We start from the raw sequence: 288358 nt of genomic DNA, 5'->3' as shown, positions 1-288358 counted from the left end.
TGCTGAAGTTTCCCTGGAGGTTTTCGGGTCTGAGGTTTGTAGAGCTGGCAAACCTGACAACAACGTACATACTCTCTCACATCAATGCTCATTTTAGGCCAATACACAAGGGCTTGTAGTCTTTTATAAGTTTTATATCTTCCGAAATGGCCGGACACAGGATCATTATGATAATGGTGGAGTAGTTGTTGGCGTAGTGAAGATGGAATATACACCTGGTATAACGTTTTGTGAGGTAAGTGCACCACTCTGTATACCTTGTCCTCCAAAACAGTAAACTTGGTAGTTGCGTTTTCAACGACTTCTCCTTTTTCCATGATTGCATCGTACAGAGTCTGGATGACAGAATCCTCCTGCTGGGCTTTCCAGATGTCCTCATCAGTAATTTGGAGGTTTCTATAGGTGTCCCTCTTGGAGAGCAGCACAGCAGCACAGGTGGCAGGTTGTGTCTGGGCATCATCCACAGGAGCTCTTGACAGCGCATCTGGAACTGTGTTGTATTTTCCTTTACGGTACTCCACAGTGAAGGAAAACTCCTGGAGACGGAGAGCCCAACGAATAAGTCGAGTGCTAGTTTTTTGCGTTTTGAAAACCCAGACAAGTGAGGAATGATCGGTCACTACTGTAAAGTGTCTGCCTTCCAAGTAGTACCTCCACTTCTCTAGGGCCCATACGACAGCGAGGCATTCTTGCTCTGTGGTCGAGTAGTTCCGCTCTGCCTGGTTTAAAGTTCGGCTGGCAAAAGCCAGGACCTGCTCTGTACCGAGACCAGTCTGTTGAGCCAAGACTGCCCCCAAACCGACATCACTGGCGTCAGTATAGACGATAAAGGGGAGTTTAAAGTCAGGATGACCCAGGATTGGCGGTGAAACCAGATGTTTTTTTAGAACCTCAAAAGCAGTCTGACATTGAGAAGTCCAGAGGAACTTGGCTCCTTTCCGTTTAAGGGCGTTGAGTGGTTCGGTTAACTGTGAGAATCCAGGCACAAAGCGATGATACCATCCAGCCATCCCAAGAACCCTTTGGAGTTCCTTGATGTTCTGGGGAACAGGGAAATGCTGTACTGCCTTTGTCTTTTCAGGGTCAACTTCAATACCAACGGAGGAAACAACATGGCCCAGAAACTTCAGAGAGGTTCGAAAAAACTGACTCTTTTTCATGTTGACTGTAAGATTAGCCTCACGTAGTTTGTCTAGCACCGCTTGTATATCAGATGTGTGTTTTTCGAAGGTGTCAGAATAGATGATGATGTCATCTAAATATACAAAGCATGTGTTTCCCTGTAGGTCTCGAAGTACTATCTCCATCAGCCGTTGGAAAGTAGCTGGGGCGTTCTTAAGTCCAAATGGCATTACTTTGAACTGATACAGGCCAAAAGGGCATATGAAGGCAGTTTTTTCTCGGCTATCCTTATCCATTTGAACTTGCCAGTAGCCACTGTTGAGGTCCAAGGAAGTGAATACTACAGATCCAGCCAATGACTCTAGTATTTCCTGGATGTTTGGTAAGGGATAGGCGTCAGTGTGGGTAGCTGTATTCATCTTTCTGTAGTCCACACAAAACCTTGGTTTGCTATCCTGTTTTTTAGGCACCAGGACAACGGGAGCAGCATATGGAGAGGAAGATGGCTCAATAATGTCTTTTTCTAACATTTCTTCCACATGGTCTTTTATGACCTGAAGTTTGGATGGGGACACACGATAGGCCTTCTGTTTGATGGGCATATTGTGGGTGAGGAACATTTTGTGCGTCAGAATATTTGTGTTTCCAAGTTTTTCTGTACAAACATCAGAGTTTGCTTGTAGTCGACGTAACAGTTGTTTTTTTCCGAAATCGTCTAGGTGAGAAGTGAGGGTTGCAGCCTGTAGGAGGTCAGGGCATGGTTCCACGCTTCCAGGAGGCACAGCAGAGAAGAAGGCGAGTTGTGGTGAAAAGCCTGTACTCTGACTTTCTTTTAAGAACTGATACTGGCGCTTCTTATTGCACTTAAACCAGTAACTGTTCTCTGATACATCAAACTGCAAGCCGGAAAAGAAAATGAAGTCAAGCCCGACCACTGCAGGGAAAGCAAGACTGGAAGCAGGCAGGACGACACAAGGTAATGTAACTGTTTGTGTCTTTAATGTGAGGTCCATATCGCTCCATCCTAAAGGCTGTCTCGCTTCGCCATCTGCCAAGTACAAGGGTCCCCTTGTCCAGGGTTTGAGCGCATCTTGCTGTCCTTTAATTCCTTTCCATATTTTTTCATTTAGCAGGGTGTAAGATGAACCGGTGTCAAGAATTGCAGTTCCCATCCATGGACCAATGTGCAATGGAACCATCAACTGACAGGGAAGAGTGCCCCCTGGTGGTATTGAAGAACAGTTTGCAGGAGTAGTTTGTCCGAGGAACCCAAGTGTAGCACGGCCATCATGGGGAGTTTTTGGTTGTTGATATGGGGTTTTCTGAGAAGTAGCCCTGTTAGAGTTCCAGTGCGGGCAGGAATCTGGGGCATGACTTCCCTTACAGCGCCAACAGAACACTTGTGGGGGTCGGTTGTGATTAGGTTGGCTTGGTCGGACAGGGTTTTCTCTGTTAGGAGGCATAGTAGCAGATTTAGAGGCAACATGCTGAGGTGTTTTACTTGGCAAATTCTTTCTTTGTTCATATTGCATCTGGTTCTCCCGGTCCTTCTCCAGTTGCTGACCAAGGCGGACAAGTCCATCGACAGAGGTGACTCTGCTACTTCTCAGCTGACTGGCCAGTTGGGGGTTGATGTTTTTCAAAATCAATTTTATGATCTCCTCTTCATCAATATTGGGTTTCCAGCGCTTGCATAATGACTGGTACATGTAGTCTCTGACGCTTTCACCCTCTCCCTGAACTCTATTGCGCACCCTCTCTGCCAGTTCATCCTCATAGTCCTCTGACAGGAAGGCAGCACGGAACTGGTCATGGAATTCTCTCCAAGTGTGAATTTTATGGCGGCCAACATCCCACCAATCTCTTGCAGTCCCGTGAAGCACATTACGCAGGGTGGCAATAAGCTCCTCATCCGTGAGCGGATTTAGAGCCAGGAAATCATCACACCTTTCCAGATATTGGAGAGGGTCAGGTGTATCATTCAATTTCCCAAATGATGGAAATTGAAATTTAACAGGACTCTTTCCCATGAACCTGCTCTTTACTTCCTCATGAATGGTAGACTCCCCAGGTGACCCAAAATTGTTCTCTGACTGTCCAGGATGTACGGTGGATTGTAATCTGGGGCGGTTTGGAATGGGCAGGGGCTTATCTTCCTGTAAAACCACAGGGTGGGTTTGAACACTCGCATGGCCAAAGGTGGTGCTAACTTTGGCTGCCGTCATTTCTTCTGACAATGTATCTATAGTTCTCCTGCATTTGGAAAGCTCCTCATGTAGGTTAGTTATGGTAACAGACATTGGGGTGAGAGCAGAACAAAGATCCTTGAGCAGGTCAGTATGATAGTGATTTAACCGCCAGCTAATGGATGCATCGAGCTGTGTTTGCAGATATTCAAACTGCTTATCCATATGTTTAACAACTTCTTGTTGTTTTTCATGAAATAGGCCTGTCAGGGCTTTGTTTACTTGTTCATTATGAGTTGTGATTTTGTTTGTCATTTGTTCCATGTTATCCTTTAGCTCCTGGCGATGATGATGTTGGTCCTCAATCATTTTCTGAAGCTGCTGTTGAATCTTAGAGCCAGAATTATTTTCCTCTAAGGCAGAAGTTACAGGTTGAGGTCCTCCATTTCCATTGATGTTGTCTTTTACAGCAGTTTGAGGAGTTAAGGGATTAGCCAACTCTGAGAATCTAGTGAGGTCCATGTCCAACAGTGAATATGTTGTGGGAGGAGACTCGTGAGAAGGTACTGTATTTGATGTAGGGGACACCACTAATTCTCCTTCCATTTCCCCCAACAAGGATTCTGAATAAGCAGCCATTTTGTTGTCCTTTGTTCTCTTTTTCCCAAAAATAAAGTATAGGTCTACTAGCCACAGGGGTGGGTTTATTTATTTCGTTTTTTTCTTTTATCTTTGTCATTCAACGATATTTCATCTTCGGGCCCATCTGGGGTGCAATTTGTTATGTGACAGTTTACTTATTTAGGTTATTTGGGGTGCCAGTCAGGTCTCTCTCCTGACGTTTCAGATTTGGCTAGTCAGTCAGTTTTTGTAAATCTGCACAAAGGTGTATACATCTCACTGTAAACACCCAACATTGAATGACATTAAAATATAAGAAAGGAAAAAACTCAAAATCATAATCACAAATAGTAAGTGTATTTTTGAATACCCCCCCCTCAAACAATTCGTTTTCCCACAGTTCAATATTAAATCCAAAACGTTCCACTCCGGGTGTCCTTCAAAATAAATAAAACAGTCAATTACCACAGGAGAATGTCAGTCGGTTTTAGCAATCCAGTCCTGGATTTTAAGGTTTTGTGAGATGAGCGGCTCCTTTCAGCTTTGTACACAATAATCCAACAACGTGAAGTAAGGGTATGATGCCGGATGACGGTGGATCAGACAAACGGTACGGACTTTAAACAACCTAACTGCTGGTTGCTAACAGATGAGCGTGTTGCTCCGCCAATCGCTCTTGCTGCACACACCTGCTCCGCCGATCCCTCTTGCTGCACACACCTGCTCCGCCGATCCCTCTTGCTGCACACACCCCTTTCCCTTCCGGCTCCGTCTAACTAAATAGGGGGAAAGGGAAATGGAAGCGCCAACCAACAGCGAATCACTGGCTGGGTGGGCGTTACCGTGAGTGACTACCCACAAACACCGGTTGTTACAATACATACTGTTGTTTCTGGTGTTTGCTCAAGGGACTAAGGAACAGACGGAGGCATTTATACGCCTCCTTGTTTGAGCACCGGTGTTGTGCCGTAGGCTGAAGGCTTGCCGCAGATTGAAGCCCTGTTCACGGGGACGCGCAACGGTGACGTCATCTCGCTTATTGAGCGTTCGCCTAGTTTTCTAAGCGGAAAAACGTAAGAAATTATTTACTTTCTCTCTTTTGAATGATATATTTCCCATCAGATTAAACAGCAAACGGCTGAATAAATAATGTGCATACAATTACGAGGAGGCTTGTTTTAAGGACACTTTTCAGATCTGTCACAATCTTCGTATTGGAACAAACTTCCGTTTTTAAGTGTAGTCCCACTCTGTTATGTTCCTCCTTCCTACAGAACAGACAATTCAATCTTTATTTCAGACTCAAGGTCCATATCACATACAAAATGACAAGATACACATCAATAAATAAGATTAAAAAGCTAAACAAAAAACATAAAATCAGTCCAATCACAGCGAGCCACACATGCTCACTGTCAGTGGAGGCTGTTGCGCCAATGTCTCCAAATCATGGAAAAGAACCGGGTAGAACTCTTCACAGGGTTGATTAAAATCGAGATAACATGATTGTCAGAGTCTTCTAGGTGACACATGAATTTGTACATTACATTTCTTAAAAGGGCTTGACAGGTAGGTATCCCCAAGTTAACAAACAGCTGGCTGGCACTGTGCCATCTTGGTACCCTCACCAGCAACTGTAAAGCATCATTGCATGCAACTTTTACTTTGTGCATGCTTCTAGCCTTGTAGTTACTCCACAGGTGAGCCGTGTACAATGGAGTACAGAAAGCTTTAAAAAGTGATACCTTGACATCTACAGAGCACTTGTGAAATGTTTGCATTAATATGTTTGCCTGGCCATACAGTTTGCAGCGTTGTCTATGGATGTCTTTGTCATCTGTGAGATCATCAGAAATATGATGACCAAGGTACTTAATCTCACTGCACACAAGTAGAATGTTGCTACTGAGAATAAAATTAGGAAATACAGCCTTTGTATCCTCTTTACTTTGCACAATCATGATGCTACCCTTCTTGGCGTTATACTTAATATTAAAATCAATGCCATACTGGGAGCAAATCTTCAAAAACTGTTGTAAGCCAGCACTGCATGGGGAAAAGATGATTAAATCATCTGCATACATAAGGTGGCAACCCTGTCTCCTAAAAATTACGTTCCCAGAGAACTAAACTGCATTCTGAATTACGTTTAGCTAGAAACGTATTTACTCCCACGTTACGTTCGTTATGAACGTATCTCAAATACGTTTATTTTCTACATATCTTCTAGAAACATGTTTTCTCCCAGGTTACGTTTCTTATGAACGTATCTTAAATACGTTTATTTTCTACATATCTTTGCCATTTATTGTCTTGCTTATAATAATGATAATAATCATTTATAAATATCATTTTAGAGCACACCTTTGAAATCGACAATTGGGCTCGATATATGGTTAAATTAAAATCAGTAGGCGAGGCTGTAATTTCGCCAGCTGTTACTCTCATGAGCGAGGCAGAACATAATAGTTTTAACATGACAAAAAGCTGCTGTGTCGTTTATTGCACCTCAAACATTAAAACAAATCCAGAGTTCCGTGTTTCTGTACTTCCTCTAAGAAGAAAGGACAGTAACAGAAGATCTCTGTGGCTTCCGGTTTGATCGCTGTTCAAATGACAGCGTTGGTTTCCCCAGAAGTGGGCGGGGCTGTAAAGTGAAGTAGATTTTACTCTCATCTATTATTCAAAACCATTCTATTTATTCTAACGTAAATTACATGCCAGTGTTTTATCTTTTTATTTATTTGTTTTTATTTTAAATCGTATAATGTCGGACTTTTTTTGTCGTCTTTGAGGAAAATAAATGGGGTTTAGAGCCTCAAAATACTGAAATCTGTATTTTTTAAAATCTCTTCCTTCTAATTTGTTATTCTTTTCTAAATAACACACTGTTATTTACTCAACAATAACACACAATTATCCTTGTTTTTATTTATTCGTTTAATTCTATAATCTTGGGCTTTTTAGCATGCTTTTTAGCCGTAAATAAAGTCACCAGAAACAGACGGGACATTTCAAGATTTAGGATGGCCGAAGACACTACATTACCCATAATCCCCAGCTATCGTTTGGGACTACAGTCCCGTTGACAAACCCCGTGATGTTGCGCCAAGGTTACGCCGAGCTTCAAGCTCTTTGAAAATGGAACGAAACTGGACTCGAACGCCCCCCGAGAACTACACATGCTGGCTATTGTGTTTCGCAACATGTTCTCTATGGCACGTCTCTACTGGGAATTGTAGTTTTAAAAGACTTTTTCCCAAATTTCGAAGTTGACAGTATTAAACTGTGTACAGCCCTGGAGGTTTAGGCGATAGGAAACACATTGGTGTGTACACATTTAAAACATGCAATTACTAAATGGGTGAAAATCGCTTGTATCCATAATGGGCAGCATTAATATATACCCACACGACAGCTCATTGTTACTTTGTAATTCTACTCCACTACAATTCAGAGGTTAACCTGGTATTTTTACTTCACTACATTTAGTTTAGTTACTTTACAGATTCTGATTAATGATGTGAAATATAAACAACCCTTAAAGCAGACTTTAGTTACACCTGAGTAAAATTCAGGGAAGGTGATTGTCAAGTGCCAACAATCAGGAGAGATATTTGATACTTGGTGCTTGAGAAGACTAAACATTTATCTGCAGATCTTTATAGTATATTCATTACTCGTTATTCTCTACTAATAGTTAATTAAAAACTGTATAATGGCTATTTTGTACATCCCTTTCAAGATTTTCTAAGGTGTACAGTATTGATCTTATACACAACTTGGGTCGCAGGTTCCTCAACAGTGCATTACAAGACATCTATTAATATGTGTGTACTGTATACCTCCACCATTAAACTGTCATATTCTGCACATTTCTTATACTATCTACTACATACATAAGAGTATAATAAATGTGTATAATGTCAGTTAAAATAAGTGCTTCAACATAGTTAACATTGCAGGAAAGCAATATTTTAGACGTTAAGTACTTTGTCAGGCTTAATATTCATCTGTAGATAGATACCCCCAAAGCTTTTTTCTTGTTTAAAAGAAGACCTTAACCTAAAGTATTCTTTAATGTGTTAATAAAGGTTAATTCGTTTTTCTGTTTTGCACATCCTCCTATTAATACAGTTTAGTGTACATCCGGCACTAAACTGTTTTATTGTAGAGATCACTTAGTATCTTCTTGACTTTTTATATTCTATATAATATTTCTATCATTGATCTTCTACTTTCCCCCTATGAAAGTATGTACTCTTAATATTGTTTTAATCAAATAACATTATTCAACAAAAATAATTCAATAACATGCTTTAACCACTAGGCGGTGCACACAAGGTACACACAGCATACTAATAATAACTTTGTATTATTAGTGTAGACACTTATGTATGTATAACATCTGAAGGTGTGTAGTTTTATTCATGTTTTTACATAATTTTACAGGATATTGCTATACTATTCTCTTGTTTTACTTCTACACATTAATATCTGATTTGTAAAACATCACAGACAGAAAGGCATATCCGTCATGTAATGGTAAGCTATTGAAATTGTGATTCCATAGATGTGTCTCCCATCACCCAAATCCCCTGACTATTCTCTCAACTCATTTACATTCTCATATTCAAAGAAAATCAATAATATCTTTAAAAACTACAAGTCCTTTTCTATCAGCTGTGCACCGTTATGGTGTAAATATAACCTATATACCAATAGGATCAAATATAAAAGTCAGCCGAATTACTATTGATACTGCAAGGAGACGTATTTTGGCAAAATAAATTGAAGATGTTGTTTAATTGTTGATATATTTATGATCCACGTCAAGTATTCAGTTTTGGCAGCAGTTCTCCTGTTTGTCCAGAAGTCTTCTCATCAGGGCTCTATAAATAAAGAACTACGGCAGATATGTAATATTTAATGCAGCCGAACCGTGTATTACAATGCCGTTATGTGATGACTTCCAAAGAGAAAAGCAAGAACACTCTGAATTAGGTATTATTTTATTTTTCGTTGTCGGATATCATATCTTATTAACACCATATCCCAGCGTGCATTGCGGCTAAAACATCCAATCAACGAGCTTCAAGCTGAGGATCTTGGGTAATCAGTTTGGTGGGTTTGTGGTGTGTATCGCTCGAAATGTCCCGTCTGTTTCCGGTGACTTTATTTACAGCTAAAAAGCCCAAGATTATAGAATTAAATGAATAAATAAAAACAAGGATAATTGTGTGTTATTGTTGAGTAAATAACAGTGTGTTATTTAGAAAAGAATAACAAATTAGAAGGAAAAGATTAAAAAAAATACAGATTTCATTATTCTGAGGCTCTGAGCCATTTCTTTTCCTCACAGATGGGAAAAAAAGTCCGACATTATACGATTTAAAATAAAAACAAATAAATAAAAAGATAAAACACTGGCATGTAATTTACGTTAGAATAAATAGAATGGTTTTGAATAATAGATGAGAGTAAAATCTACGTCACTTTACAGCCCACTTTTGGGGAAACCAACGCTGTCATTTGAACAGCGATCAAGCCTGAAGCCACAGAGCTCTTCTGTTACTGTCCTTTCTTCTTAGAGGAAGTACAGAAACACGTAACTCTAGATTTGTTTTAATTAGTGCTGTCAAAATTATTGCGTTAACGGCGGTAATTAATTTTTTGAATTAATTGCGTTAAAATATTTAACGCATTTAACGCATGTGCAGAATGGCCCGCCCCATACGTGCCACCAGTGGCAGCACCAGGGTATGGCTGGGGTAGGCTGCACCCATACCAAGAAATGGCTTAGCCCCACCATGACAAATTATGTTAAAGTAAGCAAAATAAAGTCTGCCAACTCGCGCGGAGTAAATTGCACAGGCAGCAGTTAGTAAGATTGATTTCAGTAGCCACGGTTTTGAAAACTTTTGTCACGTAGTGATCGTCTTCTCAATAGAACATATTTGATAATGTCTTCTGGCCAATCAGAATCAAGATAACGGCGTGGTGTTGTTGCAGGAAGTCCCGACGGAGAATACTTTTGCTTTAGTACAGGGGTGCACATAACTGGTACGCAGGTTATGTGCGTAATCTGAAATGCGTACCGTCACTTGTGTCACAAAGTGCATTTGCGTACCGACGTACTTGTGAAGCTTTTCCAGAAGGCGGTTAGAACACCGGACGACAGAGTCGGTCTCCGTGTGCACAGACAGGGCTGCTGTTAACGTCGGTCTGTACAACGGAATTGTGCCAACCGGCTGCGGAGGGAGACTCCCCCCTTCACTGGAGAACTGCGCTAAAACAGCTGATCACAACGTTCACACTCTGTGGTCACGAAGTACTCCACTAGCCCCCCCCCCCCCCCTCTGTCGACTTTCCTGAGGTGCTCCCCCGTTGATAGAAATCAACACGTAATGAATTAAGACCCCACGGTTTGATGATTGATAGGTGTGTGGGTTGTCTTTCATTTTGACACGCAGAACATTTTTATAATAAACATAGATACGTTAAATGGATATATCCGCCTTATTTCATTTATCTTTCCATTCCCACAACAATATACATAAATACATGGCATATTTTGGACATAGTTCGAATGGTGATTAATCATGATTAATTAATTTTTAAACTGTGATTAATCTGATTAAAAATTGTAATCGTTTGACAGCCCTAGTTTTAATGTTTGAGGTGCAATAAACAACACAGCAGCTTTTTGGCATGTTAAAACTATTATTTTCTGCCTCGCTCATGAGAGTAACAGCTGGCAAAATTACAGCCTCGCCTACTGATTTTAATTTAACCATATATCGAGCCCGATTCTCGATTTCAAATGTGTGCTCTAAAATGATATTTATAAATAACTATTATCATTATTATAAGCAAGACAATAGATGGCAAAGATATGTAGAAAATAAACGTATTTAAGATACGTTCATAACAAACGTAACGTGGAAGAAAATATGCTTCTAGAAGATATGTAGAAAATAAACGTATTTGAGATACGTTCATAACAAACGTAACGTGGGAGAAAATACGTTTCTAGCTAAACGTAATTGAGAATGCAGTTTAGTTCTGTGGGAATTTTTAGGAGACAGGGTTGAAGGTGGTTGACAACAGTAGCACCGATGACACAGCCAGTTTTACACAAGTTCAGTTTCCTAGACAGATCATCCGTACAGATTAAACAACAAAGGAGATAAAATCCCACCTTGCTTGACCCCATTACTAACATAAAAATGTTCAGACACAGTATTGCCCCACTTCACCTGCATAGTCTGATGTGCATACCAGAAGGCTAAGATCCTTATTATGTACTTGGTTACCCCTCTCTGGCACATTTGGTCAAATAATTTGAAATGATTCAGTCTATCAAATGCCCTGGAAGCATCAATAAAACACAGAAACATGGTGGAATTATGGCTTCTATATTTTGCTATAATGTCTTTTAAAGCAAAAATACACATATGTGCCGTTATTACGTTCCCTTCTGAGCTAGGGGAACCAAAGGGAAGCAACACAACCAGAATGGGATTGGTAAATTATTATAAGTGGTTTTATTATAAATAGCAGCGGTAAACAAAATGGCAGGCATGCAGCCTGGAACAACAAACAAAGGCCAAAAGGGCACAGGTTGACAAATAACCAAACAAAGGGAGGACTCTAAAAAGGGAGCCTGTTTACATACAAAAAAATAGATAATACCGGAACTAAATAGAAACTAAAACCCTCACTATAAAAGTGGTACAGACTAACACAGGGAATATATACAAAACACACAGCCAAACTAAAGGCAACAGTCACAAAAACCTAAGCTACTCTAAACACTATGTAAACTAAGCTACTCTAGGCACTACTAACGCACAATATCACACTAACAGACACAGACCACACAAGTTAACCACAGAACGAAAAGCAAGTAGCGAGAGGCGTCTGTTCACTCAACAGACCCCTCCAGAGTGATGAATGTCCCCAGCTTTGTAGTCGTCTCCAGCAGGTGTGTGCCGGCTGTGCGCTGCGATTGGAGTGCGTCGGGCCCGGCGTGCTCCAATCACAATCGTCAGGGGGCGGACCAGGAGATGGCAGCCAATCATGACAGGGCAATCGCACAGCTCATTTACATACACACACACACAACAGAGTTAAGAGCACCAGGAAAACAGCAGCCGTAACAGCCGTGTTTTCTTTTAAAACCAAACTGGTTGTCAGCTGTGGTAATATACCTTTCCAGCCTGTCCAACAGAATTTTCTCCAACACCAATGCTAGCTAAAGCAATGGGTCTTTAATTATCAATGCCATTAATTTCCCCAGCTTTATCCTTGATGACTGGCACAAGTAGCACAGATAACATGGAAACTGGTAAGACGCCATGATTAAGGAAACCAGTAAGACACAGAGCAAGAAGAGGAGCAAGCTTAAGACTGGCATATTTGAAGGGTTCAGCCGAGATGTGATCCGGGCCACAAGCTTTGTTATTTTCTAGATTCATTATAGTGTTGTCGACTTCCTCTGATCTAACTGTAACGTTTTCAGTGGAGTCAACCTTTTCAACCACAAATGCATCACTCTTAACACCGTTGAAGAACTCATGATAGTGTTGTTGCCACAGTTCAGCAATGTTGTCTGACCCACACACTCCTTCAATAGAAGACCGTAAAGGAGTCTTACAGCTGTTTATGACTTTGACCTCTTTCCAGATATCATAGCAACTATTGTTGCGCAGCTTTCTGGCAAGTGAGTCAGCCCTCATTGTGTCCTCATTTTTTTTAATGAATCAATCAATCAATCAATGTTTATTTATATAGCCCAATATCACAAATGTTACATTTGTCTCAGTGGTCTTCACAGTGTGTACAGAATATCAGTATGACAATGAAGCGGACATCATACTTATATTTGGCATTAGTGGCTTGTTTATGTTCAAACAAAGACTCCTGTCTCTGCCTACCTGATTCTGCCCACAATTTAAAAGCATCTGCAGCAGTGTAGCTCAGTCACATGTTCATTCCATCCAAGTTATATACCATGGTCCTTTTTCTTACTGTTGTAAAAACCCTTACTTGAGGCATTTAACACATCAATAATAAGATCATATGTAAAACATAGATCTCTACCATGTTGCGCATTTTTACAGTTGGTGTCACTGCACAGCATTGTTTCTCTTGGAATTACAACCAAGTTTAATGATTTGTCAGTGAGTGAGGTATAGTGATTAATATCCTTCTCACTTAACCTTGACCAATTCAGCCTCCCTGTGTATGTTTTATTGTCATCAACAGATAGCACCGGAATATTTTCAACATTTAGGGTCAATACAAAAGGAATATGATCTGTAGTGGCCAACTCATAACAGATGTCAATGTTGTCCAGAGAAGTGTGTGCATATACTGTACAGTGCCATCCCCTGCGAGATGGAGTTCATGACTTTATGAGCTGTTCATGAGCACTCATGAAACATGCATGAACACCTCATTATATGTTCACTTGTCATGTTCATGAACCAAAATTCTTAAAATGCTCATGAACCATTTTAAAGAGCAGTTCATGACATTTTTATGAACATTGTTCATTCATATAAAGTTCCTGTTTTGCTCATGACAGACTTTTATGAGCAATTTATGAACTTTTCATGATCCAGCCAATCACAACATTATAATTAAAACCCCAAAAAGTGTGCATGAGTATTTCATGAACTTTTCATGACTATGAGCATTTCATGAATTTTGGATGATTGTGGCAAGTTCAGAATATTTTGAAATATTCATGAGCATTTTATGAACTTTTGATGATCAGTGTGATGTTTTTAAAGACCTCTTGAATATTCATCTACTATTTGAACATTTCTTTCTTTTTTAAAACTTTTAATCTTAAAACAAAACAATAGTGAATTTGAAACTGAACATTATCTGTATTTATTTTGGTGACATTCATATCATTTTATGGTTTATCTGTACTGTTTGAGAAGCAGTACGAGTAAGTAGCGCCAAGGTGGAACCTTTGGCAGGTGAGCGGTGACATCTGGGTTACCTTAGGGGGGACACTTCCGCCCCCTCCTCAGAAGCAATCCAGACGATCAACCGGATCCTGTGTATAATTATTGCTGCTCCACTTTTCTGTTTTCTACAGGTCAGTACATAATGAAAATGATCGATGTTAACTTGTGTGAATTAGATATGATGTTGGAGATGTTTAGGAGAGTGTGTCAGAAGGTTTTGAGCATGTTTGACATAGTAACGGTATTTTAAAAATACTAAACTGTCGGCAACAATAGATGCCATTTTCGCGGGCTTCAGCCGCACCTGGGTAAATGTGACCTGAGCGAAGGCTCGCAGGCAGGTTATCTGCTGCGCACGGCTAATATGTTTTGTTTACCTGAGTGCAGTCTTGCAGGCACATTGCCTTGTTTTTTGTTTATTAACATTGACAGTGTATTTTTGTGATCTCCATAATGTTATATTTGGTAAAGATAGATATATTGATAGAAAGTATTATTTGATAGCGTTATGTGTTTATAGATAACAACCTGTCCTTCACTGCAAACATAGCTGCTACAACCCGCTGCTCCAGATACACGCTTTACAACATCAGGAGGATGCGTCCCCAGCTGACCCAGAAAGCGACGCAGGTTCTGGTCCAGGCTCTCATCATCTCACGCCTAAACTACTGCAACTCCCTCCTGGCTGGTCTACCTGCATGTGCCATCCGACCTGCAGCTCATCCAGAATGCAGCGGCTCGTCTGGTCTTCAACCTTCCTAAATTCTCCCACACCACGCCGCTCCTCCGCTCCCTCCACTGGCTTCCGGTAACTGCTAGAATCCACTTCAAGACAATGGTACTTGCGTACCATGCTGCAAATGGATCTGGCCCTTCCTACATCCAGGACATGGTTAAACCGTACACCCCGGCACGTGCACTCCGCTCTGCATCAACCAAACGGCTCGCTGCACCCTCGCTGCGAAGGGGACCCAAGTTCCCATCAGCAAAAACACGTGGGTTTGCTATCCTGGCTCCAAAATGGTGGAATGAGCTCCCCATTGACATCAGGACAGCAGATAGCTTACACACCTTCCGGCGCAGACTGAAAACTCATCTCTTTCGACTCCACTTCGAGCAATAGAACTATTAACAAAGCACTTATGGACTGCCAGTTGACTAGCACTTGAAATGTTTTTGCTCTATGAAACCTGATGTACTTATATGATTCTGTTTTCATCAACTTTGTATTTTGTTGGTCGAACGCACTTATTGTAAGTCGCTTTGGATAAAAGCGTCAGCTAAATGCAATGTAATGTCATAATTTATATTGACTATGTTGAATTTCTCCTTGAGATACCGTAATTGACTGTGACAGACAGATAACTTAAATGGAGAAATGTGATGTTTGTAAAGTGCAGCTATTTGAATGTAACTGTGTACTTTGAATTTTGAATAAGAAGCATTCCAGACGATCAACCGGATCCTGTGTATAATTATTGCTGCTGCACTTTTCTGTTTTCTACAGAAATCATTTATTGTTGCTGTGGTACCCAAGCTTTTGGGACCCGTAACAAAAAATGTTGTGCAGCTGAGTGTCAAGAACTGCTTCAAATAGTGATAGGATTAATTGTAGTGCTCCACCTGTATACATGTATGTTTGTTTGTTTGTTAATTTGAGTAAAGTTCCATTGTGATTGACATAATTGTTGTTTTCTATGGTTGCCAATTGACCCACAGTCAATGGTTCATGAACAGTTCATGTACATGAACAGTTCATGAACAGTTCATAGCCAGCCATTGAATTATATTCAGTGACTGGGTATGAACTGTTCATGAACGGTTCATGAAGTTGTCATGAACAATTCTTGAAATGTTATTGGTTGAATATCCCTACACACTCACTGAAAACTCCATTTCATGAATTGTTCATGAACCTGCCTAAAACCATATTCCATGAATTGTTCATGAACCATTCCAGCACAGGAGTTTCATGAGTAGTTCATGAACTGCCCTAGTGCCATTTAATGTTCATGTCACTTTCATGAACAGTTCATCAACTTTGTTATGAGCTGTTTATGAGCTGTTTATGAGCTGTTCATGAATATGGTTCACTAATATTTCATGAACTTTTCATGACAAGTTCATGAACAGTTCACTATCATCTCACTGGGGATGACACAGTATGCCATGCTTCACTAATATATGTAAAGCTTTTCTCAGGTACTGAGAAATAATAATAATAATAATAATAATCTCATTTACTTGACAGTATGAGATTATTATCGTTACAAAAATGCAGTAAACATTTTCAAAAACAGAGATTTATCATCGGAAATGTCAGCATTCAAGTCACCCACTACATACACACAGGTTGTGGAATTATCCTTAATGAATGCATTAACAAATGCCATTCTATTGCGATATTCATCTTCATTTTCATATGATTGATAAGGTGTGTAAATATTTACGATAATAAATTACCTATTTTCATACTTGATCTCTATACCAATATGTTTTTATTTTTAATGAACAAGGTAAATATCATACAATTGGTATCAGTAAAATGTATAATCTACAATAAAATCTCGTTTAAAATTGTGTTACGATGTCTAAAGTTACTGATAAGTCACATGTTTCCTGCCTGGCCTTGCCCATGGCATTAGTTTATCATTACTGGCCGCCGTGCAAGGAGCCACCGAGCCAAACAGCAGCAACCAGCATGTTGCAAAAGTCTCAATAGTAAACTGTGCCGCCGAAACATAATTTCAGCCAATCAGTGCCATCAAATATTTTGGTCACGAGGGCGCTCACGTTGGCGCCCACGTTGTTTACGTGCGTTGACATGAGTTGACGTGAGTTGACGTGAGTTGTTTTTTAGACTCGTGAGTGACCAAGGTGACGCAGTAGTTGGATGAGAATGGCTTCGTGTGCAGGTGGAGTCGCCGGACCTCAGTCCGCACCCAATTCCGTGCAAGAGCTACTCTCCAATCCTTTCGAAAGGAGAAGTTTGGGAGATAAATTGATACTTAAAGACCTTGGACCGGACCAACCCGATTTGTATATATCGCAGCAAGCTCGTGAAAAAGACAAAACGTATCAATGAGGCTTCTCACGTAGCTGGTACACCAGAAAGGCATGGCTAGCTGGATGCAAACAGGTAAATGCTGTCTTTTGTTTCCCATGCTTGCTCTTCAAACAGCCGGGGACAGATACGATCTGTTCAGAAATTAGACAAAAGTTAAACAAGTACAAACCACAGACTGTCTGTGTCATGGAGAATACAGTCGCTGGTTTATTTATGTCTGTAGGCCGTTGTTGTGAATGTGGACGGTCGGAGCATATATAACGTTAGCTTAGCCAAGCTCCATTCAGGAAACACGCATTTTAAAAGGGTTTTTCGCCTGCCGTCTGTCTGCAGACTTGTCAAAGCATTAATTCATGGTTTTTACTAACCGGTATCAGTATGTTGTTAATATCATTTTGAAACGTGTATTACAATTAAATCACGGTAAAATATGTTCATCTTGTTGTAGTTGTAGCCCCCTTGCCAGCAATTCTCTCTCTAGTTTAGCATGCTCAGCCCGACCCAGCCTGGTTGTTCCTGGCCCTAGAACCAATATTTTATGGGGCCAGAAAAACTGTGAATTAGGACCCGCAATTGTGGAAATTGATGTGAGATATTGTACCAAAGAAGTGTGATACATGTGAAATTGCAGAAAGTCTTGTTGCAATTTCCAGACACTAAAAGAGGTCTGTTGAGTTTCCCTGATAATTATCAAATAGTAGCAGTTAAGTGAATACTGTTCAAGCAATACCTGTGTTTGTGTTTTATAGTGATTTCTCTGTTTTTATCCTTTCATAAATGTGAGGACTAAAATGGCGAGAGACAAAGGGCTGTAAAATAAGTTTTATTGCAGTGGGGGATGTCGAGGTATGCAACACAGGGTGAGTGGTGTGGGGAGAGGAAATTCTGTTTGAGATCTCTGGCAGGCCAGGTTTTAAGGAAATCTATGTATCTTGAATAAGTATATGTGTGAGTTTATACATTCCTGTGTGTTAATAGTTGAAGGAACAAAAGGTACATTTTTCCTCTCCAATATAGAGAGGTTTTTTATAGATTTCTGAAACAATGTTCCCTTTTTCTTAGAAATAGATGAGCACAATAGTTTTTTCTTTGACTTTTTACCTGTTTATCAAAAGAGTGTTTTAAGCTATTTGTGAAGAAGGAAGATGCAGAATTAAGGGTGATTTCTGTTTGGAGTGTAAAGATTATCCCTGATAATGTTTTCTGGGTTAAACCATCGATAGGTTTTACAAATGGGGAGGGACATTTTCCTTGAGTTTTAATGAGGTGCCTTCCCAACACCTGTGGCTTTCAAAGCTGCCAGGCGCTGATTCCCTGTGAGATAGCGTTTTGGTATCTCCCCAATGAAACGCCACCCCTTCTTTGCACTAGGGAAATGTTTTTCTGGTTGTTGGGTCTCTCTTCATGCGCTGACAAGACGACAGGATGTCCGCAGTGCGTGAATAAGGGCGGGAGTACTCCACACGTTGCTTATATGATTCTTTGAATTGTATAGTAATGTATTATATTATATCGTATTGCATTATTACTACTTTGTTTAATTAAAACGGATTATTGTTTAACTGGTATCCTGGTGTCTTCTAATTCCTTCCCTGTTATGATTTCAAGCAGGACTCGTCAAAACAACACTTGGTGAGGAGTTGGGTTGTAAAAACTCACACCTCGCAACAAGTGGTGACCCCGACGTTAGCGAGTGGGAGTTCACAGGGAGTCACATCAGGAGCCAGCGGACGAAGCAGTCCAGGGGGGCACCTCGAAATACTTCTGACAACTAAAAACAGAGCTCTATACAAAAACACAGGTAAGCACGGATACCCGTTACACTCGAAATCTGTGATTTGGATATATTCAAATTTTTTAGAGTTGTCAGGAATATTTCTCAGTGTCATAGACTTTATGATAAAATAATGCAATGCATATATTAGTATAGGTAGGTAACGACGGACTACTGATCTTATAAGATAGTGTAATGCATACATTAGCATAGATAGGTAACGACGGACTATAAATGTAATATAATTATGCAATACATATAGAATAAAGTAGGTAACTATGGACTACTCATGATGATAAAGCAAAGGTTAAGGACCTAGGGGATATGCTACACGTGAAGCGACGAGAAATGTAAGAAAATGGTGCAGGGCCCCGTTGGTTTTTACAGAAATCAAGTCGGCAATTTCAGTCGGGGAAGTCCAGTGGGTTTCATAAGAAATGATATCCATCCAGGGCGAAACTGAATAATACTTCTTCAGCCTCATAGGACGCTGGAGTGTATTATATGTAATAAATCTAAGAGGAGATACGCAAATTTCAAAAAGTCATTTTGAAACGAACGGAATCTCGTTCTCTTGTTCTGTGGGGTTATTAATCTAAGAAGCTAAACGTGACGATAAAGGATTCTGTTGACCTGGGTTTCGGCTCCATGAGGATGTCACATAGCTTAAAAGCCGTGTCGAAGCGCATTCTAAGGTCGCATTATCTGTTGAAATAAACATCGCACCAAAAAAGCTCGATAGACTGTACGGGGAATACTTTTATGTGAATAACTACTAATAAGATAAGGGAAAAAAGTCAGATATAGAATTGCGAAGTCAAGCTGGCTGGAGGCGTGGGCTCGAGAAAGCCCCCACTTCACAGCTTTCCTCTGAAAAAGGAGGGAATAACATTGAAGATTAATAGATCAATGTGTCGTAGATATTTAAATAAATAAGAAACATTGCATTGTGAATTTCGTGGTATTTGTCATTTACTGAGAAGTTTACTTATATTTCGAAGGCATTTATTGCATACAGTAACGTTGAGGGAAAGTAATAATACTGTTTGCTGAGTATATGAAGCAGGTTAAAGTTTGATTCAAATTGAACATAATAGTGGATTATTCCACCTAGTGTTTTTATAATATCATTAGTAGACATTAATTGTGCTTGTAAGTTTATGAAGAAAGAGTAGAAAGTAAACGGGAGGTTGTTATGAGTTTGTCAGTCAGAATGAATCTGTTAAATGGTTACGCATGACACACCGGTGATTGATGAGAGGAAACTTGAGCCGGCAGCTGCAGGGCACAAGGAGTAAAAGAGAAAGACAAGTAGATGTTTTGAAGAGTTCAGAGAGAGTAAAACTTGTTTCTAAATAATGTCATATTGTTTTGTGAGTAAACATGAAATAAAAATATATTTACTAGATATAACAACAACATGCTTAACTAGGTTGACAGAAAACTGCTATTAACCAGTTTCAGCAGCTACTGTCATATCTGTGTTCTAAAGAGAACATATGTTGCATTTACAATTCATATTAAGGAAGTCCACAATTGATACCATTAAAGACCTTTTTTGGTTTCAAATTAAAGAAGATTTTAAAGATGAAGTTAGCAGGACTTCAACTAGACAAAAGAGATTTTACAATGTGGTTTTACTACTTTTAATGGAGTAAAGAATCTGGGTAGACTACTGCCATTGATTTGTTTTAACATTCACATGTTTCAGCATTCCTGACCATATAGACACTCAGCCGTTTTATTTTGTAACCCTTTGGGGGAGAGATTTAAATTGAGTTTATCTCCAGTTGCTGATTTATTGTGATTTAGAACTGTGCAAAGAACGCATCTGAGGAGGGTTTGACATTTTGCGTGTACCTCGTTGCCAAGGCAACAGTGGTGGGAAGAGGAACAGCAGTTTTGGGGGATTCCTGCTGTGCAGAGGACAACGTGTGTCTGCGGATTGTAGCACATTGATCCAGAGGTGCCTTCCCCCTCAGGACATCCCAGTGCAAGAGTTTCATTGATCCTATTGACTACAGCTGCAGAGGACAACGCATTACTGACTGTTCACATTGTGACAAGATCTTGAGACAGGCTGGTCTCAGACGGTTCAGACTCTGAGGAAAATATGCGATGATTTGACAGCATAACTGTGCAAGAGTTTTCCAGAGGGTGGTGTGCAACAATAACATTAGTGTTTGAGAGGGGAGGCTGCTTGTTTAAACGATGGTCTGGAATGCTGAAAATATTAAAGTTTAATATCCTTGTTTGACAAACAAGACATCTGATTATTAGGTCACACATAATAATTTAGACATATAAACTAACTATGAGTAAAGGGATTAACGGATTTCATATCCTAGGTAGGGTTAGTTAGGTTGCGAATACTTCGCAGGGTATTTGCTAATGTATTTTGAAGAACAAAAAACAAGGACACAAGTCCAATTTTGTTTTGTTTTTAGATTAAATTGTCCGTTACCAAAACTGTTCACCTTGTGTCTAGATTTGGACTTTGATGGTAAGGGAGTATTTAGGCTTATTTTTATACATCTGACATTTTAAAATATGTTGGCTATTCACTAGATAGATATTGGTTAAGAACTTTTCTGAAGATTGAATATTTGTTCCATTTCTACATATTCCTATTTAAAAAGTAATTTTAGAGTAAAGAGGGCTGATGCTGAAATGGGAAATAATGTGGGGCCTTCAATCACCCATTAGAAGGGTGCATATTATTGACGACCAATAGGGAGGAGGGGTCACTCGACCCACCCTGCAGTGGTTTTTAAAATCTTACTTGCAGCTTCACAGGAAGCGCACAGCACCAGATTATGAGTTTAGAGGACTAGCGGCACCACCTCCTAATGGACATTCATTTAGTTGGTAATTAACTGACATTTAGAGATGTTAAAAAGTAAAAACATACCTACCATGAGGGATGATTCCTAAATTCAGCTACAAACCATTGATGAAATTACTTCTGTTTTTAGGTCCTTGATGAAGGAAGGAGTGATTGTTACATGTTCAGGACACCCAGGGTTCCACGCACTGTTAAAGAGGGTAACATTGTTCTTTAAGTGCACCAGAATTGAAGATAAATTAATAGAATGAGTTATGGAATACATAGCAGAGCTTTACAGATCCTGATAATGTTTTGACACAAGATAATAGTGATGTACACAAGTTTTTGAATTACATCTATTAGACGTGTTGATATTGATTAGGTGTAAATGAACTGCAGTAGTAGTACAATAAGGAAGTGACATTTTTTGGCTAACACTTTTCAGGGAATTTGGGAAAACAGAGATATCTTGAACATTATAGTTGTAATTGTGAATTAATAAATGATGGCGCTCCATATATACATATTTTTATAGACGGAGGATGCTGGCCTGTGCTGGAACATCTCTGCAGGGCACGACACATGGCCAAAAAGACTGAGACCAACTGACCTTTGACCCTGACCGACAGGGTAACTTGGGAAGGCACTCTCAATGACTGACTCTGAGGTGTACCTGACCAAAACCTGACTTTACAACCTGACAGTGTGAGTGAGTGTATGTCTGCATCTGATCAGTGCAACTGCATGATTTAAAACAATGACTAATCAAGCATGCTTTTGGACTAACACATTATTTTTGTGTGATAATAATGTGTGAAATGAGAGGTTTCCTAACATTGCACAAAAGGGGAAACCGTTTCTAATCTGCTTGATGATGTTTCACTCCCACAGGAGGTGGCTGTTTGCAGAATGTGAAACTCAAACTAAAACATGAAGATTCTGTTTCTTTTAGGACTGAATGATGGAGAGAAACACTCTCAAGTGTTTACTGTGGAAATTATGGATGTACATTTGGGAAAAATGTTTGGTATTGTCTTATAATCCATTATGACCTGAAGGTTTTCTTCCCATGCAGGATTTTGTTTACACATGGGGAAAAAAAAAAGGGGAGTGTAAACTTCACAATGTACATTTTTTTTATTTAGGGACTGAAAGGAACCGGCTGCCCCAACTCGATTGTTCAATCTGACCATTGATTGACAGTTTTAGAATTGACCTGCTCCATATTTGGGGATAACACAATGTTTGATGAATGTTGACATGTCTCTAATATTGATTGAATTATAGCAGGTAACACAGATAAAGAATCAGTGGCCAAGGGGCTGCTGGGAGAGATGTAAGTCCAGAATGGAATACTGAAGAAGCTGACCTGTGAGTAATGTTTCAACAGACAACATCATGTAACTAGTCTGGTAAAGAAGTAAGAGCCATAAACTTTATTGTTTAGGTCATTATGGGGATATACATTTCATAATAGAAAGACATTTGATGACAGTTTGTTGGAATTCTGTATTCATTTTTCCAGCGGGATAATATCTAAGCACTGATGGGTAAAAGCAGTATCACCAGGAAGCCATTCACTTTGTTAGTATTGTGATTTTGGTTGTTTTTGAATCCATAACATTAGTGTGTTTCTTTACCAGAAACATTAGCAGTTCAAATCATATTTAGATTTTTAATGGGATCTCAGGGATTTCATTTAAAAATAAACACAGATACTTGTCAGAAATTCAGAGCTATTGAAATATGTTATTTAGTTTACCTAAAGATGTTGGGGTTCTTATTTAGTGGGCACAGTCCAAGTATTAAGATTCTGAAGCTGCACAATTAATTTAGAAAACCTGTGCACAGACGTCTGTTGTTTTAAGACACCCCACCAACAGGCTCCAAGTGGCCACGCACTGGTGGGTCAAACAGCCGAGGGCCCCAGAGCCCGGAGCGTAGGCTTGAGGGATTTGTATCAGATTTCTCCACACAGGTTGTTGACGCCAAAAGGGGGACCCGAGACGCAGGAGGCTGACTGTCAACCCCAGGCTCTCCGGCCCCGACCGAGTGACCCAGCGGACATCCCATGCCGTCCGCCTACAAGGAAAGGGGGACAACTGGTACCACTGGAGCCAGTGTGCGGTCGGGAAAACACCTGTGAGGACCCTAGACGACATCAGGACGGATCTGGCTCTCGTCATGGAGGTCGACTCGGATGCTGTCATCAGCGGATTGGAGGAGAAGGACCTCGAGGACATCCATCCAGCAGTCGTCCCAGAAGGCATCATCATCGGACCGGAGAAGGAGGATCGAGAGGACATCCATCCAGCAGTCGTCCCGGGAGGCATCATCATCGGACCGGAGAAGGAAGATCCGGAGGACATCTATTCAGCATCGACTCGGAAGCCGCCATCAGCAAGCCGGAGGAGAAGGAAGACATCTCTCTAGCAGGCAGCCCAGAAGCCGCCGTCAGCGGATCAGAGGGGACAAAGACACGGCAAGCCAGGACGGCACAGGGGACTCCACTCTCCGCTGAAACAGGAGTGTGTGTTAAGTGCAACAAGACGGTGTATGGAGCCAGCCAGGCCTGCCAAGCTATGGGCAGCCTCTACCATGACAGCTGCTTCACCTGCAGCGCCTGTAGTCGAAGGCTGAGAGGGAAGGCGTTCTACTATGACGCAGGAAGGGTTTTCTGTGAAGAGGACTTTCTGTACTCTGGGTTCCAGCAGTCTGCAGACAAGTGCAACGCAGGTGGACATCTGATCATGGACATGCAGGCCTGCAGGCCCTGGGAAAGTTGTACCGCCCCGGTTGTTTCCGCTGCGGCATCTGCAACGAGAGTCTGGACGGAGTGCCCTTCACTGTGAACACTGAGAATAAAATCTACTGTCTAAAAGACTACCACAGGGTCCTGGCGCCTAAATGTGCTGCGTGTAACCAGCCCATCCTGCCCTCAGAGGGGTCTGATGAAACCATTCGAGTTATATCCATGGACAAAGACTATCATGTGGGTGTTGTTGTGTGCCGTGCATCCGCTCATTATGTGTCAGACTAATCCGTTCCACCATTGAGGGAAAAGCTGCTTCTCCCCCTCCTGACACTGTGTCTCGGAGGACGAGTATGGAGACTCAGCAGACAAGGACGCAGCTTTTTGACATTTTTGGTCTCCCTCTCATTCTGCCATAAGAAATTGCTATGAAGGACTGTTTCCAAATGTTTAAAGGGCTATAAATATAATGTTGAGAGGAGCGACAATAGTTAGGTTTCAAGTGCCTGGTGTAAGTTGCACTCTTTTTTAAGAGTGCAAAAGAGGGAATTGTGGAAATTGATGTGAGATATTGTACCAAAGAAGTGTGATACATGTGAAATTGCAGAAAGTCTTGTTGCAATTTCCAGACACTAAAAGAGGTCTGTTGAGTTTCCCTGATAATTATCAAATAGTAGCAGTTAAGTGAATACTGTTCAAGCAATACCTGTGTTTGTGTTTTATAGTGATTTCTCTGTTTTTATCCTTTCATAAATGTGAGGACTAAAATGGCGAGAGACAAAGGGCTGTAAAATAAGTTTTATTGCAGTGGGGGATGTCGAGGTATGCAACACAGGGTGAGTGGTGTGGGGAGAGGAAATTCTGTTTGAGATCTCTGGCAGGCCAGGTTTTAAGGAAATCTATGTATCTTAAATAAGTATATGTGTGAGTTTATACATTCCTGTGTGTTAATAGTTGAAGGAACAAAAGGTACATTTTTCCTCTCCAATATAGAGAGGTTTTTTATAGATTTCTGAAACAATGTTCCCTTTTTCTTAGAAATAGATGAGCACAATAGTTTTTTCTTTGACTTTTTACCTGTTTATCAAAAGAGTGTTTTAAGCTATTTGTGAAGAAGGAAGATGCAGAATTAAGGGTGATTTCTGTTTGGAGTGTAAAGATTATCCCTGATAATGTTTTCTGGGTTAAACCATCGATAGGTTTTACAAATGGGGAGGGACATTTTCCTTGAGTTTTAATGAGGTGCCTTCCCAACACCTGTGGCTTTCAAAGCTGCCAGGCGCTGATTCCCTGTGAGATAGCGTTTTGGTATCTCCCCAATGAAACGCCACCCCTTCTTTGCACTAGGGAAATGTTTTTCTGGTTGTTGGGTCTCTCTTCATGCGCTGACAAGACGACAGGATGTCCGCAGTGCGTGAATAAGGGCGGGAGTACTCCACACGTTGCTTATATGATTCTTTGAATTGTATAGTAATGTATTATATTATATCGTATTGCATTATTACTACTTTGTTTAATTAAAACGGATTATTGTTTAACTGGTATCCTGGTGTCTACTAATTCCTTCCCTGTTATGATTTCAAGCAGGACTCGTCAAAACAACACGCGGTGAGGAGTTCGGTTGTAAAAACTCACACCTCGCAACACTAGCCGGTACTAGGCCAAGTGGAAACGCAACCAAAAACGGGCCCCGCACGGCTCGGCACTGTCTGTGTCATGGCAAATACAGTCGCTGGTTTATTTATGTCTGTAGGCCGTTGTTATGAGTGTGGAGTGAGCATATACAACGTTAGCTTAGCCTGGTCGACCCAATCTCCATTCAGAAAACAAGCATTCTAAAAGGTTTTTCGCCTGCCGTCTGTCTGCAGACTTGTCAAAGCATTAATTCCTGGTTCTTACTAACCGGTATCAGTATGTTGTTACGTCGGCATCATTTAGAAACGTGTATTACAATTTAATCACGGTAAAATATGTTCATTTTGTTGTAGTTGTAGCTCCCGAGCCAGCGCGTCTTGTTTGAATGATGCGAGTAAACACAGCTGGCAGCCGCGGTGGAACTCGAGCGACTAGAGCGATGCGATAGGAGCGTTTAGAGCGAAGGTCTGAACGCAGCATTAAAGCGAGCTCTGCGCTGCACTGGGAAACGCACCATTACATCAACAGAAGTCCTAATTTAAAGGGGTAATTTCTCCCAAAAAAATGTTTTTACTCACTATATCAACAGCCCCACCAAAAATATTTTCCACCAGCCGCCACTGCCAATGACCCAGTCAACATCCAATCTTACCACTGTAACCAAAAGATCATATTTACTGTTCCAGAGAATCACCACTCCACCCGGTATCCTACTGTACCATGGGCTATTTTATCACGGAGATCAGTAGTTGACTCTCCAACTCCATGAAAATTAGCCTGTAGTGTATTCAGCCTTTCCAGATCTTGCTTAGGTAACCATGTCTCTTATAAGCACATAATATCACATTCCTCCAACAGTTTATCAACAACCAGCCGCCTCGCTTTATCCCCAGCACTGTGCCCCACACGTAGGCCATGCATGTTATATGACACCACCCGCATCCTATTATTTATGTACACTGAACAAAAATATAAACGCAACACTTTTGTTTTTGCTCCCATTTTTCGTGAGATGAACTCAAAGATCTAAAATATTTTCTATATACACAAAATAACCATTTCTCTCAAATATTGTTCACAAATCTGAAAACATCTGTGATAGTGAGCACTTGTCCTTTGCCGAGATAATCCATCCCACCTCACAGGTGTGGCATATCAAGATGCTGATTAGACAGCATGATTATTGCACAGGTGTGCCTTAGAATGGCCACAATAAAAGGCCACTCTGAAACGTGCATTTTTGCTTTATTGGGGGAGTCTGGGGGGGTCCGAAAACCAGTCAGTATCTGGTGTGAGGGGTAGGGTTAGGGTTAGAGTTAGGGTAATGTTGTGAATCAAGTGGCCCATGGTGGTGGTGGGGTTATGGTATGGGCAGGCGTATGTTATGGACGACGAACACAGGCCAATCGTTGGCCACAGGCTGCTTTGAGTGCGTTACTGTACTGCTGGAGATAGTCTTTGTAGATTTGAAGATGGAATGTTAGTGTGGTTTTCTTGTGTTGGCGTTCAAGTTGACGTTTCCTTGATTTCATTTGGCTGAGTTCGGGGGTATACCAGGGGGCGGAGTATATGAAAGAGAAATGTTTTGTTTTTGTGGGGGCCAGTTATTTGAGACAGAAGGAGAGGGTGCTGTTATAATATTCCACAAGTTCAGATGGTTTTTCAGAAAGTGTGTGGGGGGGGGGGAGACAGACATCTTGCAGGTAATGGAGGCAGTGATTGCTGCTGGTGAGATGGATTTGAGATTTCTGTAGGATATTGTGCATTTTTGCTTTTAGGGGGGGATGGGGATGTTGATGTCCATGATGATGGCCAGGGGATCAGAGATGTGGAGATTGAGGCTGGACAGATGATGGATGGTGAGATCAGTGGAGCAGACCAAGTCCAGGATGTGACCACGGCTGTGTGTTGGGAAGTTGATGTGTTGAGAGAAGTTGCAGCAGTGAAGGGTTTCCTTAAATTCAGAGGCATATTTGCAGGTCGGGTCGTCAACATGAATGTTAAAATCACCTAAGAGGAGAACAGATGGGGATATGGCAGAAAGCTGAGTGAGAATGTCAGAGAGGTCGGAGAGAAAGGAGGGGCTTGGCTTCGGGGGACGGTAGATGATGGCTGTGACCAGAGAGTTTGAAGATCAGGTGTTCAAATGAAGAAACAATAAGAAGAAATAATAGCGTCGGACATATGTCAGCTGGCCACAGCTCTTGGTCATACATTTCTCAACCCAGTATCACGGCAAGACGTGAACATGTGACGATTTACCATGCTGGGAGACGTGAAGATGTCACGATTTTGTCCCTTCAAACGTTACACGGTATTGTTAACCCATGTTAACCAGTGGAGAAATAACCGGAAATACCAACCAAATGCTACTCCGACGTAATGATTTATTTTGTAATAGTCACACTCGATTACGCCGATTTTCTTGTTGCCCCAGCTGGTCGACACCTCTTTTAGAACAAACAAAGGCTACATTCATGTATTAAATCGATGTTAATTCGTGTGTGAATGTGGAATTAAGTGACGTGACGTTGTGCGATTGAGTTGCCAGGCAACAGCTTTGGTTCATGTTAATTTACAAACTATTCAACTACAACCGTAGTTATATTTAAAAACATGTTAGAAGGCCTCACAAAATACTTTAATGCAAATTAAAATATAAATGTGAAGGAATGTGTGTGGATAACAAAATACATCGGTGATAAACGAAACCGGAAACAGACCTAGGCAAGATCCTCAGCTCGATGATTGGATGGTTATCCGCAATGCATGCTGGAATTTGGTCAATGTGAAATCTGAAAAAGTTTTTTAAAAATACAATAATACTGCTGGAGCCTCTTCCAGCCACTGTTACCTCCTGGTCAGCGCTCGCTTGCATGGCCTCACATACCCAGCCCCTGGGTCCACGCTGGTAGATCCACAGGGCTTCTCAATAGCGGACACCCGGTCGTCGATGGCCATGGTCGTCACCCGCAGACCCTCACAGGCATCTGTTTGAGCTTTGAGCGTTTTTTTCACACAGCACATGTCCATATTCAGCTGTTCCAACCGCCCCAGCAATGCTAAGACATCAATGTGGTCGTATGAAACTGGTGGGAGGTCATCCAGGGAGACGAATCTTGGTATATTCTCCCCACATTCATTGAGCATCTTCAAGCACGCTTTTATATTGTTAGCGTCTTTCTGTGCTCCTTTGTGTGTAACACAGCGCTGCGACGTTTGAGGGACAATGAAAGGATAAGATGTCATTTGTAAGTATAGTCCTATTTCTTAAAACCGTCTCTGTTTTTTAAGTGTCTGATCAGGGGCGTCGCCAGGACCTGGAAACATTCGGGGCTTAGCACACAGTGGCGGCGCTACAGTCGAATTTTCTACTGCAAGACTCCCCACACGCACATACACAATTGCGTCATCTGGTGTCACAAACGTGTGCCTGCATTAGCTGTGTTACGGAAATGGATTGTGGGAGATTCTCATAGCACCTGAGGATCTCTTGAGGGTAAGGTGCCTGTATTATCTCGGTGGACAAAATGTATGTTTTTATTTTATAAGGACAATAACGTACTGTTGTGTTTGTTTAGTTTAATGTTAATTGTTTAATGCAGCAACATGTTTTTGTGTGATTGGCTATTTGTTTTATATGATTTATCAACGTGATCATCAATAGCTAATCTGAGCACCAGAACCCAGCTCACGTGTCCTTTTATGCTGTCCATTGAAATGCAGGTATGTGAGTTTTGTACACCAGTTTATTTATGCTTAATGTTTCACATTGCTCCACATGATGCCTCGACTACAAAGTCTTCCATGTTTCTACGCTTCTTCCTCTGTGTCAGTTTCAGGAATATCAAGATCATTGCACAGGGCCTTGGTCTTGTCATAGACCTCATGTGCTTTCTCGTTACTACGGTAACTTTTCAGTGTGTTCTCAACTGCTGTTTTGTAATCTACTGCCTGCACCAAGTCAATTGTTTCTTTCTGCAGGTATTTGTGCAGGCCCTGAGTGGTTGAGAGCAGTGTCTGGAGCATGACAAGCATATAGATGGTACTGAATTTTCAAAGCTTGCTTTCCAGTCCCTTTGCTAGAGGGGCTGAAAGGCTCCATAAAGTCTTGATCAAAGCAGGGAGGTTTTTGACATGTCCAGCGAACAAGTTGTTTGTCCCCTACCTCTAGCTGTTTCTGAAATGTTTGCAATCTCTGATGGTGAGAGATGTGGAGAAGAAAGAGTAGAGACACTCCAGGAGATCAACGCAGGTATGTGAGTTTTGTACACCAGTTTGTATAAGTTTAATGTTTCACATTGTTTGTGAAAAATATACTACCACTATATGATCACTGATATTTTGTTGTTGACTGGACACTTATTTTGTAAAAGAGATAGCATGTGAGGATCTCTTAAGCAATGCAGCTCACGTGTCCTTTTTATATGCTGTCCATTGAAATGCAGGAAAGTAATCACCAGCTCTGAGTGATCTGTTGCCGAGGGAACACTACACCGGAGTTACATAAGCAGAGATAAAGTGCTATTTTGGGGGGAACTCACCTCCTCTGGGGTCCCCCAGGAAGATTTTTTTTTAATATTGAAGTTAAAAGCATCAATCTTGTGCACTTTGAGAGCAACATTAAGACATATGGACACATCTCTCAACACCCATATGTAAAAAAAAATCTCAGAATCAGAAACGGGATTATTATTTAAAAACACTTCATTTTCCAATTAAATCATAAACTATGTCAAATTATTAGAAGTTGTTAGTAATCAAATTAAACAGAAAAAAGGGATGGAAGGAGGAAATAATAATCCCTCATCACTTGCGGCTTCCCTCCTCACTTGCTGTTTGCGGTTGAAATGATCTCTTTTGCTGGCCAAACATGCTGGATGGAAAGCAGTGATGTCTCACTTGCCTTGGCCCTGTATCTGCAGTCCCTAAATCAGTCATGTTACCCATTGACTCTTGTCTGTTCTGGTGTTCCTGTTCATTATTGTCCCCATTGTCATTCTTGTCTGTTGTATCTCCTTCTTGTGTGTCCCTTTCTCCTGTTCCCCTTTCTTCATCCTCTACTCTGTTTGGCTCATCTGTGATGACTGTGTAGGTAAACACAAACAAGTATGGAAGTCAATCAGTTTCCAGCTCTGTCAAATAAATGAATTTCAAGATACACAAATGTGTCTTCATTAAAATGAGTGTCACCACACGTCACAAAATGTAATACTAACCAATTGAAAATAGTTACATTTACATTGGAAACCTCTTGAGTAAGGCAAGGCAAGGCAAGGCAAGTTTATTTATATAGCACAAAGACATTAAGCATTAAAAAAGAAAAGCTAATAAAATAAACATTAAAAGAAAAAATACATGGATAAAAGTTACAGTGCAGTTTAAGATATGAATAGTTCAATTAAAAGCAGCGACAAAAAGAAAAGTCTTCAGCCTGGATTTAAAAGTAGTAAGAGTTGCAGCGGACCTGCAGGTTTCTGGGAGTTTGTTCCAGATATTTGGAGCATAATAACTGAACGCTGCTTTACCATGTTTAGTTCTGACTCTGGGGACAGAAAGCTGACCAGTCCCTGAAGACCTGAGAGATCTGGATGGTTCATAATTTAGCAGGAGGTCAGTAATGTATTTTGGGCCTAAACCATTCAGTGCTTTATAAACCAGCAGCAATATTTTGAAATCTATTCTTTGACACACAGGAAGCCAGTGTAAAGACTTCAGAACTGGAGTGATGTGATCCACTTTCTTAGTGTTAGTGAGGACTCGAGCAGCGGCGTTCTGAATCAGCTGCAGCTTTCTAATAGATTTTTTAGTTAGACCTGTGAAGACACCATTGCAGTAGTCGAGTCTACTGAAGATAAAGGCATGGACAAGTTTTTCCAAATCCTGCTGTGACATTAGTCTTTTAATCCTAGATATATTCTTTAGGTGATAGTAGGCTGATTTAGTAACTGTTTTAATGTGACTGTTGAAACTCAGGTCAGAGTCCATGACTACACCTAGATTTCTGGCTTTATCTGTTGGTTTGAACATTGCACACTGAAGCTCAGCGCTAACTTTTATACGTTCTGACTTGGCTCCAAAAACCATTACCTCAGTTTTATCTTTGTTTAATTGGAGAAAGTTCTGACACATCCAGTCATTGATTTGTTCAATGCACTTACTCAGTGTTTGAATTGGAGCATAGTCTCCTGGTGAAATTGTTACGTAAATGTGTGTGTCATCTGCATAGCTATGGTAACTTATTATGTTGTTCTTCATTATCTGAGCCAGTGGTACCATGTAGATGTTAAAGAGAAGAGGCCCCAAGATGGAGCCTTGAGGAACCCCACATGTCATATTTGTCAACTCAGATGTGTATTTACCTATAGAAACAAAGTTGTTTCTGTCCTTTAAGTAGGATTCAAACCAATTTAGAACTGTTTCCGAAAGTCCCACCCAGTTTTCCAGTCGGTCTAGTAATATGCTGTGGTCAACAGTGTCAAACGCAGCACTGAGATCTAATAATAGATTAGATCTCAGTGAAGTTCTGCCACTGTCTGTGTTTAAGTGGATGTCATTAAAGACCTTTACAAGAGCAGTCTCAGTGCTGTGGTTTGGAGGAAAGCCTGACTGGAACACATCGAAACAGTTATTTAAATGCAAGAAATTACTCAACTGTTGAAAAACAACTTTTTCAATGATTTTACCTAGAAATGGGAGGTTTGATATGGGCCTGTAATTGTTCATTACTGAAGCATCTAGATTATTATTTTTTAAGAGCGGTTTAATGACTGCAGTTTTCAGGGCCTGTGGAAAAATACCTGAGTGAAGAGATTTGTTAACTATATGAAGTAGATCTGAGGCCATGCAAGGCAAAACATCTTTGAAAATCCTGTTGGAATAATATCAAGTCAGCAGGAGGAGGATTTCAGAAGTTGTATAATGTCCTCAAGGTTTTATCATTAATCTGATGGAATTGTGTCATGATATCTGAATTGATGTTAAGTGGACACAGAGACAACACATTTGCTGTTCCTGATGCAGAGGCACTGACTGCTTGTCTGATTTTCTGAGTTTTGTCAGTGAAAAATTCATTGCACGCCCTGGTGGATAGAAATTCAGAGGCTACTGACACAGGGGGGTTAGTTAGTCTGTCGCCGGTAGCAAACAAGGCACGTGTGTTGTTTTTGTTTTTGGTAATGATGTCAGAGAAGAACGATTGTCGTGCGTTTTTCAATTCCAAATTATAAAGGCCAAGTCTCTCTTTGTAAATGTCAAAGTGTACCTGGAGTTTGTTTTTCGCCACCTGCGTTCAGCTTTTCGACATTCTCTTTTTTCTGTTTTCACGGTCATGGCCTTTCTCCATGGAGATATTTTCTTCCCAGTCACTTCCTTTACCTTAATTGGAGCAATGGCATCTATAACATTTTTAATTTTTGAATTAAAATGATCTACTAGCTCATTTACTGAGGTGTTAGCAGGGGCAAGTGTGGTAGAACAATTCCGAGTAAACATTTCCCTAGTATTTTCGCTTTGTGGTTACCTCTTTTTGAACATTTGTGTGAACAGAAATAGAGCTCTCAAAGAAAACACAGGAATGGTCAGAGAGTGCAACATCAGTCACCACAACCTTAGAGATATTCAGACCCTTTGAGATAATTAAGGCCAGAGTGTGCTCCTTATTGTGCGTGGGCTCCGTCACATGCTGAGTCAGTCCATAGCTATCAAGAACACAAAACAGTTATTTAGCCCCTCTGTCCTGGGGGTTGTCAACATGGATGTTAAAATCACCAACAATGACTAGACGGTCAAAGTCAATACACACTATAGACAGCAGTTCAGTAAAGTCATAAAAAAAGCGTGCACAGTATTTGGGTGGTCTATAGATATTTAGGAACAGAGCTCGAGAGGAGCATTTCAGCTGAAAGGCCACATATTCAAAAGAATCAAAGTTTCCATACGATGTCTTCCTGCAGAATAGCAACTCCACCCCCTTTTCTTATGCATTCTTTCCTGACTCATAAAACTAAAGTTGGGAGGGGTTGATTCGATAAGAACAGCTGCACTGTTATTTTGTTCAATCCAAGTTTCTGTTAAAAACATAAAATCGAGATTGTGCTCAGTGATAAAATCATTGATTAAAAATGTTTTTCCTGCCAAAGACCTGACATTTAATAAAGCTAGTTTAAGTTTGTTAAACACACTATCAGTCATGTTTTTTGTAACAAGCTGTTGCTGACATGGAATCACTGCTAAATTAGATAAACCAACTCACACAAACGTTTGGGCGCTTCCTGTTTCTAAGATGATTCACCGCTCTTAATCTATTACCTATCAACACAGATATCGGCAAAGCTACTGGCAGGCAGGGCCCCGACATGTCCTGGAAAGAGTTGAGAGTGCCATACGCCCTTGAGCCTGGACCCCACACATATCAGTAAGAGTTTGTTGTGTTTTGTACACACATTCTTCTTTCTTGAAGGGAGGGGAGGTGGTTGACGTAGGCACGGTGATGGAGACGGGGGAGATGGTGCGGGGGTAGAGGACATGCTGCCAGGGTGGGGAGGTGGTTGACGTAGGCGCGGTGATGAAGACGGAGGAGATGGTGCGCGTCTCCGCTGTGATTTTGGTGGGCGTCGTTCAGAGATGTTCACAAGTCTTTTTTTGCAAGTCCAAGTCAAGTCTCAAGTCTTTGGTCACGAGTCCAAGTCAAGTCTCAAGTCTTTGTGGGGTGAGACTTGATCAAGTCTCAAGTATTTGGTCACGAGTCCAAGTCAAGTCTCAAGTATCTAAAAAAATAAAAGTCTCATGTCTCTTCTGGTTGTAATAAGCCTTCTATTGTCTGCTGCTATCCAGTCTGTTAAGAATACTGCACAGCTATATCTAAGAAATTCAAAGCATTTACTGTGTTATTATACACTGGGTCTCTAATGACATATTTTAAGTCTACTATTAATAAACATATTCCTCTATCCTCTCACTCAAAGCCAGTGTAATGCTAACCTGATAAACCTGTAACATTAACGCTACGTGGTCAACAATAAACCTGTAAACTGCCTATAAACCCACAGATGTATTTATGTATGTAACTATGTATTTTTCTACGTTTAACGTTAGCCAGTAAATGGTGGCAGCGGAACGTAATGATTAACGTTACCGACCTTTTTTATGTCATGTCAAGAGTTGGATGTCAACGCCACTCAACTCAAACAAGTGCGACAAGAAAACATTCACTCATCTTTTCAAATATTCAGTTACAAAGCTAGCAGCAAGCTAAGTTAACATTACACAGCTGATGCTGAGCTAAACATGTTTGCTAACCGTCCATGCGTTAATGTGACTGACCTCTCCGGGTGAGTTTTCAAGTGCCTGATGAAATCCGACGTTGTTGCGCCAGCATCCTTGATTTTGATATAGCAGACTTTGCAGTGTGCGCTCCTTTTGTTGGTGCCGCCGGCGTTTTGTTCGAAGTGTTTGTAGTTGAACCTAATTACAAGCGGTACAGCCGCAGGTGTGCCGCCGGTCGCCATGGTGTTACTACGAGGTAGTAACAGAAGCGCGCACGTCTGCGTGTAATGAGCCCGGCTAAAATAACTGGATGGCCTACCTGCCTGTCAGCCTTCCATCTGGGCACAAACTTATCTCGTGCCCTCATTGGTCATGTGCTCGTTCGTGTGTGTTGGAGGAGGCGGGCTCTATAAGGAAGTAGCAGCCTCTAGCAGATTATCTCCGGTTGTGTATTTTCAAATTCTAGCGATCTCGAGCCGGTTTCTCTCAAATGTACCTACCCCACCTTTAATACGCCAAAAATAGAAAACACAATGATTGTTCACGAGTCCCAACACACGAGTCCAAGTCGAGTCTGAAGTCTTTTGGTCAAGAGTTCAAGTCAAGTCTCAAGTCTCTGTGTGTGCGACTTAAGTGCGACTCGAGTCCGAGTCGCAGACTCGAGTCCGAGTCGCAGACTCGAGTCCCCATCTCTGGCGTCGTTGAAGAGCAGGGGTAAAGGACATGGTGCCAGCCCTGCGTATCGCCTTAGTTTGGTCTTTGAACTCCAGGAAGGAATCGGTGCCAACCCTCTGTATCTCCTTTGTGGGTTCAGCAATCTCCAGGAGGGTGGGCGAGTCTCTACCGCCTGTCACCCCCCCCCCCCCTCGGGGGGGGGTGACAGGCGGTAGAGACTCCTCCGTGTGTAGCAAAAGTATTCTCCGTCGGGACTTCCTGCAACAACATGACGCCGTTATCTTGATTCTGATTGGCCAGAAGACATTATCAAAGATGTTCTATTGAAAAGACGATCACTACGTGACAAAAGTTTTCAAAACCGGTTCTGTATTTCCAGACAAGTGAAAATCTACTGAAATCAATCTTACTAACTGCCGTCTGTGCAATTTACTCCGCGCGAGTTGGCGGACTTTATTTAGCTTACTTTAACATCATTTTTCATGGTGGGGCTAAGGTGGGGCTAAGCCATTTCTTGGTATGGCTGTAGCCTACCCCAGCCATACCCTGGCACTGCCACTGGATATATGATGTCAGACACTGGGTGTTTCTCAATCTCGAGTATGCTTGCTTGGTAGCCAATGTCTCTGGCATTCGGAAAACGAAGAGTGGAACAGGCGAGCAAGTGTGCGTCATATGAGAGGCCCCGACTTACATTTTCCGCCACAGATTTGGGGAAATTGGTCCGTGCGCAAAGCATTGTGGGGATTTTAAGACCGCGGAGTCTACATATGTGCAGCCTCGAAATTTCTCCAAACGAAGTACGCTTGGCTTGGTAGAATTCCAAGTATGCTGGACATTGGATCAGTACTTCGGCGGCACTCGATGACGTAGTATGCTTGAAATAGTGGCTCTGGAGCAGCTTTACTCGAGATTGAGAAACTATAGGTTACTTACGTAACCCCAGTTCCAAGAGTAACATGAAGTGAGATGTCTCACTATGGGATGCGCCTCATCGCGGAGCAAACAGAAGCATCAATCTCATCCGGTGTGAATGCGATCTGTATTTAGTTCATGCGAACTAAAGAGTTTGCATGAACTAAGTTCGCATGAACCTTTGTGTGAATGCGCCTCTTGTTGCTGAAGGGCCGGTCTCTCCACGAGACCGACACCTCATCCAACATCTCCGGGAAGACCGGAAGGAGTTGCCTCTTCGTCCGCGCTGCTTGGGGAAAATGTTTCCCTTCGTAGCGGGACCTGGAGGTCTCCTTGGCCATTTCAGGCCACGGGATGTCGAGTCTGGCCGCGGCGCGTTTACACACGGCCTGCAGGTCCATGCTCAGACAGGGCGAAGCTGGTGTGCTATCGCCCGGGAGAGCAGCCCTCGCTCCAGGCTTTGCAGCCTGAGCCGATAATCATCCGACTCGGACAGGAGGAACACCGAGGCGTCCTCTTCGTCCTCATCGTAGTCCAGCTCGAGGACATCCTCCGCGGGTGAGACCATGGTGAGGTCTAACCGGGAGCCCCAGCTCGGTAAAGCGTGGGGTCCCGTTCCTGCGTGTCTTGCCGTCACCGGGTCCCGGCCTGCCAGGGCGCGGGATTCCGGTTCTGCAGCCATCGCAGATAATGAGCCCCAGACCGACACGGAGAGGGGTTCACTCTCTGCGGCGGACGCCCCCGCGTCTTGACTGCCGGCCGGCAGGTCAGTGGACATGGGGGGGTCCTGCTCCGCCAGGCTAGCTTGGCGTGCTAGCCGTCGGCGGAGGCTCTTCACGGTGAAGCGGACACAATGTCCGCACAAGCCGGGGTTGTCGATCGCGTCTCGGGCGTGTTCCAGCCTGAGGCAGGACGAGCAGACCTGGTGTGTGTCTGTGCCCGAGATCTTCAACCCGCAGCCGCAGAGTCGAGCCACCGAGTCCCTGACTCCTCTGGTGTGAGGGAGAGAGGCGTCCATCTTGTTCGCCTCGTGGCGTGGAGAGGACCCGCTCTCAGGTAAATTGGGTGAAAAAGGTGTTACCACCCTGTCCTTAATCCGGAGAAAAGGACGGTGTGGGTCTTTTATTCCCGGAGAATACTGACTGGTGTGACAGTATGCTCCTTTTATGGGACGGGTGGCGCAGTGGTCTGTGCATCCGATCATCAGATCAAGGGGGAGTGCTGGGGAACTCCAGTTCGAAACCCGTTCCTGCCGCCACTGCGTCAGGCCGTTGTGTCCTTGGGCAAGACATTTCACCCGGATTTGCTCCTGTGGGTATTGTCCACAGTACATGTATAATACCAATGTGTACTTGTAAAAGTGCCTCGATGACCTCGAGGCGTGAAGATGGACGGTGTGGCGCTGTGCAATGATCATCAGATCAAGGGGTGAAACCCGCCGCTGCTGCGTCTGTAAAGCCGGTGTGTGGGCAAGACACTTCACCTGAACTTGCTCCTGTGGGTATTGTCCACAGTCTCTGACCATTGCATGTATGACATATGTGTAATGTGTGTATATGTAAAAGCGCTTTGAGTCATTGAAAAAGTGCTATAATAAATGTAAGGAATTATTATTATAATAATAATAATTAATAATAATTCCTTATATTTATTATAGCGCTTTTCCAGATGCTCAAAGCGCTTTACATATACACATTACACATATTTTGTATACATGCAATGGTCACTGTGGACAATACCCACAGGAGCAAGTTGAAGTGTCTTGCCCAAGGACACACCGGGATTATTTAATCCTTTCCTCCTCCGTGGAGAAGAGAAAAGAAAAAACTTCCTTGCTACCGTGGTGTCGATAGTGAGGGAGCGAGCTAGCAACAGGTGTGTTGCTAGCTTGAAAAAATCAGACCTCCCTTACTTTCCGGGGAAGAGAAGGGCGAGTTCGATTTCAATACTAATAGCGTTAGTATTACCGTCTTCCTGCAAAGCAGAAGGAGTTGCCGGCGAGCGCCCGTTGACCGAAATGGATATATTGGGTTTCAGTCTGTGGACCGTTAAGCTTGTCCGGCTACTATAGAGATGTGTTTGAATGATACATGCGTCGTGGCGCAAGCTACTTACAGGGGGTGAATTCCCTGACGCTGACGTCAAGATCACCAGCCAATCAGGATTGGCGTAATGAGATTGATGCTTCTGTTTGCTCCGCGATGAGGCGCATCCCATAGTGAGACATCGAACGGAGTGTTATGAATGAGAACACCCACTGTGTTATTTTCAATCAAGCCTAAAAGATCATTTGTTCAAACTAGCTTCACTCGATTTAATTGCTCCTTTGAATGTAATCTTCCTCTGTGGTTTACTACTCAACACATTTTTGTATTGTAATGCCACTCATATTTAAATTTAATTTTAAAGTGACATTGAATGTTTTGAAAGGTGCCTAAAATAAAGTGTATTATTGATCTTATGTCTGTGCCTATATCACACTATTAATGTTCCTTATTTTAGACTAGGTTAATCCTGGTGTCAATAGGGAAGATCTGCACTGTTCTCTCCATAACATATTCAGCAGAGCAGGTATTTCTCCTGCCAGATATGGCACCCCCCCTACAACTTTGTCCAGGACAGTCACACCATCACCAAAATCACACTGGTGTTGGCTGTTCCCCTTTAGTTTGTGCTCACAAAAGCATGTTACTCAGGGGCCAGCAGGTGAACAACGAAAGAAGGGCTTCCATATCCGGCAGAGAAGGTGTTGGTGCTGCCAGATTTGGAACCCCCTCTTTAGTTTGGGAGGGCAGAACGCATGGCTCCACTTACAAACCAACTCAATCCCAAACCAGCTATATCCTGTTAAGGGAGGCACAAATTAAAAGTGCAAATTGCAATGTAAAAATCTGAGAGTCAAATTTAAATGTAAAACTTGAGACCAGGGTGCGTGCAGCATTCTAATGAAGCCAATGAAGGGGATTAATACATTGGGTAATTGCCGGATCCCTTCTTTCTCTCTAAAGCCCTTTTTTTAATCAACAGTCAACTAATTACTAAACTCAGGGATGTTATGAAAAGAATGTTTCAAGTAGATGGGTGGACAGAGAGATAAAAAGTGGCCTTCCCTGCCGTCTATTAAAAAATGAAAATAAAAAGCAGGGGAGAAGCTGCAAATTCTGCTCCTCTGACAACAGCTTAACAACAGCTCAGACATAATACATATCTACAACCTCTGATTTGTTACAGGGCCTTTTTCCAGCTCTGGGGCACCCTTAAATCATTCAAATGATTCTCCTCCATGGCACCCCAGGGCAAAACTGTCTTAATATGTTTGCAAATCTCATGAAACTTTGAAACTGCAGTTCCTAAATCGATTTGTTTATTCTGTCCTGTGTTCCCTACGCTGTAATAGCTAATTATTTTCATATCAGCCTCGGAAACTGACAAATCACCCAGGAAATAAGACACAGTGGGGATCTCATAATATATAGAGCAGGAAAGTGGGGTGGGTGAGTTATATAAAGCAAGGCCTCTGCAATGCACATCCAACATGTCGATGTCATGTTCTACCTTTGCATTCCTTTTGCAATTAATAGCAGTGTTGAAAACGTTTTTTTTATGTACATGTACAAATAAAATGTAAATCAAAACGTTGGCAAATGAGTTAATGTTAATAAGCGCTGCATCCAATGACACAGAAAATAATTCTGTACACTGCTCCCCTAATGGAGGGGTTTACAGTCAGAGGTTTAAAAGTGTATAGAGCTCATTAAATACATTCAGCCGTAGACGATTGCTGTTTGAGTCAGAGGAGGGGATTTACACACACTATACGGGATAAATAGAGTAGTTAAAATGAATGATCATTTAAGGGTGTTTTATCTGAAGACAACAGAAACTTTCAAGCCTTTAATGCAGGGGTATTCAACTAAAATTCAACAAGGTCCAGTTAGAGAAAATCTCCCCATGCAAAGGTCCGGAACATCAAAATGTCTAACTTGCTTCATGAATTAGTGTGATATATATTGAAGTAGCTTTATCAACGTCTGCATGTAATCAACAACTGACTGCCAATCAAATAAAGAAAGTACAGTACAATTCAAAAACAACAATATTTATTGTCAATTAACATTGAACTATACAGATAATAAAATACTGTGGATATGTGTAATGTTCCTCTCGGGCTGCATTTAAAAATAAAATAGAGAACATAAATAAAATAGCTTTTGAAAATATGTGCATCTTAAAAGTGCTTAATTTTAGATAAATAAAATAAAGTGTAGCAGCAGCTTGAGTTTCCCTTTGTCTGTGTTAACCGTTTCACATCATGACTTAACAGTTTCAGACGATTATAGAACAATATCAGTCTTTACACATCATAACAATTGAACAGTTTTAAAGTTTCTCTTTCTTTCCCTCTTATATTGCAGTCCCTCGCTTACTTTTTTTTAATTCAGTGCGAGAATTGAGCTCTAGCTTGTCCTGCCAGGAGTTTGTATATCTGGGCTGAAATGGTGTCAGGGCCATTCTCATACACATGCAGGTGCTCATTGGTTAGCCTTGGTTAGCCTGTCCTGGAACAATATTTAGTTTTTATTTTAGATCCTTGTCGACTGATCATATTGGGCTCTGAGACTGCTTATTTTTTGTGACCTCAGTTCTGACTTGAGAGGGAATGTTTGGTCAAACACTTTGTGTTTTGTCTCATAGTGGTGTTTTGGCACTTTTAATGAGCACCACAGTCTCTGAATGAGACACACTGGTTCTGTGCTCCCAGTGGGCAGGATGAACATGAATGAATTATTTGTCTCTCCCTGTCTGCCGCTAACACGCCTGTTCACTCTCCTCTCCGTCTTTGCTCCCTGTATCGCTAATTATTCTCTTTACTCACTTTCCTCTCCGCTTCTCTCTGCCACTCTCTCATCTCTTCCTCTGTGTTTCTCTCCCTGTATCGCTCACTCGTCTCTTTCGTCACCTGGCGGTTAAAATAGAATAGCCCCGTCAAAATTGAAATCCCCTATTAATGTATTGATTATAGGCAAGGCAAGGCAAGTTTATTTATATAGCACCTTTCAACACAAGGCAATTCAAAGTGCTTTACAAAAAACGAAAGACATTAAGAAAATGGCATTTAAAATCAGTCATTAAAAAGAAAAGATAATAAAATAAACATTAAAAGAAAAAATACATGGATAAAAGTTACAGTGCAGTTTAAGATATGAATAGTTCAATTAAAAACAGCGCCAAAAAGAAAAGTATTTAGTCTGGATTTAAAAGTAGTAAGAGTTGCAGCGGACCTGCAGGTTTCTGGGAGTTTGTTCCAGATATTTGGAGCATAATAATTAAATGCTGCTTTTCCATGTTTAGTTCTGACTCTGGGGACAGAAAGCTGACCAGTCCCTGAAGACCTGAGAGATCTGGATGGTTCATAATTTAGCAGTAGGTCAGAAATGTATTTTGGGCCTAAACCATTCAGTGCTTTATAAACCAGCAGCAGTATTTTGAAATCTATTCTTTGACACACAGGAAGCCAGTGTAAAGACTTCAGAGCTGGAGTGATGTGATCCACTTTCTTAGTGATAGTGAGGACTCGAGCAGCAGCGTTCTGAATCAGCTGCAGCTTTCTAATAGATTTTTTAGTGAGACCTGTGAAGACACCATTGCAGTAGTCGAGTCTACTGAAGATAAAAGCATGGACAAGTTTTTCCAAATCCTGCTGTGATATTAGTCTTTTAATCCTAGATATATTCTTTAGGTGATAGTAGGCTGATTTAGTAACTGTTTTAATGTGACTGTTGAAACTCAGGTCAGAGTCCATGACTACACCTAGATTTCTGGATTTATCTGTTGTTTTGAACATTGCACACTGAAGCTCAGCGCTAACTTTTATACGGTCTGCCTCCAAAAACCATTACCTCAGTATTATCTTTGTTTAATTGGAGAAAGTTCTGACACATCCAGTCATTGATTTGTTCAATGCACTTACTCAGTGTTTGAATTGGAGCGTAGTCTCCTGGTGAAATTGTTACGTACATTTGTGTGTCATCCGCATAGCTATGGTAACTTATTTTGTTGTTTTTCATTATCTGAGCCAGTGGTAGCATGTAGATCAGGAGTACTCAAATACAAATCTTAAAGGTCCAAAATAAATGTTTCAATAAGACAAAGGTCCGTTTATTACGGTCATTCAAACTTTTAAACAATTGCAACAAGATTCTTAACACGAGGTTGCGAAAACAAAAATAATCTGTATGCAGCAGTTTTCATTGTTATTATGTCTGTGCTTGACCCCTCAGAGTTGCAGTGTAATGGCCCGTCCACACAGCGGCGTGCGTTGATGCTTCACCATTCACTTTGAATGGGGTAACGTCACTTTTCGCCGAACTGTATCGCTGGCGTGGCTCGCTGCAAAAGTTGAGCAATGTTCAACTTTTGAAGCCTCTGCAGAAGCGTCAGCTAATCGAATCATATGCCAGTACAAGCTCTAGCCAATCAAACTGCTGCTTGTGTGTCAGGGGCGGGAGATTCATGTGATTGGTTGTTGCTCGAGTTTCAGACACGCCCGCCGGCAAGCGTCAACGCACGCCGCTGTGTGGACGGGCCGTAAGAGCTGCACAGTTATGAATAAAGGCAGCTGCACCCTCTTTCATTCAGCATTCCCATTATTGCTTTATAAATGTCTTGCCCCCCCCCCCCCCCCCTTGTGTGTCCACTGAGGTTCGTCAGGCCCAACACATCTTCACAAACTCCCCCTTTGCCTCATCATAAAAACTAACAAACACCAGCAACTGAGCATTGTCAGTGGTGTCAGTGGACTCATCCACAGCTAAGGAACTGCACTGTGCATTTTTTATTCCATCACAAAGCTGATTAATCAAATCACCAGCCAGTATGTATGTTCTTCTGGTTGCTGTGGAATCTGAGAGGGGGATTTGCTTGATTTTACCTGTTGTTTCCTCTTTTTGTTTGCATTCAACATGGTCTCCATCACTTCAGTCATGCATTCTTATATACTTCAGTTATTATCCAGTGGAATGTCCTTACCTACTGGCCTAGTTAAATCAAAGTGGTTACTTTTTTTTGGCTGGGCAGTGTAGTTTTACACACCGTCTTATTTGACTTTTTTAAAACAGTTTTTTGGGGGCAGACCCCCACAAAGAAAAACATATATTTACACACGTAAGGTCATCATCGTAATAGTTTTGTATGCTCATCCATGAGCAGGGCATCAAGTTGACATGTCTATTACAGCTGAATGCGGCGATTACCATTTTGTTCAGCAAAACGCCTCACAAACTGATCAAGACCAACAGCTTTAGTGCGTTTTGATTCAATAGTGAGTACAGACAAACTGACAGTCTTTTCTCTGTCAGTGTAGACCGCAAATACCTCATTCCTTCGGTGCTTGGGTCCGAATGCTTCTCGTTTTGCGCCGTCCCGTTAAAAATAAATCGCTGCCAATCATATATCCACGCTCGCGCCAGGAACGGGGGAGGGGTGGCACAAGTGCCACTTGCACTCGGACATTAGAGACTTTCTCTCATAAATGTCCGATGAGCCACAACTTTTCTTTCAAAACAAAGCTGCCAACTGGGGTGGCAGCTGGGGTGGCAAGGCCTATTTTTAGGGTGTCAGTTGCCACCCCGGTAGGTGAAACTAGGCTACTAGCTACAGTACAGATGGAACGAGATGAGCTGTTAACTCTCGCTCTGAATTATTTTTTTTTAAACTCTCACTCTGACTCAGACAGGTTGAAAGAGACGAGACACACATTTTTCCCACCCGCATTCCGCGAAGACCCGCCCTACTGTGCCTCTGATTCGCAGATTGTTGGGAAAAAACGCTGACAGGATGCTGAATGTGATTGGACCAATGCGTTGACAGACACACACAGACAGTGGAACAGGACATGCAGAGCGCTGTTTGCAATCTATGGACATAGCGGATAATTTTGACTCGTTGCGTTGTGGCGATGTCTCGCAGATAACACATATAATACAGATAATTATGAAAAGTATAATTTGCTCAGAGCCCAGAGACAGTTGTGGTTCGGTCCGGATCCGGACCGGAGTCCGGACTTTGAGGATGCCTGATGTAGACGTTAAAGAGAAGAGGCCCCAAGATGGAGCCTTGAGGTACCCCACATGTCATATTTGTCAACTCAGATGTGTATTTACCTATAGAAACAACGTTTTTTTTCTGTCCTTTTAGTAGGATTCAAAAAAATTTAGAACTGTTTCCGATTCTCTATGGGACGTCTTTGGAAAATACCTGTTTCCAATTCTCTATGGGATGATTTTGGAAAATAGCTCGAAATAAGGTCTGTGGTTGACACATTATAGGTCCGGGTCCGTATAGGTCGGCGTCTGGGTCCGGATCCGGACCGCAGTCCGCCTGGTGCCGACCCCTGCTTTAGTGGATAGTAGACCTAATGACATACAGAGAAGGGAGAAAGAGGACAATACGCAACAGAGGGTGCGTTTCACTTCTCTTATTTTTCATTTCCTCGCTCCTCGGTCTCGGTATCACCGGAAGTTGATTTGTCTGCGCCATCTTGAGTAGCGTCCCAGTGGCCTTATTTGTGCCAGAGGATCGGCGATCAAGGAGCGATAACGGAGGAGCGATAATCGAGGAACTACCAGACCATCCTCCGGTGAAATCGTCAGACACTCGCCCCGCCCCCTTACTGTGTATCGCTCACTGATTGGACGATGCAGCGCATGCACTGATCTGGCTGCTGTCAGACGATCAGCTGTGCGGCGTCATCACAAACGGACGTCGCTTCACGTGACGCTCCGGAGGAAACGACGTCCCATAGAGAACCGCAGTGACGCGTCCTAAAACCTGGAAGTAAACTCCTTCCGGTTCTTTCGTCAAAAACGTAATGCAATTTCTCCATAGTATTTTGGAAAATAGCTCGAAATAAGGTCTGTGGTTGACACACATTTAAGAGACGGATCACGTTTTGTTCAGCCGGATAATCTCCACATGTCTACCCTACTTTTATAATTTTCGAATCATAAATCTAGTCGCCAGAAGCAAAATGCTAACGTTATGCTATAAAGGGAACAAAACGTGATCTGTCTCTTCAATTTGTGTCAACCACAGACCTTATTTGGAGCTATTTTCCAAAATCCTATGGAGAAATTGCATTGCTTTTTGTCGAAGGAACTGGACGTGGTAAAAATGCTAACTTACTTCCGGGTTTTATGACGCGTCACTGCGGTTCTCTATTGCTCTTAAAACTAATTTACCTGCTTCTCATGGTTTCCTTGCGTCTCTCCATGCTTCCCTGGTGGGAGGGACTAGTCGCAGGGAAACAACACAAGTGAGGGACGCAAGGAATCCATTTAACCGAAGTGAAACGCGTCTTTTATAACAGACATAGAAAACAAGTCATTATGCTTTAAATTCCTAGGTTTTTTAGGTATTTCTTGACTAAAAATATAGGCGTATCATCAGCTTGTGACCACCGCAGTTCTCCAGAGAAGTCTCATCCTCAAGTTATTTTATGACCATTTCCATATAGAGAAGATTTAAACAGGAAGTTACATTTGTGTTATTGGTGGAGCCTGGCCACCTTCCCCCACTTTCAGCCCATAAACTTTCTAGGACTTTCAGCTCTTCTTGAAATGAAATTGGAATAACTGACAGCCAATGAGGAGATCATAGAACATTTGTTTTCTGCCATAAACTGCACAAATGGCAAAAGTAATGGATGGGAAATGTTCATCCTACATAGAATGATCTCAGAGTGCAAAGCTATCTAGCAATCTGGTCTGAGCACTGGATTTTGATAAGGGGTCAGGTGGTTTTGCACTAAAACTGCAGGCAATAAAGCCATATTTAAGGTTAAACTGCTCAGACTTACTGATGTTTATAGGGGTTTATATAATTGTATAATTGCCTGTCAGTTTCTATGATCAATGATAAGGTTATCAGTTTGACATGCATCACATTTTGATAATCAAAGTGATAACAAATTAAACCATTATGCCAGACAAGCTGACTTGACCACCTGGACTCACATGGAATTACCATGTGTCTGTTCCTTTATGATGGAAGTTCACAAGTGGAACTTTTCATGAAAGAGATATGTAAGTGGAAATTTGACGATGGAAATGTGCAAATTGAAATACGACAGAAATGTGAAAGTTGAAATTGGAGGAAATTCTTTGCAGACGACGAGAACACCACACACATTCTTCCCATTCATTCTTCTGTGATGTACCTTGACATCTGTGTTGGGGTTAGAACCAGCATCTCCAGGTCTCAATTCCCTCAGTCTCCTTCTTTCACCACTGGACCTTCTTCTGCAGAGAAACAACACATTTTAGGCTGACACAAATAAACATTTTAACACCAAAATGTTTTCACAAAATGTTTTTGTTCAGACTAAATCTTTCTTATACTTGAGACAAACCCATGGTTGCCACATTTTTTCAAACATAGTCCACCGGTACATGACACTGATTTATGCTCCAATGGCTGTGTACCAATACTCCATAAGCTGATCCAAGTACTGCTCATCTGTACACACCCTGAGGAGCACCACCATTACAACATTAAATCAAAAAAAGAGTCTGAGTTATAATGCTCCTTTTGTTGTGAAAGCATTGCCCACACTTGTTTACTTCTTGGCATGCAGCTGGTCTTTTTCACTTTCACATCATGTCAGAAGACCCGGGCGGCAGAAGCTGGCTTTGGGGACGTGGAACGTCACCTCTCTGGGGGGGAAGGAGCCGGAGCTTGTGCGGGAGGTCGAGCGGTACCAGTTGGATCTGGTTGGGCTCACCTCTACGCACAGCGTCGGCTCTGGAACCTTACTTCTGGATAGGGGTTGGACTCTATTCTTCTCCGGAGTTGCTCAAGGTGTGAGGCGCCGGGCGGGTGTGGGGATACTCACAAGTCCCCGGTTAGGTGCTTCGTTGTTGGAGTTTACCCCAGTGGACGAGAGGGTCGCCTCCCTACGCCTGCGGGTTATGGGGGGGAAAACTCTGACTGTTGTGTGTGCTTATGCACCCAACAGCAGTTCAGAGTATTCGGCCTTCTTGGAGACCCTGGAAAGAGTCCTGTATGGGGCTCCTGAAGGGGACTCCTTAGTCTTGCTGGGAGACTTCAACGCACATGTGGGCAATGATGGAGACACTTGGAGGGGCGTGATTGGGAGGAACGGCCCCCCTGATCTGAACCGGAGTGGTGGTTTGTTACTGGACTTCTGTGCTAGTCATGGATTGGCCATAACAAACACCATGTTCGAACATAAGGATGCTCATAAGTGTACGTGGTACCAGAGCACCCTAGGCAGAAGGTCCATGATCGATTTCGTTATCGTATCATCGGACCTGAGGCCGTATGTTTTGGACACTCGGGTAAAGAGAGGGGCGGAGTTGTCAACTGATCACCATCTGGTGGTGAGTTGGGTCGAGTGGCGGGGGAAGCCTCTGGATAGACCTGGTAAGCCCAAACGTGTAGTTCGGGTGAACTGGGAACGTCTGGAGGAGGCCCAAGTTCAGGAGGCCTTCAACTCACACCTCCGGCGGAGCTTTTCGGGCATTCCTGTGGAGGTTGGGGACATTGAACCAGAGTGGTCAGTGTTCAAAGCCTCTATTGCCGAAGCCGCGGCGGGGAGCTGTGGTCTCAAGGTCCTAGGTGCCTCAAGGGGCGGTAACCCTCGAACCACCTGGTGGACACCGGTGGTCAGGGAAGCCGTCCGACTGAAGAAGGAGGCCTTCAGGGATTTGTTATCCCGGGGGACTCCCGAGGCAGTTGCAAGGTACCGACAGGCCCGAAGGGCAGCAGCCTCATCCGTGGCCGAGGCAAAGCAGCGGGTGTGGGAGAAGTTTGGAGAAGACATGGAGAAGGACTTTCGGGCGGCACCAAAGTTGTTCTGGAAAACTGTCCGACACCTCAGGAGGGGGAATCAGGGAACCATCCAAGCTGTGTACAGTAAGGATGGGACGTTGTTGACCTCAACTGATGGAGTGTTGGGGCGTTGGAAGGAACACTTTGAGGAACTCCTGAACCCGACAACTCCGCCCTCTATGTTAGAGGCAGAGCTGGAGTATGACGGGGGATCAACACCAATCTCCCGGGGGGAGGTCACTGAGGTCGTCAAACAACTCCACAGTGGCAAAGCCCAGGGGGGGGATAAGATCCGCCCGGAAATGCTGAAGGCTCTGGGTGTTGAGGGACTGTCATGGTTGACACGTCTCATCAACGTTGCGTGGAAGTCGGAAACAGTACCGAAGGAGTGGCAGACCGGGGTGGTGGTCCCCCTTTTCAAAAAGGGGGATCAGAGGGTGTGTGCCAAGAGGCATCACACTACTCAGCCTCCCCGGGAAAGTTTACTCCAAGGTACTTGAAAGGAGGGTCAGGCCGATTGTCGAACCTCAGATTGAGGAGGAACAATGCGGATTCCGTCCTGGTCGTGGAACGACGGATCAGCTTTTTACTCTCGCAAGGATCCTGGAGGGGGCCTGGGAGTACGCTTATCCGGTCTACATGTGTTTTGTAGACTTGGAGAAGGCGTATGACCGGGTTCCCAGGGAGTTACTGTGGGAGGTGCTGCGGGAGTATGGGGTGAGGGGGTCTCTACTCAGGGCCATCCAATCTCTGTACTCCCAAAGCGAGAGCTGTGTCCGGGTCCTCGGCAGTAAGTCGGACCCATTTCCGGTGAGGGTTGGCCTCCGCCAGGGCTGCGCTTTGTCACCAATCCTGTTTGTAATATACATGGATCGGATTTTGAGGCGTAGTCGTGGGGGAGGGGGTCTGCAGTTCGGTGGACTAAGGATTGCACCACTGCTTTTTGCAGATGATGTGGTTCTGATGGCTTCATCGGTCTGCGACCTTCAGCACTCACTGGATCGGTTCGCAACCGAGTGTGAAGCGGCTGGGATGAGGTTCAGCACCTCCAAATCTGAGGCCATGGTTCTCAGCAGGAAACCGATGGACTGTCAACTCCAAGTAGGGAATGAGTCCTTACCCCAAGTGAAGGAGTTCAAGTATCTCGGGGTCTTGTTCTCGAGTGAGGGAACAATGGAGCGTGAGATGGGCCGGAGAATCGGAGCAGCGGGAGCGGTATTGCAGTCGCTTTACCGCACCGTTGTGACGAAAAGGGAGCTGAGCCAGAAGGCAAAGCTCTCTGTCTACCGGGCCATTTTCGTTCTTACCCTCACCTATGGTCATGAAGGATGGGTCATGACCGAAAGAACGAGATCGCGGATACAAGCGGCCGAGATGGGTTTCCTCCGCCGGGTGGCTGGTGTCTCCCTTAGAGATAAGGTGAGAAGTTCGGTCATCAGGGAGGGACTCGGAGTTGAGCCGCTCCTCCTTCGCGTCGAAAGAAGCCAGTTGAGGTGGTTCGGGCACCTAGTTAGGATGCCACCTGGGCGCCTCCCTAGGGAGGTGTTCCAGGCACGTCCAGCTGGGAAGAGACCAAGGGGTAGACCTAGGACCAGGTGGAGGGATTATATCTCTTCGCTGGCCTGGGAGCGCCTTGGGATCCCCCAGTCAGAGCTGGTTGATGTCGCCAGGGAAAAGAAAGTTTGGGGCTCTCTGCTGGAACTGCTACCCCCGCGACCCGACCACGGATAAGCGGGAGAAGATGGATGGATGGACATCATGTCAGAAGAAGGACTTCTCATTGTGACAGCTTGAAAGCATTCCTGTGTTTTACTCACTGGAACACCCACATCAAAAAATATGTTTTGTGTTTGTATTTTATGCAAGAAATGAATTTAAAAATATATTATTTGGCTGACAGTGAACATGACAGATAATTGTGTCTGGGCTTAAACCGCCAACGTATTTTGTCTTTCTGTACTCTTGGTAACAGACATCCAATATGTTGATGCCAAAATAGCACCATTCTCATAATCAATGTCATTTCATCCATTACTCGTGAACTCATGTACTGTATGCTTCTCTGCAGCTACATGTGGCGAGAGTTTTTATTTTGTCTGTGTTGTTTGACATCTTCTCAGTTTGTGATGTATTGCTCCATTTGCCACAAGATCTGAACTAGAAGAGGGTAATCCAGACTTGAAGTTACAGATGATTGGTCATTCTCAATATTAACAGCTTATACATAAGGTCATTGTTAAAAGTCAGACTCTGGACTCCTGCTATTAATGGAGCCATACTTAGTAATGGTCACTTTGTGGGATATCTGTCTTTGAGATGACAGTCCTGATGGTGAAGTATATTCAAGTTATATGGCATAATGGATAATCAGCATGCCACTTTAATGGGTCTCCAGTTCATTTGTATCATTCATTATCACATTTCCTTAAAGTACACCCATGGCCCGCTTTAATGGGAAGACAAGCGGGTGGGGGCTTGAAATAGATTTCCTTTTTTTTAAAGGGAAAGTTTGTTCCATTCTTCTCTTTAAATCAATCACACAAGGTTAAACTGCTTTTTTTCTTATTTGTTTACAATTCTTCATGCATAGAAGACAGTTGAGTACATATCACCAGTTACAATGAAATATACTTGCAGTCACAGGAAGTAGTACACATTTGCAATAAGGGAACAGTATACATTGAAAACCTCCCCTTCTCATTGTCCTCTTTTTCTGATGTCTATCTTATACAATGTTCATGAACTTTATACAATAACAGAAGGGATGTTTCGTAACAGAGGCATACTTGACATACTGAGGCACAATCCTGCAGGTGTAATAACAGTCAAACAAACAAGAAATTACAATATGTTGCTAATTAGACCAAGCAACCTTTTTCTTTTGGTGGTAGTACTGGTTATCAGCTCATCAGTAGTTTGTTGTTAAGCAACCAGTGCTTTGTGATGGTTTTCTTACAAGCAGTTATCAGAACTCCGAATAAATATTGATTAAAGCGCCCTAAATGAAAGTCAACCTTACCCAAGATAAAAGTGCAGAATTGGAATTGTATTTTCCTGTTGAGTCGTTTTTTCCAGTACTTTATGAATCTCTGACTAACAATGTTTTATCACTGGGCACTCCCAAAATATATCCCAGGGTTTCTGCTTCCCTGCTCCCACATAGTCTCCAGCACTTTGAGTCTTCTTCTGTAAAGTGTGCTTTCTGCTTTGGGGTAAACATGTGACATTTTCCTTGCCAATCCTGTCAAATTGTATTCATTATTAGATTTTCTAGTATGAAAGGATGGACATCCGGATGTTAACTTGAATTTAGTTTGAACGGTGTAATTCATTATATATGTTTCAGTACAGAGGATTTGTGGCTGCAACATGTTTTGACAGCCTTGCTTTGCAGGCTAAGTAGTGCTAATTTAATTCATAGTCAAATGGTTGACAGTGAGGATGATATTTCTTGTTGCAGCCAGCAAATCTTGTTTATTGATGAATTCAGACCTGTGGCGTGTTCTCTGGTGGTGAGGTTGATGTTGTTGCAGTTTGACAGATGACCGAGGGGATGGCGACCTTGCATGACCTCTAGTTTCACTGTGGTAAACTGGTAGTAAAGGTCAGTTACTGCGAGCTGGATGTGGTAACCCTGATGTGTGTTTTATAAATATTCTGCCCACACTGCTTAGCTTTGGGTGCTGAGTGATGGATACATCTCTCATCATTATCTTTAAGAGACTTTTGGCAGTATCCAGAGATTGACAGTGCATATCAGACAAATCTATATTGATATCATATTAGAATAGGTTTAATGTAAGAGTTTCCAAAAACATCAGAGTGAGCCCCTTCAGCAGCTGCTGACAGGATAACTGCGCTCTGCAGCTCTGATACATTTCAGATGTGAGACACTTCACAAGATAGGAAAGTTGATCAAATGCTTTTACTCTTCATCCACATTTCTACTTTTGGGAACACAATTTAGACTAAATAGAACACCGAGCAAGTAAAATATCTGAAATGTGACATATATGTGATGATTCTGTTTAGTTTTGGTTTTGTTGTGTGCTTTTTTTGTGTTTTCTTCTGTCTCCCCACTCCCTTCTCTGTTTTTCACTGCAGGGCTGGTGTGTGACAGGGAGTTGGCTGGCTCCTCCCAGCAGCAGACGAGGCACACCTGTTTTCACTCACCTCTTCAAACTGTTGCCATAAAAGCCCGGTCCTCATGCCACTTCCCTACCAGATAGTTCCGTCGTGTTCGACCCGCCTGTCTGCCTCACTGCTCTCCTCGTTCCTGTGATCTCGTCACCTGGATTTTTGTCTCCTGTCCTTTCTGTCTCCGTGCCAGCCAGCTTCCTGCCTCCACTGCCATTACCTGTGCGCTGTGCATCTGCTTAAAGTTAACTTTTTGTTTTTGACCATCTCTCTCTCTCTAAGTCTTTTGCTTTGGAGTCCAATATCTCTAGTAACAATATGTCACATTGGGCTTTAATGGTAAAATAACTCTTATTTATAACTTAATTAATGAGGATGATTTTTTTGGTTTAAATTAGTTTGAACATTCTTTGAATTGAAGAGTAAAGAATATATTATCCATCCATCTTCTCCCGCTTATCCGTGGTCGGGTCGCGGGGGTAGCAGTTCCAGCAGAGAGCCCCAAACTTTCTTTTCCCTGGCGACATCAACCAGCTCTGACTGGGGGATCCCAAGGCGCTCCCAGGCCAGCGAAGAGATATAATCCCTCCACCTGGTCCTAGGTCTACCCCTTGGTCTCTTCCCAGCTGGACGTGCCTGGAACACCTCCCTAGGGAGGCGCCCAGGTGGCATCCTAACTAGGTGTCCGAACCACCTCAACTGGCTCCTTTCGACGCGAAGGAGGAGCGGCTCAACTCCGAGTCCCTCCCTGATGACCGAACTTCTCACCTTATCCCTAAGGGAGACACCAGCCACCCTGCGGAGAAAACCCATCTCGGCCGCTTGTATCCGCGATCTCGTTCTTTCGGTCATGACCCATCCTTCATGACCACAGGTGAGGGTAGGAACGAAAATGGCCCGGTAGACAGAGAGCTTTGCCTTCTGGCTCAGCTCCCTTTTCGTCACAACGGTGCGGTAAAGCGACTGCAGTACCGCTCCCGCTGCTCCGATTCTCCGGCCCATCTCACGCTCCATTGTATCCTCACTCGAGAACAAGACCCCGAGATACTTGAACTCCTTCACTTGGGGTAAGGACTCATTCCCTACTTGGAGTGGACAGTCCATCGGTTTCCTGCTGAGAACCATGGCCTCAGATTTGGAGGTGCTGATCCTCATCCCAGCCGCTTCACACTCGGTTGCGAACCGATCCAGTGAGTGCTGAAGGTCGCAGACCGATGAAGCCATTAGAACCACATCATCTGCAAAAAGCAGTGGTGCAATCCTTAGTCCACCGAACTGCAGACCCCCTCCCCCACGACTACGCCTCGAAATCCGATCCATGTATATTACAAACAGGATTGGTGACAAAGCGCAGCCCTGGCGGAGGCCAACCCTCACCGGAAATGGGTCCGACTTACTGCCGAGGACCCGGACACAGCTCTCGCTTTGGGAGTACAGAGATTGGATGGCCCTGAGTAGAGACCCCCTCACCCCATACTCCCGCAGCACCTCCCACAGTAACTCCCTGGGAACTCGGTCATACGCCTTCTCCAAGTCTACAAAACACGTGTAGACCGGATAAGCGTACTCCCAGGCCCCCTCCAGGATCCTTGCGAGAGTAAAAAGCTGATCCGTCGTGCCACGACCAGGACGGAATCCGCATTGTTCCTCCCCAATCTGAGGTTCGACAATCGGCCTGACCCTCCTTTCGAGTACCTTAGCGTAAACTTTCCCGGGGAGGCTGAGTAGTGTGATGCCTCTGTAATTGGCACACACCCTCTGATCCCCCTTTTTAAAAAGGGGAACCACCACCCCGGTCTGCCACTCCTTCGGTACTGTTTCCGACTTCCACGCAACGTTGATGAGACTTGTCAACCATGACAGTCCCTCAACACCCAGAGCCTTCAGCATTTCCGGGCGGATCTCATCCACCCCCGGGGCTTTGCCACTGTGGAGTTGTTTGACGGCCCCAGTGCCCCCCCCCGGGAGATTGGTGTTGATCCCCCGTCATACTCCAGCTCTGCCTCTAACATAGAGGGCGGAGTTGTCGGGTTCAGGACTTCCTCAAAGTGTTCCTTCCAACACCCTAACACTCCATCAGTTGAGGTCAACAACGTCCCATCCTTACTGTACACAGCTTGGATGGTTCCCTGCTTCCCCCTCCTGAGGTGTCGGACAGTTTTCCAGAACAACTTTGGTGCCGCCCGAAAGTCCTTCTCCATGTCTTCTCCGAACTTCGTCCCCCGGGATAACAAATCCCTGAAGGCCTCCTTCTTCAGTCGGACGGCTTCCCTGACCACCGGTGTCCACCAGGAGGTTCGAGGGTTACCGCCCCTTGAGGCACCTAGGACCTTGAGACCACAACTCCCCGCCGCGGCTTCGGCAATAGAGGCTTTGAACACCGACCACTCTGGTTCAATGTCCCCAACCTCCACAGGAATGCCCGAAAAGCTCCGCCGGAGGTGCGAGTTGAAGAATATATTAACTAAATATAATTTAATCAGCTAAATTAACTGAGCAGATCATAATAATATTTCTAAGTGTGCATATATCAGGGTTCTTACACCTTTTCCAAAGTCAAATTCAAGCCAGGTGCATTTTCCAGCTTTTCAAGCGTCTTACAGCTGTTGTAAATTACATATTTGTATACACATACTCAAATGATTATTTCCCTACCTCACATGAAATAAGATGTTCTTTATGCTATAAACAACCAACTGTGTGTTTCGTGATAGCATTCTACACGAGGATGAAAAATTAAAGAAAAGAAAACTAAGTATAATATTTCAAAATTAGTGATCTGTACGTAGACTGGGCCTCCCATATAACCTGGCTGAGCCAATATAAAACAATCAGCCAAATAAATGTTCAATACATTATTGATTACTATTTTTGAGGTACTTTTAGGTTGGCAGTAAACATAAGTCAGAGGTAAATGGTGTACTTCTACTCCACTACATGTATTTAATACCTTTAGTTACTTTACAGATGTGGATGAATAATGTGAAATATAATCAAGTCTTAAATCAGACTTTAGTTCCACCTGGAGTAAATCCACCAGCTACCCTGCAGTCTACAAAGTCATTCAAACTAGCTGCACCTTTACCAGCTTTGAGAACACTTTAATGATCAATCATTATAAAACACATCATATATATTATTCTGAAATGGACCAATCTGCACAATGACTACTTTTACTGTCGCTACTTTCACTATATTTTCATGAGAATACTTTTCTACTTTTACTTGAGGAACATTTTGAATGGAGGACTTTTACTGTGACAGATTATTCCTACACTCTGGTACTTCTACTTTTACTAATTACAAGATCTGAGTACTTATAATTTCACTACAAGATCTGAGTACTTGTACTTTTACTCAAGTACAATATCTGAGTACTTATTCCACCTCTGGTAGTGTATTAGCCTGAATTGTAGCCACAAAATCACGCAGAGCTGCATAAAAATAGACTCAATGGTAACAAGTGGAAAATAATATTTACAAATGTGTACAATGATTTGTAGGTAATTTTGACTACTCAAGACACCTGACTTATACATCTTCAAAAGAAGACTGTGTTCATTCTACAATTACATGGGATTAAAGCTAAATGTAGTTTTACTTGTATAATACTTCAATTGTATATAAAAGACAGTTTGTTTTCATCTGTTTTCAAATAGACAAATATTATAAACAAATATGAAACTTGTTTCGGCAAATTCAGATGATAAATAATAATAATAATAATACATTTATTTTGGGGGGCGCCTTTCAAAACACCCAAGGACACCTTACAGGGTTACAGATTTACAATTTACATTTACAATTTTACCTTACAAATTAAAACAGTGGATTTAGTGAAGTATCAGCCAGGGTAAGACAAGACAAACAACAGGAAATTGACTACAAAAGGACACAAAAGGACACAGGGTACAGATTATAGAGAAAATGACAGTTTGAAGAGGTGGGTTTTGAGTTGGGTTTTGAATGTTGTTATGGAATCAGACTGTCGGATGTGTAGTGGCAGGGTGTTCCAGAGTCCAAATCCAAATACAACTTTGAAGCTTGTAACGGCATAATTACAAGCAGAGAACGGACTAATGTAACATCACAGCAAGCATAACAACAGCCGGTGTTCCTTCTCGCGAGCTTCACCCAGACCAGTAATACAAACGAAAATGTGTCTTCGGGTCAATGTGACTGATTTCGATAGATCAAGTCACATTTGGTTTAGGCACGAAACATACTACCAGTAGAAATACATTGCTTTCAAAATTGCTCTGTGTCGAATCAATAGATTATATTTTGTGACTATAACACGAAATGCCGTGAGTGCTTCATCCTCTGAACACCACACGATGGCGACTGTAATGCTCCTCTGAAATTATTGTCCCCTGCAATTATTATTATCCCTCAATCGAGTTCGCTATTCAGCTCGCTAACGTTAGCTTAAACAAACATGCAACGTTAGCCTAATCTAAAATGCTCTACTACGGCGTACCTTTCATGTGGCTCGTCAGCGAAGACTCTCGCATTGTCATTTTTGCAAACTTTGCTGGAGGCTACTCGTGGACTTGACCCTCGTCTTAGCCATGTATTTGTCTTCTGCTAGCCAACGCTCGTTGAAACTGCAACCTCCTGGCACACAGTCATCTATCACTCTCATCAGAATGCCCAGGTCACACGTAACACAAACACTTGCAGGTCGCGCGGGAAGGCCGCAGCGGAGCTGTTCTCATTCATAACACTCCGTTCGATGTCTCACTATGGGAAACAGAAGCATTAATCTCATTACGCCAATCCTGATTGGCTGGTGATCTTGACGTCAGCGTCAGGGAATCCACCCCCTATAAGTAGCTTGCGCTACGTCGCATGCGTCATTCAAACACCTCTTCTCACTTCAGAGCACATCTCTATGGTAGACGGGCTAGCTTAACAGTCCACAGAATTTCGGTCGACGGGCGCTCGCCTGCTACCCTTCCTGCTTAGCAAGAAGACTGCTAATACTAACACACCAGTTAGTATTATAATCGACCTCGCCGTTTCTTCCTCGGGAATTAAGGTAAGGTTTTGTCAAGCTAGCAACACACCTGTCGCTAGCTTGCTTTCCCTCACTACCGACACCACGGTAGCGAGGACGTTTCTCTTTTCTCTTTCTCACGGAAGAGGAAAGGATTAAAAGAATATTAACACACCAGTTAACATTCTTTGAGAAAAAAGACCTACACCGTCCTCTTTTTCTCCGGATTAAAGACAGGTTGGTAACACTTTTTTCTCGACGACGTACCTGTTACGAGCGGGTCCTCTCCACGCCACGCGGCGAACAAGATGGACACCTCTCTCCCTCACACCAGAGGAGTCAGGGACTCGGAGGCTCGACTCTGCGGCTGCGGGTTGAAAATATCAGGCACAGACTCACACCAGGTCTGCTCGTCCTGCCTCGGGCTGGAACACGCCCAGGAGGCTATTGACAACCCCGGCTCGTGCGGGCATTGTGCCCGCTTCACCATAAAGAGCCTCCGCTGACGGTTAGCACGCCAAGCTAGCTTGTCGGGACAGGACCCCCTCATGTCTGTTGATTTGCCGGCTGGCAATCAAGACGCGGGGGCGTCCGCTGCAGAGATTGAACCCTGCACTGTGTCGGTCTGTGGCTCATCAACAGCGGCAGCTGAAGAACCGGAGTCCCGCGCCGTGTCAGGCTGGGAGCAAGAAGACGATATCTTCATGTCATCGGCTCAGGCTGCAAAGCCGGGAGCGATGGCTGCTCTCTCGGGCGATAGCACACCAGCTTCGCCCTGTCTGAGCATGGACCTGCAGGCCGTGTGTCAGCGTGCCGCATCCAGGCTAGACATCCCGTGGCCTGAAATGGCCAAGGAGACCTCCAGGTCCCGTTACGAGGGGAAACATTTTCCCCAAGCAACAAGGACAAAGAGGCAACTCCTTCCGGTCTTCCTGGAGATGTTGGATGAGGTGTCGGTCTCGTGGAGAGACCGGCCCTTTAGCAACAAGGCCCCAATCCAGGGTGCCTCCTCCCTAGACTGTGACGGTATGGAGAGGATCGGCCTGCTCCGCATACCGCCTATGGAGCCCACCTCCTACCGAGGATGGGCCCGTCACCAAGCAGGAACCCCACGCTGCCAGCGAAGGCGGACCGATTCCAGTCGACCATGACTGAACGGGCCTACAGAGCCGCAGCGTTGTCCGCCAGGGCTCTGAACGTTTCCTCGCTGCTAACCGCATACCAAGCGGAGCTCTGTGAGGATCTGTCGAGCAATCCTGGACCGGCCGTTCTGGATGAGATGGCCGCGGTCACAGACATTTGTCTCCGTGTCCAACGCTGCGCCGTCCAGGCCACGGGCAAGGCAATGGGGATCATGGTGGTGCAGGAAAGAGCTAGATGGCTCAACCTCACCAACTTCCCAGACCGGGAAAAGGAGGATGTGCTTGACATGCCCATCGTTCCCGAGGGGATTTTCGACTCCGCTCTCGCCTCCATGCAGAGGAGATGCGAGTCGAAAAAGAAGGAGGACGAGGCCCTCCACCTCTGCCTCCCTCGAAGGGTCCAGCCGCTGCCTTCACAGCAGCAGTCCTTTGCCCAAGCTTCCTCCAACCCTGCTCGGTTCAAAATACCCAAACAGCAGAGGTCGCAGCCCGCCCCGAGTCCCCAGCCCAGGCAGGAGACGAGGGCGAGTTGGCCTAGAAAATCTCCGGTCCCAGCTGCAGCCCAGGCGCAGCCTACCCAGAATTTCGGCCAGCAGTCGAGGAAGAAGAAGCGAGCGGCCTGACAGCTCCTCCTTCTCTCCTCTGTGACAGAGCTGGAAGTCCACGGTTCCCCAGCTCCAGATGTGTTCCAGCCGCCTCGAGAGATGCCTCAACACCATCCTCAAGTCCGCAAAAACACATGTCACAAGTTTACTGTTGTTTCTAAAATAAATCATTTTCCGCTGACTCATCCAGGCTTCAAGCCAAGGGCGCAGCTAAAAAAAAATGAAAAGAAAAACAATAAACAGTCCGTCAACTGTTCCCCTTCTGAGAGCAGCAACGGCTTCTCTCAAAAGGCAGGTTAATGACGGGTCTGTGAAGGCACCACCGCCACGCGCATGCGCAGTGCCGGCTGGGTCTGTGAAGGCACCACCGTCACGCGCATGCGCAGTGCCGGCTGGGGTTGTGAAGGCACCACAGTCATGCGCATGCGCAGTATCGGTGGGGATTGTCGATATGGGGCACCACCGTGTTCAGACACTAGAGGCCCCCATAACACAACTAATAGGGACTCAGAGGGTAAGAGACGTGACATCTCCGCTGACTCTAACGGCCCGTCCACACTACAGCGTCTGTAGGAGCCAAAACGTTGATTTATTATTTGTATTATTTAATCATTTAATGTATGTAATGGAGTATAATTGATTGGTGTCAAGTGATCATGATCCGCAGCCACGGCTGGGCGGAGCGGCTGATTGGTGCTGTGATTGCCTCAGCTGGTTAAAAGAGTCCTGCTGATGATACTCCGTGTGCTAGTTTGGTTGTGAAGCCACACGGTTTTTTGACCGCTGCATTGCACTGCAGAGAAGGATAACTTGGAAATAAATATACCAAAAGAAACGTGACTGTCACTCTAAAACCAAAGCACAAAAGGAGCTTAAGAAAGGTGGAAAGAAGGCTCTTTTAGCGTCGACAGCGTCGGAAGCGTCGACAACTCCAATCTGGCCATTCACTTTGAATGGGGTGACGTCACATTGCCTCGCTTTTTCGCCGAACTGAATTGTGGGTAGCAGAGCGGTCCGTCTCCGCCGTCTCCGGCGTGTTCAACTTCTGACGCCGGAGACGCCGGAGTAGCCAGCGCCAGCCAATCAAATCCCGTTTCTGAAAATCTGACAGCTCAAGCCGTAGCCAATCAAACCGCGTCTAAGCTGGGAGAGATATCCCGCCGTTCATTTCTTTATTTCAAAAAAAGTTGGAGGAGAAACTAACTATCGCCGTAGCAAATCACCCGGTTTTGTATGACCAGACCCTCTTCACCTGCCGGGATACAAACCGGAGGAACCAGGCATGGAGGGAGGTGGCAGAGACAGTGGGTGAAACTGGTAGGTTTTCGCCTGTTTGGGGAGTTTATATATATATTGCTCCCATAAAATCCCCGGGGGTTTTTGCTTTGTATGTCGGGGGCGGGAGATTCATGTGATTGGTTGTTGGTCGTGTTGCTTGAATAAAATCCCCAAGCTCCAGACACGCCCAGCTCCAAGCTTTTTTTGAAGCTGTAGTGTGGACGCTCCGTAAGGAGCATACAGTGGAAGATGCTCACAACATCTGCTTGGGGTTCTCAAGACAGTAACACGGAGCTACAGACTCCAATTCGCTGTCACCCCCCCTCGCTTCTCGGGCATTCTGATACGGAGGTCGTCCGGTGAGGGGTCTCTGGAACAGAGACCTCCAGCGGGCGCACATAAATTACATGGAGCTTTTAGCGGTGTTCCTCACTCTAAAACGCTTTCTGCCTTTTCTCAGAGGACATCACGTCCTCGTGAGGACAGACAACACGACCACAATATCGTGTATAAACCGCCAAGGGCTTTGCAGGTTTGGCAGGACCCCCGGCAGGAGAGTAGTCGGCGGGACCCCCAAAGGGACAGGACAAGGTGCTGGCAGGATCCCCAGCGGAACCTCCAACGGGACAGGACAAAGGGTTGGCAGGACCCCCAGCGGAACCTCCAACGATACTTGAGTAGGAGCTTGAGTGGGAAGTCGAGAGAGGGCTCGAGAGGTGACTTGAGAGGGATCTCGAGAGGGAACTTGAACGGGAACTCGAGAGGAGACTTGAGAGGGAACTCGAGAAGAGACTCGAGAGGGGACCAGAGAGGGAACTCGAGAGGGAACTCGAGAGGGAACTTGAGGATACTTAAGAGGTGATTTGAGAGGTGACTTGAAAGGGGACTCGAGAGGGAACTTGAGAGGGGACTCGAGAGGGGACTCGAGAGGGGTGACTCGAAAGGGGACTCGAGAGGGAACTGGAGGGGTGACTTGAAAGGGGACTCGAGAGGGAACTGGAGGGGTGACTGGAGAGGAGACTCGAGAGAGGGCTTGAGAGGGAACTCGAGAGGTGACTCGAGAGGGAACTGGAGAGGGAACTCAAGAGGGAACTGGAGAGGAGACTTGAGAGGTGACTCGAGAAGGGACTCGAGAAGGGACTGGAGAGGGGGCTTGTGTCGGTCGGTACGCCGACAGGACACAGGGAGCCGTCGGCTGGAGAGCCAACAGGAGACGAGGTGCTGGAGTCGGCCGGTACGCCGACAGGACACGGGGAGCTGGCGTCGACTGGAGAGCCAGCAGGAGACGAGGTGCTGGAGTCGGCGGTATGCCGACAGAACTCGGGGAGCTGGCGTCGGCCGATGAGTCAACAGGCGACAAGGAGCTGGAGTCGGGACCTTGACTGCTGGGGCCGGTACTTGAGCCGGAACCATGGCTGTAACTGGGGCCGGAACCATGGCTGTATGGGCCAGCTCTGGTGCAGGGACCATGGCTGCATGGGCCGGTTCTGTAGCCGGAAACATGGCTGTAAGATCCAGTTCTGGAGCCGGAAACATGGCTGTAAGGTTCGGAGCTGAAGCCTGGATCATAGCTGTGTGGGCCGGTTTTGGAGCCGGAAACATGGCTGTAAGGTCCGGTTCTGGAGCAGGGACCATGGCTGTAAGGTTCGGAGCTGAAGCCTGGATCATAGCTGTGTGGGCTGGCACTGGAGCCGGAATCATGGCTCTTGGGGCTCGGGCTGCTAGCCTGGACTTGCAACTCCTTTTCTTAGAAGCCGCCTGAAGGCTCCGTGGACCTCCAAAAGCCAGACGAGTTCCAGAAAACGACTCCTGGACAGGAGCAGGAACTGGGGCAGAAGCATGGGTTGACTCCAGACGGAACACACCGAGACGTCTGCAGTCAGCAGGCTGGACATCACACATCCAGAGGAAGTTCAACATACAGCCAGGTACGAATTTCACCAAGTCTGGTTTCTCCATAGCCAACCGGTGCGCCTCTACCAGAGCGGCCTCCCTCTGCAGAACACTGGACGCTCCCTTCCACCAATCATAGCAGCATGCCAAATAAAAGGAAAAATGTTGTAGCTCCACCTCAAAAGGATCATCTGCTGGGTCCATTTCTGGTCAGTTCGTTCTGTTACGATCTCAGGCACTTAGGATGTTGGACCCAATTGCATTTGCACCAATCCCAATCTGCAGGTCTCCCTTGAAAAAGAGATCTATGATCTCAATGGGACCAATCTGGATAAATAAAGGTTTGAAATGAAATGAAATGAAATTGACAGGGAGACAGAGGTCAAGTATTGGTAAGAACAAAAAAGGTCACTAACTAATCTCAGGATGAGATGACAAAAAATGAGACCAAAAGGAAAATCGCTCACATAGTGAGGAACAAAACTATTCTTGAGCAAAAAAGAGCATAGACCTGACCATGGCAAGAGACAATACTAACTGACCCTGAACACTGGGAGACAGAGGAATTTAAACACAGGGTAACTAGACACAGGTGGGAACAATCAGGGGCGGGGCTGACACTGATGAGCACAGGAGACACACAATGAGTGACAGGTGAAAACAATCAGGAAATTAGACACACCAGGGAAACGACAGACATAAAAACACAGGGAAAAGAGACCAGACAATATACAGGGAGGAAACATGACAAGGAGAACGGAAAAACACCCACACCTAGACATAGAAACGTGACAAAAATAATCCTGACAGTAAGTAACTTGTCAATTGCTGCCAGTTACATACTGTGAATTTCACTGTACGTTTCTTACAGTGTAGTGACATTTTTAACGTGGTTTACTGTCTATTCACTGTTAAATGTATTAGATATTATTTAGTGTGCTAAAGTAGTTTAGTGTGCTTATGTAGTTGACAAATAACCATGAGGAGTTCATCTTTAACACTGCAAACAACTATTGATACAAACTTTAATATTTGAGTATTGCATTCGTACTCCATTCATAATATTCATGGGGACAATTATATTTGTGTGCACATTTTCGCCCCATGTGCCACAATGTTGTGACCAAAACATCATACGGCGTAAACACGGTTGTCATGCATAAATGAAAACGGGTTATAAAGGACTGTTATGAAGGTGTGTGATGGCAGGAAATCTTTGTGACGGTGCAGCGCTCATTAGTTTGTCAGAAAAGCCTCTCCCTGCAGGGATATGACAGCCGCCTTCTGCATTGCTAAGTCAAGCGCTGGCAGCTGTGACATCAAATCACTGTTTGAAAGCATAACTCATCGCTACGACATTGTGTCATCATGAAAAGGATGCCAGACCTGCTACTGTAGTCTCAGTGCAACACGCCTCACACGCTGACAGCAAACCACACCAATCTGCAGCGAGAGGGGGAGGTGGAAGGTGGAGGCTAAAGGATCATGATGCATCTAACTTTTCAATCATGAAAAGTAAGATGCATAGGGAAAAGGAGCGGAGCATGCGGGAGGGAAGAGGGGAGGTTGAAGTGTAACAAGGCGCTCAGGGAGAAACATGTGGACAGGAAAACTAAAGGAAAAGAAATATCGGAAGTTTGAACAAACTGAAACAAATATCCAATCAAAATATATCTTCTGTCCATATTCATTTTTATGAGCAGGAACTTAAGAACTTACCTAATGGTACTTTTCTTGAGAATTTCCATGTAATGCTTTACTTCTACTCTACTACATTTCAGAGGAAAATATGATTTATTTATTTGTACTCCACTACATTGATTTTGACTGCTTAATGCCTGAGCTCTGTTAAGTATAACATAAAGCTGTCATGTGTTTCCATCTTACAACATTCTTATCAAAATAGTAATCACTAGAATAACAAGTATTTCACTGTACACTATTTCATTTTACATTCTATTCTTGTATATCTTATTCATTTTACATATATATAGACTCCTGCCTTTATTTGATCACAATTACAACACTCTCTGCATTATTTAACTTATTGTATCTATTGATTTGTTCTGACATACGTATATTTAATTCATTTGCATTACTTGCACATGGGTCTGCAACTTAATCTGCCTTATTTTGTATCATAATTTATTCTACTCTGTTTCTTCTTGCACAATTTTTTTTTTTGAATAAAGATAATAATAATGTTTAATGTCCTATAACTTTGTTACAAGTTCGAGGAGCTTAGGAGCTTAGTGTACATATAACAATAAAGCCTTTGAATCTTTGACTGTTACTTTGTACATATCAAAACACTGATATATAGTATGTTGCAGTACTTCTTATCTACAAAGTACAATATTAAAATGATCTGACAAAAACAGGAGAATATACCAACCACTTTTGATACTTGTTACATTTAGCTGATAACACTTTATATTATTCTGAAGTGGGCCATTTTGCAGAATGAATACTTTTTATACATGAAGTATATTTGTTGATGCTTACATTTTACTTAAATTAAACTTTGAAATACTACTTCTACTTGTAGTGGAGTATTTTAAAACCATCGTATGTGTACTTTCACTCAGTTAAAGCATCTCAGTACTTCTCCACACACTGCATTTAGGCATAAAAAGTAGCTGGCATTATTTTAGCCTAAGCCATGTATAAACACATTTTCTTTCTTTATATGCTCAAACAGAGATGTATACGTTTAGGTTGAGAGGCCTAACTATTCTGTGCGGAAAAGAGATTGACAAGTGATTGACACTTATTTTGAAAGAGATGTATACGTTTGGAAACTGTAAGTTCCTACATTTATATCCTACAGCTCGTATTTTGACATGTGACTTTCAGCCGGTCTGTGTGAAGTCAGCAGAGGGGTTTTTGACAAGCAGAGTGTCGTGCGCTTAGTGTGGGGTCTCTCTTTCTCTCCTGGGTAACAGGAAATCATGTGGTTGACAGTAGGGGTCCCAGGGAAAAGTATACCCTTGTGTGCTTTTGAAGACACCCCCCCCCCCTAGATTCAGCAGGCCCCATGCTGAGCTCATAAAGTCAACTCAACATTTTAAGTAGTTTCCGCCATTTGAAATCAAGAATATTCCTACGTGTGTTGACGTTTTCTTTTTCAATCATTTGATTCTCCAGCTTCAAGAATGTACAACAGGTAATGTCAAACATTATTTTCATCCTGGCCAAATCATTTGCAGCTGCCGACAAGAGAAAACACTCAGTCGTTTTCAGATCTAAAATATAATTTCCTTGCTGTGATATTCTCTATTTGCACATTGTAAAAACAAGTAGTCATCCGATGCAACTTCTCTCACACTGCACATGGCATGCAGGTGGTGTAGTAATGCACCTGCTTGATGAATAAAAAAGTATATTTACAGAGGCATTACATCCTTCATTATAATGCTTGATCCAAACAGATTTGACACCAAGCCTGCTCTGATCCAAAGCCAGCAGAGGATTTCACAGCAAATTGGTGAGGTCCTTTTAACAATGTCCCTGTCTGAGTACTGATAGAGCCTCAATAAATCAAGGCAATCACAAGGAGATATGGGAGAGACTTTGCCGTAAATCCCACCGGGATCATAAATGTAGAGCATCTAAATGCGTCTGTCCACACTCCCTGTCTCGCTCTGTCTCATGCTTTCTTTATTTTTGTTTGTTCGTCTCCATCTTTAAACACTATGTGGATGTCGATCCAATCATCATTGAAATGGTTCTGCTGCTGATGTGCTGTCACTTTAAATGCTAGGCCACTGGATGCTTTAGTAAAAAAAAGGTGTCAAATTGATTGTATAACTTGTTGGGAACTGCAAAAAAAAAAATGGTATATTGTAAGGATTCCCTAGCCCTAGTTCACACCTTTTAAAATTATCTACACAATGCCGATCATTTAATTAAACACATTAGAGTAAAGCAAAAAGTCCCATGGATGAAAGAATGACACTGATTTAATCAGCATATAAAGGGAATCAGTGTTTGTTTACATTGTGTATGTTCTACACATACTGTCAAGCAGATACATAATTCAGATCTGGAAAAATTGCTCTGTGTTAACTGTTTAAAACGGTTTACACCGTCCAGGATCCAATCATCAACAAGGATAACACACAGGAAGGCTGACGATGAGCTGGAATTCCCTCCACTGTAAACTGTCATCTGAACTACTTCGCAGTGAGCCTCCCCAGCATTAGGTAACCGGGTTAATATTGGTGATGAATTACTCGCCTTAGTTTCCCACCTTTCAATTCATGGCTGGTGGTGAATGGGACCCTGAGCAATCCGTATGAATCACAAGGATATGCAAACCAGCTTTCACTTTTCACGGTGGCTCTGCCTTGAGCAGATGTTGCTGAAAAAGCAGCGCGGCTCCTTTGCTCCTATTTTTATAAATAAATTGTCCCTTTAGGTCACAGAACTCCCCAGAGCGACATCTCTTTATGGAGATGACCTGCGCCCCGCTGAAATATTCTAGACAGTTTTCGCACCTAGTCTCTCTCTGTGAATCACTAGTCAGCATTTACCCGAACGTCCTGCTGCAGGGCCAACTGCCAAGTACATTTATCACCATATCGACGATATTGTGCGTTCCTGTAAGCAGTGAATGCGGGTGCTTCACTACCGCAATGCCCAGAGGTGCAACAACCTCACTGCAGTGTTATTTAAATATGTTAGAGAGTGTGTTTTTCCTGTCAAAGATTATTATTTCAGAGCCTGCTTTACATCTGAAGCTAATACTGGTATGTTACTTGTGTTAACCAGCAGGTGGAGAAGTTTTCATGGAATTTGGAACCTCCAGCCCCCACTCCTGTTCCTCCTCTGTCTGTCTCATGCTGACCCTCATGAAAGGAGTTCCTGCACCAACTTCATTCCTCTCCACAGAGGGAGAACATATGTTGGAGACTCACCAGAGACACAGCAAACAGAGAAACAAAGCTCTCACACTGGACTTAATTTTTGTTGTTGGATTACTTCTCTCAAGTCAGGGTCTTCATGGATGCGTCTTTGCATGTGGTTTTATGAAGTTGTGAAGTATACATATAACTTTAAACATGGAGACATATTTTGCTGTGAACTCTTTTCTCCTTGCCCTTCTTCTCTCTCTTCATCTTCACTGCCACCTCTTTGTTTGGGCCGCAATGGACTCCTGCTTGGATGAGGAGGGGGCCCCGAGCCACTGCATGCCCAAGTTTGAGAACATTGCCTTCAACCGCACAGTGGTGGTGTCCAATGTGTGTGGTTCCCCACCTGAGGACTACTGCATGCAGACCGGCTCCACGCGCTCTTGCCACCACTGTGACGCGTCAGATCCAGAACTGAGCCACAACGCCAGCCTCCTCACAGACTTCCACATGGATAAGGAGCGCACCTGGTGGCAGAGCCAGTCCATGTTTTATGGTGTCCAGCACCCTAATTCTGTCAACATCACCCTACACCTCGGTAAGAGCATAACAGCAGTACACCCTTAGTGTAGTCTGACCGCAGAATCCTTAGGTTTTGCTTCCCAGTGCAGTTTGCTGCCAGGCTGAGTGAACTAGGTCATGCCTGTGAGTCCTCAGGGTTCAATTATGGTCCTATAATGTTGTATATAATGTCCTATTTCCTTTTCAAAGTGCTTGAAAGCGTTTCATGAGCACTGAATAGAATATGAATATAAGTAATAGATTTAGCGCTCCAATGCAGACTGTTTCCAGTGTTAGAATCTGGTGATAGGATTTCAGATCAATGCATGTTAGTTGTCCTTGCACAAGTTAAGTTGAGGTTTCAGCCCTTTTCATGTGGTGCAGTAAGTATCTTGATATATCACCCTTTGTACTGCAAGTCCATCGATGGGGACATCTTTAATATGAAACAGCCGTGCTCAATAACACATGATTTGTATTATTCAGTTCCAGCTTTGTGCTGTCTTCATAAAACAGACTTTGGGCCAGACATGGCTTAGACTTGGAGTATTTGTGAGCACATAACCACAAGGGCATGTCTGAGAATTTGGTGGGATTTAAAGTGGATGAGGATGACACACGCTTGCATCTGACATGCCGAGATAGCAACCAGAGTGATGGTTCAGTGCTGGCCCAAGTTTACATTCAGCTCACGTACTACCATGGAGTATTGGTGATGAGGCCATCTGAATCTGGCTGACACCAAACAGTCACAACTCAACTTGATAAGGCTTTTTTCTTGCGTGTGATTTGGGCCAGGACAAGTCAAATGCAGCCACCACACATTGAAAGATGTTTCTGATTTGGCCTAGGCCAGAAATAAACCTTTACGTAACTATTTTATCTTAAATCCACAACATTCCATACAAAAGATAACAACAATCTTCTGCTGGAGGCTCATTTAATGTTTAACCTTGCCAAAACAAACATACTGAACAACTGATTGTAGAAAAAACATAAGCCACTTAATATTTTCGGAGAAATTCCAGGAAATATGCAGCAGATAACCTGGACTCGAGTAAAGCCCCAAGTTTGGCAGGAATAAGACTACGATAAGGAAAGGAGGATCAACTAAGGTTAGTCAGGAATTTACATAAAAATGGAATTAAAAAAGATAAACTTATACTTTCCAGGGAGGTATATTTTATGATACCCCCCCCCCATCAAGAGTCCTCTTTGCATAGTCAAGGGTTTGGTCAGCAGGTTTTCTGTCACTTACAATTATGCAAATGTTCCCCTTTACTTTAAAATGTTCATGGAGAAATCCCTTTAGAGATGTGTGTTAAACAAAGATTACATGTTGGTGTTTTGAAACATAGTCAAAGGCCTATAGTGAATACTGGTCCTGTCAAAACGTTTAAGTATCTACAAAATAAAAAACGACTTGCCTTGAGGGGATCATACTAAACAAAGTATGCAACTCCTACACCAAGTGAGAAAGCCTTTGTTTTTGCCTTGTCCATTTGCAGTGATTTTAATCAATATAACTTATGATGCAGTTAAGGGCACACATGCATTGAGCATTGTTGAGCAAGTGTATGAACATTTGCTTAATGAATTTGGGAAACTAAGTGGATCATAATTGCGGTTTCATTTGATATTTTTGTGAAAAATAAGTTAAATTGAAATTACTTGCTGGCACAAATTATGTAAACATGTTTCTCCAGCAGGAGCTCTGGCAGTTGTTCAATTTTAACACTTGTATTTTTGTTTAGAGCTTTACTTACAGCTACTCATATACTCAATGCACGTAACACATTTTAGGCCAACCATCCTTTGTTAATACAAAGACAGGTTTAGGCTGTGTTCATGCTTTTTACAGTAAGATATGATTGTGGTCAGGGTTAAGTCTTGGGAAAAGGCTTAAATCATTCAACTTTACGTTACCTGGAACTAAATTGGGATTTTCACATTAAAAAGCAAATGTAAAATAATTTTTACCACGCTGCATTATCCCTGTGTTAATAATACACATTTTTAGGATTGCTTCCTTGACATACTCTTTTCCTTGGAGAAAATGCATTTGACACGCTTATTGTACAATGTGTACATATTTGCATTTGAAGACATTCCTCATTTCACAACATTTCATGAGACCAGCCTGAGCCGTTAGCCTCATTATCCCATTACCATACTGTGTGTGTGTGTGTGTGTGTGTGTGTGTGTGTGTGTGTGTGTGTGTGTGTGTGTGTGTGTGTGTGTGTGTGTGTGTGTGTGTGTGTGTGTGTGTGTGTGTGTGTGTGTGTGTGTGTGTGTGTGTGTGTGTGTGTGTGTGTGTGTGTGTGTGTGTGTGTGTGTGTGTGTGTGTGTGTGTGTGTGTGTGTGTGTGTGTGTGTGTGTGTGTGTGTGTGTGTGTGTGTGTGTGTGTGTGTGTGTGTGTGTGTGTGTGTGAAGAATATCACTTAAGGCCCACCTTGTAACCGAATGAATACGGATACGGTAATTCCTTTAAAAAAAAAAAGACTTAATCTTATAAATGTGACTCTTTAAACATGAATTGGCAGTTACAGGTTAAACACATTATTTCCTGTGCATTTATTTGTTCCTCCTTCAGTGTTCACTATAACAGAACAATACTGTATAATACATTACCAATATGAGAACTCAACAGGGACTTACAGACAAATTAATCATTTATTATGTTCAGGCTGCCTTCAGGTTGTATACATATTATCTCACCCAAAAGAGGGAATTCAAACATATTATCCAAAATGGCAAACAATTCTATAAATGCATTTGAACCCTGCCAGTATTCAAATGAGCTATTACTATATTTTACTGTACATTATTTCGATTTCCTCAAAGTTATGTAGCCTAACTGTGTGGAAATGTAGCCTAGACAACTCGTTTAAAATAAATTGCTGACACGGCATGTTCAGGTACCTGTGAGAAACGTATCATTTGGAAACAATACTTCCAGTTATTTCTAGTAAATCTATGGGTTTCAACTAAACGTTCCCATAGTGTGATGATAGTGAGTCGGATTTGTCCAATGTGTGCTGGGATGGATTCCATTGTGTTTTAGGCTGCAGGATAATTACTCATGGAAGGATGTATTTTCATAATTTCTCTGCATCATCTCCAATTCAGCCACAAATTAGATAAACTACATATGGGAAGATGTTGAATTTAAAGGTTGGATTGAAAGCTTTCCTATTTGGTATTTTAAATAAAATGCAATCCAAAAGGATTTTTAATTGAATTTGAATGTCACATGTAACCTGTAATGATGGGTTTTGGCCACTTGGGAGAAGCGTAAATAAGCTTAAAACTACACAGCACTGCAAATAAACATTGATAAGGCCCACTGCAAGCTAACAACTGCTAGTGTGCACAACCAGCATTTTCCGAGCAACACGCATTTGAGTCCTGTTTTTGGCAAAGTGGCGCATGTAAGTCCATTCACTGTCTTTTAGCTTTGTTTTACTTTATTTATTCCAATTCCCAAAGGAATTAGCTGTCTAGCATTTAGTTTAGCTGCTACCGTTAAACCATAGTAACGTTAGCAGCTTAGTAACATTAGCTGCTAAGCTAGCTCCTGCCGGCCCTGCCAGCTGTTTAAGGTGCATACTACTGTGAGCACTTTTAGCTAAAAACAACGCTTTGAAAGCGGTGAGAGTGAACCACAACAACAAAGCAGTGGTATAAAGTACTACAATTCAGAGGTAGATAATGTACTTTCACTCCACCAGATTTATATTGTATCTTAAATTACTGTACAGATCTGAAATAATGATGTGAAATATAATCATAAATAAGACTTTAGTTACACCTGGAGTAAATCCACAAGCTACTTTGCAGTGTCTTTCACACACAGTGACGTCACGAGCTACCCACAATGCAACGCGCGCCATATATATATATAAATACGCCATTTTCCTGGAGGTGCAAATATCCTGGAGGTGCTAATATAAACAGCTAGCTAACGTAGCCAGGCAGAGCGCACTAGTTTTTTTTCTGATTTAACGACCGAAGAAATCGCTGCATGTCTTCGGTTTACATCTCTGGACTTGAGGGGTGTGCTCTAGGTCGTTACCAGCGTAAACTAGAGCTGTGTGGGTTGTCGGATTGCCCTTACAGACTGCCTGCAGATGTATGCAAAAACTAACCTTGAAAGTGGCCTTCGTCGATTTTGGCTGCATCTACGTCTAATTTCTGGAAACACCAGGTGAATACCCCACTTGTCACAATAATATTATCATGCTATTGCATATATGTGGTATTTTAGAGTTGACTAGATATTGATTAAGGCAATAGACTATGATATTCAGTACAGGAAGCTTAGCAACACCTAGACGGTGTACGGTTAAACCCTCGGCCTGCTTGCACCTCGCGTAAAATGGCGGATACCAGAAGTACGGTGTCGCCTTCGGCCCAATACCCGTATGTGTGTGTGAAAGAATATAATTAGCCGTCCCTTTACCAGCTTTGATCACTCTCTAATGCATCAATGATTATAAGAATAGCATCAGATATTACTCTGAAATGGGCCAATCTGCAGAATGAGTACTTTTACTGTTGGTACTTCAAGCAGACCCGGCGCCAGAACAAATCTACAGAGGGCATATGATTTTCATGGGAGGGCACACAAAACCGTCATGTGCCCAGTGGCACAATATAGATCGTATCAAACAGCATGGCCAACAGCATTGCGTAAAGACACACACCTATCGCAAATCAATACACAAATAAAGGGCAACATAGAAACCACTTTTGAAAGATTGTGTGCTCATGAGCAAGGCACACATTTGAAATAAAAAGAAAACATAACAGCAACAGCTTTGCTTGGGCCTTAAACTTGGGTAACCGTTGACCGGAGCAGCAGACCTAGTAATACAGAGCGACGGCGACACCACATTATGCAGTGCGTACTTGCGTAACTCAGCCCTAGGGTTTGCCGAGGTCAAGATATAACATTACGGCGTGCTGCTGAAACGGCAGGTGCGGGGTCGCCAGCAGCACCATCGGCTGCAGTTCTCTCATCGCGATTTATTTGTAATAAAGCCAATTTCTGATGTCCATTTTGTAATTTAAAACAGAAATGGGAGTCTATAGAATGCATAATAAAAAACAAATCCAGAATAGGCAGAGTAGTGTGACGCTGTGATTGGTCTAAATGTGGACGAATCACAAATCACAAAAGACACATGAATTTATTTGACGTAGCCTACGATTTGTGTTGTAGTTACTATCTGACATCACAAACACCGTAGCATTAAAGTTCACAGTTTATTTATAATAAAACAAACGTGTTTATTGGGGGAGGGCAGGAATGTCAAATGGGAGGGTCTGGCCCTCCCACGGAGCCGCCGCGCCGGGTCTGACTTTAAGTATATTTAGATGCTAATGCTTTTCTGCTTTTGCTTGTGACAGAGAATTCATACACTCTGGTATTTCTACTTTAACTTAAGTACAAGATCTGAGTACTTTTTACACCTTTTCAGCAAAGTTTCAAACTAGCTTAAAGATAAGGTGTGTTTGGACATCCATCAATCAGTCAGTGAAGACTCTGTCCAAACTAGACATTTCCATGACAGGTCAAATGTCCTCCCTCCCCCCCCCCCCTTTGTAGGGAGGAGACCCCCATAAAAGAGCTTTTCTTCAAAGAAACAAGAAACAGGGACAAAATGACGACACAAGTTGAAAATGAACTGTTATATCACATGCTCAGAAGGCCAGAAGTCGCTCCATCAAATAGAACATATTAATTTCCAATAGCAAGTAGATGCCAGGCTATAAAGGCTTTGCTGTTTATATTCTCAGGCTAGATCTTTTCCTGGAGAAAGCAGCCAATGTTACTTTTGCAGAGGTATTTTCCCGGTTGTCTGCAGGGCTGTTATTCTTCAGGCAATCCCAACACCCACATGTCTGTCTCCCTCAGACTGAACTGACCTTTGCTCCCTCTGTTCTACTCCAAAACATGTGTTTCTCTAAACCTGGCGCCTTTGAATAATTTCAGAAAAAGAGCGAAGATTATGTTTTCATAAAACATCTTATGTAACTGGACATCCCTGAATGTCGGATGTGTGGCATCTTTTCGGTCGGTATAAAAGCTCTGTGATCCATCTGGGTTGCCGGTGGGGGGTTACTCCAACATTACTGTTTTCTTTTGCCTCTCCAAACAAAACAAGCTCTCTCTGAAAGGGAATACAGGCGAAAGCTGGGATGATAAACACAGCGGTGGGATGCAGGGACATATATTGCAGCCCGGTCAGAGTGGGTCTGTGGAAGAGTAGAAAGAGAGGGGGAGCTGGGCTGCTTCAAGGGGAGTAAACAAAACATAATGAGCAAGAAGGGGGGGAGAAAGAAGAAAATGCTGGGCGGTTTGGTGGTACGGAATTGGGGTCAGGTTTATCCCACAAATAAAGACTTGGTGAGATACACACACACAGCACACAGAGTTCTGCAGCTGGTTCTCATTCAGTGCCGTCAAAGACAGACAACATCCTGTCTCAGAAGTAAAAGAATGATAAAAGTCTGCCACAGTTGGCAGGAGGCTCTCAAATTATTTGCGCGCATTTGCGACACATTTCTCTGTAAGAGGCTTGTCGACTCTATTGCATGTTAACGTGATTAGCTGATAAATACACTCATCTGTGCATTTGCTGAACACGAACATCTGCGAGTAAACAGATTGTAAATATTGAGTCTAGTACTTGTGGTGAGTTTAGTGTTTGGCAGCTGTGTTGAGTTGACATTAGTGCCTGGGCGTAGGGTCAGACGCTGTACGTCCTCAGCTCATAGTCTTTACTCTTTATCTCTGTGTCCAAATAGTCCTTTTATTAGTGCGCACCGTGAACAGCTTTGATTGTATTTGTGATGCTACACGATTCTCGATCAGCCCTGTAAAGTCACACCTAGGAAGGTGATCTATAGACATTATGTGTTACTTGTCTTGGTTTCGATTCAACAGCCTTCCCTTCGCACATAAACCCTAATGAATATATTAAGAATGCACTCCTGAAGGTGGATGAGTCACGAATCATTAAACATTATGCATAACAACATACAAATACCCTCTGCAATTAGTCTGCATTGCATCATGGGATATTCAACAAATGCTTCATCTTCTGCCTCTTTTATGTTTTTGCCTGAGTGCCAGCAGGGCTGAGCTCACCTCACGCAGGGAGTAAATGAAAGCTAAATGTTCTCTCCTAAAGGAACGATACCATTAGAGCTCGCTGCAGAGACGAGAGACAGAAAGGCCGAGCTCTGACTATCAGAGAAAAGCAACAGATGTCATTATGAATGTACCAGTGGATGGCATCCATGGATGAATGTGCAGAGCGGGTGAGACTTAGTGGCTAATGATGTAGAAACAAATCCCCAAGAGTGCGATGAAGAAGGCTGTTAGGAGGATGTCTACATGTTACTCCTCAGTCTGTTCTCAATATGACTTCAGCTTGTGTCTGCCCAGTTAATCCGCCGTAAAGCTGCAAAACATTTGGCACATTCTGTGAGCCTGTTTATATTCAGGAAGTATAGCTCTGCAAGCCTCCCCAATGTGGCTTCAAGATGACTGTTTGAAGTGTCCGACCCCACAGTGAGTAAACATTGACACCACTCGATAACAGAGAAGCATCGATTCTTCGTTTGCTCTGAGATTAGGGAAGAAGAAGTCAACATTCCTGCAAAACCAAATAAGGACAACAGCTGTGTTGCAATCAATGGCTTTCCTTCTTCAGTTTTCCACATTATAAAGCAAAATCCCCCATTAACTCAAGCCATCTGCGTATGCAATATGCAGAAAAGATAGCACGATGCATTTCTCATTTAATGAAACATATACCTGGGAGTTTCTTCCCTTCACTTATTTCGAAGCTTTAAAATGACTTTGCTCACATTTCTTCGAGTAACAATGCAACACCCATTACACCAAAACCTATTTTGATCTGCTAAATCCCCTAACAGCAACTCAAATGCAAATCTGGATATGGTATATCTCCTCGCTTACTGAAGATCTTCTTCCAGATGAGATTGTGCTCTGAAATAATTTTACTTTTAAACAGATTGAAGTCAAATCAGTGTTTCTGGCGAAATAAAAATCCATGAAAAGTTTCGTTTTTTCCCCCAGGCACCAAATGTACGGTGGACTAAAATCTTGCCTTCGATTTTTGACCTATCATTCAATCAATGATATGTTAAGTTATAAGCAATCCTCAGAGTTTTAGTGGGTTGACAAATCACTTTTCTATCGATTAGATCTATCCCTTTCCTGTCGCATCTCAAATGTTGCATCAGACAACATCCTAACCAGTGATTGGACAACACTGGCATTTCCCCTGTGATTTTGCACTCATTGACCTATTTTGTCTTACAATTCTCGTTCCCTTTGACCTATGTTTCACCACTTCTGGGCCCATTATGGTTGGTATAATGAGAAAATAATCCTTGGGATTCTTCTAGTCCTGCAGGAATGACATTCATTTACCCTGCAAAGAGGCATGGGAAATTAAGCCTACCCCCCATTGTTTTCCTTATTTCTATAATGCAATTATGTCTTTTTTTTGGGGCCTAAACTATCACCCTCCAGTATTTGTCTCTCACGTAACCAGCCTCTGATCCGACTGTGTAGCTACAATGGATCTCGTTCCACCAGTAATTCTTTCAATGATGCCATTCAGAGCTAATCATATCTGTTTTCTACAGGGAAGGCTTTCGAGATAACTTATATACGATTGAAATTCTACACCAGTCGGCCGGAGAGCTTTGCCATCTACAAGCGCACGGAGCAGAATGGGACCTGGTTACCTTACCAGCATTACAGCGCCTCTTGTAGGAAGACCTATGGGAAGGATGACAAGGAGTACATTCGCCCAGGAGGTGACGAGAGGAATGCTTTATGTACCGATGAGTTCAGTGATATCTCTCCCCTGACCGGAGGAAACGTGGCTTTCTCCACCCTGGAGGGGCGGCCCAGTGCTTACAACTTTGACCAGAGCGTGGTGTTGAAGGTAAGGACACATTGTGATGTGTATATTTGTATCCATATTATGGATATTATTCTTTTTTTCAGTTGACATGGGTGAATCTAGGTTCAATTAATATGAGATAAGATGGACCTCACCTTTATTGATCCCTGTAGGGACATTCAGGTGTGATAGCAGCAACACATGAGAACGACACAGATAGTACTTATGGAATATACACGGGAATAAGACGAATAAAATAAGAATAAACATGTATCAACAGTATGAATAGAAATAACAACATTTATGTGGGTCGAACACAGATCTGGGATTACAGGGATTTTGCAAAAAAGATCACAACTAATACACTAGATCTTAAATGCAGATTTTGAATGCAGAAAAGAAAACAATCACTAACAAATAAAACATTTGAAAAACAAATTAATACAAAGTAAATATTCCTTCAAGAGACATGTTTTACGTAGAAGACAGTTCAAAAAAATGTGAATGTTTGCTTCTTTTTTTACTGCCTTACATTTCAAAACTTTGCCAATGTTAGATCTTAGTTTTGACATCCAATATTTATTTTCAAAAACTCCTGGAAAAATAATGTGTCCCAGCTTGTATTCTGATTCTAATTCTGACAGGGTTATTATAGGCCAGCTGTCATCACAAGATCACATGTTGTAACAGTGCCGTGCAACTTAAGCGTACACTTTTACACAAACAAACATACCTCGGAGCTATACACATATACATGCATGCCTTCAAGCCCTTTGGAAGCCACTGAAGAGATTCTAATATGATGTTTGGATCTGATTAACATTTATGAAGCTTTGAGAAGGCTGTGCTGAATTAATGGCAGCCTCTTGGGGGAGAGTCTGGGAGGGGCGGGCACAGTGAAACTTACCAAAATATGAGTAAATAATATAGCGCTTAATGCAGCCACTCCTTTATTTATTTGACAGGGCTGTGTGTAAATATGTTTCCCTTTGGTAATTACTAAAGATCTTAGCTGTCATGTGTATTAATATATGTGATATGTCAGCATTGCTTACAGTAACTTATGATTGATCCAAATACAAATAACTGTGTCACAGCAGTTTATGTGAGTTAGCTAATTAGAGCAGAGATTGTTCAGGACCACCCATGAATAATGAAACAATGGTACTTTCATCTCTGAGCAAACATAATATGCATTTATGGCCATAAATAGCATATCAGGAAATTGAATTGAGATTGTCCAACTTCAGAAGAAAATAAGTATTTTAAGATGGCAAATCAAGACCAACATTTATGAAAATATCAGTACAAAACATTTATACTGATATTTTCTTTTCTTTGGTTTAACCTTAAAATCTAATGGTGTCATCTGACAGATCACATTTACATTTTAGAGACAGCAAGATTAAAAAGAAAGTCAATGGAAAATGGTTTAGTAGAACAATTCAAATCACAATCAGTTTTTTTTCCAGGTTTCCCGTTCAAAGGATTTGGCCTATTTCTTAAAAAAATTATTAAAATGTAGATTTAATTTTCTATTTTTTAAAATTTAGAATAGAAAAAAATATGGACATATCTTTTTGTATGATTAAAGAGATATACAGCTGTGTGCAGCCTTACAGTATATAATGTTCAATGCCATCAATTTCTGAGGGAAGCCGGTTTAAATGTGTAAGTATGTGGTTAGCTGGGACATACTAAGTGAAGCACCAGGGTTTACACTTACAAGGCACGTTGGGCAAGTTTAGAAGAAGATCAGGGTTTCAATTTAATATAAAAAAATGATTAAATGTTCTGTACTTAAATTGACTCTGGAGTTTGTCCATTTTTAACCACGAAGTTGCGTGCTTTGAGTACTTAAGAATCAACATGAAAACACTAACTCTGGTTGCTACAAGCAGAACACATAATGTAGAAAAATACTTTGATTCTCGACGACCAGTTTGCACATGTATGGTTCATTCAATGTCTCCTCATTATTTTAAAGAAAATGTATTCATGGCATTATGTGTCTCTCAAAAAGTACTTGCTGTTACAGTGATTGGAGAAAGGAGAAACCGTGATGAATAATCATTCAAATGTTACCATTTCTCAGTAAAACTTCCACCACCACCTCCATAGTGTTACAGGATGTTTACATATAGGCTCCCTCTGCCCGGGTGTTTTCATTCTGGATGTTGCTTGTCTCCACTCTACCTTACGGTGCTGTATGCATGTTGCTATTTTTACTTCCTGTTTCTAGAACATGAGCAACAACTAAAAAACCCTACCCTGTAGAATACATACAGCTTCAACAGCAACCCTTAATTATGAAAGGAACTTCATGCCGCGATGATCAGTCCTCAGTGATGTCCCTCTCATGTTAGCTAATGATAACTCTTCTCCTGTCTGACCTTTTTCCTCAAATGTCATATCGAAATAGTTCTGGCAATGAAAGAATAGCACTTCTGTAAAGGAAGGGAGCTGTCCTCCACATCATTAAAAAAAGATAAGTAAGGGTGCTTTTTAGACAACCTGATCTCACCAGAATGCGTGACTCCACCACGACTCCTTAACACCACAATGCGTGGTGGAGTCACGAACTTTGTTACATTTGCGTGTCGGCACCACGCAAACAACCCCAATGTAAAGTGAATGAGGCTCCTTTGTCGTGGTGCACACACGCATTTCTACAACGTGCATTGTGTGTAATGCAACTGTTAATTTTATTAAATTAGTTTGTTTTTAAGGAAGGCCAGAGCTTCAGCTGTGTGTAGATTGTTCCCTTTAGTTAACGTTATTTAAAAGATAATGATCATGTCTTGTATTATGAGCGTCCATTCCCATTGGATAACGGAGAATTTTACACCCGGAAGTAAGTAGCCTATTCTCCTTACTGTCGATTGATTTTACAGTGATATCTGCACTACTCATCGACTAAAAAACACCAAATTGTCCTTGTTAATTACACAACATTGATTGGTTTGAATTGTGTGCAATGCTTTTGTATTTTCCCCCTTCGATTCGGAGAAACAAAGATTTTTTCGGAGTTTTTGGACGGCAGAAGACACTACACTACCCAGAATCCTCAGCTATCGTTTGGGACTACAGCATGAACCCCGTGATCAGTCCTCAAGTTCTTTGATTGGTTGACCTCCAACTGCATTCCAAATGAAAAAAAACGTTTCGTAAAAGAGAAATCATACTTTATTCAGCAGTGCTTGCTTTACTCTTTGATAGTCATCACATGAATGCATTGTAATAAATGGTTTGGCTGCATTAAATATTACACATCTGTCTTAGTTATTTATTTATCTACAGAGATCGGGCATCAGAATACACCGGAAACTATTCTTTTACTGTTCTGTTTTAATTTCACAATAAAGTTAGTAGTAATATTTTGTTTTGATATTATTGTTTTTTATTAACTACTAGACGACTGGGTCATGTTAAGACCATCTTTTTTTGGTTGCTATGGGTTTTTTCCATCGCTTTTGTGTTACAAATATCAAAACAATAACAAAATAATATTCGTCGTAAACTAAACCGGAAACAGCAGTATATTTTATTTTGTTAACACTGTAAACTTGACAGCCTTTTAACCCAAACCACCTACTGGTTAAAGCACGTTATTACACGTTTAGAGTAATTGCAATGCAGGAAGATTGTGTTGCTTTTTAATGACTGTTTAAAATGCCTTTTTCTTAATGTCTTTCATTTTTGTAACGCACTTTTGAATGTGTTATATTTTATGAAAACATTCAAATATTAAGAGTACATACAAAATAGTGGGAAAGTAGAAGGTCAATTATATAAATATAGAATAGAAAATATCAAGAAGATACTCAAATGATATCTAGAGTAAAACAGTTTAGTGCCTGATAGGAGGATGTGCTAACTAATAAGGCTTTAATTAAAGAAATGTGCAGAATACGACAGTGTAATGGTGGAAGTACACACATTGATAGATGTCTTGTAATGCACTGTTGATGAACCTGTGACCCAAGTTGTTCATTCATTGCATAACTACACTGTTGTGTATATGATATGTCAATAAACCTTAGAAAATCTTGAAATCTTGAAAGGGATGTGCAAAATAGCAATTATATACAGTCTTTAATGAACTATTAGAGATTAACGAGTAATGAATATGCTTTAAACGGATCTGCAGATAAATATTTAGTCTTCTCAAGCAACCAACTATCAAATATCTCGCCTGATTGTTGGCACTTGACAATCACCTTCACTGAATTTCATTCAGGTGTAACTAAAGTCTGATTTAAGGGTTGTTTATATTTCACATCATTAATCCAAATCTGTAAAGTAACTAAAATAAATGTAGTGGATTAAAAATACCAGGTTAACTTTAAAGAAAGCCCTCAGGATTATAAAAGACCACCATCACCCCAGCCACAAACGGTTCTGTCTGCTGCAGTCTGGCAGGCGGTACCACAGCATTCGGACTAAAACCACCAGACACAGAGACAGCTTCATCCCACAGGCCAGAAGACTATTAAACACCTGAACTTAGAAATAACATTCATCTGGCTGCTACTTAGAAATTATTTATCTAATATATCATATTCCAATCACTTGTATATAGACTCTTATTGCACTATTTCACTATTTTTTCTGTGCATCTGTTTTATTGCGTAGCACTGTTGGAGGAGCCTGTGACCTAAGGGGGGGGGGGGGGGGGGTAGGACACGTTCGATTCCTGTTTTGAATAGTGTGCCGTCGATGGGTTTCATTCCATTTCAAAGTCCTTTTGGACGCTCTGTGTAAACGTCGCGCATCTAATCACAGAGGTTGAGGACTGATCACGGGGTTTGTCAAGCTAAGCACATGGTGTAGTCCCAAACGATAGCTGAGGATTCTGGGTAGTGTAGTGTCTTCTGCCGTCCAAAAACTCCGAAAATATATTTGTTTCTCCGAATCGAAGGGGGAAAATACAAAAGCATTGTACACAATTCAAACCAATCAATGTTGTGTAATTAACAAGGACAATTTGGTGTTTTTTAGTCGATGAGTAGTGCAGATATCACTGTAAAATCAATCGACAGTAAGGAGAATAGGCTACTTACTTCCGGGTGTAAAATTCTCCGTTATCCAATGGGAATGGACGCTCGTAATACAATACAGGGGACATGATCATTATCTTTTAAATAACGTTAACTCAAGGGAACAATCTATTTGACACAGCTGAAGCTCTGGCCTTCCTTAAAAACGAACTAATTTAATAAAAATAACAGTTGCATTACACACAATGCACGTTGTAGAAATGCGTGTGTGCACCACGACAAAGGAGCCTCATTCACTTTACATTGGGGTTGTTTGCGTGGTGCCGACACGCAAATGTAACAAAGTTCTTGACTCCACCACGCATTGTGGTGTTAAGGAGTCGTGGTGGAGTCACGCATTCTGGTGAGATCAGGTTGTTTTTAGAGGAAGTGTGGATGATACCTCCTAACAAAAAAAGACATGTGTCAATTTACACCCAGTATTTATGGAGAATTGCAGATTAAGATAAGGCTCTCTATTCATCTGTATTATACTATTTGTATAACAAGATTACAGTGGTGGTAGGATTGTTTCCGACTTGTTTGATCCAAATATTTTTCTAGAACTCCAGAGCATTGTAAAGTACAAAAGACAAAATCTATTGAAAAAGGATAGATGTAATAAATCAAAAATTCACAGTTTTTCTTTCAATTAATTTCATATTTAGCTTCAAGCTTTTTTTGCATAACATCAATGTAGCAGCACTATAAAATACATATATATAATCTAAATAACAAAAATCTAATCTATTTTCTAATTTGTTCATAGTGATGATACAGTATCATGAAATATGATTACAATTGATTGACATTCAAAGCTTCATTCCTTAAAAGACGATTCCAATGTTTAATAAAAGCATAGGTAGAGCCTTGAATCCATCTTCCACAGCTTAATCAAGTGAAGACCAAGAGTGTGTGTGTTGCTCCCTCTGGCAGTATCTGAGCTGTCCGCTGGATATGATAAATGAATATGTTATAAATCAATCTGAAGATGATTAAACTAGACTATAGCACACCCCCGAATCCCAATATTTATCTCGGCTCATTCTCGATGCTTCGATACTCGACTATGAAATATGTTGTTTTAAATATCTGAATGCAACGTTCAGTGCAATCAAATATTAAACATAATAACCTGTTCAGAAACATACGGCTGACTCTGATAGATTGTAATTGCTGAGGATTCATTGTGACGGCATCATTGTTTTATTCACACTCTCAAACTTCCTTAAGATGTTTGATTTCAAGAGCACAACAGTGTGATGTGGCTGACAAGCCCTTAGGGCTACATATGGTATCGCTGCACACACACCTTCACCCCACCCCCCTGCCACCCTAACACTTACATGCTTTCTGTGCCGGATGCTGTCTTCTTATAAATCCTCCCCTCCCATCAGCCACGGCACTTTGAGTAGGTGACATCTCTCCAACCTCCTGCAGAGTAGAAAGTGGCAGCTTTCCTCCAGAGTGATGCCATTTCAAACTGGGAAAACATGGAGGCTGGAAACACTGCAATGCTGAAGACAGATCAGCTCTCAACATTTGCTAACTGCGGCGAGCAACAGGATGGAGACAAGTTCTATTCCCCTAGTGTCTACAATGAGCGAAAATAGAAATGAAATGCTCGTGGGCAATGAGTTGTGCACATTGTGTGTCAGGCTGCTGGCAGTAAAGCGACACCGCCGTATGAAAGAGGAATCTGCATATACGACTGGTTTAGTTCCTGAGCTGAAAGCCAACAGATTATACTATTAATATCTGTCTTGTAAGAGCCACAAATAAAGGAGAGTGAATGAAAGAGAACACATAACTGACTGAGCAACGGCCACTCAACCTGCTGTCGATAAAAATACCTCTCTAGAAGTTTCTACAAGTAAGGATGTACTCTCCCTGCATTGTTCCCTTTCTGTCTGCTCAGTCTGTTCCTCCTGCGCTACTTTTTTAAAGAGAGCATTTTTTAAAAATGCTTTCAAGAAATGGTAGCAGCAGAGATTATTAAACTGTCACTTTCTGGATAATCTCTTCACATTAGTCTATCACTTTTCGGCCTCTCTATCCATCTGATATATACTTCTGAACTAAGGCAGGCTGAGACATCAGAACATTGTACATTAGGTTTGTTGTAAAATACAGCCTTGAGTATTTAAAGTATTGTTAAATCAGCATTATGTTTTCAGTTGGATATGCATGCTTCATACATGAACAGGGCCACACATTTTTTTAAAGGATTATGTGGGATTAAGGAATTAAGGTAGCATAAAAGTAAATGATAGGGAGACAGAGCATTGGTGTTATTCAAATTAGTGGAAATGTGCTTAATCCCATGACCCAAGTTCTGTTACAAGGAAGAAAAAGAAAATAAAGTTTATACTGTAATCTTACTTTTTTCATGACATTTAAATTGCCCAAAATAAAATGACTGAGTAACCTATGAACCCCATATCGAGGGGATTTTTTGTATTGCTTACACTCAGCAGTTGGTCAATTTTGTTCAGCTTTCCAAAAGAAAATAATGTTCAGTTGGCTGCTGCCTGCTGCTGTCCCATAATTCAGTGCAGGTGGCATGTCATTTTGTCCACACTGAATGTTTCCCATTAAGCTCTGTAAGGTGTAAAACGAGTGGGGACGACTCTATTTTTAGGCTTTACTGACTTTACTTCTAGCACCATTTATGTCCTGCAAATATGATTATAATATTATTTCCCTCTCAAGATGAATTTTGTCAACTTCAGGGATCCTTTGGCTCTGCTTGCACAATAATCTGAACACTTTTTACCATGACCGTGTATTCCCATCTCCTCAGCTATAGCCTACTGTACGTTGTTTAGAGCTGATTACCAACAAAAACAGCATGGTGGCATTGTGTTGGCATCTTAATGTTAGCATCCAGCTCAAAGTGGTGCTACGCCTCTGAAAGAGACACTAGGATATCTTTACTATATAGCTAGCAAAAAAGGGGCTTTAAAGTTTTTGAATAACTTTTGACTAGGGCTGCTCGATTATGGCAAAAATCATAATCTCGATTATTTCGGTCAATAATTGATATCACGATTATTAAAAACGATTATCCATTTAATTTGAAAACATCCATTTATTGAAAAAAATATGTGAACAGTATGTTTTTAACAGTTGATTACCCTGAACTTTAAGAATAATTCAACTGAAAAACCAATAAAAAAAATAATTAAAAAAATAAAATAAATAATCGTTTTATTTCGATTATGTTGATTTCATAATCGTTGCAAGCCAAAATCGTAATTGCGATTAAAATACGATTAATTGAGCAGCCCTACTTTTGACTATAAAGTGGGATATACTATTTTAACCCATAGCCGGTCTTTAGCAATCTACAGTAGCATTCATTGAATCATAAAAGCCATAATGTTCACAGGGACTCTTAGTAGGCTACCTGTTGAATTGTCATGGAGGTGATCTCTGGGCCCATAGATCTCGGCCTCCGTTACGGGTTGTATAGCTTCATTGTGGTTGATTGTGTTCACCTGGTGCCCTGTGTCTCCTCCCCCCTCACCTGTGTCTTGTTGATTGATTAGTCTGTGTATTTAGCAGTGATGCAAATTAGTCGCTTTTCGGCGCCTCCCGCTTTTTGTGTGTATTTAGGCTCTGGGGTTTTTCTGTTTGGGAGAGCTTGGTGAGATCCTTGTGGCTGGCGACTGTGCTCACGGGAACAGCAACATTTATTGTGGCCAGCCTGTGCAATAATCATGCTGTCTAATCAGCATCTTGATATAACACACCTGTGAGGTGGTGGGATTATCTCGGCAAAGGAGAAGTGCTCACTATCACAGATTTTTTCAGATTTGTTAACAATATTTGAGAGAAATGGTTATTTTGTGTTTATAGAAAATGTTTTAGGTCTTTGAGTTCATCTCATCAAAAATGGGAGCAAAAACAAAAGTGTTGCATTTATATTTGTGTTCAGTGTACAAACCCCTATGACTCAGCCTATTGAACTGGTTTTAGACTTCCGCCGCGGCCATGATAGTCTTGTTAGTAAACAACACAAACACGCCCACAGCCCGTCTCCGCATGTGACACAGGAAGTATTTAAGTACATTTACTCAAGTACTGTACTTAAGTACAGTTCTCATCTCTGTTCACCTGGCTGTTGACTATATAAAAAAAGTAACGGAGTAACGCACGATGTAGTAACGGTAACTGAGTTACTGAATTTAAAAAGTAATGAGTTAGAGTACTAGTTACTGCCAAAAATAACGCGTTACTTGTAACGCGTTAGTCCCAACACTGATTATTATACATCCATGTGGTCCGCTGTATAGAAAACTGTAGTTTACCCACAGCAGCAGACGCACTTTTAATGCCGTCCGCTGGCGCATCATAAATACGTTGATAGTGCAAGTTGGATTCTCAAAGCACCGCAGTCTCTTCTCCTAAGTCCTTTTGAATTCTCCTATCCACTATTCCTTAACCCTGTGACGTTTCACACAGAGGTCAAGGAATAGTGGATAGGAATAGACGATCGGAGCTGATTTTTTGGCAATTCGACTGCAACCCCTGGCTGCAGTCGGATAGTTTAAAAATCAGCTCCTAAATTCTAACCCTATCGTCTATTCCTTGACCTCTGAGTGAAACGTCACGGGGTTAAGGGATAGTGGATAGGAGAATTCAAAAGTACTTAGGAGAAGAGACTGCGGTACTTTAGAGAATCCGAATGCACTTTCACTATCCGACGTGTTTATGATGCGCCAGCGGACGTCATTGTGTGCGTCTGCTGCTGTGGGGAAACTATGGAAACCACAGTTTTCTATACAGCGGACTACAACATGGATGTTTAATAAGAACGACGGAGTCATCGAGAGACTCTGCACCGTGCTCTGATGCTGCTGCTTTGCTTTATGAACGTGGACAACAGAGAAACATATTCTTCAGGACCAAAGTTGGAATTGAAATAAAAAAGGAAAGTGAGACTTCTGCTCGTCACCCTCTCCCTCCGGTCCACATTAATACCAATGATCCCAATACGTATGATTGTATGAACTAAAGATCTTAAAATCAATACAGATGTATTTATTATAAACGTTAGTCCTTAACATCTATCACTGTGTATATCACCATTCAAACATCTTCTAAAAGTTGAACAAACTCCACACAGCTCAGTAAAGACTGAAATGTTGACTTTATTTGATAATTTCAGTGAAAACTAACGTTCATATTTCTCTTTTTGATTATAATACTGATGAACGTTCAGAACAAAGCACTTTGGCAACTTACCACCTATGTTTTAAAAAGCTTAATAAGCACCGTAACTTTCATGATATCATTTCTCGGTCATAATCGGTTGTTTCCGTGAACGGCCGACTGTTGAGTGACGGCAAATGCTGCGGCTGCAATGCATTGTGGGGCAGAATTTTCGCTTCTCCTGTCGGTTAGGGAGGTCCAGTGGTTCCTAAGCTAAAGGAGGTTATAAAGGAAGTTTGAAACCTCCTTTCCTATCATTCTCATCATTCTAGAGAATTCGAACGGCACTTATCATGGCTGCCACTGAGGGACTTCCGGGTCATTTCACTCCTTTAGGAAGGTTCCTAAGCTAAATGGACTATTCGACTTCAGCCCCTGTCTCTGCTGATGCACCTCAGCAGCATCACAACTGTCTCTTTCTGCCACTTTGATTCTGTTGTCTGTTCCTCGCTCAGTATCTCTGGTAATTTCAGTTTTTCTGTGAATATGAAACCACCGTGACCAGCTGGGTGGAAAAATCAATGAATTAAGCATTAGTCAGTTTTTCGGGAAAGAAACAGTATTCAGTCAGTAGAAAATAAATAGGTTTGCATTCAAATGATACTCCATTGTATTCCATAGGCGGTATTTTTCTACACTAAACATTGTGTTAATTCATTTATTCCAGAGATCACATCTTTCCTGAGATTAACTGTGAAAGACGATAACATAAATTGCTATCATAAAGTGTTGAATTATTTATTTACTCTGTACAAAGTCATTAAGATTAATATAAAAGCTCCCTATCAGATTTTATATATTCAATGTAAAAGATAAAATATGTAGAGAGAAATAAATACTTTTTACTTTTGAACAACTTAATGACTCTACTGTTTCCGATGTAAGTACTACTGAAGTTAAGATAAACATTAATATAACTCAACAAAGTGTTAATTAATGGCCACTGTTATGAAGGCAATTAAAACAATTTATTGTATTCAAAACATCGTAAATTACCCGCCTAGCAGGTTATTATGACATGTTGCTTTAATTAAATACAAATAATTACATCTTAATGTGTACTGTGGAATTAGTTGCTCTCTTTACAGGTATGCAATTTTAATTTAAACAATGTTAGCATGTGATCTCTCCTGTTGATTGTAATTAATGTATGAAAATAAGTCTTTCCTTTTTTGAGTCCGTCTGTAAACTTACTTTTTCAGTCACACTTTATAACACAGCTTGGATTCCTGTTCACAACGACGGGAAATATTCAAATTTCTAATTAAACTATTGAACCTTTTAGATGTTTGTATGAGGCCATGCTAAGAAAAAAGCGTGTGTGATCTCTCAGGACCTTAGTTGCATTAAAACCTTGCCACTAATGCTGTTGTTGGCTGTGTTTCAGTAAGCTTTAGATGACATCGACCTGCTGATTATAAAGCTGTGAGGATCAATATTAGCCAAGAATACATAGATTGGGTGGCAAATCTCTCAAAAGACCTGCCAAACATCCCCTCTCCTCCGCCCCCCACATCTCCCTCTGCCTCCCTCTTAAACAACAAGATGAGAAGACCTATAATTGACTGTGATCTGTTCTCCCATTAGAATAAAAGGTGGATCAATGGCACCGTTTCTTTCATTAAATCTCTCATTTCCCCTCTGTTTTAGGGCTGATGGGACAGATGGGTAAAGTGAGCAAACACAAAAACACATCAGCCATCCTCTTTGATGTGAAAGCAAAGCCGCTGGAATGTCAACTACTATTCTGTGCAGTGAATCATCTTTAAAAAAAACAAGATGGTGAAGCATACTCTTCTTTAATGTTGACATACTGCTTCCCCACTTGACCAACATATACTAGAATAACAAAAAGAGAATCAATACAACTCAACTCAATAAAAGGGTCAGGGTCGAGAACAGCACTCGGAAATAATACCAACAACTGCACTATTTCTTGAATATAAGATGAAGGGCACAGACAGGATGGTGGAGTCCCACAGAGAGGGATGTTCAAGCAAGGTTAGGTTAGTGTGGTATGATTTACAATTTATACAGCTTAAAGTTCAAATCCAAATCAGTGCAACTACCTGCTGAGTTGCAATGACATGTAATGATCATTTTCATTCGGCTGTTCTCGTTATTTCACAAGCACATCAGGAGATGTAAAGAGCTTTACCGACCATCAGTATCATGCATCTACTTGTGCATATACAATTCACAAACAATATGACATGTGCCATTTGCACCATTATACACCAAGGCCAATTCATTGTATGGGTTAAGGTTAGGGATAGGGTCTTTGCCCCTGCGAGATGGAGTTCATGACTTTATGAGCTGTTCATGAGCACTTATGAAACATTCATGAACAACTCATTATATGTTCACTTGTCATGTTCATGAACCAACATTCTTAAAATGCTCATGAACCATTTTAAAGAGCAGTTCATGACATTTTTATGAACATTGTTCATTCATATAAAGTTCCTTTTTTTACTTTTTTTTTTTTTTTTGCTCATGACAGACTTTTATGAGCAATTTATGAACTGTTCATGATCCAGCCAATCACAACATTATAATTAAAACCCCAAAGAGTTTGCATGAGTTTTTCATGAACATGAGCATTTCATGAATTTTGGATGATTGTGGCAAGTTCAGAATATTTTGGAATATTCATGAGCATTTTATGAACTTTTGATGATCAGTGAGTGTGAGGTTTTTAAAGACCTCTTGAATATTCATCTACTATTTGAACATTTCTTTCTTTTTTTAAACTTTTAATCTTAAAACAAAACAATAGTGAATTTGAAACTGAACATTATCTGTATTTATTTTGGTGACATTCATATCATTTTATGGTTTATCTATACTGTTTGAGAAGCAGTATGAGTAAGTAACGCCAAGGTGGAACCTTTGGCAGGTGAGCGGTGACATCTGGGTTATTTTAGGGGGGACACTTCCGCCCCCTCCTCAGAAGCAATCCAAACGATCAACCGGATCCTGTGTATAATTATTGCTGCTGCACTTTTCTGTTTTCTACAGGTCAGTACATAATGAAAATGATCGATGTTAACTTGTGTGAATTAGATATGATGTTGGAGATGTTTAGGAGAGTGTGTCAGAAGGTTTTGAGCATGTTTGACATAGTAACGGTATTTTAAAAATACTAAACTGTCGGCAACAATAGATGCCATTTTCGCGGGCTTCAGCCGCGCCTGGGTAAATGTGACCTGAGCGAAGGCTCGCAGGCAGGTTAGCTGCTGCGCACGGGTAATATGTTTTGTTTACCTGAGTGCAGTCTTGCAGGCACATTGCCTTCTTTTTTGTTTATTAACATTGACAGTGTATTTTTGTGATCTCCATAATATGTTATATTTGGTAAAGATAGATATATTGATAGAAAGTATTATTTGATAGCGTTATGTGTTTATAGATAACAACCTGTCCTTTACTGCAAACATAGCTGCTACAACCCGCTGCTGCAGATACACGCTTTACAACATCAGGAGGATGCGTCCCCAGCTGACCCAGAAAGCGACGCAGGTTCTGGTCCAGGCTCTCATCATCTCACGCCTAAACTACTGCAACTCCCTCCTGGCTGGTCTACCTGCATGTGCCATCCGACCTCTGCAGCTCATCCAGAATGCAGCGGCTCATCTGGTCTTCAACATTCCTAAATGTTCCCACACCACGCCGCTCCTCCGCTCCCTCCACTGGCTTCCGGTAACTGCTAGAATCCACTTCAAGACAATGGTACTTGCGTACCATGCTGCGTATGGATCTGGCCCTTCCTACATCCAGGACATGGTTAAACCGCACACCCCAGCACGTGCACTCCGCTCTGCATCAACCAAACGGCTCGCTGCACCCTCGCTGCGAAGGGGACCCAAGTTCCCATCAGCAGAAACACGTGGGTTTGCTATCCTGGCTCCAAAATGGTGGAATGAGCTCCCCATTGACATCAGGACAGCAGAAAGCTTACACACCTTCCGGCGCAGACTGAAAACTCATCTCTTTCGACTCCACTTCGAGCGATAGAACTATTAACAAAGCACTTATGGACTGGCTTATCTAAAGCCAGTTGAGTAGCACTTGAAATGTTTTTGCTCTATGAAACCTGATGTACTTATATGATTCTGTTTTCTTCAAGTTTGTATTTTGTTGGTCGAACGCACTTATTGTAAGTTGCTTTGGATAAAAGCAGCTAAATGCAATGTAATGTAATAATTTATATTGACTATGTTGAATTTATCCTTGAGATACAGTAATTGACTGTGACAGACAGATAACTTAAATGGAGAAATGTGATGTTTGTAAAGTTCAGCTATTTGAATGTAACTGTGTACTTGAATAAGAAGCATTCCAGACGATCAACCGGATCCTGTGTATAATTATTGCTGCTGCACTTTTCTGTTTTCTACAGAAATCATTTATTGTTGCTGTGGTACCCAAGCTTTTGGGACCCGTAACAACATTTGTTGTGCAGCTAAGTGTCAAGAACTGCTTCAAATAGTGATAGGATTAGTTGTAGTGCTCCACCTGTATACATGTATGTTTGTTTGTTTGTTTGTTAATTTGAGTAAAGTTCCATTGTGATTGACATAATTGTTGTTTTCTATGGTTGCCAATTGACCCACAGTCAGTGGTTCATGAACAGTTCATGTACATGAACAGTTCATGAACAGTTCATAGCCAGCCATTGAATTATATTCAGTGACTGGGTATGAACTGTTCATGAATGGTTCATGAAGTTGTTATGAACAGTTCTTGATATGTTCATGAACAATTCTTGATATGTTCTTGGTTGAAAACTGAATATCCCTACACACTGAAAACTCCATTTCATGAATTGTTCATGAACCTGCCTAAAACCATATTCCATGAATTGTTCATGAACCATTCCAGCACAGGAGTTTCATGAGTAGTTCATGAACTGCCCTAGTGCCATTTAATGTTCATGTCACTTTCATGAACAGTTCATCAACTTTGTTATGAGCTGTTTATGAGTTGTTTATGAGTTGTTCATGAATATGGTTCACTGATATTTCATGAACTTTTCATGACAAATTCATGAACAGTTCACTATCATCTCACTGGGGTACAGTGTGTGTTCCCACTTGACCCTGTAGGCTAGTTTAGTTCCTTGCAGATCTGTCCATGCTAATTTCAGATGGTGTCATCACACTGAGGTGCTGTTTACACGGGAACGAAACGGGTTGTATCCACCACTTTTCTCTTTCGTATAGCCGTTCACACGAGGCCGCAACGGAACCGCGGAATCGGACCCCTAAAACGCCTCTCCCCACCTCTGCTGCTCACTGCTGTAGCATGGTCAGTAGCTACTGCTACTGCTACTAACCATGCTACAGATGTTAGTGCAAAATCTACAGCTCCTCTACCACAACCATCAGCAACAAGTGGACATGGAGAACTACATGAACTAGATGTTGCTAAATCCACAGAGAATAAACAGAAGGGCAACCAGGCTCGGGGGTCTTCTTCGCTGCTTTTGGTGCATTTTGTGGCAGAAGTACAGCGCCACTTACAGGCCCGGCATATGTACTACAGCTTCTCCAGCGGGTCGAGCGCTCTCGTGTAGGGACATGTTTATTGAGCCGTATCCGTGTGAACGGAATACTTTTTTGATATTGAATTTGTTTCGTTTGCGTTCCCGTGTAAATGGGGCCTGAGGCTGCTTTAAAAGGCGTTGTGTAAATCCTGTACTCTCAGAGTCTTTGCTGCTGACGGGTCGGTGGTGGAGCCCAGCTATATATATTCTGTCATGGGGCACTGTTTGAACAATATTGTCAGTGTAGCTACTGTAGTTCTGCAGTTCACTATACCCACTACCTTCAGAAGTTGTTGATTCCATCACTGTTCCTTTGCCGTTAGGGGCTAAATTCTAATTAGTCCCAAACTTTGGTTTATGAACCAATGTTTGCTAAAGTAATTGCCATTCGCCTAAGCTGTACTTTGTGTTAGGTGGGAAAAAGCAAATGTTAGCACACTGACATTGGCAACCCGGGTAAATATTAGCTGCTTTTCATCAGCAAGTGAGTGTGCTGATGTAAGCGTTGAGCTTTGTTTTTCTGCTGTGCCTGAGCTTCACAGCTGCTGGCTCTACAGTACCTTAGGCTTGTTTTCATAACTTGTTTTCAAAAACGTCATGATACTCCAACTATGAGAAATCTCGTTTGTATATCATTTTATTTGATAAGTTAAGATCCCAAATTGGGAAATGGTTTTGTTCCAGCAGCATGATAAACAAGGAATTGCACATGTTAAAAATAAGAATCAATCAATCACTATCACATATACAATGTTGTGTGCAAAAGTAGTCGCTGTTTTTTTATTCAAATTGAAATGCAATGAGGAAATTAGTTAGATTATGTCAAGAAGAGCCCATACCATTTTCCTGTAGTTAAACTCCTGTCTGTCTTATTTTGTTGATTTCACTGACGTCCAGCGCTGTGTCTTTTAACTTCTTTCCTTCTTTTGAGCTAGTTTTCTTATTTTTACTAGGGACCATTTAGCCATCTTTAATCCAAAGTCTCGTGCTCACCACAAATATACAATACATATTAAAAATATATCCCACCGTGTTTCTAATGGAGAAAACTAATGTCCACAGCTGATGTTAAATTGACCAGACTAATTTCTGCGGATTGGTATGACTGGTATGAGATTAAGTATTAAGTATTAGTATGATTGGTATGAGATTAAGGGACTCCTTAATCTCTGCTCTCCTTAGCAGTGGTTTCTTATCTAGAACTATCAACCTCTGGAAAGTCCAAATTGACCAATGAGCATTGAGGCTACATGCTTTGTAATAACTTATGTTATACATATCATATGCACATCTGTTGATATATACTGTTAGTAAAGCTTTCTAAACATTTCACTGGCAGTAATCATGCTCCTTAGTGTATTCAGTTTCATCTTCATTAAGTCAAGTCTTGTGTGAATATGTTTAGATTGCAATATACAGGTAATATTGGCTGACTGGGAGTTTTTGTATGGCTAGTCTGGGATAATGGTAATAAATGGAGTGTCACATTTTATGATTAGTTTCTACTTACAATGATGACCTCACATTGTCGCTGTTATGACTTGACCTTTCCTCGTGTCGTCTGGAGGTAAAGAGCCTGGGAACACTGTAATACCCTGCGGTTCGGTGTCTGGGATTGAACTCCTTTAATCCTCAGAATGTAAACCCCCATAGCTGAAGCACAAGTGGAAGAGAGGTAGTCGTGATTATAATCACTGACTGGCCTCAATGAAAACACATATAAAACAAGCCTCAGTCTCTAATTTAGTGAATTCCATTGCTCAGGCTGAATGTGTTTTTCATAAAGTCGATGTAATCAGAGTAAATGCCTCGATCACTTACTTATTCCGCATTGTTTGTAGCAATATTGCATTTCTATAGACATGAGCAGTGATCCAGCTAATGCAGTCAAATCATAGCCTGGAGGTACAAAAGAGGCCACAGCCTATAATCTGTCACAAAGAAACGGATGCACTTTCAATTCAAGCCTAGAATAAGTCTAGTGTGCATATAATACACAATAAAACAGAACCATTGAAAAAAAACCCTGCTGTGATAAACTTATATTGTCAAAAATGTTTCAGTGGACGGATCACTTTTAGTTTTCTTATAGTGAGATAAAGTTTGTGAATTAGTGTCGGGGGTTTAAATGACAGTGTTTACGTGCCGATTGTCAACAAAGCATTAAAAGATCCCTGCTCCTCTCTGGTATATGTCACTGTGCCACTTCCTCTGCATATGGCTCATACAGCAGCATGCATAATTCATGAGGCTTAAGGAAGGAATTGCATCCTGACTGTTTTATTAGCATTTTAATCCCTTTGCAGATTAAACGCTTGTGCCTGAGTCTGAAAAGCACATATAGAACTTGCCATGCTTCATTTGCTCTTTCTCCACCTTTTTTTTCATTCTGAGAGATCAAGAAAACATCTAATGACACTTACAGGTGTTGTTGGCTCATGTATGTGTCACCTGCATGCTGTTCTGTATCATACCATTGTAATGTGTTACCAAGTGATTTTAATTTGGAGTAAACAACACTCACCTTGTAATGCATCATTTAGGTGCTTTCTGTGAAGAAATGGCTCACTTCAAAGAGGGCTCTGTTGTCAAGTTTGTAAAGCTCTCTTTTTTTCAATAATCACGCAGAAGATGAAAGCTGCTTTTTCAATTCTAATTTAATTTGTTCAGTCATCCATTAAAACGGTTTGTCTGTCTCTCCTGCCACCAGTCCAACTTCTCTCTCTCTCTCTCTCTCTCTCTCTCTCTCTCTCTCTCTCTCTCTCTCTCTCTCTCTCTCTCTCTCTCTCTCTCTCTCTCTCTCTCTCTCTCTCTCTGCCTCTGCCTCTAGAAAGCTGTGTGGCAAATTGGAGCTCCAGCATTGAATGGCAATGAGTAAAAGGGGAAAAAATACATATTGAGGCCACAGTGAACTTAAGCAATTAAATTAAAAAGTTATTAACTTCGGAATGAGGGGCACTGCTCCCGTCAGCGCCTGCAGCCAGAGTTCAAGGAGACAGACAGACTGATACCGGAAGAGGGGGGAAGGGAAGGAGACAGACATGTTTGGGGGGGGAGATTTTAGAGGTGAAGGTGACAAGCCCTGAGCAGTGATGTGCTCTGAAAACTGTGTTTAATATCCTCAAAACCTTCCCTGGCACCTGCTCGTTTGATCATTAGACCGTTATCGTCTCAAGCAAAGCACTGGCTCATTGCCACACTCAACGCCTCAGCCTATCCCTAAGTCAGCATCATTGTAGTATTGTGAGGCCAATTTCCAAGGGAGTGGGAATCAAAGTTAATTAAGCTTTTGCTGCGGTTTGCACGAATAATATGTAATGGGCTGACTACTAATGAACCCTAAGACACTGCTTCCGCTCAGCGCAGTAAGTGATATTTGGAACTATGTCTGCTTTTACTTACACACTTGGCACTGTTCTACCAAGCAGAGATAATAACTCTACTATATGATAATGCTGTCACGCTCGTGATAAATGGTAGAGAGTGTTTGCTTTAGTGGTGTGTCAGAACTTTAAAATGCTAACAATGGATTTTAAATTGTTTATCATCTGTGTGTGAAAACGGCATGTTGGACGCCAGTAGCGTAGGCAGAAATGTACTTTAGGGTGGGCCTATAAAAAATAGGATAGGCCAGATTTTTCTTCTGCGCATCAGAAGCTAACAACAATCCCCGCCGGTACCGGTGGCAGATTACATTTAGAATACTTTTGGAATACTTTCTTTTTCCATAACAGATGGGTATGTTTTGGTGAACAGGAGACACGTATTTTACTGTTTTAATGGCTTATCAAGAACTCAAACACAACATCTTGGTGTCATTCTGGACAGCTCTCTCATCTGCACCACACATAGAACACATCACCCGGACTGCATTCTTTGTACTGTCTTAAAACCTTTCCTTGGAATATGTTATGAATTGTGAGGTGTCCTTGGGTGCTTTGAAAGACGCCCCTAAATAGAATGAATTATCATTATTATCTGAAACGATGTAATAACTTTTAAAACTGTTTCCAGTCACTTGCCCCATGCATTCAGCAGCAGCAGGCCATTCACTTGATTTGATCCCGTTATAAATGTCATCATTTCGACAATAAAGAAATGCTACATAAACGTTATCTTGCACATTTTATCTAACCATCTCCGTTTCTAACTTTCAATATATTTTAAAAGAGATCTCTCTCTCTCTCATCTGCGTGCGGGGGCGGGGCCTCACAGACACGCTGCATCTCTCTCTCGCTCACAGACATGCTGCAGCGCTGTGCAGTGTGCACACAGTTCTGCCGGTAATGAATATTACATTTTGTGAGGAAACTTTTCCACCAATAATTCCAATAAGTATTCCAAAATGTATTCACTTCAGGTTTACGAGAGTAACTGTAATCAGATTACTCGTTTTTAAAATGTAACGCCAGCTGAATACACTTGATTTTTGTATTCTGATTACGTAACGCCGTTACATGTGGGGCTATTTCATCATTATCAGAAAATGATCGTATAGATCGCTGCTAGATGAGACGGAATACATAAAAAACAACAAAACAAATATCCAAGTGGATGTCAAACATTCAGAGATTAGCTAGCATTAATAAATTATTTGCAAACTTTAGTCATGAAATGTATTTTTATCCTAAAACACAGAAAATATTTCATTATTGTTTTTTCACGTGGTTGCATCCGTATAACACTGCTACCTGTGTGGCCTTTATGTAATTCCTTTGCTGATTATAAACCTCTCTTATTGTGCAGGGCGCATGCATTATCATTACGGCAATATGTATATTTCCTATATAATACCAGGAGAGTAGACGCTGAGATAATGACAAGGTAGAAAACAGGAGCAATCAAATATCATTTGTATTTTTAAGCATGTCAGACAGGAAGAGAATCATTTCCTATCCCTTGTGTATTCTCTTAATTTGTTCTTTCCACTTTTTTTAATGGAAAGTTAAACCATAATTTCCTTTTTTCTGTTTCCCCTCCATTTTCTCAATCTGATTGACCTTCATTTTACCTTAATTCGCTACCTTGCAGCTACGTTCCCCATCTCAAACCCCACCACTCACCTCTAATTAAGCATGAATGGAAATCATGTCATGTCCAGGTAGTGTAAAACAAAATGAAGAATGAGCATTTGTTTTCCCTGGCCACTGCAGTGCATCAGGTTCATTCAGTGTCTTCCAAACCCCATTAGCCAGTAGAGCCATGTCCAACAGGGGCAAAGTCGATAAGCACAGCCGGAACAATAGCATGCCAGCATCGCCAGCAGCTCAATGCTGCAACTCTGTAGTTACGGGTGCTTCAGAATAAAGGCCCCAATCCTCAATAGCTGCTCTCCAGCTAGCGGGACAGTGCAGAGATAAGCCTGGCAAGTAAGGGAAATACTAAGCCTGGCAAGTAAGGGAAATAAGAGATGAGGTGTAGTGTGAAGGCAGAGCTTATCACAGGTGGGACACTGAAGGTGGGATGAGTTAGAGCTACAGAACAGAACTGCATGTTACCGAACCACCTGGCCTTGTTAAATTCTTGGTAATTAGAAGCTTTAATACACGGTTTCATTGATTGCACATTGCTGAAGAGACCAAACTCCGCTCTGAATAGTCTTTTTCTCTATAGTCATGCTGACACCATCCATGCAAGCGTTAAACCAATCAGGAACACATGTGCAGCATATTCACACCAGATGTTCCGTTAGGGATTATGACCCCTCCATGCCTCAGCAGTGTGTCTTTAAGGTCTGTAGGCACAGTCAAAGCAGGTGGTCTTAATTCCAAGACCCTCTCCCTTTGAATCAGGGGGATGGTGTTCATGCTGACAGAAGAAGAAAGCCCCTGAGAACCAGCTCTTTTTTGAGACGACTTAGTTGGAAACTTTTACCGCAGTGCTATTTCAGGCTGAGAGATCACGCTAGGTACCTTCGGAGAGAGCCTCAGAGAGCTCAGGAGTGTCATCTCCCTCTTAAAACTAACCAATTAAGCCACTTTATTCACTGGCTGAACAGAGAACAACGCCTAACTGAATTGTTTTACATTTTAACTACTATCAAGCTAAAGAATACAAATGGTCAAAGGTTACTATACAGATTCTGCACAGGCCTATTTCACAATGTTTTTGTGTACAGTGTAATGGGAAAAAACTAATTGTACTGACAACACCGGCAATTATGCACCGTCATTGTAAGTGTCTGAAAACAACATATTAGAGATTTTGCTCGAGGATTAGGCTTTAAACACCTCGTCTAAATCAGCGAAATATTCAGCCTTGACATCGAAACTCGTTCAGATGCTTTCCGTCACTAAGGAGCCAGACTTGGTTAGAAACCATAACAAACGACTTGATCAAGTGAACTATAAAGATATAGGTTTTATTTCACTTCTTTCTATATTGTTTTCAGACACTTATAAAAATCCTTGGCAAGAACTAACAATGTGAGTGGAAGTTCATTGATGGTGCATTAATGCCTGGAAGGGTTGCATTGCAGTCTGTTGCACAGATGGCAACAGCAGCGTTCTGCTCAATACGAGACCAATACAAAGTCACTTAGACACAAATGTTGGGCAAATAGCATCTGCGTTGACCTGAGCTTCTCTTTAAAGGACTAAACAGTCCCATCTATTCTCATGCAGTTGTCAGCAGGGACTGTTTCTCCTTATGTTCTGTCGCACTTTTTTATGTGCATGTTTATGTTAACAGATGTAATATAAACCAGACTTTTGAAATCAGTCGAAGACAAGACTGGGAGTAAGGATATCTCCACTAATTTTCATCTAGTTTTCACTCATAGCCAAACATGTCTGTAGGGTGTAACCTCTTGGGAACATGTATGTCTGTATCACAGACATGCTGCTATCATGATAAAGTTACGGTCTGAATCTTTTACTACTTCATCGGCTGAAACTTTGCTCTATTTAATAGGTGTTATCTTATGGGTTTGAGCACTACAAAGACCAGCTGTAGTGCCTGGAAAAAAAACATGAATGAATGAACCCATCACATGTGTTTTCAGTCTGAAACCCATCCGCTCCAATCTCCCACTGCCACACTTCAAAGACCCCTCTGGGGACAGGCTTCAAAACTTACAGGATTTTAAAACCTCAGTTTCAAAACCAGCCAGGAAACAGAAAGTTTCTCCTCAGCTATTTGTTTTAAAGTTGGTTCTGTTACGAGGGACAGATTTCTCATGTCAATGTTGTTCTCCCTTTACCTGGCCGCACTTTTATCTTCCACCCCACTTCCTGTTAGCTTTTCTCTGTTTGTGTTATCCCTCCACACTTTCTTCTCCCACCCTGGCTTCATCCTGTCTTTACCTTTGCAGTGGGCTCAAACAGAAGAGCTTAAACCATATCAGGGATGGGAGCCTTGCCTTCCGCCATCCATTATACCCAAGTAGTGCTGCTGGTGTTGTCTCTTTTCTCATGTTTCTTTCATATTTTGGCTTTAAGTCTCCATTAATCCCCTTCGTTCTTCACCCATCTTTCTGACATTAACTCGATTTCCTACACATCATTATCTGCCCATTACATCTGCCCTTTCCCCTGCCATTACACCATCACCCCTGTCTCCTTTCCTTGATCCACCAACTATCCATTTCCACTTTTTCTTTGCCTTGCCAACTTTTCCCGTTTTATGTCCTCACACCTCTTCCTTCTCTCAACTAAAGCCCACTTTGTGTTTTTCCTCCTCGTGTCTACTTTCTTGTACCACCAAGTGTGGCAGCCACCAACACACTGACTGAAGTGGCTAACATCAAGAGCTAACATCAGTCTCAGCCTGTTGGCCCTGTTTCTTCATCCCTATCTTGTTTCTCTTCCAGGAATGGGTGACTGCCACTGACCTGCTCATCTCTTTGGACAGGCTTAACACCTTTGGAGATGAGTTCTTCAAGGACGCTAAAGTGTTGCGCTCGTACTTCTATGCCATCTCTGACTTCTCTGTGGGTGGCAGGTAAGAGACGGCAGAAAAGGCTGCATAGCCAACACACGCTTTCTTGAATGTTCAAAGTCTCTTTTAACCTTGGATTGTCGGATGCAATTGAAGTTGAGCCAAACAACAAAAGAAAACTCAAAGGCTGGTGGTGTATATATTTGTGTGCCATGGTTCTTCTATTTATTGCTCAAATAATTTATAATTTGAGCACACAGCCCTATCTATTACTAAATAAATTTATGTAATGCTATTTGGCTTTTCCAAATTAGTTTTGGAGGAAACACAACTGCTGCAGGAATACAAGGCAGACGATGCAAACATTTTAATGAGCCCAATGTTAATGTCTTTTATCTCACATATTGTTCAAGGAAGCCTCATAAAGCAATTGGTTATGGTTCGGTAACGATTATAGTTTTGGTTAAGTTTTTTCAAAGTTGGCATGTCTCAACTGGTCTCAAGGACAATTGTCAGTATTAAATAAATACCACAATCTTCTTTATTTAAATATCTTTATTCTAAACATTTTACATGAAACTACACCTAATGTTATAACGTTTTTTTCTAAATCAACTTGCCTACAGGAGCAATTTGGGATTAAGTATTTTGCCCATGGGAACTTGGACATGTAGACTGCAGCGGCTGGGGATCGAACCAATGACCCTCTTATTGGTTGACCTTTAACCCCTAATCCAACCTTGCAGTATACAGGTTTGCAGATATGCCTGAAATAATAAATCCTTCTCCTTTCAGGAGACTGGAACTTTGTAACACAAGTAATCTGTTTCGTCCCAAAGCAAGAAAAACAATCAACAACTTTACCTAAAAATAGGTATGCAAAAAACCTGCTGTCTGTCAAAATACAATTAGATGTGAATATACAATATTATCCTGCTTCCTCCTTCCACTTCTTTTGGTTTATTACTCAAAGTAATGAGAGAATAAGGGGTGCCAAGGATCAGGCTGCACCTTGGCATCTCACATAGAAGTGGACGATTAAATAGTCGAGATGAAGCCTTCACACTGAATATAAATCTGATCTGACACATGTCATAAACACTTAGGATCACTGCAGTGACAGGACAAGTTACCCACCAGTGCCACAGCACCTGGGGAAGAGACTCACATGACAACACGCTAGCCTTGTGCTTTCTGAATGAGTAAACAAGGCTTTACACCTCAGTGCTACACCTCGCCAAGTCCCGCTCACAGAAGCTGTGAAAGACTCCTCGTCATTAATACAGAATATCAATAACCCAAGGTGGACTGCTGTCAGAAGAGATGGGCTAGAGTTCAAGTGGAGACAATCCATATAAGGAATGCTGGCAATGCATTTGCTTTTAAATATATTTTTATTGGCATTTCTTTATTTTTCAGCAAAATACATTACCGAAATGTATAACCCCCCAAAGAACAAGAAATACAAATAAATGAATACAATAAAGTTACAATTACAAAAAAATTATTAAATTAATAACGTAAAAAATATACATATACATTGAATAATAATTCAAAAGAGAAAACTGCAAATAACATAAATGTAAAAAAATGATGTAATAGAATGTGAAATTGTCAAAAGGTTAAAACAGTTACATCATATCCAATCATATCTTGCCTATTAATTGACGAGGTCGTATCTAGTTCTGTTCCAAACAATGAATTTCCCCCATAATTTATAGAAGGTATTAGACTTTCCCTTCATAGCATAGGTTGATTTCTCTAAGGCCAGACAATGAGAGAGGTTTTTTGGTAATGCATATTTTCATTCTAACATACAGACTTAACGTCTTTTGAACTGCACATATGCTGCCTGCTCATGTCACCTCCCTCCCTTGATATTCAGTCAGAGTGATCACAGAGCAGCTCACGTCTCCTCCAGCAGAAACAGAAATAACTGGGTCTGAGCCTCAGGCAAGCATGCGTCTGGATCCTCGACAGCTGGCTAAATTTGACAGAGCCTGCCACTCAGCGACAAGTCCCCGTCCCATATCACAGGCACTTTATAAAACCTGACGACAGTGCCAGGAAGTATTACACACAGGAGGGCGTAGCTGGAAATAATAGGCTTTCCAAAAGCAGGGAGAAGAAAAGGCAGCAGATATATCTTGTTTGGAAAATGTACTTATTAAATCATGTTTATCTCATGATTATTTGTTCAATTTTGATCATTAAAAACATACATATATTTAAAGATACACACACATTAAAAAAAGTGTATAGTCAAACGTCACAAAACTACAGATTAACAAACATGTATGACAGTTTTAAAAGATGAATTAAATTACAATAAAAACAATGAAAAGACAAGATAGAACATGAAATACAAATAAAATAGATACAAATGAAACGAGATGAATCACAACAGAAAGACAATAAAAATACAATAAGAACTATCAAATAAAATACCGTAAATGTAGTACTCAGGAGGACAAACATATAATCTCTTTCTTTAAAGGAGTCTTCAGCACACCCTTAACAGTTTGGATAATGTCTGCCTCCCTAAAGCCCCTGTCACACTGTCCCGAAGTCGACACCCGATGGACACACGAATATGGAATTCTGAATTTCGCACGAAGATGGCCCCGAACCACACACGAAGGCAACATTTACATTACATTTAAGACATACAACTGCAACGAAAGTAACACAAACAATTATGTTAAAGTACTATGATACTGTACTGATATCTTCAGACTTTGTTCTTCACTTTATCCGTCTTTATATGTAGAAGATATTACGTTTTCTCCGTCATGTTGTTTCCATAACAACTTCCTGTCAACTCTCCTTCAAAATAATATATGATATCCTTTTCAGTTTCACAGAACACAAATTGGGTTATTTACATAATATGTTTACATGATTTTGTTGTGCAATAAAACAACCCGATGGACACACGATAAAGGAAATGTTCAAATTCGGCTGTGATCGTAACAACATCGGGCCGTTCGTCAGGGCATCTCAAGCCATCGTATGACCGCCGGTGGAGTTTCTCAGACTCCGGCAGCAACTTCGTGAGCGGTGGCAAAATCTTTGGCATGCCAAAAAATTGCCGAAGGACCTTGAGAAGGTTCATTTTCGTGTTGAATTTGTGTGTCAATTTTGCCCTCTTGTTATCATCGGTGCCATCGGGCATTCGCCCCGATCAGAGTGAGGGCGAATGCACCGATGATAACACGAAGATGACACGACTTGACAAGATGCCCTCACGAGTGCCTTACGAAGTTCCCGCTCACGAAGTTGCTGCCGGAGCCTGAGAAACTCCACCAGCGGTCATACGATGGCTTAAGATGCCCTCACGAATGGCCACGACGCTGAAGTTGGCTTCCGATTCAGAGCATCCGATTCGGCAGTTAAGGGGAAAGTTAAGGGAGATTTAATTTACAGCGCTGAGCGAACAATCCTCTGTGTTTGAACCTCTTAAATCGCTGCACAGCAGATTTATTTGGACTGGATTATCCTAGAGAGGCTAAAGATTCTTTATAACACAGTTTGAGATTTGTGAAACCTTTATTTTATTTGTGAAAATTAAAAAAGGGAGATTTCAGTGCTTTTTTCGCATCTTCACCACATTAGACCAGGTCCTGATCTAAAACCACTAGACCTAGACTCATCAAATCTGGACTGGATTATCCCAGAGGGTCTAAAGATTGTTTATAACACAGTTTTAGATTTGTGAAATATTTATTCTATTTGTGAAAATACAAACACAGGTGGAAGGCTGAGGTTGCTGCAGCAGGACAGGATCAGGATCAGAAAGTGAACCTCCCAGCTGGGCAAGCCTTTATGCCTTCTTGAGGCTCCGCCTCTAGATGGGCGGGCACAAACAGGACGACACTCCCAGTACCTGCCAGAGGACAGCAAGGCAGGGAGCACAGACAGGCAGAAGGGGGGAGGGGTCGTCACAACATGTTCTTTTGTTTTGTTTTATTGTTCTGTGTTTTTATTTATTTAAGTATTCCAGTAATGTATGTTGCATGTTTTAATTTGATTGTATTTACTTGTTTAAATGAAATTTGTTTTAGGTTCACTTATAAATTCTGTCCAGGGACAACAGATGAAAAATAGCCTCTTGGCTAACTCTGGCACATTTACAGGAATGTTAATTAATGTGCACTGTCCCTGTTAAACAAATGAATACATAAAAATAAGTGTATGCTCCTCATTTAGGTGATAATTCTTTATCTACAAAGTTTTCGTATCTTAAATACTGTTTCATAGCAAACAAAAAAATGAAAGAGATGTTAAAGGAATTCAGGTTCATGAGATAAAGGAAAAGGCTAACCTTCAGTCTTTCATCCACTTTGAACAGCTTCTGCTGCTTTGTCCTAAAGCAAAATATGAATAGCAATTATTTTTCTAAGAGAGAAGACAGGATTACAATGAACCAACTTTCTCATACCATTGTTACCAAAGTGTTATTTCTAAACTTGCAATGTTTTTCACATTCCAAGCAATCCTAGTACTCATGACATACTGTAATTAGGCAAACAAAGCTTGTTGCTTAAAGTAAACTTGAACAATGCTAGTTATAGACTATATTTAATTTCCTGTTGAAATGTTTTGCCTGCAACTGTAAATACATTACTGTAAGTTTATATAAGTATAGGCTACCTACTTATCTGTTGAATTTTTATTTGCAACAAAAATGTATAATACATTTGAGAAGTAAATACTTTATTCTTCCTTAATTAGCTGTCCATACTTACCCGATTTGATGAGTGTAGGTCTAGTGGTTTCAGATCAGGACCTGGTCTAATGTAGTCTACAAAAAAGCACTGAAATCTCCCTTGTTTGTATTTTCACAAATAGAATAAAGGTTTCACAAATCTGAAACTGTGTTATAAAGAATCTTTAGCCTCCGTGGGATAATCCAGTCCAGATTTGATGAGTCTAGGTATGGTGGTTTTAGATCAGGACCTGGTCTAATGTGGTCTACATGTAAAAAAAAAAAAAGCACTGAAATCTCCCTTGTTTGTGTTTTCACAAATAGAATAAAGGTTTCACAAATCTGAAACTGTGTTATAAAGAATCTTTAGACCCTCTGGGATAATCCAGTCCAAATAAATCGCCTATGCAGCGATTTAAGAGGTTCAAACACGGAGGATTGTTTGCTCAGCACTGTAAATTAAATGTCCCTTAACTTTCCCCTTAACTGCCTAATCGGATGCTCTGAATCGGAAGCCAACTTCAGCGTCGTCGAATGGCCCGATGTTGCTACGATCACAGCCGAATTTGAACATTTCCTTTATCGTGTGTCCATCGGGTGTCAATTTCGGAACAGTGTGACAGGGGCTTAATACAAATAAATATAAACATAGGAGTTCATAGATACACATTAACACAAACGCCAGAGTTCCATGCTTCTTGCTGTTACTATTACACAGTGTATAGCACTGAGTGGAGTTTTGAATAGTAATGTTTCTGAATGGAACTGAACACGCCACCTCATCTGAAGCCATATTATAACTGTTAAAGATGAGGAAGTGAAAACTCACCATGGAAATCCCTTCTCACTTTCCCCTCTCCACTGACTGTGTGTTTCTACTCAGTCAGTGAGGAGAGTCAGAGACAGAGCAAAGTTGTTACTCATCCCTTCAACATAGCTATCTGTCTGTGTATCCCTCAGATGTAAATGTAACGGTCACGCCAGCGAGTGTTTTGAGGGGGAACACGGGGGGCTGGTGTGTGCCTGCCAGCATCACACGGCGGGAGATGACTGCCAGAGATGTCACCCCTTTTACCAGGACAGACCCTGGGCCAGGGCCACGGGGGACTCTGCCAACGAGTGTCTGAGTGAGTAGCTGCTTCGGGACCTCCGACACACACACAGCGGGGAGAACCTCTCGTGCAGCTTCTGCATTTGCTGCATGATAGAGTAGGTACTATACAACAGCATGGCAATGTTTTCATAGCAGTTGAAAGGTAGGGTTCTTATAATGCTGTAAATTGAATGGTTTGTTATTATGTTGAATAGAGCTTCAACAGCATTTGTTGCACAATATACCAAAAACTAAAAACGTATCTTAGTAACTCTGCCTTTGAAAAAAAGTTCGCTATAAACACACACTGTGAGTTGAGTGTAAGGCAAAGCACTTGCCTTGTTAATAGGTGCTATATAAATGAACTTGTCTTGCCTACAGTATAAGCCAGTGTATTAGTATCTGAAGAGAATGACAGTTTTAATAAGAACCGTACTGTTATGAACCGAGATACAGGACGCAGGACCCAAAAGCAGGATTCGGAGACAGATGTCCAAAAATAGAATGTTCTTTAATCACAAACTAAATCGTACTTTCACAAAAAATAGAAAGTAGATAAAAAGCCAAAACAAAGTTGTACAGCAACACAAAAACTCACTTGACAAAAGGTCTAAATCTCAAGGTAGGTATCAGGAGTCAAAAGGCCTGGGTGCTCCCGACATGAAACATAACGAACTGACAAAGGAACAAAGAAACACCAGGGCTATATAATGGTGAGGGGGATGGGCACAGGTGAAAACAATCAGGGCAGGGCCAAGCAATCTCACGGGCGGGAAACACACAAAGGCAGGAACTGTGGGATCTGAAATGACAGGAAAGATTACTTTCAAAATAAAAACATAACTAAACCTAACATATCTATCGAGTCACAACATTACCCCCCCCCCTCTAGGGACGTCTCCTGACGGCCCAGGCAGATTAGGATGTTGCCTGTCGAAATCCCTGATCAACTCCTGATCCACAACGTAGCGAGACGGGATCCACATCCTATTCTCTGCGCCATAGCCTTTCCAGTCAACGAGGAACTGCCTGCCACGTCCCCTTCTCCGGACTGCCAGCAGTTTCTTGACTGTATAAACAAGGCCACCATCAACCATTCTGGGGGGTGGCGGAGGTTTAGTTGCGGGCACCAAACTGCTTTCCTTGACAGGCTTGATCTTCCCAACGTGGAATGTAGGGTGGACCCGCAGGGACCTGGGGAGTCGCAGGCGCACAGACACAGGGTTCACGATCTTCGTTATTGGAAAGGGACCAACAAACCTGGGGGCTAATTTTCTTGAAGCGACATGGAGGGGTAGATCTTTGTGGACAACCACACCTTCTGCCCAGGCTGGTACACTGGAGCTGGCCGGCGGTGTCGGTCAGCCCCCCTTTTCATTGAAGAAGAACTCCTTAGAAGGGTTCGACGGGCAGCCGCCCAGATGCAATGGCAACGTCTGACCAGGGCATGTGCAGACGGGACCAAGACCTCCTTTTCAGTCCCAGCAAACACAGGTGGTTGGTAGCCAAAGACGCACTGGAAGGGAGTCATACCAGTGGCAGAGGTAGGAAGAGAAGTGTGGGCGTATTCCACCCAGGTTAGATGCTTGCTCCATGATGAGGGATTCTGAGCCACCAAGCACCTCAGACATGTCTCCAACACTTGATTTAATCTCTCCGTTGGACTGGGGGTGATACCCAGAGGAGAGGCTAGCGGTGGCTCCAATGAGACTGCAGAACTCCTTCCAGAACTTGGAAACAAACTGTGGGCCCCGGTCTGACACAATATCCCTGGGAAATCCATGTATCCGGAACACATTGACCATCATAATTTCCGCCGTTTCCTTGGCCGAGGGTAGCTTGGTCAATGGAATAAAATGAGTCATTTTCGAAAAACGATCTACCACTGTTAGTACAGTGGTATTGCCTTGAGACACCGGGAGTCCAGTAACAAAGTCCATGGATATGTCAGACCAGGGCCATTGGGGAATGGGCAACGGCTGCAGCAACCCAGCCCGAGGTATGGAAGAGATTTTGCTGCAAGCACAAACAGGACAGGCATTCACATATTCACCAACATCTTTAGCCATGGACGGCCACCAGAAACGCTGCTTAAGTGCGAACATGGTTCCTCTAATCCCAGGATGACAAGTGAGCAAGGACGTGTGAGCCCAGTGAATGATCTTGGAGCGTAAGGGCACTGTAACAAACAGCCTATTAGGCGGACACTCACTAGGTGCTGGACTCTCAACATTTGCTTGCTGCACCTCTATCTGTAACTATCTGCCAAGTTACCGCTCCTACCACACGGTTCAGTGGTAGGATGGGTTCTGGTTCCTTGGCAGCAGGCTCAGGGTCAAACAGACGGGACAAGGCATCTGGCTTGGTGTTCTGGGAGCCAGGTCTAAATGACAAGGTAAAATCAAAACGACTGAAAAAAAGTGTCCATCTAGCCTGGCCTGAATTCAGTCTCTTAGCCTTTTTCATGTATTCGAGGTTCTTATGGTCTGTCCATACCAGGAACGGCTGAGCGGCCCCCTCTAGCCAATGTCTCCACTCCTCCAAGGCTTGTTTCACTGCCAGTAGTTCACGATTGCCCACGTCGTAGTTCCTTTCCGCTGAGGACAACTTACGGGAGAGAAAAGCACTGGGATGGAGCTTATTATCCTTTCCAGCCCGCTGAGAGAGAACTGCCCCCACACCGAGGTTAGAGGCATCCACCTCTACCACGAACTGTCGAAGTGGATCTGGGATGGTGAGGATGGGAGCAGAGGTGAACATCTCCTTTAGAGCTTGAAAAGCATTAGCAGCTTTGGAGTTCCATTCAAATGGGACATGAGGAGAGGCAAGTACATGTAGCGGGGAAGCAATAGAACTGAACTTTCTGATGAAACATCTATAAAAATGTGCAAACCCCAGAAACTGCTGTAGTTTTTTCCTGTTGACAGGAACTGGCCACTCGGCCACGGCACTGACCTTGGCAGGGTCCATCTTTAGTTGACCGGAGGCAATGATGAAACCCAGAAACGATGTGGTTTGGACATGGAAATCGCACTTCTCTGCTTTAACATAAAGTTGGTTCTGTAGCAGGCGGTCGAGGACTTGACGGACATGCTGCTGGTGGGTTATGTTGTCAGGAGAAAAAATCAAAATGTCATCAAGATATACAAACAAACGTATTCAGGAAGTCCCCCAACACCTCATTTATGAGGGCCTGCAATACTGCCGGTGCGTTTGTCAAGCCAAAAGGCATCACTAGGTACTCATAGTGTCCACTAGGTGTGTTAAATCCAGTCTTCCATTCGTCCCCCTCCCTGATTCTCACCAAATGATAAGCATTCCTTAAATCCAGTTTGGTGAAAATGTTGGCGTCTTGCAAAAGTTCAAAGGCGGAGGAGATGAGTGGGAGAGGGTACCTGTTTTTGATGGTGATTGCGTTCAGAGGGCTGTAGTCTATACAGGGCCGGAGTGATCCATCTTTTTTGTCTACGAAAAAGAAGCCCGCTCCCGCCGGTGACGAGGAAGGGCGAATGAGTCCGGCCTGCAAGGAGGTCTCAATATAATTGTTCATGGCCTCCCTTTCGGGTCCGGAAAGAGAGTAGAGGCGACACTTGGGAATGGGGGAGCCAGGTACCAAGTTCATTGCACAGTCATTAGGCCTATGTGGTGGCAGGGCAGTGGCTCGGGCTTTACTAAAAACCTCCTTTAGGTCCCAATAGCAACTGGGCACCTTGGACTTGTCAGGGAAATCTTGCTCCTGTACTTGGATAGCCTCAGTCATTTCTGTACATGCAATCCTTCTAGCATGGGGAGTGTTGTCACCAGTCTTATTGTCTCTCAAACAGAAATGCTTGCAGTCCTCTCCCCATCCCTTAACTCTCCCAGATCTCCAGTCTATGTGTGGGTTGTGCTTGACTAACCATGGGTAACCAAGAATAAGTGGATGCTGAGCAGAGTCAAATAAATGGAAAGTCATGTGTTCAGTATGTGTTGCATTTACGGTTACTTCAATGGGCATAGTACAGTGGGTAACGGTAAACAATAACCGACCATCCAGAGCAGAGGCCTTTAACGGTTGCGTCAAAGGAATTACCCCACAGTTCCACAGTTCCACTTCTTGGCCAACCCCCAATCCATTAAACGTTCATCTGCACCAGAGTCTATGAGAACCCCCTGAGTTAAAACATGTCTGTCTATTTTTACTTGTACCTGTGTCAAGGTACGAGGAGGGAATCCAGATGACAGTCGGCTCACCAGGGTCCTCCTCGTCCCTGATGAGCCCGATCTTTTGCTGTACAAGAAGCCAGGAGGTGCCCCTGCTCCCCACAGTAAAAACACCTGCCCTCCTGAATGCGCCGAAGACGTTCCTCCGGAGTCAACTTAGCCCGACCCGACTGCATGGGCTCCTCTGAGACACTAGGGAGCACTCTTCTCTCAGGAGGAGTATTGGCAGGAGGTCTCCAGGCGGGACGATGGCTTGGTGTGTCCCCTTGGTGTCGAGGCAGACGTGCCACACTCTTGAACCTTTCTTTTTGTCTTTCGGCCAGTCTATTGTCTATTCGAACTGCCAGTGCAATGACAGAATCCAAGTCTTCTGGGAGGTCCAAAGGTATTAACTGGTCTTTAATGGAATCCGAAAGACCAGACAAAAAGGCGTCGAGCAGTGCTGCAGAATTCCAGCCACTATCTGCTGCAAGGGTCCTGAACTCAATGGCATAGTCCGATACTCTGCGCTGACTCTGCTTAATCGGCATCATTGCTCTGGCTGCCTCCCTTCCAGGAGCTGTGTGATTAAACACCTTGGTGAGAGTGTCTGTAAATACATCCAGAGAATTACAGGTAGATGAATCTCTCGCCCATTCGGACGTAGCCCAGGCCGCTGCTCTCCCCGTTAAGTGGCTCACCATGAAGGCCACTTTAGAGTGATCAGTGGGGAATGCAGCAGGGTTATATTTATAATGGAGATCACAATGAACAATGAAAGGGCGGCAGTCACCGTAATCTCCGGAGAATCGCTCTGGAGATGCCAGACGAGGCGGTGGAGCATGGAGTGGCACATGGTCAGCTGGAACAATTGGTGTGTGAGCAACAGCAGGGTGCTGAGGGGATGAACCAGCTTCCAGGTGAGCGAGGACACGGTGCAGCTGTTCGGCAAGGTGATTCACCTGAGTATTGACGGAGGCTTGAACATTTTCCTGACGGCCAGTCAGTTCCCTCACCCCCAGGTTGATGGCGCCCAGCTGCTCCTCATGCTGGTGTAGTCTTGTTCCTTGAGCTCGCAGAGCTATCTTCACTGTCTCTGAATCCGCTGGGTCCATATTTTGGTCAGTTCGTACTGTTATGAACCGAGACACAGGACGCAGGACCCAAAAGCAGGATTCGGAGACAGATGTCCAAAAATAGAATGTTCTTTAATCACAAACTAAATCGTACTTTCACAAAAAATAGAAAGTAGATAAAAAGCCAAAACAAAGTTGTACAGCAACACAAAAACTCACTTGACAAAAGGTCTAAATCTCAAGGTAGGTATCAGGAGTCAAAAGGCCTGGGTGCTCACGACATGAAACATAACGAACTGACAAAGGAACAAAGAAACACCAGGGCTATATATAGGTGAGGGGGATGGGCACAGGTGAAAACAATCAGGGCAGGGCCAAGCAATCTCACGGGCGGGAAACACACAAAGGCAGGAACTGTGGGATCTGGAATGACAGGAAAGATTACTTTCAAAATAAAAACATAACTAAACCTAACATATCTGTCGAGTCACAACACGTACTTATAATTTGCTTGGAAGTGTATGTGTGCTTCCGCTCCTGCAGGCATACTCGGCAAGCCAAACAGGGCTGTTTTTCTCCTGTATGCATGCTGCAGATAAAAGTGACTAATGGCACATAATGAGGCGCTAAAACACTTGAGCCAACAGTGTTGAGTTGCACCTATACGAATGAAGATAATGACATTTCAACTGTTTTGCTCGCATCTTGTTAATTGCAGCTGCGACACCTAAGAGCTTCACTCTTTCACTTGGTACTTTTCACAATAAAAGCCCTAGACATATACAGCACACTGCGATGTGTTTTGTCTGAGGGAACTTTAATTGACAGTACATTTCGCACTTATCTCTGCTAGGCTGCTACCTGTTATAGGCAGCAGTGTGTCATGTGGATGTGAACGTGTACAAATCTGTTCTTAATTAAAAGTTGTTCTATTCCTTGTTGGAACTTAACTTGTTCGAACCATAGACTGTATGGTTCAAACACAATACGTTACAATAATTAACTCCTGTTGCATTATGGCTTCGTGTCCATCCTCTACTGTCTTGCATATTTACAAACAAAGTAATACAAATAATTCTGAATCAAAGTGAATTAGCTGAAGTGTATAAGTACTGGCTCCTTCGTATGCACATCATGTTTGCAGGCATCCCCACTTCATCGCGTCTTTATATATGAATTAGTGTTATTATTGTTATAATCAGCTTTAGCTCATCACACTGCATGTTAACTGAATGCTTTTGGGGAGCAATTGTATTTGGCTGAAATAGTGTTTTGATTTTGTATTGTTGCTGAATTCCATTAAGCAGCAAGCTTGTTTTAATTACTATTCGTGGTTCCAAGCAGATGGCGTCTTGAATGAGAACTGCACCCAACTTAATCAATGTGGTATATTCATAAATAAACACAAACCATGTAAAGGAGAGACAGAATGTGGAAACGTAATAATAAATGCTCAATGTAAGTGCATATCTCTTTCTTGCACAAAACTCATTAGTTAGTAACAGCCATGATAATATTTTCTCTCCCTGACATAGATGTATGTGCATTTGATTTGCAGCCGTGAAATGAAATACAATAAATGCAACAAGTAGTAAGATATTAAAGTTGTTTTTATGTTTCAAGGGTTACTGTTATATCATCCATTGTGGGCCAAGGTCAGAAAGGTTTTCCATTACTAAAATCTCAACAAAAAACACATTTTGGACAGTTTAAAAAATCTTCTAACAAAGGATAACAATATTTCAATATCACCTAAACAACCAGAGTATAAATATGAATTAACATTACTTGTTTTGTACCCAAGTCGTTCATAAAATGATCTAATAATATACCGTACTTTTCGGTCTATAAGCCGCGACTTTTCCCCCCATTTTTTTTGTACAGCTAACGGCCACTAGGGAACCTCCTAAATCTATGGATTTTACAGGTAAAATTAACCACCGTTAACACTATGGGCTCTATGACCGGTCCGCGCCCGCCACCTTTAAGCGGCGGGCTCCAGCCAAGCCCCCAGGAAGTGCGCCGGACTCAGATGAGAATATTCGTGCTGGCCAAACGGCGGTACTACACTTCCGTTTGGTTGCCAGGCCCGGAAACACTTTTTCCCATTGACTTACATGGGGAAAGAGTGGTCTGTAAATCGTTGGATAATTTTTTTTAAACTAAATAAACTACCCAGTATGAACGTTTGTATAGCCCTTATTAAAAACATTCGTTCCTCAAGTTGTAAAAATGTGCTAATAACGTTATTCTGAGAGTTATTTCCCTCGGCATTATGAACGTGCATCTAACCCACGGGACCGCGCTGCCCGGCACGTTCATGTTACGTGTTCAGCACTACATGAGTTTCTCTTTACCCATGGATGCACAATAACAACGGACCCATATCGCCTTACTGCCAGCCCACGGAGCTGTAATAATGGATATATTGCACATGTTTGCTGTAATTCATCATTTGTAAAATATTATACTACATGGGCTGTATGATTAAATCTTGTACCGTAAATGTTGTATTAAATAAAGTTAATATTACCGACGTAAATTAACGTTCCTGTAGCTTCTTATTGCACTAACAAGCTTATTGCACTGTATATATATATATCGAGGGGTGAGAACCAGAGGGGCGTAAATGACATTTTACCAACTTTACAGGAGAGCCAAAACAAAAAACTACCATACTTTGTCTTGACTTTGTTTATTAAATTCAATCTTTAATATGAAAACTTCATAAACATGTGGATGACAATATACTTAATGAACAATATTTTGACTTTCATTAAAAAAAATATTCTTCTATCTTTTTTTTATTCGGAAGAAAGTCACATGCGCCTTTTTGGAACTAAGATTTTATCTCATATAAACTAAGAAAAAGGGCGTATCTGATCAAAATAGGAAAAAGGCTTTACATTTATGAGTTCAAAAGTAACAGTAATCAATTGTTATAATAACAATATTATATGAAAATATCCTTATATCATATTAGTTGATTGAATGTAATTATTAAAAAAAAAAAACAATAACCATTTTGCCAAATAGTTCATTGTTTAGCCATTTCCCCAAATAACCAATTGAAAATAGGCTACAGAGTCCATTGTGATCATATCAAATATCAATATCACATTAGTTCACTAAATAACAATACATTACATTAAACCTGGCCTAATAACTGTTTGGCAAATCAAAAACTACTTTAGAACATTGTATAGCAATTATATACGACAACAGCATATTTCATGCAGATCATGTACGTTTCAGATTGATTTGAAAGGACATAGTCTACTCTGCCTGAATGACTTGCAAAGACTGGTATAGTCCACTTAGGAGTGAGGGATACTCCCATTTGTGTGAGTACGTCTTTCTTTTTCACAGCAGTGATCCCAGGTGGACCTGTGTGCATCTTCTTTGGTTCAATTGCATGAGCACCTCTGGTCTCCTGCTTTCCAACTTGCAGCTTGGTTGTACAGCTCATATTTGAACTGAGTCCTTTTCGGATCCTCTTTTGTGTAGCACAGGCACAGCCATTTCATTTTCTGCCAACTAACTGTTTGTCCCTCTGTGTTTTTGGTTCTGTTTCGGACTGTTTCGGACTGTGCAATTAATCGTATTTTAATCTCGATTACGATTTTGGCTTGCAACGAGGTCCACAAATTCCCCGCAGCGAGGCCCCCCCCCGCCCCCCTGTTGACAGTTCACAAGCGTGCCCGCTCGACTTCATCCACCATATCACAGTCATCAATTAAGGACGCGCTTTACAGTGCCACGGCCTACTCAACCAGCTCGCAAGGACACAAAGATATAACACATGCCATCACATTCTACATAGCTAAAGTCATGTGCCCAGTTAGCACGGTTAGCAACCAGGGGTTTAAGCAACTGGCTAGTGGCTAACACTATGGACAAGCGTTACGCCATGCCATCTCGGCATCATTTCACCAGATCTGCACTGCCTGCCCTATATGACAAATGCCGTGGGGAATTTAAAAAAGATGTGGCTTTAGCTGAATACTTTGCAGTTGAGTTATACTTAAAGTTCAGGGTAATCAACTGTTAAAAAGATACTGTTCACATTTTTTTTTTTTTTTTTTAAGTTCAATATGTTTTCAAAGTCAATGAATAATCGTATTTAATAATCGTGATATCAATATTGACCAACATAATCGTGATTATGATTTTTGCCATAATCGAGCAGCGTGTTGTGAGAAGGACTTGAAATCCAGAAAGTCACTGTGCCCAAGCTCAATCACCTTCTATGGCATGTTCCTCCTTGCCATCCTCACAACAGTATAGTACCCCTCCGAACTGTACACAGGCCCTTTTTTTCTGTCGGTCTCAATGGCTGCATGAATACTGTCACATTCCGTCTTGCTGTGTCCAGACTCCATGAATGGAGATGGGCAAGTTGTTGACTGCATGGAGACACATGGCACTAAAACCAGCATTCCTGTTCTGCCCACCACATGTGTCAGAGTACAGCACCACATGCTCAGTACCTGAAAGAGTTGACAGATACTGGAACATGCGTGCTGATCTCTGATGGGTTGAATTCTCTGTTGAAGATGGATCTGTAGAAACTAAGTTTCCTTTGTCATTCAGCATTGACTTTGAATCCTGGATTATTTCATTCTCTTCATCAAGCTCTTCTGCATCTTGAAATAAGCTTAGTAACACTCAGGGGCGGCGGGTGCTGTAGGCTAGGGAAGGCTAAGCCTTCCCAAATATGTGTGTCACTGTATCCTGGTAAAATAAAAATATAATGTATAATGTTTGTGTCTTTGACATTAGCACTGCTATGCAGCCACCTGTGCCCTGTACTACGAAGCCAGTTCAAACCCTGGATATGTTTGAGTTATCTAAACTAACCCTAACAAACGAGATCTCGACGCTGGTTAATATCAAGTCGCCAGGGCTTCTCTCACCAGCTGAGAGCGCGTTCACGTGAAAGGGGTGGGGTTAGCAACATTTGACCAATCACAAACAGGGACAAGTGTACTGACAGCACAGCGTCATACTTCATTAATGAAAAGTAAACTAATATTAGACAAATATGAACTTTATAGTTCATATTTGTCTAATATTAGTCATCCATGACTTAAACATAATAATCCAGGATACAAGCCACCTGCAAGGTGAATACAGAACAACTGGTTAAAAAATAAATAGTGTTTGAAAGCGTAACAGTTTTATGATATCACTGCTAAGACACGAGTGGATCTGACTTTAATTACATTTGAGTTGAGTGTTTCGTCAACCTAATGTGTTGCTTAAAATAATACTTCTGCATACAGTATGTGACACTGTGAGTGTTGCACGGCCAGATACGGCTCAGCTGACTCAGATAAGGAGATAATATAGGCTATGATATTATATGATCGATGATCTGATTGAATGTGATATGATCAGATCAGATAGCAACTCTCATAGGAATGAATGAGGCTCCGCCTCCCACGCTGTATCCAGTTCTTATTATACATCCATGGCTCCAGCAGGAAAAGCTGGAGGCCGGAAAGAGTGAGACAGGTAGCGCGCCAAAGTAAAAGTGGAACCGAGAGACAGAACGAGATCAAGACAGACGGACTATTTAGCTGCTGCGGCTTATATGCAGGTGCGCTTTATAGTCCGAAAAGTACGGTACCTAGTTTGGCATTTTATATTGGGGGAAATAAGCCTTTCATGCTTCTGTAGCTTAGGCAAGGCAAGTTTATTTATATAGCACTTTTCAACACAAGGCAATTCAAAGTGCTCAAGAAAATGGCATTTCAAATCAGTCATTAAAAAGAAAAGCTAATAAATAAACATTAAAAGAAAAAATACATGGATAAAAGTTACAGTGCAGTCTAAGATGTGAATAGTTCAATTAAAAGCAGCGACAAAAAGAAAAGTCTTCAGTCTGGATTTAAAAGTAGTCAGAGTTGCAGCGGACCTGCAGGTTTCTGGGAGTTTGTTCCAGATATCTGGAGCATCATAACTGAACGCTGCTTCTCCATGTTTAGTCCTGACTCTGGGGACAGAAAGCTGACCAGTCCCTGAAGACCTGAGAGATCTGGATGGTTCATCATTTAGCAGGAGGTCAGAAATGTATTTTGGGCCTAAACCATTCAGTGCTTTCTAAACCAGCAGCAGTATTTTGAAATCTATTCTTTGACACACAGGAAGCCAGTGTAAAGACTTCAGAGCAGGAGTGATGTGATCCACTTTCTTAGTGTTAGTGAGGACTCGAGCAGCGCAACCTTAAGACGATGTATTGCTTGGTATGCTGTAAAAATGGACTACAGTTGCTGTTATTTTGTCCACGTTTTACTACAGAGGGGTGAAAGTGTCATGATGGTCCCGCCCCCCCGCTGCTCCAGTAGTTATGGGAGAGATGTCTTCATGCTAACACATGCAGGCAGAGCTATCAGAGGTCTGAGGTGTGAAACATGTGTGGGCAGAGACCTTTTTGATACCCCATATTAAGTTTGGGGTTGCAGCAGCGGCACCATTTGAAGTGTGAGACTTTTTCTGCTGAATGTCATTTTAGACGATTGTGAAATAAGGTGGAAGGGATGAGGCGCTCTTTCAGAAGCCGGCTGGATTGAATAAAAGGAACACGACCTTTGGCTTTGTAGGAACTGTTCAAAAGCAGAAAATGAAAAGTCTTGCATGGCATTATTTTTTGCGCATGACTCAAATTGCTAATCTTCAATACATTTGACATGTGTGCCACTTGGTTATGAATGGATTTGGACCTAAAATAATCTATAAAAGCCATTTAGATTAACAAAGCACCAGGGGAAATGATTGTGTTTCACATACATTGTGTATTTAAAAATTACATATAAAACTATTACACAATAAGCTGAAGAATATCAGTGGCTAGAAGTCGGGAGCTTAAAGTTATGCATGCTAAATAGTGATCTTTCTAGTTCTTTTTATAATAATTTTAATTTTTTATTTAATCGTTTATTTGGCAGGGACAATAATTCCTTACATTTATTATAGCGCTTTTCCAGATGCTCAAAGCGCTTTACATATACACACTAGGGGTGTTGAAAATAATCGTTTCTACGATGCATTGCGATGCGGACGTGGACGATTCGGTCTCGATGCTGTGACGGAAGATAATCGGTTATAGAGTAGTAACGTTGCTTCCTGATTTTCCGGCCGCGGCTTTACTATAACGTTTTTTCTGTCACTTTAATATCAAATCGGTCGGTGACGCAGAGATCAGGGAACATACGTGACAGCGGCACAGCAACACTGAGCAGTCTGCTTTATCCACCAACACAAGAACACCAGTCCAGAACCGACAACAGCAGGACCCGCTCTGAATCACTCCGTGCATGTCGCTGCGGCTCAGAGACACAGGGAGGGATTTATGTTTTTCAAAAATAATCGCGTTACAATCATGTCAGGTTTTTGGTGGATTTAATTAAGTCTTGGATTGCAAAGTATGAATGTCCTCTAGCAATTTGCAGACGATATATACGTGTGTAAAGTTTGTGAAGGCAGGAGGAAAAAAGCTTCCGCGATCACCGTCTCCTCTCCGTTACTCCAAGCCCCGCCCCCTCCCTGAAAATAATGAGTGACAGGCTGATAGTGACCCGATAGAAACGTTGTTATTCACTTAATCACTGAGATATAATGAAGCTAATTTAATCTCATACATTCATGGGATTTATGTAACAGTAAGACAGAGAATGTAAGTGTGCACCCACATGCAGTATTTTTGTTTGTATATGCTGTTGTAAATACTCCTGTTGTCTGCTGTGTTCAGACTCAAGTCCTGTGTGTGATGCCACATTCAGGACATTGAGAATGGAACAACTTCACACACGGAGGCTAGACCTATACAATTCATTTATTTTGGTTTATAAATTAATGTCAAGACATTTATGTAATTGATTTCTGAAGCACTTTCTAAATAATAAAAAGAGAGTTCATATGTATTTACTGCATGTATGCATTGATGAAAAATAAGCCATGTGCAGTAATATAGAAAATTGAGGATGCAACGCATTGGTATGAATCGTGATGCACCGGGATATCGAACCGAATCGAATCGTTGACAGGATAATCGTAATCGAATCGTGAGACCAGTGAAGATGCACAGCCCTAATACACACTACACATATATCATACATGCAATGGTCATGTACTGTGGACAATTCCCACAGGAGCAAGTTCAGGTGAAGTGTCTTGCCCAAGGACACACCGGCTTTACAGACGCAGCAGCGGCGGGTTTCACCCCTTGATCTGATGATCATTGCACAGCGCACTGCGCCACACCGTCCATCTTCACGCCTCGAGGTCATCGAGGCGCTTTTACAAGTACACATTGGTATCATACATGTACTGTGGACAATACCCACAGGAGCACATCCGGGTGAAGTGTCTTGCCCAAGGACACAACGGCCTGACGCAGTGGGGCGGGAGCGGGTTTCGAACTGGAGTTCCCCAGCACTCCCCTTGATCTGATGATCAGATGCACAGACCACTGCGCCACCCGTCCCACAATGCACAGTAATGAACACTTAAAACATTCAAATGTATCAAGCGTAACAGTTCCAGATTTAGCTTTGAGCTCATTTCCATCCCTCACATAAAACATTTAAGAAAATTACATTTTACAAACATAGCAAAAACAAAACACATGATGTGAAAAAAGTGCAAAAGAGCAAGAGCAGCATCTACAAGTATTTATGACATGGTAATACAATATAGCAGCTACGACATATAAAGTGCAAGAGAGGATACAAGAGCTGCCTAAAGTGCAGTTAGCGGTGATCGCACGTCTGGTTGTTTCTCAACCATTCTTTGAGTTAACCTTTAAAGCTATTGAGAGTGGGACGATCCCGTATCTCAGCTGGGAGGCTGCTCCACAAAGAGCTTCCTTTAATTAGAGGCCATTTTGTCCAAAAGTGGTCCGTCTGCGGAGGACTTCACATTCTCCTCTGGTTTCTGACCTAGTGCAGCGTCCAGTGTGTTTTCTGTGGATGAATACCCCTAAGGGGGGGGGGGGGGCAGTCCATGTCAACATGTATAAATAAAACACATACTTTTAAAAGACTTAAATTGGTCAAAACTTAAGACATGGTGTTTCTCCAGGATGGTACAGAGGTGGTATGCATGTGGCTTTCTGTCAAACACCTTGATCGCTCTCTCGTACAGCCGTTCTCTGGGTTTCAGGAGTGGCTCAAGCAAACGACCAGTTTGTCAAATATATCATATTTCTTCTTGTAACTTCTGACACTGTTTGTCTGTATGTACGTGAATTCACTGCAGAAATATTATTCTTACAAAGCAAACCTTGCCTTAGGTATTTAACAGATATCAGAGATCAGAAGACATTCAGTGATTAGAAGGAGCTTTAAGTTCTACATCCTAAATAGTGATCTTTGTTTTTTCTTTTAATAATTGTCCTTGCAAAATATTATCATTTCTGACACCGTCTGTATTTATGTATTGCATTCACTGTGGTATTTAAAAACAATCTTCCCAAAAAAACCAGCACTGTCATTTCCAGCTTATAAATATCATTTGCATATTTTGTAAAATGCGAGAATATAGTCTGTATATCTTGTTTGACATGCCAATACAGTACATAGAACAGCTCGAATGACCGTAACTGTCATGCAGGTGTTATATCAGGCATGTGTACAAGCTGAAGCACAGTGCAGCAGCAGATCCAGATATAGTTATGTATATGGCACGCTCATGCAAAGAGAGGTAGCAGCCTATTGACAAATGCTTCACAACATCGCCTCCAATTATTGAGGCACAAAGGAGACATGTTGAAAGCTGCTGGTAAGTCCAAACGCGTGCGTTGCAATCATTTCATCTTTTTACAGTGAGCGGTATCGCTGCTTATTGCAATTTCATACAAAATGTCAAGTGTCTCTTTCAAGCAGCATTTGAGCTAATAATCTTTTAGCAGAGGGAGAATAAACTAGAACAAGATCATGACCTTTTGTGGCTCAGAAAACCGTGCAATCCAAGCATTAGAAAACAATTGTGATAAAATCTGAACTTTAGAAAATAAACACAAAGTGGCAGACAGTTAATAGACTCCCTAATGTCTGCATTGCAGTCTTTTTGCTTCCTTACCTCTTCAACAGTAAATCCTCGTTGGCACCGCATGCAGTACACCTAACTGAGAGGCTTTGCAATGTACTACTAACTACTCCAATGTGTGGTTATATAATATCATAGAAACACATTCTGGAACATCCAATTGCAGCACACTGTTTATAAAACGTGTCTCTTAGTCAGTGTGGTTTTTTTACAAGTATGCAAATAATTTGAATCAATCATCACATTTTCTAAAGATCAAATAATGTAGTTACCGGCGGCAACACACCAGGAATAGTAGACAAGCACATTCATTCTAACATGCTAAAGTAACCCCATTGTGACCCTTGATGGAAAGTGTCAGTGTAATGCTTTGGTCAATTAGGCAAATTAGCGTTGTCCTCCCACACGCTGTAACACAATCTGCTCGAGTAATGCAGCGTGGTTGCTTCATGTTTTTATTCTGTATTTATATAGAGAAAAAAACTCATCTCATTATCAAAGTAATATACATCCTGCCCACTGAGCACAGTCAATTGTGCTTATTGTACTTTAAGATAGCAGACTGCATGAGACTTCTTTTAAAAGGCAAAAAGATGAACAGCAGTGAATACCTCGCGTGGTTATTACAGCTATCTCCGCTATTGTTATTGTGTGCATCGTCGCAGCAGGTGGTAAATGGAGGCTTGAGGGGGGCTTTGTATGTAAGTCTGAGTGTTTTCATTGGTAATTCACAATCGGTCGAGGCTGTTCATCACAACTTGATATTAGACTGCTGATTTGTATGCCCGCTGTTTGCTTTGTGCTCTGAAAACTAGGTGTGGAGAAATATGCAAAGAGTATTTCTGTGTGCGTATCTGGGGTGGAATAGGGTGTCATTACCATCAAGACGCTCCCCTCTGAGGCTGAAATCATTCACAGCCCGAGCAGGCTGCTGCGGGTCGTCATGATTTCCGTTGTTTGTTTGATGCTGTCTTCGGCTTAGCCCGAGGCGGTTCCAGTAAGGAGACACTTCAAACCCTTCTTTTTGCCACTGGTTTAAGGTTGAAGGCTGCCGTCGGAGCTCGGAGACTGGGATCATGATTTGGAATATCAGCAGTACACTCATCATAATACTGCAGATTGTTATCATCTGGGCCTCCTGGTAGTACTCCCACTGTGACATGAGATGGATCTATCACACAAAATGAAGTCGAGTTTAATCTCCTCTTTTATTTTTCATTTAGTTTGATTTGTGAGAACATGTTCTGTCTTGCAATTTACAAAAACATGATCTACCACTGAACCGCAAACACCTCCGCAGAAAACATGTTGTGAAATATACTGTCGTCCAATTTACAGACAGCAGGTAGGTAGAAAATAGGCTGCCAAAATGTCAGGATGACATGTGTTGCAGTTTTTTAGAATTTATAACTAAAACAAATGTCTAAGCCAGCTAAAGAGATTTGTAAAGGGGCCCCGTTGTGCTTGTTGTGGTTCTCGGCGATGTCCCGATCACCTTTTTTTGCTCCCGATCCGATTCCGATCATTTGATTTTGACAATCTGCCGATACCGATTTTTCCCGATCCGATCTTTATGCAATGCATTAAGAGAAAACAAAGGTAACAGATAACAGCTGGTCATCCAACGCGATGAATTCAGCTATCTTGGCTGTTATTGTTGGCCTTTTCTCTGTTCTGGGGCAGTTCCTCTTTCCTTTTGAAAGTCTCTGAAAGTGTCGGTTGTTTCAGTGCCGTTACCTGAGTGGCCGCTGTGTACTCGTCGTGTTGTTGTTGGTGTTTGTTTCTCAGGTAGCGTATTAGATTGGTCGTGTTGAACGTAGCTCTGTTCTTTCCACCACACGGAACCTCTGCCAAACATTGCATCTGGCTGTTACACTGCCTTCGCTTTCAATTTTATAATACTTCCAAACTCCTGACATTGTCTCTGTCCCGACTCCCGAGTCACCAGCTGAACGTAGCCTCTCGTTAGCTTACTGCTACTATTAGACACTGCGCCCACTCTGTTGCCAGATTTCAGAGGAATAAGCAACCAGGTCTATGAAAACAAGCCCAAAAGAAGCAACACATACATGATGTTGTGTAATTTTAAACCAAAACTAAGTCCTCAGGATGACTTTAAGACGTGAATATGGTCATTTTTGTTTTGTAACATTAAATAAAATAATAAAAATATTTAATAAAAATTTTTTTTTTTTAAATTTCCCGATCCCCCATTTTTTTCTCCCGATTCCGATCTTTTGAAAATCACGTGATCGGCTCCGATCCCCGATCACGTAATCGGATCGGGACATCTCTAGTTCCCTGTAGTGTGTTATATAGGTTTATGCAAATGCTCTGCAAAGGCTCAAATCCCAAAGTTGCCTGAAAGGCCTCCATTGGTTTCCTGTTGGAAGATTAAAGCTTGTTGTCAGAGTAGTCAAAGTCAAAATATAAACCTGAAAATGAGCATACAAGGGCCCCTTTAAGTGTGTAGCAGGGATGTACTGTATAGCAGCACCTGTTTACAAAATGTAGCACCAACCCAGGCTAGCTGTTCCCCCACTTTCAGTCTGCATGATAATCTAACTTTATTTTCCTTTATTGGACTGATTTTTATTTTATTTTATAATGTTGAACTGCTCTTACGATATAGGAAGTCAGGTATACTAAAATAAAAAAAGCAATTTAAACAACTTTCCTTGCTGGCTAAGATAACAATACAGATGATATCATATAACATAGAAACCAAAGGCTTCATTTTGCATTTCTCACTGCAGATACTGTCCTTACAGATTACTTTTGAATATCTGGAGAGGAGATTATGAGATTTCACAGCAAGACACGTGAGCCTTCCTCTGGTCTGGTAAATAATGGGGATGGCTGCTTTTTAATAAATGTAAAAAATAAATATAATAAATATCCTAACCTAAGGTACAAGGCACCATAGAGAGCGTGTTAGGTGGAGGTCTGCTCTGTCTGTAACAGAACACCAAAGGTCACACAGATATGTACGCAGCATGATCCCTCACACACTGCTTTCTTATCAATGCTGCTGCTCTGCTCCGTTGGCTAGTGCGACATCTCATTCGTCCGGCAAATTAGATATAAAAATGAGGAATTATTGTGCCTGGAGGGTTGGTGGTCCCTCTCCGAAATACATTCTGCAATAATACTAAGATATTATTTATATAGAAGGCAGAGGACAATAAGATGCTGTATTGCGTCACCTCTCATGCAGGTGTGGTGGAAGGTTTCATCTTCCACAAAATGTCCGTTATTACAGCTTTTTTCCATCAAGAAGTGTGGCTATTCTAGCTCATATATAATGTTTTTCCATATTTTGTAATTGGTTCATCCCTTTTATTAAGAAACATGTTTTATATGTCATTTATATATTACAGCTTTTTTATTTGTCAACTTATGCATCAAATTCCTTTCTTTATGTGTGTTATTTTATAGCCACTACCAAGACATTCTCCAACCTTTCCTTTTTTGGGAAACTTCTGTTTTATTTGATGAGTAGTTGAGAAGGAAGTATTCACATCAAAGTAGCTGATTTTATGATGCTTTTCAATGAGCAACCTTGAAAAAACATCTTATAACAATCCTTACATCCATATACATCAGCCCGCCCACTCAGGTCACACGTGCACAATTTACTGTCTGTCGCACGTACCCACCTTAAGACCCGCGGTGATTGAGCATTCAAAGCCGTGGCTCCTAAGCTATGGAACGCTCTGCCCGCTCATCTACGGTCTGCTGACTCTGTTGACTCCTTTAAAGCTAATTTAAAGACATTCCTGTTTGGGTAACCGGTGTGCTTGATTTGATTTATACTACGTTTTTTAGTTTGTATTCATTGTGTTTTTATTGTGTTTTGGTGCTTTTATGACTTCTTAACACGTGGCTTGTGTGTCCATTTATCATTGTACGATTCCTATGATGATGTTTTATTGTTTGTCAAGCACTTGGAGTGTATAAGGAGTGTATACTGTGCTGTTAGGGGCTGTGTGCAGTAGATATAGAATGAACATGGCTTGTGTGTCCAGACTCATCTCCATGAGACAGAGCCCCAAGGAGCAATATACTGTAGGGGCTGCGTCCACGCCTATATGGGCTTGATATGCAAATGACCGAGTCCTTGAATGCCCTCATCTGGAGTGTAAAGTGCTGCAGGACTGGCCTGTCAGGAGAGGTTGGTGCCACTGGAGTCACTGGGCCGTCCCTTGCAAATGAGTATAAAATAAATACAGTTTCTAGGGAACCAATTCTTAACACAACGACAATACATACAAATCACTAACCTTGTGTAAAGCTAAACATACAGTTTACTTCTTTACCTTAAGAAGAAACTGAACTATCAAAGGTGCAATTGAGTAAAGTAGACGTTATGGCTGAGAAAGCTGCAGGCCACCACCACATTGCTCCATAGTGCTGTATTCTAAAGTACCTCTGTTGTAATACTGTTGACCTTTCATCCACAAATGTGTGAGGCATCGTGTTTAGGGAGGTGGCTTCATCGATCACGAGAAAAAAGTCCTTTGTGCACTATGATTGTATTCATGTTGTGGACTCTGTTTCTTGTGTGGAGCTTCCACGGTGGCAGTGAAGCAAAGGCTGAGGAATTTATGGGAATTTAAGAGGTTGTTGTTTTGGGTGGGTAGACCTAAATGTGGTCAAGATGGCCAAACATGAGGGAGGCTGTGTGGAAGTCTTTGTGTTGCATCGGTAGAAAACATCTTTAAGTGATTTGCGCTGTCTCAGGTTCCCTCCCTGAGATAATACAAGCAACATACACCACCTTTAAACTGTCCTGCTACACTGCGCCTTGGTCCCTGTTTTTAGAATACATTCATATATAAAAAGTTAAAACCACTCACAAAGTTTTTAAATACATTCTGAAATCATCAATGTTTTTTCTCCTTTGGGATTTGTTCTTGGGTAAAAACTGAAAGTTGTGCAAAAAACTTTGGTTATTTAGTTTTCGCACCTATTTCAAAAGTTACAAGCCTAATCAGTGGGTGTTATCAGTGGTTATTGCCAGATGGGGCAAACTGCACCTACTACATGAATAATTATAATGTTTTCGAACAAAGATCACAAACTATTGCCTTTGGTTAAAAATGGGACGGGTTAATTTCCAGTTCACATTTCGAGTCCTGTGCTCCACTCTGGAGCAACTTCGGTCGACAGCATTATGTTCTTAGTTCTCTCACCCTTTTTTTTATTCCTGTTTAAGACATGATATTAATCTTTATGAGATCACAGGTACAAAGTATTCTGTGCTTTTAAAAAATGTCATACATCTGATGTAGCCTTTTCTCAAGAACAAGTTTAGGGCAATTTCATTATTTTCATTCAAGTGCTTGAGAAAGCCAATATGGCATTAACATCAAAGGCTGTTCATGGTAATCACATTATTTAACAAAGTCCTCACAGTTGTGAACTAAAACTAGTCACATTCCTATTTTTAAGTAAAGATAACAAACCAAATAACCAGAAAAAACTGTAAAAACAAAACCCATTAAACAGGAGCTGCAACTAATTAAAACATTATCAAATGTACGTTTTGAAGTTGCCGAGGGGGATGGGTATCCAGATGTTCAGCTTGCCCAGAGGCTCAATCCAGGGTGACAGGCCCATAATTAAACAAACAAAATGTCCCCGCTTCAGTTTGAATATGAATTAACTAGACATAACCTATTGATAAACCTGAAGTTATGTGAATAAAACATCACTTTTAGATAATAGTTATCTTTTTCAGGATAGTCTGCAAGCATCCTGCTCCAACACCATGGATCACATCACATTTTGAGAGGCTTTCAGAGTCAACATATCTTTGTGGGAATAAAGGAAATGAAACAGAGGCTCAGCAGTGGCAGCAGCAGTATACAGTAGCAGCACGATAAAGACACAGTGGATAAGAGCTGACAGCCGACCGGATGGATTTGTTCTTTAGTTGACCACCAGTGCCAATCTGAGCTGAGTCATGCTGCAGAGACTTTCTTTGTGGAGTGTCACTTCTTGTCAGATTATGTTTCCATTGGAGCAGAAAGATTGCAGTTGTGAGAACACAGCATAAATTCGAGAGGTGATAGACAGTGCAACATCAACTGGTTTCTTTTACTTTTTTAGGTGTTACTCGATTTATTATCTTGACTGAGCAAGTTGTGATTGATGTTTTATAGGTACAAATTGATAGAATTGGGAGGGATGAAACCCTCTCTAATGGTCACACATGCAGAGCACACACAGTGAAATGTGTACCAGGAATCAGCTATTGTACAGCGCCCGGGGAGCAATGAGGGGGGAAGGGGGGTGTCCGGTGCCTTGCTCAAGGGCACCACGGCAGAGCAGGAGGTGAACTGGGACCTCTCCAAGTAGCAGTCCACACTCCATATTTTAGGTCTGGTCGGGGACTTAAACCGGTGACCCTGCAGCTCCCAGTCCAAGCCCCTACTGACTGAGCCACTGCCATGTAATGATGTATTATTATGTAATAAGAGATTAAGCAAAGCTTTGTTGATGACTTTTAATAATTACGTTACTCATGGTCTTTGATGAATGGTTTCAGTCCCAAATGGAACAAAACACTCTTAATTAAAAGCCTTTCAAACGTTCACCTTCAACCCAACGTTTTTAACATGGGTTTTAAAGCAACTGGTGATCATTACATTTATTCAATAACGTGAACCCTGCCGAGTCTACTTATTTACAGGAAGGAATAATCATGTAGTTATTTCCGGGAAACAACAGAGAGCTTGCTTCATAATAAAATGGGCAATTCCACCTAAATCCCCCCACAGAGCGACTGGTAGACTAAGGAGGGATTTGATATGAGGGGTATGAGCGCTGTGATGTTGTGTTATCAGCTGAGTAATTTGCTCTTGTATAAACACGCATTACTGTTATCTAAGTGCCCCCTGACAGCCGATTGGCTCCTCATTAGGCCTGTGTGAAATGAGATTAGCAGCGAGCCTCTAAATTATGATCCAATCCCGGAACACATAATCTCTCAGACATTCACCCTCCCTCTGCCTCTCTCCGTCTATTTCTGTCTCCTCTCTTTCCACCTCCTCTTCCTGTGAGATGCTCTTTCTTCCACGTCTCTCCTCACTTGACCTATTGCTCTTTCTCATTCTTGTTTTTCCTCCACAGAGTGCAACTGCAGCGGGAGGTCTGACGAGTGTGCGTTTGACGTGGAGCAGCACCGCAGCACCGGCAGGGGGGGGCGCTGTGTGAGCTGCAGAGACCACACCGACGGAGCCCATTGTGAGCGCTGCAGAGAGAACCACTACAGGAGGTTTGATGAGGAGCCCTGCCTACCCTGTAACTGCGATATTAACGGTAAGCTGCACAGAGCCCATTGTTTGCATAATAACTTGAAACCCCTAATTATAATCCATGTAAATATCATTACTCACCATTTGTGTTCAGTCTGCCATGAGAACATTTAATTATGCTTAAATTGGAACGCCATATTGGCCCAATAAGGCGTCACAATGTAGCTACACAGAAACAGGACTCGTAGGATTAATGTTATTAATTCATTAATAACATTACATGAATAACGCATCGACTAATACTAAACTGCCAAACCTTACCTGAGTATTTTTCTGATTCATAATTAATACAATCTTGTTCGTCTTATCTCCTGAACATCTCATCAGATTAATCCTCGCCTTATCCTCCCAAATGACCATTAAAATAAATCCATGACTTTGATGTTAAGACTTCATTCAATTGACTTTGCCAGCTCATAGAGCCTATTGTGAACCCAGAAATGTTTAGTGCCCCAAAGTTGTATGATAGAAATGTATAGTGCGGGGTCCCCAGCACATAGAAACAGCTGGATGCTAACTTGCATGTTGAGCAATTTGCACAATTAGCATACGTTGCGTTAATTAGCATATGCAGACAATGGTCAAGAAATAGCTTGGCCGATTTGGAGAAGTTTGGAGTGATTTTGGAGGTTATTGAGGATTGAGGCAATTTCTCAAATGTTTGGGATAAAAAATTGCAGTTTTAACCAGAAACAGTCCACATTTGTAATCCCGTTGGGATGATTTTGACGAATGTAGGATTTTAGGAGACTCACTGCTATTTTTGATCCAAAAATGTATTCAACATCCAAAAATGTATTCAACATCCTCAATATACTATAAAGACCACACCAAAATTGTCGAAATCGGCCAAGCAATTTTTTTTGCTATCGCCTGCATATGCTAATTTATGCTAATAATGTATGCAATTTATGCGAATGGTGCACATTTTGCTGGCAGTTTCTCTGTCCTGGGGACCCGTACTATACATTTCTATCATAAAACCTTGAGATACATTTCCGGGTTCACACTGCTGGCAAGTAGACTATAAAGTTATCAATGAAAAGACTCAGTGCTCATTAAACACCGTCTAATTTTAGTTGCAGGGAAATGTTGGGGCTGTTATTTACATCATGTTGAGTGCAAAGAGAGCGAACCACAGAGAGAAATGGACAAATACCTTCGCTAACTTTCGCTCTTCATTTCCTAGGTACTGTAAGGTATCACCTTACCTTACCTTGCACACAGTTGTTGGAGTCCATTATATTGATCAAAGGTTAGAGCAGACTCCATTGGGCTTTCTTTTTCTCTCCAAGTCCAACAATACCCCAGCTGGTCTTTTCTCTCCATTAACTTAAGCTACAGTATGTCAGACACAGTGAGGAAGCAAGGGTATCTCCTGCTCCTCAGAGCTCGTCTCTGGGGCTTTTGAACAGAATTCAATAACAGGTATTCAGTTATCCCCGTCATGACAAATTATTAATGATGTACTGATGGATTTTTAAGTCCCTCCAACCACCATTTTCTTGAAAATACTCCCTTTCCTTGTTTCCGTGTACCCTTTTAACTTTTTTTTCTTTCTTCTGATCCATCTGCTGTCAGGTTCACTGAGTCTGCAGTGTGATGTAGAGGGAGGGTGTGCGTGTAAAAATGGCGTGACAGGGATGAAGTGTGACACGTGTCGGGCTGGCTTTCACTCGCTTGGCCCTGGTGGCTGCAGGTGAGAGACACACATGGTCATAAAGACGATTAATGAAAGAAATATTATAATTATAATAAGGCATCTTAAGGGGTTAATAGGAATAAACAGGTACAACAGACACACATACATCCTCCCTGTTTTGCAGTTGCACCATCCTTCTTCCCCGAGCTTGAATTGATCAAACTCCAAAGCAGTCGTAAACAAGAGGATTTCATTTCTCTCTGTGACACCACTGTGAATTAGTGACCTTCTTATCAGCATGAGTCAGGATGTGCTCTACAGAATCTATCTGCTAATAACCATTTCTAAAAAGGCAAGTCAATCCGGAGCACTTTAATTTTCCACATGGAAACTTGAACTTAAGAAAAACATCAACATTTGATTTAATCAAGATTTCCACAAATACTTTAATACAACTCAAAACAGGATGGTTTACTTATTTCTAACCTCTGTTAACCTCGAGGATTCCTACGTGTCACTTCTTGGTACATTTGTTGGTCGTTATTAACGTATATTTACTGAATTGTTTAATCCACATTATCTCATTATTAGAGTAAATGTCCATTTCATTTGTCTGAAATCTGATCTAATGAATTCACTAAATGCCAGACAGACAAACTAACTTGAATATATAGCAGCTAAATAGCTAGGTACTTCTCAAAAGTTGGTGGAGACTAAAACATGCCTACACAGAGAGTGAATATTGGACTTGGAAACATGGGGTTGCTTAAAACATAACTCCAAATGATTACTACAGCCTGTCCTCCTACAAAAAACGACCATTTAGGCCGATTGTTCAAGCCCTTATTACGACCCAGAGACACGTTTTAAAGTGTATGTTGTTTCTTACACGACCACTAGAGGTGCTCTAGTGGTCGTGTAAGAAACAACATGCTTGATTGCTAACGCTCCGGGGGGACGTTTATTCACAAATAACCCTCTCTGGAAAATCCTAAATTGTGGAATAGTTTGGCAATTTTTTGCCATTCTTTTTGATTCGATTTCTAGCGAGAAATGTATATTGTACTCTGAGAATCTACGTCCAGTCGATGTGTAGGATCTATAGTTTGATAGATATTACGAAGATGATTTGAGGTCTTGCCAGGAGAACGTGTATATGCGGCAGCTTCCATGTAAAGTTAGCGTCAACCCTCACGGGGTGAAAACAGTTTTTCCGGTCTCGAAGTTTTCATAATAAAACCGGATGCATTCCCCTCACTGTCAAATGATTACACAGTGATATCTGCATTACTCATCCACTAAAAAACATCAGTTTATCCTTGTTAATTACACAATATTGATTGGTTTAAATTGTGTACAATGGTTTTGTGTTTTTAACCTTCGATTCGGAGAAACAAATAGTTTTTTCGGAGTTTAGACACTACAGTTTCCGAAGTCACTACACTACCCATAATCCCCAGCTATCGTTTGGGACTACAACATCCGCCTTGCTTTACAAACCCCGTGATTAGTCCTCAAGCCCTGTGATTGGATGTTGGAGTGGCAGTGCGACAAGGTTACGCCGAGCGTCAACAGCTCTTTGAAATGGAATGGAACCACGATAGACTTTCCAAAACTGGAATTGGACGGGTCCAGCCCCCATGTTTTTGTTACAGCAGCATACTACTTTGTTCTACTCCACTACAATTCAGAGGTTGACCTGGTATTTTTACTCCACAACATTTATTTTAGTTACTTTGCAGATTCTGATTAATGATGTGAAATATAAACAACCCTTAAATCAGACTAGTTATACCTGAGTCAAATTCAGGGAAGGTGATTGTACTTTATCAGACTTCATATTCTTCTTTTGAATAAGAAAAAAACGTTGGGGGTATCCACAGATAATTGGATACCCCCAACGTTTTTTTCTTATTCAAAAGAAGACCTTAACTTAAAGTATTCTTTAATGTTTAAATAAAGCCTTATTAGTTTGTCTGTTTTGCACATCCTCCTATCTTTGGACGTCCTGCACTAAACTGTTTTATTGTAGAGATCACTGCAGTATCTTCTTCATATTATCTATTCCTGTGGTTCTCAACCTGTGGTACGCGTACCACTGGTGGTACGCCAGCTCCCGCTAGTGGTACGCGTACCACTGGTGGTACGCCAGCTCCCGTTAGTGGTACGTGGAGGAATCTGACATATAAAAAATAAATAAAAAATTATTTTTTATTTAAAGGTGGGGTAGGTAATTTTGGAGAAACCAGCTCGAGTGCGCTAGAATTTGAAAATACACAACCAGAAAAAATCTGCCACTTCCTCACAGAGCCCCTCCTCCAACACACAAGAACGTGCACATGACCAATGAGGGCACGTGATAAGTTTGTGCACAGATGGAAGGCTGACAGGCAGGTGCCATCCAGTTATTTTAGCCGGGGCGGCTAAAATGATTGGTCGTGCTTTTTACAGCGCTACGGCTTCCACAAATGACATTTTTCTATGGATTTTTTGTCAAAGCACTTAAGATATTCATTGCTATCGGGATGTTAAGAGCATTCCATGGAATATAACAAAAAGTGTATCTCGAGCCGGTTTCTCAAACTTACCTACCCCACCTTTAACCTTTACACATAACACAGACATATAAAATACAGGAAACACAACTAAGTAAAAAAAAATACGAAAAGCATTCGCTACATTGTGCACATTTGGGACATTAAGGTACACTACTTATTACTGCAAGAGCAGCTGATGGTAAGGACCTCAGACAACTTCAATTTAAAACAGGCTATAGGGAAGTGCCATCAGTTTGAGGCTTGATTAAATAACATTAATTAAAAAAGAAATCATACTATCAACATACTACAACGAATGAAAATAAGCTTGAGATAATTGAAACTGTGGTTTAAATTAGTTCTAATAGGCTATTGTTGTTTTTAGATTTAGAACCAAAAATGTTTTTTAAATGTATTTCTGGCGTTGCTAATTAAGACCTTACTAAAGAAGAAGCAAGCTAAAGAAAGAAGAAAGCTGAATGATGTTAAAAACGTGGCTCAAAACGGGAGGTATTCGGAAGACAGGTACAGAGGAGAATATTACCAGCGATAGTGAACAAGTGAATGAGGAGGAGGACAGTCATCAACCGAGCACAAGCGCAGGCTCCGCCAGCAACGCAAAAGTGATATGCACAGCCACTGTGATGGAGGAGAGAAGTGACTCAGGAAGAAGGCATTTGCTCAAAGAATGGAGAGAAGGCTGTGACCGAGGTCAAAAGCTGAACAAGCACACACTTGTCCTTAATTGTTATCTTTTTTCTTATCTTTTTTCTTTTCTTTTTTACTTTGCCACCACAGAAATGGCAATAGAAAACATCAGCAGACTGAAGATGAGCTATTAGCCCTGAGGCTCATCTGCTCCTGGAGGCTTCATTATTAAGGACATTTTCTCTAACATTGGTCATGTGGTGGTACTTGGAAAGCCAACTATTTTCTCAGGTGGTACTTGGTGTGAAAAGGTTGAGAACCACTGATCTATTCTATATTTCTATATTTGACCTTCTACTTTCCCCCTATGAAAGTATGTACTCTTAATATGTTTTTTCATCAAATATAACATAATTTCAACAAAAAAATTGAATAACGTTTTTTAACCGCTAGGTGTCCCTTTCTATCAGCTGTGCACCGTTATGGTGTAAATACAGCCTATCTACCAATTGGATCAGATATAAAAGTCAGCCGAATTAGTGTTGATACTGCAAGGAGACGTATTGTGTGAAAATAAATGTAAAATGTTGTGTAATTGCTGATATATTTATGATTCACGTCACATATTCAGTTTTGGCGGCAGTTCTTCCAGTTTGTCCAGAAGTCTTCTCATCAGGGCTCTATAAATAGAGAACTACGGCAGATGTGTAATATTTAATGCAGACAAACCGTGTATTACAATGGCGTTATGTGATGACTTTCAAAGAGAAAAGCAAGAACACTCGGAATAAAGTTCTTTTTTTTTTTTAATGTTTTCCGATTTCATGTCGCATAAACACCATATCCCGACGTGCATTTGCGGCGTGATCAAAACCTCTGAAAAAAGAAAGGTGTCTCAGAATCGAAAGAAGAAAACCTATGGGAAAAACACGAAAGCATTGTACACAATTCAAACCAATACATGTCGTATAATTAACATGGATAAACTGATGTTTTTTAGTTGAGTACTGCAGATATCACTGTTAAATCATTTGATCATTGGTTTTATTATGAAAACGTCGAGACCGGAAATACTGTTTTCAACCCGTAACTTTACATGGAGGCTGCCGCATACCTCAAATCATCTTCGTAATATCTATCAAACTATAGATCCTACATATCGACTGGACGTGGATTCTAAAAGTACAATATATACTTCTCGCTAGAAATCTAATCAAAAAGCGTTTTAATGGCCAAACTATCCTACAATTTAGGATTTTACAGAGAGTAAGTAAGTAAGTTTGTGAATAAACGACCATCTGTAACATTAGCATTCAACGGGAGCACTGGAGGGCGAAAACTTTAAAACGTAATTATAGGTCGTATTAAGCGCTTGAACAATCGGCCCATTTGGTCGTATGATTTGGAGGACTTGTTGCAGCACTAATATTGAATGTTTGGTTGATAATGTCTGGTGTAAACAAACAACTCTTTGCCATTTCAACTTTATAGGAAGATACTTGGTCTCTATGTTATACAAATAATTGGACAACAATGCAACATTTTTCTCAAATGTTCAAAAATGTCAACTGAAAACCTGTGGCAGCTAGAATAGCCCTCATCCTCTGATGGTCCCATTTCCGATATGGGAAGTCGTATTCCAACTTGTTCAGGAGCTTTGAGTCGTAATGTGGAACAGCCTGGATGCTTCAAGAAGAACATCAATTACGTTTAAACACACACTGAGACCTGTTTTCTAGTTGTTGTACTTTAGGGGGTGTTTATGTGAAATATTCGAGTCTGGAACACGTTTTTCAAATTATTCTGACATCATATAGTGCAGTAACAAAGATGAAACATCATTTGCATATCTTAACCGTGATTGTGTCCACTCCTGTTCTTCTTTTACAACCTTACAAGAAATGTTTTGAAAATCAGGACATACTTTTTTTTGTATTCCTGCTAACAGAGTCAAACCAAGCCAGAAACGTCTCCTCCCTGGCAGATGTAATTATCCAGTGTCATGGTGACCCAAGCCTAGAAAGCAGAACACTAATACATAACAAAAACTGTTCTACTAAATGGAGACTGGCCTGTTGCTTTGTGTCCAACTGACCACAACTTAAAGACCCCCCAGATCCAAGTCAGAGACCCTGCTGTCTCTTCCATGGTGACAGGATCCAGCCTCGCTGCCTTCATAAAACTGCTTAAGCACCAGCCTACCCCAAAAGTAAACGCAACCCTTTAAAAACCTCCCTGCTAGCCTGCAGATGAATATATAATGATTTAGTTAGGAAAGGTTTATCTAGTCTAGCATACAAAATCTATAATCTCTTTTGACGTATCATCTATTTATTAATAGGCTTTTAATAGATCAGGAATGTCATCTTCGTAATACAAGCTTATTCCATGCGTGTGTTTAATTCCTGACATTGAATTATTTAGTATGCAGGCAATAAATGCTTTTATTTATTTTTAGAGATACTGTTTGATGGTTCCTTACTGAGACAAAGTAATCACTGATTGTGAAACATATATTATGTCCAGATTGACGGCTGATTACAATTGTTTGTCTATAATTGAGGTGGTTCACTGAATAAAAACAAAATGACCTTGTCTATTGAAGAAACTTTTTGTATCAGTATTTGTATTCAGCTCTGATTTAGATTGTTTCCGTATGCTGAAAGAATGAGCTCAGTGGGTTTAATTGATTTTAAGATAGGTTGAGTTTCTTTCATCCCAGAGATATGAGGCTGATTTGGTTTTGAGGCTTTGCACACTCAGTCTGGTTTTTTGTTGCATCTTAAAGTTACATTGACCTACTGCATACATTTTGATGATAACAAGCAGATTCCAACTTTTTCTGAACTGAGAGTCCTCCTACTAAGTATGACTGCATGATAGTGTGTGTGTGTGTGTGTGTGTGTGTGTGTGTGTGTGTGTGTGTGTGTGTGTGTGTGTGTGTGTGTGTGTGTGTGTGTGTGTGTGTGTGTGTGTGTGTGTGTGTGTGTGTGTGTGTGTGTGTGTGTGTGTGTGTGTGTGTGTGTGTGTGTGTGTGTGTGTGTGTGTGTGTGTGTGTGTGTGTGTGTGTGTGGAGTCTAAGCAAGGACCTATAGAATGTCGGTGTGTGTGTGTGAGAGAAGTATGTTTATATTCATATTAAGTCGACCGTATCTCTCCCTGACCCCTCTACATGCAGAGGGAATGCTAAGATGCGAGGCCGTTGTCTCGCATAACAATGAATATTTGGTGTTAACAGTATTTCTCACCACATCACTCTGGATACTGTGACAACAACACACTCCCACCAAATTGAAATTCAGTTTTAGCATTTGTCAAACATTTACAAAATGTATTCTTGGGATTTTAAAGCTGCTACATTCAATTTTTCTATTAACAATGAATGCAAGGACTATGCGTAATTTAAAAGAGGTGATGATAGTAATTGAGCAGTTCAAATCTATATAAAATGAGAATTGGTTCGCCAAGTGAATTAATAATGAAGCCTCACTGTCACGAATGTGCCTCAGGGCTTCACAATCAGAGAAGCACCCTCTCAGATATTATTAAAGAAATGCAGTTTCCTTAGCTTGCTGTTTCCAGTCCTTTGTTTTTCACGAACAAGCCCCAACATATGATTGAGTGATTACAGTCCAGCTACAGTGGAAAGGCAAAGTGAGCTAGTTAAACAAAGTGGCAGATGTGGTTCTTATAAGCTCATGGAGAAAAGCCATTACCAGAAATGTTAAATAATTTGGAATCCCTCCGTTTATGTTTGCCTATCAAACACAGTAGTACCAGCCAATTACAGAACATTTGGTGATGACAAACCACGCCTAAGAAATATGTAAACCTATAACAACATGACTCAGTATATTAAACTTTGGCCAAATCCTGTTTGAAGTAAAGCAAACACTTCTCCCTCTCAAGTAAAGCGTTATGCACAGGTGATAGTTTGTCCTTTAGCTCAGATGTATCACCTCACTTAAACAGAAAGTTCCACATCAGCTGCAGCCATCTTGGTTGTTTTGAAAAATCCCTCAACAGCAAACTCTTCTGTCCGGTTAAAGTTACAGAACCCTTAGTAGATCACAGTCGTCTGTCCAAAGTCAAGGGGCCGCAAACATTTCCAATATGAGCTATTGGTTTTGCATCAGCCAGGTGCAAAAGAAACTCCCAATGAATGCTAATATTGCTCCCAGTTCATCAGCCTAAATGGTTATTATGCCAGCACTGTGTTCACAGCTTGTTTTCTGTGCCCATAAACGTCCGAACGCATCAGTTAATGCAGGTTTAAAGAGAGGCTCAAGATCAAGGAGCCTTTAGTGAAAACGCATTACTGATTTAAGAACCCTTGGAACACATTTCCTTTAATAAATATCACATGTTTTAAATCTATAAATCAACAGCGTATAATGATTTTACAGTTGACCCTTATTTTAGATGTTTCTCCCTCAAATAATTATACACACACACACATATGCACACACACGTGCCAACACGCACACTTTCTCGCATCCATGCAGTACAAGTTGGGTTGAGGTGAGAATTACTCAGCCCACTGGAGCAGAAACAAGTAGAGACGCCTCGCCTGGGGATCATTTCATTATTTGTAATAGTGCCTCATTAAAAAATAGATTTTGTGTTACAGGTGAAAACAAAAGTAATCAATCAGTGCGGGTGATGAAACGCTTTTTTGACATTACCCAACACCTCGCCTCGTTTTTATCAAGGTTGTTTACACAGCCTTTTAATTGTTGTGTTTGATTGTGTACTTAACCAAGTACCAATTCATATCTTTTCAAAAAGGTCATTTTTGTACCACGGTTTGGTTATTTGAAGCTAATGCAGTTGCACTTACAATGGCTTGGGTTTTTGAAAGCTAAAACAACTCTTGGCTAAATTGCCGTGGATAGAAATGTAGAACAAATAATGGAATGACTTGTTAGGACACACATACATTCACAGAGTGGACTAGTTATTAAGGAAAGATTCAAGGCCAGAGACAAGTATATAAATAATGGAATAAATGTGTTTCCACGATTAAACTTGCATCTCTATGGGTTTCAAGGTATGGGTGGGAGGGGTTGGGTTCATTCTAAGAACAAATGGAAGAATATCATTGTCCCAATTGGGAACCTGGATGATTGAACCTGTTTTTTCAATAAACAAAACATTGACCAAAAAAACAAACCAGTCCACATTCTCCAATTACTGCTCCTTGTTTCTTGATAATGTGCCTCATTTTCTCTTGAGTGCAATGGATGTTAATCCTGTTTCCTCCTGTTCCCTGCAGGCTCTGTGAATGTGCCTCCAGCGGCAGTGTGGGCGTCTGCTCTGCTCTGGACGGACGCTGCCACTGTAAGCCACACGTGGAGGGGCAGAGCTGCGACAGGTGAGTTATAAGATTCTTTATAACGTCACGTATGTGCAAATGACCTATGGTTACCAAGGTAACTGAGAAGGCCTCCACAATAGAACAACTAAAGACTTAACTGACCATTCATTACTTTGAGTGCAGAGTAAGCATTCACAGAAAAAATACTTTCCCCTTATTATGGAGCAAATACAAAAAGAAAATAACAATGTCTATGGGTTCCTTTTTAGATAAATCGTATTTATTGTTTTTAGTTGTGCACGTTATCGTCCAAAAAAAAGCATTGATGGTTTTTAGGAAATTAAGTCCACATTTTTAGGATAAAACGTTAACATTATCAGTCCTCAAAAATAAGAATCACAAAAGCTTTATTCGTCCCACTGCAGGGAAATGTACAGAGTTACTGCAAAGGGGACAGTGCAGATAAAAAGGCAAAAGTAGACTCACATAATTTTAAATAAAGAGGCACACATTAAATAATTCTAAAAAGTAGTATAAGGTGATTAAGTAATGGCATTAAAATGACCAAAAAAAAAGTATATGTTAAATATGCATTAGTTCAGATGACAGGTAATCACACAATCAGTATACTTTAGTTTTAAGAATATTTTGTATAAGCATTTCTCCCAGGTTTTGAGTTTTCTTCCAAATGTGGCGCCGTTGCAACACGTCGATAACCAAGTGCCTGCGCCCCTCTGTCTGTTTCTATCTCGCTCCTCAGGGATACAGGATCAAACAGATGAACTCACTGTGACATTAGCAATACACACAGCCCCAGGTCTCAGACTATTGAATAATTCTGTGCTCCCTGTTTGTTGACTTTTTGGCTGATTTCACGGCTGGTTGAGCAGGCTCCTCTCCTGTGTAATGTGACGAGAGTAGAGGCTGATTTTTAGCGCTGTTCCTGTCCCACCCTTATGCCAGAGAGTGTTTGTAGGTCAGTGCTCAGGACAGTAGCGTAGGCAGAAATGTACTTTAGGGTGGGCCTGTAAAAAATAGGGTGGGCCAGTTTTATTATGACCAACAATCAGTTTTACCGTAAATGAGTTCGGTTCAGAGGATAAAACACATACAACATTAATTAAACTCGATATTTGTTCACTTGAATTTCACTTTGAATGCTTGGATATTCTCAATGGGTGAATACATTTTTTTATAATAATAATAAAATAATTAAAAATATTTTTTATTTTTTTAAATGACACCGAAGCTTTCTCAGGGTGGGCCAATGAGTAAACTGGGTGGGCCTGGGGCCACCCTGGCCCTATGGTGGCTATGCCACTGGCTCAGGGTCCTCGCAGCTGAGCTCCATTTGGCCCCATCTTCCATAACACAGCAGCAACCAGCAGGCATGTGATAAATAGCTGCAATGAGGGGCAATATTTAAATGTTGTAACGCATGAGGGAATGTTTGTGTGTGTGTACCTACAGATGCAGGCCTGGCTTTTTCAACCTACAACACGTAAACACAGCAGGCTGCCAGGCGTGTTTCTGCTTCGGCCACTCGCTGGCCTGCTCCCCGTCCAATCGCTACGCTGCTGTCCACATCACCTCTGACTTCCTTGAAGGTATGTCTAAGACTTGCCAGATATTAATAAGGTTTCTTTGTTTCTGTGGGGATGTTATTAATCAGCAAAAAAGAAAAAGACCGGGGGTTTACTTTGTTCTTTCTGAATTTGCACCGTCTTCATTTTCCTTGATTTCTGTGTTTTATTGTGCTATAATTAATAAGTGTCTTGTTTGTTATTTTGTCTGTAGTTCAACCACATTGAATTGATGTTTGCCCTTTTAGCTTAACCTACTGCAACTTGAAAAGCCTGCAATTCTACAACACACAGACTAATAAGAAATACTTTCCATCAATTTACAACCCATGAAGATGTAGACAAAATGCTGCAAGGGAATATAGAACCTGCATTCCTAAAGAGGACATATAATGCACATTTTCAGGTGCATATCAGTATGTAGTGTCTCTCCTGGGACATGTCTCCATGCTTTAATGTTCAAAAAGCTCTTTATTGTTCTCATACTTCCTGTGCTGCAGCACCTCTTTTCACCCTCTGTCTGAAACCAGAGCCCAGTCTGCTCTGATTGGTTGGATTGTTGGCTCTGTTGTGATTGGTTAACCGCTTAGAGATGTCCCGCCCCTTAGACTATAACGTACAATGTGTTACAAAATACATAAAACAGTATTCTGATTGCATGCTTCAAATGCAATGGCAGATACTTTGCTGAAAACGATGTATATTGTTATACATATTATTATTATTAGTTTTATTATGTTCTATTTGTCAGATTTTATTTGCAATGTTTCTGCAAATGTTTTCTTTATTTGCTGTGTGTTGAGTTCTCAGGGCCACAATAGAAAAATAATCTGAACACATCTCCTGTAAGAACTCAAAGGTTTATACTCTTTGTCAGAGTTGGGTGTAACGCGTTACTGTAATAATATCACTTTTTTCGGTAACGGAGTAGTGTAACGCGTTACTTTTATAATTCAGTAATCACACTACAGTTACTAACATTGCCCCGACACGCGTTACTTCGTTACTTTTATAAAATAATCACACTCACTGACAGACACGAGGGGTTTCCGCCGCAGGTTTATATACATGTAGGTCTATGTAATCTGCGCGACTTGCGAGACCACATCTCCACGTGCAGTGCTGCATAAACATGGCTGAGTCTTTTCATCTGTAAACTCCCTCAACGGGGCCGCTTGCTCTCTTTTGTTGATCGCCCTCTCACGGGTGAACAGTTCAATGTCCCGCTTCATTGTAGGAATTCTGCCATGTCTCTACCACTTTAGTTTGACCATCTCTGTTATGGAATACTAAATAAATAAGTAATTAGATACCTTACCGTTACTGCGCTCATAAAGAATGATAAGAATAATGCGTCTTGAACTGATTTCATTAATTAGTGTCTTGACGTTTCACAGACTGTTAGCTTGTTGTGGTAGGCTGGTAGCCCACTAGGTGTGCCGCAGTCTGCGTGATCTGCCTGTAGGGAGGGGTGGGCCGGCCCTGGGAGTAAAGTAACGAGTAAAATAACGAGTAAAATAACGAGTAAAGTAACGAGTTACTTTATGTAGAGAGTAACGAAGTAGTGTAATATATTACTTTTTTTTTTTTAAAGTAATATGTAATATGTAATATATTACTTTTTTTTAGTAACGACCCCATCTCTGCTCTTTGTATACAAAGCGCATTTACCATCCAGACATCCTGTGATGCAGAGAAAAGCCGTGATTCATGTTCTGAAATGTTTTCTTTCATCTCCAGATCAGGACGGCTGGTTGGGGAAGTTCTCTGGAGGGCAGGAGTACCCCCTGCTGTGGAAGGAAGGTGAAGTCTACCTGCTGCCTCTTACTGAGGAAGACATCGGCTTCTACAAAGCCCCCGGTAAGTCGGAACAGAAAATAGTAGAGATCTGTGTTCATCGATGAGGACACATCGTTACCTCTGGTTAGATGGTCCCCAGGAAGCTTTTGTCGTATTGTTGACATTTATGTTATTAGATAACAAATCCTCCAGTTGTTGCTCTTCTTGCAAATATGTTAATGATACCGAAGCGTTCTTAATACCCATAGCTTGTTCCTGTTGTTTCTTAGTAAGATTAATACGGGTCTCTGGCAGCGGGTCATGCGGCAGTTATTCTGACACCGTTTCCTCCAATCTGTTATCAGAGCCATTAGAAGATAAGGGAATAAGCTGGCCCGGCTACAGGATTTAGGGCCCATTTTCTATCTGCCGCCCAGCAGCAGGGGCCTGATGGAATTGGATGTCTTGGCCATGCTGGAGAAGCAACAAAGTAGAAATTGGCTCGGCTTCTTCTTGTCTCCGCTAAGTCGTTTCTAGGCATCAACTCACAGGCTCTCCAGCCACCATGCAGCTCGCAGCCAGAAGCAAAACAGGAGCAATCCCATTAACTCTGCATCCTGGAGGCTTAATGCCCAAAAGGCACGATCACAGAGAAACGGCTCCATTTGGAGGCATCTTTTTTTAGAAGGATGAAATGCTTACAGCGGGATGTGACAAAGCCTGGTGGTCAGGCATCATTTGTAAAATGGTATTATGAATGTGTTCATAAGTCACGGTTGTGCAAGTTCGACTGTGTGCATGTGTGTGACGTGGGCATGAGTCCATAATGAGTGCTTTGCAATGTATGTGTAATTAAAAATGTACATAGTTAATAGTTTCTTTTAAAGTTTCTTTCTTCTTCACACAGTTTATAGTCTCTGTTGGCCACGATGCACAGATTAGTGGCCCGACTGGCCGACAGCAGCTTTGTGGCAGCATGCTTATCTCCTTCGCACAGTGCTTGTTTGTGTTGTTTCTCCACATAATAAATGCACAAATGTGTTGCCATGCCATCCCTATTAATGATCTCATTTTCTCTAGCTGTGTTTTTTTATAGGGGTGCATGTGTACAGTTACTTTAAAGATTAGACCGGAGTGGCAGCGGCTTTGAAGGCAGCTCTGAAATTCCCTCTCTTCCCCACTGTCTCTTCTCTTTTATATTTAATTAGTAAATGTGCTGAAATCCCGGCACTGTGTGTTCACCGACGCACCAGATAATTCTGAGTGACAAGTCGGAGTCGGACATCATATATGAAATGCAATTTCTGTGATTCCCAGGAATGTATTTGTTACCGTAGTGTGTCTTGGCTTCGGGTGTCAGACGAGACAGGATTCAATCATATAGGCTTTTTTTTATCAAATTGAATTTGTAGAGAACTAGTGTTTGGGATATGCGTCACTCATCAAGCTCCACACATATCATCCAGCGCTAAGACGTCACAGATATTGAAGAAAAGTGTCTGACAAGGAGTCTTTGGACCAGACAGAGATAGCTTGAGGAAGAAAAATAATCTCAATTTGAATTTCCTGATTTCCTCATACCAACGCCACTTATGCCTTTTACTTCTGTCATCTTTAATGTCTTCCAATCACTCATAGGACATAAGAATGGCTCCTTCTATTTCACTGCATGCAACGTTTATTTTTTGAAAACATCTTTCAAACTCTCTTGTCCAAATGACTTTTTCTCACCAGTAAGTTCCCAATGTGCAAAGCCACTTGTCCTCCTCCTGACCCTGGACATCTGCTTGACGGTTGACACACGCAGAGTTCAAGTCCCCCCGGAGTCTGAGCAGACTGAACACTCGAGCGCAGCTGCCAGGAACTATCACACACAAACCTCAAGCACCTCCTTAAACAGTCGCTCTGACCTGCCTCCAACCACCGCGGTCAGCACTTGAGTCTGCTGGACGGTAACCGTGGCTCTCGGCTGAGCGGAGTTCCACGCTGAAGGGCGGAATCGTATACCACGAGTCCGTACAGCCATCTGTTGAGAATCTTGCCATGTTGATCCTTTGCACAACCAAGCTGCTAAGGCCTGAAGCGGCAGGAAGACAAGACAGCGAAAAATAACAAAAAAGATGGAAAAGTAGACAACATTTGAATGAAATAACCCTCGAGTCGAAGGCAGAGGAGCAGCATGTGGCTGCTCTCGTGTTCAGGAGGGGAACAGAGAGCAAGAAGAGCAACGAGAGCAGCTCCAGGCTACCTGTCACTCTGATGCAAGCAGCCATTGCAGCTGAGAGCCTCACACAACCTGAGCACTAAATGCACCCAGCGTCTGCATATGAGCCTGGCTGGTGGCCTTGTCGCCTGGAAACATAAGCCAAACAAAAAGGAGATGTAGCCGAGGGAGATGAGAAAATTGGGTAGAGAGATAGCGAGACAATAGAGAACAACAACAGGGAATAAAGAGTGCGGAGAAAGAGAAGCAGAGAGAAAGCCAACTAGTGATTGAGTAAAGAGTTCAGTAGGCTTGACACCAATGCAGTGATACTTGCTGTCTGGCCACTTCTAGAAGTAAGTGTGTATACCCAGTCTGCATACTCAAAGCAGGCTTGGTGAGAAGCCATCACAGCCTCCGATTGGCTGCATGACTTTCGAATCTCTCTCCAAAGCTCTGTGCCCCCTGCATGTTGTGTTGTCTGGACACAGTCAATCTGTCTGGCACGCTCGTTACTCTCATTCATGGTGTTACGCTTGGTTGCTCACACACACACACACACACACACACACACACACACACACACACACACACACACACACACACACACACACACACACACACACACACACACACACACACACACACACACACACACACACACACACACACACACACACACACACACACACACACACACACACACACTGCAGGACTGGGCACACACAGAGGAACTTTCATGCAACTGGTTTCAGGTTCAGAATTGCATTAAACATCCTTTCCAATGTGGACAGTTGGACTGCTGAACATAGCCAGTGTCACGCAACTTCATATCATTTGACTATAAGTTGCCAGCGAGGTTGGTCAATGTTAACCTGTAGTATTGTTGCATCTTTGCATCTTATTTCGCGTTGTTTATTTGCTGGGAGATATCAACGTGTACGTTGTGTATCGCTTTTTCTTTGTAAACTAGCCTGCTTCTTTGTTTCATAATGATTTTCCTGGAGCCATTGGTGCATTAATGCTTATTGATATGCTGAGGAAAGAACACGATCTAAAAGAGATACATTCTCGAGGTGAAGGACTGGCTACTCAAAGCAATCTGTGTCAGATTAAGCGGGTGTCGAGAGAGACAGAACTAACTAGCCTAACATAATATGGATTGCAATAACAGCAGCAGATTTTCGAAGATGAGCTGATAAAACAGAAATCAAATGTTAGCAAATTGTTTTATCAGCCTTCATGTTAATGCCGGCCGTTTGACAAAAAGGTCAAGAGAGGACAATCTCCTTCTGAAGCACCCAAGACACCTTATCGTGTTTGTAATATTTTGGTTATAAGGTTGAATCAGCGTTTTGATTGGCTGTTTCGGACGGGTATCAACTGTGTTGCTCTGGGCTTTACACCAAGCAACTCAATATAGGTGCAGTTGAGAGAGAAATCCAAACTTTCCTGTCTTCCTATATTGTATCTCCTATCAAATATTCTGTTTCAGAAAGTAGGCCCGCCAATTCCAACATCCGAAAGATGTCTAGAGAGGGGATTTCAGACACTGTTCGACAATATCTGGAGCTCTTTGTTTGAGCATGCTGAGGCCTTAAGGCCGTTAAGACCGACAATAGCTCTTTGTCAATTCATTTCATTGTGTTCATCTCAGAACACAGCCGCATCGGCACAGTGGTGCCGACGCCAAGGGCTCAGGAAAATGCTTTGAGTGTGTTGATGTGTTTCCTTATAGGGTGACGGTGAGCTGTTTGGCTGCAGTGTATTTCATGTGTATATGAATTGGTCTTCCTCTACTTATGTGGTGTATATTTCTTTAAAGGATACCTTGTGGTTTTTGTTCATGTATTCCACCTGCAGACAGTTTAGTAAAGTGTAGAGTGGATCTGTTTGAAAGTTGAAATGTTGTCACTTCGCCCTCTGCCCTCACATGTCTGCGTTGTGGTGGATTGGAGCCTCGGTGGGACCGTGTGTGTGAGAGGCAGCTTTGATTGAATTGAAATTGAGTTGATTTAATTCGGTTGGAGCAAAGTCTAAACCGCTGATTGATAGTTTGCTCCTCAGCCATTCCCCAAAAGTTATAGGGAAATCTATCAGCGGTGGCTTTATGTGTTCCTGGCAGACTCGGCACAGTCCGTGGACTTCAGATCATTCTGACACATCCATTCCATTTGTTTTGAAGTTGTTGATTGAACGTGCATGCATCATTTATTTAGTTTGACCCAGGACTGTATGTTACCTTGGAGCACCCCAATGAATAGCTTTCAGTCATGTATTGCAACTGCAGGCAGTTGAGTAGGATGTAGTGAGTGGATCTGTTTAAGCATGTATTCTGATACTCAGGACTTAAAGGTGGGGTAGGTAAGTTTGAGAAACCGGCATTTTTTATGTATTTTTTGTCAAAGCACTTCAGATATTCATTGCTATCGGGATGTTAAGAGCATTCCATGGAATATAACAAAAAGTGTATCTCGAGCCGGTTTCTGAAACTTACCTACCCCACCTTTAAGAGGCCCTATTATGTTTTTTTAGGTTTTCCCTTTCTGTAGTGTGGCACTGGCACAACCCTGTAAAAGCAACATCTGTTGATACTATAGTTACTATCTTGCTATGGGTTGAACAAACAACACAGAAATTGCACATCTGAAAAGTAAGGAGGTGCCGGTAGTCAGATCTTAGGACTGTTGGCTTTCCCCCTGAATCCAGTCTTCATGCCAAGCTAGAGCAATTGTTTCCTTCATATTGAGCATACAGACATAAGAATGGAACCTAGTGATCAACATATGCATGTGTTGCCCTAATGCTTAAAGTACTACACAGAAGAATGTGATCTCTCAGTTGTAGAAGGGATAGAAATATCCTTAAATACAGTACATTATGTGCAGACTGTGGTATTTAGAGATTGCTAAACTTTTTAATTCTCCCCAATTTGTCATGTAAGATGAAATAATGAATACGCATCCATGGTAATACACAGACAGCAGATCACACTTAAACATGAATAATCCTTTCATATCGTGAAATATGTGATTATAGTGATATATAGTGAGTCATTGCTTTGGAGAGGGGCCCGCTAGTAGTGGCCAATCCTGGATGCTCTATTAGGGTTATGAATAATTATGCTGTGGAACTCCCGTCCTCACAGACAAAAAGAAGAAGTACCAGCAACAACAAGAATGCAAATCACACCCCAGCAGAATAATGGCCAGCGCGCTGCGTCTGAAACACGACCATAGGGAACTCTTTAGGAGAGAATATTAGCTTAGTCACACAACAGTATTACTGGACTCATTACCGACCATTATGCAAGGAATGTGCGGTATGCGTTTCCTATTAATCATTTAAAAAGTAATATCTGTTGACTTTTATTTTCTGTGAACATGAGTTTCTTATATTACTCATAATTATAGTTTGTCAGTCTCCAAATAAAGGTCATTGCTTCTTCCCGTTCCCCCAACAATAGTAGCCCTTTAGAGATTTCCCGACTTACTAACGCAACACAAAAGGAGCGTGTGCTTGCAGATGCTGTTCTGTTAAGTGCATCGAGTATAGTATGTCCTCAAAAGAGAAGGCTGCAGAGATAAGGTTTAAATAAATAAAACATTTTGTTACTGTTTCAAGCTCAGATACTTAGATCATTCATAATATACTTAATATCAATGAATATATAGTAAATCAATTGTGATATTATTGCAGTGGAATAATGTGGGAGGAAAATAAAGAATAAATAAATGATTATTGATAGTATTGCTATCCATTCATTTATTTGTTGTGTTTTTGCACACTTGAATTTCCCGTTCAGCACATTTTGGCTATTCTAAACGCCAATCAAAATGCGACAAATCCCTATATTACTGTTTTTACACAAAACATATGTGGAGATAATTCGCCTTATATCAATAATCATTTATGTATTCTTTATTTTCCTCCCACAGCATTGACCATTCAGCAGCCATTTTAGCTAGTACAGTAAATAACTTGAAATAACGTTAGCCTAACCATAGTTGCAAAATGGTGCCTATGGAAACTGTTGACAGCAGGTTACAGTCACTGATCAAATACCATGCGTTGGGACTTGGGGAAAACAATTCAAACTCTACAAGTAGTTTATTCTATACCTGAGTCTTTTTCTGGTATGTGCTTAATTTCCACTGGTATGAGTCATGGGCTTTTGACTCAGGAATACTGATTGGAATATTGATTCCATTTCGACCTCTCATATCGGCAGTTTTTCCACAGGTTAAGATGTTTAAATGTGAGAGGACTCAATGAAGGCATTCCTGTCTAGTTGGTGATGGATTTAATCGAAGTCTCTTTTTGTTCTCGGACCGGCCGAGTTATTCTTATTCCTCGTTATCAATATGTATTGATTGTGAAACTACACTGAGATGTCTGGAAGATCATTTGACTTCAAAAGGAGTTTTGTTTTTGCTGGTGATGATTGTCAGGTTGGTTTTCAAGCCTCTCCCCCTCTCCTGATTGGCTGTAATGATCTATTGATTCTGAAGGCACATTGGTACGAACGATGCCTCATTGGACTCGGGACATACAGTGCTATTGATTGGTCATGTCATTGAAGACCTCCCTTTTCCATCACGGTCTGTTTTTCATTTCCTACAAATACTAAACCCACAGCGTGGAATGATAAATATAAACAACACAGTGTTCAATCATTCGTGTATCATCTCATTAAAATGTAAATGATCAAAAGCTAACAGCTATGACCAAAGCAATATTTAAGAACGTGAACAAAAGTTCAATAGTTAAATGTATTATTGATGTACTTATATAGGTTTGCAGGTATTCAGAAAGAAGAGTGACACAGTTATAAACCACTTGGGAACAATATATATATATATATATATACTGTATATCATTAACTCCCTAGCTAGTGCCACTGCAGCTGAATAGTAGCTGGAGAGGTACAGCAACAATACTAATATAATATAAAATCCAATACATGTAGTGATTGGTAATGCAAAAAGCATTATTTACTGGACCATGAAATGCATTAAATGCAGTTTAGACTTAATTGAAAGAATAATTACAAAAATACATTAAAAAGTAATAACTTGTTACTTTAACTAATGACTTTAACACATCGCTGAGTTCATTACCGACAGCAGCCAAAACCTCAACGGGGAAGCCGTACAAATGAGTTGTAGGTCAGATAGAAATGGAGTAAACTGTCTGTAAATGTTTGTGTGAGAGTGAGCTACAAATAGAGGAAGGGTCTGCGGAGGTGATGACAGGCGGCTGTCGGCTGATTGGACGATCATACAGTGGAATGCTCTGAATGACGGCAGAGGCCCCTCACAAGTCAAATCACCCACTCAAGTCCTTACCCCCCACCCCCCCAGAGGAGCTCAGGATGTACTTCACACACAATTACACTACAAAACAAGGTGGCAACCAAGCATGCAACCTGTCAGGATCGCCCACTCGCTCACCCAGAGCTGACGGAGAATGGCAGCAAAGTTGTTGTTTCTTTTTCAAAATGTTTAGGATTTTTTCATTTTTAGATCATAACTGGTTCAAGTCTTTCTTCAATAGATTAGATTCAACCAGAGTGCAAGCATTAGGACAACACAATGCAGTTAGCATCCAACCAAAAGTGCAACACAAGTATTAAAGGGCAGAGTTATTCATATAATATAAATATATACTGTACATATGACAGTATTTACACTATGAAAAGTATGAGGCGGTATGAAAATGACAAACAGAAATTGAATACACTATAGATCAGGTATATATTAGGGATGCCAGTGATTATTCGATTATTCGAATATTCGTTACAGTCTCCATAATCGAATATTATTTTTAAAAATCGATTTTATTTATATATTTTTTTATTATTATTTATGTTTTTTTTTTTTCTGGCTTAGTTTCAATACTAATCGATTATTATCGATATATCAGTTTCTGGCAACCCTAGTATATATAAGAGAGTACATATTCCCATATTAAGGAATGGCAAGATTTCCTATTTATATACATCACAATAAAAGTAGCACTTGTGAGTGTTTTTCTTTATCCAGTTGTGGAGTTGCTGGTGGGTAGTGGGGCAAAGCTCTTTGAAGTCCTGCTAATGTGCTGTAATGAGCCAAAGATGAGCGGGGTAATTACAGACACAGAAACATCCTGCAGAGCTTCATGGGCTCCAAGAGCCTGAACCCCGCTGAACACACTCGGAGAGTTCCTGAATATATCCACAAAGATAAATACTAGCTCATCTTATTCTAATTTACATGTTTATAGTTTACCTTTTACATATTAACTTGCACATTGGTCACTTGCAACATTCTCTTGTGCTATTTTATTTATATTCTGTTTCTTTTTGCACCATTTGTATTGTTGTGTGTGCTATATATATTCATGTTGCGTTGTTGGAGGAGCCTGGGAGGGACTTAGGTTTTCATTGCCATAACTACATGTAGCGACTGTGCATATGCAGGCTTGGGCAGTAACAGATGACATGGAACATGATTATGTAATCAGGATACCAAAACAAGGATTTGATTACAATTACTGTTGGGAAAATACTGAATGTTCCTTCTATGTCAGAGTAGCACATGATAACAGAGGCCCTACGTAGCTGTGTATGGAGCCGGATGTCTGACTACATGGATGACGCTCATGAGACAGCACTGTGTTGAAGTTATGATAGCGATGTTCCTAAGATTGGCAAGATGACACAGCCCCGAGAGAGATAGGCTGTCATGCTTATTGCTTACGCAGGCCTTAGGTCATCTTAGCTAATGTCAGAATACTGCTTTGAACCAGTATTCTTCCATCTTGTTGACTGGAACTCCCTCTCTTGTAGCATATCAAGGACTCTACTCTGAAAACTATTTGTCCCATGCAACCTCTGTGTGTGATGACTACTTCCATTCTTGCAAGGATAATAAATCCATGTATCCTGATGTTGAAGACCAAGCCGGTGACGATTGATATGTTTCTAACAATTACATTAAAACATGTTTTATCAGATAACTGTTACATTATAAAAGAAAATAGATTACTAGCAGGATTTCAGTGTTACAATACATTTTGAAATACAGATCAATATACTAAAGGTAGACTTTGTGAATTATTTTTCTTTAATAATGTTTACTTTCATTATTTTTTATTTCAAAAGACATTTATTTTGTAAGGCAGTAGGTGGACACTTGTTTGTTAAACAATCAGTCTCTGCTTTTGATTAATATATTTAGCTTAAACAGCCTTTGTGAACTATTACTGTTACTACATTTTATATATGAAATACCTTGTTTTCTTCTTTTCTAAGCTAACATTGTTACATACACTTAAGTAAAAAACATCTTATTGTAATTGTGTTTCTCTTGTTTTTATTTGCATTGCATTTGATATTTAGGTTCTCCAAAAGTAACAAAGTGCATTTATTTTAGATTTTGATAATCAGATTTCGTTATTGATTGCATTTTTGACATGTAACTAGTTATTTTAACGGATTACCTTTTAAAGTAACAACCCTGTGCATATGACCATAAAATCTTTGAATCTACTAATTCAGCTGCCACCACCTGCAGACAGGTAAAGGTCTCTGTGCTCCCTACATGGATGGCAGAGAATGAGCTGAGCCTTCAATATTAAAGCTGACTCCACTCTAACATCCAACCTCTGTCCTCCATCTAGAAAAATTCCTGGGTCATCAGATCCACAGCTACGGCCAGCTCATCTCTATCACCTTCACCTCCGAGACCCCCGAGCTGCTGCCGGACCACGTCACCTTGCTGCTGCGCGGCTCCGGAGTCACCCTCACTGCTGACCTTTCACCCCAAACGGTGCTTGACCCTAACCCTCGCCTCACATGGCAGCAGACCTTCACTGTCAGGTACAAGGGTGCAGGATTGTTTGTCAGTCTATGTATATCAAGGGGTCCATTTTTCTTCACTGAGGGCCACAGACACACATATATACGAAGGGCTTGGCCACTCGCTAGAGGTTAGGTACAGTATGTTGCCTCATATGTTAGGTTAAGTTATAATTTAGCAAAATCAATCAAATGTAGATAAATTATTCTTGATAATTGAATATGCTTAAAGAAAAAAAACAGCCTCCATCACAGCTTTCCATTAACAGGGTTTAATTATTTTCATTTTGTTACAAAAAGGTTTGGAAACTCATCCCTTAAAACAGGGGTGTCAAACTCAATTTCATCGCGGGCCACATCAACATTATGGTTGCACTCAAAGGGCCGGTTGTAACTATATAAATATACATATAATATATATAAAATAATGTGTTATATTACATTATTGCCTTTGAATTGGATTATTATCGGATAGGATAATAACTTAGTCATTAACTACCAACTACGTCTGAAAGCAGAAGTCTAGGGCAAACAATAGCAAGTCTCTTCAGTGCGCATGTCACAAAACGAGATGCATTGTGGGACATGTAGTTTATGGGCAACCTGATTCTGTAAAGCGGCATGTAACCATATATTAAAGGTATTATATTCTTTGCAAGCTCTTGCGGGGCCACAGAAAAGGAAGTCGCGGGCCGGATGTGGCCCCCGGGCCTTGAGTTTGACACCCCTGCCTTAAAACAATAGCGTCAGATTGCTTCTCAACTCTCTGCACAGTCATAAAGGAAATAGGAAGGGTAGATTTCAAGCTTGCTATGCAAATAAGTTATTGGGCTTTTTTTTGTTTTATCAATAAAGATTTGTTAGAAAATGTTATCAACTTATATTGAAATAGAACATGTGTCACATGACTACAGTGTAATATATTTAACATATATTTAATAAGAACAATATAAGTTTCAGGTGTGGGCCATATTCCATTTTACTTTTAGAATTAGCTGAGGGCCAATTCAAAATGGACCCAGGGCCACAGTTGGCTCCCAGGCCGTAGTTTGGACACCCCTGATGTATGCTTCCTTTTCACACTGTTGAGCTTGAGTCTCTCTCGCAAGAATTAGCCTGAATATGTGCATAAGAAAGGATGTTTGTTTTTCTCTGCATCTGTTCATCTCCCTGATGCCTGACTTGTTCCTTGTTGCACTACATGTAGAGTCTTCTGAGGACAGAGTATCCAGGACAGCCATGTTCAGACTGCAGCTCACCTACATTGAGTGTGCTGTCAGGGTCCCAGCAGAATGTTGAGTTATAAATGTAGTGACGAGCCCACTCCCCCTTTCACCGGCTATCATGTAGAGCAGCGGCATTACACTTCCATTTGTATATTTTATACATTCAGCAGATGGTCTCATCCACAGCAACTTGAAGTGTGTGCTAAAACTCATCAGAAGTACACAGAGTGATAGTCCGGAACAGTCTCACTTAAATGATTGAGTCACTCAAATAATGATGGAATAGAGGTGAAGTATACAGTGTACACGGACAACCGGTGGTTAGGGCAGCAACTTACTAGTATTATTATTATGTTTTGATTATGTTATCATTTGTTGTTAAAATATTTCACGAAAAACTGAAACATTTCAAGCCCTGTTTCTCTAAATCCAAGCTGTTTTGTGTTTTGTTTTATCAGTTCATATTTTAATATGATATGATAGGGCTGCTCAATTAATCGTATTTTAATCGCAATTACGATGTTGGCTTGCAACGATTTTGAAAACAACACAATCGAAATAAAACGATTATTATTATTTTTTAATTTACTTTTTTTTTGGTCTTCCAGTTGAATTATACTTACAGTTCAGGGTAATCAACTGTTAAAAACAGACTGTTCACATTTTCTTTTTCAATAAATGGATGTTTTCAAAGTCAATGGATAATCGTTTTTAATAATCGTGATATCAATTATTGACCCAAATAATCGAGATTAGGATTTGTGCCATAATCGAGCAGCCCTGATATGATATAATATAAAGAAGAGCAGCACATGTCTATTTCAGTGGCTGCAATCAGTATTCTCTGCAATGTTTACAGGAAAAACTACTTAAACCATTCATCTCTTTTGAAAAGACTGAGGATTATATTTCCGTTGATAGACGTATCGATTCATTTACATATGGATAAGTGAACGCTTTGAAGCTGCTGGTGCTAGTAATGTAGGATCACCAAATCCTCCAGGGCTTATCCCTGTTGACCATGAATGTTTGTGCCAAACGTCATGGATTGCTTAGATATTTTAGACCCGATATGTATTCTCAGCCATAGTGCTAACACGGCTGAAAACAGGTACATACTGTATGATGAAGAAGGGATTAGTTCAGAAAGCTTAACCAATATAGTAAGTGAAAACACTTATATATGAGGTACATCTTTAAAAGATTAAGCTTTCAAAGATATTGTCACTCCAGGAGGCAGAGGAGGGGGGTCGGGATAGAAGGAAGAGAGGGTTGCTGCATGGAAAGAGAGCTGAGTGGATTACAGCAACACCATGCAGAGCTCTAGATGGAGTGCAGGGTGGGTTCGTGGCCCGGAGGCTCAGGATGTGGGCAGCGGTTCTTTTGCAGCCTGCTATGCCAACACCAGGGCTTCAAATTAGAAACAAGCATCAACACACAGTGGATGAAATGTAACATCGATCTCAATGAGGAGAAGTGAGCTATGGAAGAAGTATGTGGTCATGTAAACTAAACGGAGAAATAAGATGTATTAGACTGATTTAAGGTGGGGTTTAATCGTGTGGCAGTTTAACTTACATACATATGAGGAGGATACAAAAGTAAAGGTATCATACACTTGAAATATACACACTTAATATGGCCAAACATGTGAACAATGTTTTGGAGAAAGCAAATATGTATAGTAAATATGCAAGAGAAGCCTCTCTAGATAGAGATTAATGTAACCTTTACAAATGAATATTGTTATGGTATCATCGGTACTCTTTGTCTTTCTTTTCCTGTTCTGCTACTGTTTTATTATTTTAAGGACTGAACTATATATTTCTATTGCAATTTAAAGCTTTCCAGTTATTTTCCCATAACATTTGAGGTGTTTGACCAAAAACGATGTCATTGGATGACTCTATACACGCATACATGTGCAGTTACATAACAGTGCATCGTCTCATTATTAGGAAAAGTGGTGGTCTGTTGGCAGGATGCATTCCTAAAGAGAAATAAAGTGAGTGGATGTATAACACGGGTAGAAGCAGCCCGCGTGCTAGAATTTGAATGATGGATTTTCTTATGTTATTTTCTTCTTAAAGTTAAAGGGGACCTATCATGCAAAATGCACTTTGTGATGGATTTTATACATGAATACGTGTCCCCGGTGCGTCGGGGAACTCACGCAGCGGCAGAAAATAAAACCCTCTCTCTTTTCCTCCGTACCCAAATCTTTTAAAAACGGGGGGTACAACGAGCGGATACAGATTTGCTGCCGGTATGACGTCAAATCGTCAGCGGACCCACAGAAAGTTGCCATCAGAAACAATGCCTGACGTGTTTTGGACGTAATCTCGTCTTTGTTTACATTAGCCAGCCTCGCTAACACTCAGAGCTAACCTGTACTGGAGAGCACATGTGTTTAAAAAGCAGGAAATCAAAAAAGGAACTCACCTTGTGATAAACCTGCAAGAGAAAAAGCATTTGAGCTCCATACTGTTTCAGAAATAACCCTTGATGTGGTTTAGAACAAGATGGCGTTTTATCACAGCAGAATTTATCTTTATCTCCGGTAGAATTCTGATCAGGCATTAGCTCCGCCTCCTCTTTTTTTTCAAGCTAAGGACCCAAAATCCACGTTTCTCTAACAGGACTGCAAAAGAGGGGTATGAGCCGTATGAGGCATGGCTACAATGGGGGATCTGTTTGGTATTTGAAGCAAAAAACTTCACAGACATGTTTTGTTTTGGCCCTACAATATCTTTTTCCAATATAGCATGATAGGTCCACTTTAAGTTTAAATGAAATTAATTGTCCATATTTTTCCACCATCAATGGATGAGTTAAAGATCTATGACCTACCTCCACACTTTGCTTTTAACAGTCACAGTTTGAAATATAATCAGTCACTTCCTCTGGTATAATGCATACTGCCTCCCACTCCTATACTTGTGAGCCTATTTTCTCTAAAAGCAATCAGATCCTATTCAAACAACTGAAGTGGCATATAAAGCTAAATATACATTTAAATCCAACCTACAGAGCATTTCCATATGAATGCTTGATGAGTTCACTCGTACATTGTGACAACGTTTACCAAATCTTGCTATTTAATATAATAAGAGGGCAACAGCATCTCTTTAAATCCTGCAGCAATCAGACGTTAGATGTTGTAACAAAGATGGCAGCAATCAGAAGCAAGCTGCGACTGCGACACAGTTCCTGTCACAGAGCTCCTGCTGTTCTTGTTTTCTTAGATCATATTAAGCAGTGTGTGTCAGTGTGTTTGTATTGTTAGACATTTGATTAGCATCTGTATTTTGAAACTGAGACTAAATCAAATTTGAGTTGACTTGTGCCAGCCCGTATTTCCTCTTTACTGCAGCATGACCCTGGGATTATGTATGTCCCTTTCTGAAGACGCTGAGGCAGGCTTTACTTTATTTACTTCAGTGCAAGCTAACCCAATATACACTGACAGTATGTTAAAAGATAGGTTTCCAACAAGTACAGTATTTCAATATACATATTAGCATGTGAGTGCTATTATAAAAAGATAAAGAATCAATAATTATGTAGACTTATCGATTATTCAATCACCAGAAAGATATGAATTATCTAATTTGATACTCAATGAATCGTTTAAGTACTTCCTTCAGGTGAAAAACTCAAACCTAAGAGAGATATTTGGTTTTCATTCGTTTAAAATTATATTAAAAATAATATCTCTTGTTCTTAAACTGACAAACAGTACGCTTGAAGGCATCCCCTTGCAATTTAATTCAACTTGGATTAACATTTTTCACAATTTTCCGTCATTTAATCAACCGAAGATTTATCGATTGATCTAGAAATAAATCATTAAGGAAATTGTCACCTTACTCGAAAACATGTAAACCTTTCCTGGCTATTATCTTTGGCTCGGTTCTCTTAAATATTCACAGCATCTGCGTCACCAATTGCCCAAAGAGGCAGATTGTGCTGGAACAGTTCCCTCCTAAAGGGGAACGGAACGAGCCCATTCATCATCAGTTGTTGGACAGACCTGTCCGATTGGTTGTTGATATTGACTCGACTCGACTGTACTGCTCCACAACCACTCTCTGCTTGCAGTCTGCTGGCTCTTTCATCTCACATTACACTTTGCTTGGTTGTCCTTGCAACAATCTGCTCTCAGCCCAGAGCCATGCTGGTCTTCCCTCCTCAGCCTTCACAGTGAAGCGGTCAGAGTCAGAAGAGACTGGAGAGCTGAGGTCTGGGGTAACGGCCTGTGGAGAGCAGGAGTGTAATCAGTCATATTGTTGTGGAGAGATCCAGTGGTGTAAAGTAACTAAGTACATTTACTAGAGTCCCGTACTTAAGTACAATTTACTACATTTGTCCTACTTTGTACTTCTACTCCGCTACAGTTCAGAGGTAAATGGTGTACTTTTACTCCACTGCATGTATTTAATATCTGTAGTTACTTTGCAGATCTGGATTAATGGTGTGAAGTATAAAACAACCCTTAAAAGTTACTTTACTGGAGTAAATCCACAAGCTACCCTGCAGTATACAAAGTCATTCAAACTAGCTGCACCTTCACCAGCTGTGAGAACACTTTCATGATCAATCATTAAAACATATCAGATATTATTCTGAAATGGACCGATGAGTAATTTCACTGTTGGTACGTTAAGTATATTTAGATACCAATACTTTTCTTCCTTTACTTAATAATAATAATAATAGATTTAATTTGTTCGCGCTTTTACAGGTGCTCAAAGACGCTTTACAAATATAGTGAATAGAAAATAAAATAAAGTCACTGACTTGAGTAACAGTTTGAATGCAGGACCTTTACTTGAACCAGAGTATTCCTACACTCTGGTTCCTCTGGATCTGAGTACTTCCCCCACCTCTGGAGAGATCTCATTATGCCCGTGAACTCTGTGGAGTGGGTGCAGCTGGCCCAGTCTCACGTTCAATCTGTTCAAAACGCACCCAATTCATTCTCTATTTGGGTTCTCGTCCCCCATTTGGCCTGGCGTCCTGCAGACAGTAATCCTTCTCATCCCACTCAGCACCTCCTTCACACTGTTTTCTTTCAATTTGTCTTCAATTCCACCCCTGTGTTTCTATCTTTAATTCTCCTCCTCAGCACCCGCAGACCAACTTAACTTCCTCCCTGTAGCAGCCCCAGGGGGGTATACTGCGAAGCAGGATTTTCGCTTAGCCGGCTAAATTCAGGGAAAACTCCGGCTTTCCGGTCATCCGAAGCTGGTTCTCTTTTTAGCAGGCTAGATCTCCATGGTAATATATGCTAAGCAGCTAACCTGGTCGGGACCAGGTTAGGTTGCAGGCTAAGAGCTCAACTCAGTGAAAGCACCGCCTGCTGACCAATCAGAGCTCAGTGTGCGGAGTTTAAAGCGATCAAGTCATATTACAGGAGAAAGGAAATACAGAAAAACTGCCGTTGCAGGAAAGACGGCCGGCAAAAATCACCGACTTTGTGAACGTGAACATGAATAGAATATCACCTCCATCTTCAGAGCAATCTGACTATTATAACATTAGCGTTAAGAAAGCTTACTTAAATATCGGCCACAACATAAGTAACCGGATCAGAGTACATTAAGTACAGTCCGCGGCATATCACTTCATAATGTATCATATATCTCCTTATCTGAGTCAGCTGAGCCGTATCTGGCCGTGCAGCACTCACAGTGTCACATACTGTATGCAGAAGTATTATTTTAAGCAACACATAAGTTGACGAAACACTCGAGACAAATGTAATTGAAGTCAGATCGTGTTTTAGACGGGGCAGTGATATCATAAACCTGTTAATGTACGCATTCAAACACTTTTTATTTTTTCAGCTGTATTCACCTTGCAGGTGCAGCTCTGTGGCTTTTATCCTGGATAAAGTGTTTAAGTCATGGATGTTTAAAGTTTAACTTCTTCATTTTTGACTAGTATTAAAGTTCACTTTTCATTCAGGAAGTATGACGCTGCGCTGTCAGTAAGCTTCTCCATGTTTGTGATTGGTCGAATGCTCCAGATACCACCCCTTTCATGTGAACGCGCACCTAACTAGATAGGGCACGGCTGGCTTGAGCGATCCACTTGATAACCAGCGTCGTAGTACAGTTTAGCGAGAGCGCGTATGTTTTGGATTAGGCCAACCGGCTAACTCAAACATATCCAGGTTAGGTTGAACCAGGTTCGTAGCATAGGCCCCTGGAACCGTCTTCCTCCCTAAGAAGGGATTTAATTGTCTTTGTTTTCTAGGGTTTGTTTAAAGAGAACTGCAGAAAACATTTCAAAGACACTGTAAGGTCCACATGGAAATTGACATGTTATGCAGCCCTGCGTTGTCCTCTCTGTGTGCTCCACAGGGTCTAATGCAGTCCATCAGCTCCAAACAGTCCTGTAGATTCTCCACGTACTTCGGGGATCAAAGTCTCGCTGTGTTGATGACAATGGGAAGCTGGCTGCTGCTGACAAGAATCTGAACAGGCAGTGATATTTTTAAAATGTAAAGAAGCTGAAGAGAATGAACAGTATGTTGCATCATCCGGAGTAAAACGTACTCTCCTTGCTTCAATACTTCAGATAGGAGATGATTAAAGCATAAGCAAAGAGCTGGCTGGCATTCTGGGTGATGTAAGGTCGGATTTGATGGATTTTGTGAGGTGTAAACCTGTAGGAGTGTGTTGTTGTTGTTGTTGTTGTTGTTGCAATGACAGGCTCACACAGTAGTTGGGTGTCTGAAATCACACTGCAAGTGTTGGCAGCTTGGGCAGTAGTCAATCTACCTGTATTGTCAGGGTAAAACAACATTTCTCAAAGGACAGGTCAATCTTGTTGAAATTGGTTAGTGTGATGGGGAAAAGAAGAGGTGTCCACTTCAACTGGAGGATCAAGTGATGGAAGGTACTGGGAGTGTGATGGAAACCTTTCTCTTTTTTAGAGCCGACTACATTTCATGGACTCTGTACTTTAAGCTGCTCCATGCGATAATTATGTTTTATATTTCTGCAGTCGGTTACTGCATAGATACAGTCCATATCCTGTATGGATTGAATATGTGTACATGCTGCTAGCTTGCCTCTAGGGATGGCAATATCAGTATATCAGTTGTCAGTTTGTCAAAACTATATAATGAACTCTCAGTGATTTTATACAAACATGCATGGTCCCCAGGGGATGACTCCTCCAGAAACACCATGAGGTCCAACTCTCTGATTATTATTCATTCATAATGAAATTCGGTACACAACACTGAAGTTATCCACATGGTTCTTGTTTGTGTGGAAGAGAAACTCCCCCTGGGTGGAACTTTGATATGTTTGCCTTTGCAGACAATTCACATGCACACAAACCTGTATAACACTACAGGAACATTGCAAAAAGCTACATAGTACTATACTATAGAACATACTATAAGTTCACCTTCTGTATAATCTCGTATATATTTGACTTTTGGAAGAACCATTAGTTTGGTGTGTGTGTGTGTGTGTGTGTGTGTGTGTGTGTGTGTGTGTGTGTGTGTGTGTGTGTGTGTGTGTGTGTGTGTGTGTGTGTGTGTGTGTGTGTGTGTGTGTGTGTGTGTGTGTAAGCCCCTGTCACACTTTCCTGAAATTGACACCCGATGGACACACGATAAAGGAAATGTTCAAATTCGGCTGTGATCGTAGCAACATCGGGCCATTCGTGAGGGCATCTAGGCCATCGTATGACCGCCGGTGGAGTTTCTCAGGCTCCGGCAGCAACTTCGTGAGCGGAAACTTCGTAAGGCACTCGTGAGGGCATCTTGTCAAATCGTGTCATCTTCGTGTTATCATCGGTGCATTCACCCTCACTCTGATCGGGGCGAATGCCCGATGGCACCGAGGATAACAAGATGCCCTCACTCTGATCGGGGCGAATGCCCGATGGCACCGATGATAACAAGATGCCCTCACTCTGATCGGGGCGAATGCCCGATGGCACCGATGATAACACGATGCCCTCACGATGGCCTTACGAAGGGCAAAATTGACACACGAATTCCACACGAAAATTAACCTTCGCAAGGTCCTTCGGCAATTTGTTGGCATGCCAAAGATTTTGCCACCGCTCACGAAGTTGCTGCCGGAGCCTGAGAGACTCCACCAGCGGTCATACGAAGGCTTAAGATGCCCTCACGAATGGCCCGATGTTGCTACGATCACAGCCGAATTTGAACATTTCCTTTATCGTGTGTCCATCGGGTTGTTTTATTGCACAACAAAATCATGTAAACATATTATGTAAATAACCCAATTTGTGTTTTGTGAAACTAAAAAGGATATCATATATTATTTTGAAGGACAGTTGACAGGAAGTTGTTGTTGCTATGGAAACAACAACATGACGGAGAAAACGTAATATCTTCTACATATAAAGACGGATAAAGTAAAGAACAAAGTCTGAAGATATCAGTACAGTATCATAGTACTGTAACATCATTGTTTGTGTTACTTTCGTTGCAGTTGTATGTCTTAAATGTAATGTAAATGTTGCCTTCGTGTGTGGTTCGGGGCCATCTTCGTGCGAAATTCACAATTCCATATTCGTGTGTCCATCGGGTGTCAACTTCGGGACAGTGTGACAGGGGCTTTAGGGGGGCAGAGGGAAAGCTCCAGCCTGGTCTTCAAGTCAAGAAGAACACATCTACTTTGGCTTCTTTGGGGATCCAGCCCCTGAACATCTTGTTTCTTGCTGTCCCTTCCAATATGTCCATGCCTCTTTCTGGTGTCTGAGCACTGGTAATGACTTTCCCCCTCAGCACAGGAGCCCCGGCTCAAGATGCTCTTTGCTTACTTCTCTGAAATGCACTGGAGCTTGAGCAACAGAGACCGTCATTAAGTGTTCCTCTCTGGAGAACCTCTCCTCAGATCTCATTACACTTCTCAGGTGCACGCACAGATGCACTTCACGACATGCTCTATATCATTCCCTCATGCTTCCTCTATCTTTGTCTGCCTCTCTCTGTCACACACACATGAACACACGACAAGAAGCTGTGCAAATGCAAGCTTTCACTCAGACACATCCATCCATGTGGCCATCTGGTCGTTTGATTTGCAACAATCCAATGAATCAAAAATAATAACGGTTCGAAAATAGGAATGTCCCCACCTCCCGCCTTAGCACCATGGGAGCCAGGGCTTTTAGCTGCACCGCGCCCAGGCTCTGGAACTCTCTGCCTCCACACATCAAACAGTCTGACTCCATCACGACATTCAAATCCCACCTCAAACCCCACCTGTTTAAACTGGCCTACTCACTCTAAAACACATTCCACCTGCCATCACAGATCCCCCTCTCACTCCGTCACTCTTGTCTTGCCTGTTTTATGCGTTTATGCTGCTGTATTGCCTTGTCGGTTCGATTCATTTGTGTTCCGTTTTTGTTTTAGCTGTTTTAACTTTTAAATGCACTGTAAGGCGACCTCGGCTGTCCTGAAAGGCGCCTCGAAATAAAACGTATTATTATTATTATTATTTGTTGCCAAGTGTTTTGCTAAAGCATGAAAAAACATGAGCGAAAACACACACTTCACATCCGTGTTGACTGACAGCATCTGCGTTCATAGCTGGTAACTATGTTAACCTGTTAAGTGGCTGTGTTCCCACCTGGTGCAAAGATCACTTCAAAATCTGATAGAAGACAAATATATGGAAGCGTGGGTATTTGAGCGCAGGGGATTGATGAGAGGAGGAGGTGAATGGCTTATATAAGGTAGCATCCACTCTTCCCTCTGTGCACTCTCCATTCCCCTGGATGCAGTAGGCGGGGAGCTTTTATTGCTGTGCTTGTATGCGTATGTCGCCGGCATGTTAGCATAATATGTATGCCATAAGGAATCCCTCAGATGTTCAGACCCTTTACAATCAACTCTACATAAACGGGGGGGAAAAGTGTTTCTGGAAACTGCCTGTATGGAAAGGTGTGAGCCAAAATGCTGAGTCAGCAGAGTTCTAGTAGTGATGCAGGCATATTTTCCATCTGTCTCCGACACCTTTTAAAGATTCACCAACTTGGATCATAGATCAGGGCATGCAGCTGAGGATGAATAACAAAACACGTGAAAACAATTGCGATGTGCCATTTGTGATTTATTTACCCACAACTCAATTCCATTTACTATTTAAATGTACACTTATTTTTTCAGAATAACCAGTGATGTTCGAGTATTTTATGTAAATAATTGGGTTCTATATTTAAGGATTATACAGTAGCCTGTATTATATTTAAACTTTATATAGGTTTGTTTCCAAAATGCATGTTATTGTTGTGTTATAGCCCAAAAAGGAAATTGATAAAGTACAACAGAAAAAAATACTAATAGCTTTGATTCAGTTTCACCAGCCATGTTGTATATCTTTCTGGTTTTGTAGAATTGTCGATAACAGTTTCATCAATAAGTAAAACAGGCAACTATTCAGTGAACTCTTTACAAACTTTTCTGCGTTATAGTTCACAAACTTTGATGAGTAAACGTTGTTTAAACGGCGCTATGATATGATTATGGTAGACCAATATGATAAGTAATTGCACTTAGTGCCATAACTTTCCTAATCAGTGGGTGGTTTTTATATTATGTTTTGATATGAATAAGAAATCTAATAAATGAATAAACATACACAAGCTTAGATTGGGAACATGCTAATAATATCCTCCTACACGTTTTATTAAAGTACCTCATTTGTATTTGTTTACGTTGTAATTGACATGCTTATCTATCTGCCCTTATCATTTCCTTCTCACACGCCGTTCTGTCTTGCTCACCTTGTATCTCTATCTGTGTGCTCTCTCTAAAGTGTGTGGGTGTGTGTGTGTGCGTGCTATTCTGTTGGGCTTTGCTCTCCCGTTGATCTGCTCTCACCCTCAGCGGAGCAGGCTTAATTACAGCGTGGCTCTTTGCGCTCTGCTTGCCGCTGATTAAAAGGGACACTGACGCTCCACAGGGAGAGCATGACTGGGAGTTTGTTCACTTTCATGCACACTCTGCTTATCTCTGTCTGACCAGCTCCATTACCGTGGCTCTGAGGCCCAGTTTGTAATTGCCTCTCTTTATTACTGCGTCTACATGTCAGGCCAAGGAACAAGGACCCGCCGCATCAATGGAGAGTTCGTGTGTCGAGCAGGGAATGCACACATACACATTCTCTCATGTGCACAGCATAAATGTGAATGCGGAGACATACTGTAGAGCATGCAGGAAAAAAAGTATTTTGAAAGCGAGTAAGTGCCATGCTGAGGAGAGTTGACCTAATAAAACAGAGAGCATCGAACCCTCACATGACTTAGCCTCTGATGGTCAGCAAACTAAAGGTTTTACACTTTATTCTTGTGTGCTTTGCCTTTGACTACTAGGTTCATATATTATTATTATTAGGAACTACTTTTAAATAATGTTCCCTTTATAAGTGTGGTTTATAAGTTGTATCTAATGCTTTAATTAATAGAGCAGTTCTTTGAGTTGGAAATGCTAACATCAGCACTATGACAATGCTATATTGCTGATATTTCTGAATATTTACTATAATAGTTTTTTGTGGTATGGTGCATCAGCATATTATCACTAAACTCAAAGACCCTAAGGACAATAAGATGGTTTTCCTAGGTATATGGTTATAAACCAAACTATTGGAAATAAATCACACAAGTTGTCATAATTCACACTGAAGGGAATGTCTTTTCCTGCCATTCCTTAAAATAGATGCAAACTTCAACATCATCAAAAACAGCTTACCCTAACCCTCAAATACCCCTTTTTGACCAAAGCGGTTCCAAGGCCGGTTCTGATCTGGCCCGAATCCAAACCGCTTTCCACTGCTTTGTGTTTCCACCAAAGGACCAGAAAACTGGTTCTCATTTGGAACCAACAACTACTGAGCTGGAACTGAGAAACACGTACATGCATCAGAGGGTTACATTCAAGGCTTGGGCGAAATTAGCCTTAGCAATATACTAAATCAGTAGAGCCGAGAACCCAAAGTGACTAACACTAGTTTTTAGCTGAAGCACCTGTTTGAGAATGCCGGTGAAGCACATTTCCCGTGTCCCTCCATGACTCTACATATGACGCTGAATTAAAGTGCATAAAGATGTGCCACGTCCCCTTGGAGAAGAGTATAACGCTTGGGATGCCGCCCTTCAATTAGATCTGGCTTCGTATGAATAAGAGCAGCATGAGCAAAGCCCTAAAGCAGTATACCATTGTTGCTGTAGTGATGTCATGACGTGGCTTTTACTGGGCTTGTGACAGCGGAAAAGCCAACTGGTTCCCGGTTGGTTCAACATTGTGAACCAATTGCAAACCAAGATAACACCAGAGCGGAACTTATTTCAATTGAAAAGTGAATGTCTGTTCAAAATGTCAGCTAGAGATATAAAGGTTATATAACATTGATAAGAATAACTTGAGGATGCAGCAGGGAACCAGCTGGGACCAAAATCCATCCATTAACACCTGTATTTAAACCGGCTAAATGGCTCATTAGAAATGTAGAAACTAACGATGACACAGTAATTGTGTTTCCTGCAGCTGGATGATATGGATATGTTCGTCATGCTGCTGCTGCTCCTCCTCTCCTTGGGGACCTTCATGCTGGGACTAGATTCTGTAACAGTACATCACCTGTGTGGAGCTGACTCAGCGCCTCTCATCAGGGTAGAGAGAGTGCATGATTCCTGGGGTAAAACAGGCAGATGTCAGCTGTCTTCACGGAACATCCTTCAGCAGATGGCAAAGCTCACTGATCAAGACCCTGAATATGTGTGGAAGTCAGCAAATTTACAATTTTCTTCACACTCTGTGTATGTCTGCTTGTAGTGCTGCAGATAACCCGCCGTAAAAGGTGAAGAACAAGACAGGACATTTCTTATCTTCTAGGCGGTGGAGAGTAATTAAATTGCTCTAAAAAAGCACATTTACAGCGTTGAGGTTTCTCCTGTTGAATTACTGTTATCATTGAAATGCATAAAGACACTTATAAATGATGTGTTCCCTGTTTTGACATTTCACAGGCTCCATGAAAGTGAGATAGGATTTAAACCAGCGTTGTCCGCGTTTGAGTTCCAACAACTGCTTTACAACCTGACGTCTCTCAGAATCAGCAACGCCGGAGGACAGAACTGTAAGTGTTTTTGTGTCTTTGCATAGAAAATCTAAATCAACACATATCATTTATATTCCTTTTTGCTGAGGATTCTAAAGGTTGGCACCGCAGTCGGCAAAGATACCAAATGCATCATTATAGACTTGTTCCTTACCCTTGGAGCATTGCTGTGCATCTACAAGAGTATGAAGGCAATATGGTAGAGAAATTAACATTGTAAAAAATATTAGTTGAATGCATACCTACCGTACTTTTCGGACTATAAGCCGCGACAGGTAGCGCGCCAGAGTAAAAGTGGAACCGAGAGACAGAACGAGAGCAAGACAGACGGACAATTTAGAGAGACAGCAAGCGCATTTCGTGGCATCTGCAGGCAGTGGCAAGTCCTTCCGGCATATGCCACAGAGGCCGCTACTCTGTGGTAGCTGTGGCAAGTCCTTCCGGCATATGCCACAGATGCCACAACTTGCCGAGGCATCTGCCGCTGCTCAACGGGAGTTGCCACAAGATGCCAGAGTAAGAGAAGGTTTACTGTAGCTGCCACTCGCCTTCCGTGGCAAATGCTGCTATTTAAACCCGTATTTATCGTGTAAAATGTCGCTGTTTAGGCATGACTTTATCGAACTGATCTGTACACAGGGCTGATGTGCGATCTCTGTTTTTCAAAAAAGATTATACATTATCATTTCTATTCAATTTTACTTGGAGCGTGGTTTGCTAAAATAAACAAACATGCTATATTTATGATGAAATATTGGCAAGTGAGGGTTGCAACGCCCTTGGCAATTGTCGCTTCTTGAGGGGAGTTTCTACTGCTTGCTACGATAAACCAGGTGTAGCCTATGACTAGTAAAGACAAATAATTAACAAATAAATATCTGTATTGACACAGCAAAGTGTACACTGGTGTTATTAGACTTGGCTACAGACTTAGGGCAGCTGTAACTGATTGCAGTTGCCACTGCTAGTGAGATGCTAAGGTTTACTTTATAAATTAGCCAAAGGACTTATATTTGCCCCATGCCTTCAGCAGCAGCAGGCCATTCACTTTGATGTTATCCCGTTATGAAATGTCATCATTTCGACAATAAAGAAATGCTATAAACGTTATCTTGCACGTTTTATTGAACCATCTCCGTTTCTAACTTTCAATATATTTAATAAGAGATCTCTCTCTCTCATCTGCGTGCGGGGGCGGGGCCTCACAGACATGCTGCTGCGCCAACCCAGTCTCACGGCATTTCGTGTTCACCAACACGATTTTTAATCTATTGATTCGTGTTCCCCATCACGATTTGCCCCTTTTTTCGTGTTGCACAGCACAATTTTAAAAGCAATGTATTTCTACTGGTAACGTGTTTCGTGCCTGCAGGCTGCAGCACGTCTTTTTCTCCGGTCGGGTCGTGGAAGACCGGAAGCTGTGTGGTTCATAAAAACATGTTCTTACTCAATATCAAGCCACAATTATTGCTTATATTTTTAAATCGTATAATTTCGGACTTTTGTTGCCGTCTGTGAGGAAAATAAATGGGGCTCAGAGCCTCAGGATACTGAAATCTGTATTTTTAAATATTTCTTTCCTTCTAATTTGTTATTCTTTTCAAAATAACACACTGTTATTTACTCACCAATAACACACAATTATCCTTGCTTTTATTTATTGGTTTAATTCCATAATCTCGGGCTTTTTTGGTGTCCGTCAGGAACTGAATTTCAAAATAAAAATAACCGGAAACAGACGTAGGCCTATAAGGGACATTTCGAGCATCATTGCGATTGTCAACATTTCTTAGTTTAGGATGACCGAAGACACTACACTACCCATAATCCCCAGCTATCGTTTAGGACTACAGTTCCCGTAAGGTTACGCAGAGCGTCAAACAGCTGTGTGAAATGGAACGAAACCACACCAGATTATCCAAAACTGGAATCGAACACCCCCCCAGAACTACACATGCTGGCTATTGTGTTTCGCAAAATGTTCTATGGGACGTCTCTACTGAACGTTTTCGTTTTTCCCACAATTAGAAGTTGCCATTATTAAACACATTGGTGTTATCAAATGTAAAACATATAATTAATAAATGGGTGAAAATCACTTGTGTCCATAATGCGCAGCATTATATTAATGCCGTATACCCACATGACAGCTCATTGCTACTTTGTAATTCTACTCCACTACAATTCAGAGGTTAACCTGGTATTTTTACTCCACTGCATTTATTTGAGTTACTTTGCAGATTCTGATTAATTATGTGAAATATAAACAACCCTTAAATCAGACTTTAGTTACACTTGAGTAAAACTCAGGGAAAGGTGATTGTCAAGTGCCAACAATCAGTAGAGATATTTGATAGTTGGTGCTTGAGAAGACTAAACATGTATCTGCAATTGACATGAATGGAAACAAGTAATAAAGTATATTCATTACTCGTTATTCTCTACTAATAGTTAATTAAAGACTGTATATTATGGCTATTTTGCACATCCCTTTCAAGATTTTCAAAGGTTTATTGACATATCATACACAACTACGGTGTAGTTATGCAATGAATGAAACACTTGGGTCACAGGTTCCTCAACAGTGCATTACAAGACATCTATCAATATGTGTGTACATTTATGAGAGGGACTGCTCGAAAGCAGAGATATTTGGAATATCTGGCATCGACGGATGAAAAATAGTGTTTTGGTAACACTTTAAAGACTTTGTTATGGAAGCAAAGCAGGGGAGGGGGTGTGTACAGCCTCCTGAGGGTCCGATTGTGGATGTCATGCGAGCAAAATATGGTGAAGAAAGTCTGTCTAAATTAAATCATATTTTAGACTGCACTGTAACTTTTATCCATGTATTTTTCCTTAATGTTTATTTTATTAGCACTGTAACTTTTATCCATGTACTTTTTCTTGTAATGTTTAATTGAACTATTCATATTTTAGACTGCACTGTAACTTTTATCCATGTATTTTTCCTTAATGTTTATTGTATTAGCTTTTCTTTTTTAATGCTTAATGTCTTTCATTTCTTTTTTGTAAAGCACTTTGAATTACCCTGCGTCGAAAAGTGGTATATAAATAAACTTGCCTTGCCTTGCCTTGCCTTGCCTTGTACCTCCACCATTAAACTGTCATATTCTGCACATTTCTTATTCTATCTACATAAGAGTATAATTAATGTGTATAATATCAGTTAAAATAAGTGCTTCAACATAGTTAACATTGCAGGAAAGCAATATATTAGACGTTAATTACTTTGTCAGGCTTAATATTTAATATTTAATGTTTAAATAAAGGTTAATCCGTTTTTCTGTTTTGCACCTCGTCCTATTAATATCTGTGTACATCCTGCACTAAACTGTTTTATTGTAGAGATCACTTATAGTATCTTCTTGATTTTTTATATTCTATATTTCTATATTTATACTTTCCCCCTATGAAAGTATGTACTCTTAATATTTTTGTAATCAAATATAACACATACAAACAATAATTCAATAACGTGCTTTAACCACTAGGAGGTGCACACAAGGTGCACACAGCCATAATAACTTTGTATTATTAGTGTGTATGTACAACATCTGAGGATGTATAGTTGTATGCATGCTTTCACATCATTTTACAGCATATTGCTATACTATTTCAGACTCAGTATTTACATTCTTACATTCAAAGAAAATTAGTAATATCTTTAAAAACTACAGTCCTTTTCTATCAGCTGTGCACCGTTATGGTGTAAATATAACCTATCTATGAATTAGATCAAATGTAAAAGTCAGCCGAATTAGTGTTGATACTGCAAGGAGACGTATTGTGTGAAGAGAAATTGAAGATGTTGTTTAATTGTTGATATATTTATGATCCACGTCAAGTATTCAGTTTCGGCGCCATTTCTTCAGTTTTTCCAAAGGTCTTCTCATCAGGGCTCTCTAAATAAAGAACTACGGCAGATCTGTAATATGTAATGCAGCCGAACCGTGTATTACAATGCCGTTATGTGATGACTTTCAAAGAGAAAAGCAAGAGCACTCGGAAAGTATTATTTTATACTTTTAAAATGTTTTCCGGATTTCATATAATATAAACACCAACTCCCAGCATGCATTGCGGCTAACACATCCAATCAGCGAGCTTAAAACCATAGCTGAGGATCTTGGGTAATCGCTCGAAATGCCTACGTCTGTTTCCGGTTATATTTATTTTGAAATTCAGTTCCTGACGGACGCCAAAAAAGCCCGAGATTATGGAATTAAACCAATAAATAAAAGCAAGGATAATTGTGTGTTATTGGTGAGTAAATAACAGTGTGTTATTTTGAAAAGAATAACAAATTAGAAGGAAAAAAAGATTTAAAAAAATACAGATTTCAGTATCCTGAGGCTCTGAGCCCCATTTATTTTCCTCACAGACGGCAACAAAAGTCCGAAATTATACGATTTAAAATAAAAGCAATAACTGTGGCTTGATATTGAGTAAGAACATGTTTTTATGAACCACACAGCTTCCGGTCTTCCACGACCCGACCGGAGAAAAAGACGTGCTGCAGCCTGCAGGCACGAAACACGTTACCAGTAGAAATACATTGCTTTTAAAATCGTCCTGTGCAACACGAAAAAAAGGGGTAAATCGTGATGGTGAACACGAATCAATAGATTAAAAATCGTGTTGGTGAACACGAAATGCCGTGAGACTGGGTTGCCTGCGCTGTGCACACTCTTATTATACATCCATGTGTGCACACAGTTCTGCCGGTAATGAATATTAGGATACATTTTGTGAGGAAACTTTTCCACCAATAATTCCAATAAGTATTCCAAAATGTATTCACTTCAGGTTTACGAAAGTAACTGTATTCGGATTAGTTGTTTATCAAATGTAACGCGAGCTGAATACAGTTATGCTACTTGTTTTTTGTATTCTGATTACGTAACGCTGTTACATGTATTCCGTTACAACCCAACCCTGTGTACAGATCATCAGTCCTGTGTACAGATCAGTTCGATAAAGTCATGCCAAAACAGCGACATTTTACACGATAAATACGGGTTTAAATAGCAACATTTGCCACGGAAGGCGAGTGGCAGCTACAGTAAACCTTCTCTTACTCTGGCATCTTGTGGCAACTCCCGTTGAGCAGCGGCAGATGCCTCGGCAAATTGTGGCATCTGTGGCAAATGCCGGAAGTACTTGCCACAGCTACCACAGAGTAGCGGCCTCTGTGGCATATGCCGGAAGGACTTGCCACTGCCTGCAGATGCCACGAAATGAGCCAGGCCCTACTGACAATTTAGCTGCTGCGGCGGCTTATATGCAGGTGCGCTTTATAGTCCGGAAAGTACGGTATTAACAATTTAAAAGTGCCACAGAAAAATGACAACATTTCCTAATCTTGTATTGATTAAAATACATTGTAGTAGCTACTGCTGCACCACATATAGTTCCTAAAACAATGTCAGTGTTGTATTCGGGGAATAGTTCAAATGTTCCAAATCTGGCTCAGCAAAAAAAACAGGACATTTATTCCCAGATGTAAGGAACTAGTTCTGGAAATCCTCCTCCCTCTGTATCCGAGAGTCTGCATGGTGAAGTGCAGGCCGGATCTGAGAGGCATTACGGCGGATTAGAGAGCGAAGAAGAGGGAACAGCTGGCCAAAACCACCAACTCACTCACACTTTACTTACCCCATTGTAATGAGTAGCTCGGCAAAGGCGTTGTGACACACACTCATGCGCATTGAAAAAGACTTCCACAGGAGTTTGTGCCCACAGAAACAGGAGCGTGGTCATGCATATTCCATCAATGAGCTTCCTGTAAGCACACGCCCACATGAGCGTACAAAAAAATTCTGTTCGCAGTTCACTCTGTATCTATCGCACATCACAGGGGAGAAGCTGTGTTAATGATTCAAACACATTCTCAAACAGTGTCAGATGTGCCTTATCGCTGAAGGCTGCGTGGCAAACTTTATATTTAAATTCCCATAAAGCTCTCCTCTCTCCCCCTCACATCCTCCTCTTGAAATGTCTCTCTGAGTCCCCTTCTAACAAAACAGTAATATTTGAATGAGAGTATTGTCTTTAGGATTATGGTTGCACTCAAAGGGCCGGTTGTAACTTTAATACTATATAGAAATACATATATATAAATATATCATATATATAAAATAATGTATTATATTATATTACATCATTGCCTCTGCATTGGATTATCATCGGATAGGGTAATAACTTCATAATTAACTACGTCTGAAAGCAGAAGTCGAGGGCAAGTAATTGCAAGTCTCTTCAGTGCGTATGTCCCAAAATGGTTTAAAAAGAAAAGCCACATTCTGGAGAAAAAAGAAATAGAAGTGACATTTTGAAATAAAAATCTAATTCTGAGAAAAAGGAATTCTATGAAGAAAATGCATATTTTGAAGAAAAAAGGCAAATTCTGAGAAAAAAGTCATATTTGAGATGCATTGTGGGACATGTAGTTTATGGGCAACATGCTTCTGTAACATGTAACCATATAATAAACATATTATATTCTTTGCAAGCTCTTGTGGGGCCACATAAAATGAAGTCGCGGGCCGAATGTGGCCCCCGGGCCTTGAGTTTGACACCCCTGCCTTAGACTATAAAGGCAGTCTTTGACAGCAGTCACGGTGAAGTCCTTTCATTCTCACCGCCACAGAAATGTAGATGTGAACAGAGATCACAGTCTTAGTGGAACTGTATGATAAGTCAATGGCTTAATGTACAGGTACCTACTGTAAAGAGACCCACACTGTAATAGTTGGCAGGGCTGCGGCGAGCCATTTAACATTGAAGGGAATTAAAATCTTGACAAGGTTTCCTGCAGTAAGGATTGATGGAGGGAACTTGCACAGCGTGACTTCAAATGAAATGTTTTTAATTAACTGAAATAGTGGTTTCAGTGTCTGAATATTGTTTTAATTGCACACTTTCCTCTGTTGAATGAGCCAGGAGAAGTCAGGAGTCAGAGGGGAGTAAAGGGTACGGCTAGGGGAGTGATGGAGAGGAAAGAGGACAGGCCTACTGATTATCCCTCAGAGGTGCAAATGAAGCGGGTTTCATCACCGCTGACGGAATGGCTGGATCATGACTTCTGAGACGTCAAGGTTCCCTCATTATGCAGCCATCCATTCACACATGGTGTATTTCTTCTCTGACAAAGCTACATAGAGAGACGTGCACAGCATGTTCTACCTGTCCATCCATCTTGTGTTCCTTCAGCGAGAGCAGACCAGGAACAAAAGTCATTTTAGTTTTCTGTGGCTGCGGTTTAGAGAGTGGAGGGTGAAAGGATTCGGTTCAGGACGGCCTGCCGCCATCACTATTCATGAGAGGAGAGAGGGATGTTGAAAGCCCAGAGGAACTGCACGTCTGACATACCTCCACCGAATCTCCTGTCTCTTTTTCTTCTCGTCTTGCCATGCTGCAGTGATTTATTCATTTGCTATATCAAAGATTCCCTCGGTGACGAGTGTACGTGTGTGGGCGCATGTGTGCGCACGTGTGTGTGTGTGTGTGTGTGTGTGTGTGTGTGTGTGTGTGTGTGTGTGTGTGTGTGTGTGTGTGTGTGTGTGTGTGTGTGTGTGTGTGTGTGTGTGTGTGTGTGTGTGTGTGTGTGTGTGTGTGTGTGTGTGTGTGTGTGTGTGTGTGTGTGTGTGTGTGTGTGTGTGTGTGTGTGTGTGTGTGTGTGTGTGTGCAAGTGAGCATTAAGTGTGGCATTTATGGACGTGTGGGTGGATGAATGTGTTATTGTGTGTGTGTGTGTGTGTGTGTGTGTGTGTGTGTGTGTGTGTGTGTGTGTGTGTGTGTGTGTGTGTGTGTGTGTGTGTGTGTGTGTGTGTGTGTGTGTGTGTGTGTGTGTGTGTGTGTGTGTGTGTGTGTCAGACTGCAAACACAGTCCAGAACCTGTAATGAGACAGGGAGGGAGGTACAGCACTGCAACACATGCTAATAACCGACTGCTTAACGAGACACAGAGGCACACACACACCCACACACACACACACACACACACACACACACACACACACACACACACACACACGCACACACACACACACACACACACACGCACACACCCCTCATAAGAGAGAATAGCAGGTTCCACAAACACGTCAACAACGGTTATTAGTTTACTACTGACCTTTGTATGTATCCGTTTTATAACAAAGCGCTAATTTATCTTCCTTCCTCTGCAGACACGTCGCAGCTCGCGGAGGTATCCCTCGCCTCAGCTTCCGTCTCCTCCGGCCCACCAAATCCTCCTGCCCCCTGGGTAGAGTTGTGTTCCTGTCCCCCGGGATTTGCGGGACATTTTTGTGAGCGGTGCGCCCCAGGGTTCACCCGGGAAGACCCCAGCAGAGGGCCGCTCTCCACATGTGTGCCCTGCATCTGCCACGGGCATGGAACCTGCCACCCAGAGACAGGTGAGAGAGGAGTGAAACATGTACAATGGATTTAGTATCTCCATGCTTTGAAATTATATTTGTGTATGCATGCTGGCTTTGATGATACTTTACTGAAAGCTATTGCTAATGCCTGGGTTTCAGTGACACGGAAAAGCCTGATCATGAATCAAGTGCACATTCTTTTATATTTGAAGAAAACCTCCATCAGTTGTACAAGTCAATTTACTATTCACAGGGAGTGGGCCGCATGCTGTGAACATGAGAATGTGTTCTATGGCTTTGCAGGGGCTTTGTCGGGTTTATTAAAATAAGTGATATTACCTGAGCATATCCGCGCGGAAAGTCTGTGTGCAAAATCACTTCCTAATACTTACCTAACGATATGATACCCTATATATCATATCGTTAATATCTGGCAATATATTGTCAGATATGAACTATTTGACAATGTGTGTGTGTCGGAAAAGAGTGTGCAAGTTTATAGAATGCGCTGAGAAATTCCACAATGGAAAAAATAAGTGTCATAACATTACACGCTACTTTGAACAATCACACATTGCAGAGCTTTGTTTTTCTTGATAAGAAAGACAGCATTGTGAAACTCCATACATCAACATGGATATCTTTCCAACCCCTGCCGTACGTCCTATCACCGGGTCATAATGAAAGATGGCTATTAAGTTGCCTTATGCGGCGATGTGTACAATCCCATATGTTTGGATATCTGCTTCATCCCATTGACCTTTATTTGGCAATCTGTCTCATGCCAGTGCTATAGATACTGTCAGTACTCCTAAAATAAGGAATATGAGTCAAAGGCCTCATTGTGTTACTTTGTCCTTAGTGTTGTGACTTTAGTAGTGTCAAACGGGTTGTAAACTTTATCACTTTTGTTCATATTTTTGCCAGTAGAGTAAAAAAAAATCCACCATTTCACAATTCATTGCTCAAACCATTTCCACTTTAAGTTCTGGCTGTGGAAACTAAATGTGCTCCATTACAGTTTCAAAATGTAAAACTCATCCAAGTTCGCTTTGCTCGCGTTGCTCGCTTCAAAAGTAGAGCAATGTTCTACTTTCGAAGCTTCGACGGAAGCGTCAGCCAATCAAATCATATGCCAGTACAAGCCCTAGCCAATGAATCCGCAAGCTTCAAAGCACGCCGCCGTGTGGACGCTGCAAAGTTAGGCAACAAAGCTGTTCTTCCGCAGCATCAGCCGGCGAGACGAGGGACCATCAGAGGTTGTTGAGGCACTACTTTCTGTCACCGAGCCTCCGAGAGAGCACGGGGAACAGAAAGAGATGAAGGCTGTTGCTCTGAAGTCTTCCCAGAGCTGACATTCAGTCATCATGGCTTCAAGGGAATGTAGCTCAGCCTTCCCTCAGGTGTGTTGGCAGGCTATCACTCAGGCTGTGAACGGGTGCCTGTACAGCAACACCCTCATTCCACAAAGCTAATCTTTATAATAACAGCCTAACTAGGAGTGTGTATTCAATGCACCTGACATCTTTATGGCTGATAATACCAGCAGCTGCAGCATCCTTTCAGATTCATATCCTCAACGCAGCGTCCCGTAAATGACTGAACTAAAACAGCAGCTGGAGGTGTGTAAACATGTCAACCTCCATGCTGTTATTTATATGTGTGTGTGTGTTTACTCTTTCTTTTTCTCCCTGAGACTCTTCCACACTTATCTCAGTCTCACAGCTTTAAACAAGTCCCGCCATCTCACCAAGAACACACAACGCTCCCATCCTCCATCTTTTATCTTTCTTCAATCTTTCCCTTCCTCTCTTTCTCTCCCTACTACCCTCAGACTTAAAGTATCAGAGATCTGACCCAGTTAGGAGACGCCTCGAGCTGCGTGTGTGTGTGTGTGTGTGTGTGTGTGTGTGTGTGTGTGTGTGTGTGTGTGTGTGTGTGTGTGTGTGTGTGTGTGTGTGTGTGTGTGTGTGTGTGTGTGTGTGTGTGTGTGTGTGTGTGTGTGTGTGTGTGTGTGTGTGTGCGTGCGTGCGTGCGTGCGTCCGTGCGTGTGTCTGAGGTCCGGAAGCAACTCTGGTATCACTGCCTGCCTCCCCACTAATTAGACTTGTTAGCCGCCTCTTGGCTAATGATGTCTAATTTGCTTGCAGATTTCCTGTGTCTCTTATGTCTCTTCTCAATCTGGATGTATCTCTTTCTCACACACACACACACACACACACACACACACACACACACACACACACACACACACACACACACACACACACACACACACTTGCTCTCTCGTCCTCTTCTTGTTCTCCCTAGTCAGCCTCTTGCTGGCTTCCTTCCTTCTTTTAGCTTGGATTGCACCTGCTCTCCCCAATCACCTTGACTCTGTTTTGAGCGTCCTTGACTCCCTTCTGTGCACACTCCTCAAGTTTCCACTCCCTGAAGTCCTTCGGATCTTTCATGGTTATCATCCCTTTGTGTTTATGATGTCGTATCCAACATGCTGTTATTTCATAGGCCGTGTCATGTGTCAAGGCTTTAATGTAGAACCGGTTTCAGTGCCAACAGTGACTTGAACCGGAATCCAAAAGCAGGCGCGAGAGGAAACGTGGCGTGACTCAAACTGAAACAAATGTTTTCCTGTTCTTTAAAAACATTGAATGTGTCAGAAGACAGACGGACGTCTCCAAGGCGATCTGAACACAAACGTGCTTCTATCTTCAGGAAACCTTAATTTATTAATGATAACTGTTCATCGTCAAAGTAGGTGAGTTTCCACTCAGCGTAGTGGCATTTAGCTTCACACATCACAGGTCCCCACAGACTAGGAAGATGTTTCCTAAACACTCACACAAACACGTGTTTTCCGGGAGGCTTTAAAAATATTTCAGATGTTAAATATGGAACGCGATGTGTCAAAATAAATCAAAACCGCTGTGTAGGTCCTCTGGCAGGAAGCTCTTGGGTTGAATAGCTTTAGGTGACTATCATAAAAGGAGGCTATTTAAAATGTCTCTTTTCAATGGATGAGGGTGGCACGTCATCGTCTGACAGCTGGTTGGCTTGTCTTTAATAAAACATGTTTTTAAAAAGAGGCAAACAAACAGCAGTAAATCCATACGCTCAGGTCAAGGGGAACTATCAAAGTAAGTGGATTAGAGACACCCTGTTCATCATGTGTCACCAGGGGGGCGGAGCAGCCTGCTGTTCCTCCTATCAGAGTCCTAATTGCTGGATAATTACCTAACGACGTGTGTCATCGTGCGGGGTGCCCACAGACAGGATTGGGATGGAGTGTGTTCGCTGGATGCCGAGGGAAGCTCCAGCCAATGGGGCTTCATAATCATGATTTATTAACACCCTCTGAGTCGTGTCGGTTCTATTTGCCGTAGCGCAACACAACAGATTGGAAATGTTAATATTTGTGGTGGAACGAGCAAAGTGCAATCTCTGCCGAGCATTTGCGCTGCAGGGCTGATGAAGTCAAACATATGTCCTTCAGAGAAAAAGTGTGCATGTGTGCATGTGTTTTGGACATACTGTATACTGTCCTGGACTTGCTTCTATGCAGTATGTGTTGATTGCATACACACCATCCATAACATTGGGCAGAGGACGTGCTTTATAAGCTAGAGGAAGGGTGCTGAGGAAGGAGGGAGATGATTGGAATGCATAGATAGAACTGAGACACTCCATTTTCTATGCAGCCCACACTTTTACTAGAGTGCTCATTAATCAACGAAACAAATGAAACACACGATGCTCTCGACACTGTAGTCTCTGCTGGTATTGAGCATTAGGCTGCAGTGAGCTGTTAGCGCTGCTTCCTGATAGACCTGTGAGCATCCTTCATTGTGGACCACACGTACGTTCATACAAGCATCTTAAAATAACAATGTCAAAAAGTGTCTTGTGTCTGAAGGAACAAAGACTAATATCAGTCAAGGACAACCGAATGCTGAGCAAGATATGTTTGGGCGACCAAATTGTTTAAATGAACCTCCATTACTAGAAACGCACTTTGTAAAGGGTTAAAGTGTACAACATGGATAACCCTGTGGTTGTGACCTTGCAGGGTTGCCAGGCTTTAAAGCATGTCCTTCTTTGTTGTGCATTTTACTCTTATCATTGACTAAATGAATGTGAGTGAGACTCTAAACTTGTCAGGAAAATGTTTACTAAGGTAATACAACAAGTGAGAACTAGGGGAATTGCTTTAATATACTTCTATACAACTGGATTAGCTTGATTACACTAAGAATAACAGCTTAAAAAATAAGAACTGTTTGCAGGCAAAGTCAAATTAGCAGTCGAATAGTAGAATTTCATAATTGGGGATGCATTGCTTTAGTCTGAAACATTTATTAAAGGTCCCATGTCATGCTTTTCCAGTTATCACCCGTCCCCTTGTGCTATGAAGCTTTTTCTGCATGTGAACGGTCTGCAGAGTCAAAACCCTCAAAGTGCGCCCTGTAGCGAGTCAAACTCTAACACAGAGAAGACCCGTGTGCTGCCCCAGAACGCCTCGTTGGACATTTATCTTTTTCCATTGTTTCACACTTATTGTTTTTACTTCGGCTGTGAGTGTGTGTGTGTGTGTGTGTGTGCTCAGGGTGAGTTTCGCGCTGTCCCGCTGTATCGCCAACCCGGAAACCACACCAGTAAGCCATCTCACTGAGCTGCGAGCCTCACAACGTCCCGACCAATCAGAGCACACTGGGCTCACAGGGGGGGGGAGGGGGGCCGGAGCTCCAACAAGCCGTGTAGGACAGAGAGTGAATACACAGACTATACAGAGATGCTGTGAGAAACCAATGTGAGTTTGGAAAATTGCACAATTTAAATCTATTCCTGTCGACTCAACGATGGAATTATGATCAGTAGAAACGCCATGGGACCTTTAACACTTGAGAAAGGACTATACATTTTCAAAACAACTATCTTGAGATCTTGTTGCATAGATTTTGAAATGAGTTTTTACCAAATCGTCAGTCTGATTAAAGATATTATCTAGTTATTATGGTAAAGTATAATCTGGTGTTTTTATAGCTAAAATCAGCAGGTCTCTGCTCTTCTGGTGTTGACCCTTCCTTTAAAGCATACTAGCAGCAGCGGGACTTCGGGGAAAGCAATCGCAGTCTGTTGATCGATCGATCCACCACTTTGGTGCGGACTGAAATACCCCAGCAATCACTGGATGGATGAACATGAAAATATGAGCAGACTCTCACGGTCCCCAGAGGAGGAATCACTTCATACTTTACAGATCCTTTGACGTCTCCTCTAGCACCACCATGAGTATGACATTTGTGGTTTTGACTTCTTTTTAAATATGTGATGGATTGCCATGGAAAATGGCATTGATATTCTTGCTCACGCCATCAGCCTCAGGTGTTGTATTGTTTAGTCCGCATCTTAGCCTTGTCTTTTAAGAAGGTAGCTATAGGAAGCTGCGTTCCACTGGATGCATCATCTAAACCCCAGAATAAACAAGGTTTCTTTTCTCTTTCATAGCCGCATAAGCTTGTTTCCAACTATGACATTTGTGCAGGGCCAACTCTTTTTGAATAATGCACAGTGGTTTTGCATAGCTAAATGTCACACCCACTGCCGTCTGCTGGAGCAGTCCGGGAAACAGAAGCTTTTGTTTGTTTGTTCTTGGAGCGGACCGCCAGGGGCTCCTGAAGTCAAATGCATTGGAGTCCTGCTAAAGGCCATCACCCAGAATACCTGTCTCATTGCATCACTGCTTAGGGTACAGAAGGAATGAACAAGCATGCTTCTCATTGCAATAGTCATTAGAATGCTGGGTACACATGGAGGATATTGTGAGTAAGTGTTTACGAATAAAAGGCTGCTTTACAGTGAGACTGAAGAGCGAGGGCGTGCATTTCCCAAACGCCCGCTCAAATGCCATCGTCAGCTCTCCAAGGTCATTAGTTAGAGAGATCTATGGAAGAAAGTTGAGGCAGACTAACTGCTAGAGTGAAGCCGGCTCAAGCACTGGCTTATTCTCCTGCCTAATCTCTCTGGTGGCTGCATGTGTTGCAGGCTAAGCCCTAAGAAGCACAGTCTGTATCAGAGAGATGGGATATGGGGAGCGAGGGGAAAGAGGGAAAGGAAGTGAGAAACAGCCAAAAGAGACGGATGTAGACAGTTCGAATGAATCTTACCATGTCATTTCTCAAGCTTATCCCATTCATCACGCTTTACTTATCTCCTCACAAGCAGTGCATTTATTTTACACCAAAATAAACAGAAAGATAAACAATGTGCATATGCTGTCTCCCCGCCTTGGCCTGCAGTCACACTGCCAGAGATGGTGGATTTGAAAAGGTTTCAACCTTTGCCTTGATGAAATTGGTTTAGACAAGGAAGACTTAGCACAACCAACCTGTTGCATCACCAAAATGAATACAAATGTGGATGTTTTCCATGCCTAAGAAGGCAAGACCTTCAAAGAAAAGCCTGAAATAAAAGAAAACTACACAAGTGTATATAAGAGAAACAACAGAAAAGCATGGAAACCCTTGCGATACGTATGAAGGGACAATAATGCCATTTTGTATTTGACCTGTGCAAAGTCAGGCGGGTTGAGAGGTTGTGCTGAGGCATGGGGAATAATGTTAATCATGTTCACTATCTTAATTTAGCATGTTAGCGTGCTAGTACTCGTTGCTCGTATTGTGTAACAAAGAATGGCATTGGGAACATTCGAATGTTGACCTCGTGATTATGTCAAACCTGTGGCAGACAAGCCAATAGTTATTGAAACATTTCAGTAATAATAATATATTTAATTTATATAGCGCTTCTCATCTGCCAAGAGAAATCTCGAAGTGCTTCACAACAAGGGATACTGATACACTTTGAGAGATTAAACAAATAATTGTAATAATAATAAGAAATCAAAAAATAAAATATAAAATAGAGTACAAAAATAAAAGTTAGATAGCGATACAAATGGCAGTACTCCAGGGGCCTATACTGCAAACCTGGTTCAACCTAACCTGGATATGTTTGAGTTAGCCGGTTGGCCTAATCCAAAACATACGCGCTGTCGCTAAACTGTCCTACGACGCTGGTTATCAAGTGGATCGCTCAAGCCAGCCGTGTCCTATCTAGTTAGGTGCGCGTTCACATGAAAGGGGTGGTATTTGGAGCATTCGACCAATCACAAACATGGAGAAGCATACTGACAGCGCAGCGTCATACTTCCTGAATGAAAAGTGAACTTTAATACTAGTCAAAAATGAAGAAGTTAAACTTTAAACATCCATGACTTAAACACTTGATCCAGGATCAAAGCCACAGAGCTGCACCTGCAAGGTGAATACAGCTGGCAAAAGAAAAAGTGTTTGAATGCGTACATTAACAGGTTTATGATATCACTGCCCGTCTAAAACACGATCTGACTTCAATTACATTTGTCTCGAGTGTTTCGTCAACTTATGTGTTGCTTAAAATAATACTTCTGCATACAGTATGTGACACTGTGAGTGCTGCACGGCCAGATACGGCTCAGCTGACTCAGATAAGGAGATATGTGATACTGTCAAGTCCTTCAGGTTGTTGGCCTGTTTCAGTGATTTAGCCTGACTTGATAGGCTCGAGGGCAACAGAGGACGCTTTGGACAACTCAAATTCGTTCTTTTTGTCTTTATTTAATGAAGACAGCTCCAAGAATTCATCAGGTTGAAAACCTTCAAACACAAAGTACAAACAAAAGTTAGCTCACATGCTACACAAATTACAAACATTTTGCAGGTCTCACTGCATTCTCAATAATAACAATAATAGCACCACAAACTACGTTTTAATTAAAAAGGATAAATTGTTACTTTAAAACCACATCATTAACTTAAATGAATTAATCAGTGTTTATCTCCACTTGGAAACAAGCACCAGAGAAAACCTCATCTGACCACCTGCGCCGTCTAAATCACACAGAACCAACGGAGCACAGGCAGACCGCTGCGTAAAAACACAGCTGATTGCGCAACAGCTCTCTCGCAAAGTGCGACAACAGATCAAGTAAATAAACAGAATACACATACCAACGGCGTCTCCGGAGCCTCACACACACTGTCGCCTGGTTCTCTCTCCGTGGCTTTGAGAACAAGAGACCGGCCATCACAAACTACACCCCTTTTTGTAGCCGTGTTGCCGGAAGCGGCATTCATATCTTTCCTCCTACAGCTCGCTTCTGAAAAGTAGCCCACGCTATCAAAATAAACAAATACCCTCTCCTGGTATTGAACAATACTATAATAATAATAATAATAATACTCTAAATGAAAACACATAATTATTTATTAGTCCGTTTTTTCACAGACATCATACATTGACTTTCGTCTCGACAGATACATTATGAAGTGATATGCCGCGGACTGTACTTAATGTACTCTGATCCGGTTACTTATGTTGTGGCCGATATGTAAGTAAGCTTTCTTAACGCTAATGTTATAATAGTCAGATTGCTCTGAAGATGGAGGTGATATTCTATTAATGTTCACGTTCACAAAGTCGGTGATTTTTGCCGGCCGTCTTTCCTGCAACGGCAGTTTTTCTGTATTTCCTTTCTCCTGTAATATGACTTGATCGCTTTAAACTCCGCACACTGAGCTCTGATTGGTCAGCAGGCGGTGCTTTCACTGAGTTGAGCTCTTAGCCTGCAACCTAACCTGGTCCCGACCAGGTTAGCTGCTTAGCATATATTACCATGGAGATCTAGCCTGCTAAAAAGAGAACCAGCTTCGTAGGACCGGAAAGCCGGAGTTTTCCCTGAATTTAGCCGGCTAAGCGAAAATCCTGCTTCGCAGTATACCCCCCAGGTGTATCGTGCTCAAAGTTTATTGGAAGGCCTGCCGAAAGAAGAGGGTCTTAAGGCCGGTTTTGAAGACCTCGGTGGAAGGGGCAGATCTCAGCTGATCTGGGAGGGAGTTCCAGAGGCGCGGGGCGAATGAGCAGAAGGCTGTTCGGAGACGTGTGCGGGGGATGTAAAGAAGAGGAGCGTGGCTGGAGCGGAGAAAACACCGTAAAAGTGAATCTAATAGTGACGCTTGCAAAAAAAGTCAGGGGATTATCAAAGCCATAGAGGCGCATCTTCTGGGGACCATTAATATATATAAGACTTGTGTCTGTCCAGCAGATGGTTACGCATGGGGACTAATGTGAATCATTGTCACTATCTTAGTTTAGGATGCCAACATTTGAGACTTCCTGGAACGTCATTAATTTGTTTGTATTTTGTAACCAATAATAATATCAGAAACATTTGACCTCATGATTGGCCCAAGTCATTATTTTGCAACCCAAAAAGAAGCCAATAGATGAAGAAACATTGCAGTAAAAACATGTGAATCTCATGTTGATGAAAGTATGGGGATCATCAAAGCCATAGAGATCATCACCTGGTGGCCATGAACGGCGTTGCAGTGATGAAAGCAGGGCCAGATATTTAACACGAACAGCTGATCAGAGTAAAAAGCAGAGTCAATTGTTTCTCCAGCTCTATTTCAGCAGCTCTGTGACTCAGAGCGAGACACCATGAGCCACGGCGCTGCTGATGCACTTCCCACCCCTCACCCCAGGGCCGTGGACATCACCATTCTGCTGACAGCCTCCGTACACAAAACAGGAATGGATGCATTTATTTTCCACAGTCACAGTATGACAAAACATATATCCCCAGTCATCCATATTGTGTGCATTATGCATGGGGTTGGACAGAATAAACAACCCCTCCTTCTGTCCTCCCAGCATCCTCCCTCTCTCCTCTGCCGCGGACCCCACTGAAGAGCAGGCTCTGGCAGCGTATCTGTGTTCAATTAGAGAGCAACATCCCCATCCAACAGCCCCGCAGCACATTTACCCCACCTTCTACCCTCCAGGGTGGAGCTCAGACAGCATGTCCCTCTCTGTCTCTCCCTTTCTGTTGTGCTTCCTCCTCTCCTTCTTCATCAGGGAGTTCACATGCATTAGTAAATACTTGTTCTGGGCCCGAAGCTTTTTAATGTTCCACTGGGTTGAGTTGACAAGCCGCCTGGAAAATGTGGAGGTCTTGAAAAGCTCATGCTTTTGACATTACATCTATATGTAAAGCAAGACAGAAATGTGATGTTCTGCTTCGACCAAAGCATAACCTCAACAGTCACGTGACTCGCACAGCCACATGTTGCTTTGAAGTCATGTGGCTTTGTTTTACTTGTATGTCTCGCCTCGCACGTCATCAAAGAACCCACACATCGCCCTCTCTCCTTCGCAGAGACCTCCCAAGATGGTGCAGATTGACACGCAATGATCTTCAGAAACTCAATTTGGTCCGAAAATAAATGAGATTGTTTGGGGACGAAATAACAGAAGAGAGGAGGGCTGTTTGTTCTCCTAAACAAAAACATATTTAAAATCCATTTCATGTATTTGTTGTTTCAGCTTTTACAGGCTTCTGCAAACAATGATCTTTGCGAGAGCTTCTCGTTGCACTTTGTGTGGTCGGAACACTGCATGACGCACGAGTAGAACACGAGTGGAAAAAGGTTGACGGCAAAAGCTGCCAGTCTCTCATTGGTTCTGGAGTGCCTCTGTGCCTCTGCAGCTACACTGCGGTGATGTGTCCACATGCCGGACAGCCTCCACAAGGAGCATCCGTAATGAAGTGCATTAGTCCTGAATGTGTGTTTCTGTAGAGTAGGCTACGACGAGGAGGAGAGTGGAGGGATGAGGTGCAGGCAGAAAGGGTGCTGGTAGAAAAGAGCTCTTTGGAGAGTAATGTGTATACAATGGCTTCTCTTTGAAAAAGCAACTGCTTGTTTCCCATACAAAGATATCGCTTTGCCATCACAGAGGAGTGAGGCAGAGGTGAAGTGCAGCGCTCCACAGCGGATACGGGAGGAGGAGGAGAATAGTGGGATTGTGTCGATTTATCAAAGGGTTTCAAAGTGTGCAGATACAGGGGGAGCTTCACAGAAATCCCATATCGTTAAAGGCTGGTCTGTGATTCATCGAAGAAGATTATTCAGCAGGGGTGCTCTTAAGGAAGGATGATTAGCATGACGAAGAGGAACATCACGTGAAGAGCAGGCGGCGGTTTGCGATGCATGCCGTTAGCTTTTCCGAGGAGCCGACGGAATGATAATAGTGACGAGGAGGACCTCCGCGGCCTCGTATCACGCTCAGTCATCTTCACACTCCGTAAAGTCAGCACACTTCTGCTGCCATTAAACGTACTATGGCTCAATGGGGAGTGACACCGCACGCCATCAGTGTCATTGTAATGAAATTCAAGGCACATTCTTTATGCTAGGAACAATCATTACTAAATACTCTGTTTAAATGACATTACGTGCTTGGAAGTCATGTATTATTCACCTCACTTCATCGAGGAACTAATGGTTTTCTTTTTACTTAGAAGTCTACGCTCCGTCGGGCAACGGAGATAATTGTTCCCCCGAATGGCCGTGTGATCAAGTCAGCTTGGCAGACGTTATTCTATCTCGTATATTTAACTCACAGGTCTGAAGTTAACAGGCTTTACTTAGTGATGGCAGACATTGGTTGCAGTGACCCTGTAACCAGCGGCAACCTTTTCTTTAGTTCAATATTCAGTGGTGTGAGCTGATTTGAGAATGCACAGCGAAGAGCTCCTCACTGGTTTCCACCGTAGGCTACGAGGAGAGTGATGGGACATTTTAATGAGGACTGTGTAAAATCCCATTTGCTCGCGTGCATCGGGATCTTATTGGTGTTCTCTGGGAAAATCAGTTATTGCAATTATTGTTATCAAACCAAGCTGAAGTAATTTCACAAACTTTGACTTTGAAATGATTCGCATTATGTAAGTTCTCAGATACACGGACGCTGTGTGAATATTAAAAGCCAAACTCCATTCACTGCAGCAGGAATGCTACATATCTTTTCACTTTTGTTACACTTCAAACTGCATAAATGTTGATTACAATGTAATGAAGGCGTATTTCCGTTTTGGTTTCGGAGAATGTGAACAGTTATTACTTTGTACTTTTGTAAGCTTTAGTCAGTCACTTCTTAAATGTGTGTGTGTGTGTGTGTGTGTGTGTGTGTGTGTGTGTGTGTGTGTGTGTGTGTGTGTGTGTGTGTGTGTGTGTGTGTGTGTGTGTGTGTGTGTGTGTGCGTGCGTGCGTGCGTGCGTGCGTGCGTGTGTGTGTGTGTGTGTGTGTGTGTGTGTGTGTGTGGACTAGCATTACTATACTTGTGGGGACCTAAATCTGTTTACATAGTCATGTGTGGGGACTCGCCTCCCTTATGGGGACAAATTGGAGGTCCCCATGAGGGGGATCATTCATTTTAGGGTGAAGACTTGGTTAGGTTTAGGATTAGGGTAAGGGTTAGGCATGTGTTGGTTAAGGTTAGGATAAGTCTCTAGGAAATGCATGTAAGTCAATGTAATGTCCCCTGAAGTGATGTATACATGTTGTGTGTGTGTGTGTGTGTGTGTGTGTGTGTGTGTGTGTGTGTGTGTGTGTGTGTGTGTGTGTGTGTGTGTGTGTGTGTGTGTGTGTGTGTGTGTGTGTGTGTGTGTGTGTGTGTGTGTGTGTGTGTGTGTGTGTGTGTGTGTGTGTGTGTGTGTGTGTGTGTGTGTGTGTGTGTGTGTGTGTGTGTGTGTGTGTGTGTGTGTGTGTGTGTGGTGTGTGTGTGTGTGTGTGTGTGTGTGTGTGTGTGTGTGTGTGTGTGTGTGTGTGTGCGTGCGTGCGTGCGTGCGTCCGTGCGTGTGTCTGAGGTCCGGAAGCAACTCTGGTATCACTGCCTGCCTCCCCACTAATTAGACTTGTTAGCCGCCTCTTGGCTAATGATGTCTAATTTGCTTGCAGATTTCCTGTGTCTCTTATGTCTCTTCTCAATCTGGATGTATCTCTTTCTCACACACACACACACACACACACACACACACACACACACACACACACACACTTGCTCTCTCGTCCTCTTCTTGTTCTCCCTAGTCAGCCTCTTGCTGGCTTCCTTCCTTCTTTTAGCTTGGATTGCACCTGCTCTCCCCAATCACCTTGACTCTGTTTTGAGCGTCCTTGACTCCCTTCTGTGCACACTCCTCAAGTTGTGTGCGTGCGTGTGTGTGTCTGCAGCAGGGTTATTCTACTCTCAATCTTTTTGCTATTCTACAGTCATACAGTCCACCGAAATATTATATCAGTTTCCTCACCGCTGCGTTTTCACAGAGCAAGCCACGGGAACATTCAATTCAATTCAGGGACCTGCGACCAATTTCAGACGATATCATATGCCCATTTAACACAATAAGTTACTTCTAAATCAACTCACAAACAGCAACTAAAATACGATTTGATAACTTTATTGCCGTCGTTTTAATAAAATAAAAAAGAGATAGACCGGTGTGTTGTTTACCATGAAGTGCAACATGTGTCATGTTTAAACTATTTAATGTCTAATAAAGAGCCACAGAGAAGATGACAGGCGTACTATAGTCATTTCAAAATAAAAGCATATCATGAAGATGACGATATGTGTCGATGTTTTCACTCCTTCCAACGTTATGGATCATTTATCACTAAATCGATCCATATAGCCGGTGGGAGCTAACACTAACAAGCACACTAACAAGCACACTAACAAGCACAGAGAGCCTGACATTACAACACAAACACACACACAGTGAATTAATGATCTGCTCAGGACACAGTATTGCATAGCAAATAGTTGTGTGTTGCTATGTTGATGCTGTGAACACCATATATAGAGAGCGGTTTCAAGCTGTGGGTTGTTTTTGCAGGGCTCTCGAAACAACAGTGTGTTTTTAAGGACATCACAGAATTGGTAATCTCTCCCACTTGTTGGGGAATTGCTTTACTTCTTGAAGGTCTTTCGGACTGCATTTGGCTCTTATATTTCCCAAAGCAATTATAGTCATAGTGAATTTAGTTGTCTTCCGCTCTCCATGGTGGGCTGTGGGGACTTTTCTTCTTTTACAGGATTGGGCTTCAGAGTGTTTGTATGCAGTTATTATGGTCAGAGACACAGCGCACTCTAGTGGTGATGGATGACACATCGCCCTCTGTGGTTTTATTTGAGTGTTAAAAACAATGAGGCATACAAGCAGGTGTGTGTAATCGTTCCACTCCTCTCTTTTTTTCAGGGGTGTGTGAGTGCTCAGACTTCACCACTGGGATGACCTGTGAGCACTGCCTGGATGGTTACTACGGCAACGCTTTGATTGGCACGCCTGCGGACTGTCAGCATTGCCCTTGCCCGGACCGTACCAGCTGTGCTGAAATTGCTCAGACAGGACAGGTGGTCTGCACCAACTGCCCTGCAGGACAGACAGGTGACACAATATCTTTTTCCTTTTTTTTCTGGCACCACCCACTCAATATTTCTCTTGAAGTAAATGATGAGAACAAAAAACCTAATTTGCAGGGATTCATTTTGATTCACACATCTGATATTACATTTAGTTACATCAGAGTCAGAGGTGACATGGGGGATGACCTCCAGCCTCATTCATTCATCCTGTCTTTTGCTTTCACCTGTCGTCGTCCCCCCCTCCCCATGTAGGTATCCGGTGTCAGATGTGTGAAGATGGTTACTATGGTGACCCACTGGGACAATCTGGTTTGGCTCGCCCGTGTGTGAGATGTGACTGCAATGGTAACGTGGACCTCAACGCGCTGGGAGTGTGCGACCACCTCACCGGGCGATGCCTGAAGTGCCTGGGACACACAGAGGGAGAACACTGTGAGCGCTGCCAGAGGGGTTTCTACGGCGACGCCCTCAACCAGACAGCGGTGCAGAAGTGCAAAGGTGAGTAACTGAGGAGAGACTCGTGCTAAATCATTATTTATGTAGAGGTGGTGAAAGAGAGCGATTCTATTTTGGCCAGAGAAGTCCCTCCTAAAAATGTACTTTACTTCTACTACTGTTGTTTGAGCTTCCGCTGCAGACACTACAATAACTGCTGTCTTTCATACGACTTTCACATATAATCCATTCATCTGTGCTCATCTTAAATCAGAGTGTCAGGTGAGTACACTGAGCATGACGTGTGACAAAACAATTGATTGGATGTCAATCATGGTCCAATGTGCAAACATCTGAATTGGAAATCCTTTATATGTCCTAAAGCGGGAAATGTACAATGTTATATCAAATTAGACGGAACAATTAATGACAAAATAAAAGATTAAAGGGGCCCTATTATGCTTTTGGAGTTGTTCCCTTTACCTCCGGAACATAGTCACATCAATATGTAACACTCGATTCTATTGGCTAACGCTCCAACACATTGTATGTGATAAGGCTAAGGGGCGGGACCTCTCTAAGCGGTTGGACAATCACCACATAGCCAGCCAGCTAACCAATCAGAGCAGACTGGGCTCTGGTTTCAGACAGAGGGTGAAAAGAGGTGCTGCAGCACAGGCAGTATGAGAATAATACATAGCTTTCTGAACATTAAAGCATGGAGACATGTCCCAGTAGAGACACTACTGTACGTACTGATATGCCCCCTTTAAACTAACATATTAAATAAAGAAGCAAGCACATGTTAATATAATCAAAATCAAATACGTACACATCCAAGAGAGACAAATATAAGGAGCAGCATTATAAGTTAGTGAAACAAATGTAATGAAGTCCTGCCAGAACAACAGAAGAAAAGGAAACGTTAGGGCCTATAGGAACAAAGAATTGGTGCCATTTTAGGAATTAACTGAAATATTATGTAAAAAGGAACCATATCTTTATATTTTTTATTCATAGCTGCTTTTGTTTTTCTAGAAGAGTGTATCTTCACAAACCCTTGAGTCCTCTGTTAAGACATGCACGACACGCCATGAAAATACCTTTAAGGATTCAAATGTTTCCGTTCTCTGCAGCGGAGTCAAGTCATAGTCTAATTCCATGAAAGATTACATAGCCTTGAGTCTAGCTTTTAAATGAACTCAATTCTGCAGTTCACGTTGGACTCTTTAGTCATGAAAGGCAAAAGCTTAAAATGGGGTGTAGAAATGGCAGAGTCAGAAAGATATGTTCAAGAAAAGGAAAAGATAAAAAGGTCTTTGGGTTCAGAGAATTAAAAAAGGGTTTAAATGTAATGAAATGTTGAGATAGGACTACATAGACACACCCTAAGTCTAATAGCTATGATGTTCCTCCTCTGACTTTCTAATAATACTTCATTTCTACCTGTACACCCCGGGATGCATTTTTGTACAGAACAAAGTCAAGGAAAGATCCAGGAGTCTCTTTGGTGCTGTCTTTCATTGTCTTCCCTTTCCTCAAGCAATGGAGTGAAATCAATAAAAAAGTCCTCCATGCTGGGGTGATACACTGCCCAAATATGAGCAGTTACCAATGTAATATTTAAAAAATATATATGTGTTTCTTCTAGCGTGCAGCTGCAGTCCTGGAGGAACCTCTGGCTATGTGAATGAATGCCACCCTCACACAGGAAACTGCCTGTGCCTCGGTCATGTGACCGGACGGGACTGCAGTTATTGTGAAATGGGCTTCTTCAACCTCCAGCCAGGCGTAGGATGTGAGAGGTATACACACCTGTCAGTAGCTTGGTAGATTTGTTGATAAGACAAATGTACTGTATATACAGCATCTCATATAATAGCTTATTCAAGTTTGTCTGCATTACTCTCTTCAGAAAAGTTCAGTCTTCACAGGAAACAGCTTAATGTGGCTTTATGCAACAAATATAGTTAGTTAGTTTGGAAAGAAGATTGTGTTTAGGGTAAAATAACTATGAAGGTGGCAAGGTTACGTGACAAATTACTCAACTGGCAATTATATCAATTCTGGTTTCAAATGGGACACACAGCCATATCCCTCTATTATTGAGACGTTTTCCTGCCTCTCTTAGGTGCAGGTGTAGCCCTATTGGCTCAGCATCCGACGCTTGTCATCCAATCACAGGGCAGTGTGTGTGTCGTGCAGGAGTGGAGGGGACGCTGTGTGATTCTTGCCGAGTGGGCTTCTTTGGATTCTCGTCACGCGGTTGCAGAGGTACAGGATTTCACTGCAGGCATCCTCTGATCCTCTCATACACCTTCCAACACAGATCCCACATGAAGGCATTGCTAACTCTTCACATGTTTACCTCTGCCCCCCGACCCCCCCCCCTGCTGTCCTCTGGCCTCTCGCAGCCTGTAATTGCGACCCCATGGGCTCTGTCTCCATGCAGTGTCACGGTAACGGGACCTGCCACTGTCGCCAGGGCTTCGTGGGTTACAAGTGTGACAAATGTGAGCTGAACTATTACCACAGCAGAGACACCCACCAGTGTGAGGAGTGCCCCGTGTGTTATGGCCTCGTGAAGAAACAGGTGAGATTATGGTTGTTTGTGTAATAACCGTTATTTGTGGGAATTTTCAAATTCTACAAATTAGATTTTTAACATGCATAACTGGTTTTTTGAGCATGGTTCGACCGAAACGAGCAAAACATTTAAACCTCAGAATGCCATTGAAGTTGTTACGGCCAACTTGTTGCCTGCAGCAGATATGGACAGCAGTAAATAACTGACGACGCTCGTGAACTGTCAACAGGAGGGCGGGGGAGCAGTGTGTGGACCTGACAGCGCAACTTACATGAAGCCGAATTTAACAAAGACATTTAAATAGTTGGTTTAAACGGCATAATAATAAGGACGATCGTCCGTTCTGTGATTCTAATCTCCAGGACACACAGAGGGCCAGTCCGCCCCTGTGTGGCATGTTATTATGAGAGATGAGCAGATGCCACTGGGCTTTCAACTAACGACACAGCCACGCAAACACTGCGGCATGTGTACGGCTCCTTATGGGTACTGCAATTTGTGAAGTGCTTTCCTCTGTGGTGAAAGGATCAGCACTGCACCACGGGCATGGCTTCCTTCTGAAAATAAAATTAAATATTTTGCCCACTTATTCCACTTATTCCTAGTGTGCCACTGGTTATGGTGCCGCGTGTTGCCGACCCCTGCCCTGAGCCCTTTATGTACGAGCCCCCAAATAGATGGCAGTGAAAAGCATTAGCATTTGCATTGTGTATCAATAAATGTATCATATTTATTGGATAGGGCAATTCATACCTAAATAATTTTTGAGATTTTTGAGGGGGCCCAAAAGATCCTTTGGACAGGGATTTACCCCAGGCCGCCTGCTCTCGTTAAATAAGTTATGGGTGCATTTCCTCACTTGCACTCAATCAATGGTTCAAATACATTTGATGCAAGCTTTACATTTTGCATGAGCAGATCTATTTCTCGAGCAAAATAACTGCTCCCTTCTCCAGTTTGTCAAATCTGCCATTTATAAAGCAATGAGTTGTCGTCCTGATCCCTGATCGTTTTTAAATAACTTGTTGGAAAAGGCTGACTAATATACAGACTACAGTAAACAACCCTTTGCCCTTGAGGATTACAATGAGCCCAGATTATACGCTGTAACTTTCAAAAGTGTGTTGGATTGCGCTGTAGAAGCGCTCACAGATGCATGTCTACTATATATTGTTCATATAGTACCCACTGTGTCTTAGCGAGCCCTCACTTGTGGGGTACTTACTGACCAGCTACAGCAAGCTTAACATTGACTGACCACAGCAGCACTTTAAAAAGTCCCTTAGGCACAGCAGTGTTGTTCTGATTCACCCAAACAGCGATATGAGTGTGCTGAGGGGTAAACCAAAACAGCCATGTTGAAAGAAGCTGAAGAGCTCTGTATCGCCGAGACCGGGTAAACGTGTCATGATTACAAACGACTTTAGATTTCTTTTCCTACTCTATTGAAACATATTAAACTCCAGGAGTAATGGATGGATAATGGACTTTTATTAATCCCTCGTGGGGAAATTGTTTCTCTGCATTTGACCCATCCTAGTGTTAGGAGCAGTGTGCGGCCATTTTGAACGGCGCCCGGGGAGCAGTGTAGGGAACGGTGCCTTGCTCAGGGACACCTCAGTAGCACTTGGTCTTGCCGGGACTTGAACTGGTGACCTTCCAGTTGCCAAGCCAAGTCCCTATCGACTTCGCCACCACCGCCCAGTGCATCGTATTTGAACCTTCTAGTCTTGATTTGATCGGGACAAACGACTTTTGTCTTTACTCATTCATCTTCTAATTCTGATTTGAATACAGACAACCTTTAAAATACCTATAAAATACTAAAAGATCACAAGTGTGCACAAGGAAGCGTCTGAGCAACGATGATGCTTCGTTGAGATGAAACGTGGGAAACAAAGCTGCTGATCCTCTCGTATGTGAATGTGGAAGCTGTGTGTGTTATTCTGATACATGCTGTCTCGGCTCTGCTGTTGTATAGCCAGGTGCAACGTGTTCTTGAATCAGCTCAGTCCGCCCTGCAGGCTGCCTTCCTGGACCCCGTGAAAGCCTCATGGCTCCTTAGTATTTGTAGATTGCAAGCAAACAGTAGATGTGCAGTGAGACAGAAAGAGACGTTTGCCCTAATGCTCTCCTGTGCAGCTTCTTTCTGTCCCTTTAGATTTGTTGCAACCCACGTCTGTATGCTCAGGTGCTTCGCCCCTCGATCCGCCTCCTGAAGCCAATTCCATAGCAGCGGCATGTCCTGTCTTCTCCCGGTACACGTTCTAAAGTGGCTGCGTGTTCTCTCCGGACTGGCTTGTACCCGTGTGAACGCATGCAGTGATTTCCACAGTGTTAGCAATTCAGTGGACATCCCGAGCCGTGTCTGCTCCAAACACCTTCAATTACTTCTCAGTCTCCCCCAGCTCTTCTTTCCTGCCTCGCCCACTCTCTCTGTCTCCGCTCACATTGTCCTCTGGCTTTCCACGCAGAGAGGTAAAGACTAACGAGGGCAAAGGGAGGAAGGTTGGGGGAAAGACAGAGATTTGCGATCGATGATCAAGAAAGATATGAAAAAGACTCAGGAAAATGAAAGAAACGGAAGCAATTGTTAGAGGTATATTTGATAGCTGTTAAAAGCAGTAGTGCACAGTATGTTCAAGCATTTGAAACTAGTGGTACATGGACTGAAGATGCAAACCAATCAACACCTCACTTACCAGGTAATAAGACCAGCTATTTCTGCTCCCGGTGAACCGTATGACCTCACACATGTGCAACACGTCCAGCATGCCTACTGCTTTGAAAAAGGGGCGTGATTACAGTCTCTTGTTATATAGATCCAGACCATTACAGGGCCAACACACCTGAGCACCTTCATTCCTCTCTAATCCAGTTATGTCCTGATATGCCGTCTCCGGCCACATGCTTTGCAGAGAACAGGAAACGGTGTTCTATCCTCACCCTGTTGTTGATATCCATGTATTCATTGCTTTTGGTGAAATACTAAATGTTGATATCCCGGTGTACCGAGAATCAAAGTCCTATCTCAATGCCTGTGTCTGAATAAATAGATATCTCTTTTGTTGCTGTAGTGTTTTTAGTTCCTGCTGAATCTGTATTCTCGCTGACGCCGACGGTGATACGTCTCGCTGCTGTTACAGGCGGAGAAGCTGAGGACGCGCCTGCAGGATTTGGAGAAGCTGCTGGCTCGCTTTGATTGCCGAGGTGGATTTGGGAAGCAGCACCACCTGCTGAAGTATCACATGGCCAAGCTATATGAGCATGAGCACCAGGGGGAGGATTCTCTACCCAACGCTCTGGAGGATTTTCTAGCCTTCCAAGGTAACAGCAGCCAGAAGCCCAGATAATTCCACTTGGCCTGACCCCCCATGTAATGTTTCCTATGTGGTGGTCACGCGAGAGACACTTAGCAGCCTTGTGAGATGGGAAGCCAGTTATGTGCCATTGTTAGTATCGTGTCATGTTCTTTTCTGCACGATGATAACACGCCATATCAGCGGCTAAACGGGCTGTTGCTCTGTCTGTGTCCTCAGAGTTAGAGATACAACACAACAAAGCGATTAAATCAGGACGCAGACAACAGTACAAACGTCTCCCAATTACTTTAGCACAATGCTGATATATCCTCATTATCTTTGGAGGGGAAAGGGCTTCCAGGCTCAACGGCACAGGCCAAATGGAGACAAATCATAACAATATGAAACAAGGCGCAGTGTGACCAACTTAATCCCTATTTATGTGACAGGCGGTGTATCTCTAATCCCTGGTTTATTATGATTATAGTTGCAATCATGATAACCATTGTCTAACAACCCCTGTACCAACACCCTCATACTTACACACACACACACACACACACACACACACACACACACACACACACACACACACACACACACACACACACACACATATCGTTAGCAGCCATGCGCTTTATGACACTGGGAGGCCTATTAATGATTTAATGAGCATGTGCGGGAAAACACCGACGCTCACACTTTTTATCTGTCAATTTATATGACAAAAAGTCACAGAGGCAAGCGATCACGCACAATGCAGCGACACACATGCAGACACACAACACTGTGTGCCTGTGGATCCTTGATTTTTATTTATTTGTTGCTATTTTATTATACTATATATATACTATAATATAGATATTATATAGTGTAGTTTATGGTGTAAATGTTTTCTTATACAATTGTATTTTTTATCTTTTCATTGTAAACCTTTATATAAGTATTTGTATTCAATATAAATTGAAGTTTAGTTTAGTTTAGTTTATTTTATTTTTTCGAGCGTGTAAAACCAAAGAAAATACAAATGAAACAAAAGATGATACAGACATGATACAGTACTATACAAATAATATAAACGAAATATTTAAATAATAATTGAATAATCTGTAGTATCATTGTCTGATAACAATAAACAAAGTACTTTCAATTCGCAGAGAATTGAAAGTACGTATTGCCTGAGATCGCATGCTGTGGTTTTATTAAATGTGCCAAGTGCTAGGACTGTCTTAGGGAAGAAAGCTTTTAGAGGTGCAGCTCCACTAACACGGAACAGTCTGCACAAAGAATGGGAAATTACCAAGCTGGTACCACTACATGTTTTTAAAGCTCGGTTGGATGCTACACAATCAGATGCTGTTGGTACCTGTACATGTGGTTAAATATGTAAATTGTAATCCCTGTACATTTAGCTGTATGATGTCCTTTTGTTGTTCTGTTGTTAATGTTTGTATGTCTTCTTGTGGAACCTACTGCTGCAGGTCTCCCTTGAAAAAGAGATCATTGATCTCACTGGGATTTTACCTGGATAAATAAAGGTTTTGAATTGAATTGAATATTTTATTTATATTTTATTTTATTCCAAAATAAAGCAACTATCACAAAAAAACTATGATAAAAAAACTATAAATAAGGTATACTGATTTTGATGATTCTGATTCTGAAAAGGCATTTAGTATTGAGTATATTTTAATAGTCTTAAAAATGCAAAATAACATGCATTTCTCTTTGTGGTTTCTTTTACTGATGTTGCATTGTTTAAACCCCAAAATAATTGGTACTCTCTAATGTAATCTAATAATTATTAGCGTCTTGCACAAATGACACGGAGATGAGAGTAAAGCGGAAAATTATGTGGAAAATTTGAATGAAATGTCATTGCGCCCGGCATTAACAAAGTCTTAACTGCAGAAACCCTGTTGTACTAACTGTACTCAGCTCCAGTGTGGATACTAGGCAGCCAGTTAGAATTCACTGAGACAAAATTAACTCGAAAAAAGGCTCTCTGGTTCAGTTTGTTTCTCACATCAAACACGGGAAAGACACAGTGGGCGAGAGATGTGTTTTAACTCCTGCATTCCAGCTGCAAACAGTCGGAAGGAAATTGTACTTTCTGAAATAATTAGTGAAGAACTTAATGTGCTTTTATTTGCCGTGTGCCCTTTTGTTCTTGCAGAGGCGCGGGAGGCCTTCATCAAGCAGTTCTCCTTGCTGGAAGCGTCCGCGGGCTCCCTGCTAGACCAGCTGAATGGCATCACAACCACTTTGAACTGCAGCATCAGCATGACGGAGATGGAGAGCGGGACGCATGAAGGGAGCAGGGCTGTGTGTCAAGCCTTCACTGACACACTGTTCATCGTTAGGGCGTCTCAGAAGCAGCTAAAGCAGGCGACACTGGACCTGGACAGCATGGTAGGCGAATCAAACACACCCTGTCCTCATTAGTGTGTGTTTACTCCACAGAGCTCTTGTAATTTCAAGGTAGCTGTAACATAAGAGTTCACCCAGTCCACAAGCAAACTGATATTGTTTGATACAATTGATGTTTTTGTCCTTATTATGGGATGCTGCAGTTTACTCCTCTTGGTGGAGCTGCTCTGTATAGACCCTCAAAGATCCCCAAAAGCAAAAAATATTTCATCCTCCACCATCCTCCACCAGAAAAGCAAAGGAACGTTTGATAGACGCTAAAATTAGTGTGACTGCGGCACTTGTAATGTATTACGGATACCGCCGCTGTGTTATTTAGGTTTCTGGGAGATGAGAGAGAGCTTGTTTTGCCAATATATAACACTCTATTTCTGATTGTGTGCACGCCACAGCGCTTATCACGTGGGTAAGCCTGGAGCTGCAGCAATGGAATTCCATATTAATAAGCCAAGCAGCCACCCAAAAATGAAGAACAAATGCAAGCACTGCAATTGTTGATTTCAGTTTTATTTGCATTTTCCTAAATGAAATGTACCCCGGAAAGCATTTGACTGTATACACATAATGTTTATCAAGTCAAAACTTCAGGGGATTTATTTTGAGAGAGGTTCCTTCAAACGCTCCTGCTTTGAACGTGATATTTAGGAGAGGTTCATTCGAGGAACTCATTATTTGCAGAATGTTTTGAGGCTTGGTCATGACTTCGGTCCAGCAAAGCAATCAAAATATAGCAAAATGAACCTCTACACTTCAAGATATGTTTTTTAAAATGTCCGCCCTGATTTGAATACCAGCTTTCCCACGGATCCACGATTATCTGAGCAGACAGTGCTGAGTCTAAAGAAAGACTCAGCTGTGAAAAGTTCCTTAATTACTACATGGAGACTTGAGTTTGCATGATTTCATTCAACGGTCGAACAGTCTGAAGTCTCCACGAGGCCAAACGTATTATTTGTCATGTCTCAGACCCCTCAGCAATCAGCATGTTGCTTTTGCCTTATTCATAGATCATTCCTTTTGAGATGGTGTCAGGCCCTAACAAATGGAACACGATGGTCAATGACTCACAGGCCCTACTGAAAAGGTAAGTCAGGTCAATGCACCTACTATAAGAAAATAATAATAAAGCTTGACTTATTTAGCACTTTTCATACAGCAGGTGCAGCTCAAAGTACTTCCCCTCAGTTCAGATGGTAAGACTTCAGGAAACATGTAGCATAGCAAGCAAATATAACAGTTTAAAGACACAAGGAGGTAAAAGGTATGATATTACAAATAAAATACAACAAAATAAATAATGATTCTCTCTGAAAATAAAGGTAGACATAACACGCTAATGTCGCTAATCAAAAGCTGATGGCCTGGGAGGAAAGCTGGATGGATAGTAATGTGTGGAACTTGGTCTAACCTTGGTCTCCTCTTGGCTCACCGCTGACACTGTGGTTATGCAATTGTGATTCGATGCCCTGGGCTACTCCGAGCACGCAGCCTTGTTACGTGGTAGTTACAGAAATGTGGACCGGAGAGCCAGAGATGGGGACGTTGTCGATGCTGAAATCCATTTCATCTGTCCTCAGGCGGATGTAATGGTCTGTTATTCTATGTTACTCACTTCCTCTGTTCTTTCTCCATCCCTTTTAGTCAGAGAGAAATGGCAGAGCACATGGAGGCCGTAGCCAGCAGGGCGGTAAGAGCCTCGGAGCAGACCTTCAGCTTCCTGATGGATCTACTGCAGGACAACTCCACCGAGGAGTACATCAGGAGCCTAACGGAGCAGTGAGCACAACAACCAACCCTAACACACGCCCACCCAGACACACAAGCAGGAAGAATGCCTCCCATTCGCTTACAGTTTGGCGCCATCCCAACACGTTGCATGACTCTGTGCTTTCTCACACAGTGCACCAATGTATTACAACTCCAGCTCCTCTTCTTCACAGCCGCCCGTTAGAGCACATTGGAGTTTGGGAGTAAGACATGTAGCCACAGGGGGACAGCTTCTCTCCACTGTAAGCCTATTGCCTTCTCGGATTTGCAGCACGCTCGCTGCATCTCCTAGCGTGTGATTGCTCAGAGGATTATCCTGAATGCTCGACAGAATGATGCAAAAAGCCCTCCGGTGGCCATGATGAGAGCAGGGGGCGAGGGAACTCTAAATTGATTACCCCCTCCTAACAGTAGTCAGCACGGTCCAGAAGGGTTCTGTTCATCTTTGCAGAACTGCGTTATGACAGTGTATGCGAGTCAGTGTGTGTGTGTAGCTTTATAGGATATGAATTGAGTGGTTTATGCACAGATTGGCAACATTAAATCGCATTCCCCAACATATGTACCCATGTGTTTGGACTTAAGCAAATCACATGCATTTTAGACAGAGGGCAGTCTGAAGTATTCACACATTCAGCCACAAACAATAGGCCTCTATCAGAAGGCTTCAGATATGACCAATATCTATTGCAGTATTACTTTTGCTCGAACAACTAAAATGACAACGGTTCACTTATTACCAAAATTCAACCTCTATTTTAAATTCAGCTGCAGTAAAAGCAGAAGAAGAGTGACATTGCCCCGCCTAAACAAGTCTGTTATGAACGGCGAAGCGACGCAGGAGCTCGAATATATATTACAAAAAAGAAAAAACCTTTATTGAATATCCTTAAAAAGCCAGCCTTCGTTTGCTCTTACATTCTCAAGTGCCTGGATTGCATTCCTCGTAATCCTGTTTTCCAGGAGCGTGGAAATCATTTTGGATTTACCGTTGAGTTTACAGAACATTGAGTTGTCTTTTGCTCCGGACGATTAATCGGTCATCAAAATAGTTGCAAAGGATTTTCTGTTGATCCACACAACATTTATTTGTCGACTTACACTACTTTTGCAGCTCTAGTCTGTCTCGGGCTCTGGAGTACAATTCTGAATCACTGCACACAAAAAGGTGAATCACTGGAAACCAGCAAAAGCAAGAAGCGATTTTTCGGCTAAACTGAAGTCAAATTTTACCAAAAAAACGAAACTTTGAGAGAAGCCACAAAAGTCAGGGACATTTTGGTAGCGGAGCGATATTTTCCTTACATCCAGGAATATTATAAAATCCTCGTGTAACCCTTCCAGATGTATCTTGGGACCCTTTGGCGTTGTCTGGTCCCTTAGATAGGGAACTCTTGACCAGCTACAACAGTAACATATTACTTATCTATCAGTCCTAATCTAAAAATATTATATTTAATCATATATTTGTCACAGAGGTCATTTTTCTGCGGAACTTTAGCTTATCCTTCTGATACTTACAGTAAAGTACATTTTTCTAATACTGGTTTGACTTATAATGGAGTATTTTTACATTGTTGTATTGATATTTTTACTTTACCTGACAATTGCAATATGACTTGTTTTAAAAGCTCCTTACAAAGAGTTTTACCAAAACTTGATAAATTAATCATTTTGAAAATCAATTAGTTTCAACTTATCCAAAAGGCACAGAAAGTGACACAATGTGAATTGTGTGTCTGTTGAGGCAACACAGATTCATTACAGCTGTGGAGGTGATACGAATGCCACGGCACTGTGTCTAACACCTTTCCTGAATTCATCATGCTGTCTTCGTGCGCTGTTGCTTTATCTTTTAATCCTCTTTCCTCACTTATAACAAGCTGCTTTGTCTTCCCCCCAGATTTATATGGATTTCAATATGGCACGGCACAATGCTTTTCACATTTCTCTAGCCAAAGATATGAAATGTAATGCGCTGAATGAAGTGCAACATATGTGCGGCTGTAATGATACTGCACTATAGAATCTCTTACCTCCTTTTCAACATCTTTACAAGAATAAAACATCAGATCAACAGAAGGAAAGGGGCTATAGATTGGTGCAGGAATGAGCCGTAAATCACTATTCGACCACTTCTGGGTTCCTTCTTCTTGAGATTGGTTAGATGAATACGCTCTATTGTTAACACAAGCTAAAGACATTTTAAAGTGTCCCTTTGCTTTTAGGGTGTTCCCTCTCCTGTGGTGTGTTCTATAGGTTTGATGCTAAATGGTCTGCAAAGGCTGGAACCCCTGAGTTCCCTCCAGAGGGAGTTTCCCTCCCACACACTCCCAAAAAGCCTCCATTGGACTCCTTTGTTTACTTTTGTAACATAATGACATCACTATGTAACATTATTGCGTTTGGATTGCACTCAAACACATTGTACGTGAGGCTAAGGGGCGGGACACAACAGAGCCGGCCAGTTAACCAATCAGAGCAGACTGGGCTCTGGTTTCAGACAGAGGGTGAGCTTAATAGGGCCTTTTTAATGATTCTACGACATAAAATATGTCAGTAAGTTCCCCACTCGTAAACTTGTGAAGCTTCTGTGTCTTAAAAACTGCAGTTGCTAACAAGTGACTAAATGAGACAACTTAAAGTCATTACGTTGAACATTAGCTGTCTTTAGCTTAGCGGTGGTGACGAGAAGTCATGTGACCGTAACATAGTTTGTTGGAATGTAGGCTTCAACTATTATAAAAGGGGTGTTAGTAAGTGGAACAAAAGGTCCAGCTGAACATAAATGTGTGTTTTCTACAGAGCTCATTTTCACTGTAGTTAAGTCCAATGGAAAGATCCCACTGATCGATATCGAGGCAGCCCGAGTGATGCTAACCCCGGGGTTGGCCGACAAAAAGACATCATGTCTGAACCAATCTAACGCAGTAGAATATATTTTACAACATGTTCTCATGTCTGTCTCTCAGAATAACCCACATGCAGCAGCAGAAAGGGAACCTGACAGTGCAAGTGAATGAAACTGCAGCCCAACAGCTGGCCCTGGAGGAAGCGGCTGCAGGCATGACGATCGCCCTGGGTAACATCACATCATCCTTACATCAGCTGGCTCTCACTGAGGCCAGCCCATCACCAGAGCACAGCACAGAGGTCAGTCTGCGCAGCACCTGCAGGGTACACACTGAATGTGAAGCATTATTATGTCACATTATAGAGCCATGAGTGAATCACTTAGTCTTATTACAGCCGGCTTGATAGCTGCACATATTATATAAGGAACCATTCCAGCACATTTAACTAAGCTCATATACGGATACAAGTAGCTATCATTTTATGACGAGTGGGCAGTTAACTCCTCATCATTTTTTCTTTTTTGATGATTTAACATTTGGCAAGCAGAGGGGGACACTGAGTAGGCACAAGAGAGGATCCTGGCAGGGTGTGCTGCTCATGGGGGTACATGTTGTTCCAGAGGAGGGTGATTAACCACTGCAGCCTCTCTGAGCACACCAAACATTGTAAAACAACACAGAAATAGTTCCCTAATATTCCCTCTGCAAATGGCTGATTAAATGTTTTGCAAAAATGAGAGAGAAAGCAAAGCGAGATGTGTTGTAATGAAAGCATTCAAGCGGTGCGTTTCTTCTTCCTGTTTAGTGGGGCGAGGACCTGCTAAAACAGACGGAAGAGCTGGACCGGCAAATTCAGACCAAAGAGAGTCTCGTGAGGAAGATGAGAGAAGAGATGAAGCCTCTTAAACAAACTGCCAATAAGAAACTGGAGATAGAGGAGGACATCAGTGAGGTGACTAAATTAAATCAGCATGTGGCTTGATGTCTAAACACATTGAATGTTTATTGAATTGTCATATTACATGCTTACGGTTTATTAGCCGTGCTAGCAGCTGCATGTGTGGTTTTGCAGTTCTGATGGTCCACTACTTTTGATGAAAATCACTTAATGACTTTCACATGGATTGACACTTTAAATTGAGTACGCACATTAAAGACCAGAGTCCAATCCGTGGTATTGAACGAAGTGTCTCGTCAACTACTTGGTACATTTCCATGATACTTGGCACTAGGGCTGCTCAATTAATCGTATTTTAATCGCGATTACGATTATGGCTTGCAACGATTACGAAAACAACGTAATCGAAATAAAACGATTATTTTTTTATTATTATTATTACTTTTTTTTTTTTTTTTTTTTAAATACTTTTTTTTTTAAGTTGAATTATACTTATCGTTCAGGGTAATCACATTTTTTTTTCTCCAATAAATGGTTGTTTTCAAAGTCAATGAATAATCGCATTTAATAATCGCAATTACAATTATTGACCCAAATAATCAAGATTATGATTTTTGCCATAATCGAGCAGCCCTACTTGGCACAGACATTCATTTTTACCTCAGGATAAGTTGTAAATGATACCTTGAATTTCAGTAGCTCAATACATTACATTACAATCAACTAAATGAACTAATGACTGTAATTTGTATTGATTGATAAACATTAACTGATAGCATACCAACACACTAAACAGCAGGTATAATGTATACCTCTCTGGTTACTAAAATAAGTATGTATAGAAGTCTATGAAATAATGACCGGCCTTCCCCATTGGTTTATGACCTCCGTGAACCAAGTAAACAAGAGTTTACGGGCTCAATTGCTGGTCTTCTTTAGAAATAGATGTAAATCATGGTTACATTTAAATTCAAACATTTGATGAAGAGATGTGTCTTTTAGGGCGTGGCTACCTTGTGATTGACAGGTGGCGGCCCAGTCGGAGCTTTAACCCTCCTACAGCGTGTTTTCACTTCATGAAAGTTAATTGTAACATTTTTGGTCACCTATAAAAACATTATACTTAGTTCCAACCTCTCATTTCACTTCTGGTTCCAAAGAAAACAGAAATACCAAACTAAAGGCTCCAAAACTTGAAAAACCAATGTGTGTCGACTACTTCCACGTCTAGGCTGGAAATGATTGTTGCTGTCCTCCCTCCTGTGTTTTATATCTGTTTTTGCAAGCGTCACACTTACTGTACACTTGACTCCACTGAGGTTTTGTTTCCTCGTGTCTCATTCTTAAGCTGCGGGCTCACGCTCAGGGGTCAAAGGTCATGGCTCTGACGTCAGTGGTGAGAGGGAAAGAGGTTGAGTCTGAAGCCATCGCCCTGCACAGAGAACTGCAATGTGAGTCTTTTTGGTTTCTGTTTTTCACTCTCTTCACTGTCTGTCCTGCGTTGTTGTTTTTGTTCAACAACATTGTTCTTCTTAAATTGAAATGTCAAGTGCAGAGTCTGAAAACAAACAAGAACTGAAATATTTCTGTAATAAATATGTCATCACCATTATAACATCTTGACCTAATCCCCGAGTATTGAATGCAGCAGCGGCTTACCTTATGTGGAAAATGTAATGAAGTGGAATTTTTTGAGAGTTTCCAAAGCGTCAAATTCATAAATGAAATATGGACTCTTTATGATGCGTGCAGAGAATGTTAAGTTACTCCTCAGACTAAAACAGCACAGTAAAAACAGAGCATGAAACCTTGATATGTGATTGTTGCTCATTTCATCATGAGAATAATAATACATGAGACTTGTATAGCGCTTTTATAGAAACTCAAAGACGCTTTGACAGAGAATAAAAAAAACAACCAAAAAAACAAGACAAATACAAAAAGAGATAAACAAAACAGAAAATAGGGGGGGGGGGGTGGTCAGTGGTTGAATGCAGTGTTGAACAGGTGGGTTTTGAGTGATGTTTTAGTTTAGTTTAGTTAGTTTAGTCAATTTATTGAACATGTCAGAAACAAAAAAAATATAACAATAATATATATATATATTCTCTTTTTTTCACTCAGATTAATAATTATAACAAAGTACCAAAAAAAACAATAATAATAATAATTTTCAGATAGTCTCTGTTCATGTTCAACAGGGGCAAGAAGAAGCTTAAAAAAAAATGTCTGGTCCTACCCCCTCTATGTTTTGAATGCGGTGAGGGAGGAAGAATCTCTGGATTGGGGTAGTGAGCTCCAGAGGGTGGGTGCAGCAACGGAGAAGGCTCTGCCGCCCCAGGACTTGAGGTTGGTCCGGGTGGGGGGGGGGGGGGGCAGGAGGTTGGCAGCAGCAGAGCGGAGGGAGTGAGTGGGAGTGTGTCTGTGGAGGAGGTCAGTCAGGTAGGATGGGTCCAGGAGGGCTTTGTTTGTCATGAAGAGGATTCTGTACTGAATTCTCTGGGGGACGGGGAGCCAGTGGAGCTTGATGAGGACGGGTGTAATGTGTTCACGGATTCGGGTGTGGGTGAGTAGACGGGCGGCGGAGCTCTGGATGTATTGAAGTTTGTTGAGGATGTTTGCAGGTGAACCGTAGAGGAGGCTGTTGCAATAGTCCAGACGGGAGGTGGTGAAGGCGTGGATGAGTCGAGAGAATGCACTTTAATAGCTACACGACTTTTCACTGCCTCTGTTCCTTTCCCTTGCCTTCTTCCTGATCCTCAGACATGGTGAGGGAGTGGCCCCGGCAGCAGGCCCAGACAAAGGCCTCGATAAAGAAGGAGAAACCTCTGGAGGAGAAGGTTCTGGCAGATGTCAGGAGAAAGGTCTCGCAGATAAAAGAGATGCTGGAACCCGCTCTGCAGAACTCCAGCCTCTCCAGCAACATCACACAGCAGGCAGAACACACCGCTCACGCTGTGGCAAAGGTGTGTGTGCAGCCAACACACCGCTCTGTGGCACAGGGGTCCAGGTGGACTTTTTAGTTTTTCAACTTGGAATCTTTACCCCCTCTTGATGAAAACAGTCATGTTCAAAACCCAGTTCAAAATCAGTTCTAAGTTGTTTTTGATATTTGCCATTATTTACCATTTTAGCCTCAGCTTGTGCATGTTTTGCTGTTAATAATAATAATACATGACACCACTTATATAGCGCTTTTTAAAAAACTCAAAGACGCCGTGACAGAGAATAAAACTAAAAACAAAGAAAAATACATAAAGAGATAAACAAAAACAGATTCAGATTCTGTTGTGTTTTGGTATGTTTTTCAAAATGATGATCTCTGTCCTTGATTGGCCCTGTATATACTTGAATTTACTATTGTATGTGAACCTTTATACTTGTTGCCCATCTTTATTCGGTCTCCATGGAAGAATACATATTATAGAGAAATGGGGCCTTTTTGGTTAAATAAAGGATAAACAAATTCATACTTTGCTTCATAACCAAAAACCCTAAAAAACGATCTGAACAAAATATCTCAAATAGTCGGTAGGGCTGCACAATAATACATATGTCATCGTCATCACAATGTCAACTTGCAAAGAAACACATTACACACTTTCTAACTACACTTCAAAATCAATATTTTGTGTGCAGTTAGATGTTCAGTTTGGACAAATCAAACCATCTTCCAATTGATTTCCTTTTATTATTGTATCTAAAAGCAATTTGTGTATCTTGGCAGTATATATGTTTATAAAGCAGAACTGAGTACACTTTAATATCTGTTCATTTATTGCCTGTAGTATTTATATCACAAGTAATAACATATGTTCCTGATGTTGTGCAGCCCTACTAGTTGATTCCAGTTTGTCTCTCCCCTGTTCCCCCCTTCCTTTGTGTGCAGGAATCCAAAGCCATTCTGATCCAGGCCAAGCACACGAGGACAGCGTCGGCTCACCTCAGCTCGCACATCGACTCCGCTCTGCAGCAGCTGAGTGAGCAGGAGCTGCAGACTGACAGAGCCCGCTCCATGTTCACTGCAGAGGTAACACACACGTCATCCACACGTCTGAACAGCAGGATCCATGCATATTGATCTGTGCTTCCTGTGTTCAGTGACAAGGACGATGTTTCTGTCTTCTCATTTCCAGCCTCAGGTGTCCCTGGCCGGCGTTAAAGAAGACATGGAGGCAGCCAGGCTCCAGTTGAAGGCCTTCTCTGTTACACTCACTGAGCTAATCAGCAAGATTGGTAAGTCACTCTCTTTTCGATGATGTTCACTCTGCCTCCTTTAAAGTCAGGACAAACTCATACATCTTCATTATACCGTAAATGTCACTTCACTAAAGATCTGCTTTTTAATGCCTCGTTTAACATGGAAATGTTTATCCCATATGATGAAGTAACTGCTGTTCATGGGCCCAGCAGCGGGTTCTCTGTGGGTAAATGTCACTGTTAAATATTTCAACTGTGTTTATATTTTTAACACAGTGGTAAATAATTACATATTATTTTACTTAATTGCATATTTGAGTTACATATTTTTTTCTTGCCACTGCACACTTCTACTTCACTACAATGTCAAGGAACACATTGTGATTTTTACTACTTATATTTTTACAGCTTTAGATCCTTAACAAATTAAACAGATTTTTATTATAACATTACATGTTTTGTTAAATTTAAAAAGCCAACTATCTATTCAAAAACATCTTGTTTGATACATTTACAAGCACACTACATTTCAGTAATGTTTTTTTCTTTCTTTCTTTATTCTTATTTTAGATTTTTCTCTATTGGGAACTTTTAATACTTTAAAACTATACACATTTAAGTAATGTTCTTTATTATTTCCAGTCATTTAAAAAAGTTTTTATTTAAAGTGGACCTATCATGCTATATTTGAATAATATATTGTAGGGCCATACCTATATAAAACATGTCTGTGAAGTTTGTTTTTCAAAATACCAAACAGATCCTGCATTTTAGCCATGCCTCATTTAGCTCTATTTGCTCTTTCCAGGCCTGTCTTTGCAAGGGCTGATTCTGTGACGTAGCTTTAATGCAAATGAGCTGCAGCTGACCACGCCCCCTGCAGGAGAGGGGAGTGTGCTCTGATCAGCTGCTGGGCTGTCAGAAGAGGGGGAGAAAAAGAGAGGCTCCGTCCTCCGTGTTTTATTCTTATATGATTATATAGAGTCATTATTCATTTGTTTTAAAGCTCAATAAATAACAAAGAAGACCTCTGACCGGCACTTTTCTAATTTTGTCCGGAAGATTTAAACTTTAACGGACATGTTGACCGGCGAAAAAAATCTAACTGAAACTCTGCCGCACGGTCCCCTCGTTCCTTGGAAGAGGCGGAGAGGTGGGTGTTTGTCATCTGCTGGTGGACTACCGGAGAGAATTACAGCGAGGGAGGGATTGCATTGAATTACAGCAGCAGGAGCAAACGCTTGCCTCGGGGAGGGAGAAAAAGAGCCACAGCAGAGAATAAACAGAAGGGCAACCATGGCAACCATGCGCAGGAAGTCTTCTTCGCTGCTTTTGTGGCAGACTACAGCGCCACTTACAGGCCTGGCATATGTACTACAGCGTCTCCAGCGCTTTCGAGCGGCAGTGGCCCAACCTCTCATTCCCCTGATAGGTGGAGAGTTGCCCATATAGGCGGAGCTCCTCGTTTCTGACATCAGAAAAATTAACCCAGCCTCGTTTTTAGAGATTTGGGTATGGAGGAAAACAGAGAGGGTTTTCTTTTTACACATATTCATGTATAAAAGACGTACAAAAGTGCATTTTGCATGATAGGTCCCCTTTAAATCTTGGATTGTTCTTTATTGGGAATTCTTAGTACTTAAAGAAACTAAACTCATTTTAGTAATTTTCTATATTATTTCCACTCATTTTACAAATATATATATTTGAGATATTTGAGCGTTATTATTATATATTTTTTATTATTATTATTTGTATTTCTGTTTTGGGGACTTTTAATACTTTAATAAGATGTTGCCGATGATACCTACCTACTTTACCTAAGTGATCAATTTGATAACAGGACTTTTGTAATACAGTAACTTTACAGTGAGATATTCGTACATTTAATAAAGTCAAGGGCTTCAATACTTCTTCCACCTCTGTTCAAACTGAATTACCTGTGTAATCTATTGTGTAGAATTATGTGTGTAGAATGAATAAGACAGGCAGGCCTTTTCTGGTGAATATGTTAACACACCTGAGTGGATCATATCTGAAATCACTGTAATTAGGGCGTCGTGGCTTGAATCGGTGATGTTGGACGGCTGATAACAAAACTAGAGCGACAGTAAAACTTCTGTCTCCACTAAATGCTTTTCCTCTGCCTCCATCTGTCCTCTCTCTTGCGTGTCCGGATCAGATGGGAACGTGCCGCTGGAGCGTTTTGACCAGATCCTGGATGAGACGGAGCGGCGCCTCAGCATGCTCCACGGGAGTGTCGACAGTCCGACGCTGGGAGTGAAGATTCAGAAGCTGCGTTCAGCCGCTCAGGAGCAGCACAGCCGGATGTCCCTCATTGAACAGGACTTACAGGAGATCACAGAGGAGAGAGACAGTCTGAGGGACATCGCTCTGAACCTGCCCGCGTCCTGCCCCTAGGCCTCAGCCGCAGGTACAGGCTACACACTAAAGAGGAGAGGCCTTAAAAGGATACCTCAGATTGCTTGAAGTGGGATTTGATCAGGTACTTATCCATATTCAGTGTAGTACCCACAGTAGATGAAGGATGGCACGCCCCGAGATTGGATGAAAAGACAGGATTACCATGGAGGAGACGGAAGAGTAAAGATGAACTGCTGGGGATGGGGCGGCAGCATAATATATTGTAGCCTCCTTGTGAATAGCAAAATCACTTACAGTGTGTGCTATATTTAGAATACTTACACTGCGTTACTTTGCTGTCAGACAGCTCTTTCCAATGGGGAACTGAAGTGTATGTACGATTTCCTTAAAGCCACCAGACTCTATTGACGAACACAGTCAGTTTACTTTGCAGAACAAGGGTTGGGCTACCGCTTAATTCAATCAGTTGAAATGTAATTGTCAGTTTTATTGTGTGACTTTGGGCTTTCGAAGGCTTAGCTACTTTGATTCACCAACATATAATGCAAACAAACCAACCTATCAAGGCAGTGATAGAGCAGCAGCAGCTTCCATGTTTGTGAGTTCTGGTGACTTTTAAAAGAGCATAGAAGAAGAAGAAGAAGAATCTGGTTTATTGTAGGTTTACACATACAAGGAATTTGCTTTGGTGTGTAATTGTGCATACATAAAATAATAAGAGTGTTTAAGTAAAACAAAAAGGAAAAATGCTATACATTTTCTTTTTTCTTAAAAAATATTCAAATAAATGTTTTTCAAGGAATGGAAAAAAAGTACAAAAATAATGACAATTTAGTCTGAGAATAAAATATGTGCATTATAGAAAAATATGACAGCTTCAGTTCTCCATTGGAAACTGTAGAGTGGTACAAATATTCCACATTTAGCATACACTTCATCTAATATTGATTCTGTAGGTTTCTTTAATATGTTTTGCTGCTGCTCCCGTTCAGCAGTACATCGCTGAGAAGTGCAGCCAGTACTCCTGTGTGCTTTTTCAAACTAGGGGGCGTTCCATCCATCATCGACTATAGGTAGTGTGGTAAGTACCTTATACAACCCCTCTTCAGATAACTCTCCCTCTAAGTCATTGATAAGACACTCCAACATCAGAGAAGCCTGGAAGGATTTTGATAATAAAAGGGGCTGTGGTAATTTTTTATTCTGCTTCGAAAAGGTGAGTTATATCCCTTCATAATTTCCAGCTTTTGCCCCAAGGTACAATTTATTTTACCACCTCAAGAGACTCAGTCTCGCACATTCCCAGCAAAGCCTCAAACCCCTCCACTGTCTCGCATGATTCAAACCTAATCTTCCTTTTTGTTTTCCTTAATTTCTTTCTACCACTCTCTCCTTTCACTGCAGAACTGTAATTTCACCGTGAATAATAATAATACCAGACGTACTGAACTGCTGGAGTGCCCTGTCAAGTTTAAAATAAAGCTGATTTTCCTTTGTGGGGGTAAAAGGTGTGTCTGAGTGCTCCTCCACACTGACACTTTCATTTACACTTGAGCTCTTTTTCATCAGTCTGGCTTAATTAACAATTAGTCCCCTTGGCCTCGGTGGGGTTCAGGTCAGGCTTCAATAGCACACAACCTGTTCTGATTCTTACAATGCCTACCTCTCTTATTGTACTTTCTAAATAAAATAAGTGAGTCTCCTTCAAATGTAGGAATGTCTCAAGTTACAGTCTTGGTCAAATTAACCGAGATAATCAGTTTTAAAGAGGCCCTATTTTATGTTTTCCCTTTCCTGTAGTGTGTTATATAGATGTGTGTGCATGTAAATGGTCTGCAAAGGCTAAAATCCCTGTGTCCCCCCCCCCTACTGAAACGTCTCCATTGAACTCCTTTGTTTACTCCCGGAACATTACATTACATTACATTGCATTTAGCTGACGCTTTTATCCAAAGCGACTTACAATAAGTACATTCGACCAGGAAGACACAACCTTGAAGAAAACTGAATCATATAAGAAAATCAGGTTTCAAAGAGCCAATCGTTTCAAGTGCTACTCAACTGGCTTTAGATAAGCCAGTCCTTTATTAGTATATAAGTGCTCTGTTAGCAGTTCTTTGTTAGTCATTCTATCGCTCGAAGTGGAGTCGAAAGAGATGAGTTTTCAGTCTGCGCCGGAAGGTGTGTAAGCTTTCTGCGGTCCTGATTTCAATGGGGAGCTCATTCCACCATTTTGGAGCCAGGATAGCAAACCCACGTGTTTTTGCTGATGGGAACTTGGGTCCCCTTCGCAGCGAGGGTGCAGCGAGTCGTTTGGTTGATGCAGAGCGGAGTGCACGTGCTGGGGTGTACGGTTTAACCATGTCCTGGATGTAGGAAGGGCCAGATCCATTCGCAGCATGGTACGCAAGTACCAGTGTCTTGAAGTGGATTCTAGCAGTTTCCGGAAGCCAATGAAGGGAGCGGAGGAGCGGCGTGGTGTGGGAAAATTTTGGAAGGTTGAAGACCAGACAAGCCGCTGCATTCTGGATGAGCTGCAGAGGTCGGATGGCACATGCAGGTAGACCAGCCAGGAGGGAGTTGCAGTAGTCTAGGCGTGAGGTGACGAGAGCCTGGACCAGAACCTGCGTCGCTTTCTGGGTCAGCTGGGGACGCATCTTCCTGATGTTGTAAAGGCGTGTATCTGCAGCAGCGGGTTGTAGCAGCGATATTTGCAGTGAGTGACATCACTGTGACATCACTGTGTAACACTCGCGTCGCACCGTTATTGTTTGCTGCTTCAACACATTGAACGGTTGACCAATCACAACAGAACCGGCCAGCTAACCAATCAGAGCAGACTGGGCTCTGGTTTCAGACAGAGGGTGAAAAGAGGTGCTGCAGCACAGGCGGTATGAGAAAAATAAAGAGCTTTTTGAACATTAAAGCAAGGAGACATGTCCCAGTAGAGACACTACATACTGATATGAACCTGAAAATGAGCACATTATGTCATCTTTAAGACAAATGTTGAGGTTCTCATATGACCCAGTTACACAGCTACATCGACTTATAGTAAATGTATTGAATGTAAGCCTTCACATAGAAACCATTACACAATGAAAGGGCCATTTTGAATACTGAAATGTCTGTAATTATTGATAGTCACTTTTGTACAACATTGTAATGCACAGTGAAAAGGAAAGAGCTGCACACAGCTGAGAAGAATGTGTTGGTGATTGCGCAAGGAATTCTCTGAAAAACAAGCAATAAATGAAGCATTTAATCCTGAGAAACATTCTTGCCGTTTGTTCTTTTTCTCCAAAGCACGTCACAGTATAATAAACACTAGGTTACACACTATGTGAGTACATCGTTTTTTTATGTTGTTTTTCTATTATTTGCATTTTAAGAAATGATGTTGTTACAGCCAGTGGCGACTCGTCATTAGGGGCAGGTGGGGTACAGCCCCACCTAGTGTCAGCAGAAAGTAATGCAAATAATAATTCCAAAAATATGCAAAAACAATATATGTTCAAATATATTTTAAGATCATGTTTAGTCATCTGATTCGTCTGTACATTGCTGTTTCAGTCTGCGTTCTTCCAATTAGTGTCCACAGTGTGCATATTGAGCCGTGTTGAGCGATGAGGGGCTAGCCTCCCTCTGCTGTCAAAATGAATGGGTGCTGTAAAAATGACACTGCACATGCTCAGATTATATTTCTATTCAATGTGTGCGGCAAACAAAAAATCACCAGTGGGGCAAAGTGCTGGCATTCCCACCAAACGTCATCTCATAATTCACAGAGCTGATTGGCTGTAAGTACGTCGCAAAACGTGTAGATGTGAAGAGGAGACGAGAGAGAGCAGCTTATAGCGATTAAAATCTGTAAAACGGAAAGAAAATGAAGTTGACCATCTACTTCAGCTTTGGTAAGTTCATTTTACGTCATATCTTTTGTTGATCTTCTGTGTGTGTGTGTGTGTGTGTGTGTGCGTGCGTGCGTGCGCACGTGCGTGTGTGTGTGAGAGATTGTTGGAGCTGTGTGCAACTCAAGGCATATGCTCGAACGGGAGCTGCCTGGACGCTGCAATCATGTTGCACGCTATCCGTGCTGACTTCTCGTACAATGTCCCGCTGTCTGCTTCCTGCATAAAGTCAAGTGCTCGGCGCAGTTGTCGGCGAAATGTCGCTCCTCTGTTTTCATTGAAACAGCTCCTTATATCCGTTAGCGCCGCTAGCTAGCACCAGATGCTAACAACAACAATACACATAAGGTCTCTCTCTCGCTCGCTCGGGCCACACATACACACACCCTCCCGGTCCTCCCGATGGCCAGTCGGTGCCTGCCGGTGAGCGTGGAAGTGTGGTCTGCCACAAGCGGGCGGCAGGAGCGGGGCTGTCAGCATCAGCTTGTAGATGGTATTTTAAACTGGATGCGCTCTGAAGCTACGGGGCGGCCAAGGAAAAAAAATACACATGCGTTAATCGCGTTAAAATAATTTGTGGCGTTAATTTTTTATTAACGCGTTAACTTGACAGCCCTAATTAGGATATCGACTTTAAACCAATTTATTGGAATTTTCTTTTATTATGGCTCTTAATCTGTAAGAACATTTCTTCTGGTGTTTTAGAGGGATAAGTGAGATTTTATTTTTTATTTCCAGTTCTCTTATAATTACTTCCAAGAAGCAAAAAACTATGTTTTGCCTTCTGCTCACCACAATCTTTCCAGCATTTAAAACTATCCATTTCTTTATCTGAGTACGATTAGTTGCATGAGTATTTCCTCTATTAATGGTGATTTAATTCATTCATTCATAATTTGTGTGCATTAAAAGTGCACTTTGTTCCTTTGCTCATAAATAAACCTGTAGTTGTCTGTCGTATTTGATAATAGAAAAGGAAGAAAAAGTTTTACATTTGGGGAAATATATTTTGGTGCTTTTTTTTGTTGAATGTGAAGCTACACCTGCAAAGTTCTCTAATCAACACGTGTTATCTTGTTTTTCTACACTTTGAGTGTTATATCTCGTTAAACGTATACATATAACAGTATAATTAGTGCTGGAGGCACAGGTAGCTGAATATCTCCCCTGACAGACAGAGCCATGCTCACTGTTTCCTCATGTTGCTAGTCTTTACACTAATCACCTGCCGACCTGCGTCATAGATGAGAAGAACAATAAGAGTGATATATTGCATGTTATCAACGCTCGAAAAGAAGAAAAGAAGCTCAATTAGATTGAAAAAGTTCCAATAACTCCACTGTGCTGTTAAATCATTGTGAAATTCCACATGCTGCTTTTGTAATGAGCTCTGTTTGATGTTGAAACATCTTGAATAGCCATAACAATATGCACATTTTTCGTAGAAGTTTGCTTAAAATTCATTACATATTTTCTGACAATTGTAGTCAGCGTTTACCTTTTAACACGCACCATGTGCACAACCTGTGTCTGTGTGAATGTTCTTTCCATTGAAACGTCCAATGCTGATGAGCCATATGTTGAACAAGGTCAAAGAGACAGTGCTTATGTTCCACTCTGTACAAAGATAATCACAGAGGAGAACATTCATGGAAACCCTTCACCAGGATAAATGCAGCGCTACGTTTTAGGAATTAAAAGTAGTCATTTTCAGTCCGTTTAGCGGCCAAGTAGAGATCGAGTGTCATTACCATATGAAAATGAAAATTTAAATTCATGACCATTGAAGAAGTGATGTGGAGATAGAAAATGGGAAAGAGTGCTGAAAGTCATCACTTTATTACAATATTCCTGCTTCGCACTGAAGTGAATATTACGACATTCTTCTTGATGGGGTTTTTATCATGGCGGCCACGCATGAGTGGTGAGAGGAACTCGCTCACCTTTTTTAACATCTAAGCTCACATACACCCATTGTAACTGCCATCGTTATTGCAGTGGGGATATAAGATGCACTGGACGCTTTTGGTACACAATGTGTCTCGTTACCACGCTGAAATTGGCCTTTAAACAAGCCCTGAACTAACACACTCTCACTCCCTAAGCGTCCAGGAGCTACGTTTGGTCAGGGTCCCGTGGCGTCCAGTTGTGACGCTCCTAGGCTCCTTCAGCTTCATAAAGGGACGCAAATAGCTTTCAACTGATTGCAATGTATTCCCATCTGCGTCGGGATTTGACGCTCATGGAAGCACGGCATTCGTTTGTGTCAGCTGCCCTTAAAGGCAATGTGAGCGTCCATTCCCATTGGATAACGGAGAATTGTACACCCGGAAGTAAGTACTCCTCTTACTGTCGATTGATTTTACAGTGATATCTGCGCTACTCATCGACTAAAAAACACCAGATTATCCTTGTTAATTACACAACATTGATTGGTTTAAATTGTGTGCAATGCTTTTGTATTTTTCCCCTTCCATTCGGAGAAACAAATATTTTTTCGGAGTAAAGGATGGCACTACACTACCCAGAATCCCCAGCTATTGTTTAGGACTACACCATGTGCTCTGTTTGACAAACCCCGTGATAGTCCTCAAGCTCTGTGATTGGAGAGTGTGCTCCGAAGGTTATGCCGATTCTCGAACAGCACTTGAAATGTGATGGAACCATGGCAGACTGTCCAAAACTGGATTTGAACGGGTCCACCTCGGGTCCACCTCGTCCCTCCCGTCCCCAGAACTACACATGCTGGCTATTCTGTTTCGCAACATGTTCTCTATCTATGGCACGTCTCTACTGGGAGTTGTAGTTTTAAAAGACGTTTTCGTATTTCCCATAATAACAAGTTGCCAGTATTAAACTGTGTACATCCCTGGAGGTTTAGGGGATAGGAAACACTCACATTTAAAACATATAATTAATAAATGGGTGGAAATTGCTTGTACCTATAATGGGCAGCATTCATATATATACACACATGCCAGCTAAGGTCAGAAGAGCTTTATTTAACAGCTGGTCTTATGTTTGTGACCCCTGTTGTTAATTGATAACATTACATTACATTAATTGATAAGCCTGAAACATGCACTTGTCAAGGTTCAGAGGCACATTTTGCAAATATGGCAGTAGCCATCGATCAGCTTAAGATAAGATATACTTTATTGATCCCAAGTTGGAACATTTGCGTTACATCAGCATGTGTAACAGTTGTAAATATGCAGTTGTGTTTATTTGTAAATCATTTAGTATAATCACACAAATGCTGTGTTTTATATTTAACAATTCTGTGTTCTTTATTTATTGATTGTTCAATACCTGACAAGGCCGGAGATGAAATATCTACATACATCTTATAAGAGTATAATACATTATGTATAATATCAGTTAAAATAAGTCCTTCAACATAGTTAATATTGCTGGAGGTATGCACACATATTGATAGATGTCTTGTAATGCACTATTGAGGAACCTGCGACCCAAGTTTTTCATTCAGTGCAGAACTACACCATAGTTGTGTAGGCCTATATGATATGTCAATAAACCTTAGAAAATCTTGAAATCTTGAAAGGGATGTGCAAAATAGTCATTATATACAGTCTTTAATTAACTATTCGTAGAGAATAACGAGTAATGAATATACTTTATAGGGATCCTATTAATATCTAATAATAAAAATAATGAAATTCAATAACATGCTTTAACCACTAGGTGTCCCTTTATATCAGCTATGCACCTTTATGGTGTAAATACAGCCTATCTACCAATTGGATCAAATATAAAAGTGAGCCGAATTAGTGTTGATACTGCAAGGAGACGTATTGTGTGAAAAGAAATGTAAGATGTTGTTTAATGGCTGATATATGTATGATCCACGTCACGTTTTCAGTTCCTCATGTTTGTCTAAAAGTCTTCTCATCAGGGCTCTATAAATACAGAACTACGGCAGATATGTCATATTTAATGCAGCCGAACCGTGTATTACAATGCCGTTATGTGATGACTTTCAAAGAGAAAAGCAAGCACACTCGGAATAAAGTATTATTTTATTTTTTTTAAATGTTTTCGGTCTGTTTCCGGTATTTGTTAATGACGATGTGCTGTGAGATGTGAGACTGGAATTGCACAGGGGAAAATAACGTAGGCTATCTTTAGATGCGGATTTTGTTAAACTAATATGTTTGCGCTGTGGACCAACACTATACATTGACGGGGAAGGGGGTAGCAATAAAGATAACACCATTAAACAGTTACACAACATAACAGAAATAATATCGATAGCAGCATCCCAAGCAACCACCTTGGTAACAATGAAAACGTCGCAATTTCCTGTAGTAATCTTCGCAATAACTAGCAAACTAAAGATCATGTACATCCACTGCACACATAATCTGAAATAACAACTCATATTTCTCGCATCAAATGACATCAAAACGCATTTTAATGGCCAAACTAACTTTAAAATAGGCATTTTCCACCGAGAATAAAACGAAGTTCGGCCATGTTTTCTTTTTCTGCAGGGAGAAATGTGAAGATCACATGACATAGATGCCAGCCATTGGAATGAATGGTGAAAAAAAACGGGGTTTGTCAAACAGAGCACATGGTGTAGTCCAAACGATAGCTGGGGATTCTGGGTAGTGTAGTGTCTTCTGCCATCCTTTACTCCGAAAAAATATTTGTTCCTCCGAATGGAAGGGGAAAAATACAAAAGCATTGCACACAATTTAAACCAATCAATGTTGTGTAATTAAAAAGGATAATCTGGTGTTTTTTAGTCGATGAGTAGTGCAGATATCACTATAAAATCAATCGACAGTAAGGGGAATACTTACTTCCGGGTGTACAATTCTCCGTTATCCAATGGGAATGGACACTCACATTGCCTTTAAGGGCAGCCGACACAAACGAATGCCGTGCTTCCATGAGCGTCAAATCCCGCCGCAGATGGGAATACATTGCAATCAGTTGAAAGCTATTTGCGTCCCTTTATGGCGCTGAAGGAGCCTAGGAGCGTCACAACTGGACGCCACGGACACTGACCAAACATCGCTCCTGGACGCTTAGGGAGTGAGAGTGTGTTGCCTGAACAGCGGGCGAGTCTACAAACAACGCCTGAACGTCTGCGACCCAAGCCCAACACCGGCCGGAGATGTTCGTGTAGACTTCGAGCAATATGTGCGATTATTGTCAGATTGTGAGTGGACTACTTTCCAGAGAGATGAAAGAGCGTACAGGGGGACACTGGACACAAAACTGCTCCAGGTATGATCTAACTTTGCTGTTACTCTCGGAGGCGCAGAGAAGTGGGGCAGACTGGTGACAATCCTGACCAGCGCTTTTTTCATTAATGGAATATTCTCCGCGACGCAACGAAACTCGCGTCCCAACGGATTCCGGCTTCTGAAATATGTCGCCAGAATCCTGAAGAAATTCCCTCTTTCTGACAACTTCCCGGTGGACCTTACAGCTGACTCGCTGACACCTTGGATAGAAATGCAGCTTCGCTTCATCCGTGAGAGAATACAACCAGCGCTGCGGGCCGCCGGGACAGAGACACGACAGCAGCAAAGGAAAGTTTCCAGGAACAAGCTGGCATATCTCTGGCAACACCGCAAATCAAAGGCAATCAATATCATTTTAAATAACAGCTGTTTTCCGGAAACCGCGCCCACTGTTAGTGATACAGCCAATGTGTATGACTACTATAAAGCCAAATGTCAAACTGTGCCGATGGCTACTCCCCTGGCCACGCCCCCTTGGTACAATTTAATTGACAGAATAGAGCCAGGCTATTTCCCAGATACCCAGGATTTTACAACAGAGGAGGTGGATGCAGTTCTGGCTTCTCTTCCTAATAACAAGGCTAGTGGATCTGATGGGGTCATCTACTGTATGAGACGCTGAGAGCTACCAGGCCCACGTCAACACAGACACTCACACACATCTTCAATGCCTGCCTGATCAATGAGAAGGTGCCTGCTTCATGGAAAGGGGCCCTCATTCACAGGATACCAAAAAAGGAAAATGTCCCAGATGATCCTTCCATTTGGCGTGATATTTCACTATTGCCCACTATATACAAAGTCTTTATGAAGTGCCTACTCACCCGCATCTTACCCTGGCTGGTGGACACAGGGATTCTCTCCACCCATCAGAAAGCATATATCAACAGACAGGGAATGAACGAACATGTGTTTTGTTTAAAAACCGGAATAGATGATTTCAAACATGGATCATCTCAATTCTAACAGTGTTTTTGGACTTTAGAGACGCGTTTGGTACACTCTCCCATGAGGTGATGCTACAAGCATTAGAGGAAATATACCTGCCTCAGCATTTTGTGAATATTGTATCCAATGTGGACCAAGGTTAATTTCTTCAGGTTATCTGTGGGCAGCAGCTCACAGAGCCGATTGCACTGAAGGTGGGAATAAAAACTGGCTGTCCCTGGAGTGCCGTGAACTTCATCCTAGCACTCAACCAATGGATGAAGTGGATTTACCAGTGCGCTCCGCTGCATGTCAAATCCCCAAATCCTGTTCAGGGATACGCTGACGACGTGCAGGTGTCATCACGACAAGAGGATGTCATCATTAACATGCTGGCGCGCACTGATGAGTGCCTCCAATGGTCAGGGCTGGAGGTGAAGCAAGCAAGCAAGTGTGCCGTACTCCATGAGCGCCGCAGTGGAGGCAACCGCTGGTATAAGGCCAAGAACGACAAGCCCCCCTCCTTTCTTGTAATGGGCCAACTCATTAAGGTGTATTCCCGTAATGAGACCTACCCATACCTTGGCCACAGGTTTAACATCGCTGGTGAGTGGGGGGAGCAGGTCGAGGAGCTCACTACAGAGTTTCTTCATCGTCTCCACCTGATAGACTTGTCCCCCCTCCCCGTCCTCATGAAGTTCCAGGCTGTGAGAGAGTTGGCTTTGGCTAAAATTCAACATATCTTTGCCAATGTACACATCCCTCTCAAGGCACTGAGAGACATGACAAACAAAACTGTCCAGCTGGTCAGAAAGTGGGTGGGCCTCAACACACACTCCACACGGGGCATCATCTTTCTCCCATGTGGAGAGGGGGGGCTGGGAGTCCCCAATGTCGAGTGGACCTACATAGCCACCAGGCCAGCCCACTTGATCCACATTCTTAACAATGATGATGTCACCGTAAGAGAAATGGCCAGGGCCTCTCTCCTGCTGGATCTACAAAGAAGGAAGACACCCTGGCCAGCGCAGACCAGAACAACTTCCTTGGCTTCAGGAGGAAAGACTCTGGGAAACTTGACTCTCCGGCCAGGGGCTTCGGGGTCTGACTGACCAGATCTCAATGACCTCTGCAATCGGACTGGAGTCCAGCTGAAATGGACACGACTCAACACAGAGACTGAAGTCCCTGTCTCTGATGAACTGATCACTGACCCCAGTGTGGTTGTGAAGGCCGACATCACAACACCTCAGGAAGAGACTGTGGAACTGCACAGAGACTCTGCAAGGAGGGTTCTGCTCAGCATGAAGCAGTCTGAGGTCAGGCAGCACCGTGTGGACTCAGACTGCAGGGAGAGCCTGTTTGGGGTTTGCTGACCACTCAGTCTCACACTCAGTGTTTAAGAACGCCGCTTTTGGTGAGGATGTTCTGACATTTACCATCAAAGCAAGACTGCAGGTATTACCCACTAAGTACAATCTGTCCACCTGGTACCATCAGGATTCACAACAACACCTAGAATCAATTGCACACATAACAAATGGATGTAATGCATACAAACGCCTGTACATAACCCGTCATGACCATATTGTGGACATTGTGTCTGATGCGGTACGAAACATCTTACCATCTAGCACAATGTACAAGCACACTACAGTGTTACCAGAATGATTTGGTTTTACCAATGAGGTCTTTGCTAACATCCCAAATATACCTGATGTTGTTTTTGTTGACACCAACCACAGGGAGGTGCTAATATTAGAAGTATCTGTATTTGACCTGTACATGGACCAGGCTTTCCAGGACAAGTATATCAAATACCAACCACTGCTCGATGTGATAACCAGCTTTGGGTACAAGTGTAGATATAGCATACTTATATTCGGAAGTCTTGGCCATGTATATAAATGCACCATGATTGGTCTGAGAATTGCTGGAATGTCAAAGAGAAAAGCCAAACAAATTGCCAAATATTGCTCTGTTTCAGCTATTATTGGCAGCTTAGCCGTGTGGAGAAGGAAATGCTATGTGTTCCCCGAACGGTACGTCCACACAGCAGCTTTAATCAAATCTTCCAACGCTTCCAACGCTTCTCTGCCCATTGACTTTGAATGGGGATGACGTCACTTTGCCTCGCTTTTCGCCGAACTGCATTGTGGGGGAGCGAAGCGAAGATTTCCAGGATTTTTGGGATTCAAAAGTTGAGCAATGTTCAACTTTTGAAGCTGAGCTGGAAGCGTCAGCCAATCAAATCCCGTGTATGCAAATCTGACAGTAGAAGCGCTAGCCAATCAAACCGCGTGTAAACAGGGAGAACCAGACCGCAGTCCATTTCCTCATATTCCAAACGAGAAATTACGGTAGCAAATCACCCGGTTCTTTACGACCAGAACTATTAACGGGATACAAACCGGAGGAACCAGGCATGGAGGGAGGTGGCAGAGACAGTGGGTGAAACCGGTAGGTTTTCGCCTGTTTGGGGAGTTTATATATATATATATATATATATATATATTGCTCGCATAAAATCCCCGGGGTTTTTTGCTTTGTATGACGGGGGCGGGAGATTCATGTGATTGGTTGTTGGTCGCATTGCTCGCAAAAAATCGCCAAGCTTCAGACACGCCCAGCTTCAAGATTTGTTGATGCCTGTAGTGTAGACGGGCCGTAAGTGTTCTGTGCTGCTTAGCCCCGATATATTTCCCTGTCTTATGTAATATAATTTGTGGAACCAAATAAAGTATTCAAATGTGTGTGTGTGTGTGTGTGTGTGTGTGTGTGTGTGTGTGTGTGTGTGTGTGTGTGTGTGTGTGTGTGCGTGTGTGTGTGTGTGTGTGTGTGTGTGTGTGTGTGTGTGTGTGTGTGTGTGTGTGTGTGTGTGTGTGTGTGTGTGTGTGTGTGTGTGTGTGTGTGTGTGTGTGTGTGTGTGTGTGTGTGTGTGTGTGTGTGTGTGTGTGTGTGTGTGTGTGTGTGTCTATCGGAACCATGGATAGCCTACAGCTATTTGTTTAAGAAGCCACCAGAAGCTTATACACATCTAAGTTGTTTGTGCCCCACCACTTTTTGGTACATATAAAAACGCCACTGGTTACAGGCCAGGTTTTTATAGTTAGGGCCAGAAAAAAGGTGAAAAAGTAGCCCCGGGCCAAAACTAGGCCAAGTGGAAACGCAACCAAAAACGGGCCCCGCACGGCTCGGCACGCTTAAAGCGAGCTACCCGCTGCAGTGGAAACGCGCCATAAGTGTGCCGTACTCCATGAGCGCCGCAGTGGAGGCAACCGCTGGTATAAGGCCAGGAACGACAAGCCCCCCTCCTTTCTTGTAATGGGCCAACCCATTAAGGTGTATTCCCGTAATGAGACCTACCCATACCTTGGCCACAGGTTTAACATCGCTGGCGAGTGGGGGGAGCAGGTCGAGGAGCTCACTACAGAGTTTCTCCATCGTCTCCACCTGATTGACTTGTCTCCCCTCCCGTCCTCATGAAGTTCCAGGCTGTGAGAGAGTTGGCTTTGGCTAAAATTCAACATCTCTTTGCCAATGTACACATCCCTCTCAAGGCACTGAGAGAAATGACAAACAAAACTGTCCAGCTGGTCAGAAAGTGGGTGGGCCCTCAACACACACTCCACACGGGGCATCATCTTTCTCCCATGTGGAGAGGGGGGGCTGGGAGTCCCCAATGTCGAGTGGACCTACATAGCCACCAGACTAGCCCACCTGATCCACATGCTTAACAATGATGATGTCACCGTAAGAGAAATGGCCAGGGCCTCTCTCCTGCTGGATCTACAAAGAAGGAAGACACCCTGGCCAGCGCACACCAGAACAACTTCCTTGGCTTCAGGAGGAAAGACTCTGGGAAACTGGACTCTCCGGCCAGGGGCTTCGGGGTCTGGTCTGACTGGCCAGATCTCAATGACCTCTGCAATCGGACTGGAGTCCAGCTGAAATGGACACGACTCAACACACAGACTGAAGTCCCCATCTCTGATGAACTGATCACTGACCCCAGTGTGGTTGTGAAGGCCGACATCACAACACCTCAGGAAGAGACTGTGGAACTGCACAGAGACTCTGCAAGGAGGGTTCTGCTCAGCATGAAGCAGTCTGAGATCAGGCAGCACTGGTGTGGACTCAGACTGCAGGGAGAGCCTGTTTGGGGTTTGCTGACCACTCAGTCTCACACTCAGTGTTTAAGAACGCCGCTGTTGGTGAGGATGTTCTGACATTTACCATCAAAGCAAGACTGCAGGTATTACCCACTAAGTACAATCTGTCCACCTGGTACCATCAGGATTCACAACAACACCTAGAATCAATTGCACACATAACAAATGGATGTAATGCATACAAACGCCTGAACATAACCCGTCATGACCATATTGTGGACATTGTGTCTGATGCGGTACGAAACATCTTACCATCTAGCACAGGGATGGGCAACTTTGATGGTGGTGGGGGCCACATAATTGATGTACTGGCCACCAGGGGGCCGCAGATTCACTTGGAACACACAAAAATTCCATGTGTTGTATGTAATTATTAACAAATATACTAAGTCTGACATCTTCATTGACATTTTACAATCAAAGGGAACATCCCCAATAAATGGGAACATCCTCTAATAAGCTCACTAAACAAATATCAGTTCACAGAAATGTTATTTCATTTGTACAAGTGGCATGTTTGTATTGAACAGGTTATTAAACAGTGGAATAAAGCTATTTTAAACTATTGGAAAGCACGGAAATTGTGTGTATTGAGATTAACCCAGACATTAGTTGTCTAACTTGAACCTAAAACACTTGTAGCCAGTCTCTGCATTCTCCTTATTCCACAATAAGGGGAATGTCAACACGCCCGCACTTTGCTGTTCCTCAGCACCACTCCCCCTCCCTCCCGCTGAAATTATGAATGAAAAGCGTAGTAATCATAGATAACACGGCAGGGTCCGTGACAGTTTGTTTTCATCTGATTTCAAATAAACAAAGTATTTTTAAGAATATTAAACTTTTTTCGCCAAATTCAGATGATAAATACAACTTTTAAGCTTGTAAAGGTATAATTATAAGAGGCAATTTAACGTCACAGCAGGCATAACAACAGCCGGTGTTTCTTGTGAGGGTTTCCCCGGGAAACAAACACAATACACACAAATGCATCACAGATTATTTTGTGGTATTTGAAATCATGTACGCAGCTCGCGACGTAACTAGGAGTCTAGTGGACGGTATCAGTACTACAAGTTAAACAAATGGAAACAAATATATTTTTTTTCAAAAAAAATTTTTTTAAATTAATTACGTTGTTTATAAATTAATATGAGGGCCGCAAAAAGAGGAGGTGGGGGCCGCATGCGGCCCGCGGGCCGCCATTTGCCCATCCCTGATCTAGCACAATGTACAAGCACACTACAGTGTTACCAGAATGATTTGGTTTTACCAATGAGGTCTTTGCTAACATCCCAAATATACCTGATGTTGTTTTTGTTGACACCAACCACAGGGAGGTGCTAATATTAGAAGTATCTGTATTTGACCTGTACATGGACCAGGCTTTCCAGGACAAGTATATCAAATACCAACCACTGCTCGATGTGATAACCAGCTTTGGGTACAAGTGTAGATATAGCATACTTATATTCGGAAGTCTTGGCCATGTATATAAATGCACCATCATTGGTCTGAGAATTGCTGGAATGTCAAAGAGAAAAGCCAAACAAATTGCCAAATATTGCTCTGTTTCAGCTATTATTGGCAGCTTAGCCGTGTGGAGAAGGAGATGCTATGTGTTCCCCTAACCGACGGTACGTCCACACAGCAGCTTTAATCAAATCTTCCAACGCTTCCAACGCTTCTCTGCCCATTGACTTTGAATGGGGATGACGTCACTTTGCCTCGCTTTTCGCCGAACTGCATTGTGGGGGAGCGAAGCGAAGATTTCCAGGATTTTTGGGATTCAAAAGTTGAGCAATGTTCAACTTTTGAAGCTGAGCTGGAAGCGTCAGCCAATCAAATCCCGTGTATGCAAATCTGACAGTAGAAGCGCTAGCCAATCAAACCGCGTGTAAGCAGGGAGAACCAGACCGCAGTCCATTTCCTCATATTCCAAACGAGAAATTACGGTAGCAAATCACCCGGTTCTTTACGACCAGAACTATTAACGGGATACAAACCGGAGGAACCAGGCATGGAGGGAGGTGGCAGAGACAGTGGAAGAAACTGGTAGGTTTTCGCCTGTTTGGGGAGTTTATATATATATATATATTGCTCGCATAAAATCCCCGGGGTTTTTTGCTTTGTATGACGGGGGCGGGAGATTCATGTGATTGGTTGTTGGTCGCATTGCTCGCAAAAAATCGCCAAGCTGTCAGACACGCCCAGCTTCAAGATTTGTTGATGCCTGTAGTGTAGACGGGCCGTAAGTGTTCTGTGCTGCTTAGCCCCGATATATTTCCCTGTCTTATGTAATATAATTTGTGGAACCAAATAAAGTATTCAAATGTGTGTGCGTGTGTGTGTGTGTGTGTGTGTGTGTGTGTGTGTGTGTGTGTGTGTGTGTGTGTGTGTGTGTGTGTGTGTGTGTGTGTGTGTGTGTGTGTGTGTGTGTGTGTGTGTGTGTGTGTGTGTGTGTGTGTGTGTGTGTGTGTGTGTGTGTGTGTGTGTGTGTGTGTGTGTGTGTGTGTGTGTGTGTGTGTGTGTGTGTGTGTGTGTGTGTGTGTGTGTGTGTGTCCTTCTCTATCGGAACCATGGATAGCCTACAGCTATTTGTTTAAGAAGCCACCAGAAGCTTATACACATCTAAGTTGTTTGTGCCCCACCACTTATAAAAACGCCACTGGTTACAGGCCAGGTTTTTATAGTTTAAAAATGTATGGATTTCTAATGGCTATTCTTAACATTCAGAATGTTTATATAGGATATCGACTTTAAACCAATTAATTGGAATTTTCGTTTATTATGGCTCTTAATCTGTAAGAACATTTCTTCTGGTGTTTTAGAGGGATAAGTGAGATTTTATTTTTTATTTCCAGTTCTCTTATAATTACTTCCAAGAAGCAAAAAACTATGTTTTGCCTTCTGCTCACCACAATCTTTCCAGCATTTAAAACTATCCATTTCTTTATCTGAGTACGATTAGTTGCATGAGTATTTCCTCTATTAATGGTGATTTAATTCATTCATTCATAATTTGTGTGCATTAAAAGTGCACTTTGTTCCTTTGCTCATAAATAAACCTGTAGTTGTCCGTCGTATTTGATAATAGAAAAGGAAGAAAAAGTTTTACATTTGGGGAAATATATTTTGGTGCTTTTTTTTGTTGAATGTGAAGCTACACCTGCAAAGTTCTCTAATCAACACGTGTTATCTTGTTTTTCTACACTTTGAGTGTTATATCTCGTTAAACGTATACATATAACAGTATAATTAGTGCTGGAGGCACAGGTAGCTGAATATCTCCCCTGACAGACAGAGCCATGCTCACTGTTTCCTCATGTTGCTAGTCTTTACACTAATCACCTGCCGACCTGCGTCATAGATGAGAAGAACAATAAGAGTGATATATTGCATGTTATCAACGCACGAAAAGAAGAAAAGAAGCTCAATTAGATTGAAAAGGTTCCAATAACTCCACTGTGCTGTTAAATCATTGTGAAATTCCACATGCTGCTTTTGTAATGAGCTCTGTTTGATGTTGAAACACCTTGAATAGCCATAACAATATGCACATTTTTTGTAGAAGTTTGCTTAAAATTAATTACATATTTTATGACAATTGTAGTCAGCGTTTACCTTTTAACACGCACCATGTGCACAACCTGTGTCTGTGTGAATGTTCTTTCCATTGAAACGTCCAATGCTGATGAGCCATATGTTGAACAAGGTCAAAGAGACAGTGCTTATGTTCCACTCTGTACAAAGATAATCACAGAGGAGAACATTCATGGAGACCCTTCACCAGGATAAATGCAGCGCTACGTTTTAGGAATTAAAAGTAGTCATTTTCAGTCCGTTTAGCGGCCAAGTAGAGATCGAGTGTCATTACCATATGAAAATGAAAATTTAAATTCATGACCATTGAAGAAGTGATGTGGAGATAGAAAATGGGAAAGAGTGCTGAAAGTCATCACTTTATTACAATATTCCTGCTTCGCACTGAAGTGAATATTACGACATTCTTCTTGATGGGGTTTTTATCATGGCGGCCACGCATGAGTGGTGAGAGGAACTCGCTCACCTTTTTTAACATCTAAGCTCACATACACCCATTGTAACTGCCATCATTATTGCAGTGGGGATATAAGATGCACTGGACGCTTTTGGTACACAATGTGTCTCGTTACCACGCTGAAATTGGCCTTTAAACAAGCCCTGAACTAACACACTCTCACTCCCTAAGCGTCCAGGAGCTACGTTTGGTCAGGGTCCCATGGCGTCCAGTTGTGACGCTCCTAGGCTCCTTCAGCTTCATAAAGGGACGCAAATAGCTTTCAACTGATTGCAATGTATTCCCATCTGCGTCGGGATTTGACGCTCATGGAAGCACGGCATTCGTTTGTGTCAGCTGCCCTTAAAGGCAATGTGAGCGTCCATTCCCATTGGATAACGGAGAATTGTACACCCGGAAGTAAGTACTCCTCTTACTGTCGATTGATTTTACAGTGATATCTGCGCTACTCATCGACTAAAAAACACCAGATTATCCTTGTTAATTACACAACATTGATTGGTTTAAATTGTGTGCAATGCTTTTGTATTTTTCCCCTTCCATTCGGAGAAACAAATATTTTTTCGGAGTAAAGGATGGCACTACACTACCCAGAATCCCCAGCTATTGTTTAGGACTACACCATGTGCTCTGTTTGACAAACCCCGTGATAGTCCTCAAGCTCTGTGATTGGAGAGTGTGCTCCGAAGGTTATGCCGATTCTCGAACAGCACTTGAAATGTGATGGAACCATGGCAGACTGTCCAAAACTGGATTTGAACGGGTCCACCTCGGGTCCACCTCGTCCCTCCCGTCCCCAGAACTACACATGCTGGCTATTCTGTTTCGCAACATGTTCTCTATCTATGGCACGTCTCTACTGGGAGTTGTAGTTTTAAAAGACGTTTTCGTATTTCCCATAATAACAAGTTGCCAGTATTAAACTGTGTACATCCCTGGAGGTTTAGGGGATAGGAAACACTCACATTTAAAACATATAATTAATAAATGGGTGGAAATTGCTTGTACCTATAATGGGCAGCATTCATATATATACACACATGCCAGCTAAGGTCAGAAGAGCTTTATTTAACAGCTGGTCTTATGTTTGTGACCCCTGTTGTTAATTGATAACATTACATTACATTAATTGATAAGCCTGAAACATGCACTTGTCAAGGTTCAGAGGCACATTTTGCAAATATGGCAGTAGCCATCGATCAGCTTAAGATAAGATATACTTTATTGATCCCAAGTTGGAACATTTGCGTTACATCAGCATGTGTAACAGTTGTAAATATGCAGTTGTGTTTATTTGTAAATCATTTAGTATAATCACACAAATGCTGTGTTTTATATTTAACAATTCTGTGTTCTTTATTTATTGATTGTTCAATACCTGACAAGGCCGGAGATGAAATATCTACATACATCTTATAAGAGTATAATACATTATGTATAATATCAGTTAAAATAAGTCCTTCAACATAGTTAATATTGCTGGAGGTATGCACACATATTGATAGATGTCTTGTAATGCACTATTGAGGAACCTGCGACCCAAGTTTTTCATTCAGTGCAGAACTACACCATAGTTGTGTAGGCCTATATGATATGTCAATAAACCTTAGAAAATCTTGAAATCTTGAAAGGGATGTGCAAAATAGTCATTATATACAGTCTTTAATTAACTATTCGTAGAGAATAACGAGTAATGAATATACTTTATAGGGATCCTATTAATATCTAATAATAAAAATAATGAAATTCAATAACATGCTTTAACCACTAGGTGTCCCTTTATATCAGCTATGCACCTTTATGGTGTAAATACAGCCTATCTACCAATTGGATCAAATATAAAAGTGAGCCGAATTAGTGTTGATACTGCAAGGAGACGTATTGTGTGAAAAGAAATGTAAGATGTTGTTTAATGGCTGATATATGTATGATCCACGTCACGTTTTCAGTTCCTCATGTTTGTCTAAAAGTCTTCTCATCAGGGCTCTATAAATACAGAACTACGGCAGATATGTCATATTTAATGCAGCCGAACCGTGTATTACAATGCCGTTATGTGATGACTTTCAAAGAGAAAAGCAAGCACACTCGGAATAAAGTATTATTTTATTTTTTTTAAATGTTTTCGGTCTGTTTCCGGTATTTGTTAATGACGATGTGCTGTGAGATGTGAGACTGGAATTGCACAGGGGAAAATAACGTAGGCTATCTTTAGATGCGGATTTTGTTAAACTAATATGTTTGCGCTGTGGACCAACACTATACATTGACGGGGAAGGGGGTAGCAATAAAGATAACACCATTAAACAGTTACACAACATAACAGAAATAATATCGATAGCAGCATCCCAAGCAACCACCTTGGTAACAATGAAAACGTCGCAATTTCCTGTAGTAATCTTCGCAATAACTAGCAAACTAAAGATCATGTACATCCACTGCACACATAATCTGAAATAACAACTCATATTTCTCGCATCAAATGACATCAAAACGCATTTTAATGGCCAAACTAACTTTAAAATAGGCATTTTCCACCGAGAATAAAACGAAGTTCGGCCATGTTTTCTTTTTCTGCAGGGAGAAATGTGAAGATCACATGACATAGACGCCAGCCATTGGAATGAATGGTGAAAAAAAACGGGGTTTGTCAAACAGAGCACATGGTGTAGTCTAAACGATAGCTGGGGATTCTGGGTAGTGTAGTGTCTTCTGCCATCCTTTACTCCGAAAAAATATTTGTTCCTCCGAATGGAAGGGGAAAAATACAAAAGCATTGCACACAATTTAAACCAATCAATGTTGTGTAATTAAAAAGGATAATCTGGTGTTTTTTAGTCGATGAGTAGTGCAGATATCACTATAAAATCAATCGACAGTAAGGGGAATACTTACTTCCGGGTGTACAATTCTCCGTTATCCAATGGGAATGGACGCTCACATTGCCTTTAAGGGCAGCCGACACAAACGAATGCCGTGCTTCCATGAGCGTCAAATCCCGCCGCAGATGGGAATACATTGCAATCAGTTGAAAGCTATTTGCGTCCCTTTATGACGCTGAAGGAGCCTAGGAGCGTCACAACTGGACGCCACGGACACTGACCAAACATCGCTCCTGGACGCTTAGGGAGTGAGAGTGTGTTGCCTGAACAGCGGGCGAGTCTACAAACAACGCCTGAACGTCTGCGACCCAAGCCCAACACCGGCCGGAGATGTTCGTGTAGACTTCGAGCAATATGTGCGATTATTGTCAGATTGTGAGTGGACTACTTTCCAGAGAGATGAAAGAGCGTACAGGGGGACACTGGACACAAAACTGCTCCAGGTATGATCTAACTTTGCTGTTACTCTCGGAGGCGCAGAGAAGTGGGGCAGACTGGTGACAATCCTGACCAGCGCTTTTTTCATTAATGGAATATTCTCCGCGACGCAACGAAACTCGCGTCCCTACGGATTCCGGCTTCTGAAATATGTCGCCAGAATCCTGAAGAAATTCCCTCTTTCTGCCAACTTCCCGGTGGACCTTACAGCTGACTCGCTGATAGATGGATAGAAATGCAGCTTCGCTTCATCCGTGAGAGAATACAACCAGCGCTGCGGGCCGCCGGGACAGAGACACGACAGCAGCAAAGGAAAGTTTCCAGGAACAAGCTGGCATATCTCTGGCAACACCGCAAATCAAAGGCAATCAATATCATTTTAAATAACAGCTGTTTTCCGGAAACCGCGCCCACTGTTAGTGATACAGCCAATGTGTATGACTACTATAAAGCCAAATGTCAAACTGTGCCGATGGCTACTCCCCTGGCCACGCCCCCTTGGTACAATTTAATTGACAGAATAGAGCCAGGCTATTTCCCAGATACCCAGGATTTTACAACAGAGGAGGTGGATGCAGTTCTGGCTTCTCTTCCTAATAACAAGGCTAGTGGATCTGATGGGGTCATCTACTGTATGAGACGCTGAGAGCTACCAGGCCCACGTCAACACAGACACTCACACACATCTTCAATGCCTGCCTGATCAATGAGAAGGTGCCTGCTTCATGGAAAGGGGCCCTCATTCACAGGATACCAAAAAAGGAAAATGTCCCAGATGATCCTTCCATTTGGCGTGATATTTCACTATTGCCCACTATATACAAAGTCTTTATGAAGTGCCTACTCACCCGCATCTTACCCTGGCTGGTGGACACAGGGATTCTCTCCACCCATCAGAAAGCATATATCAACAGACAGGGAATGAACGAACATGTGTTTTGTTTAAAAACCGGAATAGATGATTTCAAACATGGATCATCTCAATTCTAACAGTGTTTTTGGACTTTAGAGACGCGTTTGGTACACTCTCCCATGAGGTGATGCTACAAGCATTAGAGGAAATATACCTGCCTCAGCATTTTGTGAATATTGTATCCAATGTGGACCAAGGTTAATTTCTTCAGGTTATCTGTGGGCAGCAGCTCACAGAGCCGATTGCACTGAAGGTGGGAATAAAAACTGGCTGTCCCTGGAGTGCCGTGAACTTCATCCTAGCACTCAACCAATGGATGAAGTGGATTTACCAGTGCGCTCCGCTGCATGTCAAATCCCCAAATCCTGTTCAGGGATACGCTGACGACGTGCAGGTGTCATCACGACAAGAGGATGTCATCATTAACATGCTGGCGCGCACTGATGAGTTCCTCCAATGGTCAGGGCTGGAGGTGAAGCAAGCAAGCAAGTGTGCCGTACTCCATGAGCGCCGCAGTGGAGGCAACCGCTGGTATAAGGCCAAGAACGACAAGCCCCCCTCCTTTCTTGTAATGGGCCAACTCATTAAGGTGTATTCCCGTAATGAGACCTACCCATACCTTGGCCACAGGTTTAACATCGCTGGTGAGTGGGGGGAGCAGGTCGAGGAGCTCACTACAGAGTTTCTTCATCGTCTCCACCTGATTGACTTGTCTCCCCTCCCGTCCTCATGAAGTTCCAGGCTGTGAGAGAGTTGGCTTTGGCTGAAATTCAACATCTCTTTGCCAATGTACACATCCCTCTCAAGGCACTGAGAGAAATGACAAACAAAACTGTCCAGCTGGTCAGAAAGTGGGTGGGCCTCAACACACACTCCACACGGGGCATCATTTTTCTCCCATGTGGAGAGGGGGGGCTGGGAGTCCCCAATGTCGAGTGGACCTACATAGCCACCAGACTAGCCCACCTGATCCACATGCTTAACAATGATGATGTCACCGTAAGAGAAATGGCCAGGGCCTCTCTCCTGCTGGATCTACAAAGAAGGAAGACACCCTGGCCAGCGCACACCAGAACAACTTCCTTGGCTTCAGGAGGAAAGACTCTGGGAAACTGGACTCTCCGGCCAGGGGCTTCGGGGTCTGGTCTGACTGGCCAGATCTCAATGACCTCTGCAATCGGACTGGAGTCCAGCTGAAATGGACACGACTCAACACACAGACTGAAGTCCCCATCTCTGATGAACTGATCACTGACCCCAGTGTGGTTGTGAAGGCCGACATCACAACACCTCAGGAAGAGACTGTGGAACTGCACAGAGACTCTGCAAGGAGGGTTCTGCTCAGCATGAAGCAGTCTGAGATCAGGCAGCACTGGTGTGGACTCAGACTGCAGGGAGAGCCTGTTTGGGGTTTGCTGACCACTCAGTCTCACACTCAGTGTTTAAGAACGCCGCTGTTGGTGAGGATGTTCTGACATTTACCATCAAAGCAAGACTGCAGGTATTACCCACTAAGTACAATCTGTCCACCTGGTACCATCAGGATTCACAACAACACCTAGAATCAATTGCACACATAACAAATGGATGTAATGCATACAAACGCCTGAACATAACCCGTCATGACCATATTGTGGACATTGTGTCTGATGCGGTACGAAACATCTTACCATCTAGCACAGGGATGGGCAACTTTGATGGTGGTGGGGGCCACATAATTGATGTACTGGCCACCAGGGGGCCGCAGATTCACTTGGAACACACAAAAATTCCATGTGTTGTATGTAATTATTAACAAATATACTAAGTCTGACATCTTCATTGACATTTTACAATCAAAGGGAACATCCCCAATAAATGGGAACATCCTCTAATAAGCTCACTAAACAAATATCAGTTCACAGAAATGTTATTTCATTTGTACAAGTGGCATGTTTGTATTGAACAGGTTATTAAACAGTGGAATAAAGCTATTTTAAACTATTGGAAAGCACGGAAATTGTGTGTATTGAGATTAACCCAGACATTAGTTGTCTAACTTGAACCTAAAACACTTGTAGCCAGTCTCTGCATTCTCCTTATTCCACAATAAGGGGAATGTCAACACGCCCGCACTTTGCTGTTCCTCAGCACCACTCCCCCTCCCTCCCGCTGAAATTATGAATGAAAAGCGTAGTAATCATAGATAACACGGCAGGGTCCGTGACAGTTTGTTTTCATCTGATTTCAAATAAACAAAGTATTTTTAAGAATATTAAACTTTTTTCGCCAAATTCAGATGATAAATACAACTTTTAAGCTTGTAAAGGTATAATTATAAGAGGCAATTTAACGTCACAGCAGGCATAACAACAGCCGGTGTTTCTTGTGAGGGTTTCCCCGGGAAACAAACACAATACACACAAATGCATCACAGATTATTTTGTGGTATTTGAAATCATGTACGCAGCTCGCGACGTAACTAGGAGTCTAGTGGACGGTATCAGTACTACAAGTTAAACAAATGGAAAAAAATATATATCTTTTTTAATTTTTTTTTTTTAAATTAATTACGTTGTTTATAAATTAATATGAGGGCCGCAAAAAGAGGAGGTGGGGGCCGCATGCGGCCCGCGGGCCGCCATTTGCCCATCCCTGATCTAGCACAATGTACAAGCACACTACAGTGTTACCAGAATGATTTGGTTTTACCAATGAGGTCTTTGCTAACATCCCAAATATACCTGATGTTGTTTTTGTTGACACCAACCACAGGGAGGTGCTAATATTAGAAGTATCTGTATTTGACCTGTACATGGACCAGGCTTTCCAGGACAAGTATATCAAATACCAACCACTGCTCGATGTGATAACCAGCTTTGGGTACAAGTGTAGATATAGCATACTTATATTCGGAAGTCTTGGCCATGTATATAAATGCACCATCATTGGTCTGAGAATTGCTGGAATGTCAAAGAGAAAAGCCAAACAAATTGCCAAATATTGCTCTGTTTCAGCTATTATTGGCAGCTTAGCCGTGTGGAGAAGGAGATGCTATGTGTTCCCCTAACCGACGGTACGTCCACACAGCAGCTTTAATCAAATCTTCCAACGCTTCCAACACTTCTCTGCCCATTGACTTTGAATGGGGATGACGTCACTTTGCCTCGCTTTTCGCCAACAACTGCATTGTGGGGGAGCGAAGCGAAGATTTCCAGGATTTTTGGGATTCAAAAGTTGAGCAATGTTCAACTTTTGAAGCTGAGCTGGAAGCGTCAGCCAATCAAATCCCGTGTATGCAAATCTGACAGTAGAAGCGCTAGCCAATCAAACCGCGTGTAAGCAGGGAGAACCAGACCGCAGTCCATTTCCTCATATTCCAAACGAGAAATTACGGTAGCAAATCACCCGGTTCTTTACGACCAGAACTATTAACGGGATACAAACCGGAGGAACCAGGCATGGAGGGAGGTGGCAGAGACAGTGGAAGAAACTGGTAGGTTTTCGCCTGTTTGGGGAGTTTATATATATATATATATTGCTCGCATAAAATCCCCGGGGTTTTTTGCTTTGTATGACGGGGGCGGGAGATTCATGTGATTGGTTGTTGGTCGCATTGCTCGCAAAAAATCGCCAAGCTGTCAGACACGCCCAGCTTCAAGATTTGTTGATGCCTGTAGTGTAGACGGGCCGTAAGTGTTCTGTGCTGCTTAGCCCCGATATATTTCCCTGTCTTATGTAATATAATTTGTGGAACCAAATAAAGTATTCAAATGTGTGTGTGTGTGTGTGTGTGTGTGTGTGTGTGTGTGTGTGTGTGTGTGTGTGTGTGTGTGTGTGTGTGTGTGTGTGTGTGTGTGTGTGTGTGTGTGTGTGTGTGTGTGTGTGTGTGTGTGTGTGTGTGTGTGTGTGTGTGTGTGTGTGTGTGTGTGTGTGTGTGTGTGTGTGTGTGTGTGTGTGTGTGTGTGTCCTTCTCTATCGGAACCATGGATAGCCTACAGCTATTTGTTTAAGAAGCCACCAGAAGCTTATACACATCTAAGTTGTTTGTGCCCCACCACTTTTTGGTACATATAAAAACGCCACTGGTTACAGGCCAGGTTTTTATAGTTTAAAAATGTATGGATTTCTAATGGCTATTCTTAACATTCAGAATGTTTATATAGGATATCGACTTTAAACCAATTAATTGGAATTTTCGTTTATTATGGCTCTTAATCTGTAAGAACATTTCTTCTGGTGTTTTAGAGGGATAAGTGAGATTTTATTTTTTATTTCCAGTTCTCTTATAATTACTTCCAAGAAGCAAAAAACTATGTTTTGCCTTCTGCTCACCACAATCTTTCCAGCATTTAAAACTATCCATTTCTTTATCTGAGTACGATTAGTTGCATGAGTATTTCCTCTATTAATGGTGATTTAATTCATTCATTCATAATTTGTGTGCATTAAAAGTGCACTTTGTTCCTTTGCTCATAAATAAACCTGTAGTTGTCCGTCGTATTTGATAATAGAAAAGGAAGAAAAAGTTTTACATTTGGGGAAATATATAGGTGCTTTTTTTTGTTGAATGTGAAGCTACACCTGCAAAGTTCTCTAATCAACACGTGTTATCTTGTTTTTCTACACTTTGAGTGTTATATCTCGTTAAACGTATACATATAACAGTATAATTAGTGCTGGAGGCACAGGTAGCTGAATATCTCCCCTGACAGACAGAGCCATGCTCACTGTTTCCTCATGTTGCTAGTCTTTACACTAATCACCTGCCGACCTGCGTCATAGATGAGAAGAACAATAAGAGTGATATATTGCATGTTATCAACGCTCGAAAAGAAGAAAAGAAGCTCAATTAGATTGAAAAAGTTCCAATAACTCCACTGTGCTGTTAAATCATTGTGAAATTCCACATGCTGCTTTTGTAATGAGCTCTGTTTGATGTTGAAACACCTTGAATAGCCATAACAATATGCGCATTTTTCGTAGAAGTTTGCTTAAAATTAATTACATATTTTCTGACAATTGTAGTCAGCGTTTACCTTTTAACACGCACCATGTGCACAACCTGTGTATGTGTGAATGTTCTTTCCATTGAAACGTCCAATGCTGATGAGCCATATGTTGAACAAGGTCAAAGAGACAGTGCTTATGTTCCACTCTGTACAAAGATAATCACAGAGGAGAACATTCATGGAAACCCTTCACCAGGATAAATGCAGCGCTACGTTTTAGGAATTAAAAGTAGTCATTTTCAGTCTGTTTAGCGGCCAAGTAGAGATGAGTGTCATTACCATATGAAAATGAAAATTTAAATTCATGACCATTGAAGAAGTGATGTGGAGATAGAAAATGGGAAAGAGTGCTGAAAGTCATCACTTTATTACAATATTCCTGCTTCGTACTGAAGTGAATATTACGACATTCTTCTTGATGGGGTTTTTACGCCAAGAAGGAACAGACAATGTAAATGTGCCACTTAAATTTTTAGAGTTTCCAGTAAAAACATTTAGAAAAATCTGCTTTTAATTTGCAATAGATGTGTACAGACTAGGTATGACCAAATTAAACATCAATTAGTAAACTGCATGAATACAAATGCTTTATTTCTTGAATCTGCCTTTGTACAGTAGGCATGCATGCCCTCTCATACGTTTTGTTTCTATTTGCACAGCTCTTGCCTGAAGTCTGTTTCTCACGAAAATAAAGTTCCTCCCACAGAGAAACAAATATATTCATGAAAAGCAATCGCCATGAGCAGAGAAATAAGGGTTGGTTTATTGATAATAAGCCAAAAGCTAGGAATCAGAGATGCTGTTTGGCTACTGGTGGGGGGCTAATTATCATCAGCAACTATACAAGGCATCTCTTCACATTTCCCTCCTTGTGTCTTTGGTATAAGGTCGGGAGGGTTACTTTAATAATGTGTTTCATTTACAATTACTAGTTGTATATTATCCAATTAGGAAGATTAAAGGGGCCCGCTAATGTTTTGGGGGTTTTCCCTCCCCTGCTGTATAGGTTATTATTATGCATGTAAATGGTCTGCAAAGGCTAACATCCCTGTGTTCCCTCCAGGGGGAGTTTCTCTCTCACTGACATGTGCTGAGGATAGATTACTTTGTACTAGAAAACATTGTACCCTCTCGAGGAAAAACACATCAATGTCAAATTAGCTCATTCAGACCCACCCAAAAAAAGCAAATAAATCCAAACAAAATAGATCCTCGACATGGTCTGATCAGGCGACACCAGTGCAAATCCTAAACTTCAAACACAGTGGCTGACACGTCCCCCGCTGTGCATCCCGTCCCACCTCACAGCTTGTCATGAAATGAGTTCAGAAGAGGAATCTAATTATGTTTATGCTCCCAAAATATCCATTTCACCCCAAACGCTGCCATGCCCAATGTCAGAAAAATGAGATCCAAGAGCTGCTGGCTTTTCTGCATAAATATCAAGCATCTCACAGCGGCTGTGAATGTGAGCCTGCTGTTAGCATGGGGTATAGATTAAATAGGCTCATAACAAGAGAATAAATACATGTCAAACGACTCTTAGGGATGTCAAAGGAACACAACTTCAAATAACTGCAGAGGGATTTGTGCTGTACGGTTTGGGAGACTCACCTTTTGAAATCATGTTAACATATGCAAAGTAATGCTTCACAGTTGTGCATTGTCATTTGTATAAAAATACAGAAATGTATTTTAAACCCTGCTTTTGGGGATATGTCTGATACTGTTACCACCTTTTACTTTTACTATTATTATACTTAAGTACAACAATATGCTTCATTGGCTGTTATTCTGCATCTGTACTCAACACATGCTATAGTAAAACCACGTTTAATAATCATCTGCTGCACACAGACTGTGCCAAAAAGTGTATACACTTTAAACCAAAGCCAAACAAGAGAAAAGTCAATACAAAAAATGTATTCAATACAAAAAATGAATATTCTTCCTTTAAAATGAATTAAAAAGGAGATTGCGGCGTGATACGACAAAACTGATCCTCTTTCTGGATTGTAAATTTAGAGTGAAGGGACGAAACAATCCCTGGTTTTCTGCTGAGCTGTCCAGTCTCCTTCATGAGAGAAATAATGCTTGGGCTAAGGCTAGGAAATCAGGCTCAGAGGTAGAATGGCTACGTTTTAGGCAGCTAAGAAATAGCTTCACATCCCAAATAAAAAGTGCTAAATCTAAGTACTATTTGTCGGTTACCACAGAAAACCTGAATAATCCTAGGAAATTTTGGAAAGCCATAAAATCGATTTCCACTGGTGATATCCCAAATGAGCTACCTCCGTGCCTTACCACAGCATCTGGCACTATATCAGACAGGGCTACTATGCTAAATTGCTTTAATAAGCATTTTGTGTCTTGTGGCTCTCTGTTTGGCTGTGTGGCTCCTGTGAACACTCCAATCCTTGACTCTGAACAATGTGGTCTGGAAAACCCTTTCAGTTTTACTCCTTTAACTGTTGGTATTGTTCATGAAGCATTATCCAAGTTAGATCCTAGGAAACCGGCTGGCCCGGACAACGTAGAACCTTTCTTTTTAAAGATAGCTGCAGATTTTATTGCTCCACCTCTTACTTCTCTTTTTAACCTCTCCCTCAGCACGAACACAATTCCAAAAGTATGGAAGTCTGCTTATGTCTTGCCTTTACTGAAAGGAGGGGAGGCAACTATTTTAAATAACTATAGGCCAATCTCTAAATTGTCAGTTCTGGCTAAGGTGCTTGAACGCTTAGTGAGTGAACAAGTAAAGGAGTTTTTATGTATAAATGATATCCTGTCTAAACATCAGTCAGGATTCAGAAAGAAACACAGTACCATCACTGCGACAATGAAAGTGGTAAATGACATTACTACTATTTTAGATAATAAGCAGAGTTGTGCAGCTCTGTTTATTGACCTTTCCAAAGCGTTTGACACCGTTGATCATCGCATCTTAAAGCAGAGGCTACTCAGTATAGGCATATCCAGCCATGCAGTGGGGTGGTTTGTGAACTACCTCTCTGAAAGGTCCCAATGTGTTCACTTTGATGGGCTGTCTTCTGAGTGGTTAAACATTTCTAATGGTGTACCACAAGGTTCTGTTTTAGGATCACTTTTATTCTCCATATATATTAACAGTGTAGGTGATGATGTGGATGAAGCTACTTTACATTTTTATGCGGACGATACTGTAATGTATTGTGCAGGTCCCTCCATTAAAGAGGCTGTTGTTAAATTACAAGCTGTTTTTAACACTATTCAGACTCAGCTCTCTGAACTAAAGCTTCTTTTAAATGTTGAGAAAACCAAGGTAATGCTCTTTTCAAAAGCTAAAAAGACTCCAGAGCCTGTTTTAGATATTGTAACTACGCAAGGAACAAAACTTGAAGTTGTTGCCTGTTACAAATACCTGGGTATCTGGCTTGATGATTGTCTCTCTTTTAAACTTCATGTCAATAACCTGCTTAAAAAGCTGAGGGTTAGGCTAGGTTTCTTTTTCAGAAACAAGTCCTGTTTCTCGCTTGAGGCCAGGAAAAGGCTAGTCACTGTGACCTTTTTACCTGTGCTGGACTATGGGGATTTGTTGTATATGAATGCACCTGCCAATTACCTGAGCAAATTGGATGCTGCGTATCACAGTGCTCTGAGATTTGTCACAAATTGTAAAGCGCTTACACATCACTGTACACTGTATACCAAGGCAGGTTTACCATCTCTCTCTGTACGGAGGCTCAGTCACTGGTACACTTTTATCTATAAAGCTTTGTTGGGTAAACTCCCGTATTATATCTGCTCGCTGATAACACAGAGAGTTGCAAGCAGCTATTGTCTGAGGTCACATGATGTGGTCTTGTTGGATGTGCCAAGAGCAAGGACTGTCTCAGGTAAGACAGCTTTTATGTGCGCAGCTCCACTTGCTTGGAACAATCTTCAGCAAGAATTGAAACTGAGCAATCTCATTCCTCTGCATGTTTTTAAAGCTAGGGTAAATGAAATGCTTGCCGATACAATGGGCACTTGTAAATGTCTATAACTATGTATCCTGTAAATATAATGTATAATGTCCTTTATTGTTTTATGTTTCATGTGGAACCTATATGCTGCAGGTCTCCCTTGAAAAAGAGATCTATGATCTCAATGGGACCAATCTGGTTAAATAAAGGTTTGAAATGAAATGAAAAATGCAACACGTGGAATCATTCAAGTTGAAACTATAAAGAAAAGGCTTTTGCATGATGAAATAACTGTAACCTCATTTACAATCAAACCTCCTGCCTGGAGCCCTGCTGCATTCCCCCTTGATGATGTACCGCGCGTCCTGTCGGGAATTGTTCAGCTCAAATGAACTGTGAAAGCTGTGGTGTTGATGAAAGCTGATGAGGGGGTCTTCAATGGAGAGTGAACATGTTAAAACAAATTAGCAGATGAAAGAGGATTCAGATTAAAAATTTGAAAATCAACAAGTTGCATATGGGGAAAAGAGGGTTCCAGGAAAATCAGCAACAAAAAAAGAGTAAATGTGGATGATTTACTTTAAAATATATGTTGGCCATTTAGGGGCAGCACAACAAATACTGACAAACTATCACCTTTTAAATTGATAAAGCAATCATATTGGCCTATTAAACATCCAACATATTTTAAGCCATTTGGAGGCATGTTTCTTGCCACCTGGTAGATTTTTTTCAATATTCACTTCCTTTTTAACTCTGTGTTGGTGTCCACCAACTCCTAAATGGAAATACCTGGCTCTAGCTGCTAAACACTGCTGTTTTGGTGGTGATGGTGGTGTGAAGAGTCCATGTCAGGTCCTCAGTGATGTGGACCCGGAGGAACCTGAATCTGCTGACTCTCTCTACCGTAGTCCCATTGATGGCGATGGGGGCGTGTCCCTCTTTCTGCTGCTTCCTGTAATCCACAATCAGCTCCTTGGCTTTGCTGACGTTGAGATGGAGGTTGTTATCCTGGCACCAAGATGTCAGGGTTTCAACCTCCTCTCTGTACGCCGTCATATAAGAAAGAGAAAAAAGTCTGAGTAGGAAATGGGTAAAGGTGGATAGATGTGTCAAACAAATACAAGACTTTCACCCATTAGTACGCTTTTCATGTCCCTATGTGAATCCAAAAGTCAACATTGACTTATGTTATCTTACATGATGGACCTTACTTACGTCAGTTAAGTTACATCTGGTCCCCCAAACATTTTCTCAGGTGCTGTCATGTTGTCATGTCAGAGCGATCCTGGCATGTTGTTGTGGCTACAGCTCATTTGGAAAATAAGTATACTTTTAAAAAACGTTTAAAGAAAAAGGCTCAGGCTGACTGATGTGTGTTTATTAGCCACTAATACAGGCAGGTATGATAAAGCAAAGCTGCAAACACTCTCTGCTGTTTACCTCTGTATTACACTCTGCACATTTTCTCGTTTAAATTACATCAGCTTAAATGGAATCTCTTTTTACTTCTGTGCTGTTACTTCACTAAATGTAAAGGAAGCCATAAAATGCAAGTAGGAGTTTGTATCCCTATCCCACTTGTAGTACTTGAAGTTTCAGAGGTGGCACAGTTTTATTTTTGTGTGGTTCAGCCCGCTCTGTTGGAGTCTCCGTGCTCTAAAAAACATTTAAAGAAACCCAAGCACCTGCTGGGTTACACAGACAGAAATCTGTTCTGAAATTGGCCACAATCACTGTGGGGAGGATTGATTAATAAAACAGGTGTGCATCTTTATATATATCTATTTCAATAATAAAAGAAAACGTTCTGCCTGGATGATTTGTGTTGAATGTTGTGCAGTTGAATATATTTGTGTGCGCTCAGCTAAATGTAAAAGTCATCAATAACTTGCTCTTGTGGTTTTGTTTGTCCTGCTAAATGTACACCTGTTTTGGTCACCCCCTTGCTAACCTCAGCAGATGGTACGACCCAGGTTCTGTGAAATGCCAGTCACTGGTCTGTTCAAGGAGGCATGCTTAGAGGAATGTGATTTGTTTTTGCTTCTCTTTTAAGTTGCTTTCTGTTTATCCTCCTGGGGTTTGTTTTAGGACTCTCTGACTTTTTCATTTGTATTAATCAAACTCCGCTTTCCTGCATGTGAAGCTGCCTGCAGTTGTTGTGTTTCCCATCATTCTGCTGTAGGTTTTCCTGCCAAATAACAACCTGTATTCGTGCTGTCAATGCTACAAAATGGAGGAATAGCTGTGTAGTCTCTCATTCAATTCTTTTGTGCATTACATTGTATATTTGATTTTGCCTCAATAGGATGTATTTTAAAGAATAATGACATGAACATTGAAGGAGATTGGAAAGTGTCAAACTAAGAATCTAATAAGTTTGTGTAATGGTGGTGGAAAATGACCTAAAATAAACAACATGTAAACCATAAAAAGACACAAAGGCTTAGCTAGAAAAATGAGTTAAATCTTGCAACAGATTTGAGACAAAAACGTTTTTTTATAATAGTTAATTGTTGGTCAAATGTGAAGATTAAAGATATTCTATAAAAAGATCAAAGGCGAAACCATTATTTTCAGGTATTCGGTATCTACTGTAGAGGCAGAAGAAGTGTTTAGTCTTAAGGGCCCCACACAGCGGGGTCTCACATGCCCCTTTCACACCAGCGCCTTTTCAGCTCCGGCTCGGAGCTAGAGCCTGAAAAGCGCCGGGTTTTCCAGTTCACACCGGAGCTGCGCCGGCTCTTAGCTCCGGAATCCGCTTCATTTCCAGCTCCAAAAAATTGTCGGTCCAGAGGCAAGAGCTTTGGAGCTAAGGTGACGTCGCTTACGTCTCTCTTACGTCGAGGCGTGCAGGAAACTAAACCCACCTCCCATGGGTCGACTGTTATGCCTGCCTACAAGCAGTAGTGCCTATAAACACACTTTATAAAGTCAGGCAGCACTAACCAGGCTTCGTGTGATTATGTTTATTTGTGCCTTACTTTGACCATCCGTTCACTGTTATCGATCATTGTGGAGAGAGGCAGACGTGTTGTTTTGTATTATTGCAGCTATCGGATGCAAGTAGTCAGTTTAGCTTCGGTTGCTATGCTAACATCACCCGTTTTATACCAGAGAAACTTTCATAACAGCGTCGTGATACCAAACAGTGTCAATTCAGACTGACACACATTCACTTAGGCTAAGGGGAACTGGGGATATGCATCAGCTGCTTGTGTGAGTCGGACAGTGAATACTTTAGAGCAGCCGCTGCAGTGTGAGCTAACCGGGAGCTAACGGGAGAATAAACTCCTGTGGAAGATCAGCCAACACTGCAGCGGTCGGTAAATGCTGCAGAAACACATTAATAAACAATGAACCACGGCACTCTGGAGCAAAGTATAAGGTTGGAGAAGTCGTTATTCCATTTATTCTGGCTTCGTGTGATTAAAAGCAACACGATCATCGACCCGACGCAGTTGTTGTTGTGAGCGCCGTAATGGCTGCCTTTGGGGGGCAAATCAGCGATGTAAACGGTGACGTCATGACGCAGCAAGGGCAGCTCTGGGGCGCCAGTGGGCGGTGTGCACAGAGCGGGAGCTGAAAAGGGAAACCGGAGCTGAACCAGAAAAGCTCCCGCTCGGAGCTAGAAACTGAAAAGCGCTGGTGTGAAAGCCGCATCATTCAGACCAAGAACCTTTCGGCATTCAAAGGAGAATCTTTTTCTTATCTATTGGCAGTGAAAGTATTTTGTTTGGTGTGCTGTGAAATGGGCATAGAGGAATGACAAGAGTTCCCAGTTCTAACAGAAATGTATTTCTCTTATAAATATGAAGCAAATCATGACAGATGCTGCTGGCAATGCATGAAAAATGTAAAATGCAACATGTCAAAAGGAAATTGCAAAATGTCCAGAAGACACACAAAACAGCAGGTTTTTACTATACTGCATGTTATGAACTGAGACACAGGACACAGGACCCAAAAGCAGGACTCGGAGACAGTTGTCCAAAAATAGAATGTTTAATAACAAAAACTTTTTATGAAGCATGTATCGAGGCTTGTATCGTTTTGGGCCAGTGACGTCATCGATGACAAGCGAAGCCTCGCTGCCTGTCGACACCACGTGACTGCTTCAGGAAGCGATTCAGATCGGTTAAACCGTTGAACCACAACGCTCATAATACCCATGGATGTATAATAAGAACCATATTACCCCTCCTGTACCCGGGCCCGGTGACACGATGGAATTAAAAGAGCTCAGACCCTCACTCATATAGAGGTCGGAACATGTCATAAGTATAAATGGATGCAAGCATAAATAAATGTAGGAATAAAAACATGAACAAATACAGGAATAAATACAGGAATAAATATGTGTCAGTGTTTTCAGGGAGATTCAGCGTGTGTGCTGTGGCTCAGCTGGAAAGCAGTTGACTCATGACCGCAGGGTCCCTGGTTTAATGACTGCACAATACGTATTTGTTGTTGTTTATAAAAGCTACAGCGAAATGAGATAATGTAGTTAATACATTTATTCTTTGATATGGTTTAGCCTTTCTCAGGCTACAACATGGTTAAGTTTATGAATAGTATTAAGGAATACAAATCCCTCTTTGCAATGTTTACCAGCCTCCTTAGGCTTTTCAATCACAATCATTCACCTGGAATAAATCCAATATTGTTAACATGAAAATATGATTTTATGTTCGTTGTTTAGAGTTATTCTAAGGCTTTACTCATTGGGAACTCAGTATGAGATAGAGCACACTGTTGAGATGTCCAATCTGCCTGTTTTACACACTTTGACCAACAGGGGGGTTTGTGTTCAAATGAAGCCCATGATGAAGCCTCATGAGATGAACCCTTTTGCAAACCGCTTCAAAGCTTCATCTCGCCATCACTAGTGTCAGGAGTCAAAAGGCCACGGTTCTCACAACATGAAACATAACGAACTGACAAGGGAACAAAGAAACAAGGGCTATTTATAGGTGAGGAGGATGGCAACCCTGTCTCCTAAAAATTACATTCCCACAGAACTAAACTGCATTCTGAATTACGTTTAGCTAGAAACGTATTTACTCCCACGTTACGTTCCTTATGAACGTATCTTAAATACGTTTATTTTCTACATATCTTTGCCATTTATTGTCTTGCTTATAATAATGATAATAGTTATTTATAAATATCATTTTAGAGCACACATTTGAAATCAGTAGGCGAGGCTGTAATTTCGCCAGCTGTTACTCTCATGAGCGAGGCAGAAAATAATAGTTTTAACATGACAAAAAGCTGCTGTGTTTTTTATTGCACCTCAAACATTAAAACAAATCCAGAGTTCCGTGTTTCTGTACTTCCTCTAAGAAGAAAGGACAGTAACAGAAGATCTCTGTGGCTTCAGGCTTGATCGCTGTTCAAATGACAGCGTTGGTTTCCCCAAAAGTGGGCGGGGCTGTAAAGTGACGTAGATTTTACTCTCATCTATTATTCAAAACCATTCTATTTATTCTAACGTAAATTACATGCCAGTGTTTTATCTTTTTATTTATTTGTTTTTATTTTAAATCGTATAATGTCGAACTTTTTTTGTCGTCTTTGAGGAAAAGAAATGGGGTTTAGAGCCTCAAAATACTGAAATCTGTATTTTTAAAATCTCTTCCTTCTAATTTGTTATTCTGTTCTAAATAACACACTGTTATTTACTCAACAATAACACACAATTATCCTTGTTTTTATTTATTCATTTAATTCTATAATCTTGGGCTTTTTAGCATGTTTTTAGCCGTAAATAAAGTCACCAGAAACAGACGGGACATTTCGAGATTTAGGATGGCCGAAGACACTACACTACCCATAATCCCCAGCTATCGTTTGGGACTACAGTCCCGTTGACAAACCCCGTGATGTTGCGCCAAGGTTACGCGGACGTTTTTCCCAAATTTAGAAGTTGACAGTATTAAACTGTGTACAGCCCTGGAGGTTTAGGCGATAGACATTTAAAACATGTAATTACTAAATGGGTGAAAATCGCTTGTATCCATAATGGGCAGCATTAATATATACCCACACGACAGCTCATTGTTACTTTGTAATTCTACTCCACTACAATTCAGAGGTTAACCTGGTATCTTTACTTCACTACATTTATTTGAGTTACTTTGCAGATTCTGATTAATGATGTGAAATATAAACAACCCTTAAAGCAGACTTTAGTTACACCTGAGTAAAATTCAGGGAAGGTGATTGTCAAGTGCCAACAATCAGGAGAGATATTTGATAGTTGGTGCTTGAGAAGACTAAACAATTATCTGCAGATCTTTATAAAGTATATTCATTACTCGTTATTCTTTACTAATAGTTCATTAAAAACTGTATAATGTCTATTTTGCACATCCCTTTCAAGATTTCAAGATTTTCTAAGGTGTATTGATCTTATACACAACTTGGGTCGCAGGTTCCTCAACAGCGCATTACAAGACATCTATCAATATGTGTATACCTCCACCATTAAACTGTCATATTCTGCACATTTATTATTCTACATACATACATTAGAGTATAATTAATGTGTATAATATCAGTTAAAATAAGTGCTTCAACATAGTTAACATTGCAGGAAAGCAATATTTTAGACGTTAAGTACTTTGTCAGGCTTAATATTCATCTGTAGATAGATACCCCCAAAGCTTTTTTCTTGTTTAAAAGAAGACCTTAACCTAAAGTATTCTTTAATGTGTTAATAAAGGTTAATTCGTTTTTCTGTTTTGCACATCCTCCTATTAATATCTGTGTACATCCGGCACTAAACTGTTTTATTGTAGAGATCACTTAGTATCTTCTTGACTTTTTATATTCTATAATATTTCTATCATTGACCTTCTACTTTCCCCCTATGAAAGTATGTACTCTTAATATTGTTTTAATCAAATAACATTATTCAACAAAAATAATTCAATAACATGCTTTAACCACTAGGCGGTGCACACAAGGTACACACAGCATACTAATAATAACTTTGTATTATTAGTGTAGACACTTATGTATGTATAACATCTGAAGATGTGTAGTTTTATTCATGTTTTTACATAATTTTACAGGATATTGCTAAACTATTTCTCTTGTTTTACTTCTACACATTAATATCTGATTTGTAAAACATCACAGACAGAAAGGCATATCCGTCATTTAATGGTAAGCTATTGAAATTGTGATTCCATAGATGTGTCTCCCATCACCCAAATTCCCTGACTATTCTCTCAACTCAGTATTTACATTCTGATATTCAAAGAAAATCAGTAATATCTTTAAAAACTACAAGTCCTTTTCTATCAGCTCTGCACCGTTATGGTGTAAATGTAACCTATATACCAATAGGATCAAATATAAAAGTCAACCGAATTACTATTGATACTGCAAGGAGACGTATTTTGGCAAAAATAAATTGAAGATGTTGTTTAATTGTTGATATATTTATGATTCACGTTAAGTATTCAGTTTTGGCAGCAGTTCTTCCTGTTTGTCTAGAAGTCTTCTCATCAGGGCTCTATAAATAAAGAACTACGGCAGATGTGTAATATTTAATGCAGCCGAACCGTGTATTACAATGCCGTTATGTGATGACTTCCAAAGAGAAAAGCAAGAACACTCTGAATTAGGTATTATTTTATTTTTCGTTGTCGGATATCATATCTTATTAACACCATATCCCAGCGTGCATTGCGGCTAAAACATCCAATCAACGAGCTTCAAGCTGAGGATCTTGGGTAATCAGTTTGGTGGGTTTGTGGTGTGTATCGCTCGAAATGTCCCGTCTGTTTCCGGTGACTTTATTTACGGCTAAAAAGCCCAAGATTATAGAATTAAATGATAAAAACAAGGATAATTGTGTGTTATTGTTGAGTAAATTACAGTGTGTTATTTAGAAAAGAATAACAAATTAGAAGGAAAAGATTTTAAAAAATACAGATTTCAGTATTCTGAGGCTCTGAGACATTTCTTTTCCTCACAGACGACAAAAAAAGAATAAAAACAAATAAATAAAAAGATAAAACACTGGCATGTAATTTACGTTAGAATAAATAGAATGGTTTTGAATAATAGATGAGAGTAAAATCTACGTCACTTTACAGCCCCGCCCACTTTTGGGGAAACCAACGCTGTCATTTGAACAGCGATCAAGCCTGAAGCCACAGAGCTCTTCTTTGTCCTTTCTTCTTAGAGGAAGTACAGAAACACGGAACTCTGGATTTGTTTTAATGTTTGAGGTGCAATAAACGACACAGCAGCTTTTTGGCATGTTAAAACTATTATGTTCTTTCTCGCTCATGAGAGTCAGCTGGCGAAATTAGCCTCGCCTACTGATTTTAATTTAACCATATATCGAGCCCGATTCTCGATTTCAAAGGTGTGCTCTAAAATGATATTTATAAATAACTATTATCATTATTATAAGCAAGACAATAAATGGCAAAGATATGTAGAAAATAAACGTATTTAAGATACGTTCATAACAAACGTAACGTGGGAGAAAATACGTTTCTAGCTAAACGTTATTAAGAATGCAGTTTAGTTCTGTGGGAACGTAATTTTTAGGAGACAGGGTTGAGGATGGGCACAGGGGAAAACTATTAGGGCAGGGCCAAGCAATCTCAAGGGCGGAAAACACACAAAGGCAGGAAATGTGGGATCTGGAATGAGAGGGAAGGATTACTTTCAAAATAAAAACAGGAAGTGACAAGATCAAAACACTAGACTAGAGTAAAAAACATAACTTAACCTAACATAACTGTCGAGCCACAACACTGCAGGTTAAACCATGACAGTTATTTGTTTGTCTTTCTTTACAATGGTGATGAAAGAAATACCATATCCATTGATCAAAAAATTGGAACTATATCCATCCATCCATCCATCTTCTCCCGCTTATCCGTGGTCGGGTCGCGGGGGTAGCAGTTCCAGCAGAGAGCCCCAAACTTTCTTTTCCCTGGCGACATCAACCAGCTCTGACTGGGGGATCCCAAGGCGCTCCCAGGCCAGCGAAGAGATATAATCCCTCCACCTGGTCCTAGGTCTACCCCTTGGTCTCTTCCCAGCTGGACGTGCCTGGAACACCTCCCTAGGGAGGCGCCCAGGCCTAGGGAGGCGCCCAGGAACTATATGAAGAACATAATCCACAGACAGACAGTTTTGTTGTGATTTTTATAAAGCTCAGTGTGTTTTTCTGGACGATAAATTCCAACTGCTAAAATATCTCAGAAAACCATTCCCAAAAAATGCCAGGTGTGTAATAAAAAATGTGACTGAGATTTCTCCAAATATTTCCAGTTTTAGTTGCACACTGTTCCTGGTAGAGTCGGGTCATAAACACTTTTTGGAAGTGTGTTGAGAGAGGAAGAGCCTTGAGAGAGTCGGAGGGAATTAAAACTAAGGCCAAGCTGTTTTTCTCCCCGACAGGTGAGTGCAGTAAACGCTATCCAGAGTTTATTAGCTGTGCTATAGCTGCCAGGGGAACCGCCTCAGAGAACCGCACTTCTCAGAAAAATGGTCCATGCGGAGCTATGAAGTTATGAAGCTAAAAAAAGACCAATCCCAGCTGGTTCATTATGTGTTTTACACTAACAGGTTGTCTCTGCTTCACTGAGATTGAAGATACTTTGTGCATTGTTTCATTCTGTATACTGAATACCGCAGGTCAACAGAGCGTAGCCTACTTTAGGTTGTGCGTTTAGGATAATGACGAGGCTGCCTGAACCTTAATGTTATGATTACAAAAATGTATAGTTCAAAGTTTAAGATGTATGTCGACAAATATAAGTAAAAGCTGCTATAATAGATATTTTTATAATAATAGGTTTAGAGATTATGCTTAATGGGAAAGGGGTCACCCAAAGACATCCTGCAGCTCTTCAAATATTTGTTTCCCTTTTCAGCTGATTGTTTTTTACGTTTTCAACTGTTTTGATTTTTCAGAAAATCAGACAAGCAGTCAGTGCCTCTGCATCAGGAACAGCTAATGTGTTGTCTCTGTGTCCACCTAATAACAATTCAAGCACCATGACACAATTCCATCAGATTAATGATAAAAACCTAGAGGACATTATACAACTTCTGAAATCCTCCTGCTGCTGCCTTGATATTATTCCAACAGGATTTTTCAAAGATGTTTTGCCTTGCATGGCCTCAGATCTACTTCATATAGTAAACAAATCTCTTCACTCAGGTATTTTTCCACAGGCCCTGAAAACTGCAGTCATTAAACCGCTCTTAAAAAAGAATAATCTAGATGCTTCAGTAATGAACAATTACAGGCCCATATCAAACCTCCCATTTCTAGGTAAGATCATTGAAAAAGTGGTTTTTCAACAGTTGAGTAATTTCTTGCATTTAAATAACTGTTTCGATGTGTTCCAGTCAGGCATTCGTCCAAACCACAGCACTGAGACTGCTCTTGTAAAGGTCTTTAATGACATCCACTTAAACACAGACAGTGGCAGAACTTCAGTGTTAGTATTATTAGATCTCAGTGCTGCGTTTGACACTGTTGACCACAGCATATTACTAGACCGACTGGAAAAATGGGTGGGACTTTCGGAAACAGTTCTAAATTGGTTTGAATCCTACCTAAAGGACAGAAACAACTTTGTTTCTATAGGTAAATACACATCTGAGTTGACAAATATGACATGTGGGGTTCCTCAAGGCTCCATCTTGGGGCCTCTTCTCTTTAACATCGACATGCTACCACTGGCTCAGATAATGAAAAACAACAAAATAAGTTACCATAGATGACACACAAATCTACGTAACAACGTACCTGAGGTAATGGTTTTTGGAGCAAAGTCAGAACGTATAAAAGTTAGTGCTGAGCTTCTGTCTGCAATGTTCAAACCAACAGATAAAGCCAGAAATCTAGGTGTAGTCATGGACTCTGACCTGAGTTTCAACAGTCACATTAAAACAGTTACTAAATCAGCCTACTATCACCTAAAGAATATATCTAGGATTAAAAGACTAATGTCACAGCAGGATTTGGAAAAACTTGTCCATGCTTTTATCTTCAGTAGACTCGAATACTGCAATGGTGTCTTCACAGGTCTCACTAAAAAATCTATTAGGAAGCTGCAGCTGATTCAGAACGCCGCTGCTCGAGTCCTCACTAACACTAAGAAAGTGGATCACATCACTCCAGTTCTGAAGTCTTTACACTGGCTTCCTGTGTGTCAAAGAATAGATTTCAAAATACTGCTGCTGGTTTATAAAGCACTGAATGGTTTAGGCCCAAATTATATTTCTGACCTCCTGCTAAATTATGAACCATCCAGATCTCTCAGGTCTTCAGGGACTGGTCAGCTTTCTGTCCCCAGAGTCAGAACTAAACATGGTAAAGCAGCGTTCAGTTATTATGCTCCAAATATCTGGAACAAACTCCCAGAAACCTGCAGGTCCGCTGCAACTCTGACTACTTTTAAATCCAGGCTGAAGACTTTTCTTTTTGCTTTTAATTGAACTATTCATATCTTAGACTGCACTGTAACTTGTATCCATGTATTTTTTCTTAATGTCTTTCATTTTTTGTTTTTCTTTCAATGTTTCTTTTATTATCTTTTACTGTTTTTAAATGCCTTTATCTGAATGTCTTTCATTTTTGTAAAGCACCTTGAATTGCCTGGTGCTGAAAGGTGCTATATAAATAAACTTGCCTTGCCTTGATTTACTCTTACAAATGCCATTAGCATTGTTTTTATTGTTTTCTGCAAAAAAACGAAAACCCTCAGTTAACGATATTGCTCGGAACCAGACAACATAACACAGAGTTAGCCAATACAGAAGTTAACACAGTGGAGCAGATAGAGTTGGTGGAGACAAGAGATAATGGGAATATTGGAATTCCTTCTTCCAAAAACACAAGTCCTAATTATTGCTGATGGAGCTCTCTAACGGTTGGATGTTAGCAACTATTTGTCCTCTGACATCTCAATCATACAGTATAGGTTAAAAGAGCTGAGCAAATGTTAGTGGCAGCCGAACAGCGTCGGAGAAACTCTTATTTTTGAAAAGCTGCAACGACAGGTAATGTTATAAATATAAGAACTCCCATGATCCCAGGATGCTTGAAGAAGTTAATACAATGCCATCTTTTGTTCCTGTTATGTTTGAAAGACCCCTAGTGGCAGACAAATAGTTATTTACGATTAAGAGCAGATTAATAGATGTCTTCTCCATGATTAAAAAGTTAATTTAAATCCGTACAACCACTAGAAAATACTTTTTTTTTTTGTATTTTGAGCATTTACAAGGTCCTATACCTCTAACTACTTTACATTTGAATTACATTGATTGTATGTATCATTATACAGTCAAAGATAGCTTTGACATGGCCTTCCTCTCCGTCACTCCACCTTTCCTCAACACTCTGCAGCTGCTCGGGTTAAAAAAGATACGCATGAGGTGAATAAAAAGGGTAATTCCCACTTCAAACACCTCTCCTCCCGCTAATCCCTACATGCACTCAACCTTCACACAGTGGAAGTACACCGCTGACACTTGGACACCGACACTGCGCACTCAGCTTTCCGGAACATACTTCACTCCTGAGGAGTAGCAAGAGACTGGGAAGAGGGGAGATTAATCATAAAGGGGAAGAAAAGAGACGGGACATGACATCTGTCTGCACTTTAGGCCGGCATATGTTCCCCACAAAGCCTTTAACCAAAAGGGAATATATCTGTAACTGTCATGGGAAATAAGTGAATCACACCACAGCAGCAGCCATGTTTTATGTGTGATAAAGGTGTATTCTTAACTTCATAATGTAATGAGTTCTGTCACATGGCACATTGCTTGATTGACAATGTTTTAATTTAGATTTTACCACAGAAGTTGCTAATTGCATTGTAGTGAGGTATTTAAAGAAAGTGTTGAAAAATAATTAAAACAGTTTTGCTTCTTAAAGCATCTGCTGCTCAAACACCTCTCGATACTGCAGTCTTTTTATTCCTTTTATCATGTTTGTCTTTGCTTTTCGTTTCTTTTATTTGGATTTATTTAGAATTGATTTAGTTTAGTCTGTACCGTTTGACTTCCTGTCAAATGGGTAAACCAAGTTAATGGCAAACAGGAAGCGGATGTTTGTTTTTGATTGTTGCTTGCTTATGCCTTGATTGGACTCCTTTGTTTACTTCCGGAACATAGTGACATCAATACGTAACACTTGCGTCTGCTATTAGCTAGTGCTCACACTATAGACAACCCAGTCTCACAAAAAAACGTGTAATAACTACGTTGGTCCACAACTTGGGACGTAGTATTTCTATAGACTATATATAAATGGACGTAGTGTCCGTGACGTCACCCATAGGTTTCTGCAGAGTTGCTGATAAGCCCTTGGTAGGTGGAGTCGGCCGCTGCCATCTCGACAGTGACGTCAGAGTCTAACTCCCGCCTGCGGCATAAGATAAGTCCGATATTTAAATGAGGAATACTCCACCAGGCACCAACACAACAAACACGTCCGAGTTCAAGTTGTGTTCCCCGGATCAGCCTTGCAGCTGAGCGAGCCCCTGTAGCATCCAGGAGCTAACAGAGCTAACGGAGCTAGCAGAGGGACAGAAAGCTAGAAGCAGCAGTCACCGCAGAGACCTGTCACTCAAGGTGACCACGCCACGGTGACCACGCCATTTATGCAAACGCTTTAAGACTTAATATAACTAAAAGGGGTGCGTTATAAAAAAATCACTCCCCAATCCATTGTCATGAAGGTGGAATCTAACTATATCCAGAATAATTTGTATTGCATCCAGGGGTAGAAACATGTTTATTTCGGCTGTAAAGTAGGGCATTTTAACATGGGGGTCTGTGGAAATTGCTACTTTCTGCAGCCATCCCCTATCGGCCAATATATGAACTGCAGTTTGTGGCACTTCCTTATGGGCTTCCCGGCTCTGCCCCAGAGTTTGCCGCTTGGCTCAAACACATACGTGATAGGCTAAGGAGCGGGACATCTCTAAGCAGTCGACCAATCACAACAAAGCCGGCCAGCTAATCAATCAGAGCAGACTGGGCTCTGGTTTCAGACAGAGGGTGAAAAGAGGTGCTGCAGCACCTGAGAAACATAAAGAGCTTTTTGAACATTAAAGCATGGAGACATATCACGGACACTAAATACTGATATGAACCTGGACATTAACATAATAGTGTTAGGAACCATGACTCACTGATATGAGGACTCATTGCACAACCCGGAGACGAAAAGGTTTGAAGAAAAATAAACTTTAATGGATCAAAAACAAAGAAACACTCTTTACAGAGGGAGTGACAAAACGGTCACAAAACAAAACGCTCTCATGGAGGATATCACAAAAGGTACTTGGTCTCTCTATGGCTGCTTGGATCTGACTTCTTGGCATGACGAACAAGACGAACTGACAACAGACAAGGGGAGACAGGAAAATATATACAAGAGGTAAGTGGGAACAGGTGGAAACAATCAGGGGCGGGGCAGACGCTGACGATGGCGGGAAACAAGAACCAAGGAAGTAAAGGCACCTGGGGCCTGTACTACGAAGCTGGTTCAACCTAACCTGGATATGTTTGAGTTAGCCGGTTGGCCTAATCCAAAACATACGCGCTCTCGCTAAGCGGTACTACGACGCGGGTTATCAAGTGGATCGCTCAAGCCAGCCGTGTCCTATCTAGTTAGGTGCGCGTTCACATGAAAGGGGTGGTATTTGGAGCATTCGACCAATCACAAACATGGAGAAGCGTACTGACAGCGCAGCATCATACTTCCTGAATGAAAAGTCAACTATAATATTAGACATATGAAGAAGTTAAATTAAATATCCATGACTTAAACACTTTATCCAGGATCAAAGACACATAGCTGCACCTGCAAGGTGAATACAGCTGGTAAAAGTGTTTGAATGCGTACATTAACAGGTTTATGATATCACTGCCCGTCTAAGACACGATCTGACTTTAATTACATTTGACTCGAGTGTTTCGTCAACTTATGTGTTGCTTAAAATAATACTTCTGCATACAGTATGTGACACAGTGAGTGTTGCACGGCCAGATACGGCTCAGCTGACTCAGATAAGGAGATATATGATACATTATGAAGTGATATGCCGCGGACTGTACTTAATGTTACTCTGATCCGGTTACTTATGTCGTGGCAGATATTTAAGTAAGCTTTCTTAACGCTAATGTTATAACAGTCAGATTGCTCTGAAGATGGAGGTGATATTCTATTAATGTTCACGTTCACACAGTCGGTGATTTTTGCCGGCCGTCTTTCCTGCAACGGCAGCTTTTCTGTATTTCCTTTCTCCTGTAATATGACTTGATCGCTTTAAACTCCGCACACTGAGCTCTGATTGGTCAGCAGGCAGTGCTTTCACTGAGTTGAGCTCTTAGCCTGCAACCTAACCTGGTCCCGACCAGGGGCCTATACTACGAAGCTGGTTCAACCCAGGGTGCGAACTGGAGGGGAGCAGGGGGAGCTATAGCTCCCCTAGTGGTGACATGAGCTCCCCTGGGAACATGGTTTGTGACATTTGGGGGGAGCTCTCTAAAATACTGATATGATGACCAAATAAATTCCATTTTGGGCATGTTTTTTTTTTCAAAGGTTTACACCTTTATAAGTGAAATAAAATTATATTTAGAGTTTATGATTCATGAAAAAAGTTTCGCCTGCTTGCACGCTGCCCGCAGCTCCACCCACTACCCACTCACTCACAAGCTCGTTTAGTTGGCACTGCATATTTACCAGGCATTGTTGCTGCTGCTGAAAAAAACAACTTACTTTGGGCAATTTCTTTAAAAAGACGGCCAAACAACCTGATCAAGAAGACCAACCGAATGTAGCTGGTGGTAGCACATCGTACGTTGTGACTGTTGCTACAACAGAACCGAGAGATGAGGGAGCTAAGGTCAGTGCTAGTGCTAACTTGACAGCTAACGTTAACTTGGGGGCTGAAGAGCTATGTGCATCGTTTTGTTGTGTGTGTGGCGTCGCGTCTCTCCAGGCAGTGAGAGGGTTGTGTTGTGCTATAGCTGTATTATTAATATGAATATTGTTCATGGTTGGTGCCGCTGGCTGCTCTTATCGCATGTGTTCGGCTCTGTGTAGGCTACAGCCACAATAGGCTAGGCTATAGCCTATGTGAAACAATGTAGCCTGTTGAGTCATTTTAAGTTGATTTCATTAAACAGTCAAACGTTACATTGGTGGTCCGTGGATTATTTATAATCAAGTTGATCGAAGTTTGCGTAGCCCATACATGCTCGGGAAATCTGTTGACATGAACCTGATCCATCGGGACGTTTCATGTAAATGTAGACCTGTGGCACCACCCCGTGTGCAACAGATTTTCTCTTTATAACAGGCCTATGTCTGTGCTGTTGCTATTAATGCACGGATCAGCATTTACCCCCCCCCCCCCCACACAAAAAAATCCCGGCTCCCCCGGAGACCGTGGTATAGTTCGCACACTGGTTCAACCTAACCTGGATATGTTTGAGTTAGCCGGTTGGCCTAATCCAAAACATACGCGCTCTCGCTAAACGGTCCTACGACGCTGGTTATCAAGTGGATCGCTCAAGCCAGCCGTGTCCTATCTAGTTAGGTGCGCGTTCACATGAAAGGGGTGGTATTTGGAGCATTCGACCAATCACAAACATGGAGAAGCGTACTGACAGCGCAGCGTCATACTTCCTGAATGAAAAGTCAACTATAATATTAGACATATGAAGAAGTTAAATTAAATATCCATGACTTAAACTCTTTATCCAGGATCAAAGACACATAGCTGCACCTGCAAGGTGAATACAGCTGGTAAAAGTGTTTGAATGCGTACATTAACAGGTTTATGATATCACTGCCCCGTCTAAAACACGATCTGACTTTAATTACATTTGACTCGAGTGTTTCGTCAACTTATGTGTTGCTTAAAATAATACTTCTGCATACAGTATGTGACACTGTGAGTGTTGCACGGCCAGATACGGCTCAGCTGACTCAGATAAGGAGATATATGATACATTATGAAGTGATATGCCGCGGACTGTACTTAATGTACTCTGATCCGGTTACTTATGTTGTGGCCGATATGTAAGTAAGCTTTCTTAACGCTAATGTTATAACAGTCAGATTGCTCTGAAGATGGAGGTGATATTCTATTAATGTTCACGTTCACACAGTCGGTGATTTTTGCCGGCCGTCTTTCCTGCAACGGCAGCTTTTCTGTATTTCCTTTCTCCTGTGATATGACTTGATCGCTTTAAACTCCGCACACTGAGCTCTGATTGGTCAGCAGGCGGTGCTTTCACTGAGTTGAGCTCTTAGCCTGCAACCTAACCTGGGGCCTATACTACGAAGCTGGTTCAACCTAACCTGGATATGTTTGAGTTAGCCGGTTGGCCTAATCCAAAACATACGCGCTCTCGATAAACGGTCCTACGACGCTGGTTATCAAGTGGATCGCTCAAGCCAGCCGTGTCCTATCTAGTTAGGTGGGCGTTCACATGAAAGGGGTGGTATTTGGAGCATTCGACCAATCACAAACATGGAGAAGCGTACTGACAGCGCAGCGTCATACTTCCTGAATGAAAAGTCAACTATAATATTAGACATATGAAGAAGTTAAATTAAATATCCATGACTTAAACTCTTTATCCAGGATCAAAGACACATAGCTGCACCTGCAAGGTGAATACAGCTGGTAAAAGTGTTTGAATGCGTACATTAACAGGTTTATGATATCACTGCCCGTCTAAAACACGATCTGACTTTAATTACATTTGACTCGAGTGTTTCGTCAACTTATGTGTTGCTTAAAATAATACTTCTGCATACAGTATGTGACACTGTGAGTGCTGCACGGCCAGATACGGCTCAGCTGACTCAGATAAGGAGATATATGATACATTATGAAGTGATATGCCGCGGACTGTACTTAATGTACTCTGATCCGGTTACTTATGTTGTGGCCGATATGTAAGTAAGCTTTCTTAACGCTAATGTTATAATAGTCAGATTGCTCTGAAGATGGAGGTGATATTCTATTCATGTTCACGTTCACACAGTCGGTGATTTTTGCCGGCCGTCTTTCCTGCGACGGCAGCTTTTCTGTATTTCCTTTCTCCTGTAATATGACTTGATCGCTTTAAACTCACTTTAAACACTGAGCTCTGATTGGTCAGCAGGCAGTGCTTTCACTGAGTTGAGCTCTTAGCCTGCAACCTAACCTGGTCCCGACCAGGTTAGCCGCTAAGCATAAGTTACCATGGAGATCTAGCCTGCTAAAAAGAGAACCAGCTTCGTAGGACCGGAAAGCCGGAGTTTTCCCTGAATTTAGCCGGCTAAGCGAAAATCCTGCTTCGTAGTATACCCCCCTGGAATGAGACAAGGAGTACAAAATAAAACAGGAAGTGAAACAAACAAAACAAACATGAACGTGACAAATACATAACAAATTAACATAATTGACGGGACACAACAAATAGGGCCCCTTTAATTTCACAGTCGAATGGCAGGCTCAAAAACCTACTGTACATGACTTTGAAACAAAATATCCACTCAGAAATGAGATCCTCGATATTGAAACCATGGTGAAGCTTTTATTCTGTCTTCTATATGGCTCTGTTTGTTGATCCTGGCACAATGACAATCTTTTAAATTACTGCAACAAAAACAAGCCTCAGGGTTTGCTGCCATCATTCACTTTTATTTGTTTTGAATGCTTTGTGTAGTCGTTGTATTATGTGTGTACTTTTCAATTGTCGAATAAATTCACACACGGTCAACTTTGCAGCCCACTGGATAAAATGCTAACAATTAGCAAAAACATGTAATCAAGAAAGAAAATGAACAGATACTTTAATCTGTTATAAATAAGGTCATACAGAAAATGTTTCATTGTGTGTGAATGGTGCAAATGTGTCCGTGTCCTGTTAAACAGCAGGGGTGAGAAGCCTCTCCCCCTGCTGTGTTTATTCTGGCCACACTTCTTCACAGACTCTTCATCTGATAGTTTGCCTCAGGTGTCGCTAACAGGAGCGCATGTTCCTGAAAACATTACGCTCTGGGGTCACCGCGGCACGCACACCAGCTCCACCACGATAAGGCTGCAATTTAAGAAGAAAAAGGCGTTGTATTCAGAAGGAATCACAAACCTGACCTCCAGTTAAGGGCATCGGCTGCAGCAACACACACTTTGAATGGGAGTGTGGTTGTGAAACTCTCAGGTACATTTTAAATCAGAAGCTTTGGAAAGTGACCCAAAGATTGTGCACAAAGTAAATAAAGCTTCTTCCAGAGGGCGGGTGACTTCTCTCTGCTTGATAAGGCGAGGGTTCAGCTGCAGCTTCCTCACATCGGCCCTCATGTATCAGTAGTACATGGTATTTACAGAAATGTGTGTGTGAGCGTAATCTGATCAGGTGACAGCAGCCTTCTATTTATCAAATATTTGGTGGCGTTTTCCGCTGTGACCATGTGTTTGGACTCTTTGAATATGAGAAATCATGACAGAGAGGCTGAGAAATGACTCGTCGACGGAAGAGACGGAGGTAGAATACATTTTGTTGATGTGAACCGAAATAAACCATAATTATAAGAAAGCAAAAAAGAACAAAATGTAGGAAAAGGGTGTATAAACAGAGTTGATTGATATTTTAGAGTTGATATTATCATTTATGTGATGAAAGTCAACAAGAGGCTTTGATAACACACTGATGTTTCGAGTGCAAACAGCTGAGGATGATTGTTTTAACTTTGTATTACACAAAATAAAATTGAGGAGGAATAAAAGGAGCCATTTTAGTCGTGATCCCAGCTGTTCCTGTCATTCCTTATGTTTCTACAGTTTTCCCACCTTCCTGTTTGTTCCCTATGTTTCCCTTGCTGGCTCTGATCTACTAGAATGCTGCAGGAATGAGTCCAAACGTCCACACACATTAACAAGTTAGCATTTAAGAGCTTCCTCTAAAAGTCAATGGGATATTGAATGGGAACCGCTTTATACTCTTATTTGCTTAGAGTTCCTAACTAATCGAAATTACCCAGAAGTGTTTAGTGGCAGCCTTGATAAGAACCTTTAAAATTAGAGAAGCTATAAGAAAGTGCTTCCTTTCTTATCTCCTTTTAGCACAGAATTCACAATTCCTTATGGCAGCAAAGTGACAGATCATTCTTAGTTGAATTAAGCATCTATATATCCTTTTGTACAGAGGAATTAAAAACAGAGCTGTAATCTATAATCTTTTGGACAGGAAACTTGAAGTATATAGCATTTAGTGTGTTAATGTAGCCTATTTATGCAAACAAATTGAGGATATGACACACCCAAAGAAAACATCTGTCCGCCAAAATGTGGATTTTCACAGCAGCTTGGTTGACTTCTGCTCGGTTCTGATGATTTCTCCTTTACATAAGTCCTTCACAAATCAAGGGAAAAGATATAGGACGTAATTTATGCTTACTATTGGAACACAGCCTTTTTGTGGGTGTGGCTCTTCACTCCGGCTGCCAATCAACATGCACACCTGCAGCTCATTAAGCTCCCGCAGTATAAAAGCCCATCTCTACCTGCCGGTTTGTTCAGTTTGCCAGCATCTTACCAACAACTCAGCCAAGCTAAACTATCTAACTTTTGTTCCACCTGAGATCTGAGCCCGCTGCCGCACCATCACCTCATCAGTGTTTGGTAAGGAGAGAGTTATTGCCACTCACGCATGCGCAGTTCGTATGTGCAACTTGGCCGTCGGCTGAAGTCTTTGCGGTGTGTTCCCGTGCGACACATGGCCAAGACGCGGCGACGCGCGGCGACGCAACAGTCGGGGGTCTGTCTGTGTCAGTTCTTTGGTGTCAGCTTGGTGACCTTTAAACTGTTTCCTGACCTTGTCCCAGTTCTGCTTTTGGGTCCAAGAGACACATTACAATCTATCCTGAGGGGCATACATGTCCACAATACATTTATATTGAATGTTTACAATATATATTATTTATATACTGTATACAGAATATTTCATCTATTAGCTGTCAAAACATTCCAAGCAAAAAAAGTCAACCTTGTGAAAAGTCAGAGGATCACTAAGGGAAGGAAACACTGAATGAAAATGATTTCATGTATTTATTTGTGTATACTTAAATACAACATTATTTTATTTGAAGTATCTTTGAGTACTCTGATAAATGTTAGTGAATTAATTATAAGGATTATTGTTATTAAACATGTATAAAAATATAATATATTAAACAATTATATAAAAACTCATAATAAATAATAATTCAAAAATAGTAAGTAATAGTTAGTATAAAAAAGTTGATAATATTATGAAGTATTCATTGACCAACATGGCCTAAAAATATGATTTCACATTAGCCAGCTCATTCTGAAAAGGAGGCCAAAACATTATGATTTAGGTGATCATCATTTAAGGCTGTAAAAATAATGTAGGTCATTATTCTTACAGCCTTAAATGATGATCACCTAAATCATAATGTGTTGGCCTCCTTTTCAGAATGAGCTGGCTAATGAGAAATCATATTTTTCGGCCATGTTGGTCAATGAATACTTAATCAAACATAAACAAAGTTGATGAATATTGGAAGTACTAATAATCAGGGAGCTCATATGTCACTGTTTACAAGGTAGCACATCTGATTGAACAGATTGAAGTTAATTATTATCAATAACATGATATTAAGATAATTAGCCCAATTATCTGTTTGTAATTACTCTAGATCTGTTGAGATATTAAACCTGTTTGAGAGCAATACACGATCAAAAGATATTCACGAGTACTTTTATATATATATTGTCTTACATCCATACTTGCAAGACTTGAACAGTGGAGACATGAGATATTAAACGCCTACGTAATAAAGCAGCCCTTGAATTGAAGTGGAAACTAATCTTTTAAATACTCAGATTCAGCAAAAAAATATTAATATTACAGTGTAATCCTCTGTTCAATATTTCACATTATGATGTGTGGATTCGCAGATTTGATCTAGGCTTAAGATGAATATTCTGACATTTATCTTTGTTCAATCGGCAGGAAACTCGTAGGTCTCTCCATCTATCAAATATGTGCTTAAGAGAGTCTGCAGAATTAGCAGGTACTTCTACACTATGACGAACTGTAGTTTAATATTGTCTATATATCAGACTGTTTTGTATCCAGCATCTTGCATAATATCTCTGCGTTATTCTGCCTAAGTATCATCTATTTCCTGTCCCTTCAGTTTATGAAATGATGCAGTATAAACACGGCTCCACTGTCAGAGATGGAGTGACTCGATGCTGCCCTCATGTGGTGCCTTTTTCTTTGAATTTCCACCAGAAAACATTGGATTTGGCTCAAATACGTTCCATCTGCTCACGCTACGGCTTGATGCACTCGGTTGGGGATGTTTCGTTTATGCTCTGATGATGAATCACTAAAAGTAAGCGACACATTCACAGTTTGATTCTGTGTTTTCTTTAAGTAAACTCATCTGTTCTGAATCTAAATAATTATTTAAAGTCTCTATACACTAGTCTTTCCATGCCTTGCTGCTCTTGTCTTCTCTCATCTTAACACACCCATACTTTTCATTTATCTTCCTATTTCCCTCCTCTCACTTTCTATATTCTGGTGAAACCTTTTCTGACCTCCTCCTGTTTCTCGGTTCACCGAAGAGGCTCGGAGAGATAGTTTGACACCCTGCAGGAATGCAATTACCCTTTAACCCTTCACCTAATTCTCAGCTACACTTTCTTATTCCAGTGACTCTGAATTAAAGAGGACATATTAGGGTCATTCTCAGGTTCATGGGTATTTTGAGTTTCTTTTATAATATGTTTCAATGCTACAATGATCAAAAATACATTATTTTTCTCATTGGCAATTGAATATACTTGTAATCACCCTCTGTATGATGAAACATGTTTTGTTTCGGAGCATTTCTCTTTAAATCCACCTCCCAAAAAACCCATTCTGCTCCGATTAGCTTGCAAGACGAAATGCAAAGTTGGTTGTCAAACACTGTGTTGAGACACTCCGTAGCATGCATGTGACATAGACAAGAGCCAGATCTGAATCTCATGTTATCTCATGAGGCAGCCCACAAAAACTGACATTCCCATTTCACCGTGTGTGTGGGTTGATAATCACTCTAGATACCCAAATATCTGTGTAGAAATACTGTAAAGGTGTTCTATGATATGTCGTCTTTTACATCTTTGTTCAGGTGACGAAAAACATATTTCTACTACCATACTTTGCAGCAAAAATGATCCGGTGGATGGTACTGTACCCATAAGAGTGTGGTTTATCTGTCAAACAAACTGTTTTCTTTATGTTCCTAATGTTAAGATTGTATTCAACTTTAAAAATCTTCCTATTTTAACTATCTTTCCTAAACTTAAACAAGTAGGTTTGTGCGTAAAACCGATAAGCAGTTGTGATTGTGTTCAAAATTGTACTTTTATGTTGGTTTTAGGTTTTTCACTTAACCATGTGAATGAGATACTAATCTGTAAATCTATTAGGCTTAATGCCACTAATAATAACACTGATTAAATCATCTAATCACATTTTAAAAGGTGTGTTAAAAAACATGACAGTCTTCTTGTCAAACAATAAGGTATATCACGATACTCACATCAATAGTTTCTCAAAAACAACGATCTTCCATTTGAGAAAATGGGTTAAAGGGCCATTTTAAAAGGAAAACAAGAATACCCACTGCCTGCAGGTAGCCTCCTTTCCTCCCCCCCCCCCCCCCTGTCAGATCATTAAATCCTTTAATTGTCTTTGATCTATAACACCTCTAACTTCCTGACAGGAATGTTCCACCTCCTCACACAAATGCTTGTCAAACCCAATTAGTCAAATGTAACTCCTGCTCAGAAACACTGATACCTCCTTGTTGCAGCTCTCTCTCTGAGAACATCCTCCACCACACTGTGAACCTCCAGATGTTCAGTGTTGACCTGGGCTCTCTGGGAATTTATAAGAACAAGAAGACGCACGTGAACCTCAGCAGAGACAGTGAAGCTGTAGGCGCGTCTTTACATCCTGAATTTACAAGTGAAATAGCACAGCCCTCTAAACTTCATTTCCTATGTCTTTATGGCACTGGCCAAGGTTTATTTCGTTCAAACTAAAGATTGACATTTCTAAAATGTCGTCACAAATATAAAGTCAAGCTTCATTTTCCAAAATGGCTGGATACTGTAGTTTGAAAGCTAAGTTGAAAATGCTTGCTCGCTAAGATGCCTGCTATATATTAGATAACAGCACCCGCAATAAATCCACTTTATTAAGTCCACATTTTTGTCTGATAAGATGGACTTTGTTTTGTAACACACTCAGGAGAAAATTGAATGAATTATGAAACTTTAAAGGTGGGGTATGTAATTTATTTCAGAAACACTTGTTATATTCCATGGAATGCTCTTAACATCCCGATGGCAATGAATACATTAAATGCTTTGACAACAAATCCATTAAAAAATGTAATCTGTGGAAGCCGTGGTACTGTAAAAAGCACGACCAATCATTTTAGCCGGCCCGGCTAAAATGACTGGATGGCCGACCTGCCTGTCAGCCTTCCATCTGTGCACAAACTGATCTCGTGCCCTCATTGGTCATGTGCGCGTTCGTGTGTGTTGGAGGAGGGGCTCTGTGAGGAAGTGGCAGATTCTTTCCAGTTGTGTATTTTCAAATTCCATCGCACTCGAGCTGGTTTCTCCAAAATTACCTACCCCACCTTTAAGGGTTTAATTATGCAATACTTTCTTTTTGATAACCAAGTCATCACCATTTGGGTGTCTGGGTGTATATCAACCTAAAAACTGATGTACAACAGCATAATTATTATTTTATTTTGGGGGGACCATGGGATTCATCAAGCCATTCAGATTTGGCTTCCCTTTCGATGTCTTACCTAGGCTCATTCAAATATACCACCTCTCTTCGCGCAGCTTTATATATTTATACTTTTGCAATGTTGGCCATGTCCTTCTCACAAGCCGATCCCATAGCTGGATACAGGTTTTCAGACAGATGTTTGGAGAGAAAGAATGTGCTTTGAACATATAAACATATTGAGACAACGATTTGCCTAATTGTTGTTTTATTATAACCCTTTTCTTATATAAGTATGAACCTGAAAATAAGTATAAAACGTGCTCTTTAATGAAGGTCTAACTGGTCGACTTTTCATTCAAAATGTACCAGTAATCTCATATTTGACCACTTGATTGCACTTTAATTATATGGCCTTACATTTGTCCATAAGTACCTCAGACAAAGCATTGTGTCTGATAGTGTCATCAGGAATAAAAGGATTAGCACAGTAACTTTTTCAACATGTAAAACTGTCAGCAACATGTACTGCATAACCTTAAAGTACACACACCTCGGCCACTTGTTTCTGAAAGACAACAAAATACGAGAGATTTAAAATCACTGGGAGGACCACTAATTAGAATTTGAAAGTGTTTTGCAGTTGGTTTAATTTAACAGCAGACTGTGGTCTTCCCAAGGTCATGATTTATTTAAAGCAGTAGCCCTGCGTTCCAGCCCTGAGTTAATGTGTGTGAAACAGCTGGAAGGATCTTCAGAGGCGCACAGATGAATATGATGCAGTCTAATCTCTTTAGCTGTTAAAAAGAAAGGCCTCCTCGTGTAAATCAGAGCGGGGAGTGTTAAAAACGTCTCCTGTAATAAAACTAAATGCTCTGTGGTAAACTGAATAAACCGACTTTCATCTACACTCCCATAAAATACTCAAACTCGTTTGTCATTTATGTAAATTCTGTATATTGTGAGGACAAAAGCATCGTGCCTGTTTCCTGAGTCAAATGCATGTGGATAAAAACGTCTTTATTATCACATAGAAAATAACTTCTGATTGAATAATGTTTTTTCTGATGCTTGGTCGATTTACTTTCTGTGTAGCTTTGGGACACATTCAGTAAATTGGTCCTGAGAGACAAAACATGCTGTAACATTTTATAAATAAAAATAAGGGGAAAACAACAGGATTACAGATTATTATTAAAACCGTATCTACAAATTGTTACAGTAACTACTTTTCATTAAGACATGACCATTTTTCAACTTTAGAATTGGTCAATGGTTAAAAAGAAATCTAACATACCTATTTATATTCTATTTTTATTTTTTTTTGTATGATTATGGTGACATTAATTTCACACATTTACGAATGCTAAAGTCTCATCACATTTTTATTTAAATCTAGTAAAACCTAGGAATTTACTGAACATTATTTACTATAAATAACTCTTCTGGTCATAATCCAAAAAAGACCTGAGGCTAGATTCATTCTATATAATAGATAATTATTAATATCAGTATAATTAGAATGTATAAAAGCTGATCAAAGTTGATAACAATGATATTCTTATAAAGTATTTGTTAAACATAATTTGTAAAATATATATATATAAATATTACGAAGACGTGGTTTAAAATAAATGACCACATGGGGGCGACAAACTAACCTTTAATTCTAACAACTAAACTGAACTTGAATATTATGTATTGGGGGATTTATTTTGTTTTTTCTTTCTATCAAACATCCATTTTATATATTAATGTCACATTAGGATATGCTAAATAATTTTAAAATAATATAAATGTATTATGATAGATGCAAGATGTGTGAGGGAAATCATACATGTTATCATATTACAGTTAGAAGAAGCTAATGAATGCTTATCATTGTAATTAAATGTGTGTTATGCTAAATTGTTTATGGTTTTGTGGGACACGCATATCATTAAAACATGAATGATTACCATTGCTGCATTGAATTGCTGTTAAACTCATCTTGGGTGTGTTACTATATTTAAAGGTGTGTATGCAGTTGATAGAGGTTTAAAAAAGACACTGTTTGTGAACAGGAGGATTTGCAGCAGGAAATCCGCCCTAATCGTTTGGAAATGTTCCTCCATCCAGAAAACAAAATGAATGTTGGAGCCAAGTGTCTTTATGAGGCTGAAATGACATCACATTAAGAGGATTAAAGCTTCATCTGAGGCATAATGATGTCAGAGCCAATCATAAACAGACAAAGAAACACTTCCGGACAAAGACAATGGGAATTATCTTCATGCATGATCCATTTCGGTTTTGTTGCATATCCTTTGGTGTCATATCACAGTGTTTACTACACATGTAGTGCTTGGAAAGACAGGCTCAGAAGAGACGTTTCAATGCTGATTGTTGTTGGGGCATGAGAATTGTGGGAAATAAACATTTTAGATTTAGTGAATAATGCATTGATGTGAGCAGCCTATTTCCTTCACGGTTTATAAATTGTTAGGACGAGTCAACTATGTTAAATGGGTCTTCCTTTTCTTTTTGGTAAATGATGTGTACTGAATAGATTTGACCAACATATTTTAATAGAAGATCATTTCAGCGTGTTTTAAAAAAAAATACTCCATGTTGTGTGACTTTATGACTCCAAACACAAAAAGGACACACCTCAATGATTTGGATTTCAGTCCCCCTTTTAGTTCAGTTTTTATATGAAACAATCTGCATTTTTTTTTTTTCAAATGAAATCTCTTGGACTTTTTTAATGGCTTACATGATGTGTGACTTTGACTCCGTATGAAAACAAATATGTAAACAGGTTTTTCTTTTTCTATTTCATCTGATTGTTTTAAAGTAAAAATCAAAACTTTTATTTTAAAGTCTTGGGAATGTTTTAAATAGCTTCTATATTATGTGACCCTAAGACTCTGTAAAACTACCCAAGACAAGTAAGCACAACTTTTTGATTGGATTTGAAAGCTAAAATCATCTCGAGGCATAATGAATCCAATCATATGCAGACAATGAAATATTTCAGAGTGTGAATTAAATTCATGCATGATGGATTTCAGTTTGGTTGCACAGCAGACTCAAAACATACTTTTAATTGTGGATTGAAACAGTTTATTGGCGGAATATGAATAGACTAAGTAATAGGCTACATGTTGTTGATGACTGTGTTCAGAGTAAGTCAGATGAGTCATCTGATGGGTCACAATAAAAAGCCATTGTACTGAAAAAGGCCAAAGGTGAATAACGAAATGAATCCCCCTTGTCATGAGGTCAGCTTTGATCAACTGATGTATAATGCAAGGAAAGTTTATTTATATAGCACTTTTCAACACAAGGCAATTCAAAGTGCTTTACAAAAACGAAAGACATTAAGAAAATGGCATTTAAAATCAGTCATAAATAAAAGCTAATCAAATAAACATAAAAAGAAAAAATACATGGATAAAAGTTAAAGTGCAGTCTAAGATATGAATAGTTCAATTAAAAGCAGCGACAAAAAGAAAAGTCTTCAGTCTGGATTTAAAAGTAGTAAGAGTTGCAGCGGACCTGCAGGTTTCTGGGAGTTTGTTCCAGATATTTGGAGCATAACGGCCCGTCCACACAGCGGCGTGCGCTGACGCTTGCCGGCGGGCGTGTCTGAAACTCGACCAACAACCAATCACATGAATCTCCCGCCCCTGACACACAAGCAGCGGTTTGATTGGCTAGAGCTTGTACTGGCATATGATTCGATTGGCTGACGCTTCTGCCGAGGCGTCAAAAGTTGAACATTGCTCAACTTTTGCAGCGAGCCACGCCAGCTACGCTCCACGTCGCTTCCCACGATGCATTTTGGCTAAAAGTGACGTCACCCCATTCAAAGTGAATGGTGAAGCGTGAATGGTGAAGCGTCAACGCACGCCGCTGTGTGGACGGGCCGTAATAACTGAATGCTGCTTTACCATGTTTAGATCTGACTCTGTGGGCAGAAAGCTGACCAGTCCCTGAAGACCTGAGAGATCTGGATGGTTCATAATTTAGCAGGAGGTCAGAAATGTATTTTGGGCCTAAACCATTCAGTGCTTTATAAACCAGCAGCAGTATTTTGAAATCTATTCTTTGACACACAAGAAGCCAGTGTAAAGACTTCAGAACAGGAGTGATGTGATCCACTTTCTTAGTGTTAGTGAGGACTCGAGCAGCGGCGTTCTGAATCAGCTGCAGCTTCCTAATAGATTTTTTAGTGAGACCTGTGAAAACACCATTACAGTAGTCCAGTCTACTGAAGATAAAAGCATGGACAAGTTTTTCCAAATCCTGCTGTGACATTAGTCTTTTAATCCTAGATATATTCTTTAGGTGATAGTAGGCTGATTTAGTAACTGTTTTAATGTGACTGTTGAAACTCAGGTCAGAATCCATGACTACACCTAGATTTCTGGCTTTATCTGTTGTTTTGAACATTGCAGACTGAAGCTCAGTGCTAACTTTTATACGTTCTGCCTTGGCTCCAAAAATCATTACCTCAGTTTTATCTTTGTTTAATTGGAGAAAGTTCTGACACATCCAGTCATTGATTTGTTCAATGCACTTACTCAGTGTTTGAATTAGAGCATAGTCTCCTGGTGAAATTGTTACGTAAATTTGTGTGTCATCCGCATAGCTATGTTAACTTATTTTGTTGTTTTTCATTATCTGAGCCAGTGGTAGCATGTAGATGTTAAAGAGAAGAGGCCCCAAGATGGAGCCTTGAGGTACCCCACATGTCATATTTGTCAACTCAGATGTGTATTTACCTATAGAAACAAAGTTGTTTATGTCCTTTAGGTAGGATTAAAACCAATTTAGAACTGTTTCTGAAAGTCCCACTCAGTTTCCAGTCGGTCTAGTAATATGCTGTGGTCAACAGTGTCAAACGCAGCACTGAGATCTAATAATACTAACACTGAAGTTCTGCCACTGTCTGTGTTTAAGTGGATGTCATTAAAGACCTTTACAAGAGCAGTCTCAGTGCTGTGGTTTGGACGAAAGCCTGACTGGAACACATCAAAACAGTCATTTAAATGCAAGAAATTACTCAACTGTTGAAAAACAACTTTTTCAATGATTTTACCTAGAAATGGGAGGTTTGATATGGGCCTGTAATTGTTCATTACTGAAGCATCTAGATTATTCTTTTTTAAGAGCGGTTTAATGACTGCAGTTTTCAGGGCCTGTGGAAAAATACCTGAGTGAAGAGATTTGTTTACTATATGAAGTAGTTCTGAGGCCATGCAGGGCAAAACATCTTTGAAAAATCCTGTTGGAATAATATCAAGGCAGCAGGAGGAGGACTTCAGAAGTTGTATAATGTCCTCTAGGTTTTATCATTAATCTGATGGAATTGTGTCATGATGTCTGAATTGATGTGAAGTGGACACAGAGACAACACATTTGCTGTACCTGATGCAGAGGCACTGACTGCTTGTCTGATTTCCTGAATTTTGTCAGTGAAGAAGGCAAAATCATTGCACGCCCTGGTGGATAGAAATTCAGAGGCTACTGACACTGGGGGGTTAGTTAGTCTTTCGACGGTAGCAAACAAGGCACGTGCGTTGTTTTTGTTTTTGGTAATGATGTCAGAGAAGAACGATTGTCGTGCGTTTTTCAATTCCAAATTATAAAGGCCAAGTCTCTCTTTATAGATTTCAAAGTGAACCTGGAGATTTGTTTTTCGCCACCTGCGTTCCGCTTTTCGACATTCTCTTTTTTCACGGTCATGGCCTTTCTCCATGGAGATATTTTCTTGCCAGACACTTCCTTTACCTTAGTTGGAGCAATGGCATCTATAACATTTTTAATTGTTTAATTAAAATGATCTACTAGCTCATTTACTGAGATGTTAGCAGGGGCAAGTGTGGAAGAAAAAATTCTGAGTAAACATTTCCCTAGTATTTTCAGTTAAATATCGCTTTGTGGTTATCTCTTTTTGAACATTTTTGTGAACAGAAATAGAGCTCTCAAAGAAAACCCAGGAATGGTCAGACAGTGCAACATCAGTCACCACAACCTTAGAGATATTAAAACCCTTTGAGATAATTAAGTCCAGAGTGTGCCCCTTATTGTGCGTGGGCTCCGTCACATGCTGAGTCAGTCCATAGTTATCAAGAACACAAAACAGTTCTTTAGCCCCTCTGTCCTGGGGGTTGTCAACATGGATGTTAAAATCACCAACAATGACTAGACGGTCAAAGTCAATACACACTATAGACAGCAGTTCAGTAAAGTCATCAAAAAAGCTTGCACAGTATTTGGGTGGTCTATAGATATTTAGGAACAGAGCTCGAGAGGAGCATTTCAGCTGAAGGGCCACATATTCAAAAGAATCAAAGTTTCCATACGATGTCTTCCTGCATTGAATGGAATCATTGAACACAATAGCAACTCCACCCCCTTTCTTATGCATCCTGCCATTCCTATCCAAGGTACTGGAGAAAGTAGTTGCCATTCAGATCCAGGAACATCTAACACTGAATAAACTCTTTGAAAAATTCCAGTCTGGTTTCCGCCAGGGCCACAGTACAGAAACTGCCTTAGTCAGGGTGACCAATGACCTGCTGATGACAGCTGACACCGGATCTCCATCTCTCCTCATCCTCCTGGATCTAACTGCAGCATTTGATACCGTCGACCATGACATCCTACTCCACCGTCTTCACACTACAATTGGACTCTCTGACTCTGCCTTAAACTGGTTCACCTCCTATCTCACCGGGAGGACTGAGCACGTCACCTTGGGAGCGGCTAAATCAAGAACTCACTCTGTGACTTGCGGTGTCCCCCAAGGATCAGTCCTTGGCCCCACCCTTTTCACCATGTACATATCCCCCCTTGGTCGTGTCATCAGCCGGCATGGAATATCTTTCCATTGCTATGCTGATGACACACAACTCTACATCAGAGCAAACCCAACCCCCTCTGCACCTCTGCCATCATCCACAATAACCACATGCCTGGAGGAGATAAAGGTGTGGATGAAGCACAACTTCCTCCAGCTAAACAGCTCCAAGACTGAAGCCATTCTTATTGGCACTCCACATCAGGTCTGTTCATCTGCCATCACCAGCATCACCTTCTCCGGTCAGAACATTCCACTCTCAACAACGGTTACCAATCTGGGAGTTAAAATGGATCCTCACCTGACCTTTGAGGCCCACATCAAGCAAATATGCAAGACCTCTTTCTACCACCTGAGAAATATTGCGAAACTCCGCCCCACACTCAGTCTGCCAGATGCTGAAAAGCTTGTCCACGCCTTTGTCTCCTCCAGGCTGGACTACTGTAACGCACTTCTCATTGGGATTCCTAGCAAGAACATCCAGAAGCTGCAATACATCCAAAACACCGCTGCTCGGATCCTGATGAGAGTGCGGAAGTACGAACACATCACACCCATCCTCAAATCACTGCACTGGCTCCCGGTCTCACTCAGGATTGACTACAAAATCACCCTCTTCACTCATCAGTGCATATATGGAAATGCTCCCTCCTACATCAAGGAATTGCTCACCCCACAAACCTCCACGAGGAACCTACGTTCAGTAAAGGCAAACCTCCTCATCCCACCAAGGACAAAACTGAAGACCATGGGAGACCGAGCCTTCTGCTCCGCTGCTCCGAGACTGTGGAATGCCCTCCCAAGCCAGCTGAGGACACCACAGACTGTGGAGGCTTTCAAAAAAGGCCTAAAAACGCATCTTTTTAGAATAGCCTTTAACTAGATTTTTAAATCCCCCACATTATGCCATGCGGGCATGAATGTCACAGCTTTTATTATGTTGTTTTAATTGTTTTTTTTTATTGTTGTTTTGTTTCACCCTTTTTAATTTTTAATTTTGTAGCACTTTGAGTTTTGTTTACGCAAATGAAAAGTGCGCTTATAAATAAAATATATTATTATTATTATTATTCTTTCCTGACTCATAAAACTACAGTTGGGAGGGGTTGATTCGATAAGAACAGCTGCACTGTTATTTTGTTCAATCCAAGTTTCTGTTAAAAACATAAAATCGAGATTGTGCTCAGTGATAAAATCATTGATTAAAAATGTTTTTCCTGCCAAAGACCTAACATGTAATAAAGCTAGTTTAAGTTTGTTAAACACACTATCAGTCAGGTGTTTTTGTAACAAGCTGTGGCTGACATTGAATCACTGCTAAATTAGATAAACTCACACAAACGTTTGAGCGCTTCCTGTATCTAAGATGATTCACCGCTCTTAATCTATTACCTATCAACACAGATATCCGCAAAGCTACAGGCAGGCAGGGCCCCGGCATGTCCTGGAAAGAGTTGAGATTGCCATACGCCCTTGAGCCTGGACCCAGCAGATATCAGTTTGCAGCGTTTTGTACACACACATCCCTATCAGGCTTTGAAGGGGAGGGAGGACCCATCACCCTGCTCCTCTCATAAGAGGGCAAGGTGAGGGCTCTACTGTAAGCCGGGGGAGATAGTGCTTATCTCTGCTTCGGTGATTTTGGTGGGCGTCGTTGAGGGGCATGTGACGGGCAGTATATGTTGCATCACACCAATTAACTAAATAACGGAGTTGAGCTGCATAGTAATATTCTTGAAGATTCGGCAGAGCCATCCCTCCTTTATCTTTAGGTGCTTGGAGGGTTGTGTATTTTATCCTCTGTTTCTTTCCCGCCCAAATGAACCTTGAGATTCTTTTGTCCCATTCTATGAATTGTGAGTGGGGTGACGGGCGGTGGAGACTCCTCCGTGTGTCTCATAGGACTCCCATAATCAGAACATTCCTCAGGCGGGTGCAGTGATACTTCTTCAGGGTTTTCTGCGCGATATGTTGTGTCTTTCTCCTGTTTTGATTCCTCTTGCCGCTTGTCCTTGGCAGAGGGAACAGATTGATGATGCAGGCAGTTGAATATGTTAGAGATAAACAATTTCACTCCTGACTTGTTCAGGCAAACTCCATTTGCCTTGAAAAGATGTCTGCGGTCCCAGAAAAAGTTAAAATTGTCAATAAAATGGACAGAATGGTCAGTACAGACAGTTGAAAGCCAGGTGTTCAGTGCAAACAGTCTGCTGAATCTCTCCACTCCTCTTCTGACTGGCGGTAGAGGGCCACTGATGAACACCTCTGCATTTAGAGAGCTGACAGTTTCCAACAAACATTTAAAGTCTTCTTTCAGCACTTCTGACTCTTGTTTCACAACATCATTTGTTCCAATGTGTAGTACCACATTCTTCACAGTCGGATGTTCAGCCCCAATATGCAGGATCTTCTCAGCCAAGTCAGAGACCGTATCCTTGGGAAAACAGAGTACTTTGGTGTTGTTCTTACTACACAGACCTTTTACATCTCTTACAGCAGAGTCACCCACAATCAGAGTTTCAGGCCCAGTCGTTAGCTTTCCCTCTAGCCTTTTACTTTTGGAGTAGCTATTGGTCCTTCCTTACCCTGCTGTGTGAAGAGGACGGGTTATCCAGGTCATCAGAAAGAGATCTCCGGCTCTCGGTCAGCGGAGCGTATCTGTTCTGGATTGGCACACTTGGTGGTTTAGGAGGATCTTTTGTAGTTTTCCCTTTAGCAGCTGTCCACTGCTGTTTAGGGGTTGAAGAGGCGCTCTTCCTGGGTGATAACAATGCAGGCCAGCCGGTCGCATCACAGATTTCAGAGCTCTGGGCTCTGCCTGTTATCCGTCCTCCCAAATCCCATGGAAATGATTTACTCTTAGGCTTTGCACCCAGAGAGTTCCAGGGAGGACTACCACTTGTAGATTTATTACCCGGTACACAGCCCTCCTGTTCCTTGGAATCCTTGTAGCTGCTGACTAGCTGTGAGTTAGCATACCCTTTTCCATTATTTTGCAACACTGGTAAAGTGGTGTCATTCCCACGACATAGTCCATTCACTTCCACGTTAACTTCCAACCGTTGCATTTTCATTTCCAACACAGCTATCTTCTGTATACGTTTGTGGAAGTCATCTGTAGAGAACGGAGGCATTTTGCTACCGACTAGCTTAAGCTAAATAGCATGCAGTAGCCTACCAGGCTTTAGCTGTTTACTGTAAGACTGAGGTCGTCGTAAAAATGTTGAAATATGGCTGAAAACCTCCGTCTATTTACGAAGATGAACTGTCCCAGTGATAAGTTTCCAGGAGCCGCTGCTCTAAGTTTTCAGAGAATAAGAATAAGAAAATCAGCATAAAAAGTAAGCAGAGGCAGGAGCAAGCAGAAAAGCATTTGCACTGTAAGAAAGAGGGTGAAGACTTGCGAGAAACCCTTAAAGGTCCCATGTCATGCTTTTCCGGTTATTAACCGTCCCCTTGTGTGTTATGTAGCTTTTTCTGCATGTCACAAACACTCAAAGTAGGCTACACCCTGTAATGAGTAAAACTCTAACACAGAAAATACCTGTCTATGCTGCCCCTGAACGCCTCGTTGGAGATTTTTCTTTTTCCATTTTTTTCTTCCTGAGTAAAGTGACGTGACCATACCCAGGTCCAAATGGAGCTCCTCTCACACACACACACATACCATGTATACATCACTTCAGGGGACATTACATTGACCGACTGTACATGCATTTCCTGGAGACTTATCTTAACCTTAACCATAACCAACACATGCCTAACTCTAACCCTTACCCTTACCCTTAACCTTACCCTAACCCTAAACCTAACCAAGTATTCACCCTAAAATTAATGATTCCCCTCATGGGGACCTCCAATTTGTCCCCATAAGGGAGGTGAGTCCCCACACGTGACTGTGTAAACAGATTTAGGTCCCCACAAGTATAGTAATGCTAGGCCACACATACCCACACACACACACACACTCAGCCTGATCTTTTCTCAGCCGCGCTACTCCGCGGTCCGCGGAGTATCGCCGGCACACACCTTATCTTTTCTCAGCCTCGGCTCCGTGGATCTCCACTCACAGTTTGCCACACACTCATCTGTGTGTGCTCAGGCTGAGTCTCGCTGTGTCGCAGACCCCACGCAGCAACCAGGAAACGACACCAGTAATCCAGCTCACACTGTCCTCGAGCCTCAAAGGGCGGAGCAGCGAGTCCCGCAACGTCCCACCAACACAGCACCCAGACCTCACGCAGCATTCTCATCTGTTTGTCATTACATTGTGTCCTTTTCTGGTTGCTAACAAACACCATTGTAACACAACAGCACAGTGGGCTCACAGGGGGGGGTGGGCAGGAGCTCCAACAAGGCGTGTAGGACAGAGAGCGAATACACATAGCCTACTTCAGAGATGCTGTATGAGCAAACCAATGTGATTTTGGAACATTGAACAATGTAAATCTATTCTAGTAGACCTCAACAATGGAATTATGATCAGTAGAAATGGCCATGACATGTGACCTTTAAGGTCCCAGGAGAGAACACATTTCAATATTTTACAAGAATTTCTCAGACACCTATGAACTACAGAGTAGTCTTTTGTATCACACAGATAGGCCTTTAATGAGTGAAACTAGTTTCCTGGTGGAACGAGATGTGCTTGCCCACTGAGTTTGCCTGCGTAAAGCAACACGATCAGTAGAATTAGCATTTCCTGAATAGGTTTCTGCTCCAGTATTGTCTGAATTACTCCCATTATGTGCAGTTTCCACAACCGCCACATGGTGGTGAACGCGAGAAAGAATACCCAGTTTACTCCAAAAGCATCATTCACTGATGAGGACAGTGCATCTACAATGTAACCGGAATTCAGATGTTGCAGCCTTCACAATAAGAGTTACATCAGAAAAGCACAAAACAAGGGTATTATCTGTTTGTGTCCACTTCATTAAAATTCCTTTGCACTGTTTGTGTTTGTTTCCAAATGACAGATACTCTTATATACAGACACTGTATGCTGTTGGTTATTGTGGCTTTATATATATATATCAACATGTGTTTGCCTACTTGTAACAGTCCAATGTTAATCTTATCTACTGTTTTTTTGTTAATATATATATATATATATTGTAATTCTATTTGAGGAAAAAGCCCCTTGTGACAACAAATACATAATATGATTAAAATCTAATCAATCAGGTATTATTTATGACATATAACACAAATATAAAGATATAAATATTTGCAATGTCAAAAAGCAACATTCATATGGAATATATTGAATGAAACCACTGTTAACATTTTACGAATATTTCCAAAGTCTTGACCTTTGACCATTGGTAAAAGTGTGCTTTGTTCCTGTAACCTAAAAATATGAATAAGATGGACCTTTATTCATCCCCGTAGATACATTCGCGTATCGTAACAGCAGCAGAAAAGAGAAAGAAACACAGATAGTAGGCCCTACACAGAATAAGAATAAAAGTAATAAAAAAAAGTATATAATACAAATAAAACATGTATTAATGCACGAACGAGAGATGGTACTTGCACCATTATGTCTGTACCAGATTTCCAGACTCAAGACCAAGCTTAACAGTTGTGTGGCATTGTTTTAATCACGTTAAGTAGCCTATTTGGTAGTAGATTGGTTCATGACTGTAATACATTGAAATGTTATCATTATTTTTTATTATTTGTATTTATCAAAATTACTTTTATTTATTTCACTATTTTTTACTCAGCCAATTTTGATTCTGATGTTGGTTTTTTGTGTAAAGAATGGATGGAGAACTTGAAAGACGAAAGTATAAAACGGGTCAACGGTTTGTTTTGAAAAGCTTAACCGGATGTCACTCTTCTAATTGTGTCCGTCTTGACACCGGTACCTAGTGGCCCAGTGAGCCCGGTCTCTGACGGAGAACAGAGTATCGCCCCGGCGGACAGCAGCGGTAGCCTTCTGGCTCGGATATTTTTTCATTTTCTGGATTTTTTCCCCCACACACAAACTCCAGGATGCCTTCAAATCTGCAAGGTAAAACACAAAAGAACAACAGCGGAATGCTTTATTGTCTGTTTCTCGGGTATTAATGTCTGCTGCTAGCTTGAGTCTTTACAATAGAGCATCAGCAGGCCGACCCCGACTACAATACGAGCTAAATCCTAATTAACCAGCATGCAATTAACAAAATGTGCTTTTTTTTCACAGGAGGGAAATCCTTTGGACTGTTAAAGGAGCAGCAAAGGGTCAAACTGGACGAAATAAACAAGGTACGCATAGTCCTCATATCTCCATGTGTCGTGTCTAACGTCCTCTCACGGGAATTTGAATGTAATGAGCCTGCATACACTTGACTTGGCATTGGCCTCTCTTTGCACTGATGTATCAAGGCAGTTCGTGTAAAAGGAGTCCCCTGAACGCCACACAGGTTATTTTATTACTATTTTATTGGAATAGGTAATGCATTTGATTGATTTCCCGCTGCAGTCTCCTGGTACTTGTTGAATGGCTGACACACACATGGCATTTCCCTTCCGACCCCGTCATATCGATCAGTTGTTCCCCCGTGTTTTGTGGCTCCTCTGCTGGGGAACAGGTGTGTGAACGAGCCCTTTGTCTCACATCAGGCCTCGCTTGCTCGGACTCCTCCACACTGCTCTCCTCAGATTAACTGTATGTCTGTATAATCTCTCCCTCACTTTGATGTCATCGCCTCACATGAAAAACCAGGTCGCTTCAAGAGGGCAGCCTGCAGCGCCTGTCACATTCCTGCAGACACACACACACAAACGCGCACGCACACACACACTCTCAGTTCCTAGATATTCACCCAGTTATTGTGAATGTGTACATTAGAAGTGTACATCTCTTAGTATAAAATATCTTTAAAAAAAAACAGTTCCTGGGATTAAATGCTTGGTTTTTATAAACTGACATCCATGGGGGGATTATGAGAGATTGGGTTCCAGGGCGCAAAGACCCCGTCACATACAGAGTGTATAGATGTTTAGCCTCTTTTTATTGTTGTCTTTTTAATGTCATTTTGTGTCTTGTTGTCGATGTTCCGTGTCAATTTGTACTTTTTTTCTCTTTCTGCAGTTATTATGGGTTTCTTTTTCCCATTTGATAGTCATTCAGTGTGTCCTGTACTTGCTTTGTGTCACTTTAGTTGCTCTCTGTCTCTTTGTAGTCCTTTTTGTTACTCGTTGTAGTTCTTTTGTGTCCATTTGTAATCCGTTTGGGGTTTTCTGTAGTTATGTGTGCCTCTCCTTGTTCTAGCTGTTCCCTTCTCATACATTTCTTTTGTCACTGTTAATCTTTTTGTTGATACATGTTGTCTGAACTTGTTTTGTGAGTCTCTTTTCTGTCCGGTTGTAGTTGTTTTGTGTCAGTTTTTAACTAGTTTGGTCCTTCTGTAGTTTTCCATTTCTTCATAGTTGTGGTTGTTTCCCCCTTTTTATAGTTGAACTTGTGATGCTCTTTTTGCAGCTTTGTTGCATTCATTTGTGTCCTCTTTGTAGAATCTTTGTTTCCTTGTGGTCATTTGTATTCTCTTCCTGGTTGGTACGTGTCTCTTCGAGTTACACTTTGTGAACTGAAGGCCAGGGGGCCCCTGACACTTTGGACCCATGGTTCAGCAATCCGTCCATGTACATTATATTGACCTGGATGCATATGTCCAAGTGGATCCTGTTGGGACTTCACTTAGAGTCGAAACACTTTTATCTACGAACATGGCATTTAATTGGCTTCCTTTTTAAGCAAATTCCCTGTTCTCGCTCCTCCAATGTGAAGTTGTAAACGTTCTTTCTATCGGGTTGGGCTTTGAGTATTTGTGATGGACATCCCTCAATATCTTCTGATATTTTGTAACCCAAAAATGTATTCAAATCCTTGCTTGGTTTGGTTCGCGCAATAATAAATAAGGCTTTATTTTAAACGACAATAGGTCACAGAATATGACCAGAGCATGGGTCTTTCTTAGGGTCATTGTCCAAACCATTTTTAGATTCATGAACGTTACTGTTCATATGACATGAGTAGTACTGGCTCAGCACTCGATCAAGATACACTGACTGAGAGGACATTCCTTCATCTGTGTCTCAGTAGTGATTCAGCAGGCTGAGTCAGGCGTCTTTGATAAACATCCAGTTTACCCTCCTCACCCTAATGACATGCTTGACTGACACGCAGAGGTCAGTGCAGAGAACAGCCTCCCTCCCTCTCTCCCCTCCTCCCTCTCCCCTCCTCTCGGTGAGGATGGAGGCTCACTCCCACATGGCAGATTGCATCATTATCATTTCATTACGATGGCTCCCTGCAGGCTCTTTCCTCTTACACCCCTGTGAGGTGTTCCACTTAATGAACATAAGTAATGACAATGTGAGGGGGAAGGACATCTTAAGACTGAGTCATCATTCCCAAGTTGGAGGTTTTTGACACTGTTGACAGAGTAGTGTAGGATAGTAAGGCTTTAATTTGTGAGTGGGCTTGTTTAATTTGTGTGGAGTTTGAATAAAAGCATATTGAAGTTTCTCGGAGAATTTAAGAAATGTGACAGTTTTTTAAAAACGTTGTATCTATTGACCTGGTTTGTCCTACATGTACGTTATACTAATTAATTTATTTGCATACAGTATACACAAAACAAAACAAGGAAACATGCCATCCTTCCTTCCTGCAGCAGTCAGATTTTAAAAACAGCCCCTGGTAGACCATCACACAAATACAGACTCCTCCACAGTGTGCACTAAACCTTTGTTTGAAGGACAGAACAAGGCTGTGGTTTTTCAGGGGTTTCAGTCAAACTTGTTTTCCTTCCTGATCACTTTCTGTGTATTCACCCCTTTTCTCTTCTTTCCAGGAATACCTGGAAGACCAGAAATACAGGGATGAAGAAGACCTGGCGGAAAAGTTGGAAGGTCTCAAAAGTAAGTAAATCCCCTCCGTCCCATCAGGAGTTTCAGGATCTAAGTATTGGTCTTTGTGAGGGTGTGTTCCTTCTTCCTGGCTTTTGTCTGCGCCTGAAAATGTGTGTTTGTTGGCAGTTTGCACACACACGAGCCTTCAGCATTTTGTTTTTCTCTGTGGGAAAGACGGACTGCAGAGATTTCTGAGAGCTTTGCAAGGCCAAATCCTCCGTGGCCCTGCAGGAATGTGCCGGGGCGTTCCTCTGCTTATTGTTACAATATTCAGAGATATGCTGGGTAAACCATAGCTCCTGGGGATGGAAAACATCACTGCTGTGAGGAGATGAAAGCGGGAACAAATGAATGATTTGCCAAAGATCTCCTCCCCATTGCTCTGATATTACACATGTAGCTCTGGGTGCATACAGAACAAAGTATATTATCAGCGACATAACATAAGGCTTTTTTTTTTAATAGAAGGCATATGAGGAACATGCTCCACTGTCCTACTTATAATCTATGCTTGCTGGAGGAAATGGAGCAGCATTATATATAAACTGAAAGAGGAACTGACACCCAGTTCCCTTGAGAATCGCTCTTTTTACTTTCTGTCATTCCCCTTCTGTTTCATACTGTTCCACTTAACCAGAGGTCACGAACCACAGCTTTTAAACACAAACCAAATCACATCAATTATTCTCATGACCATAACATTTATAAACATACCCTACTTTAAGGGTCAAATTACTTGTTTCCATTATTCATTTTTGTTTTATTATACAGGGTGTCCGAGGGGTCTTAAAAAGTATTAAAAGTTGATAGCCTTAATTTTTGGTAAATTGATTTATTTTGACGGCATTTTCCAAGGTATTACATTTTGATACTCCACCGATCGATCGGTGCTCTCTAAACATGCCGATCGCATGACGTAAAATACATGACACTTTTCTCTGTGTGCGGCAAAACAAGTTCGCCAAAATGGCTTCTCCGGTCTGGCAGTATTTTAAGGTGTCCGAAAAAGACGGTAAAATAGCGGTATGCAACGTGTGTGAAGCAGAAATCCTGCAGCTCCGCCCGCCGGACCGGTGAGCGGTGAACTCTAATAATGTACATCATTTGAATGTAATAATTAAGTTGATTGTTGTTTTTGGAAGCGCCAGTGAATGAGCCCCATTAACTGAGTTTTAAACATCACTTTAAATGGAAGATCGGCGATCGGTATCGGCCGATACTGATTTTGGCGATCGGCCCCAAAATTGGCGATCGGAGCATCCCTAATATAAATTGTCCAAAGAGGTTGTATTCTAAAGTTTACCTGAATGTAATCATTGCGTAGGGTGTGATTCTGTGTAGTTTATTTATGGCATCCCGTTGGATTTGACGTCATCTGACCTAGGGCTGAACGATTAATCGATTTTAAATCGAAATCGCGATTTTAAATGATGCGATTATCAAATCGATCTTTTTTTTACATTTTTTCTTTTTTCTTCTTTTTGTGTGTCAGTCATCCACACCAATCAGAAGTGCTGTGCTCCACATGTACCAGCCATTGTTAACCAATCAGAAGTGGCCCATGATAGAAGGTGACAGATTGATCCAATCACCTGCCAAGTATTTTTGAAATACGCTTCCAATGGAGCTTTAGATGGTCTGGTGAAACAAAGCATCTGAGTCAGGTTAGTGATGCTCCATCACATGTTTCTATTACAGGGTGAATCTTAAACTGAAGCTTGGCTTTAAAGCAACCCAACGGAAGTTTCATGTAAGTTTAGTTCTTTCACTCGTAGCTCAGGCTGCGGGCTGCTAGAGACGGGAGTACGTTGATGCGACCTTCCTAGCCGGAGATATGGCCGCCTTTTACAATAAACTTCCGTTGGGTCGCTTAAAAACAAATATCGCAAATCTAATCTCAATTGCAATATCTGACTTGAAAAGTTTTACATTTGACTTCAGGATTCCTGCCTATACCCTGTTATATGAAGGATGCTTATCGGGCTGTACAATTCGGGACAAAATAACAAATTTTATTTATTATGACTGATATTGCGATGATTGCGATATAGTAAGGGGAATGATCATTTAAAACATGTTTTATTAAAGGGGCCCTAATATGCTTATTTTCAGGTTCATATTTTGTGTCTCTACTGTGACATGGTCTTTATTTTTCTCATACTGCATTTCTTTTCAGTATGACACACTCCAGGAAAGGGAAAACCCCAAAAGGCACAACAGGGCCTCCTTTCAAATAATCATGGTGTGTTTTTGTATGGCCATACTGTAGGATCAGTGTCTTTTAAAAGTGTGGGAAAAAAGTTCATTGTTTATTATCTGTTGGCCGGGCAGGGGAAGTTATTTTAACTATTTATCACCAGGGTTTGTTCCATTTCATTAAATGGAAAAGCCCCTTCAAATGATACCTGCCACAACTAAGTATTCAAACTTACCACCATACAACTCAAATGTAATACATTTGTATCGCAGACATCTTTATGATGTCAAACAGAAGCAGATCAAAATCTAAATATTGTCATAAAATGGCTGTTATGTATTTTGTTACATCCTCTGCTGAAGGAATCTCGGTCAGGAGGATACGTTCAAGACATTTTTGTTTGGTCGAGCCATTTTCTGTCTGCAGATGATCAACAGGCTGCTCTGCGACGTGTGTGTGTGTGTGTGTGTGTGTGTGTGTGTGTGTGTGTGTGTGTGTGTGTGTGTGTGTGTGTGTGTGTGTGTGTGTGTGTGTGTGTGTGTGTGTGTGTGTGTGTGTGTGTGTGTGTGTGTGTGTGTGTGTGTGTGTGTGTGTGTGTGTGTGTGTGTGTGTGTGTGTGTGTGTGTGTGTGTGTGTGTGTGTGTGTGTGTGTGTGTGTGTGTGTGTGTGTGTGTGTGTGTGTGTGGAGAGGCCCCTTTCTCAGAGATTTTGAACAGGGTTAGCATTGTCCTGTCCCTCTCCTCTTGGGTTCACACAGTTACAGTCCTCTCTCTTCCTCCCCAACACACACACACAGAGCTTTCACTGTGTGACAAAAATCAGTGTAATCTGACTGAAGTGGTCTTCTGGACAAAAGAGAATACTGAAATTTAGGAAGAAGCGGGAATGTTTTTTAAAGATAACCGCATAATGAACTTAATAGGAATGTCTAAAGGTTGATTATGAGATTAGTCAAATTACTCCTCTTCTCTTTTGTCAGTATTGACTTAAAATGACCAAAATACATTGTAGTATAGAGAACATATTTCCCATTTAAAGAAATTGTTTGACGAGCATCCCCTTACAAAGTGAAAATATTTATATCACGATCGCTTGTGTCCGCTATTTCTTTAACCATCATTCAAAACCAGGCTAGCATGTTTCCCTCTGCTTGCAGTCTTTATGCTATGCTAAGCTAACTGACCCCAGCTCCTTATTTATCAGCAGATACGAGTGTGGTGTCGGTCCTCTCGTATAACTCTTAGTAGGGAAGATAACTAGTTTTATTTAAACACGTTCCAACTATGCCTTTAAGCTTAATGGCCATCTGCAGGAAACTTACATTGTTCTTTGCACATTTTTTGAATCAGGAAAAAAGTATTGAGTCTGTACAAGAAGGCTCCAAATGCAATTCTTACTTTCTGAAAAGTTGCAATATTATACTTCCTTAATGTGGGATCTTCATAAGTATTTTTTCTGCAGGCTAGTAGCACCAGATTTCATTTGTGACTGAGAGAGCAACATTTGTATCCAAGTCTTAAAATTGTCCAGCCAAGCCTTTTTGGTTTCCTTCCTTATTGCTGTGTTTGAACTCTGAGTTCTCCTTTAACTTCCTGACCCTCTCACTCTGATCTGTCTCCGATGGCAACCCCACTCAGCTGCTGACCACTGACAGACATCCAAAACACACCTGTCATCATCAGCTGTTAGTGCCTGTCCTTTTAGACACTGAGGTCTCTGTTAACACTTTTGCTGACATGTAAGATGCCAGCTGGTGAATTGTGTGTGTGTGTGTGTGTGTGTGTGTGTGTGTGTGTGTGTGTGTGTGTGTGTGTGTGTGTGTGTGTGTGTGTGTGTGTGTGTGTGTGTGTGTGTGTGTGTGTGTGTGTGTGTGTGTGTGTGTGTGTGTGTGTGTGTGTGTGTGTGTGTGTGTGTGTGTGTGTGTGTGTGTGTGTGTGTGTGTGTGTGTGTGTGTGTGTGTGTGTGTGTGTGTGTGTGTGTGTGTGTGTGTGTGTGTGTGTGTGTGTGTGTGTGTGTGTGTGTGTGTGTGTGTGTGTGTGTGTGTGTGTGTGTGTGTGTGTGTGTGTGTGTGTGTGTGTGTGTGATAATCTCTTATGTATGTGTGTGTGTTTGTTTTGCAGATAAATATGCCGAGTTTGACCTGAATGACCAAGGAGAGATCGGTGAGTTATAGTTTCACTAAAACAACAACAACTGTATCAGATAACAACTGTCAGCTGACCTGTGTGTGTGTGTGGCCACGTTAGCGGCTAACAGATGGGGATGTCAGTTGCTTGGTCCCCCACTGTGGTCCAATCTGAAACAACTATAATTAACTTGCATTAACAGTAGGTGCAGGTGTCCATGCTGTCCAAAAGATGAATTTGAAGTACTTTGGTGATCCCTTAACTTTTATCTCGTGCTATCATCAGCATTTAAATTAGAGTTGGGCAATACAGTATGTTAAAACTTTCCAACTGATTGATGTCGGAACAACAACCGACAATATATGTTTCATGTATTTGGGAAGGTTTGTGTAGTTTCATCTCTGTTTTCCAGAGGTAATGAACTTACTTATTTAGTATTTTAAAGTAAACAAAATAAACTTGCAATACCAATTTTCCTCATTAAACAGACAAATACAACCAAACCCCATCTGATATCAAGTTTTTTATTTTTTAACCATAATAAAACTATATTTCCATTGTAACAACTGAGATGTACATTTTTCGACTCTTCCAGGCCCATACTAGTTCTCCACGTAATGCAGAGTGTGGAATTACTGATGTGCCCTTTCAAAATGCATAAGATACATACAACTAAGCATTTCGATAATGTTGTGGTTTCCTTACAGTCCAATATTTGTAAGGAATACAGATTTGCGCCTTGATAAATATCTAACCTGGTGACTGGTCCTCCTCAGATATGATGGGTCTAAAGCGGACGATGGAGAAGATGGGGGTCCCGAAGACCCACCTGGAGCTGAAGAAGATGATCGTGGAGGTGACGGGCGGCAGCAGCAACACCATCAACTACAGAGACTTCGTCAAGATGATGCTGGGCAAGCGCTCAGCGGTGCTCAAACTGTAAGTAACTGTTTTTACACACTTGCAGAGTCAAGGCCTTTACACAGAAGAAGTTTTTTTTTGTCCAATTAATCTTAACAGCATTATATTTTTTCTCTAAGTATTTAAGTCTTGGTAGCTTTTACACTGAACGTGAAGAAAAGCAAAGCAATTTTTCGTCGGGAGAAGGTTGATTTCTTCGGATCATTTACACCCCAGATGAAGGCATCGAGCAGAATGGACAGTACGTTAAGAAATGCACTCTAGTGTGGCCAAGTGTTACGAGTTTCCTCTATACTCATTTGGATTATG

At 41.6% G+C, this 288358-nt stretch overlaps 2 protein-coding genes and 1 long non-coding RNA gene across 3 annotated transcripts in view; all 3 read left to right on the top strand.

Moving 5' to 3' along the window:
- The first annotated feature begins 67632 nt into the window (after positions 1-67632).
- lamc3 (laminin, gamma 3) lies at positions 67633-213940 on the top strand. Its single transcript, XM_034096525.2, has 28 exons — positions 67633-68182; positions 76834-77138; positions 100711-100841; positions 106447-106613; positions 129025-129213; positions 130791-130908; positions 139312-139410; positions 140824-140960; positions 142677-142796; positions 152581-152779; positions 167017-167126; positions 175322-175549; positions 189657-189845; positions 190076-190321; positions 191910-192063; positions 192390-192532; positions 192673-192851; positions 195992-196172; positions 198324-198559; positions 199585-199661; positions 200219-200353; positions 203317-203497; positions 204005-204151; positions 205446-205548; positions 206861-207063; positions 207987-208127; positions 208234-208333; positions 210480-213940. Exons 1-28 carry the CDS (start codon positions 67795-67797, stop codon positions 210716-210718), a joined length of 4845 nt encoding a protein of 1614 aa, XP_033952416.1. The 5' UTR covers positions 67633-67794; the 3' UTR covers positions 210719-213940.
- Positions 213941-262806: 48866 nt separating this feature from the next.
- Positions 262807-269530, top strand: LOC117456319 (uncharacterized). The gene is made up of 4 exons (XR_004553231.2): positions 262807-262892; positions 264250-264310; positions 264535-264637; positions 269109-269530. It is a non-coding gene; the product is annotated as an uncharacterized lncRNA (long non-coding RNA).
- A 10247-nt stretch (positions 269531-279777) lies between these two features.
- aif1l (allograft inflammatory factor 1-like) overlaps positions 279778-288358 on the top strand; it is a 15270-nt gene continuing 6689 nt past the window's right edge. Inside the window, exons 1-5 of the mRNA XM_034096153.2 lie at positions 279778-279917; positions 280092-280153; positions 282748-282814; positions 287123-287164; positions 287905-288067. Of these exons, the coding sequence (XP_033952044.1) occupies positions 279899-279917; positions 280092-280153; positions 282748-282814; positions 287123-287164; positions 287905-288067 (353 nt within the window). The 5' untranslated portion in view covers positions 279778-279898. The remainder of the gene's footprint in view (positions 279918-280091; positions 280154-282747; positions 282815-287122; positions 287165-287904; positions 288068-288358) is intronic.

The sequence above is a fragment of the Pseudochaenichthys georgianus genome, chromosome 12 (genome assembly GCF_902827115.2).
Source record: "Pseudochaenichthys georgianus chromosome 12, fPseGeo1.2, whole genome shotgun sequence".
Taxonomy (NCBI): Eukaryota; Metazoa; Chordata; class Actinopteri; order Perciformes; family Channichthyidae; genus Pseudochaenichthys; species Pseudochaenichthys georgianus.
The sequence above is the reverse complement of the archived record's forward strand: the minus strand, read 5'-3'. Positions and strand labels throughout refer to the sequence as shown.

Bases quoted from the DNA above. Each gene is read 5' to 3' on its own strand.
- lamc3 (XM_034096525.2), top strand. From the start codon at position 67,795: ATGGAGACATATTTTGCTGTGAACTCTTTTCTCCTTGCCCTTCTTCTC. The intron at 106,614-129,024 runs GTGAGTAGCTGC...TTTCCTCCACAG, and splicing joins CTCTGCCAACGAGTGTCTGA to AGTGCAACTGCAGCGGGAGG. The intron at 208,334-210,479 runs GTAAGTCACTCT...TGTCCGGATCAG, and splicing joins TGAGCTAATCAGCAAGATTG to ATGGGAACGTGCCGCTGGAG.